Consider the following 228,594-nt stretch of genomic DNA (forward strand, 5'->3'; position numbering starts at 1 on the left):
ATGTTTGTATCTGTCTAGGCGGTTATATGTTTGGGTATTCGTGTGTGTATGGGATTGTTTCATCGCTGACTGTGTTACTGAATTATAGGCAATTTTATTGATAAACATTCTGACAAACAATAAGATTTGTAGCTTATAGAGTAGATCCGCTACTAAATCCTTAACATCATTAAAACAAAGAAGTTTGCATAAAATAGCTGGTTTATGCTGAAATTACAAAAATAGCACAAGTTCTTAAAAATTTTTTGTCATAGTTGTTACAAAATTTAATGTTTTAATAATAAGATTAAGTGTGTGTGTGTGTGTGTGTGTGTGCGCGCGCGCGTGTGTGTGTGTGTATAGAGGATGTGTGTGTGTACATTACCACTAAGTGTATCTTTACAGGCCCAAAGATAAAGGTATAGATAGAGCTTCATAAAATTACAATGGAATATCTAATACTGAATGTGACTCTGTCCTAGCCGTCTGTAGATCTTAAGGAAAAGAATTAATTGATAACCTGTGTCTTAACCTCTTTTCGAGGAAGCTTTGTGTTTATCAAGATCGAAATTAATTCCTTATCATTATCCAAATTAAGTGCAAATGTCGTCTTGTTTGACTTTCCTTTTCTAAAGAGACGCGGCATGGATTGTTTATATTTTGATGCGTCCACGTTCGTTACTTTTGAATGATATGTGAGTGTGTGAAGATTTCGGAGAACAAAATTGGGCCTATCATTGGTCTCATAGTGCGTGAACGACCCTAGTATACCAGGGGCTTGAAACCATAAGAACTTCAGGACTTTGAAATAGTTGCCTCAATAAATCTATAATCAAACCTGCTGTTGAAACTTGATGGTTCCTGGTATTGGGGGTTTGTGTGTACGTCAACAAGATCTCTAGAACTTCCCGCTAATTCGGAAGTCACACTCAACCAAAGTGTCATGGTTGAGACAATTTCAAAGTATCTGAAGAATAGGCGTTAGCATTCTTCAAGAGATCAATAGCATCCAGTGATTATTGATGCAATAAACTGTGACAATTTTTTCTGTGAAATAAGTACCTAGTGAATCAATATGCCACTAACCAAAAAGCAGAAAATTGAGCGAGCTATCGCTATTGGCAGTGAAAGGCTAGAAGTGTTTGATGAACAGTTAAAGGTGTTTTATGACAATCTAAAAGCCTGCCAAAGTTTTAGTTCATGTGAAAATGTGAATTTAAAATCAATTTGTGACATTTTTAGTGAGGTCAAGGACCAATCTGACCTAATAAAAAGTCTAAAACCTGCCGTGGAGACTAGTGAGTTGCGCGAGTTCAAGCGTGATTTGGATGAAGCTAGTGAACAGAAAACTGTTGCAGATAAAGTTTATGCATCGTTGGAGCAGTGTACGAAAATTCTGCACTGGCTTGACAATGATTCAGACGACGCGAGGTCAAGCACTGTCGCCAGGAACCTCGACGTCATTGAGAAGGTGAGGATGGACATGGGAGTGCTTAAAATTTCCATGGAGTTGCGCCAAGAAGTACGTGATATGTACCGAAGGCTTAGAGAGATGGAACGTCGTTCATCTAACTTGGATGAGAGTGGGACACCTGCCATACTCTCCAGAAGTATGTCTGCCGTGGATATTCGGAGTTCCAACCCGCAGTATGGGCGCTGGGACAACAGTTTGTTGCCGTCCTTTGACGGTACTGACACGGATTACTCCAACTTTAAACAGGTCTTTAAAGATCTATGCGCTGGTTACGGATTTTCTGACCAGAGGTTAAGTCTGATGTTGTGTATGGAGAAGGTGATAACCAACCCGGAGCTACGCAAGCAAGTGTCAGCGATTAGAGATCATAATGAACAATGGTTGTTTCTCGATCAGATGTTTTTATCAAACACCCGCCGGTTCATGAAGATTTTAACTAAGCTGAACAAGATGAAACCTGTGGATAAACCTGTGGACGTGGTTAGTGCAATTGCTACCTTCAAGAGCACCATGCAGGAAGTAGAAGCCATCGTTGGTTCTGCAGCTAAGGATTACCACCACCTAACTCTTATTCATATTTTCAAAGACAAATGTCCAGATGCCCTGAGAGAGAAAATTATGATGGAGCTAGGTAGCATGAACCAACCAGACATCAAGAAGATTGTAGAACTGCTGGAGAGGACAAGGGGAGCAATGTTGGCCGGTGATATGTCCTACGACACTAGCGCCGGCAAGAGAAATCGTGACAGAGCTGCCGCCGCGCAAGTATCTGGCCGCAGCGACAATAAAAATGGAAAGGCTGGGAAGGACAAGACTTCCAAGTGGAACAGTACATGTCCTGTTGAAAGCTGCAAGGAGAAACATCCGATTTTCCGTTGCCTCACGTTTAAGAAGATGGATGTGGTTGACCGAAAAAAAGTTGTCCAGCAGAAGAAGTTAGAATAGAATAGAATAGAATTTATTTCCTCTAAGGTGCATATAATATAGGGCGATTACTAGTAAGTTACAATTTTTACTATAGATTTCTTCCTGAAAGAGATTGCATATAATCAAAGAAAATACTATGATTTCTTCCTGAAAAGATTACATATTTATATTTCATTTTATATCTCCTTCATCATATTACAGGTTTAATAATATTGATTTATTAAATCGCAACTTATTAGGATTTTGATTACAAGTTTAAAAACATAAAAACATATGAACCTAGCTCAGGGCTGTAGTGAACACTCCTTCCCGTTCACCTACATTTTATTCATTTGCTACATGATTTTTTAAGAAAGAATTGAACTCTGAGCAAGCTTAGGTGCGAGTGGATGGCTTAACCCCAGCCGGGGTTGTTGAACCATTGATTGTCACGGCGCTTACCAAGTCGTTCCTGAGCTTAGAAAAACATAGTTGTAATAACATAGTTGTGCATTACATTGAAGACACATGAATAAATAAATATATACTAAGTATGCTAAATATACTGCTATGACAGGTGTTCCACCGGAATCACTACGGGGTTTCCAAAAGTAAGACCGGTACAATTATGTTACCAGTGCCATAGAGGTTACCTATGTCTTTATTCCCGTTATAAAACACTGTTTCTCACACCGACCTATCTTTCCCTGAATTGAATGATTGAAGAAATGAGTTAATATAGTCCCGTGGGATATATTCCCACAAATTCTTTGGTACCGATTAAACCCTCACTCATCCCAGTAATTTTTCCCTACATCCCTGACAGCGTTGCTTGAAAAAAAAAAACTTTTTTTATAATTAAAAATTTACTTAAAAGAAAGATTTTAATATTTATTTGCCAAGTTCTATCGCAATAACAAGGACATACAATTATACGGTGAGCGTATAAATGTACCTAGATAAAACAAAAAATATAAGGCAGGTTTACATTAATTTCACAATACCATTATTTAGTTAATAATAAAGTAAGATGTATAGTAAGCTTATTACGGGTTTTTAAAGAAAAACTGATTTTAATTTAATTTTGCAAGAGAGAGAATTCCCATTTTACTTAGAATACATCATTTTATCGCTAGTGTTCTTTAAGTATGGTGATGATAAAGAAATGAAACTAGATAGGACAGAATAATATTATTATTTTGACAAACTATTTTTGACAGACTATTTTGACAGACTATTTTTGACAGGTATGGTGGTCGGTTAGTTGCGCTGTCGGTTGCTGACCGCGGCGGCCGGTCCGTGGCTTACATGTCTGAGTGTTTCTCAAACACTTTATTTTTTTTGCTTAAATAATGTAATATATTTGGTCCATATGACCAGGAAATCCGTTTATATATTTGTGATGTAACCACGTAACTTGACCGGCCGCCTGTCTGGGCTGTGCATTTTTGCGGCGCATGCAGGAGGCCATTCCTATCTTCGAGGAAAGGGTTGCTGCATGCGCGGAAAAGTGCCCTCAGTTCCTAACTTCGCGGCGCCGCTCTCCATACCTATCCGAAAAAAGACTAAAAGAGACTTAAGAAGTGATTAGAAAGACTTAAGAAAAGAAAAACTAAATGATTAATGCGTACATTAGTCCCTAAGTCAAAGTATGTGAAGAACATGAATATAAAACTAGAAGGTCATAAAGAAATAAGTTTGAGCATGTTTCCTCGAAGAATAAATTAATCTGTCCACCATTTTAGTTTGTCTGATAGAATCTTTTAAAATTTGACTGTTAACTCTCTAATAAGTAGAAAAATATGAGTAGAAAATTATACAATAGCTCTTAAATGAAAGAAGCACAAAATAGAACAAAAGATAGAACAAAAGATTTTAAAGATTTACTGCAAGGGATAAGGGATAAGGATCTGTGAGACAAGTATGACAACAGCCAACAAAGCACCTCTGCTAAGCACCCAGTAAACCCCTCCCCCCCCCCCCCTGGTATAGGTTCGGATCTTACAGATCCTATTCGTGAATTTTTGAGAATCAGGTGGCATTTTCTCTGCCACCCCCCCCCCCTCCCCCCCTTATATAACCATAACATAACTTATTTGTTTGTTCGTATAATTGAATCCCTGATAAGATATAAGAAAATATTGGTAAAAATATTTAGTATTGAAAGGATTAGTGAGAAAAAAAGAAAACTTAAGGAACTCTGCTAGTGTGATGGCCATGCTGCTGACAAGTGTAATAAATCGGATAAGCTTGGTGTTTGTGGCACCAATAATTGCGACAGATATCATAGCTGGTTGATCCATGAGGCTAGTGCTGGTGTGAATACAGTCTACAAGTCAAGTTCTGCACCCAGCCCCTGTACTTTCTTACTTCAGTTAGTTCCTGTTGTAGCACCTGGCGGCGGCACCTGCCACGCCACTGTCATGTTTGACTCCGGTGCAAATTTGCCACTTGTGTCTGAGAAGTTATCCAACAAGTTGAAGCTGAAATCTACCGGCAGATATACAACTATTTCTGTGGCTGACGGCAGTGAGACTTCCTGCCGCAATGTTGTGTTTTATCTGAAGGATAGGGACGGTAATTTGAGGGAGTTTGAGGCAGCTGTCATGCCTACCCTCGGCGGGGCCAACGAGATGCGCTCGGTCCACCCCGAAACCGCCGCCGAAATATTTAAGATGCCGCCAGAAAGATTTACATATATTAGTGGAGGCTTGGATATCATCATTGGAAATACACATCCTGACGTGTTTCCGTCAACCTACCAGAAAGTGGGCCAGTCTATGTTGTGGCGAACCATTTTTGGTAGTGGTTTTATCTGTACAAGTGCTGACGGTGGAGCTGGAGACCAAAAGTCGGCATACAAAGCTGTCAGTGTTAGTGGAGGCACCTTGCCAGACTTTTTGACGTCTGAATCGTTTGGCGTACAGCCGCAGGCACTTTGTCCAGGATGTACTGCCTGTCAAGAGTGCAAGGCTATGGCCGACGGCACTACCTGGGACCAGCGTGAGAGGCAGAGAATAATTGAGGCAGGTTTAACACTAGACTTGCAATCCAACAAGTGGACAGGTCAATATGCTTACATTGAAGATCCTCACACTTTGCCCTACAATGAGAGTTTAGCCCGCAAAATTGCTGAAAAGGATCGTGCCAAGATGGTCAAGGAAGGTACCTATGATATGTATGTGCAGGTATTCAATGACGCCATCTCCAGAGGCGTTTTTCAAAAAGCAACGCCTGAAGAATTGAAGTATGAAGGGCCTAAGTCTTGTTCATCAATAGTGGTTGCTTTCAAGGAGGATTCAAGTTCCACACCCATGAGATTGTGTGCAAATAGTTCTCTGACGTTCAAGGGTACCAGTTTTAATCACATAATGCTGGGAGGTCCGCCACCAATGCAGAAGATTTTTTATCATTTGTTGCTTTTCCGCGGTTATAAGGTTGGTTTAACCGCGGACATTTCCAAGTTTTATAACTCTATCCTGGCCACAGAGTTCGACAGCCAGATGAAGAGAGTTTTATTTTCCCCGAAGCCAGACGGTCCACTTGAAATTTACCTGACTAAAGTGGTAAATTTTGGCGAGTTGGCTGCTGGGAATCTGGCAGTTACAGCCCTGAAGTTGACGTCCCGCCTGTTCGGCGGAAAGAGTGAAGCAGAGGTCAAGGAGATGTATGGAGAGGGACAGATAAATGGTAGTGATATTGTTGCAAAACCTAAATTATGGAAGGAGCCAGAAATACCTACCTACCCCGAGGAAGATTTCAAGTTACCTCAGATTCCAGTTGCAGTCAAGCTTGAGAAGCACAGCTTCATAGATGATGTTATTTCGGGAGCAGGATCTGTGCCAGAAGCCAAGGAGATGATGAAAGAAGCCGACAGAATTATCAGCAAAGGTAGTTTTTCCTTCAAACAAGTCATTTATTCTGGTGATGATTGCCAGCCAACCAAGGTTCTTGGGCTGATATGGAAGCCAGCCACTGATGTGTTATCCATCGCCACGAGAGTCAACCAAGATGGTAAAGTCAAGGGAAAGAAGGTGAAAGAGGATGCTGATTTGTACAACCTCCAGGACGCCTTGGACGAGAATCTGACAAAGAAGATGGTCCACAGGTTCGCCGCCCAGACCTTTGACCCGCTCGGGCTTTGCAGCCCTATCCTGTTGAGAATTAAACTTGTCCTGCGGAAAACATGTTTGCTGAATTTGGGCTGGCAAGATTTCATTCCAAAAAGTCTACGGGATGAACTTGTTAAGTCGCTGGAGGACAGAGCTGAGGTCGCTAAATTGGAGTTTGACCGTTGTGTGGTCCCGGAGGAACCAACTGGCCTTCCATCCTTGATGATGTTTTCGGATGGGTCATCAGAGGCCTATGCATGTATGGCATATTTGAGGTGGCCAACTAGGCAAGGGTTTGAAACGTTCCTGCTAGCCACCAAGTCAAGAGTTGCGCCGGTCAAGACTGAATCAATTCCACGCCTTGAATTGATGGGTTGCCAGATGTCCACCAGGTTGTCAAAGTCCATCAGAGATGCCCTGCCCTTTGATGTTATCAGAGTGATGTACTTTACTGATTCATCGTGTGTTTTATCACAAATTGTTTCCAACAGTGCCATGTTGAACACATTTAAGTCTCATCGCATTGGAGAAATCCAATCTGCAACCAACAAGGATGACTGGAGGTGGGTCCCTGGGACACACAATGTTGCAGATTTGGGCACCAGAAGCACCTGCAAGGTATCAGATTTAGGTCCAGGTTCCAGGTACAGATTGGGCCCAGAATGGTTGCGCCAGGATGAAAGTGCGTGGCCGGTGAAAACTGCTGAGCAAGTCAAGCAGGATTTACCACCGGAGGAGTTGAATACCAAAATGGTTAAGTTATGTTCAATGAAAGTTACCGGAGAAGCCGCTGAAGATGTCTTTAGGTTTAAGCACAGGAGATCATTTGGACAGGCCAAACGTATTATGGCAGCTGTCCTGCAAGTATCAAACACCTGGTTGAAGAAGCTAAAGAGCAGACAAGAAGGCAAGACTACAGCCGCTGGTAGTCATGTAGCAGCCGCAGATTCTGTGTACAAGCCGTCTTTGTACAATTTTATGGCGGCGGCGGAACTTTTCATTGTGTCATGTAGCCAACAGGATGAGTGGATAAATGACGCTAAAGGCAATTATTCGTCATTGAATCCATTGGTGCATCAAGTATCATTGACCTGGCCTGTCGTTGGTCCCGGAGGTAATTATGTGACCAGGGAGATGCGAATTCTAAAAATGGTTGGTCGTGGCGAGCCCGTCATTGACGCCATTACTGGTGGCCGTAAAATGCTATTTGAAGACATGCCAGGCTTAGTAATTTTGGAGCCTGGTAATTGGTTAGCTTCTGTCATTATGAGAGAAGCGCATGTTGAGCTTCATTCTGGTGTCCGTGGAACTTTAGCTGAGAGCCGCCGTTGGTGCTGGATTGTGAAGGCAAGGAGGTTGTCCATCATGGAGGTGAAGAAGTGTTGGCCCTGCAGTGTTGAGAGGGCCAAGGAATGTCGTACTACCATGAAGGATGTTTTACCTGACAAGTTGGTTCCGAGCAGGCCATTTGAAGCTGTGCAAGTTGACCTTATGGGTCCGCTGGTTATGAGGAGAGCTGCTGCAAAAACGAGGAGTCAGACAGCAACGAAGAAGGTGTGGGTGTTCGTGGTAGTCTGCAGGTTCTCGGGGGCGCTGTGGCTGGATGCCTTGGAGAAGTATGATACCAGCAGTATCCTGTTGTCCCTGCGCAAGTTGGAGGCTGTTCATTGTCTGCCGAAGGTTATAGTAAGCGACATGTGCACACAATTATCCGCTGCTCGCAAGGTTTTAGAGCAGAAGTTGGGCAGCCAGGTAGAGTTTTCTTGGTCCCAGATTCCGGCCCGAGCCCACCATTTTATTGGGCAAGCTGAGAAAATGGTGGGATTAACCAAGAGATTGCTGTCCAAGAAGTTGGTGAATAGTTCTGTTAATTTTAATGAGCTCCTGGTGCTGTTGGCAGAGGTTAGCAAGTTAATGAATAGCAGACCGTTGACGATAGAAGCTGCGAATGACGTGGAGAATTGGCGGCTGATTACCCCTGGCCAGCTGCTGGGAATTGTAGACCGCCAGCCGTTGTGCAATGTGGCGATGAAACCTGAGGACCAAATTTCCTCCAGGTTGAAGTTATTAGAAGATTTGTCTGCCCAGTTTTGGACTTCCTACCGCCAGGAGATTTTGCCGAAGATATTAAGGATGTCCAAGTGGAAAGATGAGATGGCGGAGCCGCTAGCTGACGGAGATATAGTTACGAGTACCAATCCGCTGATGAGATGTTTGCGGATGGGCCGTGTGACGAGGATTGAGGATGGGAGAAAGACTGCAAGAGTCTTGTTCAGGCTGACAGATAAATCTCCCCTGGAAGAACATGCTGTATCAGTCAGGCAGTTATTAAAAATTATGATTAATAATTGAATCTTATTTTATAGAAACTGAGATTTTTTTTAGTAAAAAAGCCACATTTTCATATACCTATTTTTATGCCTAAAATAAGAATCAACCGAAATGCGATTAATTTTTATTCTATTTCATATGCTCAAATTTAATTTTATTGAGTTTAATTTCTTTTCAAAAGTACAATTCATTATAAAACTTACCTGAAAAGTTTACCAAAAAAGAATAAATGCGTCGAGGTTGCGTGATTCGATATTTATTCTAAGAAAAAAAATCAAGTATTTTTTTAGCAGATTTTTTTAAAATTACATATGAATTTCAATCAAGTAAAACATTTTTATTCAGATCAAGGAATGATTGAAAATTCATATTTAAAGTCTCATATTTTTTTTACAAAGAAAAATTGGTATTTTTTCATAATTTCGATGAAAATTCTAACGAAGATATTATTATTATTTTGCTATTATCTAAGTATTGAAAAGTTTTATTGTTGATTAAGATAGTTACAGTTCTTATTCATTAAGTTTGAAAAACTTTCTGCCCAAGGATTTTGAAATATTTTTCTTACTACTCTTTTTGATGCTTAACAAATTTAGTTTTAAGTACCTATAAATCTTAATTTTCTTGTCTAAGATTTATTTCGTTTTATATTTACTATTATTGTTTACATTTCAACCTGATTTCGTAGGTACTTATTGATTTATTAATAATGATTTATTACCTATTGATTATGAAATGATTATTAATTAGTATAAGTTGTTATATTTACAACATCATGATTAATAGGATTATCCATTTTAGGATTTGTGTATGTGATCTTGTGAGTGTCATGTGCCTGGAATATTGTATGGTACAAACCAATCCCCATCCTTCTATCCTAAAATGTGAGGTATTATGAGTCCTAGTGAGGAGTATAATATTGTGTATGCATTTCACGGGGTTTCATTTAGTTAGGAGCAAAAATTGTCATGTTTTTCGGGATGTGGCCATTCTCATGTGATTATGGTGAGTTGAGTTTAGTGAGAAATGTTGCTAGTGCTCAGCGCAAAAAACCTTGAATCTTGTTAAGGAAGTTAATTTGACTTTCAAACGGGGGGTGTGTCTTAACCTCTTTTCGAGGAAGCTTTGTGTTTATCAAGATCGAAATTAATTCCTTATCATTATCCAAATTAAGCGCAAATGTCGTCTTGTTTGACTTTCCTTTTCTAAAGAGACGCGGCATGGATTGTTTATATTTTGATGCGTCCACGTTCGTTACTTTTGAATGATATGTGAGTGTGTGAAGATTTCGGAGAACAAAATTGGGCCTATCATTGGTCTCATAGTGCGTGAACGACCCTAGTATACCAGGGGCTTGAAACCATAAGAACTTCAGGACTTTGAAATAGTTGCCTCAATAAATCTATAATCAAACCTGCTGTTGAAACTTGATGGTTCCTGGTATTGGGGGTTTGTGTGTACGTCAACAAGATCTCTAGAACCCGCTAATTCGGAAGTCACACTCAACCAAAGTGTCATGGTTGAGACAACCTGATTGTGAATGTTTTTTATACATGAAGCTGTCCTTTAAGGGTAAAAAGGATTTTTAGAAATGGCTGAGCCAAGTCTTTTGAGTATTTCAGAAAACTAATGAGAGAAAATGCTCATAAAACTTTGGGTATCAATACAATTTGTAGTCCATAGTTCCATCTCTCCCTGTGTTAACATCAGGTAAAAAAAACTCTAGAGGCTAGGGGCAAAGAAACAAACACAGGTTACGTGGCTTGGGGTGTTAATACACAATGGGGAGGTATTTTAAGAGCAAGAAAATTTGTTAACAATAAGTAATCAAGTATATCAAGGATGATTTTTAGCAAAGCTTAAGGCATAACTTACTTGTAAACAGGGCTTGGCCACCGCGCGTCAGCCAAGACTAATCCTCAAAATTAAATCTTTTTGGATCGGAAAATTTGAAAGAGAGATTGCCATATTTAGGTCAGGTATAAATATCCATCTTATTTATAAAAATGTGAAAGGTCGATTTCCCTGAGGCTTACAGGCGGCTGACGCCTAAACTAATGACAGAATTACATCAAAAGACAATGGGCTGTTTTTAAACTAGTCCCCAAAGTTTTGCAAAAACGTTATCTTTTTCGTTGGCTTAACAACTTTTGGGACTTTTACTGAATTTTGATTGGGTGTTGTATTACGTTGAGTGTTTAAACGTTTCAACCATTACTTTTATTAAACAGAAGGGGTATTGTTTTGTGTCATTATTGGATATGTTTAACAATTTATCAGACATTGTCTTATCCCTTTAGATCCCTGAAATTATCTTGTACTGTTACTCCCTTCACTCCTGATCTTAAACTAAATGTGTGTTTAAACTTAAGCTAAAATGTGACACGGCAAGTTTGCGAACTTTTTGGTCAAGACAAACATAGTTTTTATATTATATTTTGATAACATCTTGTTCCTATTTATATAAAAAGTGTTGAGGGTGTTAAAAAACAGTGATGAAGAAATATGATATCGAGCTGAAAATTACGTCAAAGCTTATTTGAGGGGAAAGGGTTGGTGGGGGGGTTGGCCGGGGGGTGTTGGAATCTGAATATAGGATATTATACCATTTTTTTTAAAGAAGGCGTCTTAACTTTTTTCATAGCTAGCCGGTGCTTTTAGTACGTAGAAGATGTAAAATTTTTCATAGAATTCAGATATGCAATCGTTTTTTTTTATGGACCTCTTATTTTTTAAATAATTTAAGTTTAAAAAAAAAAATTAAGTCGATTTTAAGGTACTAAAACACAACAAAAAAAAGAAAGAAAATGGCCATTATGAACAAAAATAGTAAGATCTTTAATTTGACACCTTACTTTTTCAATTTTGTCAGGTAATTATTGAAAAAACTTATTTTTTTAAACCCACGCGAATAAAAACTTTGAACTTAATTTTATCATTACACAGGTAAAAAAAATATGGGTTCATATATACCTTTAGAATCAGAAAAATATTACAAATCCATTGTAAGCAAAATTGAAAAAAAGTAAAAAAATATAAAATAAAAAAATGGCCTAATATATTTTTTGTACAGACAACACTTTCTTCATCCCCTCTTTACCCCCTCTTTACCCCTTCCCATTTTTATTCTCAATTCAAGAAATAAGATGGTTGCCTGTATAATATAATATAATATTTTCATATAATTCCTTTTATTGTAGTTTATATACTATATTGTAAACTTTTTATTTCAATTTTGCTTAGAATGGATTTGTAATATTTTTCTCATTCTAACAGTATATATAACGCCTATTTCTTATGCCTGGGTAATGATAAAATTAAGTTCAAAGTTTTTATTCTCGTGGGTTTAAAAAAATCGATTTTTTCAATAATTACCTGACAGAATTGAAAAAGTAAGGTGTCAAATTAAAGATCTTACTATTTTTGTTCATAATGGCCATTTTCTTTCTTTTTTTGTTGCATTTTACAATTAAGCGACATGACCGTAGCCGCCAACTTTGCGACTGCTGCCATAAACTGCTTTATTTTAAAACTAAAAACTCTCCTCAGCTATTTTTACAAATATTTGGTATCCAATAAGTTTACAATTAATGGCTACAAAAGATATCTTTTTTCAATGACCATTTTGGTTTCATTTATTTTTTCATTAATCATGTTACCACTTAACTACTTAGAATTAGTTTTTGGTTGCTCTTACCATTTAGACTAATACTAATGATAAAAACAATATTAACTGCAATGATAAAATGTAGTTAGGCACAATTTGTCTTATAACCCAACTTAGGAAAACTTTTTTAGCCTCCATGGGACTAAGTTTCATTTTAGCTGTGTCACAGCTTACTATGAGAGCTTTCGAGTTAGTAGCGAAACCCCTCCATAGTTCACTTTGTCTGTCCGTCCATCTGCAACGCCATGAGGATAAAATAACTTTCTCGACTCGTTACTTATGGATAATGTTATCCTTGTTAAGTATAAATATTTTATTCAACAGGCGTTAGATTTATGCTCTAAATCAAATTCTAAGATATAAATATTTATTATTATAAAACTATTCTAACGCAAAATAATATGATAGTTTGCCAAATCAAATGGCAAATTTGATGATTAGCTTTTTATTGCTAACATCCACCTATCTAATACTCATTCCTTGCTAGGATGAAAACGAGCAATCATTTTAAAAAAAGAAATTAGAAAACAGTAGATTAATTTCTAAAAACAATAGAACAATTCTATTATTTTACAAGTATCAAAATAACAAGAACAAGACACTTTCGATAAAGGGGGTTTGCAACGTGTCCTACAAGGTTTTGAATAGAATGATTCTAACATTGATATTGCATAAATTTTGTATCATAATATAAAACGTAAGGACACATTCTACTTGTAGAAAAATTCGCTGTTTTTGTGAAATGATTGATATGAGCTTCTCGACGCATAATGTATTGCTTTAACACTACAAGGGGGGTCTCAAAATGGATGTAGAACATACGTGGATATTATGACAGGGGAATTTAGGTTTATAACATGGAAATCATTTATTGGTCAGTTTATTAATCCAGTAGAGTGGAGGGGGGTCGTTATTTTAGCCAGCTACTATTTTCACTTTATTAGAGTACATGCTTTTCTGGTGTAATATCCAGGTAATGATAAATCCATTGGTCCCCATATGAATAAACTATCAAGTTTACTAAGGTATAGTATTCTTTATCCTTTCTAAATTAGATATTTTTTTAGGCCAGCCGTCTCCGTCTTAGATTATAAAAATTTCAGCCACCAAATTTTTCATATTTAGCCGTGACGGTCATATATATCAACCAACTGGCTGCTGTCTTAACCGCAGTTTAAACAAAATTTCAGACGACCTTTAAAGTTGTAACTAAGAAAAAGTTACTAGCTAGTTATACTTTATTTTATATGGAATTTTAAAAATCTCTGGGTTTTACTAAAGAAATAATCTTTATATTGGTTTGTATATGTAGTAGACCGGACATTCCAAGTGTATAAGCAATATATAGTCGTTGATTTATTATAAATTAACTATCCTTTTAGATAACCCTATAAAGAAATATGGTAAATTTATGTACCACCCCAAATTAATGAAGTCCATTGGGGGGGGGCGGAGGGGGGGGGGGTTAAGTGCAGTAAATACTCCCCCGTCCATGAAATTCTTTTGATGCTGTGAGTATTGGTGCAAAAAATATGACGTAACAAAAAAAATTAGCCAATAAGAGTCCACTATAAATTTTACCATTGGTCAATAACGGCCTCTCATTGGCTAATTTTTTTTGTTACGTCATATTTTTTGCACCAATACTCACAGCATCATTCTTTTTCGTTGGGGGTAAAAAAACATACATACAAGAATGCATTATGTCACAGATTAAAGAGGTGCTATGCTTTTAAAATTTAGCCAAGATCGCAAAACTGTAAGATTATTTTTTTATTTCTGCGACATCTCTTTAAACCTATAATTGTGATTCCTTTTAATCAAAAACAGAGGGACATTTTTTGTCTTTAATAGATTTATACATATTCCAAGATTAGATTTTGACAAAATGGAATGCACAAGCGTAGAAGAAAATTAAAAAAACAGTGGCCATTAAATCTGTAATTTTGGCCAAAAAAATATTTGAAAATTTATCTGGGCTTTTTACATCATTTACATAAATGTTTTGCAAAGATAGGTTAAATTTGCACATTTTACAGTATTTTGTCAAATACCTAAATAAATTAAATGACCAAAGAGAAATTTGATTAGTATAATATTTGATTATTAAGTAATTCTAAAGTAAATAGTTTTTTTTCTAAAAAGAAATTAATTATATATTTTAAGCTATGGTGCAAAATTCAATGTAAATTATTTAAGGAATGTTTGCAACGTATATTAAGAAATAAAGGTTTCTTCCTGCAAAAGATAAATATCTAAAAATCTTTTTTAAAATAGAAATAGCTGTCATTCGTTATTGTTGATTGTTAATTTTCTTGGGAAGAAAAACATTAAATAAAAGTGACCATAGCCCATATTATCAGCACAACAATATTCTAATTATATAATTTGTGGTAAATGATGACCAATATACATGATGGGTTGCGGCTGAAGCTCTATCGTGTCTGCAGAGCCCTAGCTTATACATTCACAAAATCCAGTTTAATGATTTGAAACCTTTATTGCTTAAAAGATAAGGTATGTATGTTTGGTCATATTGCAACCAAAATAAAGTCACTTCAAATTATCAACTGTCTTAAATTGCATTCTTAGGCTAATAGCTCAATTCATATATTTTTTTTAAATAATCTTTTCGACATTTAGGGTTGGTCAGTCCGTCCGCATTAAAGGCAAGCACTTTTGGTTATTTCAGGTATATTTAAAAATTGTCCTATCGCTCTCAAAATTGGCATAATGATTCCTGTAACTGTCAGATAAAATTTGGAAATTGTAGCAACTTTATAATCAATGCCAGAAAGTCCATATGTCCAATCATTTCTCCCTTTTTAAAAACAATATTTACAGATTAAAATCATCATATTCATTTATCATTTTAATATGGAATCCAAGGACAATTAGGTATAATGTTATAAGCGAAGCATTTCTTCATGTTGTAGACAAATTTTGATTAAAATACATTGAAACTTTGTTAAATTGCAGAAACAAGTTCTCTCTGCCATTCCAGAGATCTCTTGTTACAGTAGACAGACACCGTAATTATTGTGCATTTGAAGAGTGAAACAATTTAGATATTTTATGGACCTAAACTGCTTTATTATACGAATACAATCTTATTCCATGGTAGATATTTTCCAGGGCTTGGCTGCCCAAAATCTAAACCCACTTTATGCAACAACAAAAAAAATAATCCGAAAAGATGTAATGTCCTTTAGGAACAGGTATAGACAACCTGCTATAATATGACGATTTCACTGAAGCTTACACGCGGCTGACGCTCTGCTGGTATTTTCTATTCAAAATGCAAAATTAATTCTATTAATGTTATTTTTAAATTCCGTTTTCAAATTTAGATGACAAAGCTCCCCGTTACTGTCCTTCTATAATTTTTGAAACAAGGATTACAACATCTATAAAACTTTTATAATGCTTTTATATAATTCTTTCACAAAAGTGCTAAAAATGAGCATAAAAAGAAAATAAATAATTACTTTATTTTATCGACAAAATGTTTCTTCCAATTTTGGTAATGTAAAAAGTGTATGTTTTTAGCATAAGATATGATCTATGTATGTATAGATGGTTAGAAATCATCTGAAATCTTTAAAAGTTCTGACTGAAATATATATTTGAATGGTCAGGCAATGAGTTAGGGTTCTTGCGAAGTTTCGAAATCTTAAAGATTATTGCATGGGGTTGAAAAAGTGGTTGGCTGCAGCTGATAATTAAATAAATTGGTTGACTTGGCTACTAAGAATTATTGACTTCCAGGCTACTTTTACCTTTTACTAGCTATTTTTAACTTTTGTAAGATTTACAAAGCTTAGCATCTCTGTAATCGTTACTAGAATGTCTGTACGTCCAATTAAAACATGCTAACTATTTTTTTAAACAATGTATGATATTTGATATAATTATCCTATTTTTCTGATTTTTGGAAAACTGATTATAAACAAAAAAAACAATATCATAAGGAAAATATCTTTGAAAGTTAGTCCTTAAATGATATTCCGTATTCAACAAATTTATTTACAGTTTTGTTTAGACTACCACTTTAGAGTTTTGTTTTTATAAATGTTGTTATCCTTGTTTCTCACATAACATCTACATATTCTCAAATTTTCTGAAAAATATACTTTAAGATTATTTTTTCATTCATTAGAATATGATATTCTTGCGGTTTATCTAATTTATTTTTTAATGCATTATATTTCAGTTAGTATAAAACTTATTTACTTTAATGATAAGCTCAAAATGAATGCCGTTAGAGACCGTCATGAAATTTTAAAAGCTTTCAATCATGCCCATTCTTCTAAACTTTTAAACATTTTAGAATATTCTATTGTCCTGAAAATACAACAAGCTTTCATATTTTTAAAGTAAGCTATACAATATTAAAATTGCAATGATTGTATGTATTTTCTGATTTATTAAATTATTTAGTAAACTATAAAATTTATAAACACCAATAAAAGCAAAGCTCATCAAGTCGGACAAACGAACATCAGTAAGCACATAGCGGAAACGATTTTAAAGACATAAAATTACTTTGCTGCAAGAATATGCCACTTTGTTTCAGGAATCTTCATACACACTAAATATGTAGAAAAGCTGTGCTTTTAAAAAATATAAAGAAGTTTGGGTGGGAGGAGGGGGTGTTTTATCCTTAGAAAATTTAGAAAGGAAATATTGGGGGCACTACTATGGCATTTTTTTTGCATGAACACACACACGCAGGCACACAACATGTGTGTGTTTGTGCGCGGTGCACATTATCAACCATGGGGCGCAATAGTGGTTGAGCGCGGTTTAATCTATAAATGTATCCCGTCACTTAAGTTTCGTTTTAGTTTTGAAAATATTGTCGCACTGTGCGTATTAAATAAGAAAATGCGCGTAATAATAAAAATATAATTATAATTACGCACATTTTTTAGTGGTTTGTCATAAATTAAGTGATAAAAAGCCATATTTAATTTTTATAATGGAAATAAGAATGCTTTTAAATAGAACTTAATAGGCATATTTCAAACTCCTAAAAATTATCTGCAAAAGTTTATATTTTTAAGTCTCTAAGTCGAAAGGCTTTTAAAAAAATAAGAAATTATTATAGTTTCCTAATTACATGTTTCAATTAGGTCTAGGGATGGTTTTAGACTATTTTACTTCCCTCTCCTCTCTAGATGCTAGAGGGAAGTATAGTTTGGTAACATGCAAATAATCTCAGAAAGGCTGATAAAATTCCATCCGAAGAAATGTCTCTCAAATTTATAGGCGAAGTCGATGGTTTTTTATGCTATCCAATTACTTAAAGTAGTAATTTTTTTGTCTTAAGCTTAAAATTTTAAAAACTACTGAGGCTTCACTTAGGTCATGTGATAGATTTAGGATATTTTATTTTAAAATGAGGGTCTTTCGGTGGTTTTAGGCTATTTTTCTGCCCAAATGTTAGAAGTGAGAAGCTGCTAGAAGTTCTAAAAGTATCTTGTATGTAATATTTTGATGCAAAATGTTTATGTTTGTATGTGCCAAAATTGTTACATTACATGTTATGAATTGGCAAATAATGATTGAATGTATATAGATCATACGGTTACATATTATATAATGTTGGTTTTAGTTACTACCGTAAATATATATTCTAGTTTTTATATATATATTTTTTTTTTGGCTTGGTTTCGTCTATTTCCTGTTATAACATTTTTGATTTATGCGCGTTTGTAGTAAAAATCATTGATGAAAAGCCAATAAAAGATTAAACCCCACTTTTTGAAAAATAAAAACACAAACATAGGGTGTTTTAGGCATTTAGGCAGCTTTAAATAAAAGCAGCGATTAAGTATTTATAAGTTTTATAAATTTTTAAAAATATGTTTTTATTAATAATTGAGCTAGAGAACCAAAACATTGTAAGATTTAAAACGTCATGAAATTATGTTTATTATTGACTAGTTTATATTCTAAAAAGTTACATCTTTTAATAAGTTTTAAATTTTTCGGTGTTACTGAGAAGATTCCAAAATACAATCGTCTATGTTTTTCTTATATTATTGTAGGAGGAAAACTACCATGTATGTATTTTGATGTTTTTCATTTAATTATCTTAACACATTTTAATTAGATTTGACACCATTAAAAAAAAAAATGTAACATGAAAATTTCGAAGGAAAAGGAAATGATTGTTGTAAAAACATTTTTAACTATTATTAACTATTTTTAAAAACAAATCAAAGAAAATTGTAAAAAGCTTCAAAGACGTTTTTATGAACTAGAGCCTTCGACTCTTGTCTCTTGTGGCGACTTAAAAAATAAGTAAAAACTAGATTAGGAGGGTTGTTTTCCTATTTATTTTTTACTCCCCTCCCACCTATTAAAATAGCAGAAATCTATAAATTTCATAATTTCGTTTAAATTTCAGAGCACCCAAATATTAGTGATTTGTGAAAATGTTGGCGTTGTTCACTTTTGTGGCTGTTATTACAGCTAACTGTCATGTCTATGCCAAGGTAAGTTAATTTCTTCAACATTTGTCGACTTTCTTGAACACATAATATAGTCATACTTATCTCGCATTTCATTATGCCTAACACATTAGCTAGATGCACATGACTTTTATATCAGTAACGTGCAGTAGAGGGGTGTAGCTTAATGCTTACACCCTTTCTCCCCACTTAAAATTGTAATTGGGAGGGCATGCATTTCCTTTTCAAATCAACTAATGGTTTTACACCCTTCTTTGAATAACTGTGAACGCCAATCTTTTTATGATTCTGCTTTGTGGATTTTTTAATAGGGATGTTTTCTTTTCCATAAGCTATTTTTATATAGTTCTTATTTTTTCATTTTGCATTTCTTCAGCTTCATTCTCTTATGTATTCATCTATTATTAATTCCTACTTCTTTGCACTGTACAAATGAGTAACTAATGAGTCTAAAGTTACAAAAACTACTGCTAAAAAAGGTTTTACCTTTTATTTAGATCACCTTTTCTTCAAAATCATGTTGTCAAGTCATTGTTAAGGAAAATAGTATTTGTTTTTATAGAATTGCAAAGAATTTATTACGGAGGGAGAAGACAATAAAAGTTGAATTAATCTACCTTTTCAAATGTATTTTAGTGTTATTAAGTGATCATGAAAAAAACAAGTGTATACTACAATTAAAAAGTAATATGTATTAGGAAAATCAGTTGAAATAAATACAAAATTTTAAATTTTATAGCATTTTAAAAGTGTTTATTGTTTATAAATTCGTAAACATATGCAAGAAATCGAGGTTTTTTTAGAAATAAAAAATAAGATCTTTATACTTATTTCAATATAGCCTCACTTAGATTGAAATTCGACTAAATGGTAGTCAGAAATTATTGGGAAGTAGAAAGGGTTTTAGGTTAATTTGACCATCATAATCCCTTACACATTTGGAGTGTACTTTTAAGTGAGGAAAATTATTTTCAACATATTAACTCTACGATAAATTATCATTTGATCACTAGAGCTTTAATTTCTGCCGGAAAAATATTTAGTTTCGATAATTAAATCAAGGTACTGATTGATAGAGAGCTAAATTCTTCAATCCAAGGTTGTAATCTTCACCCTTTTCTTTTATCGTATTAGCCAATAAATCATACGATTATATAAAACAAAAATTATTGTGTTAGGTATATTTTAATTTACGTGTATTACTAGCTTAACATTCTTGTAAAAGAAACCAGCCTTATTAATAGCACAACAGCTCTATAAATTAAATAAGAAATCTATTTATGTATTTGTCTATTGAATATGGTGCCATTATTATGTCAAATAAGCATGAAGTTATTATATCATTAGAATATGATATGTCGATATCATACAGTACAGCCATGACCAATTCTTATTAAAGCTATATAGTCGACGTAAATATTAAGAACAAATATTACATAAGTCAATATTAGGAAGGCAACTTTTATAGTCGATATAAACACTCGAAATTTTATATCGATAGAATTCCAACAGGTTTGACTGGGTTAGTATATTTCAAAAACCTCAATTTTTTTTATTAATTTCTTGTAAAGACTAAATCACACATTTTTTCTTGTATAGATTCTCTTAAGCTAAGGACCCGGTTAATAAATAAATGACCCTAATCTTATGTTTCTATGCCTTTTTTTTGATATATCTATTGTATTTATGGGATGGTTAAATGTTAATAATTGTTAGAAAATAATTATGAACACTTAGGACACAAATTATATTGCCTCGCTTTTTGACAGTTGCAAACAGGGACGAGATTATTATTTGTAGCAAATATTTTCAGAAGTATACTTTGTTTTGACAGGGATAGTAAAATGGATAATATATTACGCTTTTTACGAATTCTTGATATTTTTTGCTTTTAAATGCATCTGAATTTTATTAAAATGACCATTACCTTTTGCTGTTTATCCCCTAACGTTGATTTCATTTGTACTAATAAACGAAAGAGTAGCTTTGCTTTAAAAAAAAACTAATTTAAAATTGCATGCGTAAATAATTTTGATATTTACATATAGTATTAATCCTCATCTCTCTGTGTCATTATTTTAATTTATTTGTGCTACTCTGTTTCCATGGAGGCAGGGATGGGCCAAGATAAGATAAATTATTCTTACCCCATTTCTCCACCTCTCATATTATCAAATTAAAAACTTTTTCCATAGCAAATTAAGTGCAAGTCTAGTCTCGTGAGGAAGGAGTGTGTCACCCTAAACCCCCCCCCCCCCAAAAAAAAAAAAAAGTTATTTATCCTACTTTTGATGATGTTGCAACTACACTATAACTAGTGACTGTCTAACCGAGTCACTTTAAGAAATGAAATATTAAATAATCTATCCTAAAGGAAAGGATTATGTTTTAACTGGTTATTTTTTTTCAATTATTCAAATTTGGTTAAATTAAAAAGTTTGTACACAACAATTTCAAACCAAAAATTTAAAATTAATAAAAGTACCCAAAGTTTATTTATCCAATGTCCTTTCCATTCCTGCTGATCCCTCTCATGAGCGAAAATATTTTGTATAAATATGAAAGATCTGTGTAAATGTGTATACTTAAAAAATAAATTAGATGCAAACACGGATTAAGGGAAGACCATTTGTTTGTTTTTTTTCCAGAAAATTTTATAGAGGTTTTACAAACTTAAGTGAGCTTAATATGGGATTTTCTTTCTATAGTAGAATTTACAGCTCTTAACCAGTGACATTTTAGCAAAGCTATGAAAATCAATTATGGAATCTCTAAGGAATCAGACCCTGTATGACTGTACCTTAGGTTTAGTCCGGTATATTTTTTTGACAATCCAAAACAAAATTGAAAATTGGGGAGACAACTATTTCTCTCCCTTAAGTGCCCCTAGAGACATCTAGAGATGCAGCTAATAAAATGTCTAGAATTTACAAAAGAAGAGTTTTTTTTATATAATAATCAAACTTTTTTTTACCTTTATAAAGCTTCCTTTCATGCCTGCAACTAAACTAGCAAAAAAATATGAAATTGAAAATGCTTTAAAACGTCAGTTTACCTCGCTCGTGGCATTGCAAATCAATTAAATGTTATCTGTATTAATCTTTTACAGATGTATGTAAACTTGTAAAGCACAAAATTTTACAGTTAGCATTTGTTATTACCAGTCCTTTTCAAATATTTTTAATCTAGCCATAGTTATAAAAAAAGTAAAGACTATAGGATTTTTTTTTCATTGGTTATAGATCACAAATCAAATTTTACTATTTGCGGTGTGAAATAAATTCCAAAGTGCTGGAAAGTGTCATTAGTGACGTCATAAAAATACGTCTAAAAAGGAGTGATGATAGGAGAAGTGGGAAATAAAAACCCTAAAAAGAGATGAATTTAGACGTATTTTATGACGTCACACATGACACTTTACAGCGCTTCATAAAGATTTCTCGCAAAGATTTCTAGAAATTTTACTGAAACTAACCTATAATAAGCATAAAAAAATTATTAATTTCAAAAGTTCGTTTGTGGTCCAAATGCGATTTGAGGGAATCGATTTAGTTCAAATTTTCGAAAACTTTACATATGTTCTAGGATGGTTTTAGACTATTTATTTTAAATTAAAAGTCTTAGTTTTAGGCTATTTCACTGTGGAATACAGAGCCTCTAGATTCTAGGGGTGCAGCTGCTAGTAAATAATAAAAGTAAAGAAAACGCCCATCATATTTCTGTTTTCAATCATTCATAGTGACATCTAAATTACTCCGTTAATCACATTTTTCCTGTTTTTTTTGCAATACAATTATTTGTACTTCTAATGGTTCTTACCTAGCATCAAGGAGCGCAATCACAAAATAAAAAAGGCAGGGTGTGGGGGTTATATATTTACTAATACTAAGCTTACACTATAAAAAGAAAATTAACCCAGGGGTTTTTGAGATCTTACACATCTAGCTACTGTAGAGCTTCATACAGGATATTAAAAAAAAGGATCATAATATCCATTACTTATACATTTATAATATTGAAGGAACAAGATATCACTTATTTGGCATATTTAGGTACTGCTTTGCACGCACATAAGAAATTCAAGAATTTTTACCTGCTAATAAAATTAATTTTATTTACTTTAAATCTGAGGTATTTGCTTTTTGGCATCTGTACTTAAAGCAAAACCAAATTTTTCCTATTTTATTTACCTTCTAAATTCTATTTCAATTAATATATTCAAATTGTAAATTTATCTTTTTAGTATAGAATTAAAAAAATGCACGTATTTTGACAGTAAAACGTGTTTATTTTTGTAAATAAAATATTCCTTTTTCAGGAATAGAAATGTACAATATCACCGTCATACTAAAAATATTTGTAGCTAAACTTAGAATTCAATTCTAAATATATTTCTCCAATTTTAAATAAAAATCTAAAATAAGACATCAAAATGAGAAACAGAAAATTCAATACTTCAAAAAATTAAATTTATTCTAATTAGTGGACAAAAATTCTTTAATTTGAATCAATAAAATTTAAAATAATCTTTTCTTAAATTTTTTTGTGTGAAGATCAAAATTATTTAGGATAAAGATTTATTCATCCTATTTTGCCCTTTCCCACTCTCCCTGATCTTATAGGAATATTTTATTCTCATTATTCAATTCAAATATTTGATTTTTTTAATTTTAGGTTATTACTGATTTTGAAGATTTAATTGTAATCCATCAGTTTTTAGAAATTGAACATATTTGATATTTATTGCTAGGATGTATTCTCTTGGCGCTTAGACTCTCCGTTTAATAAAGTGTCAGGGACGTCCAAGCTTTTTTTTTTGAGGGGGGGGGGTGGATTTACTAAATCTCCAAAAAGGGAAGGAGTAGTTTAATTTTGGCGGGGTTGTAATGACACCGAAAATTTTTACTCTGGGGGTTAAATTTACATGAGGTAATACCCTCTTCTAAACTAATGCACCACCAACTTTAGGATAAAATTTTATATTTATTTGGGGGAGGTTAGTTTAACCCTCACAAATAAAAAGCTCATCACAAAAAAATCTTTTAAAGTTACCTACATCTTGTAATATAACTTTATATTGAAAAGGAATATAATATACTCCAGTAATGCTTACCGACTCAATATTGTAGAATAACTGTGCATTAAAAAGCATAATAAATATATCGTGATTTGCAAGAATTAGTCAAAAAAAAAAATTTATCAAATTTGATAGATATTTTATGAGTCCGATTTCTTGATATCAATTTACTTGAGATTTCAATTCATTGCAAATTAGGCTAAAAAAGTACAAAAGTGCAAAAAATATATGTATACTTTAAATTAATAAAGCTAGACATTGACAATAATAAAAACAAAAACAAAATAAATAATTTTAAATGGTTAAATTTGATTACCAATAGTTTAAAATTGAAGGGTGAGATAATTTATTGTTGTAACACCGAATCCCTCAAAACATAGATGACAATATCCATAAAAACAAAGCTCAAAAATCATAAAGTTAGACAACCGTACATTAACAAATGTAGATCAACAAATCATTCAAAACCATTCAATATTATACCTAAGTGTCCTGGGAATCCATATTCCAAAAACAGGTGAATACGATGTTAATAATATAAAAATTTTGTTTTAAAAAATCATCATGTTTATTCTGGAAATGTTTAGAGATCCTACGCTTTGTGTATTGTACCCAAATCATACAGGAATCATCATGTCTCGTTAGCAGTCGAGAAGACAATGCCCAAATTAACGCCATAAACTATCCGTTACGGACGGACGGACCTAACCTAAATGTACAATTCAATACGATATTATAGTTTACCAAAATCAAAGCACAACAAAAAATCCACAAGTCCACATTCCAAAGTAGGATATAAGTTGGTTCGTGATTATTTTATTTTCATTAAGAATTATTTTACCAATCATTATTTTCCTTTCAAATCTAATCAGAACAAAAACTATTTGAATTCAGCTCGATGAATTGTTTATTTTTTTTGTAGCACAGCTACTATATATAAGGGATCTGTTTGTTCGTTCATCCGTTCTTTGTCTTAAATTTTGGCAAGTTAAAATTATCCTATAGATTTAAAACCCTGCATATGAAATCATTTAACATTATTATTACCAGAAAACCTGTACATTTATCAAAACTGTGTTGATTTTTATACTTTTTTGTTGACACCATATAATGGTAATATTACATTTTTTTAATTGTCTTATTTTAAAGATTCGCTTTTTAACGACATCAATATTATCATCCTTGTTTATTAAACAAATATTTTTTAAACTGAAAATTGTTTTGTTTTGAATTTGAAATCGAGTTCTTTTGGACTATTATTTTAACAATCAGGAAACGGAATAAAAAAATTTTGATTCAGACACGATCTTATTTCGATTATAAATTACTAATTATGAGTTTTAATCATGTATGAGTTATTAATAATATTGTGGATTAATCTATTTTCAATTCTTTTGTTTCCAATAAATAATTTTTCTTTTTTGGTAAAAGAAATTGAAAAAAACACCCTAAATTCTTTTCAACTTAACGCCTGTTCTACGGATCTTTTCTTACTGGCTTGTTCATATAAAAGTATTAGTCTGTGACAAATTAGCTGTAGAACCCTATTTCTTGTTATGTCACTGGGTTTTATTTTCTCAAAAAAAGGACTCAATGACATAAAGATAAAAGGCGATGACCATAAATCAAAATGGAAGAGGCAGTTTGTGCTGTAATAAAAATTTACGATTTCTATGTTCTTCTAATGTGACACATATGCGGAAGTGAAGGCAGCAGTTCATACTTCCAATTTTACCCAACTAATTCCCACCCCACCCGTTCATTAGGAGAATAAAACCCTTGAACCCGCAGGGTTTAAAAGGGCTTTGCATCTCAAGTCTGTAGGTCTAGCTATTCTTGAAGTTATGCCAGAAAATAAAAACAAAATGTAGCAAAAACAATTTTGCTCATTAGTAACGCAAATAGTATTTTTATATCCAAAAATAATAAGAATAATCAGTTGTAAGTTGTGTTTAGATTAAATATACATTTTTCGTTTGTTATAACTTTAGTTTTCTAGAAAGTTTAGTTTATATATTGATATGAAAATGAGTGTGCTTGTTTTATTTTTGCACAATTTTCCTAAATAAATCACATTAATGGCTGTTAAATAACTATTTAGCAAATTGCAGGAAACAATTAGTGCATATTTTTATCTTTAGTTATTTTTATGCAGAAAAAAGGGATTTAGCATCTAATAAAAAAAGTTTTTAATGATGGCAATTTTGTCTAAAGGTAACAAAGCTATATAAAAATGCAGGGATGACCGCAAGAACAACCAAGTTTTTTTGGGTGGAGGGGGAAATGGTGATCCCTATAAATTTTTACCCCAGAGGTAAAATTGCAACTGGGATGGATGGAGGGGGGCGGATCTAATGTATTTTTTAAAGATTTATGGGTAGTCTAAATAAGTTTTGTGTTATGTGTAGCTTAAAATGTTTTTAAAAGCTGGACTCATTTTGTTCTGTGCATAAATTATTTTATCTTATTTTTATATGAAATACCTATGCTCCTACGTAAAAATGATATGCATAATAATATTCATGTATTAGAATGCAATAATTTAACGGGAAAATGACATAAAAACGTACAAAAATAAGCCACTAAATGCTTTCAAAGTTTTACATAAATTATAAACCAAGATACGTGGAGTAGATTGTATAGTTTAACGCAGCTATTCTATAACTTTGGATTGTCCGTTCGCCAAAACTTGAAACTGTAAAACTCATACACACACAAAGACACACTAAATCAAGCTTTTCTGGTGATTAACTATTTTTTTTTAAATTTATATAAATCGAATAAAATTATTTCTGTAATTAAAATTTTACGTTTTATTGGTTAACCTCCCCAACATTAGTTTAAAAACCTTTCCTGGATCTATAAGAAGGTTTACTGTAACGGAGAACAATTTTAGTTCAGCGGTTAGCGAGGTCCTTTACTACAGACGATACGATATGATTAAAATCAAAATCTTTAGAATGATTATAATGCGAATATTATTCATTCTTAAAAATTGTAAAGATACCTCTTACCTAACCTAAAAATATAATTTCTTTGTGCAAAATTATTCTTAAAATCTTCCTTGTTGTTATTCAATGGGGTTTATTTCAGTTTCTTGAAAGTAGGGCCTGACAGCCACCTAATTTTAATGCAGCTCATCTGTAGCTGAGGCTTAAGGATAATTTTGTTAAAAAAGGCAGCTTTCTGCTGCGGATATATACTTCATAGCGGCTACAGATCGGCCTTAGCAGAATTGTTGCACTAATAGTGCTACTCGAAGAAAGGAAGGGGACAATAGGCTGTTTATTACACTAGTCCCCAAAGTTTTATAATAAAGTTTTCATATTCGAGTTTAACAACTTTTATTAAAATTTGATTGGTTGGTCTATTAATGAGTGTCCAAACGTTTCAACCACTAATTAGACATAATTTTTTTGTCTCGTCATTGGAGATACACATCAATTTATCGGCCATTGTCTTATCCCTTTAGATCCCTGGCTAGTGCTCGTCTTTGGTTGATAATACTACAAAAATTAACGTGGCTGCAATTTCTTCTGCGGCACTTAAACGTGGCTGCGTCTGACAAGACCTTCTTGAACTCTTTAGCATAAAAACAACTATTCTTTTCTTTCTTTCTTTAGAGAAAAATAGATTACTTGATCAAAAACATTGTACAGTTAAGTTTTTATTATTTTTAGATGTGCACCACATTATAGTATTACATAACAAGGGTCAAAATACCATGCATAATCGATTCTAAAAACATTGAACTAGATTAGGATAAACAATTTGATGAAGAAAAACAATTATATCTCCACAAATTTATACAAACAATCCAATAACGGATTGAACATTTTAAAGTTAAATCATCCAATTAAACCTAAAAGTATCAAAACTTTAGGCAGTTTTCCTCAAATCCCTCGACCCTAACTCATCTTACATCTTATTTTGAAATAAATCTTAAAATTAGTATACAATTGGTAGATTTTCCTGTTATAACTTAGGTTAGGTTAAATTGCATGATAAGAGCACCACATGTACTGAGTGAAAAAGTGTTGTTTGGGGGATGGTGCATTTTGAATTGAAATTAATTCAAAAATAAACAAATTTCCAATAATAGTTTCTCTATCATAAATACTCAGTTTTTCGGGAATTATCTTCGACCTTAAAGTGTCACAACTTTAAAATTAGGTTAATTGCCCATTGGTCCATCCGTGTACCCCTGGGTCATAAATAAAAAAAATACCGAACCCTTATATACAATTAATTTCAAAAATAGGCTAGAAAAAAATATATATATTTTTACTTATTCCTTTCCTTGAAATGATTAAATACATTTTTTCAGTACAAAAAAACTAAAGATTAAGATAAATGTTTATAAATATTTTTCAGTGCATTTTTTGGATCTACATATATGTTTGTTGCAGAACTTCAATCAAATTCTGTCTGCATTTTTTAAATGAAATATTGTCTGAGTACTTATGCGTCCCATCATTTTACTAATAATGTAATTTTTAATTGTCCGCCAATTTTTATTTAACTAATTTGAGTAATATTAACCACAGATACTCTCATAGGGGATTGAGTAAGGAGAGAGGAGACATTAGACTATAAATTTAACCAAAAGTTTTAAAAACACCTTTTCTAATGTGCTGGCTTAAAACTAAATCTAATCTTTGTTGGATTGATAAAACTAGCAGTGTCTAATGAATTTAATCTAGAAAAAGGGTAGCTTTTTCATTAATCATCATAATGTATTGTCCATTGTCTTATCCTTTAAGTACCCTGGGTTGAAGTACAGAGGAAAATTATCATGAAAAAACTTTAATGGAACTATTTATTTTAGGTAAGTTAAGTGGCATTTTCGGGGTGCTTCCATTTCTACGACTATCAAAAGTTCAGTCATTGTGTTTTTGACAAAAAGTAGATGTGTGTTTGTCCATTTGATTATTAGGTGTAGGATTGGGAATATTCTTTGCCCAATGTCAAAATTACATCGTTGCCACTGTCATAAAAATAAACTGTTTCATTCTCATTTTTACACCTATGAAATTTAAATATTATGTCAAATGATGATGGTAAAAAATCGCAGCCATGTGAATGTTTAGCAATTCCCATGATGATAAGGTTTATTTTGATGTTTTCAAACTTATTGAGAGAAAAAATATTCTAACTGAAAAACATCGTGAAAAAATCCTCCAATGAAAACATCCAATAATGTTTATGCTAATCTTTCTAGTGCTACGTGTAAAAACGCACAGCTTTCGTAAAAGAAAACGGGAGAAAAGAAACGTTTGGGAAACCAATGGTCGTACGATCAAAAGGCTGAAACAAGAAAGAACTTTGTAAATTATTGTTTGACTAAACTGCATAGCAAAAGTTAATTTTAATCTTCCTCTAAATTTATACTTAAGAAAGTACAAGAAACTTAATTTTAAATAACCATGACTGATCAACGTTTATGCTTTTGTTTTATTTTGTTCATAAGTTTAATATTCATTAAGTTTATAATTTGATTTATGCAGTTAGGCTTCACTGAATTAATAAAATTAATGTTTTGTTTGCTAAATTTATGCCTTGATGCAATTTTTATTATTATTATTTCTATGCAGGGTGTCAAAAAGCATTTCAAACCAAACAGAATATTTTTCTTATTTTGAAAGAATTCTAACCTAAGAAGACAAGACTTATTACCATGCTCAAGTAAAATATCTTTTTTTCCCTAAATGCAATCTTTGTAAGGCCCAAAAAAACAATAATTTTGCGGACATACTTCTTACTAAGTAGAAAGTTATATAAAAATCATCTTAGGTGCTCTCATTTTTGTAGCTTGACTACTCTATGATTAAGTAAAGGTCTATTCATTATTGTAAGTAATGAATTCTTTTAACAAGTTGTGCTAAGTGACTTTTATGTTACTTTATAGTTTAAAAGAATTTTTAAAAGATTCTGCAGACCCAAGCCAATCTACTCTTCAGCTAATATTGTCAGTAGGTTAAACATTTTGTCCGTCTATTTATCGTTCATACTTCAAAAGATACTTATTTTCTCTTTTTTGTTATTTTCTATGACTACAACTGCTCTATAACTTACTTTGTCTTTTTGTAAATCCGTGGTTTTTTAAGCTTATGCTTATTATTGTTGTTATCCTTGTTTATGTTCTGAGTCCATCTAAAGTCATCTATATTGTATAAAATATTAAGCCTACACTCAAAGTCGACTGTTATGAGGCCAAATACAGATTTATATCAGACTAAATGCAAGGATTCTTATACTTAAATGTTAAATTTTTTGAGGTTTTTTTTGCAAACAAATGTCTTATGTTTTTAGTATTATTATACAACTTTTAGAAATAAAGTTTATTATAGAATAGTTATTTCTCGTATCGTATTATAAACGGCTTTCCGCGGATATAGAATGTATAATTATAAGATTAAAACTAGTTTTTTTTTATCCCCGTGGTGCCGAAGGCACCGGCTAAAAAACTAGTTTTAATCTTATGATTGTACATTTCTATATTCGTAGAAAACTGGATATAATACGATGCTAGACATAGTTTTTTCGTATGGATGAGAACCGGTTCCTATCCACCGGATTCGAATAACTACGAGAAAAGAATTTATAAATTTTTTGCTGGTATAGAAGTGATCCAAATCCGATTTGAAAATCCGACAACAAGCAAGAAAGATCTAACCAGCTTCATAATTCAATGAATTAATTAGAATTAAGTTAGACTTGTAATTGCAAAATAAATATATTTTATTTTAAAAAGGAGGTTTTTTTGGTTGATATCTCGCTGAACATTGAACCGATTGAGATTTGTATTTTAGGGAAGCTTTAATTAGTTTACTGAATACAGTTTTATTCAGGTCCCTTAGACACAGGGGTGCTACTGCTAGTTTAATTAGATATCGGTATATATTTATCCAGACTGAATCATCCAAAATTATGGTTATATTATGTAACTAGGCCTAAATTAGAAATAAAGGAACACTATAGTTATAAAGTATCTGCACTTTAAAATATTTCAGACAAAAACACCTACATCATATAAAATAGAAACCTACATAAAACTTCTCAGAGATGGAGGGGTATGGGTTCGTGGGTGATTATTTTTCTCTTTCATATAAAAAAACAGCTAGAGAAAACAAAGTATCATACTTTAACTGTATACCAAACCTAAAATAAACATACACATAGTTTAGCTTTTAGAAAATTGAAAGTAATGTTTTAAGGTTGATTCTAATGCTAGATAATATTAACCTTCCCTCAAAGGGCCTAGCGAGCACAGAACCCAGCCCCCTATTTTTTATTTGTCTTTCACCCTGTCCCCAGGGTCCAATACCTACAGGGTTTGTTACTAATATAACCTAACCTACCCTTATAATTTTGACAGCTATCGATCAGAAATAGAATTTGATACAAATTAAGAGAACGATTAATCTTCTGGATCTGAATCCCTGTATCTATGTATCTAAATATAAAAATATAAAGCACCGAGGTCAAGCAACAATATTAGACCAAAATATGATCCGGAGAAAACTGTTTTTATGCGCGTACTACACGTATGTATACGTAGTGGAACTAATAAGGGAACCATTACACAGCCAGCAACTTTGTGCGCTCATGTGCGCGCCAGGGACTAGAGGGTTGCATGTGTCTGGAAATAAAAGTAAGTTTCTGTTTGGAAAAAATGCTGTTAACGATCAAAATTATAAAAGTATTATAAACAACTTTCGAGGTATTAAAATGTATATTATAAAATTAAAACCCGTTTTGTTAGCCCGTATTATGACAGTGCATTTTAATATTCGTAGAAAACTGAATTTTATGCAATGCCATACATGATTTTTCGAACTGAGAACCGCTCTAATCTAGCGGATTTTAATCGGATTAGAAGCTATACTGGAAAAATTTTAACTTATGCTCTTTCATCTAATTATGAAAATTCTCAAATAAAAAAGAAGTTTTCTTTAAAGTGGTTTGAATGCCATTTTTTAATGCATCCCTTGTTCTTGTGCGTAACTATGTAAAATTAACTTTATGTGTACTGCGCACACGGCGAATTTTTTTAAACGGATAAATTTTATCTTTGAAAAAAGAAATTGCTCTATTTACGAGCACTTTAGGAAATTTATCTTTATCATAAAGTTGTTGAAATTTATGTTAGTTATAAGACTATACAGATATAAAAAAAAGTTAGGTTTGGTGTCAACGGGGCGAAAAACTAATAAGAGGTCCTGCATCTTTTTGAGCAGAAAAATATTGCTTTTTTGAAAAGCACAATCAAACTGAAACAGCTGTTTTTGAGACTTTTTTCTATAAAAAAAGTTTTTTAGTCGACCTTTCTATTATTTTTTTTATATAAATTATGACTTTCGAAACGTACTGGTGTATTATGCTTCAGACGAGTGTACATATATTATAAAGACAGACAGACTGGCAGACATTGTAATTCCTTATTTAGTATATTATAAAAAGGCATAATTAAAGTATTCTTTTTAACTTTAAAACAATGGCACAGACGTTTCTTTAATGGTAAGATGTAATTAAGATTTTTTTTAATACCATTAAAAGAAAGGTCACATTCTGTCTAAATGTAATTTCAATGGCAACTATGTCGACTGTATGGCATTTAATAATTGTCTATTATAGCTGACACATAATCTACATTATGACTTTTGTCATATTACACCATTGGCATTATTTGTGTCGACTTTAGAACCTTAAAAATGGTCGATGAAAATGATAAATTTAAGAATATTATAATTGCAAATTTATGTTGATATACCAAACACTCAAAATTATGTCAGCCATTAACAATTTTGTTTAATTTTATACAGTCGATGGGAGACATTGAAGATTTATTGAAAATAAAATCATTTAAGATCGAATTTAAATTTTGTGAGCATCCTGGTAAATTTGCAGACTGCAATAATGTGCTAATCAGGAAGGGAGGGGACTGTTTATTACACTAGCCCCCAAAAGTTTTATAACAACGTTTTGTTATTCGTTGACTTTAATTGACTTTTGATTGGTTGGTTTAATAAGTTGAGTGTCCAAACATTTCAACCATTAATTGTAATGTACAAATGGGGTAATATTGTGCATCATCCTTGGGGATGTACATCAATTTATCGGCCGTTATCTTATCTCTTTAAATCCCTATATGCTAATTCATGTAGATGTACTCGTTGTTGTTGACAGTGATGATAATGTGCTTATTCAATTTACAATCCCATCCTTCCTTTCTGCACTTCGCGGATTTCTTATACTTCAAGTTTGAATATTAAGCTTTTTGGAAATATGGCAAGATTGGCTTAATCTTCACTATTTTTTACATTTGGAAAACAGTGTTTATACATGGCGAGAAATATACTTCCTGTTTTTAAGACTGTACCCAAAATAACCCTATTAGAAATAGTTTTTTTTTTTTTGTAGAAATGCTTAATATTGGTCAAAGTATCAACGTTATTTTCAGGCATATTAAGCCATGATAGCATACAGAGGTTGCACAGGGTTTTGCTAGAGGGGCTTGTGAAGAGCATACAAAAAATAATATTTTTGAATATCTTCTCGCTTACTTAGTTTTAAAAGGCATCTTTCTATTTTTAAGGTCGGCCCTTCTGTACGTCCGTAACAGAAAGCTTTTATCAAAAATCTTGGTTTTGTTAGACTTGTCTTATATTTTTCAAACTTATAAGACATAGCTGTTGGCATCCTTGTTATAACGTAATGCTTTCCTAGAAACTTTATGCTGCTTTTGTCCTAGAACCTGATAATTTTCCCACCGTTCACATAGACATCTTGATACTTGCAAAGCTCTTCTTGATATGATAGCAAACTCAATTTCCTATGTGTGTTGTATTTTATACGTTTATGCAAAACTAAAAAAAGTTATGAAATATATTTCAAATTAAAACAATTCCTAAATCATATGATGATTATAAAAGTTTACTGCGATGGCACCTAAAAAAAAAATAACAGTAAAATAACACCGAAACTTCAGTTGTTCTGCATTATAAAAAAAAACAATTTCTTGACATAAATCCGTACTCCTTAGCCACAGAAAAGCTCTGGTTTATTTTATATTGTCTGTAGCTATAGCCAATCTGCAAGTTAAAATGGCAGTTGCCGAGCCCTGCTAAATGCATTATTTAATCAGTGCACTGAGAAACATTTGGGTGGATCAAAGTCGCAAAAAGAATAAACATCAAAAAAATATTTTTTTTTTGAGGAAGGAAAAAGAGTGTTGTTGATTGTATTTTATTTAATTAGTTGTCTCTTTCTCTTTCTCTTGCCCCCCCCCCCCCTCTCTCTCTCTAATTTTTCTTCTTCTCATAATGAGTAGAAGTAGGTATAAGGATTCTAAAAAGTAATTCTCTGCTTATTTAAAAAGCATTTTGTTGACATCCAATTTTAATTGGTCTGGCTACATTATTGCTGTAATAAAAGTGGTACTAATTGACATCTATCGACATCATGACGATGATAATATTTTATTCCTTTGACATCAAATGTGCTATTAAGTGCTATTTTATTAACCTTAAACTACTATACGGAATAAAAGGTGTTTGATCTATATTTGAATAGCTTTTCTTCATATTTACTGGAAGTTTCAATTCTATTTTTCAATTGTATTTTAACACACTTATCATTCTTACATCTTTTAATGAGGAAGAAGTATAATACATTATGCTAATTGGCTCTGTCTATTTATCATTTTCAAATTCAACACAATTTTCAAGTAATAGCTTTGACTTTTTGAGGAAAACAAGATAAAAATAATTGTAGCTACTCTATAACTATAGTATGTCTTTCTGTCCAATCAAATACTTCAGCCAACATGGCTATTAATGTCTTGTTCGTTGCAACGTAAACTGATTAACTTGAATTAATTAAAATAAAAGGATCAGCTGTTTATTGCTAAAATTCCATTGCTGCATGTTTTCATCGTCCGTTTGCTTGTTGCTGCTACGCTACTAAGAAACCTAATTGTTCTTGATATTTTAAAAACTTGGATCCTATTAAATGTTTTTTTTACCTTTGTCTTATATTGATTTACAGGTGTCACTGATTTTAATTGTTTACAAACACAAACCTGTAGATATTTCAAATAAATGTATTATTCAGCAATCAATCTCAAATTACATTACACAGACAGACAGAAAGACACACAGACATTTTGTTACTTTTATAATGGGATCAAAAGTTTTTAATTGGGAACAATTTAAACAAAAAGGTTGCATTTTTTAAAAGACTCAAAAATTTTACTATTTATTCTTAAAAATATTATTCTAGAACAAAGAGGTATTATATGACATTCTTATAAATGAAAACTAAAAGACAATCTAGTACCTTTAATATTGGATAAATCATTGGAAGATATATTTAACTTATATATCTCACTATCTATATTCATTTAGATTAGAAAGTTTGAGGGTTGAAAAAAAACTTCCATTTACCGATCCCTATGTCGCTGAATACAAGCTTATATCAATATAGAAGAAGACGGGTCCGACTTATATTGTTTTCTATATCTCACGGTGTGCCTTCACTGCCGCATATTCGCATATTGGTCTCTATTCACAGAAAGACACACGGGTAACAAATAAGAAGGAACTATTCAATGACACAAGTTAACAAAGTGAGAATGGTAATTTGTGCTACTATAGTACTCTGCATTTCTGATGATCTCATATTGTGGCTAAGCTCTATATAGTGCCTATAAAAATGACGTCATACAATAAAAATGACCAATGACAGGCCAATAAACAGACTAAATTACTAATGGCTTGCAAGTATACATTTTTTTAGACCAATGATAGGCCAGCATGACGTCATTTTAATAGGCATTATAATAAGCTTTATGGCACATGAGCAGAATTGAAAGCACACCAGATCTCACCAATAAAAATGAATGCATTTTTTTAACCTTTCCGGGGCCAAACAACCAAACATATCGGATTGAAAGACATGGGAAATAGAGAACAGTAGATAGACTTCTTTTTTAATTAATATACATTCACCAGTCTGTAAGTCAAAGAAATATTTATTAGAAGTAGGTAAAATTTAAAACATATATGTATGTAACACGTAAGGAAATTATCATGTATTGCTAAAACCTGACAAATTAAATACGTTAGATTATTGATATATTGAAAGTAGAATGACAAAAAAAAAGATTTAATGAATTTTTCTCTAGAATTTATTAGCTTCAATTTATTTTATTGTTGTTGCGCTATTTGTGGTTATAAATTTCTTTGGTAAACGTAGATATTGAATAAAATCATTTCTATAAAGCTTTTTATAGTGCCTATAAAAATGTTGTCGATCATACTGGTAAAGTATACTGGCCTGCCCTTGGTAACTTAGTCTGTGTATTGACCTATCAATGGTCATTTTAATTGTATGACGTAATTTCTACTTCTATAAAAAAGCTTCATTTTCTATTCCTTTGTTTCTGCGGTTGTAATGTCACTGAGTTGTTTAAAAAGTTTAGGACATGCAGATCGTGAGTTCAGACATTCAATTATATACAAGAGAAAATATAATTTTTTGATGGTTTATGTTTTGTTTATTTCCAATAAACGTTAACATGTTTTATAGCAAAACAACTCTTGTTTATAAAAATTTATATGATTTTTAGACTTAAATCTTCAAGAATTCTCTTTGAATTTTTTTTTGATGGGAAATTTAAGGTGTGACAAAAATATATTCCCCTTAAATATTTTTGTAATTTGTCTTATAAAATCAAAACTTAGAGTGGAGAGAGACGACTTACCCTTCCTCTTTCTCTCTAGAGGCACTTGATATAAAAACTGCTTGATAGTACATATTTTAATGATTTTATATTAATAAACTAGCATGATGCCATGATTATATTAACAATGGGTAATCAATTAAACAATAATGGAAGAATCTATGAGTGAGCTCTTTATCACAGCTAAGCTTCTCTATAACTAGGTTGTCTTACTGTAATAGAAAGTTCTATTTATAAGTTTGTATCTATTTAAAACCTTGTTAAAAGATTTCTGTAATAATGAGTTAAATTATTTTAATTCCAAATTTTGTTTTGAGGAAGGTGTATACTCCTCCCCCTACCCTAAAATTACTATAGAACGCCACTTATTCCAAATATGTAGATTTTTTGTTCTTTTTTCATAAATTTAACATAATATAATGACCCTGATGACTTGATCTTTTAAAGTTTTGTTAAAGCATATAATATTATGTCTTATATTGTAAGTACATTCATTTTTGTGAATGTTCATTGCCCAATGGTCTGATTTTTTTAGCATAGCTTTTATACATGCAGTCATCATGTATGCCTTTATCAGACATAAAATAAGTATTTACCTTCTCTAAAAATAGCTTCTTTTCTTACCAGTTTCAGTTTCAGAAATGTTTCCAAAAAATGAAGGATACATAGATGTCCAAGGGGGGGGGGTAAAGGGGTGATTACCCCTCCCCCCCCCAAAATAAAAAAGCTTGGACGCCCCTAGGATAGACATTCAATATTTTTAGGGAAGACATTTTTATTTCAAGTGGATTAACTTGTAAAACTTTGCATGATATTTGTTTTTAGACTTTTCTTTTATAATAAAACAACTTTGATTTTAGCAACTCATGATTGTGAATAACTTATTTCTTATTTTTGTCTTTGCAATTTTTAAGAACAAATATTAAATATCTTTAAATTTGGTATGCAATCATTTTTTTCTTCTTGAAAATCTACCGGGCTTTCACTTAAACCACTTTCTTGACCCCCTCTCCACAAACTTATCTACAATTTTAAGGGGGGAGATGGGGGTCTTTTGCCCGATGGTATTCTATCCCTGCAGAACTATTAAAGCATTTATTTAGCCTAACCCAAACTAAAATAAGCATCAAATACGTATTTTCCCCAAATAGTTCATTTGTGATCCAGATGCAATATAAGGAAAACTGCCAACTGACTGTATTTTCACTTTTAGATTTAAAAGATATTTTAGGATAAAACGCATTTATATTTCATAATACATCTAATTGTAATATTTATAAAAAGAAAACTAAATTTTCCATAAAGAAATTAGGATTTATCTTACGTCAAATTTACTATTGTATTTAATTTTAAATATTCTAATTTATTGTATTTTTTTACATGAGTATTTATTACGTATTTTCACGTGAAATTCACAGATTAACAAAAAATGTATCTAATGTTTTAAGTACACATGGAAGCTACTCCAATAGACAATTATCATTTTCTCTATAAGTATAGCATTTTTCTCAAGGGGCGACCTCACCCAAAATAGTTATAAACCTTCCCAGGACCTATCCTTGTTTATTATTGAATTTCTAAAATTACTTTTCTTAAATATAACTATCAACATTTTTACAATTGACGTTCAGTACTGATTGTAAAAATGATGCGTTTTCGTAATTGAAACTTTTTATCCAAGAATCATCATTCAAAATGTGAAATCTTTATTGCAATTCTAACGCACCTTTTTAGATAAAAGAGCTCTTACAGACGGACGGACGTACAAATCGACACTAAATTTTAAAAAGCTTCATATTCAAAAATGATGTTTTATTGAAAGGCTTCCTTTTAAAATTCACTTATATAAACGTACATTTTCATTTTAAAATTCACTATCAAAATTATTTATAATCCTTTTAATAACAATTTGCTAACATACATTATGTCTATGTTTATCCAAAAGAAGACATCAAAGTAGTTGAAAATGATTACTACCTTGTCTTCTTCCACACATTTTTTTCCTACCTTGATGGTAAAACTATTTGAAGAAACTGACCTTGACCCATGTCTTGGCCATTTCAATAAGTTCTGACGGACGCTGACTTATTTCTAGTAGCGTAGCTACGTTATCGATAACTTAATTTGTCTGTTTGTCCTTGGCTAAAAACGCCTATGATTGACGGTTTAATATGCGAATTTTTTTCTGTCCACTGCTTTTATTTTAGATAACTAATTTGTTGTTTACTTACCAATGATGATAGAATGGATGTCAATCCTATATTGGTGAAATTTTGCTTAGCTGCCGTAGAAATACAACTATTTAGATTTTTTGTGCAGATTCTATATTCCAAGATCTATATCTAATACTAGCGGCTACTCTCATAGAGGCGTCTAGCACTTTAAATCTTTTTTGTTTTGTTTTGAAATCCTGTTACTTAATTATAAGGATTCCAAGTAAATGGAGTTATTTATGATAACTAAATTTGCTTCCAACTTTTATATCTACTCATGGATATTTTTATCCTTGCTAACTTTTGTTTGACTAAAAAAATGGCTGTCAGAATTTTTCCAGTCCTTTTGCATTTGTTTGTGTGCAATTGAGTTCCTAATGAAAAGTGCTTAATTCATATTCCATTTAAGTAGACCACAACAGGGATATAGGGATAAGTATTTTGATTTTAGAGATTTATTTACCAATAAACCAATCTGCAAGTCATTGTTCAAGCAGGATTTTGACCTAAATATTTTTAAAACAATGATGAAATGAACAAATCTAAAAAGCCTTGCATTGGAAAGAGAGAATCTGTGTGTAAGATGTGGTGTATTTTCTTCCAGTTGCAAGTCCCTGTTTCTTTGAGTAAGTTATAATAGAAATTCTTGACAAAACTTTTTAGCATGTGAAGGTCGTGATTTTTTCTGAAACTCTTTTAAAAATTAAAAGGATATATATCATAATTAAAAGCAAACAGAATATAGGTTAAAAGATCTTTTAGTAAGATTCAAAATTTATAGGACGGTTAAAGCAGGATAGTTAGGCACGCCCAAATTTTATAAAGGATTTTATTTTAAAAATTATAGCCAACAACTAAATTATTCTTGTTCTATATTTTTTTTAGAAAGATGACTAGGGTCATTTTATGTTCATAAAGCTAAAAATAACTTTATGAAATAATTTTAATTACTTCCTAATTGTTTTAAAGCATAAAAAGTTTGTGCAGTAAAAATATTTTTATCCCGAGGTTCCTAGGCTTATATGTATGCTGATTTATTTTCTAACAAGACTGTTTAGAAATTTGGTGCTCTCAATTAAAGAGTCTAACAAGCATATATATCCCCCCACCCCCTTAATAATTGATTAAAATAAAAATAAGGAAATGAGGTTATTTTTTTTCTTTATGTCTAATCTTTGCAGAGAATCCTTAATCTGTGTGTAGCCTATATTTGCAGTGCCCTAACCCTGTGGGGCTACCCTGTACCCAATATAACCTAATCTTTCCCAAGGTACAGCACCAATGCATGAAATAACCAACATCCTTCCCCTTATTATATCAATGTATTTCAAATTAAGAGACGAGATTTTCGCTCGACTATGCACTTTGTAGGAAACCTCTGCGAATTTTCTGTATAATGTATATCCGAACGTCCAAATGATCACAAACAAATTCAGCAAGGCTACTCTGTAATTTCTGCTATGATTGTCATTTGTTAAAAAAAGCCTTTTTATCGGGTGACTTGTTGCAGGGATTTAGAGATGAGATAATAGTAAACAATCCTACAATTTCTATTTTATTTGTATTTTTAAGTTCAAAGTTAATTCCAAATCCTAACACAAAGAAATATTTTAAGATTATATTTTTTTATAAAAGTATTTCAAGAGCTAATTAATCCATGAAAGTAGAAAATAAGAACATTCGGAAAATGAATCTTTATTATAATATATTATTATGATATCATCATTTCATTTGTCATATTTGATAATAAAATCTAAATTTTGGATGATAATTGAATTTAAAATTTTGCACATTTTGAAGAAATTTGAAATTGTAGCGTTGTACAACATGTGGGTGTTTCCCTTCATTATTATGTATTAATAACTTAAATATTAAAGCTTTTCTATAATTAGGGTCGATCAGTACGTCTGTCAATTAATTGCAATAATCGTTAATTTTGGCACGTTAAAATCGTCTTATCGATTTTGAACTATAATAAACTTTGTGACAGTGTAATTTAGGAGGCGTAGCAATTGTAAAATCATAACCAGGTATTACGTCTGTTTTTTCTTTTAGCTTCTTTACGCCAATGGATCTCTGTCTTTACCGAAGTATCTCGCTAACCGCTTAACCGATATGGTTCTTCTTATTAGTGTAGCTTCTCCTGGGAAGGTTTATAAATCTTTTGGGGGAATCGGCATAAGAAAAAAATGCCCCACCCCGAATAAAATTGGCTTAAAAATATCTTAAATTTAAAGTGGAGTGGGTCGACTGACCCTCCCCAATTCAAGGGCGACTAGAAACCTCTAGGGGCGTAGCCGCTAGTCAAAAAGTAGTATAATAAGAATGACTTCTTAACTTTAAATAGTCAATTGTATAATTAAGACGGTTGGACAAACACATAGAGTTTTAGATTAGCTACAATACCAGAAAATATTATCAGGGAGCTAAAGTCCAAAGGAATAAAGAATCAAAGTATTCCTTTTAACCTTTTTCTTTTTTAACTTTTGAACAAACTATGAAACTCATTTTATTTTCATCTTTTTTATTAGTTTGTTTTGAATCGAATGAATCTTTAAATATTTATCTAACTTTATTTTTTTGTGTTTTATTATTAGAATTAAGCAAAAAGTTATTTTAAAAAAAATCTTATTCAATGATTAAGTTCTTAAACAATATAGTTTGCCCATGGTTTGGGCATTGCAAATTGTGTTCCATAGGAGTTAAAGTTTGCCTATAATACTTCATGTGGCAAAAATCCGGGTTACCTCTCCCTTCTTACTGCCTAAAATGTAGCTATCATGTTCGGCTCATTCAAAGTATTTATGTCTTTTGTCCGGTCTTTACACAAACATCATTGAAATAAAAACAGCGTTGATAAAACAAGGACGATTCGATCTAACAGTAGAATAAGACTGCGTCAATTTAGCTTGCTATCATGAAGCTCCTTTTTGGGTCAGTTCGTTCATCCAGTAAGAGGGGAGGCGATGGGATAAAGGGGATGAAAGGGGGGAATTGTTATTTTAGCCAGCTGCGTGTTTCACTTTATAAGAGAACATGAAAATCTGAAAAGACCCAGGTAAAGACATATCCATTATAAGATACAAGAAATGAAAAATGGTTTTAAATGGTGCAAACAGACATACAAATGTAAAGAGCAACTTTGTTAAAAAAATCCGTCAAATATTTGACAATAACAAAAGAAATTATTAAGCTCTCAAGTATTTATAATAACATTATAAGTGTTTGAATAACTGTCTTTTTTTTCAAGTTTTGATGGGAATACAATATGCCTATTATCATGAAGATACTTATAAAGACTGTTTGTTGGTCATTTTAAAACTTTTGTCATCATTTATTGTTTGGAGTTGGATATAAAAACGTTGTTGGTTGTAAACTGTATTTACAGCAAAGCTTTTAAAACTTAGGTGTAGGTAATTAAATCAAATCCTTTTCATTAATTTGATCTTTATTCAAAAAAATAATTAAATACTAAGCAAAGTATTTTAAACTATTATCAATAATAAAATTGTACATATGATATCAAAATATAAAATGATATTTTAATATTAATATTTGACACTTTCCACTGAATTCGACTAAATTCATATTAGCAGCTTTATGATGCACATTTAATTAGAACTTCATAATCAAATTAACTATGAGACTTTCATGTAATCATTGAATAAAATTATAAGTAATATGCTTTTTCTGTCAATCCATTTCACCCTATGGAATAAAAAAGTAAGCATTGGTTTCTAGGCTTTCTTATTGATGGCTTTGCAACTTTGGGGACTTTTATTGAATTTTGATTGGTTGGTTCATTAAGTTGATTGTCAAAACTTCTCTACCACTTATTGTAATCTAAAGTTGAGGAGGAAATTTTGTGTATCATTATTGGCGATGTACATTGATTTAACGGCCATTGCCTTATCCCCTTAAACCCCTGATTCTAAACTTTTTAGGGCTAAAAATGCATTAAACAAAGCTCAATATCAAGGGTAGCTTATTTCCTCATTAGAATTTCACTCCTTAATTTATCAAGACCAAAGATCACGGAAAAGAAACACAAAAAAAGTTCTATCAAAATTATCAGGAATAAAGAGTCTTAACATTACTTTTCCTTTCAATTTTTTTTGTAGCTGGCATATTTACGCAATACTGAAGTGATTAGAATATCGATAAGATGTCATCCAAGTAATATATAATCCGATTTTTCCCTTAACACAAGCCATAAACCTTGATAAATTATTTTAAATAATATTTTTTACATCTAAAACCAATACATCATTTCCTGATTTAAAAAACAATGCACCCTCATTTGTGTAAAGAGGTTTATTATGCATGAATAGGTGATTAATTTTTATCTTTCTCCCATCAGTTATACACTTGTTAACACCTATTCTAGGGTATTATAACCACAATAGCTTGTATACTAAAACCAAGAAATGGTGAAAAATATCTTCTTTGATTTGATAAAAGTTGTTTATAGACAGAAGCGAGAAAAACTTTTATAAGTTGTACCGTAGAAAATTGTATTCGCATTAAATATGTCCAGAAAATGGTTATAAAAGATTGTTTTGTTATATTTAATAGTTTAACTAAACTGTCCAGTTTAGCAAATTTGTTGGTTTAGTACAAAAAAAAATATATGTGATGGAAGGGTAATTTGATTTTTTAATATAAAGTTTATAAAATAATTTGAATCACAAAATAATTGAGTTGTTCCCTAATTTTAGGATTATAAGGAATGTAGCTAAATTAGCACGTATATATTTTTCCTCAAACTCAACTTAAAAATAAGGATGATAGCATCCATAAAAAAGTTCAACAACAAATTTTCTATAGTTAAAATGAATTTAGATATGACAGGCTTGTTGTGCCATTTTGTAATAGGAATTAAAATTTTTAAGAAAAATCCAATTGGATTAGAAGTAATATTTCTAAAGCGTATATGTTTGAAATGGCACTACTAAATTTCTTGTCATAAATATAGAGTTTAAACACTCCTAAATTATCTTTCCACAATTCGTCATACAGCTATACTGTTACTCAGTTCGGACAGACACTAAATATATAAAATCTTCACTTTGAACAAGATTTAAAAGTAATTATGTAAAAACTGCCTTGAGAGTTAAACTTAAATACTTAGGACATAAATACTAACAAACATGCTATCTTATTAAGATATAAAAAAGGAGTTGTTTTTTTTCTTTTAATAACATGTTATTTTTTCCATGACCAAGTTATGAGAGTTTTAAATATAACAATAATTAGACCAACTTAAGATTAAGCTTTTTAGTAGCGAAGCTACTCTATAACTATTGGTAGTTCGTCAGTTTGTACAGTGATACAACTTCCCCTTCTATCAAATCAGTACCTAAATATCTTACTCCCCCCTTAAGCTCATTTTCATTTACACGCACATAAATACTTGCTTTCCATACTGTTGTTATTTTTCATAAAGAGAATCTAGTTAAATTAGCTGCGCTGCTTATGGATATAATTTTCCTCGTTCTAACAAAATGACTAGTTTTAAAAAAAATGCATCTACGTGTTAAATACTTAAATACCCTAGAAAATACATGTTGAGAATGCTTATGTTTTAAGGCAAATAATTTGAAAGTGAATTGGACTAAATGCAAGATAATTATTTATATTTTGTTTAATTTTGACATGGTTGTTTTCATTTTACTTATATATTTTTTATGGAAAACAGTTTTGGAGTTGGATCTTATTTTAAGTTAATCAAATACAAATTTTGAATAACTTTTATAAATAGGATTACTAACCTATTTGGAGAAATAGGTACTTTTTAATTGAGATAGATACACCTATTTATACAGAGTTACATCAATGCAGAAATAATTATTTTTAAATGGAGCACTTATTGGAAATGGTTATACTAATGTGGAGATTAGTACATTGTACACATTTGTTGAAATAGGTATACCTATCTAGAAATATTTAAACTTATGTTAGTATTATTATGTAAAGATGTATTTAAAAAAATAAAGAGAATTCCAATATTTTAGGGGGGGAGGAAGAAAAACTATTTAAGTTAAAAATGCAAGAATCTCTTATATGTAAAAACCAAATTGTGTTTTGAGGGGGGGGGGGTAATAAACTCTTTACCACCACCCCTTTGGATGTCTCTAACACCCAGTTATTTACTGCATGACTTTAAACAGAAATAATAAAATCAAACTTCCAAAATTGTTTAATGTATAAATTTATTAAAATAAGTTAATTTAAAATCACTTCAATTATAATTTACTGTGCATTATTGTACAGAAACAAGAACAAATACTTCCATATGAACATATGTCTTTAAAATTATAAAAATGTGTCTTATAAAATCGCAGAAAATATATATCCATCTGTCTGATTTTTGATCAAATATCCTTTTTGATATTTATCGATTTAAAACTTCAAAAAATGATTGTTTTAAATGATATCATAATTCCAGATTTCTATTCATTGAATGTTATACCAATTAAGTACATGAAGAATATCCGCCAGGGTTCGGAAGCCGCGCGTAAGCCGCGTGTAAGCCTCAGTGAAATCTTCATTTTATCACTATAAAATTGAGCTGGATGTATAAAACTGCTCTTTAGCAGAGAATCCTTCTTTCTGAAATTTCTTTTTCTGCTCACAAGCAGGTTTAAAACTGAGGCTTATGCGCGGCTGAGGCGCGGCTTCCGAACCCTGATATCCGCTATACTGGAAGGGTTGCTCTAAATATGGTTAGTTTTATTAATAGATATCCATTTTGTAAATTCATTGATTACAGAGCCTAGGGGCATGCTTATATTTATTACAAGAAAAGTTAGAGATTATAATAAGTGTTAATTATTATTATTAGCAGCTACTCCCCTATAGATAAGACAAAGAACAATAAATGGATGTACTATATCCCCAATGATTGTAAATAAAATTACTGCCCCTGTTGATTAAAATTATAGGTTTAAATGTTCGGACACTATTAGTCTATAACCAAGCAATCAAAACTAATTGTTACCAACGTTTATGAGCCAACAAATTAGACAACGTGGTTTTAAAACTATGGATACAAGTATAGTCGAATGTCTCCTTTTTTTCTAGTAAAATAACCTATACTAAGAAAAATAGGAAATAAAAATTATCATGGCAAATTACTGATAAGATCTTTTTAAAATATAATTACTAAATTATTATTGAAAGATTTTGATAATGAAGATTTAATTTTTTATGCTTAAATATAAAAATTGGAATATTATTTTACAATACATTATAGCATATTAAGCTTTTAGGATAGGACAATGATGGGTAAAGACATCTAAAATCCTTATTCCTCCCTATTATATGCCATGTAAATAAAACAGAACATTTTTCAAAAGAGTTAATGAAATATGAAAGATGCCCATAAATTTAACCCTTCATAAAAACCTTCAATATCTAGGAAATGGCTGTACTGATAAGTTGTTCTTTTGGTGTTAATGGAAACTTGAAGCTTTATTTAAAGTTTTTCCTACATATAAAGTATGTAGGGTAACTGTATTATAGTGAATGTTAGACGAACTTCCTAATAAATCCATCAAGTCATTTACAAAAGATTCAATGAGGTGCGCTCATTAGATAGAGTTTTAATTATAGAGAGCTACAACCCCTGATTCTAATTCCCCACTTATAAGTGTTTTTTAAGTTTGTAAAACATTATAAAAAATCATTTAATAAGAGTTACACTCAAATCAATTATTATTAATTAAAACAAAATAAGTACAAGAATATGATTTGACGAACCTAAAAGTAATCGACCGATATTTCTAACAATATAGCCCAAATAGATAAACCTTGCATGTCGTTTGAAAAATTTACTTATTCCACCAATTTAAAAAGTTCAGCTTTCTCGTTAAAACTATAACTTTGAAAATCAAAACTTTTATGGAAATCTTTATCCTTGTTTTTTACTTGTGTAGTAGATTTTTGTAGAACCCACGCTAAAATTACTTGAATAGATACTCCATAGATCATTCACAGTGGACGTATCATGGACAAAAATGTAAAACTTAAGTTCAAATAATAATTATTCGGTTTTGTTTTGTGACAACATATATTACGTTCCCTATTTATGACTGAAAAATATTTGTCACATTATGAGAAAATAAATAATGCTTAAATTATTAGATATGAAAAAAAAACAAAAGCTCGTAATAATTACTAGAAATGTATAAGATTTTAAACATACAAAAACAAACAAACAGAAGAACATATGGAAGAATACCTGAATTAAAGTATACCCGCATTAAAAATGCCAGTTTAATATATAATTTTTTTTTTAAATAAACAAAACAAATTTCGGGTCAGTGTGAATTGTAAAGAATTTTTCGACAATCATTCTTTGATTATGGTTTATTTTCTTATACACTAATTCAATGTTGTCCATTTAGCCCATTAATTTACCTTTAAGACTGTAGATTTTTAATGTACCTTATTTATGTGTTATAATATTTTGTTGGATTATTGGCCTGAAGAAAATTTAATATGATATTTTTTTATTTCACCCATTTTTTACTTCTTCTGGTATTTTTTTATACTTTTTGCACCTTCCAGTGCTAGCTTGGAATTCGCATTTTTAGGAAAGCTGGCTTGGAGCTGCCTTTCTTAAAAAGCTTGTTAAAATTGTCCGAGCGATTTCAAACTTTTAGTTTAGTACAATTTAGAAAACTTAGCAACTCTATAATAATTACCAGAAAGTCCATGCGTCCATTTTAAATATGATGGTTTTACAGAAAAATAAGAACTCATTCGGTTAAGTAGTTGTTTAAATCTTAATCTTCAGACAAAAAAAATCCATAATACTTTATATAATACTAGTGGCTGCGCATTTAGCATCTAGGGGCTCCGAATAGAAAATAATTAATTTTCGAATTTGTTACCAAATGAAGCATTCTATGTAATAATTATCTGCTTGTTTTACCAAGAAAAAAAATGCATTACAAGCCAAAAACATGCCCTGCCCAATCTTGAATTGTTTATCATTAATTTTTACTGAAAGCTTCTATTATGTTAAGTCCAGTTAATTGGTCTTAGGGGCCTGTAGCTAATTTATCAGTAATGTGCATGTTTTTGCTGCCCTAATTAAACCTCTAAAGGGGTACATGGGTTTATCAATTTGCAAGTAAAACAAAACTATATCTATTTTTAGGAGAGACAAAGGCATATATATTAATTGTTGATTTCCCACAAAGTTTTGAAAAGAAGGTGTATCAACTATTTTTTTTATAGCTAGCCGGTTCTTTTAGTAAGTAGTAGATGTAAAATTTTTCATAGAATTCAGATATGCAATCGGTTTTTTTGTAGACCTCTTATTTTTTAAGTAATTTAAGTTTAAAAAAAAAAAATTAAGTCGATTTTAAGGTACTAAAATGCAACAAAAAAAAGAAAGAAAATGGTCATTATGAACAAAAATAGTAAGATCTTTAATTTGACACCTTACTTTTTCAATTCTGTCAGGTAATTATTGAAAAAATCGATTTTTTTAAACCCACGAGAATAAAAACTTTGAACTTAATTTTATTATTTCACAAATAAAAAAATATGGGTTCATATATACCATTAGAATCAGAAAAATATTACGAATCCATTGTAAGCAAAATTGAAAAAAAAAGTTTACAATATAGTATATAAACTACAATAAAAGGAATTATATGAAAATATCATATTATGTTGTACAGGCAACGTCTTAATTCTTCAATTGAGTATAAAAATGGGAAGGGGGTAAAGAGGGGGTAAAGAGGGGGTAAAAAAGGGAAGACAACAGTGTTGTCTGAACAAAAAAAATAATTGGCCATTTCTGTAATTTTTTAATTTTTAAATTTTTTTCAATTTTGCTTACAATGGATTCGTAATATTTTTCTGATTCTAATGGTATATATGAACCCATGTTTTTTATGTCTGTTTGAGAAAATATTTAGGTCTAAAGTTTTTATTATACCGAGGTTAAAAAAATAGATTTTTTCAATAATTACTCAACAGAATTTTAAAAGTAAGGTGTCAAATTAAAGATCTTACTATTTTTGTTCTTACTGACCATTTTCTTCTTTTATTTTGTTGCATTTTAGTACCTTAAAACCGACTTAATTATTTTTTTTAAAAACTTAAATTACTTAAAAAATAAGAGGTCTACAAAAAAACCGATTGCATATTTGAATTCTATGAAAAATTTTACATCTACTACTTACTAAAAGAACCGGCTAGCTATAAAAAAAAAAAGTTGATACAACTTCTTTAGATTTTTCAATGCCTTGACCCTGGGTCTAACCCTAAAGGGCCTATACCCCCTTATAGGGGGGACATCAGTGCTCGATAGGGTTTTTTGGTGTAAACCGCCAATTAAAATATCCACTCCAATAAAACGTAAAATATAATAATACGCATGAGAATTGAGGGAAAGATAAAGATATCTTTCATTGTACTGTTTCAAAGAAGAATTACATCATTGCATGAGTTTTGTTTTCTAATAATGATGAATTGAAATATTTAGAGAAAGACACATTGATAATTATATTTAGATTATTGATATTTTTGGCATTGATTTTATATCTTTTCTGGGACAGAAAAAATGGAAAAGGGATTGATTTATAATAACTTTTTTATTAGAGTAGTTACTCTATAATAGCGTATTTATACACAGGCATATTAAGGGATTAGACAATGGACGATAAACTAATGTACATCCTAAATTATCAAAAACAAAATTAATTAAAATTAAATTCTGTAGACTAAGATTGAACACTGCAAATTTCAATCAACCAATTAAAATTTAATGAACTTTGAGTACGTATCAGTTTAATTCGAATTTTACAGTCGAATGTCCCCTCCCTTCTTGATTATTGCAGGGAATTTAGAATAAAAACATAGATTACAATTTTTGCTGGGCTATTAGTCCTATTTTTCTTTTGAAAGCAATTGTCCTGTCTTCCGTTTTTAATACTAAAAATACATTTCAAGTTAAAGATTTCTTACTCTAAGAAATTAACCGTTGATATATTTTCTAATGTCTTACAGACTTAATTTTACTTAAGAAATAATCATTCTAATTTGTCATTTACAACTAAGTATAAAAGGCTATGAAAACAGACGAATAAAGTATTAGTTAAATTTCTAAAGAAAAAAATGAAAAAAGTTATTTGAAAAATTGGCAATTCCTGTCATAATGCGGCATTAAATATCATTTCTTTTTTGCTCTTTAATAAAGGATAAGTAGGGAGGCTCCTACCCTGCGTTCCTACACCAGCTGTATCCTAACCCTTCGGGGCTCCCAGTACCAATATAACTTAACCTAATCTGACCTACTGTAATAAAAAAATACATTCTTCATAATTTTCAATTGTTTTCAAAATAAGAAGGGAAAAGAAGTTTATCAGTGGTCAAGAGGGTACTTTGTGTGGTAGCACCAAGTTTATTTAATGAATGATTTATCCCTGTATAAAGCGTCAACTTTATTATAGCTTTATTTTCATATATTTTTACATGCTTTTTACGGTGTGCAAGATTAATTATGTGAATCTCGCTGTTGTTTGGAAAATCAAGTTGATATGGGAGGGACGCTTTTTTATACAACAAATAGAAACTGTTACAAATTTTATGCTTTTTAGGAGCGAAGCTACTATACAATTATATTAATGTAAGTGTAAGTCTGTCGCACCGGCTAGTACAAAGTGGAAAAAGGGCAAAAAAGGAAGTAAGAATAGGGTTTGAAAATAAAAAGTTTATGAATATGAAAGTTTAAAATATCAAACCAATGAGAAAAGGTACTAGAAAACAATATGGACTTACTCTTCTATTTTAGAGGCTAAAACTTATTTACAATCTTTTAAATAGTTTAAGAAAATAGTTTTGCTAACAATCATTCTTATAACACAATCAAAGTGGAACTATCATGCTAATTTTTCATTTTTTTAGTGTCTTTTGTTTTTCATATTTTTATTTCGCTCATTAATTTAATAGAAGTCTTTTTTTATTTCATTTTTCCCTAAACAATTAAGAAATGAAAAGGTAGATTTGATATAGATTAATTATTGTATTGTCAACAAAGAATTATTATTTTAAAAAGGGTTTGAGAAAAAAAACTTAATTCTTTGGTTGAGACAAAGTTTTGTTTTGTTTTTAATCAACATAAATATAGTTAACATAAGATAGGTATTGTAATATCAGAATCTGAACAAATCAGTAAACAATATGTGAATACTGAATAGTATGGTAACAATCTATAATACAAAGAAGAATGATGTTTGTCAGTCCGTCCGTCTGTCTGTCTGAAGCTTAATATTTCCAGTAACCACTCAATCGATTGGGCACAACTTTTCAGGGAATATAGATACTGATCCTATGGTGGTTTTAAGCTATTTTGTTGGGGGATGGGAACCCCTTAAATGTTTCTATTCATTTGATTACAGGGATAAATCTGAAATAATGATTTACAAAATAAATGATGATCCTATAATATATTATAAGCAAAGCATTCTATAAAAAAAAATCTTAAAATGTCTGTCTGATTTATTGAGCTTCGCTTCTATGGGTGTTGTCATCCTTGTTAAGTAAAACTTATATGTATATAATAAATAAGGGTTGATTTCATGTATTTTTTTCCAGCGATGAAAAGTAATTACACACAAGATGATTAATTAAAAAGGAAATGAGATATGAATCTAGTTTGGTGGTAGTACAAAATATCCAATGCAGTAGTTGATCTGAAAACTTTTCTAATACATTGACATAGAATAAGCGTGGATATTAAGACAAGGGAAGAAAATATAATCAATTTAGGCTGCTAACATGGACATTTATTGGTCAGTTCGTTAATACAGTAGAAGGGTAGGTGATGTGCTAAAGGGGGTGTATTGGATAATGTTTTTTAACCAGCTACTATAATCACTTAATTAAATGAAATGATAATCTGATGTAAGATCCATGTAATAATACATCCATTAACACTCACAAATTACAAAACAGGATTCTTTAAAATGTATCTCTTAATATACTAGTTATTTTTTAGTTGCAGAAAACTGCTTATTAGAGAAAATAAATGGCGTTCACAGGGTTGTGCCAGATGGGTGTATGTGTTTAGGGGACATATATTCCCAATTTAGATTTTAAGGGGGGTGTTGACGATCCCCTCTATGCTTATGCTTTAAAAAAAGAAAATTATGTTTTTCTAATTTCTATTTTTCATTTCAGATTGATACGTCCTTCAGTAGAGTTTCCAGAGAGAAAAATGGTAAGTTATACTTTTATGTTTTAAATAGAGCTCAGCAGGCTTTTGTCTTGTATTTAGATAATTATTAATTTCATTTTTAAACTGACATAAAATGTTAAGGATAAGGACAGTCAAGTGAAAGTATATAAATTCATTAATTATTTTTTCTTCTGTGTCTGGTTCTTGACTTATATGACAGATGTTTAGAAAACAAAGTTTCTGAAGTTTGATTTTACACGAATATTTGGTGATTCAAATCGCCAAATAGCTTTACATTCACCTTCGTTCTTTGAAGATTCAACTACAAAAATATAGTTATTTGTGTTGAACATTGCTACAATTAAGGTAAAATAATATATTACTTCAAAATAACCAAATGTGCAATGTGCAGCTAAAGTTGACCAAAACAATAGGCTTACACTTTTGCAAACATTTTGGTAAAAAAAAACTTATATTTTTCAAGGATTTTGTATTCAAAAGTCATAAAAATGTAAACTTTCTGATTTTCAAATAAATTTAAATTTATTTTAAGGCCAAGTATTGTTTTTAATTTTTCCATTAGTTTTTTTATCGATTGTGCACATATTTCTAATTTATTATATTTCTAGATAAGTTAAATTAAATTCCATTACTTCAATACGTGATTTTTCATGCCAATTGCTTGTTGTATTTTTTATCCCAAATAGCTTATAATATTCTGATCAAACTTTAAGTAAATAGTATTTTTGTACAACTTCCCTTTCCATTACAATGGTTTATAATTGTAACAGTATAGATCATAAATTATATTTAAAAACATAAAATATGTAATATTGTCTTTAATTATAGCACTTGAAACAATTCAAACTATATTTTTAGAAGCGAAGCTACTACATAATTGTTGGTCGGTCTGTAATGCTATGCCGGACCAGTAAAAAAGTACCTGGCTAATAACGAAAATACTGAGACAATAGAATTTTGTCAAAATAAGTATAAAGTTTCGACCTTCGCAGTTTAATGACACCGCTCATTAGACAATTTTCCACCAGTTTCATATGAATTAGACGCCCCCTGGTGGGTAAAAAGAACACCTACGCCTAATATTTTCACACTTAAATGATAATGGATCATGTTTGAAAAACAATGATATTATCATTCAAGGCTCGGCAGCCGCATCGCTATCCAAGTTTTTTAAAAACATTTTTAAAGCAGTTTTTTTAAACAGTTTTAAAGCAGTTTTCAAAAACAGTTTTATACAATTACAATGCTCAGTCGAGCCGCACTAATTTTGCGACCAAATTGATGACAGCAGAAGTCTGCTAAAAGTAGCAGCATCAAGAAAGTCGGCAGTTTGCAGCTGCGATCAGGCCACCCATTCTTAACTTTTTTTCAGCTGCAACAGTTGAAATTTGCGGCTGCCTACCATAACATTAGTTTATCTCTGAATACATTAGGAAGTGAGACGTATTAAAACCCTAAAAGATCAAAATTATTAATGAGTTTTACTTTAGATATGGTTCTAAATTTTTATGATAATATTAAACTTAGGAATTTAAGGGATTGGAAACTGAGCAAAAAATCAAAGATTTTTCATTTTTAAGATTTCCTAATCTTTTCCTCAATATTCTTATGTTAAATTTTCTCTTTTTTACGTTTTTAGGGAAACCCCATAAGTTACTTATGAGGCCAAGCCATTTAAGAAATATTACAGGCATAAAAAACATTTTTTAGATCCATTTACCTTTTTTTTGACATGGGAGGTTCTATATCTTGGTTAGTGGTTCAAACTAGCAGTGTCTAGACTTTTCAAATAAGTCACACTTTTAATTTACATAAGGGCTAATTTTGTTTATCAACAAAGGTGATCTGCATTTATTTATCGTCCATTGTCTTATCCTTTATGGCTCAGACCCATAAAATACTAAAACAAAAGTAATGTTATGAAAATATAATTAAATTCCGCCACCAATGGCAATTTTAAAATTACACCGTAGACAAATTTATTTACTTTTACCGTTCTACAAAACATGTCTCAATAATAATTGTAATAACAAAGTCTTCTTTTAACAAGACCGCCTTAGCTAGAATTTTAACGCGTAGCATCTTTCAAAATTCATCTTTTAGAATGTTTTATTTCTGATTTTATGATATTTTTTTATACTTGCTCAGGTTGGATGATATGGTGGACTTATCTTACGTATAAAGTAAACTTGCAGCTGTACCCCTAGCAACTAAAAGTTCAATGTTTGAAAGGGTAGTGAGTGAAAGCAAAAAAATAGCCTAAAACTATTAAAAGCCTTAAATAAAATTGAATAGTTTATAATCATCAAAGGCTACATAGAGAACTCAATCAGTTCAATGGTTACTGAAATCTTAGGCTAGAAAAACATTACTACTTTATATACCAGGATGTGTTAATAATAATTAGAATATGAATAACAATTTAGTGTACAGACATTAACCTTGTAATAATGATATCCTGATTAAAAATACATTTTATAAATGAATTTTGTTTGTAATGAAATTATAAATATTAGGGATACAGGGATGGGCATGGGCAATTGATCAAAAATAATCATTTGTGTTCTCTTAGATATAAGTGGTAAGAACTAACAAACTTTCCTTATTTTGACTATCCTTATAATTAAGTAACAGAATTTGTGTCTGTGTGTTTGTCTGTCTGTTTGTATGTTTGTACCGAAGGATCTCGCTAACCGCTAAACCGATCAGGTTCTCCTTTACAGGGTAGCTTCTCATAGGTCCTGGGAAAGTTTATATCTATTTTGGGGCAGTGTACCATCCCCCCCACAAAAAAAATCCACCCCCTCAAAAAAAAAATTTAAAATTTTCTTTTTGAAATCTAAAATAAAAAATTGGATTATCAAATTCACCTCCCCCTCCTCAAGTGCCTTAAAGGCCTCTAGGGGCGTAGCCGCTAGTGATTATATAAAGTACAGACTAACCTCAAAATATCTGTATATTAGTTTCTCAGCTTAAATTCAAAATATGTTTTCATTGTCTTATCCCTTTATTCCTGATAAATAATATGCTAATCATTTCAATCAAACTGCATTAATTTTAGAATATCACTTACCTCTTGTTATATTATGAAAGGTGGCCTAACAATCAAACTAAATAATTTAATTACCAAACATTCAGCTGCAAAAAAAACGAAATTAGGGTCTACGATATTCTTAACAGCATTTTTAAAAGGGGAAGAGGCTAGTGAAGGTTGGAGTAGCAAGAGATGATTATAATTGTATTGTAAGAAAGTAAATTGTAAAAAAGTATCCAAAATCAGCTCTTTTTATCGAAATATTGCACCTGTTTTTTTATAACTTTTACCTACCAGTTAATGAAGTCCTTTGACCTAAAAACAACAAATATGATGTCATTTTCTTAGATCAAAAAAACAAATAAATCATAAAAAAGATAACGTAGTGCTATTTTGTCTTAACACTTAAATGTCTGTCTGAGGGTTATAGTTTGTGCTGATGAAGGCTTTAATTAAGTTTATCCTGCATAATGATTTGGGGAAAATTATGCATATGACTTTAAACTTGTAATTTTAAGTAATGTAGGTAATTAATGTGAAAAAAGGGTTTTTAAATCCCTATAGCTTAAAGTCCTGAAGCATTTCCTATTTTTTTACCAATTTCAATTAAGTTGCCTTGCCTTGTTACTTTTTAAATTTGTAGTGATAGGGACAGTTAATAATCCCTTTTAATATTATAATTTTTTTCAATTATTTTTATTCTTTACAATACTCAAAAATGTTAACTATAAAAAGCTATAAGAATATGACTACGTCTTTAACTTGTTATTAGTGGCTTCGCCGCTAGCATCTATTCATAGAGAAATAAACCAAAAGCATCATGGGACCTATTAAAAGCTTTCTAACAATGGAACACTCAATCGGTTTGGTGGTAGGTGAAACTCAAAAAGACCTTGCTACAATTTTCACACAAACGTTAATTAAGATCCTCGAATATCTGTCTCCATTTTCATGAGTATGAACTGAATAAATTATTTTTGCATCTGAATGGTTTCTAATCTCTATCATAATATTCTCATGGTTATTGGTAGCGCAGCTAATCTATACCTAGGGTAGGTATATACGTCAGTCTTTAGGTAAATAAGCTACTAAGTCATATTATTTGTATTATATTCAGAGATCTTGAAGAATAAAATAATGAAAAAGAAAAATAATGTACCCCAATTTATGATGATCAAAATTACTCCTTCTTTAGATTAAAGTCATTAGTATAAACCCAATATGTACAACCCAATTAAGGTATTAGAAGTATTAAACTTACTATTTATCTCTTGAGTGTTATAATTTAATAGAAATACAATTTTTGTTGGATTTGCTGCGCTGCATTTGGATACGTTTGTTCTTATTCAGTAATATTTTACTTATAGTTATGGTAGGCACTTTTCAACAGTAATTAGCTACATGCAAGTCAGAGAAAAAGGTTTCATATATTTTGCTACTTTTTAAAAGCGAAGCTTTTCTAAAATTGGGGTCGGTCCATCCGTCCGTCCGTACGTCCATCTGGAACGGATAGGTCTTTTCGTTAATTTAGGCTTGTTAGAATTGTCCTATGGATTGCAAACTGTGCATTATGATTCCTTTAACAGTTAGGTACAATTTAAAAAGCGTAGCCACTCTATAATCGTTACCAGAATGTCCGTACGTCCATTTTAAACCTGTTGATTTTTAACTTTTTTAACAATATATTTTTATATGATAAGATTATCCAATTGATCTAATTTTTGGAATATTTATTCCTAGGACAACACAGTATAATGTTATAAGCAAAGCAGTTTTTCAACAAATTTACTTTCAATTTTGTTTTGACTTTTATACATTAATATTCTGATTATTCAGTTCTGACACTCTGCTGTGTAAATGTGCGTTTGTCCTACCGTTTCAGAGCTTCGCTTTTATGGATGTTGTATAACAAACCAATCACAACAAATAAAATATTGATTTGCTGCTAATGTTTCAATCCGACTACCTTTACTTAAACTCCTGAGTTAAGTAAAACAACAAAAGCTGAAAACTTATGGCCGATAAATGTCCATAAAAATATTTTAACAGATTGCCTTTCCACAATTTTTTTTGTAGTGCAAAAAGTTAACATCATACATCCATAACATTTGTCATGTAGATGGTTAAGAAAGAATTTCCAGGGAGATATTGGTACCCAAAGTTTTATAACCACCTTAAGTTATATAATTCGTTTTCTCGTATTCATTCGAATCCGGTGGATAGGAACCGGTTCTCATAAATACGAAAAAACTATGTCTAGCATCGTATTATATCCAGTTTTCTACGAATATAGAAATGTACAATCATAAGATTAAAACCAGTTTTTTTAGCCGGTGCCTCCGTTTATAAGCCGTTTATAATACGATACGAGAAATAACTATTCTTGAAAACTTTCAGCACTTGAAAGTTTTCAATCATTAATTGGCATCTATAGAAAGGTTAATTGTATATATCATCATTTTGGATGTACATCAGTTTATTATCATATGTCTTATCTCTTAGGGTTCTGAGAGTTTTAAAGTCGTAACTATTAGCCTATATTATGAATTTTATTATAAACAATGACAATTACGTCCAACTGTAGCGCAGCTTTTAGAACAGTGGTAGAATAGCTATTTATCGCATCGTATTATATTTCCGTGGATATCAAAATGAAAAATTATAAGATTAAAACCAGTTTTGTCAGCCCTGGAAAATACATGATTTTTCATTTTGGCAAAAAGACCGGTTCTAATCCAGGGGATAAAGTAAATTGAAACTTGAATAGCATTTTTCAATACAACACATATCAACGGAGAAAAAAAAAGGTTAAAGGGGATACCGAAAAAAAGGGAAAATATTAAACTAGTAAAAATATCTTGATTTTTTAAATGTTAATTATGAAGTGTGATTTGTATTTTGGAGATATAATTTTAAAGTTTAATGTATGTAGTAGTTGTTGTTAAAACAGAAACAAGTTGCACAGTTAGGGAGTTGAATCCATTTTTATAGAAGCAGAAATATAATCTATGATTATGGTTTGGACCCTCTAAAACTGTAATCTACCTTTCCACTTTCCCCTCTCTTGGTGAAGATATCTTCAACGCCGATACGATTTTTGAAATGTAAGATTCTACTTTCCCTTCTTTTGGTGAAGATATCTTCAACGCCGATACGATTTTTGAAATGTAAGATTCCACTTTCCCCTCTCTTGGTGAAGATATCTTCAACGCCGATACGATTTTTGAAATTTAAGATTCCACTTTTGCCTCTCTTGGTGAAGATATCTTCAACAAGAGAGGCAAAAGTTAATGCTGTAATGCTGTAGAGGGTTAATTTTTTTTTAGTAGTTACATAATAGGACCTAAAATAATAAACAAACAAACGAAAACCTGCCTTCTTTTTCAATTTATTTTTAAAAATAAAGGGGTGGTGGGGGTTCTTTGCTCAACAAGACTATTTGAAGGAAAATTCCTTAGCCTGTATGTAATTTGAACTAATTACAGTATCTACACTATATAGAGTATCTGTGCTAGTAGAATCTTTATATTTCTGCCTGTCTGTAATTTAAAATAATTACAGTATCTACACTATATAGAGTAGCTGTGCTAGTAGAATCTTTATATTTCTGCCTGTATGTAATTTAAAATGACTTGAGATATCTACACTCTCATACATGTTATTTGAACATAAATAAAAGAATTGCATGTTCTGAGAACAATATTTGGAAACTTTAAAAAAGATTGGTTCCTTAATAAGATTAGGGCATCTAGGGACTTTGTTTTTGAAAAGAAAATATTGTTAGAGGAAAATTAAATAGCCTAAAACCATCTTCAGATTTATGTAAAGCTTTCCTAAAATGAAGAACTTATTGGTTTAGTGGTTGACGAGAAATATCTCGTTTGTCGAAGAATTAAGACGTCTGTCTGTCCGTACCAAAATATCTTATTAATCTTGAACTGATTTGGTTCTCTTTAAAAGTGAAGCTTTAACCAGTTTACCAAATCCTATCTCCCTGTATGTTACTTGACCCTAGCTTGCCAAATTTGGATTATTCTCAAGTTGTTTCCTTATTATTTTTCTTATTGTAATGCGTCTTCAATTCTTCTTTACCTCACTATATTCTATGATGCAAGTACAAGGCAGCAAAAAATGAAAATTATTATAGCTACATTATTTTGTCGTGATATCTATTATATCTCTAAGATAGTGGTATTGGTAGTTAGGCATAAAATGTCCCTCTATTATTTAATGAGGGTTTTCTAATCCCCATGAACAAGTAAAAGTGTCTGACTCTGATTATGACGTAAAAATAATTAGCCAATGAGAGGCATTTTTTTTTATATAATAATCAGAGTCAGACACTTTTACTAGGTTCAATGCCTACCCCCTCTTCCTTTGCGAAAATTAAAAAAAATTGCTTTTAAAATTTCTTTATTTTGTAGGATTATAAGAATACCGTTAATGGTGCTTCTTTACGACTGCACTGGAATGTATGATTAGATTGCATTACAAGTACTTATTTATCATTTACAAAACAATAATCAATAATAAAAAACGTATGGCTATAGTATAGCGTAGCAATTACAAGCTAAAAGTAGCTAAAACAAATAATTATCAATGACTTGTACAGAAAAAGTTTTTGGTTAAATGAAAATTAGTCAAAAATAAAAATTGTGGTAAATTTCCATTTTTATGTGAGTGTTTTTCAAGGAGGGATGGGACATTAGACTGAAAATTAAACTGGTACTTAAAGTTTTAAATATTATAAAAACAAAGTTTGGGTATTTTTATTGATCTTCAATTTGATGGTTCCAAACTATATTTATGTGTCCAACATTTTAACCAATAATTTAAATCTACAGAATGGGTAAATAAATGTACATATATTTTAGGTTAGGTTTTCTTAAAACTTAAAATATAACCAATCTTTAACTGTAATATTTTTTACAATTTATGATTTTGAAATGAAACTATTGCATTTTCTTCAGACATAAATCATAAAAACGGTATGACATCGTTTCCGCCAAGATTTAAATTGTGCATTTAACATAGCCGCCATTAAATCAGAAAAAAACCACATTAAATATTTTGTTACAAGCCAAAGCATTAATGATCATAAAAACTAACTCGAACTAACTACATATTTGAATTTCAGATTTTCGCGGTTTTAATAGTCTGATTTGTGTATGGCAGTGATAGTACATCCATAAAAACTAAACTTGGCCCCTATTTCTGTCTGTGTCTTGTATGGCTAAAAGCAATCTTCAAAGGGATTTTGCATTCAAAATCTTATAGGTTGCAAACCATCATTTTTTCAGTGGATCAGAGAATCCCCCCCCCCCCCCCACAAAAAAATGACAGGTTTGTTTCGATGCCATGCATGTCACTAGCCCTTACCATAACTATTATCAAAAGTTATAAAGGAACTATTATTTTTATGTTTGAAACAAGTATGATTAAGTCAAATATAAGAGAAGCTGTTTGGAGTCATAATCAATATCTATGGTAAAACATAAAAGGTTAAAGTTAAAAGATAAGGAAATGTAATAAAAAAATTTATCTTTTTTTATAATGTTTGTTATTGTAGTAAAGCGTAAGGGATGGGGAAGGAATGAAACGCAAGTTGAAGCCTATTTAACATTACTGACAAAAATAAACATTTTTGGAATAGCAACGTTATTAAAAATACATATATTTCTAGACACTCCAAGTAGCTTTATCCCCGCAGGTTAATAGCCCTTAAGAACATGTTTCAACCTTACCTAACCTATATGACGATCTAAAGGAGGGTATAGTAAATTTCAAATAAATGGGGAGGCAGAGAAGATCATCTAGCAAAAGATAGGATTTTATCGCTAAATGGTTTGTGTTATATACTGTCTGTGAGGTCAAATTTTGATCTATGAATCATTTGTATTTTTAATAGCGAATGTTCTACACAATTTTAGCATGTTGGTTTTTCAATATTTATACACAATGCTTATACATAATACACTAAACTGGTTTTAATTTATCATGGTTTTTATTGTTCATTCATTTTATTTATATATATAAGATTATGGGACTTGTTATTATTTTGCTATTATTAATTGTAATTATTCTTGTTTTCTTTCATTCCTATTCATGAATTATAATTTCATCAGTCAGATTAAAAGAGGTATAAGAAAAAAATCTTAATTTTTCTATATATCTCCTAATGGTGGATTGCATAACCCCTTTCCCCCATTAATAAACATAGTTAAGTCTACCCAAGACCATTGCAAAACTTCTCTAAAGGTTGTTCGGTCCAGCCGTTAACGAAAAGCTTACGGGATATACAGACAGAGAGTAATTATTACAAAATCAGGACTTTTGCTTCTTTTTCAGATTCCGTTTAATTTAAAATGATATGTTGCTGGCTTTGTTTTTTAGATGTTTTTGTATCAATGTTTTTCCTTTTCAGCAACTAAATAAAACATACTTACTCACTAAAGCGTGCAGAAGGGGGGGTGTTTCCACCCCCGGCAAAATTGAAAGGGCTGATTACACCCCACTACGCGTCCAACCCCATACACACCACCCTTGACATGGGTCTACAAACCATTCATACACCCCAATAAAACATCCAAGGGGGTATCAAGGTAAAACAAGTCACACTCCTTTCAATGGGGATGTATTTACCCACTGACAATAAAATATTCCCCATAAATTGTCCCCTTGCAATAACTATGTTAAACACATACACACACATACAAGAATTACAACTAAAAATAATTACAATGTTGTATGTGAATAAAACAAGAGGGTTTAACCACAAATAAGAAATCATTTAGCCCACCTAGGATATTTGTACAGTAGGGTGGACATGGAATCTTGAATTTCATCTTAAAAAGCCTCAAAGGAAGTATGTTTAATAGAACATGCACCTAAGTTAATCATGTAAACTTCTTTATAATTGAAAAATTTATTTACACATTTTTACGAATTCTGCTAAGCATAATTGTAATGTACATTCATCTAAAGATTAATTTACTTTTTGGCGGGTTGTTTGCTCTGTATTTCAGACGACTGATGCTCCTATTTTCCCTAAATCAATTAACGGCTGCTGAGCCCTGTTATAAAATGTTCTACTTTTTTATAATATTGAAATCATTGCTTAAAATTGAACCATCTTAAAAAGATGCATATAAGCTTATTGCCTAATCACAAGTCAACGATATTCCTACAAGTAAGCTAGCAATAAATTTAGCCAATTTTGTGCTATTAATAGAAGTTCAATATTTATATTCATTGAAAAGAATTACCTAAAATATCTATTGGACAAAAATTCCATATCCAGTAACTTTTTTTTACAAATTATGTCTAAAAGCGAGTTAGTTTTTATAACATTGTCCAATTGTAATATTTAAAGAAAAATTTTAAACATTCTGTCATGCCTTTTCAAGATATTAGAAAAATATACCGAAATACTTTGGTATTTAAGATTTTATTACTGCATTTTAAGAACTTTGTTTTATAACTTAACATTGCTATATTTTGTATTGACCGTAATGTAAAAACACACGTATCGATAATTTATCGGATGATTACTAGAAGAATTGTAAGTAAAAAGCCTGAATAGTATGAGTAGTGTGACCTCAATAATGGCGGTAAAAACATTGCGAGACTACCCCAACACACAAATCTGGTATACATTCTTCATGTTTGAGATTTAGACAAATTGTTTTTTATATTTTTATATTATGTAAAAGAAAAGTTCTAGTATTAAGTGTAAACATTAATGTACATCCACAATTATGACAAACTAAATTACCCCTTCTGAAGCATGAAATATTGGTAAATAGCTTGGTCGCTAGCTGAAGGTGTGTACAACTTTGGGGTCCAGTTTTGATTTTATAATTTCTCTCCCAGAAAAAAAGAAACATAATATGAATATTTCAGAACCTTAAACCAATTAGCGTGGACTAAATATTTGTTGTTAGAATCTACCTAATCCACCCACGAACTTTGATACTTCAAAATACTCCTTATTACATTGTAGAATTGTTTTTCCCTCACATCATTGCAGGTATTGTAAGTAAATCGCTAAATAATATTTCTTATTTTTAAGAAATCTATGTTTTGTATGGATACTATAGGCACTAACTATCGAAAAGCTGTGCTACTAAAAAATAGGGAGCGAGGAGACATCGGGCTTTTTATTAAACTAGTCTCCAAAGTTTTATGATATTTTTTTTCTTATTCGTTGCAAAACGACATTGGGAACTATTACTAAATTTTGATTGGTCGGTTCATTAAGATGAGTGTCCAAACGTTTAACCACCAGTTGTAATCTAAAGAAGGAGTAATTTTGTGTAAAATCATTTATGGATGTACATCAATTTATCGGCCATTGTCTTATGCCTTCAGATCGCTGACTAAAATACGTCATTTCAACCAAATCTCAGACAAATTGTTTTTATGTTTAACCGCTGCCGTCAGTCGTCACCACATAACATTTTTGTTTTAATATTACATATTATATTCATATTGTATAATAAAAATAATAAAGAAATGTTTTGTTGAGTGGGACAGTTATAAATTAGAAAAGTAAAAGATGTATCATTTCCGGGGACCAAGAACTACTGTGCCAGTATTTTATAAGACACATTGGTATAGAGATGGACGCTTTGTTTAATTAACTTTTTTTATTCGTTGATCAGAAACATTATCCAATACATTGATACTTTGACCTTCCTCTTACCTCCTTTATGAAAGTAAAACATTTATTGATTGAAAGTAAACATTTATTGACACTTTGGTGATAAAACGTCAACCACCCCCCCCCCCACACACCGCCTAAACCCTATTCACTAGCTTTACATCTTGTGCGTTTACCCTGTTAGGCACATTTAAATTTCAGATAGGGGGTAGTTTTTCAATTGTTTGTTTTTTCGTTTAATACTTTAGGTCAGGTTAGGTTAGATTGGCTTCTGGGGTAAGGTCTACGCAAGGGTTAAAGCCCACTTAAGGCAACGGAAAAAAAACGAAATAAAAGGTGAGAGTTCTTAGTTATCAAAAGTCACTTTTGCGTGTTAGCTCCTTACATTCTTAATACAAAATATTGATAATAATAACCCAGGAAACCGTCATAGTGTTCGAAAAGATCATTAATGATTTGAATTAAAATAATTATATTTCAATTTTATCCAATTAAAACCCACTGTGTATAAATGTAAATGAAATTTAGCAAATCAAGTGTTTAGAGTGGTTAGACTGTAATTCAATGTCAACTAAAATTCACCTACAAACATACAATAAACCCCGCAGGGATAAAAGATAATAAAGCATTAGTGTAGTTACTAAATCAAATAAAACTTTGTCATATTTTCATTATTAGAATTGAGTTTCATGAAAGATACTAGAGGTAATGATGTATAACGTAGGACTTAAATATTAATTGTAGACAAAGAAAAAACTATTAAATATCAAGAGGAATTTAAAGCTATTTATAATTACTTTATTCCTGTACAATAATCTTTTATCCTTTGCCCTAATTTTTAATTTTAAATTACATTAATTTCAAAATGAAAAAGCGTTCTTTTGTGCTTACAGAGCAATAATTTAGGATCAAGTCGCAACTATGAAATAATATATTAGTATAACTCTCTGAATGCTAGCAGCAAACCGGCTGCAAATATCACCTACTTTGTTTACTTAAAGCCGATATAAAGAGACCAACAAATAATCTGGAAAGGCCAAACAAACATAAAATCCGCAGCACTTACGCTATGGTGCTCCTGATGTATTTCTTTATTGACTTATTATTTTTTACATGATTCATAAATTTTCTATGAAATGTACGTGTATGCATATTATCAAAGGAAGAGGGAGAAAATTATGTGCATGTAGCTTCCAGGATCTAAAGGGATAAGACAACGGCAGATAAATTGATGTACACTCCCAATGACAATACATAAAATCACCCTTTCAGAAAATTACAATTAGTGGTTGATAAATTTGGATAATAAATCAAAGTATCCAAAAGTTAATAAAAGTATAAAAAAATGTTGAGCCAACGAACTTAAGTTAAAACTTTTGGGTCTAGTGTAATAAACAGATCAATGTCCCCTTCCCTCTCTGTGTAGCTTCTCATTGCGATAGGAATTCTGAAACACAATCTCTCCAATTAATAACTAATAAAATAATATGTTAGATTATGAAGAACATAATTAGCTAGTAGTATTGCTTTTTAGGACAGATAAGATAGGTGCAATACCTCCTTAAAGTTGTAAATTTTGAATATCTATATCAATATTGATAATCTTTATAAATGACCAGTTTTAAAACAAATATTTTCAATAGCATCTTGTGTCACGGAGTAGATTTGAATCATTAACACTTTTCCCTGTTTGTTTATTTTTGGAAAAAAATAATATATATTATTATTGCTTTAATATACTAAAAAGGATAAATAGGATATATTATGTTCTAATTTTATTTGACATAGCAACTCTATTATATAGAATTTATTATCATTTAAATCTTTGCACTTACTTACATGAATGTTAACATCCTTGTTATATCTTATTTTTTATGGCTATGATATGCATTTCACTAATAATAACTAGAGCGCAAAATTTGATGCTGAATTTCTTGGAAGACAGGAGGGAAGAAGGGCAAATAGGCTAAATGTTTTAACAATCCCACTAAAAATTATTTTAATTTAGTTTTAAAAAATTTAAAGATGTTAGTATGTGTACAAAGTCACGGTTCTGTTTAATCTTAAATATCGTAGGGACTAGAAATTTGTTTCGATTGTCCATGAATCAAAATTAATTACCTACCTACTAAAACTAAAAGAAAGAAACAAAATATTTTTTTTTAAAATTATATATTTTTTTACAATCAATGACAAATATAAAAACTTTATCATAAAACTTCTCAGGTCTCCAACCTAAATAATCTAGTAGGATAAAAGGAAGTCTATGTCTCTACCCAACATAGAATAAAGACTATAGAACAAGGGTTGCAAAAATAAATTTAAAAATAAATATTTGGCAAAATTTTAACAGATTTAAAATTCTGCCAAACCAGACCTGAAATCTTTAATTTCAGAATAATGAATTGTCTTATAAACTTTAATTTATTTTTTAAGACATTAAAATTCATAGGTTTAAAATGATTGAAACATGAAAACAACCCCTCCATTTCATAAATTCTTGCAATTATTCCTAAAAGAAAGGGATGGGTGGGCTGGGAAAGCAAAATCTATAGAACCTTATACGTTCGTGGTAAAATTAAAACTAACGTAGTGTAAGTGTACAGCAAAACCCGATATGCATCATAGATAAATTAGATCATGTAATTGCTTCTTGAAAATAAAATCAGTAGTATATTTTTTTTTCCTTAAATAGCATAATTAATTTATTGAAAATTAATATTATGTAACAAAATAAAAAATCAAATTATTTAATACAAAAATTTATCTATGAAACATAGAATCAGAATCTAGAAACTAAATGGGTACTTTTAGCTTAGTTATAGGAGTAATTTTTTTGACTCACTTAATTTAATCATTTTAAAAAGGCAAGCTTTAAAAAGCCTAAATTTCAAATAGTAATTTAGAGTGAAAGGACCGATATATTTTTTTCTATTTTGAAGCTTTTCATAGAACCAATAAAATTTGACGTCATACTTGTCTACCACTCGTCAATTTAAATGTATACTGGCCTACCATTAGTAATTTACTCTGTGTATTAGCCTATCATTGGTTATTTGTATTGTATGACGTCACTTCTTTCTATAAGCACAATAAATAGCTTCAAAAATTTTTTTAAATCTTTTTATTTTATCCAAGAAACACCCTACAAAAAAAATATTATAAGATTACCTCGTCTGAATGTTAATCCCTAGTTTCACACGTAGTATGCGCATTTATTAGCTAGAATCAGGATTAAAGGGTTAGTTCAGTGCATAGGCGTCCAAGGGGGGGGGGGGTAATGGGCCATTTGGCACCCCCAAACGATTTTGGGGGTGCCGTAGTTACCCCCAAAATTTTGTGAACAATACCCCCCCCAAAAAAAAATTACCCCTACCTTGGGGGTGCCGTAGGCTCCCCAACGATTTTGGGGGGGGTATTTACCCCCCCAAACCATTTTGGGGGGGGTAATTACCCCCCCAAAATAAATGTTCTTTAAAAAAAAATTTTTGGGGGGGTATTTACCCCCCCCCCAAATTGAATGTTCTTAAAAAAAAAATTTTACTGAAAATTTTTTTTTTGGGGGGGAGGGAGTAATATTTCATTAAATAATGAAAAAGAATTTCTATAGGCGATTTCTTTTGGGAGGATGTCAGGGTGTCTCAAAACTAGTTATAAAACTTACCAGGACCTATAAGACGCTTCACTTTAAAGTATAATCATATTGGTTCATTGGTTAGTGAGTTAATTATTGTATTTTTATGTTCTAAAGAATGAGATACTACTATATATTTGAATAGTAGTGGCGCCCTTAGCATCTAAGAACTCGTGTTTTCTAAAGGGTAAAAAGGGAGGAGAAAAATAGCCTAAAACCACTCAAAGGATTGACCTATAATAGTGTGAAACCATCATGGGATCTATGTGAAGCTTTCCTAAAAAGGAGAACTCAGTATTAAAAGTAATGAAATCTGAAGCTGTAGTCAAATAAACCTTACTTACTACTTTATGTTATAGGATAGTACTTATTAACTTAATAGATTAGGTAGGTGCTTTTTTTTACATAATTAAATTACCCCCCCCAAAAATTTTACCCCCGGGGTAAATTAGTTTGGGGGGGGTAATTACCCCCCCCAACAGATTTGGGGGGAGTATTTACCCCCCCCCCAACAGACTTTAGGGGGGGTAATTACCCCCCCCAATCAAATTTTACCCCCGGGGTAAAAATTTTGGGGGGGGTAAAAAAAAATTTCGGCGCGCTTCGCGCGCCATTTTACTCCCCCCAAACACGAATTACCCCCCCCCTAAAATTTTTTACCCCCCCCAAAAAAAAAAGCTTGGACGCCCCTGGTTCAGTGGTAGATAATTTAATCTTCCTCCCATTTTCACATAGATGAAAATGAGTGGAAGGAGTTTGATAATGATTTTAATCCCTTTGATTTCCTTATGTTAAAATAATGAAGAGTAAGGGTTATTAATAGATAAGCTACAAGCAAAAGAAAATTATTTGTGATTTTTCATCTCTTGCAATCCTGAATCTTTAGTACACATTTATAGTATACTCCATATAACTTGATGTATTTATTAGTTGGGTGAATGGAAAAGACAATCTAGAAATAAAAATTGTTCTTAACAATCTTCTAACAACAACTAGAAATCTTTAAAGGAACTAAGTTTGTATCACATTTAAGATTTATTTTGAATCTTTGGCATTTTGTTAAATCTTAAAAGCAGTGGCGTGCATGGCGATTCACCAGGTTTGTGTGAAACCATTAGGTGTTAAAAAAGGGGAAAGGCTGGCCTTTCCAAATTCAATTTTAAGAGGCTTGTTGACACGTAACTGCTTTAAAGTGAGAAGTTATAAATCCCAACTCCCAACTTTGTATTATTATGCACATGTAGCTACAGTGCTTGAATTCATTTCACGTGCAGTGAAAGGAAAGTAAGTCATAAATGCGTGCATGGACGAGAAATTAAGTTTCGCTATGTGTCAACTTTTTTTATCTCAATCATTCATTTATTTTTCTTTTGTGAAAAATTAAACATCCTAAATATTGGTTAGAATTCTGAGAAAAAAATAAATGTTTATTTGTCATGAAATTTCTTAAAATCATAAGTGCTGATATGGATATACCTACATTTTTAGACGAAATTACAGAGCTGCTTCCCTTATAACATTATGCCTAATCGCCTAAGAATTGTTATTAAAAATAACAGGAGATTAACTAGTAATAAATGTTAATCATTCCTTATTGTTTCAGAAATCCATATGGTAAGATTTATACATATCATTTATTCTATCATAACCGTCAAACGTACGGACTGCCAAAAACAGCCTGAATATAGAAAAGAAAAAAAGAAAAAAAAATAATGCTCATTTTCTTGCTATATGCTCAAGATAAAAATGCATCCTGTGGCTGCTGGTGAATTTTATTACAACTTTTAATTACCTTCTCATAATTTAACTAGCAAAAGAAATTACTTTTTTAATCGCTGTGCAACCAAGGACATAGAAATGGATTGTTTTTCGGAGCTTAGATTTCTTGCACATTTACTTACTTACTTACAGCCTTATTGTCCAGCAGGGGGACTTTGGCTGTCCACCAATTTTCGCGAAGGTGTTCTACCTTGTGCCAAAGTTTCAATCTCACCCAGGTTTTGCCAAATTCCGCCAATTCTGAGGTGAGTTTACATCTCGATGCATATTTACAAAGGTGTTAAATTCAGTATTCCAAAAATCAGATGATAAGGATATATCACATTAAAAATTGTAGTCATAAAGGTGAAATAAATGTACGGCAATTCTGGTAATGATTATAGAGTTGCTATGCTTCCTAAACCGTACCTAACTGTTATAGGAATTATCATGCAAAGTTTTAAATCGATAGGACAATCCTAACATGTCTAAATGAATCAAAAGAGCCAAATGTCCCGGACCGACCCTAATTATAAAAAGCTTCTATTTAAAAAAAATAAGCACTTGCTGTACTAGAATGTTAGAATTACATACTTGTATTGTGAGCTTTAAAAAGGTAAAAGATAAGTAAATGTACGTTTCCTGTAGTTATTTTTTTTTGTGGGATGTTGATCGTAGACAACCCGCTGCCGAATTCACACTTTCAGATATTTCACTGTAATTTTCCTAGAAATTATCCCTCTACATGCAAATACTTAATTACAATCAAGAATTAATGTCCTCGAGACCCATTTACTAAATCAAGTCTTCATCATCAAGTCAAAAGGGTCAATGGCACAAATGATTTATGAACAATAAGGACATAAAAAAAGCTTGCTTCGCCCGTAGCAGCTATGGCGGTCCATCAGGGAGTCAGGGAGATAGGAGACATTGGGTTGTTTTTTACGTTATGTTCCAAGGTTTTTTTAAAACACTGTTTTCTTATTTGTTCTTGATTGGTTGGTTCATTAACTTGGTGTCCAAACGTTTCAATCACTAATTGTAAACCAAAGAAGGGTTATTTTTGTGTATCCTCATTGGAAATGTAAATCAATTTATCGGCCATTGTCATATCCCATTAAATCCCTGCCTTTATATATTCTTTTAAATTAAAATTTTAGATGAGGGGGGTTATTTTTTGTTGGGGCTCACATCTCTAACCGTTACAAATTCTAAAATTATATTTTCATCCAAGCTTTTTTCACACAGTAAATGAATACCTAATATCTAATATTTAAACTTATAATGTAGATCTTTTTAAAAATCTGTTAAGTCATTCTATCAAAGTACCTTTTTGTCACAAAAAAAATCTAAAAAGCCTGTAGCTCTAAAATTATGTCAAATTATTGGACAAATTGGTTCATATTTACCATTATGTAGGGTACAGTTTCATTTCTCCATTCATACTACTACTGTTCTTTGTGGTGTAGCAACTATATAACATACATTATTTCTCCATTCATACTACTACTGTTCTTTGTGGTGTAGCAACTATATACCATACATCATTTGTAAGTGTATAAGTAATCTTTAACTTTTTGAGTGTATTTTTATAACATAATGCATTACATGAAATTAGCAGTCGGGGTGGGGGGGGGGGGGGGGCTCCTCCTGTTAATCCTAGCAACTGATAGAGCTAAAGGTCTAGAAATTTTATGTTTCTTTTCATTCTTTTTTTCAAATTATAAAGACTATTGCTGTGCTTCTGATGTACAAATTGTTCTTGTTATTTACTAGTAAACGGTCACATTTAGCAAAAATGAAATAATAATAACAAGGCGAACAGCTATGAAAATGTTCGCAGATTTTTTTACATCCGAAAAAAGAAGGTAAAAGCTGTTAATTAAAAATTTTTGGGTTAACCCAACAATTGATAATGCAAGAGTAGGGGAAATTCTTGACCTCCAAAAAACAGGAAAGCCCTTTATTGTTTACTATGCACAGTTACTATTGTTTACTATGCACAGTTACTATTGTTTACTATTCCTAGTGAGGGTCTGCAGTATTTGGGATGATATTCATAGTTTCTATTAAAAGGTCTAGCTCTATATATGTGTTGTCAACCGATCAATAAGGCGTCTGGTTATAGTAATATATTATTACATTATAACCTATTTTTACGAGTAGCTGCGCTATAATATAAGCAAGTTTATACTAGGTCCTAATATTCAGCATAGTATACTATACATATAAATCTAGTTGTCGTGATGTTTCAATACAAACCTGTCATTTTATATATTATACCCACATAAAGGGTTAGGTAATATGTCTTTGAAATGGAACTATTTTGCCTCAAACGTTGACAAAATTTAAAATTGAACATAATGAAATATGTTTTTTTTTATCGACAAAGAAGGAAACACGATTTAAACTTCTTCTTAAATTGTTTTGACGAGTTACATCTATTTTTTAAGTTTATAAACCTGTCCTTCTAGATGTTATTTATCTATAGTAACATTGTATGCGAAAACTGTTGCCAAATATGCAAAATTATTGATAGCACCTGGCTACTAACTAGGTTTGTCATTTTGTCTGTTTCTTTATGAGAGTGGGTTTGTCCAAAAAATATATATATATTGCTCTAAAATCTTGATTTTTTACATCATTCCAAATAGAAGTTTAAAAGATTAACATTTTCAAATATGTAATTTTCTTCAAAAGTTCAGTTTCTCATATTTTTTTCAATACTTCTAAACGTCGACATCCAAAAGTTTTGTATATTTTACCCTGCACTCGGTTATGTCCCTAGGGCATTATCAGTTACTCCATATAAATTTGTTTCTTTTGAATTTCTGTGAAAAAAGTTTGTAATAAGTCTAAAAATCGTACGGGTCTTTAGTGCATTTGTCACACACTTTTAATGCAAGAATATATGTTCTAAAATACTCAGGTTCCATCATTTATAGTAACAAAAAACTTAAAAATTAATATAAGATAATGAGATTGTAAGCTTTTACGAGAGATGTATGATTTATAATTAAATTTCATAATTTGTTCAAGGAATTATCGAAATTTTTAGTATCAAAGTTTCTCTATTATTTTCTTTGCATGTCCGTCGGGCATTCCGTAATGCATTGGAGAAAGGGTACTTTCTTGGCTGTTATTGAAAATAGACTGAAGATTCCTATGACATATGTGCATCTAGTCTATACATTGTTTTATCCGTCTGTCTGTCAATTGTGATTAAAATTAAATATATTTATGTCAACGCTTGCTCTTTTCAAACTAAAACACTCTTGTTTACATGCATAGCCAATAAACATGAGACAGGCAGAGAGCCATTTATGAGATATTTTACCACGAAACTGTTTAGGATTTGCACCGGAAAATTTGGTGAGAAAACTATTTCATTGAAAATATAAACAAGGATCATTGTTCCTAAGAATGGCGAAGCTATTTTAAAAAAAGTTAATTTTAAAAACGTGGTATGTAATTATTTCAGGGTTAGCTTGAGCTTTTTTGGTCATCGTTGTATTTTTCTTTGCATCTATCTTCATTTTTGCAACCTAAAATTACCTTAACATATGATACATATATGAAAACTAAATAAGAGCGGTAAAACCAAAGGGGAAAAAGTGAAAAGGAGGATGAAACAAGAGTTGAAAGAGTTAAAATGAGAGAAACAGAGACAGCAAATATTTAGCAATTTAGAAACGCTGGGCTTGTAAAGTAGTTTCGCTACTAAAAATATGTGCAATTTAGCTTTTCTAAACATTAACAGTAACTGTTAGTAGTGTCCAAGTCAAATTACATTAACAAATTCTACTTTCATAAAACAAAAAGATGCTTGACAATGACATAATTGTCATCAATTTCACATCTGTAAATGTAATTTGCATCTACTCTTTAACTAACTTTGCCTGTCCACCTGGCTATTCTTATTATTTTAGTAAATTTATCAATGTTAATGAGCTTCGCTACTTATGGACGTTGTCGCCATTATTTTGTATAATTATAAAATGCAATATACTTTTTTTATTATTTCGGTGTGATTTATTTAATTGTTACAGTTCATTAAGTGAATAATGTTTTTATATTAATTCTATATTGATAATCATAGTAAAATATAATCAAAATTCGTCTAATTATTTTACCAATATTGTAAAAAAAAGTCTAACATTCTGCATAAAAAATTTTCCCTAAAAATTCAAAGCATGAATAACTAATATTTTTACGACGTTTCTTTATCGTGTCGTTAAAGTCTTCTGGAAATTTTTCCAACGCTTAAAAATTTTTGTTTTAAGTATCACTTTTGGACTATGGATGATAAATTTATCTAAATGTTCACTTATTTGTAATATTTTGCTACTGGTAGCTGGTAAAAAGTTGCTAGTTTGGAACCTTACAGATTAATTCGAAAACATTATTTTTTACTTTTAGAGAACTTTTTCCTATCCTACGGGAACTTAAAACCATTGGGACCCTAATCTCTTAACCCTTACCTTAAATAACCTAAACTAACCTTCAGCAATTGAAAAAAGATTTTTATGGTGCTGTTTTCAAGTTCAACTGTTTCAAAAATACCAACTAAAAAGCAGACTGATATACATAATTCTACTTTTAATAAAAATAATAAAGTCATTTTATGTTGCTCTTTGTAACAAGATTTTAAATCGTCTAAAATTGTAGAATTAAATGGATAATTTTTTCAGAGAGGAAGGGTACCATTCTTTCACAACAAAATTTATCAGCAACAAAAGGCAAAATTTCCCATTAAAGAATAAAGGGAAGATTAATATTTCGTCAATTGTGATAACTCTTGATCCCTGAATTTTTTCACACATGACACCACTATCTCAGACATAAATCTATAATTGGGGTTGAGACAAAACTTCCAATATCAGAATTAAAATTAAAGTCATATGCATTTTGTAGAACTGGCTTAACATATTTTTGCACAATCTCACTGGTATGAAAATACTGTTAAAGCATTTTATTTATAATTAATACTCGATAGTCCTTAAGATATTAAACTGCTTTATGACAGATTTTGAGCTTTTGTTCATCTGAAGAAAACGGTTAAAAAATCTTTATAATGCATTACCCCTGCGGGGATAAACGTACATAAGCCTAACTTAAAAACTATACAGAAATAGTATTAAGGTTTCGGCTTGCAGGGACTTTGACCGCTAACCAGCAGTATTTGTTAATTTAAATAAACACTTATACCCTACTATAATTTTGTTAAAAGACATGGGAAGTTAATCTAAATAGGGTCAAATTCTACCCAGGGTCAAGTCATGAGCTTAATAAATCAGAACTTAAATAAAATTTTCAAAATTACTGCCTAAAATATGCCAGAATTATTCAAGAAAAAGAATATTTAGTTTTAGGATTTTATTATCGACTCTCCAAAGTTAATTAATTAAATTAATTATGTTATAGTCACTCTAACAAGATCTATGTAACGGATCTACTGATTTAGTTATTCTTTTAAGAGAAGCTTCTATTGGTCCTTTGCAGATTTTGAGCAAAAATCGTTTTGCCGTCATTGGTTAAATAATTCTTTCATAGTGATCATTCCAAGAGATGAATTGAACCTAAGACTTTTTATTTATATTTCCAACTTATAAAGAAATGCAAAAATGTATATTCCATCATGACTCCTTAGAAAATTTTTATATTAAATTGTTTGAGAAAATAAATGTCTGCAAAGAATGTTATATAATTCTTCAAAACTAGGGCGAAGCCACTTTATTTAAAACTTCGAATAGTTTCTATTCATTTGAGCATTTGTATTTTTACTACAGCTCAACTTTAAAACGTGTTGCATTTTCCCTACGGCGATTCTCTTATCAACAAATGCCTATTAAAGTGGTGTGTAAAGGGTCGTATAAAAAAGATTTTTAAAGATATACCATTACTACTTTTTTCTTTTTTAAATTCTTAGAACATTGCCTCTTTTATAAATACAAACTGCTATAAAAGCATATCAAAATATACATGTAGAAATCGTAATCATAAATTACAAAAAAATTTCCACAAACGATAAAATAAAAATCAGAAAATAAAACCAGTTTTAAAACTGGGATTATTTTTAAAGCTGCCTACAAACAATGCGAAAAATAACTATTCTCATATCCCTTAGCAAATCTGTGCAAGGAGGGAAAAAAAAGTAAAAATTAACTAACTCAATGAATTTAAATTAGAATGTCAATTTCCTGATGTTTTGAAGGTTTATTTAGAGCATAAGCAAGGATGAATAATCCCATGAAAGCAAAACTTATTAAATAGACAACGTAATATAAAATACTTTAAATTCTTTAAATTATTTAAATTTATTTTCTCTTGGGAGAATTAATGTACTCTCCCTAAAAATTCTATTAAGCCCCCTCTGAACCTATAAGCGAATATTTATTGTAGAAGAGAACCATTCTCGTTCCAGCGGTTATGGAGATCCTTCGCTACAGATTGACACACACACACACAGATAAATAAACAGACATCATGTTACTTAAACTGAAATCAACACGGTTGGTATTATTCTAAAATACCCTAAAAGCAATCCTACATTTGGAGCCAGGGTATCCGCGTGTTACCTTACGAAAACATAATTCTGCATGTAGAAAAGCTATGCTTTTAAAAAAGCATTGAACAAAAGAAATATCTCGGAATAGTTTTCATGGAATGCATTTCTAGATACAATTATTAATTTCAGTAGCGTAGCTTCTTGATGAAGTTGTGTTGAATTATTCGATTACGGCGGCGGATGGTCTAAACATAATGGTTCCTTGGATACAGAAACATTATATTTTGGTGACTGTTGATAGAAGGACCGGCGGCGGTTAGCAGGCTGTGATGTTTTCTATCTTTGTAAAACTGTTTGAGGTCTTTAATTGCCCTAAGTTTGTTATTGATACTTTTTCTATTTAAAATTTCACCTCATAGTTTCAGGAAGCATTTTTTAAGTTGTAAGTGATTTTATTGTCTTTCTACAACAAAGCACTTAAAAGATTACAGTATAGGCTTTCATACATAAACAAACTCTTTGAAACTGAATATGAAAAATCTGTTTATGTATGAGCAGAGACTGAAACATTTATGTGTATTTTTAGTTTTATAACCCTTCCCATGAGTATCTTTCGGGAAATTACCTTACTTTTCAACTTGAAAAAAAAACATATTGGGAAATACAGAACTTTTTATGTGTGACGTCATAAAGATACAACTAAAAAGGAAGGATGAAAGAAGAAGTGGAAAAGTGCGAAACTCCTAAAAAGAGATGGATTTAGATGTATTTTTATGACGTCACACATGACACTTTCCGTATATCAAACATATTGCCGCAATTTATTATGTAACTGTATAATCTATTAGCTTTTTATTCTAACAGGAGTGTTGATTTAATAATCCTACTGATTTAAACCCTTCAGGGTTAATTAATTCAATTGAAATTTCTGTATTTTTGTCTCTATTTCTTCATGTTATGTTGTGTATTTTTATACCTAAGGTCAAGTTATAACATTTACAATAAGTAATTCCAATAAAATAAAACAATCGTTGTTTTACAAAACATGAAAAACAATGACAGTAAAGTTCATAGGATTTATTAAAGCGATTTGATGGCCATTGGAGAAAAAATGTTTCAATAGCCTTTGGTTTGATAAATCAAATATAATGCCCTTTTTTGTTCCCTCAAAGCTAGTCTAAGCATTTGAGTGTGTTTGTGTATTTTACAAACAAGCACTCACTAAAACAAAATAAAAAAATCTTTTACTAACATGACTAGAACATAGAATATGAACATATAATCTATTCTTTAAAAAAATGATCATTTCTAGAATTATAACAATGCATTTTATATTTTATTTTGCTAGTTTTCCTATTTATCTATATAATTTTATAATTAACAACCTAAGTTTCTAAAAAAATTGCTAAATTTGATACCCTTAAAGAAAGAGATAAAGATGTTGTTAAAAAAAGATACTGAAAAACAAACATTTGAGAGACAACAAAACTCCTCTGGTGGATAATATTTAATGTAAAGCTAGACTTATTTCTTTCTCTCTTTCTGTATGTCTTTCTAGCTCTCTCTCTGTCTCTATCTTTTTATTTATCTATCTCTTTCTCTCTCTCCTTGATTGATTGATTGATTAGCCATAGTCTCTTAGGGTTTGGACCTAAGTAGTCTTGGAGTAGGCTGAGACACTTTTGTATAGCCACTAGCCTCTCTCTCCTAATAATTAATAATTATATACTCTTGGCTCATCAAAATGTTTCCGTTTCAGAAATGGTTCTTGTTTTCAGAAAATATTTATCTTTCTAATACAGAATGCACCAGAGTACCATAACAATATTTTAATGTAAAACAATATACAGCTGTGTATATAAATATGAAGGGACAGGGCTATGGAATATAAATTGTATTTCATTCTTTAACTAAAGTATTGGATGGATAATGTATAAATTTCACCCATAAAGTTTTCTTTTTGTATAATAGCTTTTTTCTACAAATTCCACCGATAAAGTTTTGTAGGCAAAAATATAAAAGGCACAGGACGAGGAAACCGATTAACATCAGTAGGATTAGAACCGGTTTTCAGCCATATTGAAAAATCATGTATAGTATCGAATTACAAACAATTTTCCACGAATATTATAATAGAAAAAATAAAATTGATACCATGTAGACCAGGTGCTAATAAAACTGGTTTTAATCTTAATTTTTTTTATTTTAATATCCGCAGAAAGCTGTCTATAATACGATGAATAACTATTTTGCATTTTCCTGTCAGTCTAAGAACAAGCCCAACAAACGGTTGTTTGACTTGCAGATAGTTTTTATCTTAAATGTCCCTATCCTCTAAAAATATGAACATACAATGCAAATGTAGCCTAAGAAATTTTAAGGAAATATGATATGCACGAACAAATTGGACGAGTAGTGTAATCGCAGAATCTTTTTCTTATTTTTTTAGCATCGCAGCTACTCTATAATAATGGCCTGTCTGCACGTCTTGTCGACTGTAACTGCAAGATTTCAAGCTTCCTTCATTACAAATTTTAGATAGAAACATAAATTATTAAAAACAATTGTTTATTCTGTCAGCATAAATTTTGACTAATAAAAACAGTGTTAACAACAATATAAAGTTTCATAACAATCATATAATTCTTTACCTACTTACTCAATTAAAGTGGTGTAAAATATTTGTTTCTAAAAAGATTAAAGAACTAGCCTCAAATTTATAGTAGATGGGACGAAGTAAAATTTATATAAAAAATGTTGAAATCCAAATTGAATTGTGCATATCAATTTCAATTTCTATTTCCTAACAGATTTTATTAAAGATGACGAAGCAGGCTATCTAAATCACTTTATCTGTTTATAGTACAACATGAAATATAATCAAATTGTCGTTTTTTTTTCTAAGCCATTAAAAAATAAGGTAGTCATGTAAAAATAGTGGTTGCTTTCACACAAATTACCTGTTTAGCGCTAATACCCCCAACCCCCTTTTTTAAATAAATGAAAAATAAGGAGGGTTAGTTTTTTCCTATGCTATATCCCTGCAGGGGGCCCGGTACACGATATAAACTACCCTAACCTGAATTTAAGAAATTTAAAAAAAAAATTGTAAAATATCCGTCTATCTCCTCCAAAAATAAATAATTGAAGAGTAATGGGGTGCCCGTGCTCAACAAGGTTCTTTGTGTGAAGGCGCCCACTTTTTTTTACAGGACTACAGAAAATTGGTCTTGGAAACAACCTAGAAATAAAACTGTATATTATATTTGAAAGCTATAGGTCAGTAGCAAAAATTAATTTATACCGTTTAGCAGAACCAAAAATATTATTGAATAAAAAAAGGAGAGGGTCCATCTTATTTTCAAGATTTAAGAAAAAAAATTCCTGGATTTGCAGTTGTCGAGAAATGCGAGCGAGGTGTAAACATAAGTTAGTTTACATTTTGCTAATGCAGTTACACTTTAGCGCCAAGCACGATTTACATAAAATTAGGACCCTTGCAATTTTGTGTAAATACAGAATAATTCAGCAATTTACCATCCAACCGATAGTAGATCACAATTAGGCTTTTGGGAGAAAAAATGTCGACCTTATGGCTTAAACTAAAGTATATGTATCTGTATCTTGGTTGTCTGTCTAAAAGGTATATCTGACCTATGTTATTATCAAATAAATTACATTCTAATTATACTGTTTACTTTTGTTGATATAAAACGTTCCAGGACAAACACAGGAGTGATAAAACGTCGGAGTATCTAAAATATTAGGTAACTTAACTATTTTGATAAGGGTAAGGCTAGGTTAAGATATAAACCTATAAAACAATTTAAAATAGGTTAGGTTAGTTTAATATCCACTCCAATGTTTGTCACTAGTACGTTTGTCGTAGGACCATATAAAAACTACAGGAAAAGGGCAAAACGTTTAAGGAAGGGTTGTTTTGTGGTCTACTCGTCGGTTTAAGGGCTTACACCAATAATTCTTGTGTATATGTGTGTACTTGTCAAATAATTTCTAATTTTCTCAATGTTTATGCTAGCACTATTCTTCAACTATTAACATGGATGTAAAGGATATGGCATGAGAAAATTAATATTTTGAAAAAATTCACTTCTGAACCATATATTAGTATTTAAACTTTAAAATTTTGTCATTTATGTATTACAATACTTTAATTAGGAAATGCAGACGAGGTGAAACTTAATTGATTCATTACACACAAACAGATATAAAATATCATGTCAATGAATGAGATACTAATGGATGTAATTGTTCTTTGGAACATATCAAAGCACTATCCTTATTACTATCCTGCCACAAAGTCATTATAAAGCCCATTATTTTTGCACAATTTGATAAAGTATTTTAATTGGCAATTTCCTGAATTGTTTCTACGCAAAAATTAGCCTGAAATTCCATTGAAAAACTTGGAATGTATTTGCTTTAGTATTGGGATAAAATTATACTTACCAAAAATTGGGTTTCAAATTAACAAATTAAATATCTAATTTGATTTCTCGAAATCTTTGGATGCAACACAAAATATAATTAATATTTTTTTCTTTGATCAACATAAAATGTGTCCCTGTAAAAATAGAATACCTATCCAAAAATATGTTTATAACGAGGTTTATCTTATATTAATAGATATGTGCACCTAACTCTTGTAAAAACTTACAAGTTGTTGTTGCTTTTTATAAAATGATTTATTTGGAATCTTTTTTAATGAAGCTTGTTTCATTTAGGTGCTGCAACAGGACCAGAGATGTCCAAGAAAGGGGGAGGGTAAATTGGTGTTTACACAAATTTGTTGAAGTAGATTACGTCCCAAAAGATTAATGAAACAAAAGCTTGGAGGTCATGGAGAAGGAGAGTTTCTCTCAATTTTATTTCAATATTAATTTCGTTTTAATAATGCTTATCTTGTTTTAGGTGATACAGTTGGAGACATATTTGTAAACCTTCCCTCTCAATCATACTACAAAATTCAATTCAGATTCAGGTAAGATTAATTATAGTGCCTCAGCGAAGAAAATATTTACTTACTGACCGTCAGACCAATAACGGGACAAAGTGTCTCAAAAATCAGCCATGTGACGTCATAGAAATGAGAGAGATGAGAGGAGAAGTGGGAAAGAAAACCCCTAAAAGAGAGATTGATAATCCCTTATTTTTATGACGTCACATGGATGATTTTTGAGATACGTTGTCCCGCCCCGTCTTAGAAATCACTATTCCAAAAATCAGACAAACTGTAATGTTTTAAACTGTTATAGGAATCAACAAGTTTAAACCAATAAAGACAATTCTAACATATCTAATTTAAAAAAGAAGATAAGAACTTTCCATTCTGAAATACTGACGGTCCAACGAACGGACAGACTCTAATTAAATGAAAGAAGAGCCTAACTGTAATACAATGAATCACTGACCGTTTTACTTTGATTGTTTGTAAGATAATCTTTCATGTGATTTAATATAATTTCTGACATGGTATGATGAAGTAATTAATTGTATCAAAAGATTCTCTTAATAAAATGAGGGACAATACAATGATTTTAGTAAAAGGACACTTTCATATTTTTTTATTTTTAAGTTTTTTGAATTTTTTTTCGAGAAAATTAGTAAAGTCTTATAAAATAGAATTATTTTGCAATACAAATGAAGGAGTTTTTGAAGCATTAAAGTTCCTGAAATAGATACCAGTCTAAGACTTTTTATGGTAAATGACTTCATTGTAAGATAAGCGGCTCAATTTTTTTATGAAGATTCCCATGCTCAATTGGTAACTGTCCACAAACTCATTGTATCCGCTTGGCTGTCTGTCTATACTTAAATTCTTCTTTAGTCTAAATTTGTTTTATCTTATAAATGTAACCATGCGAAAGCAATTATTAGCAAATTATACAAGTTATCGATGTGGTAAGCCGAAGCGTTTCAGCTTACCGTTGCGAGTTCGAATCCAACGAGCCCCTAGCCTTGAAGAATTCTACCAATAACAAACTAGCAGGATTTACTCATACAAAATTATATTTAAAACTGAATACATTTACAATGGGTGATTACTATATATACAAAAATAGATGATAACAATAAGTTAGGTTTGAAGGGGGTGTGGGGAGACAAGGGCGTAGCCCGCGGCGGTAGGCATCTGTGGGGTAAGCTGCAGTAAAGGGGAAGGTAACCACCTCCCGGTAGGATAGTTGCCTGAGGGGCGCGGGGTTGCTAAGTGGCCGTGCCCCTCCCCCATTTAGCCAGTCCAATCTGACCGCTGCCGGTGGGGTCATCAGCGGTCATGAGGTGAATGGTGATAATAGGATTAGTGCAGAAGGCTTGACTTGATAAGCCACTGCGTAGCAACTCTGTAAAATGCCCGTCCGTATGCTGCCGTCTTACCACAATCGAGTTATATAATTCTTATAATATCCGGGCAGGTTAATTATCTTCCAATTTAAGGAATTAAGTTATATGTGAGAAATCAAGGACATAATAATTTATTGGGCTAGATGTTTAATTTTCCATCCTTGGATAATAGGACCAATAGATAATCTTGAAAATTCCATCCCTACATTAGCAGACAGAATATTTTATTTGATATTCAATAGAATATCATATTCCAAACTTTTATTTTCTTCCTGGGATCTGTATCTCGAGGTATTAGTGTCGGGCTTAAGTCCATGCAGAATTTTTAAAAACTTTTTGACACCATTTATTAGCATGATATAATTACTCTAAAAATTGTATAAAGCTATTTGAAGAAAAAAATTATCTTTATGGCTCGGCAGCCGCTGACAAGGCTTTCAGCTGCAGCTTTTTTTAAACAGCCACAACCACAAGCTTATTTTTAGATTATAGTTTTGTACCAGAAATCGTTTAAACTGTTTAGCCGCAGCTGCCAAAAATGGCAGCTTTAAGTAACAGCCGCCTAGCCGACTTCTAAATTGACAACTACCAAGTCCGTTTAATCATCAACAATTAAAGGCGTAAAAATCTCTCACGGGTCAAGACATAGAATGCCTTTCTTAATAAAAAAAAAGGCCAAAGGGGAAAATCTGTTTCCATTCTGATCGAATTGCCCATGTAAAATATCAAAGATACTTTTGTTATAGAAATTTAGGTACATTTTACATTAAAAACATAAAAATAGCTAGATATATTATATTCAAGTACAATCTTATATATATTGTGTCTAGAAGTTGACATTGATTACAATTTTAAACATTTGTTGGTTAAAGAAGGCTAATAATCTATCAAAGAAAATAAGGTCATATTTAGAAACCTTTATCTACCATACTATTTTTTATACCAAAGGAAGTAATTATTTCAATTATTTTGATGATTCTAAATTTTTCAAATCCTAATCTCTATCCTTACAATTTTGGACTGGTTTAATTAGTGAACAATTTAAAATTGGTTTCAGGGAATCACGGGAGGCACATGTGTAATTCAATCACAGTGGGAAAAAAGACTTTTATATGGAGTTTATAAAATGGAGCTTTAATGCCTAATACTACCTAATGCAAAAAATCAATTTGTAAAATATTTCATTGTAATACAAAACAATAAAATAATATTTGATCATATATACTATTGATTTTACACTGTGAATTTGACAAATAAGGACCGAAGTAACGATCAATTATTATAACTTAATTTAAACCGTTTTTCTTTTGTATTTGCTTCTTCTTAGGTGTGTTTACTTAAAAATGTAAATTTTATATTTTACAAGTACAATTACGTGAGAAATAACAAAGCTTTCTATTTATCAAATCCTATTATATAAACAATAGCCAACATCAATATATTGGCCTAACCTCTGCAACTTTCAAGCAAAGATATAGTAGGCACAAATCCTCTTTCTCACGAGACACAGCTTGCACAAAGCTATCTGATTTCATCAAAACACAAAGACAGAAAAACACAAACTATAAAATTGAATGGTCAATTGAAAAACTAGCAAACCCTTACAATCAAAATTCCAAAAAATGCAATCTTTGCTTGACAGAAAGCTTCGAAATAATGAAAGCTTTCAAATCTAACATACAAACTTTAAACACCAGAAATGAAATCTTCAGCAAGTGTCCACACAGAGAAAAGTTCCTTCTTTCAAAGTGCATGACGTGAAACATATTCAAAGCAGTATTTTTTTTATATAATATGTATTAATTTGTAAAACGGCAAATGATAAAATATGACCTATTTTTTTCTCTTTAAAGATTCTCTTTAAACACCTCCCCCGTTTTATATAAAGATGCTAATTCCCCCCAACCCCAAGAGGATATAAGCAGTAAAAAACCCCGCAGGTCGCTGACCTTTCCTACCCCTACGAATAAAAAGAATCGCCAAGAAGCAAGGAAGTTCTATTCATACTTACTTATGACCTCTTGGAGATCGAACAACGAAAAGACATTCTTACATTAACTAGTTATTGAGTATCTATACAGGGTGCGGCACATAAATCCGGACTTTTTCTAATTTTTAAACAAATGAACATAAAATCGTCAATTATAAAGATTTTATTGAATTTTAAAAACTGAGAGGCAGGATAGGTATTTGACTATTAGATTATTCAAAAAAATGGCCGCCAGTCTCATTCGCTGCCTGTACCCGCCTCCTCAACCGCTGGCAGGCCCAGGTCAAAATGTACCTGTCCAAGCTGGCGAAGTTCTCCTTGATAGTGGCAATGAGGGAGGTCTTTGTGATATGGGCACGTCTATTGGTCCATGCTTCAAAGTAGCTATAGGCCAAAAAGTCCATTGAATTAACATCAGGCTGCTGGGAGGCCACATTTCCTTAGAAACGTGAGTAACAGCAGGGTCCAAATTAACACAACTTTCAAGCTACCCTTAGACACGGAGGCTCTCATTTTGACCACAGTTGAGCTATAACGACGTTTTTTACCTTTTTGGAAATGGCATGAAAATTCAGCTAGGGTTGTAACCTCAATTCATAGTCTAAAATGAGTTTTAAAGTTCCATATGGGTCCCTGAAATCGAAAACCGAGAAATATTAACAATTTTTCACGACTTTTGATGTTTTTGACATCTTAAAATCTGACACGTTTCACTTTGCTGGAGTACTACGGCCAAGCCATTTCAAATAGCGAGCTCTAGTCTTTTCTAGTGTCTTACTTATATATCTAACAGTATCTCCAGCAAGTTTCATATGCTTATCTCAACTACAGATGGGCTGAGGTCAGATTTAGTGGGCCCTAGTCAAGAATCAAGATTAAACCACCTGCGCATTTCGAATCTGCCTTGTTGAACATATGCGCGGCCAGCTCGTAATACACGTCCATCTTCGTCCAAAGATTTTTTTGTGCTAAAAGGTCATTATTTAAGCTTTTTATAGTGGGGTCAAACGTCCTGATTGGTCAAGTAGTTTTGATGCTATGGCCGTTTAAAAAAAGTCCGGATTTATGTGCCGCACCCTGTACTTAAGTTTTAAGTCAACTAAAAAAACTTACCTAAACAAAATCAATTACAGAAAAATCAACGTTACAAAATGAAATTTTTGTTAAAAAAAATAAACAAATTCTTATTTCTGCTTAAATTATCAAATTTTTGGAATTCTAAAGAAAAAAAATATTTCACAAGACCTAGAATTTAATTTATGAAATATTGGTTTTTATAATTCCTTTCGAAATGATTGGAATGTAATTGGTTACTTAGTAGTAGTGGTTTTAGCATAATGAATGAAGTACAAAATGAATTTGTCGATTTCTTATTTATTGAATAAAACACCTACCTAATTTTATTGTACTAATTCAGCATTCTTTATTTCTGTACAAAAAATATACAAGGACATGTTTATTAGAAGGAAAGGTTTTGTGAATATTGAAAAAATAGGAAACCATTCCCGTCCGTCTAAGCAAGTTAGCAAACAAACTTCAGCTATAATAGGGCATGAAGAATGGTTGTTTTTGGTTAGTTTTTATTAATATTGAGGTGATTTTGGAGGGTCAATACAATTTCTAGATTTTTAAGGTTTGTATGTCTTTACACGAAAGGCATCAGTTGTTATGAAAACAATTCCTGTTTAAAACTTTGTTAACATGCCAACAAATCTAAATAAAACTGAAGAGTAGCTTTAATTCTCTTTAATCATTTTTAAACATTCATTTTAAACCCACTTAATTATATATTTCAAATTCAAATTTCCTATTTAAAATTGATTAAAAGACCTTTTAATATTTAGAGATAATTAGAGATATAAAGGAATATATATGAATTATGTAAGTCTTCAGAAACCTTAACTTATACTTAGCGTAAAAACTATTGTTTTAAATGTGAATTTAATTTTATTAAATTCCAGGGCCAAAAAATGTAAATATTATAGAAATGAGATTTAAAATGGCAGAAATGTGCATATATTTCTATAAATGCACCATATTTCATACTTTTCATGAATACTATGTAAGCTATGCTAATTTTCGGTCATTAGCTACCGATTAGAAAAGTTATTGCACCAAACAGCAAACCATAAGGTTAAAAAATTAGCAAACTTTATTTCCTTTTTGATAGGTTCCGTGTAAGAAACTAGTGGAATGTCCCTGTGGGCTCTTGAAGGAAGGGGCTGTAGACAAATCACTTTAAATTTTAATTTGAAAAGTAAAGAAAAACATATTTTGTTTGGGGAAGGAGTGTTTTTTTTTTCTGAGCGATTTCTTTTGGCGACCTCCTCAAAATATTTATAAATCTTCTCTAGCACCAATGTATAAAAGAATCAGATCGGCTCAGTGGTTAGCTAGTTTCTTCTGTTCAAAGTCATACAGACATCCTGTTACTTTGATACAATGGTTTCTTGCTGTATTACATTAACTTCCTACATTATATATTTGACCAAAATCTTGCACCAACATACATTATGCAAAAAAAACTACCTATGCCACTTTGGATATATTATTCTTACCTATATGCAAATGATCATGTGTGATTTATACAATAAAAGTAAAAGTATAGATGTATGATCCAGAAAACTACTTAGAGACCCTTATCGTCTGCTACCAAATTTCTTTTTATTCTTTTGTTGGGTCACTGTTTTGTTTATATATCCGATGCTATCAGCTGATTTTAAAGATTTGTTGGCAGAGTTGCATATAGCTATTACCCCCTCTATTCTTTTACTTTAATATTTACACTTCTTTGTGCTTATATGTTATATGAAAATGCAAGGACGAACACAATCAAAAGCTGCACAGCATAAACAATTTTGATAAAATAGGTTAGATTTTTTCAAGGTAGTTGAATACAAGGTTTTGCCATTATATAGATATTGGTATAAGTAATGTTTATTGAATTCTTTTAAATAATAAAAAATTTTTTATGTTTTTTTTATATTCCAAAACCTTGTGAGATTGATTTCCTTACAACCCATTTATAGAATTAAAATTTTTTGCTCCTCTTGCAACAGTAACAACTTATATCCTACAAACATAGATATAGTAAAAAGTAATGAAATGAACAATTCTTTAGGTATGCCACATAGTTATTTTTTAAAAACTATCAAATCACAACATTTTACAATAGGTAAAGTAATAAAGTTATTTTAAAAGGGATACGTAAAAGTTATAGAAAGGTTGTGTTAAGGTTATATTATAATTTATGTTAGATTTATGAGGTTTCATTTTAAATAACAGAATCCTAATACCCAGCCATGATTTCCTGTAAGTACCCAGACAATAAAATGTGCAACAAATTTTAAAATTGATTTGGTTATTTCCTTTTTCCTTTTCCTTACTTAGGTCAATTTAAAAGCTCAAATCAAAATTGAGATTTAATTCCTAGAGTTTATCAAACTTCGAAGTGTTTTCCCCTGACGATTCTGTTTTGATCTTGAAATTATCTCACTGATTAAGCCCATATGTACTAATTGGACCAAGTATCGTATGGAATACTAGCGGCTTCGCCACTAGCCTCGAGGGGCTTTGCTCCAAGATGTAATTGGTGGGATTTTTTGTTTTGGGGGGTTGGAGGTGTCCCACCCCCAAAAAATAGCCTGAAACCACAGGACCAATAGGTATATTCCCTGAAGAGTAGAATTCAATCAGTTCAGTGGTTAATGAGATCTTAAGGGACGGACGGACAGACAGACATCAAGTTAATTTGTGTTATAGATATATTGATGTACATCCCAAAAGATGAAAATAAAATTAAGCCTTCTGTAAATTAAACTTAACGGTTAAAAGGTTCAAAACCTGCTAGTTTTAACAGCGAAAAATAGTACTCAAAGTTTTTAGGTTTAGAGAAATTGCTTATGAAGCTTTAGGTTGTTTGCAATCTAATACCCCCAACTTCCCTCACTGTTACGGAATTTACTTATACAACTAAAATGTTCATGCAGAAAGGTTTCGTGATTTTAGATTGGGAATTAAATTCTATATTTTTGTTATTTGTAGTTAGTTTTCATGTGTTGGTTAAACTTTTAACCTATTATGCCTACATATGCACTGGCAAAGTTGGTGTAAACATAAATTTTCTCGGCCAAGATGTTATGTTATTTTTCACTTCATAGGGTAAACTGCACTTCTGCTTACAAGGAGAATCTTAAAATTTGGTTCATCAATAAACCGCTCTCCGAAAAATGGCCATAGATATATCATTAGAGATGTTTTGAAAGCATAAATGGGAAAGGATTTGATTATGTAATAATGTTAATGAATTCATAAAGAGAACTTGTATGACTATATCCATAAATCAGACTTTTTTAATAAGAAAGAGAATAAAAAAAACAAAATGTTTTGTTTTGTGCATTATAATACAGGCAACAACTTTTTTTAATTATTATTATTTAAAAACTATTTTAATTTTAATTTGCAAAAAGTGAAAGGTTGAAAATATTTTTAAATTTGAGATGAATTAATGGGCTTTAACAAACTGAGTTGAATTTTGAGTGTAACTTAATTCAGGATACATGTAATTTTGTAGCCAATGTTTTTTTACCCCATTGATCATGGAAATTGTTAGCTTTGGGCTACAGTGCTACACAGTGCATTGTTCGCAGGTTGGCGGCGGTTCAACTGTCATGGCATATTTTTACAAAGTTGATCATTAAAAGCAATAAAATCAGTTTTGACTAAGAAATAATGGTTAAACAATATATAGCTGGTATTATCTATTTGTAAAATTCTCTTTCCTTTGCTTTTTTTGGTAAAAATCACAATGTTTAGTTTGTGCTATTTAAATGGATGTATAATATACGTGGATATTATGACAGGGGGAAAATTGTCATCAATTTAGCTTTCTAACATGGAACTCATTTATTGGTCAGTTCGTTCACCCAGTAAGAGAGTATAAGATGGGATAAAGGATGACTGTTCAAGGGGATAGTCGTTATTTTGGCCCACTACGTATTTAACTTTATTAGAGAACATGAAAATCTGGTGTAAGATCCAAGTATTAATATATCCATGCTACTTATATTGGACACTATTCTTTTTGTGTAATTATTTAACCTTTAAGTTTAACCACACCATCACAAGGCTCCTTAGTTTATCATGATTAAAAAAGGAAGCTATACATAAGTTATAGGCTATGTTTAAGCAGCAGATTATTCAGTTAAGCCACTTTCCTTCCCATCATTTTAAAAATGCATGTTAGCCTTTTGGTTTTTATTTTGGATATCAATTTTTAAAAGTAATTTAAGATTAATAGCAAATTGAATTGGGTTGAAATATCATTTATTGAATAATAACAAAAAAATCATTTGGGATATGGGAGGGAACATGTTGTAAAGAGTTCTTTATGGTGTTGATGTAACCTTCTGGAATTTAACTAGGTTGGACCTAACTGGACACACACATGAACAGACATAATGACTCTTTTGTTATCTATAATACATCAGAAGGATTTATTATTCAAAGATTGAAACATATATGATATATATATATAGATCAAACCAAAACGCGGAGCTGCTTATAGTGCACAATAAAAAAAATGACTTCAATCAATAAAAATGACGTTATTTTTTAGTAGACACTATCAGTTGCTTCACCAAAAGCAAGCTGTTACGGGCATAAAAGGCTTATTTGGTTAACAGAACATTGGATGGTAACTTCCTCAAAATTCTGCCCTTGAAAGCCTTTTGATAATTGGTTTGGGAGAAAATAAGGCAATAAATCAATTCATTTATTATTGTCTGGTGGTCATGTTGCCCATAATTTTTAAATCATTTTTTGGCAAATTGATTAAAATATTTTACATGAGGACATATTTCAAATTTCTACCTACCCCCCCCCCCCCCCACACACACACACACACACAAACAAAATATAACATGCAAGAGACTTGAAAAGAAAGTATGACACGACTATTTTTGGAAGCGAAGCTTCTCTAGAATTACAATTGTCTGTCTGTCAGAAACATATTTTGAAAACTGTGATTTTACCGACTACTATTAAAGACAGTAGATATTTTTTTTGTTTCCTCTGAACATTAACTATCAAAATAAAGAGAAATATGATTAGACGACTAAAATCTTTAAAGATTCTTTTGACTATTAAACATCAACTAGAAATCTCACTTTTTTCGTCTTAGTTTGTTAGGCTGATATGGAGATTTAAAATCTATGGAAAAATGTAATTTTTCATACTTTTATTAATGATAGATGTAAAATCTTTGGCCGTTTGGCTAGATATGCCATTTAATAATTAGTTCTAAATTTAAGATATTCAATGTTAATGAAAAATATAATCCTTGTTTAACCGTCTCTTAAAAAAGAAGACTGAACTTCAGACTTCAAAAGATGTATTGTTATGCATTGGTTCCAAAAACAGTTAAATTTTATTGTATAACAGTTCAATTTAAGGCTTTGATAGCCGGCTATTGTGGTGTTGATTTGTGTAAATGAAGGTTTTTTGAAACCGTCTAACGTTTTACTTGTCTAATAGACATGATGGATATGGATATAACATACTTACAATATGATGTACTAGCGGTTTCGCCCCTAGCCTCTAGGGGCTTTTCCCCATGAGGTAATTTTTAAAAAAAATCTGTTGCTGCTGGCCATAATTTATGTGGAGTAATGTCCCACCCCCCAAGAAAATAGCTTAAAACCACCACAGGACCAATAGGTATATACCCTGAAGAGTAGAATTCGATCGGTTCAGTGGTTACCAAGATCTTAAGGGACGAACGGACGGACAGACAGACATCAAGATACTTTGTATTATTAGATATTAATGTACAATAATGTGCATATATGAGACATACATGCATGTTATAAAGTATAAGGTTATCAAAAGATTGAGATTTTAAAATCTTGCCATTCTTAATCACCTTTAACACTTTTTTTGCATTGTCTAGACGACCTTTGATAAAAAGACCTATAAGAACCTTTTAAAAATTTGAAGAAAAAAAATTATTTTTTTCTAGGGGAAATGAAGAGGACCAGAACGCGCCATCTACCAACGAAATCAACTACTACACTAGCGGAGAAAAACAAGGATCATATCCAAACATTGCACGGAAACCACTGCCAGTTGTAGCCAGCCCTCCGAGTGGTGTTGAAGTTCAGCAGCCGGAAGTTCTTAGAAAAGCAGAAAAGGAACACCTTTATTTATTTTCTATATTTCTAATTTGAAAAAATAGTCACATAAGAATAACCTTTTGTTATCTCTTATATGAATTAATTTGATATACTTTTTCCAAGCGAAGCTTTCTATAATTCAGTTAGGGACCAATTTAGAAGGCGTAGCATCTTTATAATCGTTACCAGAAATTTCGTACGTTCATTTAAAAAAAGATGATTATAAAATTTTCTTTTTAAAAATCATCTTGCATCTCTAAAATAAAGTATTAAAAAGTAAGTATTTCCTTAAACAGTATCCTGTACGTATTTTATCAGTTATGCAACATATTTTTATGTGAAATTTTGTTTAGACTTGTAAAATAACATTCTGCTTATTAAGTTGAAACACTCTACAAATGTTAACGTTCGTTTGTTTTACCGCTTTGCTTTTATGGATGCACACAATTGATTGTATTCAAGCAGTAAAACTAAAATGTTAACAAACACTAAGCATTAAAAATAAAATGGTGTCTTTAGGTTTCAAGTTCTCCAGAAAGGTAAAATAATGTTTCATGTAACATAGCTACTTTACAAGTCTAGCCTGTTGGTTAGATATTTCTAATTCATTAAATATTAGTCTCCAGTAAGGTAGGTTGTTTTGTTTGTCTGTTAAGATCTCTTTAACCACTAAAATGGTTGAGTTTTCCATTGTATTGTGCTTCCAGGATAGTTTAAGGCACTTTTTCTGCCCCACCCTTTTTTATTTTAATGCACCCTTTATATTCTAAAACTATAAATAAGAGAAAATGCCTTTAATATGATTCTTAAGACGTATAATTGAAAGTATAACAATGTGAAATAAAAGAAACTCTTATAAGAAAGTGCAAGCATAATATTTTATAAAACTCTACAAATTATTTTATACTGACCTCCTTCACCTTTCTTCAATTTGGATAAAAAAGCATACTGCAGTTGAGGGATAAGGGATACATGAAAGATTATTTTTTGATTAGCAAACCTCATATTATAGAATTCCAAAAGTGACATGTTTTTTTTATTTGATGGTTCCTTAATAAATTATATGTATATCTGGAATTTACATCAGACTAAGGTGAAGCAGCTTATAGTGCATACAATACAAATGACCAATGATAACTGGTCACAATGCCATCGAAGGTGATTTGACTTTTGTGTCAGAACCTGAATTGGGACATAGTGCATTTCATTACCCTAGGTTAGGTAACTTCATTTCACTTTTCAATAAAATCTAAAATGCAGCCGTTTTTGCAGGAGGTACCATTTTCTGTGAAAATTTTAGAGGAAAATTAAACAGTTTTTAGTTAATTTCTACTTCTATTTTCAACTGAAGAAAAAATCCTTTTGTGTATATACAGAATCATTGTTGTTACTTAATCTTATCAAAAAAAAAATTTTAAAACTAACCCATTTAAAAGCCGATTTTTCATTTTGTGCAATATGGGTAAAATAAAAATATTACCACTTCCAAAGGGTTAAAATCAAAATTTCAAAGCTCTAAAATGTTGTTCATCGAAAATAAATAGCAGTTTATAAGGACTTTTTGCATCCATCTGCTCATTTAATAGGAAAAAAAACCAAAAATAGAATCTATTTTTCAGTGTTGACATAAAAAAAGCATTTGATTAAAAATATAAATAATAATTTTTTTAAAAAGTGCAAAAAATCTATTTATTATAGCAGACAATTATGATAATTTGTTTACAAAATTTTCACCAAAGCATTACTGATAAACCAAGGACTTATTAGATAACATACTAAATGCTCCTTTGTAAAAAGATTCTATGTATTCTGTATTCTATAAGAAAATCATGTTTTCAAATGGACATTTTAAATTATAGAGTAGCTTTTAAAAAGTAGAATCTATTTAATCTTTAAAGAATTAAAATAAAGAATAAAAAAGTTTTTGAATTTTATCTTGACATATATATGACTAGCAGGCAGTATATAATTAGAAATGTAGATTTTTTTTATAAATAATTCTTGTTTATACTCTCGAACTTGAAAAGTGTCGCTTAATTTAAACTATGTTTTTCAAAAGTTGGATTCGGTAGAAAATGTGATGGAAGGTTTTATTCTACTAACCTTTCACTAACTGCTTTTACCTGGTCCCGGAATGATTTTAGGAATTTCCCCATCCCTTTGAATTAAAAGCATTAAAAGCTTCTAGATGCTAGTGGCGCATTCCCTAGTTTTACAATGTTTTTCTGTCCGACTTAATCCCAAATAAACATAATTTAGAAATAGTCACAATTTTAATAATGGATGTAGAATATACATGGATATTATGACAGGGGAAAATTGTCGTCAATTAAGCTTGCTAACATGAAACCCATATATTGGTCAGTTTGTTCATCCAGAAAGAGAGGAGGATATAAATGTTAATTTAGCCTTATTAAAGAACATGAAAATCCAAATAATAATAAATCCATTATTAGTAGTGAAGCTACTCTATAATTCCAATGTCCGTTTATCTTTTTTATATTTTTTAAAACTGGTTTACTTTAGCAATGTATATATAATACTTGTATATATTAACAAGGGAAAATTTGTCGCCAATTTAGCTAGCTAATATGTACCTCGTTTATTATAGTTTGTTCATCCAGGTGGTGGATTGGGGTATTATAACTTTAGCTGGCTGTGAGAATTACTTTATTAGAGTACACAAAAATCTGGTGCAACATCCAAGTAATAGTAATATTTCTATAGCATTCAGCAAATCTGCACATGGTAGAGAAAGGTACGAATCTTAGCCTAAACAAATTTCATAACTAAAGACAAAATAAAGACCTACTGCTGCTATGTCAGATGAGCGGTATTTATAGTAAAAGTAGGGGAAATGCCTTCTCTTAAAAACAAGTGCAACCCATAAACATGATCATTTTGGAAAAAGGGTATTTTACAATATAGTCTGCAATATTTTGGATCATAAGCGTGCAAAAGGGGATGTATACAACCCCATGAAACAACATTTTATGAAGAACTGCATTTCCCTTTTATCGCCCTTGAATAGAAGAGAAAGAGACAGAGAAACAAAGAGAGAGAGAGGGAGCATAAGAGAGCGTGAGTTAGAAAGACAATTTTACCTATAAAATAGACATTAAACATTCAATCTTGTCATTCTAATATACATACAGTACTTAGGTTTTTTGTCTGTATCCAAAATTCGCGGAAATCGCTGGTCCAACTTGGTTTCACTTTTATTTTGGTGTGGTTTTAGACTATTTTCAAGATCAATATCGCACTAAAGTCAAAGTGTAGAACAACTCGATCTAAAGGGATAAGACAAATGCCAATAAATTGATGTACATCCCCAATATTGAAACACAAAACTACCTTCTTTGGAGCTTAAGATTAGTAGTTTAAACGTTTGAACAGTCAACTTAATAAACTAACCAATTAAAAAAGTCCTCAAAGTTGTTAAACCAACGAATAAGAAACATGATTGTAAAAATTTAAGGACTAGTGTAATAAACATTGGTATCTCTCACTCTGGGAATAGCTAGTCACTTGAAGCTACTCTTTAATTTGAAATGTCCATTTGAAAATATGATTTTCTCATAGAATACAAATTTTTAAAGGAGCATTTAGTATGTTGGTTTATCAGTAATGCTCTGATGAGAATTTCCATAAGAAAATTTATTTTAATTGGCTGCTATACTAAATTGACTTTTTTTTACATCTATTTCAATGTCAGAGGTAAAGACTGAATAGTCTGTTTTACTTTTTAGCACTTTTAAAAAATATTATTATTTATAGTTTTTTATCAAATGCTTTTTTATGTCAACACTGAAAAAATAGATTCTATTTTTGTTTTTTTTCCCTGTTAAATGAGAAGATGGATGCAAAAAGTCCTTATAAACTGCTGTTTATTTTTGATGAACAACATTCTAGAGCTTTGAAATTTTGATTTTAACCCTTTGGAGATGGTAATATTTTTATTTTACCCATATTGAACAAAATGAAAAATCGGCTCTTATGGGTTAGTTTTTAAATATTTTTTTTGATAAGATTAAGTAACAACAATGATTCTGTATATACACAAAAGGATTTTTTCTTCAGTTAAAAATAGAAGTAGAAATTAACTAAAAACTGTTTAATTTTTCTCTAAAATTTTCACAGAAAATGGTACCTCCTGCAAAAACGGCTGCATTTTAGATTTTATTGAAAAGTGAAATGAAGTAACCTAACCTAGATAATGAAATGCACTATGTCCCAATTCAGGTTCTGACACAAAAGTCAAATCACCTTCGATGGCATTGTGTGGTATACATCAGGGAGTAAGGGAGGGGACAATGGATCGAATATTCAATTTTTAGGAGTCTCAGACTTTGGGGACTGGCTTAAAGGGAATGTGCAAGAATTTAGCAGTTTCTGACTGAGTTTGGGGACTTGCGCATAGAATGCCGCTACTCGTTATGTATGTTTTGAATATTGCAGACGGGGAGAAGGGATAAGGGAAGTGGGGGGAAGGGAAATAAACACTCGTTGTGTTAGTTTGGAATGTAGCAGACGGGGAGAAGGGAGAAGGGAGGTGGGAGCAAGGGGCAAGAGAAATAAACAGAATAAAAAGGGGCAGTCATATTCTTGCTAGCAGCTGGCCGGGTCCAATAATCTTTTAATATAAAAATCACAACAAAAAACCTCAATGTATTTCATCAAAAACAAGTTGTGATTTCACTTTACATGACGCTATGGAAATCTATTATTCAATTTACAATCCCTTTATAATTTCCTACAAATTTATTGGATTAAACTGGATTTCATGCCCTTTCTTTGATAACTCTTATATTGAATTAATTGCCCATTGTCCCCTCCCTTACTCCCTGGGTATACATTGTAATTGACCAATGGTCATTTGTATTGTATGACGTATTTTTTTATTAGGCATTATGAGCTGCTTCTACAAGGGTTCTAAGTTGATGTACAGTAGATATCATAGATCCAATTTCCAATAGCCCTGCCTAAACTTTTAATTCTAAGAACTTGACTGCATACTCTTGTTGAATACCAAACTTTCGTGACTTTGAAAAAGGTTGTGCCACACTGGAAAAAAATGTATCACTAGACTTTGCATGCATGTTCATATTTTTCTTAACTTACAAAATTACTGAATAGCTATAAATGAAATCAATATGATTAAAGTATCACTGAATGTTAACCAACATTAACATGAAGACTAAAAACTAAGATATACATGAACAAGATTTAGATCTTTCATCAAAATTATGTCTTAGAATAGTGCATTTTTTAAGAATAGGTTGAAAAACATACTATCTTAAAAATATAAAAAAAAATTCGCATCGTATTAAAGACAGCTTTCCGCAGAAATTAAAATTATAAAATTAAAACCAGGCTTAAAAAAACTGGCATAAATTTTAGTATTTTTATTTTAGTATTCGTGGAAAATTGGCTGTAATGCGAAGCTATATATGGTTTTTCAGTATGGCTGGGAACCGGTTATTAATCGGTTTCGGAGCCATACTGGAAAATGTTTTCTACAGTGCAAAAATGTATTGCAGGGCGTAGGAAAGCAAAGTAAAAAAAGGAAAGTAAAAATTTTCTAAAGCATGGACATTAGGAGCAGGGCGTGCAAAGTCAAGGGTTCTTGTCTAAAAGCAGGAAAATAATCATGACTCCGGCAGCCGCGCGTAAATATTAATAAGGGCACCCTCTAAGACGGTTGACTGAAGGCTCTTCAGAGATTGAAATGTCTTTGGATGGATGCTCTCTCCCTCTGCCCAGCAACGAGGTGGTTAGCTGGGTTTTCAGTACTGGTGACACAGACACGTTATGGTTGGTCGACGGGCCCTTCTTGCTTCCTATCTTCCCTTCTGGTAGCTTTGGTATGGATCACACCTAAAAGACAAAAATTTATATAAATGCCATTACCCTTAAATTGTTTTTCTTTTATAATTAGGACTTTCAGTTAAAGTAAGTACTATTAAAGGATTGTTTTTTTGTAATTATTAACTTTGAGGAGAGATAGTAGTTATCAAAACCCTAATAAAAGTAATCGGTCAAATGTTCGACTGATTCCCTTCTTTTAATTAGAGTTTAAAGGCTTACTATTAAAATTTTACGGTAGAAATTCTAAATTTACCACCCTAAAAAAAGAAAACCATATTTGCAAAATTTGAATGAAATTTTGATCTATTTTTAAGGATGAAAAGTGACAGATTTGCACATTATTCATTGCCACTTTCAATAGCAAGACTTTTCTTGGTCTAACCAGTTATAACTGTTTTATATCAAGTTTTAAAAAAATTTTGGTATTATCCTCTTAGAAACTTTTTTTTCAATTTTGAAAATTTGGAAAAATTAGGCAGCAATGAAATGAGAAAATGGTGTTTCTTTTAAAACCTTAACTCGTACTAACTATTTCAAATTTAGTAAAAAAAATTTACAACTGGAAATTAACTGAATAGATTTTTATTGACATAATAGTTTAATTGATGTGCGTTTTCACGTTCAGATTTGCATGGACAAAGAAAGTTCTCTAATTGCATGCAAACATTTTGGCTCTGGGTCCGATCATTAAAATATGTGTAGTTGTGTAGTTCACCAACAACACGAAGACATTTTTCAAATGGACACAAAATGATACAATCAATATTTAGTATACTATACAGTCCCTACACAATTTCAATCTACGCAAACTTCAATACACATTCTAACCCTTAGTTTTTGTTATAATGATTCGTTGTACTTTAAACTGGTTTTTCTGTTGGCTGGATTCATATTTGATAAGATAGGATTTCCTTCAGTTAAGTTAGTTATAGTTTTTAATTAGTAAAATTTAACCAAATTTGTTTAATTACAATGCTAAATTGGTAATACATTGATTAGAAACGATTTTTTCAACGAGGTTTAAGGATCGGACCCTGCACTGCAATAAACAAATATGCCTGCAGCCATTTAAATTAGACACACATTTGTGAAAAGGTGCATTCATTTATATTTATATGAGAATGTTTGATCAAAAGAGAGAAAGAAGGGGACATTTGAAATTGATTATTTACAATTCGTTACAAATATTGCTTTTGTCTCTTATATTTTATTAATACAATCATATGTTGTTATATATTCTATCAAGTTACTTCGCACTTAACCTCTAGGAAGAACCTGGGAGATAATAAAATAGCTTAAAACTACCCCTTTACCTTTTTTAAACTTAACATTCTACCACATCTAAAGTACATAAGTATTTATCATTTAAATTTTAGATATTATGATGGTTTTGTAATAATTATTTAATTTTAGACGTTACAGCTATAAAGTAATCTCCGAAAAGACTGAAAGCCTGCCTGCTGAACCTGTATACTCTCCAACCTATCCTGTCAGCCAACCTGCGGAACCTGTATACTCTCCAACATATCCACCCTTAACCACTCCACCTTCAGGGATGGAGATAAACTTATAGAAAATTAATTTATTTAACACTTTTTTATCATCAGCAATAAGCGGTTTTAGTCCATTTAAATTTTGGGATAAATAATATTTTTTAATGCGTATATTGTGTTATATGAAGCTTTTGTTTTTCTGTCTGCAACACATTTTGCAACCCAATTTTTCGTGGATGATAAATTTTTGGAATAAGAATATTTTGCATATTAAATTTTCCCTTCTTTTATTTGTTATACCTATCCCTTCTTAAAAGATGAAGAAGATGAACTCGTGTACACCTCTAGCAGCACCACCACCTTGGCTCCAGTGTACGCCCCCAGCAGTGCAGCAACACCCCTGCCACCTGTCTACACCTCCCCGACACCTGCACCCGTGTTTGTTGAGGATAAGACACCCGTAGCCGAAGCACAAAATAAATATCAAGTCTTTTCTTACAGGAACACATATTTTAACATTTTTTTTATTTTTAAGGCGTTTTTTTTTAATTTTTAAATTTCTATTTATAATAATTAATTATGTGTATGTTTCTAAAACGGTAGTTTCAAAAAGTGAGCCAATTTCACATTATGATATTTGGCTTTTTTGGTCAGATTTTCATTTTTTGTCTTCTTGACTAAATCAAAAGTAAAAGAACTTTTTGTCAATATGAGAATGGACAATATTACAACACCATTATTCTTTAAGTAATTGGTGAATTAAATTTCAAATTGTGTGTTATGTATATTAGGGTGGGTTCATATCGGAATTAGACAAAGCGGGGATATGCAACAGATAAAATTAACCTTAAAAACATTTCTGACCGAAAAAGAATTTTAAAAAATTGAGTTTTAGAACACGACCACTTAAAAATATAATTCATTACTTATTAGTATGCAAAGACGACATTCAAATTTTTTTTTGAATCAGAACTATGGCTTCATGGTGCTCCCTGGAAAGGCCTTGAGGAGCTAAATCAGGAACTTTTGTCTGTTTCAAAATATCTCGTTCCTAGCCTTAGAAATCACTAAAAAAACAAATTTTTTTAAAGGTTTATTGAGAATTGTCCAATTTGTAGAGGTTTTTTAGATTTTCTCAGGCTAGGAACGAGATTTTTTGAAACGGACAAAAGTTCCTGACTCAGTTCCTCAAGGCATTTCCAGAGAGCACCATGAAGCCATAGTTCTGATTCAATAAATTTTTGACTCCCATTTACAAATAGCTATACAATTGAATGTCTGGTCGTCAGCGGTTTTAAGACTAAGGATAAATTTTAAATCATCCAGAGGTGTATTATATCTATATAAATTGAGTGCAGATCCCCGCTTTGGCCTCAGAAAAAAAATGTCCAAAATCGACCCACCCTAATGTATATTAAAGACGTTAAAAATGGTCCCTTCAGTTGCGTAACAATAATAGACAGACTAGGTGGTGTCTCCACCCTAACAGGCGCAGTTAGTACTTGCAGAAAAAGTTCGCGCAATGAAAGAGTTGGTTGTCTGTTAGGTGTTACAGAATAAGATAGATTCACTTGGACAGAAAAGGAGAGATTAGTTCCCCTTAGTTTTCTTTGGTTGTTAGACTTAACTTTTATGTGTCACGAACAGCTGCCTCACCCGTATGAGGTCAGGTAAGGTAGGGTCAAGTAATCAAAACCAATTGACTGAAAACTAAATAATTAAATATGCTTGTGACCTAGGCCCCAGAATAGCAGATATCAGGAGATTGAGGCCTCTGCACCCAAAATTTTGAGATTTACTTACAGGAAAAATTCAGTGTAGTCAATAAATGATAAATATCGTTTAATTAACATAATAATTATGTACTTTAGCAATGTCGTTTGCTATCAGAACAGCATAAATATAATGATTTTAAATTCTTGCTTAACCATAAAACATAAAAGATATGCATATGCAGATTATTAGTTACCTAATAATTATATAATTTTGCAAGCAGCAACTGACACTGCCCTAGGGTATGTCAATTATCATTACCAAACAAATTATCAAAAAGTCCTTTCAGTCGTTAAATTCGCGGATTTTTAAATATTAAAAAATTATCTTTTAATTTTTTTTAACAATTTTTTACAACTTGTGAAATGTAATGTTATTAACAATTAAATACATATCAATTCAGGAATAAGGTATAACCAACAGGGGAAATAAATCTAAAATAATATTTGGGGGGCAGATGTACAGGTCGTCAATTTTACTATGTGTTGACCCGCAGTGACAGCTGAAAATCAATAGGTTTCGTATTTTTTTTTAAAATTAATTTCGTTGTTGGCACTGAATACTTTTGTGTTGTGGTATAGAAAGCTGGATAGAAATGGCAAGGAGATCAAAGACAACAATAAGGTAAAGTAATTTTTCTTTAGATTTTGCACCATTTTCCGCCATATTGATTCAGAATGGCAAAACAAATCATCACGCTTCGCACGCTTTTCATCATTCATCTACTCTACAATCTAACCCTTGAAAAGCTCACCTTTATATCTATTTAGTTTATTTATTGGCTGTTTATTATTATTTTTCTAGAAGGAAGTTACCACCGAAGCCGCTACCGAGCTAATTTCTCCTCTGGAATCATTCGAGGAAGATAACTTTGCTCACAATAACATCAATGATAACCTGGTTGATAACTCTAACCAACAGAAAACAATCAGGTACGTAGAGTAAAGTGCATTTTTTTAAGGCATGGTCAATGAATAACTAAATATAACATTAACGTTAGATAGCTCATTAGAAGTAATAGAGTATACGGTTTTTTTTTATTTAATAGGTTTTGAGATTTTTTCCAATTTTTTTATCTTTATAATATATCAAAATTTAATTTTGAAGAAAACTTTTATTTCTATTTAAAAATGTTAAATCAATGAAACTTTTCTTTGGCTAATCTCATTGTTTTTCTTATTCATGAAAACTCTACTATTGTTATCTTTCATAAAGCTATTTATTTTATTAAAAGACAGACAGTTGTTTTCCCTCAAAGCGCTTACTCGATCACGGACCACCCCCCCCCCCCCCCTGTTTATTAGTTTAGGTTAGGTTATATTGGATAATAGCCCTGTTGTATAACAAAGGGGGGTAGATTGTTGTTAGTGTTCGATAAGCACTTCGAGGGAAAGAACAAAAAGATTAGTTAAAATTCCTAATTATTTTAATTTTAGAAAGTATACTTTCCGTGTAATCAACCCTGCAGAGAAAACGTCAGGTAATAACTTTTCCAGTATGGCTTCGAAACCGATTAATATCCGCTGGATTAGTAACCAGTTATCAAACATACTGAAAAATCATTTATAGCATTGTATTACAGATACATTTCCACGAGTATTAATATAAAAATTATAAATTCAATACCCGTTTATATAATCATTTTAATATCCACGGAAAGCTCTTTATAATACGATGCGATAAATAACTATTAAAATTTTAAAATCTCTCCTGTCTAAAAACCTGATGTATATTTTTTTAGACAATTCTAATTTGTTGTTGGGGAGAATAAAGACTCTGCCCCCTGTTGGCCCCATTCCAGTTTCACCTGCCCCTTATGAGGTAACACTTGGTTAGATTTACTAACTAAAGGTCAATGGCGAAAGCCTTAAGGTTTGGCTTTCCTTACATAGATATAAAAAATATGTAAGACTTGGAAAATCCTAGGCTATTCTAAAGTGGCTGGATTTAGTAAATTCCCAAAAAAACACAAATTCCTTTTTTTCTTCATATTTTTCATTTGCACCTCTATAATTTTTTGGTAATTGTAAAACATCACTTTTGTGATAATATTATAACAACACAATGATATTATAAAAATGAACATCCTTACTATAGTTAAACTTTTAGTTTATTTCGTTAGATGTTATCAAATTATAAAAAATATTCTACAATTTGACTTCAGCAATACATTTGATTCGCATATTTTCTGTCATTAGAATTAATGTGATTATTCAGGTAAGCCCCAGATATCCTAGCATTGTGCCTGCCTACTCTACACTTGGTCCTATTTATTCTAACATCCAGGTATTAAAAGTTAATCGGATGAATTGTTTTAAAGCCAAGATTTTTTCTGGATATTTTCTTCTTACTTATTTTGAAAAAACTTCTATATTTCAAATCATGGAGCTTTGAAAAGTTTGAAATGCATACGATGTTGATCAAGCATAGTTGTTATTATTTATAAAAGAAAAATAGCTTAAAACCATCCCAAGACTTAAATCTGAAATAAAATAGCCTATAACCTAAGATATTAAGCTTCAGACAAAAAAAATACTATTTTATATAATAAGATATTCCACAATTATATTACAATTATACAATTATATTTAATTTTTTCAGTCATATACAACAGCAGCCCCCTTCTTCTATGGGCCCAGTGCGTCCCCCTCCACAATTCTTCCCCCCGTCTCTCCCCAGTACAAAGAGGTCACTGAAGAGGAGAATGAGATAGAAGAGGTTGAAGAGGCATTTGCTGATGAAGCTCTTCCAAGGAATGATGACAACTTAATCAACTGTATCCATACAATTTTATATTTTTTTCAACAAGAACAAATCTAATTAAAAAATGTGTTCAAAATACATGCCATTTGTTTTCTAAATTTTTGCTTCATTTGATCCTTTTTGTTCATCTAATATTTTAATCACAAGACAAACGCAGTATTTAGACTTAAATAGTTTTCATAATTGAGTGAAATATTAATCTATTCTATCTTCCATCATGGTAAAAAAAGCCTTTGAAGTAAAAAACTTGAAATATTATTTTTCTATATTAATTTGTTGTAATAATGTTTGCAGAGGACCCAAATCTGTTGATGAGCCCGCCCTGTTCATTGACCTGACCAACGAGGCTGATAATAACAATGAAAACAATGCTAGAAGACTCAAAAGGCGCAACAGGCCCGTCAAGAGAAGGTTTGTTTCATCTTTAAAAAGCCTGTAATATTTATTGTCCTCATTTTTCAAGACAAAAGAAAGCAAAAATTCTGTTTTGAATTTCTTCTGTTCCAAATTTGGTTTTCAAAAAAGCTATTTTTCAGATTTCGCCAGGGAGTTAGAAGACCAAGAACCGGAATTTATGGCGCCAGATCCTGGAGCAGCTTCAACAACAATGTCGTCTTCTAAATGAGGAAAAAAGCCCGCGAACCACACTGGCACTTGTTATTGTTTTGTACCTTTCTAGTCTTAGTTTTCTAGTCTTATATGTATGTTATTTAGTAATAACGTGTCCCAATAAATTATGAAAACAGATATTTTTTTCTGAAATGTGCATAATTTTCTAGACGATTTATAAAACAGATTTTTTTCTGAGCTATAAGATCAAAAATCAATAGATATAATTTTAAAAACATAAAGCTACTCTTTTTAATAAAATTATAATAATCTGTTTTATAATTAACTTTCTTATAATAATAAATTATTGTTGAAAATTAAGAAGTCTCATTGAGTCTAATTTTAGTTATTTTAAAACTTCAACCATCTTGTTAATTTGAATATTTTATTTTAAACAATTTTAATAATTTATGTGAAATTTAAACTATCCCAAGTTAAAGTAATAATTCTATTTTATTTTGGCTGTTTTATTATGTAAAAATTGCCATATATGTACTATTTATTTATTTATTGTATTGATTTTATTTATTTAGAATAAATTATTTGAAATTCTTTCATTAACTTATTAATATGTTTTAACAGTTATTCTTTAACATGAAAATATGTATAATTATAATTATAAGATTAGATAAAAATACTTTACAATTTCAAGTTAAAAAGACGTCATCTTGAGAGTGCTTGAGGCGAAAAGACTAATTTAATCTCCTTTAAATTTATTCATTTTATAATGACAAGAATTTTATTTTTAAAACTCGACTTAAAAATAGATTAAAATAAAATAAGTATTTTTGTGACATTAATTTCAATGATAGGAATAGGAAAAACAAGAAAGATTATCAAAATATTATTCAAACGTACATATTAATTAAATAAAGATCCATATGAGCTATTTTTGAATGGAATGATGATTTTTGATGCCATTTGCGCATAAACATTAAAAAAAAAGAACGATTTAACAAATACAAAAAAAAGGTTGATTTAGGGAATAGATTAAGAATTTTGTTTACAAAGATAACAGAAAAGAAACAACATGTCTTTGTTTAACATTTTAATCCTCTAACAGCTATACAAGTTAGGTTTACTAACTAAGTAATTAAAAAGGGTTTTTTCTTCTGTTTTGGAAGCGCTACTACTCTATAAATATGACGTTTTTGTACTAATTTTTTTAAGTAGACCAAACAATCATCTTAGAATGCAGATAAACCAATTCCTCTCTGAAAAATTAGAATGTAAAGTTAAACAAAGAATGTAATAGATATCTATCCCATCGTATTATAGACAGATTTCAGCGGATAGTAAAATAAAAATTATAAGATTCCCCTCTAATTGTGGGGTATTATATTAACCCTCTAATACCAGAAACGCCTGGAATTTTATTATTAAGGCATAAGACAATCAACGACAAATAGACATACATTCGCAATGATAAAAATACTAAAATATAGATTAGATTATTTGTCAAAAAGTTTAGATGCTGCCTATTTTAAACAACCAATTGAAATTTAATAACAGTACCCAAAAAGTGTTTAACCTAAAAAATGTGTTTTACAAAAACTTTTTATACCAGTATAATTTACGGTTCCTTATCCCCTTCCCTTCCTTAACCTCAACTCAAAAGAATTTACACATTTACACCATCTTTTTGTGATTATGGCCTGGAAATTTATTTAAATGAATTGACCTACCCTTGAGTCCCTGAGAAATCTGCAGAACAAATCATCTTCACAGACATGGCGGCTTAACCAGTCATAAAAATCACTGCAAATATTTCAATAGTTTTACTGAGTTCTATTAATCAGAATGTATTCTATTTAAGTGAATGTTGAAGAAGTTTGGTTATTTTTAAGTAGTTTTAGACAAATTTTAAGAACATTTACTTTTTTCATTAATATGTAAACTGTCTCAATTCAGTTATAAACCTTCCCTGTACCTATGAGAAGCTTCATTTCAAACAACAACTAAATCGATGATGCGGTTAGCTATATTCTTTAGTACACACAGACAGACAGAAAGTCCTTTTGTTACTTTTATGTAGGATAAATTTCTACTTACTTATTTTGTTATTTTTTTCCAGATGCGATTGATAATGAGTATTTTTTCTTTAAATATATTTCGGAATGATGAAGTTTATTTTTTCCTTTTAAATTGGGTTGAGAAAGATTTCTAACTGAATAGGATAAATTTCTGTTTCAAGTCTTCTGTTTAAAAGCATAAAATGATAAAATAAATCCTTGATTAAATGTCGTATTTCTTATCAGAGCTTTATTTGTCATAATGGTTATATTACATACGTGGATATTATGACATGGGAAATTTTGTCATCAATCTAAATTGCTAATTTTATTTTCCTCCAGCAGTAGGGGAGGGTATTGGGTAAAAAGGGTATCGTTATTTTAGTCAGCTTAAAGAACCATTTTATTAGATTAGGCAAAAAAATATTGCAACATCCAATTAATAGCACATTGATTTTTTTCATGGTCAGCTAGTGAAACTATTTTCCTTCTTTGGTAGTTTATCAGCAACTCCTAGAATACAGAGTAAGTAAATATTGAAAACTTTAGATTTTAACATAGAAACAAATTTTTAATGGTCTTTAGAATAATTATTACTTTTTTATCATATAAAGATATGTATATAAAATCTAAAATCATCTGCATACAATTTTAATGGATCAGATCGACTTTCTGGCATTTATTAAATGTGATATTGGCTATATAACATATCCTTGATTTTATGTTATCATTATTTGTGACTTTTGTTAATATAATATTAGCAAAAAATATGACAGGGAAAAATGGATATAGGATATACGTGGATATATTGACATGGGAAAACTTTTCGTCAACTCAGCTTGCTAATGTGGACCTCATTTGTTGGTCAGTTTGATTATCCGATAAGAAAGGACGGGTATGGGATAAAGGGGATGGATGGGGATATCGTTATTTTAGCCAGCTGCGAGCATCACTTTATTAGAGAAAATGAAAATCTGGTGCAACATCCAAGGATTGATAAGTAGGGAATATATAGAGAAGATTATACTTTTTATCTAGAGTGAGTTTTAAACACAACTTATTTTTACATTTTAATATTACTGATTTGTGACATATTTTTACCTGAAAATGAGAAATTTGTTTCCTTTTCTTTAAGATTCCTTTCTTTGGTGTTAATCTCACTTTTGAACCATTTTCTAAAATATTAAAATTCAGAGGTTTAGTGATTTTTTACAATCTTGAAATTGCTTTTCAAATTAACTTTTGATATGAGGTTTCTGCTAAATATGTGTGTGAATATTTTCTTTCGACTCACTTCTATTTTTTACTAAGATTAAAATCAGTTTTGTGAGCCCTATGGAGCCAAAGGTCCGGGCTAACCAAACTGGCTTTAATCTTATGATTTTAATTTAAATATTCGTAAAATATTATCTATAATACGATGCTATACATGATTTTCAGTATGGCTGAAAACAGGTTCTAATCCAGTGGATATTATTCGGTTTCGAAGCCATACTGGAAAAACTTTACCTGATGAAATCATACTATTTACAAAATCAAGCATTTTGTTGTCAGATATTCTTCGTTTTTCTTCTGAATTAGAGAAAGTATAGTTATTTATCGCATCGTGCTATAAACAACTTTCCACGGATATAAAAATGTTCAATTAAAAGATTATTATTATACTGGTCTTGTTAGCCCCGAGATGCCGAAGGAACGGTCTAACTAAGTTGATTTTATTATTATAATGTACATTTTTATATTAATAGACAACTGTATATAATACAATACAATACATGATTTTTCAGTATGGTTTAGAACCAGTTATTAATCGGTTTCGAAGCCATACTGGAACATAATTTATAACTTTAAAATAGTTGTCAATATGGTTCCAAATTACTAAATCCGCAGCCGAAATTTCCACAAAATATCCAACGAATCTTAGTTATTAAAAAATAAATCAGTATTGCAGCACGCCCTCATTCATGTAAAGGGAGTTTGTCTAGAAAAAATTTGCACAAGCACATTCATTTGTGCAATTTCACATTTTTAAGTTTCTTAAATACTTGAGACAAAGTCAAATAAACATAATATTTTCTGTAGGGTTAAGGCGAAAGATTTTATTTAAGTCTTCTTTTTATAACAATTAAGTAAATTCAATTTCTGGTTTCATATGGACAGATAGACGCACATTTTTAGATTTTAGAATAGCTTCTCTACACGTAAGACAGATACTTTACCTGTTGTATAGATATGACAACGGGCAGAAGTTGTTTTCTGTTTAATTTTAAACCTAGAAATATTATCATCTTTATTCGCTACATCCCAGCTGTCCAAAGTGTTTCCATTTGTTGGTGTGTCAAGTTGCGTGTCATACTTGCAAACATTTCCTATTTTGTTTGTTGTAACATAGAGGGAGTTAGAATTGCTTTTAGTGGATGAAGGGGTGGAGCTTGTTTTTCTTTTGCCTGACATTGATTTGACACTGTTTTGTCTCCTAGAAAAAAAATAGGAATTATTTAAATCAGTGTTGCGGAGCCGGAGCCGGGAGCCGTGGAGCCGGCATATTTTGCTGGAGCCGGAGCCGTAATTTTCGTTAAAAAACGGCTCCGGACTAGAAAAATAAAGAGATTTTTTATAAATTATAATTTGGTAACTCTGTTTTGTCATGTGCAAATGCCCTTTTTAAGTACTCCAAGTCCACTTTTATCAAAAATTGAACTTTTAAAACATTCAAAAGTCAAAAATGGACGCGGGGAAAAAATTATGTCGAGTTTTTCTTGATTTAAGGTCGGAGCCGGAGCTGGAGCCGGAGCCGCCATCATCAGAGACGGCTCCGCGGTGCCGGAGCTGCAACAAAATCAAACGGCTCCGCAACGCGGATTTAAATAATTAAGATTATAAATTTAGCATTGACATGGTAAAAGAGAAAAGCTTTTCTACTTTTAGGTTTGTCTGTTGGTCGAGAAGAAAATGACACTTGGGTAAAGTCTTTTTACCATGCTTATCAAATACATAACTAAAAGTGAAATTTTACCATCTATCTAATACAAATTTTCAAATTTTATGTCAACCAATCTTGTGATAACATGACCTTTGACCTATTGGTTCACTTGTAGAGTAGCTTTTATTTTTATTATTTTCTCCTTACAAAAATCTTACCCTAGGTTTCTAATTTGCTGGACATACTCTTCCACCGTTGGTATGTAATGCAGCTCCAAAAATCGCAGCTTTAAAGCAAGCAATTCAAAAAACATATTTTTTTCCAAGCAGCTTCCAAGTGCCTAATAAAAAATGACTTCATATAATACAAATGACCAATGATACGCCAGTATACATTAATATTGACAAATGGTAAAATGTATATTGACCTATCATTGGTCATATGTATTTTTTTATTATTTACTATTAGCTGCTTCTATCTTTTCAGATTTTAAGATTATTCTTAAATTATCGAAGCTTTTTCATTTACAGAGTCTCGGTTCGTACGTTTGTAACAGACAGCTTTTATCGTTAATTTAGGCATATTAGAATTGTACTATCGATTTCAAACTTGGTATGATGATTTCTGTAACAGCACAGACAGTTTGGTTGCATTTAGCGAAACATCTCTATTATCAAGTCCTAAAAATATAAGTTTGTTCTGACAATCTTCAAGTATCAATGTTCTTTTCCTCTACCCTCTGATTTTAGAGCTTCGCTTTTATAGATGTTGTCATCCTTGTAAAAAAAAATGCATCAAATGTATCTATGTATACTTTTAAAAGCGGTTCCTTAATTGCCTAAATATGTAAAATTTATGCTGATTTATAGTGTGAATTAAAAGCACCAAATTTTTCTATATTATTTATTTATTTTACCTTACTGCTTTATGCCAAATCAAATTATTGCAGACATTGCGACAGACCGATAGACACAAAAGAATTTTAGAGTAGGTTTGTTATTAATAAATGTTTTTTGAATATTCCTGTTGTGCATACTCCTTCTCAGTGACATAATTTTCTGATATTAGCACCATTTTTCTGTAAGAAAATAATCATGACTATACTAAATTATTTTAGTCATACAATTATAGATATGCTAGTGTTATATCCTTATATAAAAGTAATAGCATGTTTGTCTGACCGTGTGTCTGTAGCTGAAGAAGTTGATAACCGCTGAACTGATAATTTTTATAACTTTTTGGGGGGAGGATACAGTCCCTAGAAAAAATAACCTCTCAAAAAAATCTTCTTTTCTAAACTAAATTGAAAAATGTAGAGTCGACGACCATCCCCCTTGAGCAAGGCAATATCAAAGTTATTAAACGGTGAGCTGTAGGTTATAAAAAGCTACGCTTATAAATACACGATACTAAATAATATATTCTTTGCAATATGAATTTCATCAAATTAATCAGAATGGCAATTCAAATTGGTAGAGCTTGACAGCCTCATCCACACTAAGTCGCACATATCTTAAGCAGCTGCAATAAGCCGCTGCTGTTTTGTGGAATCTTCAGCCACCAAATATGCTTCTACGCCACAGTATCAAAATTAACAGCCGTTCTCACTTAGCTTTTGCCGCAGCTTCAATAAATCAAAATTTATTATTAATATTAAGTATAAATCATAACATTAAAGTTATTTTATCAATATTTGTTAACAATAACAAACATAAAGTATAACTGAATAAGACATCTTCTTGTCTTAATTTGTAATATCCTACATAGGAATATTTATTAAAGAAGTGAGAACAAAATTTTTAATCTTATCGTATAACATATATTTGTCATTTACTCGTGTGTTATATTCTTATTGTCTGTTTTTTCTTTAGTGCAGCATATTTTAATGTATTCACGTCAGTTGGTACAAACATATAGTTTAGTTATATGCTTTTAATATTAGAGCACAGACAATCCCCCCCCCACCCCATCCAACCCTAGTTCGAAATAAATTGAAATAATGGGAATAACATTTTTTCTGGTGATAATTGTTACCTTAAGCTTGTAAAGGTTAGCTAAAAATTATTACATGGTAGTCCCGCAGGTGTTAGGGATAAAGAAAACTACCCCCCCCCCCCCCTCTTATTTTGAATTAGATTTTTAAAAAATAAGAGGTGGGTTTTTGTGCTCACCAGGGACTTTGAAGAAAAGCACCAATAACTATTTTCCAACCTTTTTACACACATATCCTCCTGTTTTCGCTTTATCTTGCATTATCTTGACGACAAAATAATTTGTTGTCAGTTAGTTTATTCTTGGGTGGAAACCATATTTTAGTTGTTGTCTTTTTCCATTTCAGAGTTTTGACGTGCTTGGCTGATTTTTCTTACGCAGCTACTCTATAACTGTAAAATGTACGAAACCTAGACGTCCAAGGGAGAATATAAAGGTGTTTATTTACCCCAACCAAACTTTGAAACCTCTGATTTTATTGCTCTCAAATTTTTTTTGAAAATACATATATTACCCTTAAACATTAGAGACCCTTAAATAAAAAGCTTGGACGTCCCTGGTCCAACAGATCCTATTTTTCTTCAAACGTCAACTAAATTCATAAAATGATAATTACTTGTTATAAATTTATGATTTAGTTTTCTTGTTTTGATGTTGTCATCCTTGTTTGAAACAACAAGGATAGTACATGGTAGGAGGCATACGACTGAAAAAAATATGCAAAACAAACCAGAGAGAGAGTTTTATGATAACGTTTTCTAATTCGTTGGCCTAAGAATTTTGGAGCCTTTAGTGAATTTTGCTTGGTTGATTGTTCAATCTCTAATTTTAATCTACAGAAGGGGTAATTTTGTGTATCATCAGTGAGGATCTACAACAATTTATCGGCCATTGTCTTATCCCTTTAGATCCCTGTGAATACACACTCATTAGATGAAGCCCTATCTAACCTAAAATTAAATTATTTAATTGATGTTTAGGTGTTAGTTTTTATCACCTTCTTTTAATATCGTATCAATTATTGTCGATGTAACATTTACGCTATGTAGGGAAACTTTCAAACGCACGTACATACCCTAGCAAAAAAGTTTTTTTAGAGTTGCTTTGCTCCAAGTCTTCAGAGCAGTAAATTATTTTCCTTAGAAATATTTAAAGCGTGTATGTTAATTACATATTTGACAGGATAATTTATAAATTAATGTCTTTGATGAAACGACTTTTTTACCGACAAATTTGCTTCTTTTTTACAAATAACCACGATTTAGTTAATTACAGACACGTATATTATAGTAGCGTAGCAACTATATATTTACAAGGTAAGAGTGACGACTTTTCCGGGAAATTAGTTTTCTATTCCGTGGTAAGTACCTTAACATAGCTAGATGATAGTTAGAATCAGAAAATCGTCTTTTAAATTTACAGATTAATCGTTAAAAAATTATCCTCGTTTTAATCAAATTATTAAAGGTGGCAGCTTTGCCTTTTTTGTCAATAAATTAAAAATTCATTTTTCTTTTTTCATATTCCTATGGATTATAAGTTTTAGATAAAAAAGCACATGTAGATTAAAATGTCACATTTAACAATCTTAAAAAATAACAGAGAAGGTAAGATCATTGAAATGTGTAAGAAATAAAGAAAAAGATAAATCAGTTAATAAGTAGATGCGCCACTAGATATTGGGAAATCGATATAAACTTACAAGAGATTGGGCACTATCTTCAAAGCACCTATCAGGAATCCACGGTAATCGGACACAGATGATTTCTGCCACCAAAAGAAGAAACAGTTTTCTGACTGCCTGCTTTTTTTCCTGCTACATCATCTCAAGCTTTTATTCAAATCTTTAGATTTCCTTTGTTTCCTTTCTTGGAAACATTGTTTGGTAACTTAACCCCATGACGCTTAACTTAGACGCCCGCCAGATGACCTACCTCCCCCCCCCTCCTCCTCACCAACAGTCTCACCACCTCTCTCCCCTCCAAACTTCTGTCAACAACCCCTCCTCATAACTTCAACTACACCTACGTGCCTACAACATCTATAAACCCGCTAGAAATCCTTTGTGTGCTTTTATTAGATCTATTTTAGTGTGTGTGAAAGGGAAAATATTTTTCCTTTATTCTTGTGCAGATTCCCCCATATTTTATGGGGTATTTTCACCCGCAAAAGCCTAGGGGCGGGTTCGCTTATTACAGTGATACTTTCAAATCCTGGCAAGAACTCTTGTAGTCTTTTTATTATAAGACTACCTTACAATTTTGACTTTTCCTCAATTTTGTAAGTCCCCAAAAGAGCCCAGTAAACTGAAACTGGGACCCTCCACCTCCATAATCTACTCCTGCCCAAAATGCTTGCTATCAAACAAACCAACCAACTCTAACAAACTAAACTCAAACACCAAACCAATTTAAACATTATCAATTTAATTGTGTATTTAGTTTATTATGCTAGTTATTAATATTTTATATGTATAACAGCTAACCCTTAACCTACTAACACATATCTAATTTATTAATTTTTTTAGTTCGTATTTTACTAATTTTATCATGTATGATTTTTTTCTGTAAGAATAAATCATTTCAACGAACAAGAGATTGGGCTTCATTTTCAAAGATAGTCATCCTTATAAAAAATATTTATTCAAAACATAATAATAGTTATTTCTCGCATCGTATTATAAACGGCTTTCCGCGGATATAGAATGTACAATTATGAGATTAAAACTAGTTTTTTTAGCCCCGTGGTGCCGAAGGCACCGGCTAAAAAACTGGTTTTAATCTTATGATTGTACATTTTTATATTCGTAGAAAGCTGGATATAATACGATGCTAAACATAGTTTTTTCGTATGGATGAGAGCCGGTTCCTATCCACCGGATTCGAATGCATACGAGAAAATGTTATTATGGTATTTAAAAGACATAAATTGATATAAAAATATTATAATTAACAAAGAAATTATTTTCATGTATCTAGAGGTGTTTTTATTAATTAATTCCTTGTTTTGGATCTTATCAATAATAATCATGATTAAGAATAACATTACATGACATTAACAATAAAAAGATATATGTAATACGTTTTTTACTTATCTTTTGATAAATAAACTTCCATACAATTCTTAAATCTTTGGTTTTTTATCGTTACTTGATCACAACTTTAGGGGGGGGGGGGTGGCGGAGGGAAGGTTTCTTATCCGCGGACAAAACATAAATAAATCCGCAGACGTCAGAGTCAGACCTTTCTTTTCTAAGGTACTAACGGCTGCTTTTAGAAGCTCTGTATTTGAAGAGGGAAGGAAAGGCAGACTTCAACCTAACAATTAAATAGCCTAAAACGACCATTCCATTTAGAGAACTTAATTAATTCAGTAGTTATCGAAATCTTTATATTTCTAATCTTTATCGGTTGGTAGCAATGTATGCCAACAGAAAGAATTGCTGTTTATTGCATCGTATTATAGACAGCTATCCGTGGATAATAAAATGAAAAATTAGAATATTAATTCTCTTTTCGTTGGCCCCGGGCCAACAAAACTGATATAATTCTTATGGGTTTTTATATTTTATTGTTCGTGGAATTTTTCAGTATGGCTCAGAACCGGCTCTAATTCAAAGGAAATTTATCGGTTTAGAAACTATACTGGTAAACATTTATATATATATTACATAAAAAATAATCAGTTTTGAAGTTTAAAATTTAAATAATCCCAAATAATTGTCTGTCTTTATTATCATTTCAATGTGTTTAAATGATTTTATGTTTATCATTAACTAGTTTTAATTAACATACAGAAGAACAATAAAATTACTAATACATGAAAGTATAAATGACTAAATATGCATTTGAATAAACTTATTATTATTATTTGATTCTTTATTTGTCTTAACTATATACATAGAAAGTTAACATATGAATTATAGGAGTTATTATAACAATATTAAATAAGGACTAATCCAAGATATTCTCTTATAAAAAGTGTAAGTTCATTGTGAAGCAGAAGTAAGCAATACAAAGAAGGAAATTTTGCCGTTTAACATAAAAAGTGTACATTTAAATTAGGTCAATACTAATTCAACATAATATCTTCTCAAAATATGTCCAATTTATACAAAAAAATAAAACTTCAGTAAGTTCCAGAAAGAAAAATAATCGTCATCGAGAAGTAAAATATAATATTCATGATAAAAATAATAGGTCAATAGGTACTAATCCTTAATATAAAAATGTGTATAATGGATACACAGCTGAACTTAAAATTGTTAAGGAGGGATAAATAAGTGTGGCCTGTTAAATGAAAACTGCAGAATGCTTTAATGGGCAGATCACCAAAAGCTCCACCTCAAGATTATTGTTAAGGTTGTATACTGACCCTCTATTGGATGAGGTAATTTTTCTTGAAGGTCTAAACGTCACCATATGAAAAACAGGCTTAAATTCATATGGTTAAAGTTAAGAATCACAAGAAATAATTATCCTTGGGATCATTCTTTTTTTTACTACACTTTATTTATCAATACCCACCTGTAGATTTTACAGGTGAGATGAAGTTGAGGTGAAATACTTAAGTGTGTCTAAAGATTTGGTGTGTTTGTTGTGTAAGTGTAGAGTATAGTATATATATATTACATACGAATTTAAATAAACAAACACTTTTTAAAAATGCCCTCATTTGCAGGTAGTTTTCTTTCTATACTCGAAACATGACATTTATCCCGGGTCAAATTGAAATGTTGTTAATTTTTCATATCCTAATCTATAATTTTTGTTTTTAAACAAAAATTTTCTTTGAAAGGAAATAAATTCAAGTAGATTTGAATTTAATGGGAGCTTTTTTTTCAGTCTTGACTGAAAGATAAAAAATAACACAAGTGTAATTTCAATATTAACTACATTAATAATATTACTGGTGAGCGTTTTTGGGACTCCTACTAACAGCCAGCTTGAGTCGAAATTAAATTCCATATTCTGTAGAAATTCTGTGAAGTAGTTTGTTGTAAAGTTTGTGGTGACGGGACAGTCCAGAAAAAAGTGTTGTGTTGTTTCTCTCGGTGCGGGTAGATTCCGGTCCAGCTTACAAAGTGTACATTCTGGAGATTCTAGCCTAAAATTTGAGATATTAGCGTTAAAATAGTTATAATTGTTTATGGATCTAAATGCGAATTCTCGGATATTTATTGGTAAGAAGGAAAAAGTCCATACTTTTTGCCATTTACGCTCTCTCTCTATATCAAATTCTCTTATTTTCGCCCAGTTATACCTATTTAAGTAAGACTTACACTTTTCTATCCTCTGATCATCATTTGATAAGAAGTAACGAAAATGTTTTGACTTTACTTTTGGCTTTAAAAAAAGTGAACTGATTTTAGTTTGGGGTTTTGAAAGTTTACACCTATATAAAGCAATATTGTGCTGAACAAATCCTCGAAGTCTCAAAAATTCCATGTAATTGAAGTTGACCTTTGATTTGATGTTAAAGTTTCTATAATCTAGACATATATTATCAATATTTAACAGGTCTCCAAAACAAATTGACTTAATATCATTTTCATAGCGTACCCATGTTGTTTCTGTAAAAATTGCCCTGCTTACAATTTGTTTTTCACTATTACAAAAGAAATTATTTTTAAAAATTCTCATATCTTTTATGTTATCATGGTTTAGCCAAAATGAATTTGAAAATATTATATATGATTCAATAATTCTAGATAAAATAGGATTAATATTCTTATCTAAATTTTCATTGAAATAAAATGGATCATTTGCTTGACATCTAGTATTTTTTATTTCTAAAGCCCAAGTATCTACTATAGATAAGGATTTTTTATACATTAAAATATCTAAAGAGCGTAAAAAATCTATTACTTTTGGTATTCCTAAACCTCCATTTTCAACACTTGAAAAGATTTTAGATTTTGCAATTGGTCTACTTTGACATAAGAAGGAAATAATGAGATTTTCAATTTGCAAAATTATATCTTCAGATGGAAAGACAACTGCCCCTACATAATTCAGTAAAGGTAACATGAATCCCTTTATAATTGCAATTTTTCCAGGTGTAGTAAGGTAGAAAAGTGCCCAAAAATTTCTAACTTTTGACATTTTAGCGACAATTTTGTTCCAATTATTTTGCATATTAGACAGTTTTGAATCAAAATGTAAACCTAAAATATCAAAATCATCAACCAATTCAATACCAATTAAATCCAATTCCAGAAAAAAATCATTTGATGGCTTCCTTCCTATAATACAAATTTTGGTTTTGTTTACATTAGTTCTTAAATTAGAGACTTGTGCAAAGTAGGTAAGAATTTGAAAAATAGTTTGTAAAGCAATGGCAGTTGGAGTAAATGCAACATTACAATCATCGGCAAATGCTGATTCAGGGTCTGGCTGTGTATCTGTGTCTGTCAATTTAAAAGGTATAGCTCTTGGTATTACAATTTCATTGTTAATTGATATAATAAGTAATAAAGGGGTTAGGGCAATTTTAAAAATGTTAGGACTTGGCCTATCACCTTGCATATAACCAACTTTCATGGGAAAGTTAGGTGTTATTCCAGTATCGGTCAGAATGTGGGCAAATCTATCATTCATGCAAATTAAAATCATATTTATCATATTTGGGCCAAAATTCATAAATTCCAATACATCTCTTAAATATCCATGTCCAATACAGTCAAAGGCTGAGTGAAAGTCAATTAAAGCAATTGCTAGAGACGAGTTGGAAGCTAAAGTTTTAGAAATTAGTTCATAAATTTGAATCAAATTTTCCTGAATAGTGTATTTAGAAGAATAGGCTTTTTGAGATCTGATATTTATTTTATCAATTACTTTTTTTAACCTATTGTCAATAACCCCAGAGAAAATTTTGTACACAGTAGACAAACAAAAAATTGTTCTCCAAGATTTAATTTTTGAAAGGTCAGAATTTTTTTTGGCTATAAGTCTAATTTTACCACATCTTAGCATGCCTCTTAACTGTTTTTTATTAATCATTTCTTTAAAGCCTCTCAGTAAAGGTAAGCTTAAAATGTCCCAAAACTTAACCAACATTCTATAAGGAATACCATCTGGTCCTACACTAGAATTTAAATTAGCTGAACAAAGTGACTCTTTTAATTCATTAATAGAAATGTCTGCCTCTAATTTTTCTCTATCTGTGTTATTTAATTTATGTTCTAATATTTTTGGGTGATTTACATTATTGCCCAAAAAATCAAAGAGAGAAGAATTGGAAATAAAGGCTGTGCCAAATTTATTTTTAAAGTGGTTTGTTAAAAACTCATTCCTTTCATTCTCACATGTAAAAGATTCACCTAAGTCATTCTTAATTTGTGAGATAGAGTCAGCTTTTTTTGAATTTTTTAGCAAACTACTAAATGTTTTTGAGGCCTTTTCTGCATTTAAAATGTGGAAATACCCAGAAGTCTCTAACCTACGATAATTTTCTTCATCTTCCATTTTACTCAGACTGTTTTCAATATCAATGATTTTATTAAGTACAGTTTTATCTGTGACATTTCCACACTTCAATGCGTTTAATGACTTTGACAAATCTTTTTGTATTTTTCTACTGCTCTTAAGAAAGTTTGATTGAAAGCTTATTATAGAATTTTTAACACAATTTAACAAAACTTCAAGGAAAGCATCATGACTAATATTTAAAGGCATTTCATACAAGTCATTTAAAGGAGGAAGTAAATCAAAGAGATAATTAATAGCCTTATCTTTTTGTTCAATCCAGAACAATATTAGCCTATCATTTTTAAATTCTGTCAAACTTAGGTCATTCTTTAATCTGAATGCTAAACTTATCTGAGAAATGATGTCTTGTAGATGTAGCTTGTTAGGAACATCACAGTGTTGAATAAACAAACAGTGCAAGAATCAAGAGTCATAGCATTTTAATATTATAGCGTTTTCGCATGTACGTCTTTTTCTTTTACGTATTTTGGGACATTTTAGAGAATTATATAATCTTGTAGCTATATTATTTGATTTTACTATCCCTGAATTATACAGCTAACCTACCATAAATTGCGAATAAATATTAAACTTACTGGCAATCGTTTTTTAAAGCAAAGGATACTGTCATTTTCAATTTTTCTCACATTTTTTTTGAGCCCAGAATTCCTTCGATTAGGGGCTCAACAAGGCACTTTGAGGGAAAACTAAATTGTATTTAAATTTTAAAACTTATAATTTTCTATATAATTTGATTCTTGTTATATACATTCTTAAATGAAACCACATTTCATGCTTAAAAATGTGAAATGTCCTAGTTGCTTATTGCTAACTAGGAATTAGAAATCATTTCCTTACTATTGTTTTTTTTTAATTTAAACTAATCTTTGATACATAAAGAATATCTATGGTAGAAATGCTTTATTGATTTTAAACTTTGATTTTTAGACAATGTAAACAGGGGTTAAAGCAAACTGTCTACAAGTCTTGCTTTTGGTTCAAAGGATAATAATTAGAAGTTCTTTATAACAGTATTATTTATAATTATTCCAAAATTAATATAAAAACAATCTAAGATAAATATATAAATGAAACAAAAAGTATATTAAGATATTAATCCAAACTGCTTACCAACTTAATTTTAACTCCAATACAAGACAATAGTAATATATATAATATCAGAACCAGGAATGTAAAGACCAATAAATTGACTGCACATTTTTAAAAAATTCAAATTGAATTACATCACCTTACGAATCATCATGTACCTTTTCCCTGCATTAGTTACTGGCGGCTGCGCCTCTAGGAAGGGGAATTAGGTAAGGTTAACCCTCCATAGTAAATTAGGGAGGAAGGGATTTTTTCTATCGGTTATTTCTCTTTGGAATTGGAGGTGAACTTTCCTTATACACATAAGAAAGAGAACCATAACGGTCCAGCGGTAAGCAAGATTTAAGCTATATACAGACGAACATTCAGTTACTATAATATAAGTTTGTTAAGATAAAGATGTTGTTAAAATGTCATTAGAATATGATTACATCGCTAATATGTCAACCAAGACCAATATTATGACCAAACACACCGGGTGAAAACATCCCTGACCCTCCCCTAAAAAAAACTGGTCCAATGCAAGTCGTAATTATGCGCCTGTCTGTGGACTGAGGCATTCCTTCTTCTCTAAATTTTAACATCTCACATGGCATAGTTGGTATCGTGCAAATGAGGGGGGTGGGGTGTCAAAAACCTCCTAAAACTTGTTTCACGCCTCTATGGTGAATCGCTGTGCATGCCACAGTTCATATTTATATAATTGTATATTTCCTTATTGTCAAAAATTCTAATAAAATATTGTTCCATTACCATATCCCTGTAACCCTGATCAAAACATAATATTGAGTGATCCCCCCACCCTTCCCCCGTGGGAAATTTGAAGTGCCAACAACGACCAGGGCTAAAATATAATTTTCGTCCAGTTTAAATAAAGATCTAGACGTGGTGCAGTGATCATTATGAAATCTTGTACCAGACTAACTACGATAAAGCGTCTTTAAATCTTATTACCATTTAAAGACGTGCTTTATACATCTTTTGTTTCTGTTATAAAACAAAATAATTAAGTGATGAAAAGAATTTATAAAATAAACAAAAATTCAGACAGGCTATTTTAGATGCCACTTTTTGTAAATCGCTGTCGCTAAACATTTGAAGTTTAAAGAATTGGATGATTACAGTTGATTCATTTAAAAACTCTATATGTTATAAGTACATCATATTAAAAAATAATGAATTTAAATAAACAATATTGCTGTCAAAATAAATAAGGGATGACGTTTTCAACTAAATAATTTATTGCAAAATGAACAAAAATGGGTGAAAAATAGTGATAGATAAAACAAATATTGTTTCACATTTCATAAAACTTTCCATATTTATGATAACAAGATTTAAGAAAAATCAAAGTAACAAATAAAATGCTGTGCTTATAATTTTTGTTTTAGTATAATCAGGGCTCGGCAACCGCAACTTTGTTAAACAAAATTATATAACAGTTATTTATCGAATCGTATTATAAACAGCTTTCCGCGGATATAAAAATGTCATTTTATAAGATTAAAACCCGAAATGGAGAAGGCACGGGCAAAAAATACTGGTATTAATCTTACGACTGTACATTTTTATATTGGTAGAAAAATGGAAATAAACAATCCATGCCTTTTTACGCAACCTAGCTGTCGCTCTAGCTTTGCAGTCTTGTAAATTAAAATTGACAACTGCCCTTCTATTATCGCTTTATTCATGTGAGTTTCTTGGCGTTTGCACGTATCTTTGTGCATAACCGAACTACCGACACATTGCATGGTTTCTAAACGAACAAATATAAAGAAGCCACGCTTTCATAAATAATGAATGAGTGAAGGATTAAATCGGTATAGTAGTGTAAAATCAACAATATTGGTTGAGTTGGAAAAAATAATAATGACGAGAGAATAAATAATGGTAAAAACATTATATAAAGCACTAGAAAACAATTTAATTTATAAGATTATAATGGCGAGTGTAAACACTTTCCTTCATTCGTTGCCTTTCTTTACTTTGGCTAGTTGACTGGTTGGTTCAATCTAGTAGTGTCAACATTTCAACCAATGTTATACAGAAAGGATAATTTTGGTTTATTATCATTGGGGATTAACATCAATTTATCGGCGTTTGTCTTATCTCTTAAGTCCCTGCTGTTTACACTCCTATTGAGACAAAATTAGGTGAACTGAAATTAGTTTCCGAATGTGAACACATTTTCCTAGGTGTTTCCCAATCCTATCTCAATATTTGCTACTAGCTAAAAAACCTTCAAACTTCCAAAAAAAAAAATCAAAATTTGAAAAATTAAAACTTTGAATGTAAAATGTATAAATCGTTAATACATTCAAATTTTGATTTTTTTTGAAGTTTGAAGGTTTTTTAGCTAGTAGCAAATATTGAGATAGGATTGGGAAACACCTAGGAAAATGTGTTCACATTCGGAAACTAATTTCAGTTCATCGAAAATTAAGTAAAAGTCTGTAAAAAATTTTGGGGTTATTTAATAGTTATTTCTCGCATCGTATTATAAACGGCTTTCCGCGGATATAGAATGTACAATTATGAGATTAAAACTAGTTTTTTTAGCCCCGAGGTGACGAAGTCACCGGCTAAAAAAACTAGTTTTAATCTTATGATTGTACATTTCTATATTCGTAGAAAGCTGGATATAATACGATGCTAGACATAGTTTTTTCGTATGGATGAGAACCGGTTCCTATCCACCGGATTCGAATGAATACGAGAAAAAAGATTCCATGACTTTTCACCAGGGACCTAAAGGGATAAACAATTGGCCATTCTGTCGATTAAAATAAGTGGTTGAAACGTTTGAACACTCAATTTAATAAACCAACCAATTAAAATTATTCAAATTTCCCAAAGTTGTTAAGCGAACGAATAAGTCGTTATCATAAAACTTTGGGGACTAAACCCTCCCTGCCTTTCACCAAGTTTAAGACATTTTTTTATTGGATTGAAGAGGATAAGTTTTTTTAAGTTTGAAAGATTTTACAAACATTTATTTGCTCAATCTCCTTGTTTTATTATTTTTAAGAAATGGCTTTGGTTTGAAGTCTTTATGACGTTGTAATTCTTGTCTAAAGCATTATGTTTGTTCTCCACTGTGCTTTACAGACTGACAAACATACATAATTACAGAGTAACCCTGATTGATATTTCAAAATTAAATAAATAAAATATCAAGAATATAAGATGATTGTTCTAAATTGATGTTATTTGAGAAATATTATTATAATCATCATCAATGTAACAAGTACTATAATGACCATAAGTACTAAGTAGACAAGCTCAACCAGTAAATCAAATAGGTTCTAATCTTGGCCCGACACTGCGTCATAACTAATTAAAAAATTCTTCCTTGTGCTGCTATGTCAGGTGCGCGACATAAATAGTTAGATTTATGATGCCTTGGTCCATAAATAGGCGCAACTAATTACCATGCACAATTAGGACTTCTTATACAAAGGTCGTGCAATTAAAGGGTTGGTTGTCTGTTGGATGTTACTTAGCCCAATATCCATCAGTGGAATTACTTAATCGGATAATGCCCTTGCGTTCCCTAGATGAAACAAGCACAAAGTAAAAAGTAATTTGAAGCAGTAATTAAAGAGAAATTTAATAGTTATTAGTAAAAGCAAACCATTTGAAAAAATAATTGCACTGTTTAGAGAGATTTTGATTCTTAAAACTACGTAGGGACTAAAGTGGTCGGGTTCTGAACGGACGGACGTACAGCCATAATCCAATGTTAGAGTATCTGCGCTGCTATGGATGTGTATCTCGTGTAGGGAAAATTAATTACATTTATCCACAAGGAAAGGCGTGTGCCTAGTTTTCTTGTTTAATATAAAATTACGATTGGAATATTAGATACCTATAAGTAGATAATATTATAAGAATTAAGCTTAATAACATTAATAAAATAGAAAAATATGATATATATAGGTTGCTTATAGCAGCATCTAGTTAAATATCAAACAAACTAATATATTTGTATGTAAGTCAACAAAGTATTCCAGATTAAACTGAGTTTAAGGGAGTTCGGAAATGAAAATAGGAAACCCTTAGAAGGGTATTTCTGTAAGAAATTTTATTTTGATATTGAGTTGAGTTTGCTAGCAAAAGTTATCAATAACATCGTTACTTTAAATTTATGCTTACTTTTTTTACTGTAAATTTATATTCAATAAAAGATGTTTCGAAAATTTGATTTTGGAAAAAACGAATCATTTCTAGCTTGGATCATTATAAAGACTATAATAAAAAAAAATATTTAGAGACGTGGGAAAAAGTTCTAACTTTTTACTTAACTCACGAGAAATTATTCAAGAAAATTTTCCATTTTTTGCCTATTTATAATACAAAGTAGAAAAATGTCTGTCTGTCTGTCCGTCCGTCTGAAGCTTAAGATCTATGTAACCGCTGATACTGCTATGCGGTGGATCAAGGCTATTTTGTCGAGGCGTATGACACCCCCATCCCCCCCCCAAAAAAAAAATATTTTTTTACTTTCTTTTTTTTGTAAATATTTAATATTTTTCATAAATTTTGATATTTTTAAACTTTTTACAATTCTAAACAATTAAGAAGTATAAAAGGTATTCAAAAATATAAGCAAAATTCATATAAAAAAATCTCAGAACTTGTATGGAAAACCCCTAGAGGCTAGGGACGAAATCGCTAGTTTACTTACCATAAAGTACACAACCCTCTCATGGATTACTATCACATAAACAGTAGAGAGACAGAACTCTGTGCGGCTGCGGATTGGTAAAAACGTGCGGACTGGCCACAGTCACAGTATGTGGAAAAATATTTCCAGTATGGCTTCGAAACCGTTTCTAGATTACAACCGGATCTTAGCAGGACTGAAAATTCATATTTAGAATCGTATTACAGACAATTTTCTACGAATATTAAAATCAAAATGAAAAAACTTATGCCATTTTTGTTAGCCCGAGCCTGTGGTTCTTCGGGAATAACAAAACAAGTATTAATCTTATACATTTTCACTCTAATAATTTATTTTATTTTATTCTTGATTTCAAAGTTTTGTATGAAACTCTGACCGTGGATGTAACTGTGTATTTGTGTATCTCTAAAACAGCTCGACAAATATGATATGCCGCCAAAAAGAATGGCGATAGTTATAAAACTTAGCATAATATGTGGGTATGTAGATATTGTTAACACAGCATTCCTATTTTTCAGAGCCTTCACAGTTTTTGAAAGCATTCTTATTTCTTTGGTTCAGCAAACTAAAATCCAATAACTCCTACTTTCGATATTTAAAATTGGATGAAAGTTACGCTATGAGTAACTTTAATAATTTTAAATATAATTTTTCTTTTCCATTTTTTACAAGCAAAACAAAATAAAATTTCTTTATTTGCTTTGTAAGATCAACGGCTCTCTATTAATTGGTTTACAGGTGATGATGGAGGTTTTTAAGTATTTTTTTTTAAAGGGGGGGATAAACTTCTGCATAAAAATGTATTTAGGTGTACAGCTGTTTTCGTACATGGAGAAGTGATTAAAACTCTCAATATACGTTGGACTTTCCTCCAAAATAATTGTGTTTAACCTTATTCTAGTTATCATTATTATAGTGATATGTCTCATTTAAGATATCAGTTTCAATGCGGAAAATTTAGTTTTTCGATTCAGCATTTTTTAAATATCTGATATAGATATAGATTTCAGATTTGTACTCAATATACTAATTGGTAAATAAAGTTCAAGATGATTTATGTAGGGTGAAAAGTAGAAAATGTCAAAAACCGAAAACCAACAACTAGAATTTTGGGAAAGGACTATACCCGAATTTTGTGTGGGTAGCTGTTAATGGGTGCGAACTTGAAGGGCAAGAAATTTTCTTTGACGAATAAAACAATACTATTTTCATGTATAACTTTTTGCTGTTATTCTATAAAAATTAAACTTAAAGCTTTCTGTTATCATTTTAATAATGTTTAGTTCTATATTGTATTTAGAGAATTCTAGTAAAAACGCCTCGACCTAGTGTAATTTTAAGTAAATTGTTACTTCTTTATAGATAACTAGCGGCTTCGCCCCTAGCCTTTGATCAACCTAATTTTTCGTAATTTAGATTTTAAAAAAAGTACCTTTTTTTTTTTTGGGGGGGGGGGGTAAGCCGATCCCAATATTTTAATTTTAGTTTTGAAACGATTTTTTTGTGGGGGGAGATTTTTAATTTTTTTTTTGGGGGGGTGTCCCAACCCCCAAGAAAATAGTTATAAAACTTCCCGGGGCCTATGAGAAGCTTCCCTGTAAAAGAGAACCCGATCGGTTCAGTTGTAACAAACAAACAGACAGACATTGTTCTACTTTGTATTATAGATAATTAACTCAATAGTTTTCACTACTACTTATGCTAATTGTGCTGTCAAAACTAAGATATATAAATTTTCCAATAATTCAATGATTGCTTATCTTAATTTTCATATTTCGAATCAGCGTACTTTGTGAAATATATTTTTATGTTGATTATAACCTTTGAAATTCTGTATTAACCTCAATACCCTTATTTTTTGTGTTATGAATATGCTTAAAGTTGTTGTCTTTTTTTATGTTTTTGTCTTATTAAATAGAATATCACCTACATTAACAACATATCGATATAAATAAGTTTACAAAACATAGATTGATAGGTTGCTTTTCCCAAATTCTCATATTACTATAAAATAGACAATGATCTTAATGAGTGGAAATTGATTTAATTAATTAAAAATCAATTTCAGTTTTACTTTATAGTACACAAATTAATAAAAGTTCAACAGATAGAAATCATTATGCAAAAAATCTTAAAGAATAGGATATAAAAATTGTTGTTAAAAAGATTTTTAAAAATATAAATAAATGTTTTAAATCGACGTACTGACTTTCTGGTATTATTATAGAGTTCTTAAATGATATGACAATTCTAATATGTATAAATCAACAAAACGTACTAACCGTAAAGGACGAAAGGACAGACTTTAATTATATAAAAGCTTCGCTTTCAAAAACATATCCTTGTGCCAATTAATTACATATTATTATGAAGCCAAATCAACATTTTATACTTGCACCAATTAAGCCAAACAATAAGAGAGTTAAATATGTAATCTAAGTGCTTCTTTGTGGTTAGGAAAATTCGCATTTATGGGAAATAAAATGTAATTTGGATCAATATTAATATCAATTTCTTATAGAGTTTACAAAATGTAAAGGAACAGAAAATAAAAAAAAATTAATTGATAGAAATTTGAATTTAAAAATGTGCAACTCTCAGCACGGGCTCGTCACTTTACGGGGTGGTGTACGCCCAAATTTGTTTCTCTTGGGCACAGAATGATTCGACAGCAAACATCAATAAAACTTCCTGTCCAGTATGGATTCAAAATCGTTTGATATCCGCTGGATTAGATACGGTCGGTTCTCAGCCAAACTGAAAATTCATGTTTAGCACTATATTATGGGCAATTTTCCACGAATATTAAAAGACTTGTTAGCCCGGGCCCTCGTAATCTTGGCCGTATCAAACATTAAGTGTAAAAATGTAATTTCATTAATATATGTCGACTAAATTGCAAAGCAAAATTTATTTAATATCTATAGAAGCCGAGTATATAAAATTCCACAAGAGAACTGACGGACAAACGAAAATTCACGTACTAGTCTATTATTAACAGAGTCATAGAGTAGCTTCGCTAAAAAAAAAAATCAGAAGTTGTCATAACAAAAACATTGAATTGTGGGGAAAATTTAGCATCACAGAAATAAATTTCTCACTGAATTTAATCTCAAAATTTGATGAGATAATTTGCTTTGTTTTTTTTGTAGAAATTTTTTTTTTTTTTATTCTTTATTCGTACAAAGTATATTGTCAACAAAAGTATAAGAAATGATAAAAAGCAGATGTAGAATAAAACAAAAATAAAGTACTTAGGCACTAATTTAGATAATATAATTTAATTTGCTGAGAACTTAGTTGTTTGTTTTGATATATTGTGTTTATTGCCGTCTTTTGTATTTTTTAAAACTTGACTAGAAGAGTCATGAACTATTTTTGAACAATCTTATATTATAACGTAGTAAATTGTGTGTATGTGTGTGTGTGTGTGTGTGTGTGTGTGTTTAGTAAGATCTCTGAAGTAGTTAACAGAACTGATTGGTCTAGAATTTTTAGAGCAACTTTAAATTACTCCTTGTCAGATTTTTAGATTTTTTTTCAGGTGGCCTTGTGAACATACAGATTAGGGGACAGCCGTGCTCCCCCAACCTCCACACCTAAGACTCTATTGTACATTTCTTGATTAAAATTACTCCAAAATACGTCCAAACGAACATACAAGATTTCAAGTGTCTTTACATATAATCAAAATTTGATTTTGACCATGAAGTATATTTTGATATTAAGATGACAATTTTGTCAGAAATATTGGGATATGTATATGTAATACAAATATGCCTTTTCTTTCTAGCAGCGCAGCTACTCTATAACTAGGGTCAGTCTGGACGTTACACTTTATGTCTCACATTATAATATCTGACAATTGGGTTATTTCCTGGGTTATATACAAGTGGCCGGTTAAATTATGATATATTTTTAAATTTTTTAATGAATAGAAAATAAGCAGGGGAGGGGTTAACCATGCAGGGCTACCTAGAACCCAATATAACCAGCCCTAAAGTAATAAACATACAAACAATAAACTAACCTCCCCTAATTTAAAAAAAAATGGGTGGGGGGAGTGTGGTTATCAGAGCTCAAGAGGATGCTTTGTGTGATAGCCCCCGCACAAAAACAATCTTTTTTTTGTAACTGAATGGGAATTAACCAAAGGGTAAAACGGGCTAATCCAAATTATGTATTTTTCTAATTAATAAAAAAATATAAATTTATTCCCTGTGTGTGTATACCTTTCATATTGTAACAATAATTATTATTCCAAATCCTCAAATTGTGTAAAATACGAGGACAAGTTCCCAGAAACAAAAATTTGCACATATTGGAATATATTCTCAATTTGATTTGCAAAAATTTACTTGCATGCATCTTTTTGGGTTATTACAATAAGAATATGTGGTTTAAATCATTTTGGAGCTACTTGCCTTTTTTATTAATTTACCTCTTTTGTCTTTATATTTAATTATGAAGGAGGGAAAAAATTGCAAAAAATCAGGGATAAAAAAGTATAAGTATAGCTGTATTTTTTAGACAACTATATGAAGATGATTAAAGTCCCTCAACAGATTATGACGTCATACAATAGAATAATCAATAAGAGGCCAGTATACACTGTCATTGACCAATGGTAAAATTTATGCTAGCCTCTCATTGGTTATTTTATCGTATAACCTCATAGTCTGTTGAGGGACTTTAATCATCTTCCAACTATATCCCCCAAAAAGCAAAAACCCTTTAGTTAGTAAGTTAGTAGACATAAATTATTTTCATTTTTCTTGTTGTTTCTTATTGTTAAAGACCCAATAGAAAATCGGAATAGGGTCTTATATGCCTCTGTATTATTTGATGTGGATAAACAGGAGCTATTATGAGGAAAGTCGTATTTGGTTTTCTATAATCGTTGGTGTAATTAAGATTTTCAGATTTTACTTTGATTTAATAAAAATATTTTAAAGTTTTGGCAATAATTTTTCAAACATTCTGCTTAAATTTCATAATCCTTACTACAACGAAAATAATTCTTATTAGAACTTTATTTATTACATAATTTAGTGGCGTGCATAAGGGGGGTGTAAGGGGTGTATCCATACTCTTGGCAAAAATAAGAGAGATGGATGAACCCCTCTAGGTGTCCACTCTTCTACAGTCTACACCCCTTTTGACAAGTATCAACTCCTCCCTAAAACAGTCAAGGGAGGTGGCAAGGTAAAAAAGTCACACCCTCCCGATACTATAAAAATGCACCCTTCTTGTTGACTTTAATACACCCATCTTTAGCTCAGACCCCCTTACACCAATATAGATTTTTGTTCAAGGGGTGTTGCAAAAATCGTTAGGGGGTAACAAAAACCTGTGCACGCCACTGACATAATTTTGATTTTAAAAAAGTTAGCTTTATTGATTTCAAGGAAATTAAGTGAAATCCACATCTGTTAAATGAAACATTTAATAAAAGATAATTAATCTAAATTTTGTAAATTTCGCCTGAAGCTTTCAGGTCGGAAGGTTGAGAAGATTTTGTCGTACATTGAAATGATATTATTGAACATATTTCAATACAAGAAATTCTCATGTATACCAGTGACGCTATTATGGTTTTGATAAAGGTTCTATGTTGATAAGGCCGATATATTGATGTCCATTCCCTATTCTGTAGCTTACAATTAGTGGTTGAAACGTTTGGGCACTAAACTAAAAACAAACCAATCAAAATTCAAATAAAACCCCCTAAAGTTGTTAAGCCAACGAATAAGAAAACGGTATAATAAAACTTTGGGGCCTTTTATAATAAACAGCACAATAACACCTCCCTCCCTGAATATTCACACATAAATTTAAGTACATATCAATATTAATCTTTTTAAGGTGGAAGAGATTTTTTGAGCCGCCCAACTTTACTATAAACAAACAATAATGATTTATTTTCAGATTTACAACCATATAAAACAAATTATGCATATATAAAGATGTTTTTAAAGTAAAGTTTGCATAAAATTTGCACAATGGTAGGAGGAGCTAAAAGTGGTCGAGTGTTGGTGAGAAAGAGTTCTAAAAAGACCAGAATTAGCAGACAATACAGTGTCCTTAGGTAATATACAGGGCTTCAGGGAGAGGCAAATAAAAGATAAATTGATTAAAAATTGGTACAAAATTTTATAAAATCTACATATATTCATAAAGTTAAAAGCTATTGTGGAACATGAAATTCTTATTAATTTCCGTTCCATTAGTACTAATCCAATATTAAGTAGTAAGGTTTATTTTTAAACTAAATATCTCGGAATAATTATTGTCCTAATTTTTTCAGAAATTTTTTTAAGCTTTATAAATGTCTTGGGATGATTATAGGCTTTTTTCTAACTTCCCCCCCCCCCCCTCCTCAGAAAATAGGGGCATCGCGACTTTCATGAATAGAATATTAATAATAAATATAGAAGCCATAAAAGCCATAAAATATTTGACTGTCCCTTGAAGTTTATTATGTTTATTCTCATAATGAAACAACTTTTTAGTAGAGTCATTAAAGTTTTTCTTAATTTGCAAACAATAGCCTTCAATCTTTTATTTCTTAACAGAAATAAAGGAGATAGTATATTTTATTTGGCATCTAAATTCGTTTTTTTTATTTTACTAAAATGTAATTTGACTTATATCTAAACTGGCGAATGCGCACCTAGTATCTAGGAGTTCTGTTTTCGAAAGAGGCAGAAATATAGCCTTAAACCTTACCAAGCTTCCTTAAATGGAAAACTCAATCGTTACAAAGGTTTGCAAGACCCTAAAAGAGAAACTACATTTGATTTTGGTGTTTTTTAAAACTAAATTCAGGATAGTGGTATGTAAGTTTATTTTTAAAAATATTTTGCTATTTTAAGGATTACCTTAAGATTGTTTTACATCATGTGACATATCTCCTTCCCTAAAAATAGTCTTTCTTGTTTAGATCTTCCCTTATTCCCTGATTTCTTAGCTAATAAAGATTGTTTATGAGCTAGATATCAATCATTCTTTAAATGACAAATGCTTACAACTTTTTATAAAAAATCAGTGTTTCATAAATTCCGCTCAAGTGCTGGTGTAATAGAACAGCTAAGCTGATATTAAACATCTAATGATCATAAGAACAATCTTTTCAATATAAAATATTGACGCGACAAAATTTTATATAATATCCAAAAAATTTAATATTTAGAAATTTTAATAGTAGATGGAATTTCTATAGTTTTACATTATGAATAAAGAAAGAAAAAACTATCCCCCCTTCCCTACTCTCCCTTTTTTAAAATATCAAAATAAGGGGAGGGGTCCTATGATCGACTAGTTCCTTTCAAGAAGACTGTCAAAAAAGTCACTGTATCTATCTTTAGACGGAAATGATGGCATCCATAGTTCATTTTTACAACATAAATCAGTGGTTTCATTATTGTTAATTTAAATAGTCATATTTTACCTAAATTGCCTTAATATAAAAAGCAACCCTTATATATAAAGATAGCCTGTATGTTACTCCGCCATGTTAATGTAGTTTTATGAAAAAGATATCATTTAAAACTCAACGAAAAGACATATTTTCCGATGTTTTCAAATTATCAAAATTTTAAAAACTTTAATTGGGTGCTTGCTAAGTTTTGAGAATGTAGCTCTGGCCAAAACACTGTGAAATATTTATTTATCAATTTGTATAGCTTCTCTTTTATGCAAGTTTTGGTGATTGTTTAAAAATAATTTAAATAATTAGGCAACAAAATAGATTTTTTATGGTGATAGATAATACATTAGTAGCCATTGTTTGAAATCAAAACAAATGACTGTTTCTTAGCGCACAATTGTTTTCTACAAAGCTTACCTTATCAATTACCTCATCGGGTTGGGATGCTGTCCATGACACTCAAACGCCAGGTCCAACAACCTAGAATAACTAAGGGGAGCCAAATGTCTCCTTTACTGTCAACCGGGGTATTAGATTAAGTAACACCCATCAGACAACTAACTCTTTGATTGCACGACCTTTGTCTAAGAAGGCCTAACTGTGCATGGTACTTAGATGATTGTTTTGGGCCAATGCATTCCCCCTACTCTAACTATTAGCGCACTTGACATAGAAGCATTAGGAACCATTTTTAACATCTTTAGTTGTGACGTGGTGTTAAGACGTGATTCGAGCCTATCACCTCCCCAACGACGAGTGGATGTGCTACATGATGAGCCACGGTCACGAGTTTCCTGCTAGGCTTTGTATTTGATTATTGTTTAGGAAAAACGGTGACTCAACTAGTGGAGGACCAAATGTTCGAATCCGACGTAAGAAATGTGATGTTACAAGAGGAACTTCTTTTGTTATCAGGTAACATCAAGAGATGAATAAATGTAAACTAGATATAAATTATTTAGGCAGCTGCTTATTATTCTACTTACCTATCAAATTTTAATACCAAACTGGTTTGTCCCAATAATTTTTAAAGTGCACTTCCTTATTTTTGATTTAAAAAAAGAAAATAATGCCTAACCCCTACGGTGCCTATACAATAACCAATATAACCTAACCTGGCCTGACTTAAAGTAAACACATAAACCCCCCCCTCCCCTTATTTTCAAAGGAGAGGGGTTTTATGGTCACTAGGCACTTTGAGTGAAATCACAAGTTTCTTGAAACCCAAAACACGATTTTCATCGAAGAACTCATAAACTAAAAAAATATATGTTTATCTTATTGTCAATATATTTTTAGACGACAAAGTTTCCGACCTCCAAAGAATTGGAGTATTTACATAAATGGACGTCCTCCCCAAGGGAAAGGAGATGGTGATCTTATAATTCCAAGGTTATTATAGAATTAGCCTATTACTTTAAAATTTTGCATTACTCATGAATATTATTAAAAGAATTTTAGAACATTATCTGAGATTATGACACTCCTCCTGAGGGCGTAAATTTTGGTTATTATTTCCTTTACTAATGAACATCCATACACAACTACACAACTACTTGGTTCGTCTGTCTGTCGGTAATACTTCGAAAGACAAAAAACTTATTTTTTATTAATGCATCGTGATTTTCAATATGATTGCATATGATCTCTCTTTCTCAACATCTGCTCAAAACTCACTTTCTTCGATTCGCTTCTTATCGATTTTGTCATCCTTGTTATATATAACATTTCATCCATTCCATATTTAGAATTCCAACAGTATACAGTGTACAGAAGAAAAAGTCCGTCAGAATAAAAAGAACAAAATCAAAACTGGTGAAAATTGTGAAAAATGAAAATGCTCCAGTGAAAGAATGTGCTTACATTTCCAGAGCTAAATTAGTTGCTGAATCCAATAGTTGTTCTAGAAAATCTAGCTCAGAAGATGAGGGTAAAAATGAGGATTTCTTTACTGGCCAATTCGGAGATAATCAAGATAATAATAATAAAAATGATGAAAAGTAAGAATTTTGTTTGGAGGTGGTATAGAGTAATAGCATACCCTATTGATGATTTCTATCTATAATACAAAGTAGAACGATGTTTGTCTGTTCGTCTGTCTGACGCTTAAGTTCTCAGTAACCACTGAACCGATTGGGTTCTACTCTTCAGGAAATATACCTACTGGTCTTGGGATAGTTTTAATCTATTTTCTTGGCGGGTTGGGAGTTGGGACACCCCAGGGCCCCAACCCCACAAGAAAATGAAAAATGCCCCTAATAAAAATACCCCCTTTAAAATTATAAGTACATTTCTCGGAATCATCCTTATAATAAAGTAATAGGATGTCTGTCTGTTTGTTTGTTTGTTCGTCTGTATGTTTGTACCAAAGGATCTCACTAACCGCTGAACCATCGGGTTCTACTTAACAGGGCAGCTTCTCATAGGTCTCGGGAAGGTTTATAACTATTTTGGGGGAGGGTACCACCACCCTCCCAAGAGAAATCACAAAAAAAAATTTTTTAATATTCTTGCTTTTCCGTAGAGACTTGAATGTATCATAGACAGATTATTTTTCAAATTAGATAATAGAAATAAAAACAAATATTCAAAGTGCCACTAGAGGCCTCAAGGGGCTTAGCCGCTAGCATAAGATATAGGTATACTGATCAAGTGATAAAAGTTGCGATTGGCCAACTAACATATCCTTATATGATTCCAGATTTTTTATGTTTTGACACAGAAAGATAAGATTTGCTATTAAATATATTTACAAGGTTAGGAGTCAGCCGTGTCTTCATCCTAGCGGCTGCGATTAAGTATGGCTAAGAGTGGCTGCGGCAAAGGGTATTAATAAATAGTATAAAACCGTAAGAAGGCCAATACCTGGCTTCTCTGAAAACTTTGGACCTATCGGTCCAGTGGTTCCAAAGATCTCAATGAAACTTACATAAACACACATAACCAACTTTTATTTCTATAATAAAAAAAATTTCAAATAACTTAAGTTAGTAACAATTGAAATATATTTCATATTAAAACACAAACTAAACATTATCATTATAGCAGATACTCTATAATAAAGTTCTGTCCGTATGTCAATACCCCACTTAGTGTAGATTAATATCATAGCCTTAAATCATATTGTTTATTTAAATATTTGAAAACTGAAAAAAACAAAATTCAATTTTATTTCAAACAGTATTTTTAAAAATATTATGAAGTTACTATGCATGCTATTTATGGACATAATTGTCCTTGTCATTTTATAATATATAATTGAAATTGTTATTATTGGAGCATTTACAATTACTTATCACATCAATATAACACACACACACACACACACACACACACACACACACACACACACACAAACACTCACACACACACACACACACACACACACACACACACACACACACACACACACACACACACACACACACACACACACACACACACACACACACACACACACACACACACACACACACTGGCAAACAGAGAAGACAAAATAATTCCATAAATATGTATTATATGAAGTAATCAAGCATAAAAACATCTTTCAATTTACATTCCCACAAAACTGAAAAAATATCCCGCGGCATTTATATAGCAATAAAGATATTTTTCGGTTTCGGATCTAAAAATATTAAAACAGTTAATATCATCAGAAGTAATTTTATTTATCAAAAATAAGCTAGGGAATTTCTGTGCTCTCTAACACTTTGAGAGAAAGTATCAGGTATTGAAACAAATATGACGTTCACATTTTTCAAAATGGTTGCATGCATTTGCATATTGTACCTCCATCTTTTTGCATATAATAAAAACGTTTTTTTTTCGCTGTTTAGTAATATACACTTTTTGTGGATAGCCTGATATCTAGTTGCCGAATGTGTACGCAGTTTCCTGAGTGTTTCCTCATCCTAGCTCAATATTTACTACTAGCTAAAAAAGCTTCAAACTTCAAAAAAAAAAAATCAAAATTTAAAAAATTCAAATTTATAATGTATATTGTATAACTCGTTTACACATTCAAATTTTGATTTTTTTAAGGGAAGTTTGAAGATTTGTAGCTAGTAGTAAATATTGAGCGAGGATGAGGAAACACCCAGGAAACTGCGTACACATTCGGCAACTAGATATCAGGCTATCTTTTTGTGGACCAATGTTTTAATAAAATCTAGATCACCGTATTCGTCAGATTTTCCTTATAACGGAATCATCAAGAATTTGGTGATAAAATAGTTATTTCGTATTATAAAAAGCTTTCCGCGGATATGAAATGCACAATTATAAGATTAGAACCATTTTTTAGCCCAGAGATGCCGAAGGCACGGGCTAAAAAATCTGGTTTTAATTTTATGATTGTACATTTTTATATTCATAGAAAACTGGATATAATAGGATGCTAGACATAGTTTTTTCGTATTAATAAGAACCGGTTCTAATACACCGGATATTAATCGGTTTCGAATAAATACGAGAAAAAGATTAAGATATATTACTTGTTAAAAAGATATCAATATTTTAAAATTTCTAAAATCAGTATAAATTACTTCCTAATTTAATAATTTATTTCCTTCCAAAATTTCGCCTGTAATAAAATACTTTGATAATAATATGTTGTTTTCTTTTTAGCTTTAGATTACGGACACTTCAGGGTAAATAAGGACATTTACTGGATTCTACCCTTTTCAAAAAGTCAATGTTTTATAAGGAATGACACAGTAGAAAGATGTCTGCTAGTACAGAAGGATCTCTCTCGCTAACTGCTGAACCAATAGGATTCTACTTTAAAGTGTAGCTTCTAATTGGTCCTGGGAAAGTTTGTAACAATTTTAGGAAAGGTTACCACCAGTTTTCTAAGAATAATTGCCCCTGAAAAGATTAAATCTCTCATCACAAAAAAGATTACTTTTTCTTTTAAAAAAATGAAAGGGGAAAGTGGTCGACTCAACCTCCCCCTCCCCACTCTAGGGACGACGCCGCTAATTCCTTATAATAGTAAGTCTATATCCTTACTTACCGTGCTGTGTCAGAAATTACCCTGAATCAGCTTGAAGTAATTGTTATGTCAGAAATGTGCTTATATTGGTTTCAAATATTATACTTGGCGTTAGATGCCTTAGCATAGTGGATATATTAAATATACATTGGATATGGTTATGATATGATTTAGTAGAATCAATATGTCAAACAGACGAACTAATTAAATAATAATTCTGAATGCTTCTTAAATCTTAAATAACAGCCGACAAAATTACATTTCCCCCTTAGCGTTAAGGATGGACAGTAAGCTATATAAGTTGGAAAGAATTTTAATGTATAAAATAGATTTGAAATCAGCATAAAATTTTATTCGTTTTTTATATAATTCTTTATTTAAGAGCGCAAATACAATTTAAGTTAATTAATTTTGACCAATAGGATAGGTGGATTGGAAACTACCTGAGCTCTAATTGGTTGAATGATATACGAAACTTAAGCTTCTCCAATCAGAGCGCAGATTGTTTTCAACCCACCAATCACAGATGTCAAAATTAATTAACTTAAATTGTATTTGCTCTTTTAGATAAAGAATTATACAAAAAACGAATTTTATAAAAAAAAATCCTTAAAATTTTATGCAGATTTCAAATCTATTATATACATTAAAATTCTTTCCAACTTATATAGCTTAATGGACAGACAGAAAAATGATAGAGTAGATTCAGAGATTTAGACAGATAAGACAGGCATTTACAAAACTAAAGACAGATAAACTAATAGAAAAACCATAAAAACATCTGATAGATAGCAGGTAGATGGATAAAAAGACAAACTTTCAGACAGATAAACACACAATAATGCAGACTGTATCCATTAACTCTAAATCCAATATATCTTAAAAGATTAAATAATTTGTATGTGGTGTACCACATCTAAATTATTTAACTTTAACAAACACTATATTTTTTATTAGCGCTGCTACTCTATAACGTTTCTGTACGTCTTAGGGTCTATAAGAATGCCGTTATTACCTATAATAGAGTTTCTGAGCAGTACACACAAAAATCCTTGCATTATTTTAACTCTAGAAGCTTTGTTATTGTCTAGATTAATTGTTGTTTTATGAATATTTTCTTCTGTTATTTTCTTAATACCCTATAAGATAAAGTAGTCTGAAGCTGAACCAAAGTTAGTTCTCCAATTTAGGAAAGCTCAATAGGATCCGGGTTGGCTTATACTATTTCATTCTAAGATTCATGTCTTATGATGGTTTTAGGCTTTTTTTCTAACTTAGAATAGAGCCACCAGATGCTAGGATTGCTTAGATTGCTGCGCTACCTAAGAACGTAACCGTTCTTGTTTAAATAAAACATTGATAAACAACACTTTATAATCTTTAATAAATGTCAAGAAAAGGCTATGGTTGTAATTTGTTAATTATTAAGAATCAATTACTTTTAATTTGTTCATACTTAAACAGGGATGGCAGTATACATATAAGCTAGTTAGTTTAATTAATTTAGTAACAGAGCAATTAATAATAAGGAAATAAAATATTATCAATTTAATTTTGGTAACATTTTTAGAAACTAGTTGCTTCGCCCCTTGCCTCTAGGAGAGGTTGACGGAGGTATAAAATAGACTAAAAACAACCCAATGACATTAATTAAGCTTCATTGAAAAGTGCAATCAATTTGGATAAGCAGTTTCCGAGATCTTTAACTAAAGACAAAAAAATAGAATTGCTACGATTCCAATTAGATTGGTGGAAGTATTTTTTCGACAATTTTGCATTATTATAATGTGAGCATGGCTGACATTTCATCAACATAACGTAGAATACATAGAAAAGCTTTGCATTTTAAATAAATATAGTAATTTATAACACATATAAGTTACATGGCCATTGAACACAAACAATAAACTGTTAACTTATGAGAATATCTTCATACAATTAAAGAAAAATCAAGAATTTTAAAAAAGTTTCATGAATAATAAAAATTGGATAATTACAAAATGATTTTTCTCTTTGATTATATTAATTTTTTTGTTATAAAATAAAGTTTTTTATTAAAATTACTATTATATAAAGTAGAAAGGGTTTTTGTGTGAAGCTTAAGATCTCAATAAATACAGAACCGATTGAACTGTCTTTTTTAGGTAAGCTCCATATAACTTCAGCGGTAGTTTTAGGTTATTTAATTTTCAGATTTAAGTACTAGGATGGTTTCAGGATATTTTCTAGCTATAATTTATAGTACTATACCCACTCCCTTAATTATTTTTAAATATAATTGCACTGGACATCAGACATATCAACAAGAGAAACTGAAGAGTAGCTGTGCTATTAAAAACTAAAGGACATAAATTAAGCATGTCAACGTCTTGGGAAAGTGATCATTTAAAAAATTACATACAAAATTATTAAGTGTTACTTCACCTCCGCATAAAACCAGTAAGACATCAAAATTTCAACAAAAAAAAATATTCAATAATAGGATTGAAAGATCATGTCTTTAGTGCTATCTATTATTTTTTCCAGTTATTTTTTTCTTTTTTTAATTATGCTTTTCAATTTAAAAACATTTTAAAAATTATAAAACTGACAATTATACAAAAGGACATAGACAAATTTGCCACAATTTATATGAAATTGGGGGAGTTGTATTATATTACAATATTACAATAATTTATTGGTTGTATTTTTTTTAAAAAATCATACGTGGTATCATACATTTATGATGTTGATGCGGACTTAATAGCATACTAAAATTATTACATTATACTTAGTTTAATACATACTAATTAGTGATTACTTACATAAGGACCATAAAAATCCAGAAATAAAAAGGGATATGGAAGCTAAAGAAAAATTCATCTACAAGTATTTTTATTGGAACAATATAAACACATCTGATATGACGTGCTTCTAAAGTTCTCAATAAAGAATTATAAAAGATATTCAAAAATTTGTTTTATTATAGGCAGATTTTCGTGGATATTGAAATTAAAAACTATAAGATTAAAATTCATTTATATCTTAGCAAGGTATTCCTTCCATGTCTGATGAATAATTAAAGTCATAAAATTAGAAAACCTTATTTGAATCAGGAATCATAATGGATAATCCAATGGACGATAAATTAATGTAGACCTATAATTATGATAAACAAAATTACCTGTTTCTGGTGGAAAAGTGTTGACACTGCCAATTTGAACCATTCAATCAAGATTTAATAATAGGCCTCAAAGTTATTCAGTCAATAAATGTTTATAAAACTTTGTGAATTTATATAATTTACTGGCCAATGTCCCTTTCCTCCCTGATTTTAATAGTCTTGCTATACCATGTTTTATTACCATAAAAATTGTATGAAAGCATTGAGAAATGTACTTGGCTATCCTTTAATAGTTCCATAACTATGTACTTATTTGTTTAGAACAAAGACACATTTTAATTACCACAAATGTTTCTTATTAAATTATTCTTAGTAAAAGTTAGAAGAGCCCCGTAAGGATTGTACCCAGTATGGATAGGTCCCCTCAGGGTTAGACACCAGGGATCTAATGGGATAAGACGTTGGCAAAGAATTTGATGTACATCCCCGAGGGTAATACACATAATTACCCCTTTTGTAGATTCAAATTAGTTGTTGAAACGTTTGAACACTTGACTTAATGAATCAACAAATCAAAATTTACTACAGTCCCCAAAGTTGTTAACCAACCAATAAAAAAATATATTATAAAATTTTTTGGACTAGTGAAATAAAAAGAACATTGTCCCGTCTCTCTCTTGTTAGACACCCTTTCAGGAGGTACAAAAAAATAGTAGTTTGTTTTTTTTAATAGAAAGAAAGTTTGGTTGGGGAGTTTGGTTGGTTCAAAACAAGGTTTGAGGGAAAGCACTCCTTTTCTGAACCTGTGAATTTCATCTTTCTTGTTATTTTTAATAAATATTTTTTAAACTGAGATGAACTAAAATAGTTGTATATTTATCTTAATTATAGGAATGATAAAATTCGTCTAATGGTTTTCACCTTCAAAATTTCATTAGGTCTAGTATTTCAAATCAGGAAAATGTTGATATAGAACTAGAATAAAAAAAATATCACTCGAATTTCATATGTTAGGGTTCGATTAAAGCCAATTCCGTGTCATACAAAAGACGATAAAAAATCTCTTTATATAAAGGAAACTTGAAACAAGTTTTGGATTGAATATTCTTTGATCAAATGGTTGCTTTTCTAATGTCTGTGCTTAAAAATTAACCAATTAGAATCTTGTGCTAAAAAAAGATAAAATATACATAAGAGTTTAAATTTAAAAAAAAACTTTGCTATTACAACAATGCAATAACCAAAATGAATAAAAAATATTTAATTTTTATTGTAAATGATGTCTATCTCCAATAATTCCTGAGTTGTAATAGTTTATTCACGTATGATTATAAATAAAAACACATATAATAATAAACCACAAAAGTATGTTAGTGTGTTCAGACATTATCATTTATTTTCAGGGATCCAAGGGGATAAGACAATGGCCGATAATTATACTCCTAATGATGATACATATAATTACCCCTTCTGTAGATTTCAATTAGTGGGTGAAACGTTTGAACACCATACTTAATGAAACGAAACAAAAAAAATCAAAAAAGTTGTTGATCCAACGAATAATAAACCGTTATTATAAAAATTTTGGGAATAGTGTATTAAACAGCCCAATGTCTCCCTCCTCCCTGAGTGAATCTGCTTGTTTAATTCTACATTATGTCTATCTACAGTCTGTCCGTATTTAACCAGTGCCTACGTCCCTAGAGGCATCTATAGAAACCTGAGGGAAGGGCGATTGAGTCGACCCTCAATTTTATAGATAAATTATCATATATTTTCAAATGCTTTGTTTTGCTTAGAGCTTTGCTACTATGGCAGGTATTTTTCCTACTAATTAGTATTTGTATTTATTGACCCCTCTAACTTTTTTTATAAAACATTATCAAAAAGTTTTTTTCTATCCCTGTTCAAAGCGAAGTTTTTTACTATTCTGTATTTATGCGATTTTGCAACAAATTTATGTATAATTTTGTTTTGACTTAAAATTAATGCCTTGCCTTTTTAAGTTTGTACACTATACACGAATTATTGTTAGTTTATTCTTCCTTCTGATTGTAGAGCTGCGCTTTTATGGGTGTTTTCATCCTTGTTATGTAACGATCACTAAATTATTATTCCTTTTTTTTGACAGAATTTGAAAGTTTGAAATATTTTTTTTTAATTTTCAGGAACGATTGAGCAAACCTTAATGACATGATTATGTTCCAATTAATACAATACAAATATACTTCCCTTGTATAAGATTGAACGGTGAAGTTTAAAAAACAAATTAAAACCAAAATCAATCATTTATGTGTTGTTTTGTTGTACTGAAAGTTTTATGTCTCGGCATCCGCTAGAAAGCCGCCAAACAGCCGCCATTAGATCAAATTCTATATTATTAACAAGCGGCTACGCGCCTAGTGTCCTCTAAGGGAAACTTGAGAAGAGGGGAGTTGAAGTAGATAACCCAATGTTTTATTTTATATTTAAAAAGAAAAAGTAAAAAGTCGATCCACCCCCTTTCTTTAAATTTTAGTTTACGAGAAAAAAAATGGGGGGGGGGGGCAACCATTCAGCAATAGTACATAATGAGCATCTAAGTGGCAGTATGTTAGCAAGTGGCGTCCGCAAAGTTCCTTAAATATTTGCAAGTTTTTGTTATTAGTTTGCATTGCTTCAGAGAGTATAGGATTTGCAAATAATCTAAAATGTATACCTTTTATGCAAACTACAACATAATTTGTAGTTTAGAAAGGATTTTTTTCCGGCGCATCCTCCCTCATAAAAGTTAAACCTTCTCTGGACATGAGAGAAGCTTCTTTGTAAAGGCGGACCATATCAGAGCAGTGGTTAGTAATATTGGATAGTGATGCGACAGACAGATAGATAGACACACACACACCCTTTTACTTTGTCATTTGTATTGTATGACGTCTATTTTTTAGGCACTATAAGCTGCTTCGCCAATCCATTTTCCTTGTAATATTTGTAAATAATTATGAATAATAAGCTAAGTTACAACATTATTAGCAGTTCAGGCTGTTCTGTGGTTAAAATGAATTAAATAATGCATACAGTTACTATTTTTAAGTGCAACGTCTATATACAGTATAAGTAATGTTCTTACGACTAAAAGGCAACTCTAAACGTTGGATCCATGTAGTATGTAACATGATCTTTTTTTAATTCAAATAATATTTCGTGGCGTGCACAGGGTTTTGCTGGATTAGCGCGCCCTACAATTTGTATCATTTTATAACCAAGGGGGTTGGATAACCCCCTAATGCGAACACCACCTTACAATTTCAACATAATCAAATGTTAAACAATCATTTTTTGGAGAATTGGTAAATGTTTATCAAATCCTCTTGAATGAGGGTTTGTTGCATTTTTCTATTGACAACCACATAACCCTTGTCTATTTAAGTGGGGTTTAGACTCTTGTAAACTGGGGTTGACATATAGGGGGTGTATCGATCGGTATCCTCCCTCTTTAATTGCCAGGGGGGGGGGGGGTGAAAATCAGGAATAAGTTATAACCAACAAGCGAAATTAATCTAAAATAATATTTGGGGGCAAATGGGGAGGTCGTCAATTTTACGATGTATTGTCCCCCCCCCCCTCCCCCAACGACAGCTGAAAAACACGCATATGTTTCGTGATTTTTTAACCCCACCCCCCTTTTCCTTCTGTATTTGTGTATTCTAAATGGTGTTAAAAACGGTTTTGAGTTATGCCAATTGTACTCTAATCTTTAATGATAAATATTCATTATTTTTTACTCTTTGGTAAATTATTGTAATAAACAAACTACAAAAGTTCAATCGAATTAATTATCTAAATTGTTTATTAAGACTAAAACCTTGAACTTTTTTCAAAAAAGTACTTTTGTTAGATATTAAAATTTAAAACAGTGTGTATCATTTCATATGACCACCTACATAATCAAATACGTCTTAATGAAACAAAAAGCAAAAAATTTTAAAAATGAACAAAATATTCATTATTTAGATAAAAAGAAATATCAACTTTCAATAATCTTAAATCATCAATATTGAAAATAAACATAAAATTAAATGAAAAGAAATCACAATAAAAATATTAATTTTCACCATGAATGAATAACACAAAGACAAGAGTAATAAAAATATAATTTTTATTGATATTTTTTTCTTCATAAAGTTTAAATAAGTAGAAATTTGAATTTTGTAAGTTTTAGTTTTTTAGTAGACTTTCATTTTTCTTTTTATAGTATTTCAGTTAGTTGATAATTTAAAAAATTGCAACAAAAAAAACAATCGCCCGCACAGACTAAATATATTTCTGAATATTTCTTTTAAATAAATATCTAAACTGTTTCTAAATTTCAATCTTCTTTTTTGTCAAATTATTGTAGCTGTGCAATTTTTGTTTTTAGATATGATAGCGGCTCTGCCTCTAGCATACCGGGGAAATTGTTACTTTATACGATACGACTAGTGAATGAGCTCCAAACATCTAAGGACTCACTGTTCAATGGGGGAAAGAGGGGGCGGAAAAATTGCTTTAAACCATTTCAAGACTTTTGTTTATAAAACAATAGTCTAAAACCATTCCATGGAAAGATTTACTGAAATTTAATACCCAATTATTTCATTTTTAGTGAGATCAATGCAAAGCAGGCGATAGGACTAGAGACAACGCTTCTACCATCTAGGGGCTCTGTATTAAAAGGGTTAGGGAGGTGGTCAAAAAATAGCCTGAAACCATCCCAAGACTAAAATTTTAAAATAAAACTATCCCAGGACCTATATAAAGATTCCCTAACATGGAGAACTCGACCAATTCAGCGAGATCACAACCGAGAATAAGAAACCTTACGACTGTATATAGCGAACAAAGATGACAACATCCATAAGTGGCGGAGCAAAAAAAACTATTATGAAATAGACAAATGGACAAAGTGAGTTATAGACCAGATTATATGTTATCATAACAAAGAAAAGAAAGAGAGAGAATATGCAAAAACTTAAAAATCACGAAACCTTAAAAAAGGTTTAGATCTTTAAAAGTTGTAAAAAAAATAAGCAAAAAAGCTAAAAAGCTGCTAAAAATGTCAAAGTACCATGGATTTTGTATACCTAATGATGGAGCATAATGAAGGTAATATTGACAAGAAGTTTCATACCTGTATCTTTTGTAGGAGCCGAAAAAGACGGACGGACATTTGGAATTATATAGTAGCTTCGCTACTAAAAATGGTTCAAAGTACATATAATGAATCAACGAACAAGGTTTAGTTTTAGAAGAGCTTAAAGGTGCGAATTAACAGTAAAAATTAATGTTTGTTATTGTTTTCTAAAGATTTATTACACTTTTTTAATTACACAGATATTTTTAACGTTTCTTTTTCATGATTAGTGTTTGTACGTCAGTACTTTACAACGTCAATTTTTGCCACCAAAGAGTTGAATTTTTTTATTTTATAAATTATGCAGTTATAACGCAATGATAATTAAGATTTTATTGGATTTTTTGTTAGTTACTAATACAGACTGTTCTCTCTTTATAGTCATCAATATAAGACCTTGAAGACTTGAAGAGGGGGGGGGGGGTATTTTTCTAGTGGAAATTTCTCTTGGGAGGGTTGCGGTACCCTCCCCAAAAGTAGTTATAAACCTTCCTGGGATCAGAAGCTACCCTGTAAAGGAGAATCAGCTCGAATCAGGTTTTAGCTAGATCCTTCGATACAGACGAAAAAAAGGATTGAATTCTTAGTTTGTAAGCTTAGTTGCCTGAATGTTGATATCCTTGTTTGCTTGTAATTGACAAGAAAACCACTTTACTTGACTGTTGCTCATTTCTTTGGTTAATTTACAACACTTAAAACAAGCAATAAAGTTTTAAGATTGACCTATGAGTAATAGACCCTTCAAGGGCTGTATTTAAAAAATATATCTTATTATTTAAGAATAAAATGTATTTTTATTCTCCGTTTAGGTTAATTTAGGTAAAATATGAGTTTGAATAATGTTGCAGGGCTTATGCACACCATCGATCTGATTCGATTGGACCATACAGGCTTAAACCTTACTGCAGTGCCTAAAACACATTTTTAACCCACTCTTGGAGTTTGGGGGAATTCTCAAAATCCTTTTCCTAGGAAAAGTTTTTGTGGCCCTATAGCATCCTCGATAAAATAATTAACATGAAGACAAACTAAGAATCAAAATTGAAAAAAAAATTTAATCTAAAATTTCAAATTAAGTTTATCACCGAGGCACTGTGATACCTAGCAAAATACCTAGAAAACTGGCAGGATAGGAAAAAATAATAATTTCATTAATTAAACAGCTTTTAAGCATATTTTCAAAAATATTTTGAAACTGATCTATCAAAAATATGGATACTATGGCCGTTTAATGTCAGCTGGACGTTCCAGGTAACAGTTAATTTGGTGCCAAGTATACCTGTCAAAGGCCTTTATTAAATCAAAAAGCGGCGTTTGTATTTTTGTGTCTGTAGAAAACCGGACCAGATAAGTTAAAAACCTTAGCTGCCGAGTCCTACGTTTTTTTTAAAATCCAAAATGAATTAAACTAAATATATTTTACAATTTCATTTTATTTAAATTACCTACCAATATTTCTTTGAATTAGAATATAAAAATTTAGTGTGTCATGAATTGGCTACTTAAGAAAATTTAATTGTTTAAAATCTTGTATTTAGTGTATTTCAGCATTTTAATTGAATATAAAACAAGGATAAAACATAGATGTAAGATAAGTTCAGAAATCTAAAAAAGGAACAGTTGTAATTAAATAGAATAACAGTGCTTATTATTTTTTTAAATACTAGCGGTTGCGCCCCCAGCATCTAGGGAATCTATATTCGAAGAAATATGGAAGCACATAAAAATAGCCTAAAACCATCTCAGGACTTATTAGAAGCTTTACTGTAAAGGAGAACCATATCGGTTGAGCGGTAAGCGAGATCCTTTGCTACTGACAAAAAAAAGCTTGCTACATTATATAATAGGAAAACAATAATCTTTATAAGTGTGAATTCAAATTTTGGTGTGTTGAGCAATGCTTATGCAAGTTTTGAAATCGATATGGCTATTCCTACACAATTAAATTAACGGTCAGAGCTAACCGTTGAGGAAAGACCTTTACACCTTTATTGTAGAAAACCTGAAACTGGAACAGTACACATTTAACAAAGCTTTTAATTCAATATTTGCTGATGTAAATTTGACATTTAAGAATAGAATTAAGAAGATTAATTTAATAGTACGCTTTTTTGTACAGAAAATTATAAATTATTTATGTTGTATATCTAAATATTTAATGGAAATCTGGTGTTCTCTGTTGATAACTATTTTAGCATAATCAGAAAATAAACTATCTCTTAATTTTGAAAGAAACTACAAACCTTCTTCTTTTTAAAACCACACTTATATTTTCTCATTTTTAGCTTGTTACATTTTAAATTGAAACTTGTTTGCCATCCTTGTTTTTAATAATAAGCGTTCAAGATTTCATCAACAAGATCTTAAAATATGATTATATTCTCATCTTCGGAGAATATCATCCTTGTTAATATAATGATACTTATCCATAAAATATTTAATGAATTTAACAACTAAATATTTCAATTATACTCTCTATACGCAAAGTATTATTTCATATTTTATGCCTATAATTTACATATAAACATTGAAAATAATTATAATTTTATTACTTTAATCATTCCCCCTTCACCCCTTAACTAATCTCCATTCCCTTTATATTATCTAACACGCCCCCCCCCCCCACCCCACCTTCCCTTTGTGTTTCTCCAATTTATATTTTTTAAATTTTGCTTTGATATTTGGTTTATTAAAACTCTGCTCAGTAGTGCGTGGGTTATAGCTGTGTTTATTACAAACTATACAGAGACACATACACTAATATTATTATTATGCCAGAGTAGGTTATTATTCATTTTTTAAAAGTGATATAGTTATGTTTGTTTTTCCACATATGAGGCTAAGTATTTTTGTTATTTCTTTGTAAAATTTGTGTCAAATGCTTTTTAAAAGTCGATAATGTCAATTATGGTGTTTTGGGTTTTGAGCGGTTTTCATATAGGCTATACAAATAAGACAGATATGGGTTGGGGGTGGGTGGTTTTATTGTAAGTCTAGATATTTCAATTTATTGGCAAAATTAAGAGATTTTTATACATGAGCTAGACTTAATTATAACGAAAGCGGCTTAGATAGAGGGTGGTAATTGCTAGTTTTAAAATGTCATTTCATATATGGAGACTGAAAAAATATAATGCTGAATTGGCTTTTGCAACCCTAATCACCTCGTTCTTTCGTAAAAATCATCCAAAATTATATTAAAAACCCTTAATAATTGAATAATATCTTCTGTAAATAACCCCCTGTAAAGTTTTTGGTAACTTTTTTGAAATTCATAGCTGAATTTGTACAAAATAAAGTTTGATACATGTTCTTGGGATGGTTTTAGGCTTTTTTCATTTTAGTCTTAAGATGATTTAAGGTTTTTTTTTAAATCTTTTGCATCTTTAAGTACAGAGCCCCTAGATGCTTGGTGCGTAGCCACAAGTTCTTTAATATAACTTTAGTACAAAGATTGATTTAGGAAAATAATCAAAACTAGTTGCTAGGGACAATTAATATAAATATACATGATCTCAAATGATAATGATATTTAAATATTGGCAAGACATCAAAAATATTGATTTACATTACATTTAATATAGATAAACAAATAGGTGTTCTATCACTGATACATATTTTTATATCAGCAAAGTATTTTAATGGATATATTATTATTTGGTTCTTACACCAGATTTTTATGTTTTCTAATAATGTGAAGCATTCAGCGGGCTAAAATATCAAATCTCAACTTCTACACCATTAATCCCATCGCCTTTCCTTAGAAATTACCAATAAATGAAAGGGGAAATAGCAACCTAAATTGAAGACAATTTTTCTCCTGTCACAATCTCCACGTATATTCTACATCCCTTAGTATTTCATATTTGCAAAAAATACATTAGTATTTAAAATAGCGAAAGTGTTATTTAAAGTTAATTTAAAAAAAAAAAATTAATTTTTTTTTAATTTTCTGATCTAATGCATTCATACTTTGACGGTGTTTATAGCACACCAAACAAATAAAACCAATCAGATATTATTGGTAATTGCAAGGATAAAAATATTTAAAGAAGCGCTTTTTTAAACTGTAATTTTGTAAACTGTATTACTATACACAAGTGAATAGACTGTATTATTTTTCAGTTTTTAGGGTAGGATAACAGAAATTCCATTTGTAGATAAGAGAAAATGGTAAATCAGCTTTACTAAGGATATTAGACTTACAGACAGACTGATTAAAACAGATAGAAAGACGATAACACAGATTTGTAAGTAACATTCTTTATATAGAAATACACAATTTATGAAAACTATTATGAGATACATATAATATTACAGATTTTATATATTTAATTTATCATAATCTAACAATTTTGAACTACAAACTGTTAGATAAAAAAAATATAGACAAATGGTTTAAACTACTCAAAGTTTTGTTTATCATCTAGTGGCTTATCTCTTTAGATCCCTGAATGAAAATGAACCTATTTTTATCCAATATCTACTTAATGGATTTAATATTACTTGAATCTTAAACCAGATTTTCATGTACTCTAATAATATGAAGCCTGTAGTGGGCAAAAATAACAACCCGCCCCTATCACCTGCTTTCTTTTCCTACTAGATAGAAGAACTGACCGAAAATGACAGAGGAAATATCCATGTATATTCTACATCCATTATCTACTTGCTAAAGAAATCAACCAATTCGTAGAATGATAAATTGTAGAGTAGCCTCACTGATAATTATAATAGCATATACATATGTCAGTATGTGTGATAAGTGAACATAATTACATGTTATTAGCAACCATACAATTCAGTTTACTGTTCGTTAATTTCAATTTATGCCTTTTCTGTTATAAGCTGATTTTTCTTTAATGAGCAATGATGATAACATCTATGAAAGCGTAGCTCAAAAAATGAGATGACTTTAAAAAAGTACATTTAAAATAATTATTTAAGTAATAGAAGCTTCTTTCTAACATTATGTCCAATCTTTCTAGAAATCACTAGTTTTGTCATTACAAATTGATGTAAATAAGCTGGTGACGATAATACTATTTAATTGAAATAATTTTACAAAAAACTCTTTACCTATTTTCAAATATTTAACTTAAAAATTAATTTATCGGGGTTGAAAAACGCTTTAGCATTAATAGAGGGCCTATCAAGTTTTTTTTCTTAATTCCATAAATAAATGATTATCTATTATTATTATAATTTTAAGCTTTAGCTTTTTAATAGATAATTTGCTTTTAACCCGTAAACACCCTATCGCTTTTAAATTCTTAAGATAGAGAAAAATATTTGCAGTCTTAATTTTTTTCTACTGTTGTTATCCTTGTTAATAACAAGACTCTTGAATAAGGTGCGCATTCACTTCAGGATAAACATCTCATTATCAAATAATCAGAACCGCATATTGTTACAACAGTACAAACTACCACTGCCTCTAAATTTTCTTTATACATCCCGTAGTATGTATCTTATATTATATATTGCTGCCAATTTGATGATTTTTTATTGGTTGGTTCATTAAGTTAAGTTTTCAAACGTTTCAACAGCTAATTTTAACCTTCAGAAGGGGTGATTTTGCATATTATCATTGGAGATGTACATAAATATATCGGCCATTGTCTTATTCCTTTAGATATCTGGGGAAAATTCCTGTGCACACACCTTGGATGTGACATATGGAAATGAATACACACATATACAAATCTATATCTTGACGAGTATGAAGTTATATTTTTAGACGCATGATCAAAAATCGATTATTATAATGTGTTAAGATTATCATAATTTATTGAGAGAAAATATTGATAATATACATTATGGATTAGAGTGAGGATTTTGATTGTTTTCTGTAAACTAACTAAACTTCTTTATTTTTTTCTGTAAATCTATAGGTATTGTGGTCAATTGATGTCCAGTGAATCTTATGATTTAGGGAGCAGAGGCGTCCAAGCTTTTTATTTTGGGGGGAGGAAATTTTTTTAAGGGGGGGGTAATTCGGTTTTGGGGGGGGTAAAATGGCGCGCGAAGCGCGCCGCAAATTTTTTTTACCCCCCCCCAAAAAAATTTTTACCCCGGGGGTAAAATTTGCTTGGGGGGGTAATTACCCCCCTTGAAATCTGTTGGCAGGGGTAAAATTTGTTTCCCCCCCCCCCAAAATTTACCCCCGGGGTAAAATTTTTGGGGGGGGTAATTTAAATTTTATCAAAAATTTAGTATTAAAAATGTGCGCGAAGCGCGCAAAAATTTTTTTTGTTAGAGATTTTCTATTTTGGGGGGGGTAAATTTTAAATGGGGGGGGGTAAAATGAAAAAAATTTTGAGGGTTCCTACGGCACCCCCAAATTCGTTTGGGGGGGTAATCGGCTTATTACCCCCCCCCCCCCCTTGGACGTCTATGTTAGGGAGCCCCCTTATAAATAAAAAAAAAATCACTGTTTACAATATTACATGGATAAAGCCTGAAATATCCACAAACTGAGTTCAAAATCAGCTGATTTTTGAGAAAATTGAAACCGAAGCAGTTTTTGAGAATTTTTTTTCTAATTCACACATTTACATCTTGTTGTTTATCTTATCAATCAAACTAAAATCCAAATATGCTCCTCACTAGAATATAATTTATAATTGAACCTTTTTAATGATAGGATAACCTTATAATTCTCAATTATCTCAACATAAATTATTATAGATTAAACATTATCAATATTGCAACTTGCATTTGTTGGTTTTTTAAAATTGTTTTTAAAAGCGAAGCTTTTCTATTTAGGTTGGTCAGTCCGTCATTACGTCCGGAACTGATAGCGTTTTAGTCAATTTAGTCATATTAGAATTATCCTATCGATTTCAAACTTGGCTTGGTGATTCCTGAAGTAGTGAGGTACGATTAAGAAAGCGTAGCAACTCTATAATCGTTACCTGGCTTTTCGTACGTTGTAAGTATGTCCTTAAACATTATCCTGTATTTAAGCAGTTTTTCAATAAATTAACTTACAAATTTGTTTCGACTTTTATTCTTTTATATTCTAATCACTCAGTTCTGACACTCTAAAAGTGTTAATGTTCGTTTGTCCTATTGTTTTCAAGATTCGCTTTTATAAATGTTGTCATCCTTGTCAACACGTAAATTGTATTCTACAATCTTAATGTCAATGTTAAAATTTTGAGTATTTCAAGTTATTGCTAAAAGAAACTACAGAATTTTTACTTGTACAATATTTGAATACCAGTGGGTACGCACCTAGGCCCCTAGGGGCACTTGAGGAGGGGGTGGGAGATATTTTAGATTTAAAAAGGAAAAGTTAAAAAAATGGAGGGGGATTTTTTTGGTGTGGGGGAGGTCGACCTTATCGATTCAGCGGTTAGCGAGATCCTTCGTTACAGACAGACAAACATCCTGAAGATGATGAAAATAACCAATGAGAGGCCAGCCTAAATTTTACCATTGGTCAATTCCAGTTTATACTGGATTCTCATTGGCTATTTTATCATATGACGTCATAATCTATGGAGGGACTTTAATCATCTTCAAACATCCTTTTACTTTATGAGGATATGCTTTATATCACGAACTAATCATTACTGAAATTAGTTAGTTAAAATATGAAAAAACAGCAAAATTTTATTTCCTAATAAAAACCTACTGTTGAGTTTTATATATTATTATTCCATTTCAGCATTCTTGAAAGCAACCCTTACAAACATAGTTATTTAAGATTAAGCATGAATGATAAATTATTAGATAAATGTAAAGATTGAAATCTAGCAGTATTTAATCTCAAAGACAAATTTTTAACAACAGTATATGTTTATTTCTAGATTTTGGAAGTGTCAGAACTACACCCTTTATAAGATCACTTGCTTTCGGCCTAGCTTCTAGAGGTTTCGCCTTATAAATGGCACTTAAAATATTTTTTATTGCTAAAATGTTCACGAATGGTTCCTGAAAATTATTTTGTCTTGGATATTTCAGATTTGTGTATGTCTGTTTTTTTCCGTCTCTATTAATGTGTGGAAGCAAAGCTGTCGGGTCATCCCGAATTAGAGTAATAGATAGTAATAGAAACATTTCCTCATTGATTAGTTTAGAATCTCCGAATTTATGGATTTAGTCATCCTTATTATGTTTTATCCTTTTTTTTATTAATTTTCTCTAATAACTTTGATAATTAAAAATCTGCAAAAACGAATTTCTTTAAGCCAAACTAAGTGGCAAAATTATTATCACAAAAAAAAACACTTTTATTTCTCTAACAATATTGTCTTCAACGAAGCATGCCATATTTTTACGCCTCTTTAATTGTAAACTTATTCATTTAGATAAAAAAAGGATAAACTAAGAAAATAAATTTAAGACAGGGCTCGGCAGCTGCGCGTCAGCCACCTGTAAACCTCAGGAATCTAAAAATCAGCTGGAAGTCTAAATCTAATCTAAATATAGCAACTACTCTTGGATCTACTGCAGTTCACGGTAAAATATTGCTTGTAACAAATATTGCTAAAAATTTATGAATTTTAAAGGCTGCTAGCTGCCAAACGGCTAAACGTACAGATCATGCTCGCACACTGTTTTAAGCGGCATAAGAAGGCCTACAAATAATCTGGAATAGCCATAAATCAATAATGCATAATTATCTCGCAGTGCAAAGAAATGCGCGAAAAAGACCTATTTTATGCGATTTTTCTTCAGTGAAGCTTTCCCTGTGCATCATTGGATCTTGGCTATTCCAGATTATTTGTAGGCCTTCTTATGCCGCTTAAATGGTGTGCGGGTATGATCTGTACGTTCAGCCGTTTGGCAGCTAGCAGCCTTTAAAATTCATAATTTTTTAGCAATATTCGTTACCAGCAATATTTTACCGTGATCGAACTGCAGTAGATCCCTACTCTTTTTTAAAACTTGAGGCTTCGTCTTGGGGCTGCCGAGCCATGTTTTAATAGCTTACAATTTAAGAAATTATGTGTTTGAAAATTTAATTATGTTTGATGTAATTTTTATTACTTTCTGATAAGAAAAAAATAGATAAAACCTTCTTACGTCGTGCGCCCCTTAGCAGTTGCATCATCACTTGCACCAAGTGGCTCTGTGTTCGACGGGATAGGAAAGGGAAAAAATAGCCTAAAACTATCTCAAGACTTCAATCTAAATCAATCAAATCATAAAAAATCTAAAACCTTCCTATATTCGAAAACTTTCGGGTCAATCAGTTTGTAGTCATCGAAATTTTAAGTCAAAGTCAAATATCCTTACTACTTTTTTTAGGATAAATTGAGAATATATTCTCTATGAGGTATTTTTGTCACTGACCACAATCAAATCATTTCAGAGAAAAAAGGATTAGAATTTCAATTTATTACCTGAGTGAATCAATAATAGTTATTTATCGCTTAGTATTATAGACAGCTTTACGCGGACATTAAAATGAAAAATTAAAAGATCTAAACCAGTTTTGTTAGCCCTTAGGGGCCGAAAGGCCTGACTTAAGAAATGGTTTTGATTTTAATATTTGTATTCCAATATTCATGAAAAATTGTCTGTAATACGATGCTATACATGATTTTCGTATGGCTGAGAACCGGTTCTAATCCAGTGGATACTAATCGGTATCGAAGCTATACTGGAATAAGTATTGTATCCCTACAACCCAGACGTATCTTGATAAAGGATTTATAAATAGGATCATATAAGTTTCAACCACAATTACTTATTTGCGTGTGGAGAGTTACAATAAAAATATATGTATAATAAAGCTATTAATTTGTTAATAGCGAAGCTAATCTATACACTTTTACGTCCGTTCCATCAGACAAAAGATACATTTGAGTTTATCGGGCTTCCCTTTTAGATAGACAGTTGAATTTTTTGAGTATTTATAACTTACTTTGTCTGTGATGACACTTTATTGTAAATTTGATTTTTGTAAGCTGCTAAATTGTAGATAGACGGCTGGATTTTAAAAAAAGATTTCTATCATATTAAGTAGTAAGGTTTTTTGTCTGTACTGAGGGATCTTGCTAACCGTTAAACCGATATGGCTCTCCTTTACAGCGAAGCTTTTTATAGGTCCATGGAAGTATTTTAACTTTTTAGGAAGAGGTTATCTCCAACCTTCCAGGAAATGTCCTCCCCCTCTAAGAAAATATTTTTTCCTTTTGAACTTAAATTGTAAATGGGGGGTGGTTGGACTGCTCCTCCGTAAAGGCCCTTAGAGCGGCTTCTAGGGGCGCAGCTGCTAGTACTTCACAATATACTTCTATGCTTCGTTACTAATCAAGTTTTAATCCTTGTTTTATATAACACATTAAAGTGTTTTCCAATACACCATTACTTATTGATTATTACCGTTTCATATCTGTTTTATATTTTAATTTTATCACAGTTTTTAAGAGACAGCGGTTAACATTTATCAATTAAAGATTCATATAATAAAAAGTACAAAGTAATAGAATGTTCAACTGTTCTCTAATCTTTTGAAGGGCTAAACAGAATATGATGTTCCTTGAAAAAAATATATTTCCAATTCGTTCTGAGTATATATTGGATTTTTTACACTTTTGTTTTTTTACAAAATTATAAACATATCATAATTAAGGAAAAGTCCTTCCATAATTGCAATAAATAAATTCATGAAAAAACTGCACAAATAACAAACATTTAATCAAGGATGGTTACACCCAAAACAATTCACAGTTTTTATGAAGATAATAATTATGAATAAAATTTTCATGTGTACACATTTTTCAATTTCACAAGTCGTAATTGTTGCTTAACATCTAACCATTGTGTCCTATATTTACAAGATGCATTTTTGGTATCTGTTCATTAAATGAAAGAATCATTACTGACCAACTTACAGTCCAATAAGATAGAGAGGGGGATAGAGGCTGTTTAATACACTTGTTCCCAAAAACCTATTCTTATTTTTTTATTCGTTAACTTCGGGGATTTTGATTGGTTGGTTCATTGAGTTGAGTGTTCAAACGGTTTAACCACTAATTTTAATATACAGAAGGGATAATTTTTTGTATCATCATTAGGGATGTAAACCAATTTACCGGTCATTAGCTTATCTTATTATATCCCTGCTGTCCAATACTAAGGCTGTAAGAATAGTTTTGCTTCAAAAAAAATGAGAAACACCATTTTCTGGTTGGTCAAACTTTATGCAAATATAAATTTTCAATATTTTGCTCACTATAGGGACACAGATATATATTTCATCGTTTTAATCCATGTTCTTATATTGTTCGTGTAAAATTCAGAATTAGGAAAAATTCACATTGAAGGAGGGGATATTGTGCTGTTTATTACAACAGTCCCCAAAGTTTTATAACAACGTTTTCTTATTCGTTGGCTTAAAAACTTTGGGGATATATTGAATTTTGGTTGGTTGGTTCAATAACCATAATCTACATAAGGAGAAATTTTGTGTATCATTATTTGGGATGTACATTATTATATCAGCCATTGTCTTATCCCTTTAGATCCCTGAAAAATCCAAGTAATATGTGTCAAAGTGCTTCTTAAAATATGATAGAGGTATGATTCCGCAAAGATTAGGCATAGAGGAAAAAACTAACCAATCTCCCTAATTTTAAATTTCTCAAAAATAAAAGGGTTTTCAGTGCTCGATAGGCAGTTTAAGGAAAGAGTTTGTGGTTATAGTTTCATCAGGGACCAAAAGGGATAAGACAATGGCAGATGAATAGATGTACATTGAACATCCCGTATGATGATACACAAAATATAGACACAATTACTGGTTGAAACATTTGGACACTCAACTTAATGAATCAACTAATCCAAATTCTGTAAAGGTCCCAAAAGGTTGAAGTAAACGAATAAGAACACGTAATTATAAAACTTTGGGGACTAGTGTAAAAAAACAGCACAATGTCCTCTCTCTCACTTTACATAAAAATGATGTGAGGAGTTCTTATCCTTGTACATAATAAGTATTTACAAGAATGCATTTTCCATTTAATTGTTGTGTTTTTGTTCAGAGTTATTCTTATTAAAACGTAATTTTCAATTAATTTTCTGTAAGAAAGTAAATATTTTTTCAAAAAATTCTAATAAATTTTTTCTGTTAAATAATACATGTTCAATTACCTTAGCTCTTAACATTTGTCAGTGCAGGCCGGGATGCGCGAAGCGCATGAAAATATCTTGTAGATCATTATGTAGGATTAATCTAGTGGCGTGCGAAAGGGGGATGTTAACACACCTATTAAAATTGAAATTGGGAAGCCAGCCTTTCCCTTGTTTCACCCCTCTGGTAAATTAGATTATCATTATTAAAAGATTTCTAATTTATCACTTTCCTCATCATTACCTAGTTAATTTTGTATTTGAAAATCAGCTAATGTGTAAGAGCAGAGCCTCTAGCCAGGGGCGTCCAAGCTTTTTTTTTTGGGGGGGGTAAAAAATTTTAGGGGGGGGGGTAATTCGTGTTTGGGGGGGGTAAAATGGCGCGCGAAGCGCGCCGAAATTTTTTTTTACCCCCCCCAAAATTTTTACCCCGGGGGTAAAATTTGATTGGGGGGGGTAATTACCCCCCCTAAAGTCTGTTGGGGGGGGTAAATACTCCCCCCAAATCTGTTGGGGGGGGTAATTACCCCCCCCAAACTAATTTACCTCGGGGGTAAAATTTTTGGGGGGGGTAATTTAATTATGTAAAAAAAGCACCTACCTAATCTATTAAGTTAATAAGTACTATCTTATAACATAAAGTAGTAAGTAAGGTTTATTTGACTATAGCTTCAGATTTCATTACTTTTAATACTGAGTTCTCCTTTTTAGGAAAGCTTCACATAGATCCCATGATGGTTCCACACTATTATAGGTCAATCCTTTGAGTGGTTTTAGGCTGTTTTTCTCCTCCCTTTTTACCCTTTAGAAAACACGAGTTCTTAGATGCTAAGGGCGCCACTACTATTCAAATATATAGTAGTATCTCATTCTTTAGAACATAAAAAATAATTAACTCACTAACCAATGAACCAATATGATTTTACTTTAAAGTGAAGCGTCTTATAGGTCCTGGTAAGTTTTATAACTAGTTTTGAGACACCCTGACATCCTCCCAAAAGAAATCGCCTATAGAAATTCTTTTTCATTATTTAATGAAATATTTAATTTAGTTAGGTATCTATTTTATGGAATCTTCAGTGCTTTACAATTACATCATAGATCCCCGGGATGGTTTTAGCCCTTATAAAGGCCCAAGCAAATAAAACATGATCAAACTATTAAATTTTTTGTTATCATGGTTAAGAACTGTTTTAACTGGTTGGACAGTAAAATTTTTTTTTAAGAACATTCAATTTGGGGGGGGGTAAATACCCCCCCCAAAAATTTTTTTTTAAAGAACATTTATTTTGGGGGGGGTAATACCCCCCCCAAAATGGTTTGGGGGGGGTAATACCCCCCCCAAAATGGTTTGGGGGGGGTAAATACCCCCCCCAAAATCGTTGGGGGTGCCTACGGCACCCCCAAGGTAGGGGTAATTTTTTTTTGGGGGGGTATTGTTCACAAAATTTTGGGGGTGCCAAATGGCCCATTACCCCCCCCCTTGGACGCCTATGCCTCTAGCATCAGTATAAAAACATATCATTATGTAAAAATAAGAGGATCTGTGTCTTTCTGTGTGTGTGTGTGTCTGTCTGTCCGTCCCGAAGGAACTCTCTAACCGCTGAACCGATATTGTTCCCCTTTTTACAGTAAAGGTTTATAAATATTTTGTGGGATGGTAGCCCCCAATTTTTATTTTTTATTTTTAATGTTGAAAGTTGGGGGGTCGACTTCCAACCCTACTCGAATGCCCCTAGTATAGATAAAACATTTATGACTTTTTTGTATCTTTAGTAGTATTTTTTGTTGATATGATAACAGCAAGGTTTATTGAATCAGGGTTCAAAAATGTGCCTTTTCTAAACAAAAAACAAACAAACAAAATTCGTGAATTAAAAATATATAAATCCGCAAAAAGGTTATTCACTGATAATTAAGGAAATAGGAAATGAAAAATACACAACCAATCAAAATTAAATAGATCTCCGACAAATTAAAAGTGGGAGTTCACGGCTACCCTTAATAGAATTTAAACATTTTTCATCACATCTAAAATTAGATATTTAGACCTACATCTAGATAATTGCAAATGGAAGTAAAAAATGTATTGCTTTTTGCTATATTTCAATTACATCTTAAAATAGTCTTAAGCAATAAAATACACAAGAAAAACATTAATACTAAGATCTAAGAAAATTCTATTTCTAGAAACTTTCTCAAAATGTATAGATTGTTGAATTTGAATTATTTTTGTCGTTTTACTACTTTTGATGAAAGGAACAAATGATTTGAAAATTTTATATAATTCAGCAAAGATGATCCAAAGGTCTTAAAGTGGTCCATTTTTTGTGTCTTTACAATTTGCAATACAAATATCACGATCATATTAAGGGACGGTGTGTAGTTAATTGTGAAATTATTAGGTGCTTATGTGATTTGATTACTAGAGCATTGCCTAATTACTAATTATTTATATCATATCATACTGTGTTGTTTGTTTTTCAAAATAAGTAAATTTGTAACAAGGAATAGTTATTTATCGCATCCTATTTTAGACAGCTTTCCGCGGATATTGAAATAAAAATTAAAAGCTTAAAATTAGGGCTTCGGCCCCTCTGGTCTAACAAAACTGGTATAAATTTTATGATTTTAATTTTATTAGTCGTGAAAATTTGTGTGATTTTTTAGTAAGGCTGAGAATCGGTTTCGAAGCCCTACTGGAATGTTAATTCCAATAGCTGCAAAGAGACAAAGACCAAATTGTGGCAAAAATTATCCACGTGACGTCATAAAAAAAGTGGAGGTAATAGGAGAAGTAGGAAAGAAAACCCTTAAAAAGAGATGGATAATCCCTCATTTTTATGACGTCACATGGATCATTTTTGACACCATTTGGTCTTTGTCTGCAAAGATTGTAAAGTTAGTTTAAATCAAAGATGACAACAACATAAAATGGCGGGGTTATAGATATCTGAAATAGCAGCTTAAAAACACATTTCAATAAATACTGTTATTTAGCCAAGTATAAGACGTTCTACCAAAAAACTTTCGAACACCTAAATTATAGAGTAGCTTCGCTATTTTAGATTAAGGTTTCGTGATTTTTCAAAAATATTGTAAGTAATGTTTGTTGTTAAATAAATACAATGAATTAAAAATGTTTTTTAATACATAAAATTAAATTAAATACTTACATTTTCCTCTTAAAATTTTTTTAAAAAAGGATATCAATATTTGTAAAAGTGAAGCTAAACAATTCAACAAAAACCCACAATTGTAAAATATCAGCATTTCCATTTTTTATTTGAAATTTTTCTTTATAGTTCCAAAAACCTAATTTTATACATCGACACAATACTACCAGTTTGTTTTAATTTAGAAATGGAAATAATAGGACGATTTTATCATCAAATAAGTTGTGAAACAACGTACGGAAACATGTTACATATAGAAAAACTTGGCCTAAAACTATTTACGTAAAGATGTTTGTTTTATTAATGGATGTAGAACATACGGAGATGTTATGACTTAGGAAATATTGTCGTTAATTTAGGTTGCTATTTCCCGTGTCATTTATTGGGCAATTCGTTCATCTATTAGGAGGGTAGGGGAAGGGATGAACCGTTATTTTAGCCCGTTGCGTGTGACACTTTATATATTTTTGAACATGAAAATCTGGTGTAAGATCCAAGTATTAAAAATCCATTGTTTTATTTCTATAAATATCTTTAATATTAATTTTTATTTATTATTCAAGATAATCTTCTTATTTAATCATAATAATGTCAAAACACTTTAGATTAATTAAAATAGAGTATTCTTTGAAGTAAAACTTTTAGAATTACATGACGTTTACAATATAAGCGTAATATTCTTGTTTGCATACGGTATTATTAGCAATGCTCGTCATCTATGGCTTAAGCTGCCCAGATGCCATTTTTTTGCGGCTAGACCTGTGCAGTTTATCCAAAAGGGCGCAACTCGGCTGCTGATTGTTTTTTTGGCGGCAGGAGATAGCGAAGTATCTTGGTAACCGCTGAACCAATAAGGTTCTCCTTTACAGTGAAGCTTCTCCACCCTCCCAATGGAAATGCCCCCCCCCCCCAACTTCAAAAAAATCCCTTTTTTACTTTTGAAAACTCAAATTGAAAATAAGGAAGGTCTACTTTTCCCCATCCTTCCTTAGAAGCTTATGGAGGCCTAGCTACTATAGTATCTGATATATTGAAATCTTAGTACTGCTATGCTAATTATGAACATGATTATCCCTTTCCAATTGAACTGTCCTAAGGGCTCAAATGAAACTTCTGTAAAAACTATAAATTTCTTATCAATTTAAAGAAAAACAATGAAAATTTTAAAATTCCACAATTATTAAAGGATGTTAAATAAGTTTGATATTATCATCAGTTATTTAGTTTTTTTTTCTGTTCAGTGGCTGATTCCAAAAATTACTTTATCAAATATTTTGCTTTTATACGCTTTTTCTTTTGTCTTATCAATTTCATGGATAAAAGGATTGGTCAATATTTCTTTGTTTGTTTCAGATTTTTTGCATTTTTTATTCATTTTTTGACATTTACCAAACAATTTTTTTCTATCTTGGTCTTAGTAGGGGCGTTGATGAGGGGTTGTTGAAAACCCATTGACATTTTTAATGCGCTACGCACTATACCCATTTTTAAAATCATATACATGCAATTCGATTTTGACTACTATTAGGACCTTTTTTATGAGTAACTTTAACAAAAGTCCTTCATCTTTAAAGAAAAATCTCCACTAAATGCTTGAATTATTAATACGTATGATTATTCCTTTATCCCTGGTTTAAGTTTCAGCCTGTAATCCTAAATTGATGATGTATTATTGCGTGAACAAGCTTTTTATGCTTTCAGGTTGTTTGTTGAGGTTTATTCTTAGGCTTGTGCGTTATTCTTTTGTTTTTTTCTGTCTTTTTATTAAATAAATGTTTAGCATTATCTTAAAAGATAATGTCCTTTCTGTATTTTGATATTAACGGCTACGATTTTGGAGGCCTCTAGAGACACTCTAAATAGAGGGGGGGGGGGGAAGTTCCTTCAAATGCTTTCTATTTTTGAGTTTTAAAAAAATTGAGAGGGGAATGACATTTTTTCTAAATTAGATACGTTCACTACCATATCCCATATCATGCCAATAAGCCGATAAAATACATAAAAAAATATTGTTTAGACAATCCTTTATCAAGAACCTAGACTAAAGTAGCAAATTTTAAGTGAGGGGTGATGAAGCAACACATCTTGTGCATCTCTAAACTTTAATATTTTCAGGGAGGCGGGGACAGGTAATTGGGCAAAAATATTACATTCTTTCAGCTTTGGGTACCTAGATAATCCCTGGAAGAAAGCTAGTATGAAGGGGACATTGGGCTGTTTATTACACTGGTCCCCAAAGTTTTATAAAAACGTTTTCATATTCATTGGCTCAACAACTTTGTTCAAATGTTTCAACCATTAATTGTAATCTACAGAAGTTTTTTGTATTATCATTGTGGATGTACCTCAATTTATCGACCATTGTCTTAACCCTTTAGATCCTCTGGAAGAAAGGGATGTAAATCTACTTAAGTGTCATTGTCCTTGAATCCCTGATTATTTTGCAATAATAAACTATCCTTAGCAAATTTACAAAACTACCAACAAAAATACAGTAGAAGAGCTATACTCTATATATGCACTAGGAACGCTAGAAATGGGGTTTAGGTTAAAGGCTGTTAAAGCATTGAAGGTGTTGTGTTGACATTGACACACATCAGTGATGGTTACTCTCGAACCTAGTAAAAGTGTCTGACTCTGATTATGACGTAAAAAAATTAGCCAATAAGAGGCCACTATAAATTTTACCATTGGTCAATTACATCATTGGCTAATTTTTTTTATGTCATAATCAGAGTCAGACACTTTTACTATGTTCTTACTGTCGACTAAATGGCCATAGATGATTAAACATTTAAAGGTTCAAAAAAATAGAAAATAGCTTAAAACCATCTAAATACTAAAGATGAAATAGCCTAACACCATCATGGGAGCTATGTGAAGCTTACCTAAAATAGAGAACCCAATCATTTCAGCTGTTATTGAGATCTTAACTTAATCTCCAGACAATCAAATCCCACTACTTTATATAATAGGATGAAATAACTTTAACAACATTTTTTTATTAAAAAATTTTAATTAATAATTTTTTTTCTTTATTGAAGCAACATTTGATACACATCCGTTGCAATCTGCGGTTTATAGTCCGGAATCATACAACCTGAAAATAGCACCTTTCCAAGCAACAAAATCTATTGCAACAAAAATTAATGAAAGCCCAAAGTTGCGCATTCTATATTTATTGCAATTTTCATTAATATTAATGAATTTCAGTTGTATAATTTTTGGTATTGATAATGAACGATAATTTTGATTTATATCTGCAATTTTTTTAGAATCTGTTAATTTTGATAGAAAGACATAGCATTGAGGAAAGGAAAGAATTAGGAGGGGGCAAAAAAATATTAAAACCCTTATCTAATTTTAAACATATCACGTGAGCTATGTGTAAAGCTTCTCTAAAGCTGGTTGGCAAGATCTTAATGAACAGCCAAAAACCTTACTACTTTATATTAAACAAAAAATTTTATTATAGATTTCAAAAGAAGAAGTAAAAGAAAAACTTGTGAGAACTTTTTTCACAGGACCTATAAGAAGCTACCCTTTAAAAGAAAACCATTCAGTGGTTAGCCAGATCCTTCCGTACATACAGACAGACAGATAGATAGATATCCTGTTACTTTATTATAAGGATATACATAGATGAACATTTATATGGCTATTTTTCAATGCTTCTTAATCATATTTTTAATTATTGATAACTAGATGTTACGCCAGTCCTAGGCCTCTAGTAGCTCAGTAACATAAAGGTTTAGAGGCTTACCCTACTCCCAACATTAAACTATTTTTAAAAATACCAATATCCATATCAAGCTTACTTCGAGATTAAATATACACTGATTTTGTCGTTTTCGAGATCTTTTTTGGTAACACGCATGTAAAATTATATCCATTTAATATTTAAAATCAAAATTAAACTGAAAATTGATTAGCCAAAGCCGTCATGTAAAATACAAAAAAAAACATAAGAATTAATTTTGATCTGATTATCCTAATTTTGCTAATAATTTTCAAATTATAAAAGTTAAGAAGTGGAACATTAGTTTCCTAACTCCATCATTAACAAAACAATATTTATAAATACTTCTTAGCTATGAGAGGGGGGATGGGTTAGGGGCGAACAAAGAATTTTTTAACATCAAAAAATGCAGAAAAAAATGTTAAAGATGAGTAATGATTATTGTTTATTATCTGGAACATGGGAAATAGGGGTAATTAAGTAAAGAAAAAATATCAATTTACTTTTCATTCTTATTTATTAATTATATATACCAACAACACGTCAGACAGCACACTGAAAAATCATGTATATCACGAATAATAGAATGAAAATCATAAAATTAATACCAGTTTTAATTTTTCAATTTGAAATCTGCAATAAACTGTATGTATATATTCCAGTATGACAACGAATACGATTCTTTTCTGTTGTATTAGAACCGGTTCTAAGTCTATAGGAAAAAATATCGTATTACAGTCAATTTTAAAGTTATTACCAGGGTCAAACAAAACTGGAATTTCATTTACACATTTCCCCCATATCGTTACGGACTGACCGACAAAGTGAACTATAAAGAAGCTTTTCTGTAAATACTTCTTCAATGATTAATTTGAACAAAACTAATAATAAAATACTGATCAAGATTATTAATATTTTTTGTGTTGCGCCTAACTGAAAACCGTTATTACATTACACACATTTTGGTTTGCCTTCAAAACCAAACTTCAAATAGGATTCAAAGTTTGTTTTTCTTTTAGCCCCAATGCTACTCTATGATATAAGTTGTTCATCAGTCAGTTACGCTAACATGCAAATGTGATTTTCTCGGCTGCTATCCAATATAGACGGCTGATTTTTTAAAAATTCTCTAATGAGGTTTTGTGATTTTTTTTCTGTAATAAATCCATTCTTTATTCATGACCACTTAATATCTGCTCTAAAAATCGCTTTGTCCGTATTTCCATTTCTAACTAATTTTGTCCTTCTCTAATTATGGATGTTGTCATCCTTGTAAACTTACGGACGGTTAATTTGATATGCATAGGCGGATAATTGGAAAAAAGTGTTAACCAAACTTTATTTCCATTTAATTTGATTACATTAATCTTTGTCAGGAGTTTAAAAAGATTTAATTGGAATATTATTCGTTGCTCAGCTTCAATATAATAGGTTTGTAACTTGTTTAATTTGTAACCTCCAAAAAGATTTTTTTTCGGATCATGGAAATAAATCGAAGTAGGGGGTTTTGTAATATTTTCACCAGTAGGTTTTTATAGGTTATTTCAGGTTATGTTAGGTAAGTTAAATGTTAATGATTGCCCTGCGGGGTGAGGAACTAGGCATCGCAGGGGCTAGAAGTAACCTGCTACTTCGTTTTCTTTCCATTAATCGTTTTTTTCTTTTTGATTACTAGTATAAGATAAGAAAACAATGAGAAAATAACAGAAAATTTAGTTTTATATTTAATTATTTACAATTGGTAACGCCCCTTGTTTAAAGGAGCATCTTTAATCACTAAAAAAGCAAAAAACCAGACCGTGATCTTTATTAAGCTTTCCTGAAAAGGAGAATTTGGATATTACATTTGTACACGGACAGAACAAAATTTACTAGTTTATATTATAGTTACGAGAAGATCTATATTAAAATAGTGAAAATTAATGAATCTTCTTGCTACAAAAACATAGTGAACTTTGAAAAAAAAGGATGAAACTGTAAAAATAAAATTATAATGTCTTTCTTTCGTGTTATTTACCATATGAAAATATCAATTATAAAGAAAAATTGTCAATTAATTTTTTTTCAAATTTAAATTTTGAATAGTTGATTGATTAATAACACGTAATATGGATGAATCAGTTGCAAAAGGTGTAAAATTTATGTAATATGCATTATTAAACAAGTATTTTCTGTTCTTTAGCAATGGATATAAAATATACATGGATTTTATGACTAGACAAAAATTGTCATTAATGCAGGTTGCTAGCATGGAAGTCACTTATTGGTCAGTAAGAAATTTAATATTTGTGTGCCATGGACTGTTTAATCCTCATTTGATTTGTGCAACTGCATTTATACATTTGTTGTTTATTGATTGAAACAATTGACAGGTTTCGTGAGTTTTAGAGGTTTATTAATTTAAACATGAAATAAAGTCACTTCATACTTTTTTATATAAATTCACTTATCTCAATTATACTTTATATATATCCTAGCACACACACACATCCTGCTACTTTTATATAAGTATACTCTAGGGGAACTTGAGGGTAAGAGGGGGGGTAATGGGTTGTACCCTCCCTCAAATTAGTTATAAACTTTCTCTGGGCCTATAAAAAGCTTCACTGTTAAGGAATAACATATATCGGTTCAGCGGTTAGTGAGTTCTTTCTTTACAGACAGACAGACAAACATACAGATGTCCTGATACTTTTATATTATAAAGACTAGATAAGATCTGTTTATTTATGTAAGCTCCTAGACTAGCCTAAGAAATTCTATAGGATTTGGCCTAAATAAAATCTAGGAAGAATTTTCACATGACATTATCAAAATATTATTTAATATTCCATTTTCCTATCATTGCGTTGATTAATTTTGCTAAAATTGTAACAGGAATATTGCGGAAGTTTTTATTTTTCCCAAGACATTATTATTATAACATTACATAACATATTATTTAAACAGTTTTGTGTTATCATCCATCTACACTATTTTAAACATAGATAAAAATCCTAGAAATTAGTTGGTACAACAGTTCAACATTCCCAGAACAATAAAAAAAATGGACAATAACAAAGTGATGTACATCCCTAATAACGATTAACATAATTATAATTTCTTCTGGTGGTTGAAGGCTTTGAACACCGAAGGTTTGCAAATCCAATCAAGATGTAATATATAAAAGTAACGAAAGTTTTTAGGTAAACAAATAAGAGATCATTTTTCTAAAGCTTTGGATACCCATCAGTTTAAATTACAGTTTAATTTCCCCTTCCATCCTGAGCAATCTATGTTTTACTTTTGTGGTGGGAGGGGGAGTTAATTTCCCCCACAATTTTGTGTTATAATCGTGCTCAATTGAGTTTTTGCACGACTGTCTAAAATAAAAAGCTTGATCAAAAAGACATAATTGAAGTTTCAACAGTTGTTTTTCTTTATAAAATGGATAAATATAAACGAAAAATTAGATTTTTCTGTGAATTTTTGTGATTTCTTAATTTAATTCCTGTTTCTAAATTTTAAAATTAGCTAGATCAAACCATGCATTATGACGTCGCAAAATTGATCAAGTATTTTTTACTTTAGAGTAACGCAGGGAGGGAGGGAACATTTGTTTGTAAAATATTTATACTGAGCTCCAAAATTTTATTAACAACTTTGGAGTCTTAAACATAGTAAAAGAAATTTCATCATGATTTGGTTTTAAAAATCTTAAATGTCTTGACTTTTCCACCATTTATTTTATTATGCAAAAGTGGCCATTATGTCTATCATAATTGTGGTTTAGATGAATTTATCTTTCATTATCTTATCTTTTAAGATCCCAAAGAGTAACTATAGTCTAATTCAAGGGTCTGTCCTTCTGTATGAAAGATTTTCTAAATTGCTAAAGATTAAGATTTTTCCAAGAATATATCACATTAAAAACACTGCTCCACTATTAATATCAACAATTTGTTTCAAAATTGGAAAAATATTTCACGAAACCTTTCAACAACTGTAATGTTATTTTATCTTTATTCCCAGGGAACCTGATGGATAAAAGGGCAATAAATTAATGTACATACAAAATGATGATAAACATAAATACCACTTATATAGATTAAAATTATTGCTTGAAATGTTTGGACACAACAAGTTTTGAATCAACCAACCAAAATTTTAAAAAGTTATCTTAAGTTTTTGAGCTAACAACATAATTCATGGGGTTATAAAACTTTGAAAACTTTTTGTTATAAACATGTATCTTCTAATAGTTTTATTTAATTTCATATAAACAACCCTTTTAATGATTTTAGCCTTATTATTCAACAATAAAGGCATTAGACCGAATAATTTTTACACAATTAACAAAAATGAGGTTAATGTTTGTTTAATTAATAGCTCTGTATAGTTGACAGGGAGGAAAGGGACATTGAGCTGTTATTTACATTGGTACCCAAAGTTTCATAACCATACTGTCCTATTCGTTGACTCAATTTTGATTGCCTAGTTCAAGACTGGTATTGTCTAACTCCAAACGTTTCAACCATTAATTTCAATCCACAGAAAGAGCAATCACTGTGGCCGGATGTATATCAATTTATCGTCCATTGTCTTTTCCTTTAAGATCCCTGATACTTATAAATGTACCAATTATTGGATAATGGCGGGGAATTCAGGGAAGGGATTTTTTTTCCTCCAATGTTTATGTGTGAAATTCTTCCATTGGTATTTGAGGGAGGATTGTAAATTAAATATATTTTCATAGTCTTTTTCCTCTCTGGATGATGCTTTGATATAAAGCAGAAGTTTTTATATGCCTGAAACTTAAGATTATCATAATGTTCTCTATTTCTAGAAATTTTCACATAGGTCCTGGTATGTTATTTTTTTAATTTAAGTTTTAGAGTGGTTTTATGCAATTATTTCTGCATATCCCCTTTCCTTTTAATTCGAAGCCTCTAGATGATATGTCAAACAAAGAAAATGAAATTTTTAGAAATTACATATAGAATAAAAATACACTGTTAAAGTTATTTAATGACGTGCACAGTAAAAAAAATTAGGAGCGCTGCTTTTATGTTTAAGTCCTTATTTAGAATTCAAAGCTTTTTTGCTACTCAAGTCCTTGTTTTGTATCAAAAAAGCATGTAAAATAGATATGCGGAGTAGCTTCACCAAATGTTTGTTTATTACTTAAAATAGTTGGTTACACATGACCATGAAGTAATTATGTAAAGGGAAAACAAATGAATAATATAGATACATACATACATAGAGATAGAGTAAATAGTGCAATCCAAAACGATTCAAATGAAGCAGCTTACAGTGCCTTATAAAAAATGACGACATAAAATAAAAATTACCAATGATAGGACAGTATACATTGTAATTGGCCAATAGTAAAATGTATAATGGCCTATCATTGGTCATTTGTATTTTATGACGTCTTTTTTATTAGGTTCTATAAGCTGCTTCGATTCAGATAGTTTCAATCACCAACGTAGATTTAATAAATAAGAGTACCCAAAGTTTTACAGTCAAAGTAATAGAGAAGGTGTTTATAACAGTATGAGTACCACTACACAGTCCCCTCTCTTTGCATTATAAGTCAAATAGAACAAAAAATAGATACAAATTGATAGAAGTTTAAAGTACATAATTAAAAAAATATGTTAAACTTAAATTGAGAATTGAATAATGGAAGAATTAAAGTCAAATAAAATTACTAAGATACTAAAATTAAGCACGTGCGTAGTAATGATACTTATAAACCAGCGTTGCGGAGCCGTTTGATTTTGGTGCGGCTTCGGCTCCGGCTCCGACCTAAAATCAAGAAAAACTCGACATATTTTTGTCCCACGTCTATTTTTGACTTTTGAAGGTTTTAATAGTTCAATTTTTGATAAAAATGGATTGAAAAACTTAATAGGGACATTTGCACATGACAAAACAGAGTTACCAAATTATAATTTATAAAAAATCTCTTTATTTATTTAGTCCGGAGCCGTTTTTTAACGAAAATTACGGCTCCGGCTCCAGCAAAATATGATGGCTCCCGGCTCCGCAACACTATTATAAACCTATCTGTACATTTACAAATCTCCATTACACTTAGTTAACATTTTAAGGAGGATGTTAAAACATTTCGTTTCGTAATGCTGTGGCAGCTGGGCTTAACACACCCCCTGAAAAAATCCTATGCACGCGATCCCTGACTCATATATGCAGAAATGAAGAAGAGAAAATGACTCTTAATTGTTCGTGTGGTTTGTGGTAGAACAAATAATGGATCAAGTGGAAAGTACGAGGGAAGGAATTTTTTACAAAATAAAATAAGTAGGAATAGTAGAGATCAAATCAAGCACAGGGATTGCGCGGCGTACTTCAATGCGCGAAATACATTGAAACCTGCGCAAAACATAAACAAGACCCAATGAATGCCTAGTTGGGCCTGACATAGACTGTGAGGCTAGCTGTTAGCCCATAAATTTGAATATTTTTCTAAATCCTTCTTGATTCAAAATAAGACACATTGTAATTGTTTTGTTTGTTTAGGTATTACATATTTGTGTAGGTCAAAATTTTATGTTGCAATAATTATGACGACGATCTTTTTTGTCACATTTTTTAAGATCATCTTTAATTCTAAAAAGTAGTTTTGAATTAAACTGTCTAAGGACATTAAATGTCAGATAATATTTGAAGGTGTAATTTTTATGAAATCCTAAAAATTGTTTAAATGATTATGTTTTGTCTAATTATCAATGAACCAAACATGAAAAGAAAAATTGTTTTTCTTGTGTTGTTTTTTGCCTTTTAATTAACAAGGTCATTAACTAATTTTCTCCGGAATAATGGATAGATTAAAATAAAATCTTTTAAATACTGTCAGTAAAAGAATGTTCACAAATAACTTGGTAGTTACCCTAAAATTGCCTGGTACAGCACAGAATCAAACTAAGGAGTTAGTTTTTTGTTTGATTCAACATGTTAGGATACATTGATTACTAGATTGCCCCGCAGGGATTGGGCCCAAGAATTAGGTAGGTATAGATGAAAAACCTACCTTTTCCCCTAATTTCAATTTATCTCAAAATTAATGGGGGAAGGGGGCGGCGGGTTCAGTGATATAGGCATAAAACAGGACAGCAGTCAGACTACTTCTTTACTGTTTTATGATTTGCTATATAACTGTAAATTGGTTGGTGAACAGTTTTGTCACCTTGAATCCATAATCCCTGACAAGTCCCACACCTTGTCCTTTCATAAGTTTCTTTATGTTTTTACTTTGGATTCAACAATTAATCATCCATGAATATGGTTTTACCATACAAATTAAGAAATTAATAGCATGTAGCAATTTTAAGTAAATAGAATATTTTATTGATAAATATTCATGGAAGCCTTTAAAATAGTGACGTCATACAATACAATTGACCAATGATATGGCAGTATACATTTTACCATTGGTCAATATAAATGTATACTGACCGATCATTGGTCAATTGCATTATATAATAGGCAATATAAGCTGCTTTATATTAATGAAAATTAGCCTTACTCTTAAAAAAAAAAATTTCCAAAAAAAAACATACCATACAATGCAATGTATGAGGTGAATATTATTACTGTGTTATTAAACCTTTAACGCCTGACAAAACAGCATCGTTACAAAATATATGTACTTTAATATTGAACAAGGATGAACTTCTACAAAGTTACCAAAGCTTTGTGGAGAAGAAAAGTGAATGCGTAGGAGAGTAGAGAAGGGGAAATATGTTGCTCACAAAAAAAGGCGATTTTACTAGAAGGAATAAGGTTACAAGTGCATTACTGACAGAAAAACTAATTTAGAGACCAATGTGTAACATGTGTAGAGCAGCTTAACTTCAGACAATTATATCATCGTTAATGTATTTATAAATTTATCACTCATATTCTTTGTTTAAAATCAAACACTTTTTGAAAATTTTTAGTAGCGTAGCTACTGTCTCGATAGTGTACTTTTAACATTTATCATTTATGTCCTATTCTTTTTATTAAGATATTTCTCTTTTTTATTATGCTAGTCTTTTGGATATGTTCTTTTTATGAAAACTTAATTATCCTTCCTTATTTAAATTATTCATATTTTAGCTTAAAGTTGAAGCTTATTGGACACCAATTTACTTGTTGATAATTTACTTATTATTATCCTAGGCGAAGCATATCTAAGCATCATTTTTTAGAATTGCGCTTATTTATGCTACATATCTCTATTAAACTATTAGAGTTTATTAGAGTAATAATATTTGTGACAAACCCCAAACTGTCCAGTTTTGAGCAAGGCGACTCCAGTGACGTCATATACGTCAAGGTCGTCTTGCTCAAAACTGGACAGTTTGGGGTTTGTCATATTTGTGGATGTTCTTATGTGCTAGTTTTAAATAGAAATCAATTATAGCAGAAAAGCTTTCCTAAACATTTTAGTCCAGCTGTTTGTGAGATCTTACTGTATAAACACACGAATTATGCATCACGCTACTCTCTAATTAAGGATAGCTCATATTAATTAATAAAAACAAGGACATTTACGTCAAATAGTAGCAAAGCTGTTTTAAATTATAAGCAGCAATGGAAAAAAATAGAAAAAGAAAGGGAATAAAAACACACATTCATGTCCGCGCATTTCCTCTTTTTTTTTACAAATTTGTATATGTTAAGTGGTTTGTACTAAAAAATTGGGCCACTCTATTACTCCAGAAAGATCACTTGTTGAGTGCTACTTTTAGCTAATTATTCAATTTTTTCTTTGATTATTTTTTTCTGCTTAAAGTGTGTTTTTTTTCTATAAATCATGCGTCTACTATAACTATGTTGCGACGCATTAGGCTTATAATAAATCCTTTAAAATCTGTCACTTTTATTTCTCATTTATGTCTGTTATAATTACACACCGAAGGGTTATTTTTCTACTGTTTTTTTACAGGTATGAGGTTTTACATAATTTGGGATTAGTCAATAAGATATTTGTTTAGATTTTTTTATCTTGAAAACTTTTAAACATCATTTTGTCGAGATGGTATTTAAAAATCTATATTGCCTATTTTGTTTTAAATTAAGTGTTAATGGCTGACATAATTTCGACATTTATTATGATATAAAAAATATTAATTTAGGTATGGCAATTATAGACATCTAAGTTAAGAGAATGAATACAAGTTACTTATTATATATTATCAAAAATATATGTTAATCAAGAAAAATCAAATCGCTAATTAATATAAACAATTAACAAAAACATAACATGGTTTGTTCAAACTCACAGAAGATCTTTGCTTATTAGAAAAATACGTGACAACTTTTTTCAACATACGCTGTTACTACGTTTCTTCTAATAAATTACAAATTTTGCTCATTTATTTTATTAATTAGAAGCCTTTAGAGAAATCATGCATATGTTCACTTTTTGAAATAAGATATATATAAAATATCAAATTTATATCTCATAAATGTCAATTAAATACATTTCATTGAGTAAAGAATTGTATGTTGAAATAAATTTTGGAACTTCACCTCAAAGTGCATAGCGATTACAGAACCCACCAATCTTCTAGTTTTGAAATGTTTTAAAAGTAAAAGGGGGTGGAGTAGCTTTTTTCTTTACGCCCTACCCTGTGTGAGTACCTTGTATCCAGTATAACCTAACTTATTTTTCATTTATTTCAAAATATTTCCGAAAAAAGCAACAAATAAGTGGAGTAAATATAAAATTAATTAAACTTAATATTTGTTTGGTTAGATTAAGTAAGGATAAGAGTGTCCCTTTAGGGATAATTTCCTCAAAAACTCTAGGGAGGGGATTTTATAAATAAACAAGGATGACAACATCCATAAAAGCGAATCACTGAAACGGTAGAACAAACGGACAATCAATGATCAGAATATAAATGTATACAAAAATTTATTGTAAAAAAGTAAAAAAAAAAAACATGGACGTACGGACATTCTTGTTATGATTATAGAGTTGCTACGCTTTCTAAATCGTACCTAACTAGTAAAGGAATCATCATGCAAAGTTTGAAATCGATAGGACAATTCTAACATTCACAAATTAACGAACAAAGATATCCGTTTGTGACGGACGGACGGACCGACCCTAATTATAGAAAAGCTTTATGTGGTTTACTTTCGGGCCTAAATCAAATAGTCAAAATACTCATTTAAATTTTCCCGCATTTTTTCCCCGTTGTTTTATATCCCTCCTCTCAGTGCCTCTTTTATCTTCTCAGAGTAATTGTATCATAACTTTTGTTTTAATAAAACCAATATTTTTGTTTCAAACACAATGGTTTAAAAACTAGAACTTTGGACTATAATTGTTTCAATTGATCTTCATTTCTAAAAAAAATTTAATAAATGCTTTGTTTATAACATCTTCAACATAAGACACTTCAGACAAACAGGCTTTATTTTTAAGATGTTTTAAACAAAAAAAAAAACTTTAATGGACACACAAAAAACTTCGTTCTAAATGAGAGCCATATTGGATTTTGCAGCGTTGAGCGAGGTCTTTAGCTACAGATACAGAGACAAACTGACTTTATGTACTTTTAATAAGGATTACTTGATAGATTTTTTTCCTCAAATGACTCGTTCAAAAAATATTATATTATAACATTTTTTATCCCTTTCTAAATCATTGTTTATTTTGTAGGTTCAGGTTGAATGCGAGGGGGGCTGTCGGTGCTCCAGATAGAGGGAGGGGGCCTGGCGGGGGGGTTGCCGCGTCCGCACAGGCGTATCAGTTTGAATCTGTGGGGGGTGCGGACCAGACCATTATCACATCCCAGGCGCGCTCCGGGTGAGTGGGAATTGGCATTTTTTCTGACCTTATTTTTTTGGTCTGTTTGTTACCAGTGTTTGGTTGTACTGTTGAATGGTGATTGTGTCAAAAATAAAAAGTGATTAATTTAATTGACTGTCAATGTTAGTTTGTTAATTAAATCAGTGAATTATGAAAATAGTTATAGTGTCCTTATTTTTTAATATATCAAATGAATTAAAGCTTGTTTTAATAAAGTTAATTTTAAAGATTTTTTTGCATTATTTAATTAAATTTTTGCATATTCTTAACGGTTCTCTTTTATCATTTGCTTTTTTAAAACTAAGATTCATTAAAGATTAAATTATAGAAAGACCAAAGTCCAATTAAGTAATTTTTAAAAGCGAAGCTTTTCTATAATTAGGGTCGGTCCGTCCGTCCGTCCGAGATAGATAGCTTTTATTCGTTAATTTAGGCATGTTAGAATTGTCCTATCGATTTCAAACTTTGCATGATTAGTTAGGTAGTAGTTAGGTACGATTTAGAAAGCGTAGCAACTCTATAATCATTACCAGAATGTCCGTACGTCCATTTTAAACATGTTGATTTTTCTAATTTTTTAACAGCAAATTTTTATGTGATCTAATTATCCGTTTGATCTGATTTTTGGTATATTGATTCCTGGGACAACAAAGAACAATATTTTAAGCGAAGCAACTCTATAATCAAATCCTAAAAATGTAAGTATGTCCATAAACTCAATAAACATTATCCTGTATCAAGAAGTTTTTCAACAAATTTACTTACAATTTTGCTTCGACTCTTATACTTTTATATTCTGATAATTCAGTTTAGACACTATACAAGTGTTTATGTCCGTTTGTCCTAACGTTTCAGTGCTTCGCTTTTATGGATGTTGTCATCCTTGTTTGCAGCACAACTACTGTGTAACATTGGTTTCTTCGTATGTCATACTTGAATCTCTTTATATTATATGTTTCTCGACGGATTTCAAAAAGTTATAAGTTGATTTCTTTAAATTAAATGATGTACTTAAACAGCTTTTCCACAATATAATTTAATTTAGTTTTTTTTAAATCATTTATCCGTCTTAATGATTTAAAACATAAACTGAAGAAAAAAAATTCTGCTATCACTCTGTAACTTTTATGGGATTTAATCTTAAATGTTTTAGCTTGTAATTGCTGCGCTACTTATTAATATAACAGTTCTTTTTGTATTCTAATTTTTCTTTAGATCATTTCGTCACAGAACAAACTCATTATCGAGGAGAAAATTTGAAAAATCTGGACCACACTCCTTTTATCAGGTAAGTGATTATTTTGGATAAGACAGTCTTTTTAATTGTTTTTTTTTGCCTTGCAAATCTTAGCTTCCCTCAATCGCTGTATGTAGTTATTCATTCTGTAACGCTTATTTTTCTTTCATCTACTGATCTCAAAGATCTTTAAAGCTGTAAATTATGAATCTACATTCAAGGTTGATAATCAGCAAAATATGTAACTTGTTGTTTAAGGTTTACAATATAGTCAAAAAGGTTGATGATTAAATGTATTTCAAGAACTTTACAAAGAAAGATTTTCTTGGACCAATTTCTTAGTTGCAATAAATATTTTCTGATAGTTTTGCGATTGATCTGTCATTAAATTTATATAAACTTCCTTAAAGAAATAGCTTTGACCAAATATTTTTCCAGCTGGTTATGAAAAGGCTTGCTGCTTTTCCTCCTAATACCAAAAATTTGTTTTTTCTTTTGTAATAAATAATAATATTTGTTTTATTACGCAGATGATAATATTACTTTGTTCATAATCAATTATCAGATAGTAATTTTTAATATTTTTTACTCACTAGCAATTAATTCGCTCATCCACACATATCTAGACAGGGTTAGATATGCTGGAAAGTTATATCAAGAAGTATTTTTTTCCAGTATGGCTTCGAAACCGATTAATATGATATGGATTAGAACCGGTTCTAATCATACTGAAATTTATGTTAGCATTGTATTACTGACAATTTTCAAATCATAAACAAGAAAAATCATAAAATTAATACCAGTTTTGTTAGGCCAGGCCTTCGGTCCCTCGGGTTGAACAAAAATGGTTTTAATTTAGAATCTTTCATTTTAATATTCACGAAAAACTGTCTTTGATACTATGCGATAAATTCACACACAAAGAAAGAATGGTTATAATTTACAATTATTTTATTTACAAAGAATTACCCTTTCACAAATTTTTATTTTGATTGATTTTAATAATAATTAGTCCTTTCTATGTTCATAACAAATAAATATAAAGAGGCAGTACATTCCTTATTTTATTATATTTTTAAAGAGATATTTAAATCTGCTAACGTGATTATTTTTAATTGTCAGTGATATAAAGGCAGAATCTCTATTACAAATTTTCACTGTCCCTCTTTAACTTTTAATGTTTTTTTAATCTTGAAAAATTTATAATTACAAAATTTATGAATGTACCCTTTTGCCTTTCCCTTTTACCAATAAATCAAATTATTTTCTAACTATGTATAATAATATACAATCACAACATAACATAACAAGGATTACAACGTTCATTACACAAAACTTATAATATCCCAACAAAAGGGACAATGATTTTAATTTTCAGGATACAAAATATAATCTAAAAGTCTAAACACTAAGCTTATAGAATCTAATAGTATCTAGTCGTTATAGAAATATCCTTTAAAGAATCTAGTCAATCAAATCAAAAAGGGCTAAAAAAATTAAATACTTGTAAAGATTAAAGAGTTAATATTCTTTCCATATTATACTTCTTCTTACAGGAATCCTCATGCAATGTTTCATAAAGTCAATATGATGATTCTAACATTTCTAGATTTGCATAATCCGGATTGACAAACCCTAATTGCATAAAATCATTGCTTTTTACCAAACTAATACTTGGATACAATCCAAAATTTGATGTTATAATTAAACCTTATAAAATAAAATTATAAACGCATTCAATTATTAAAGATCAAACCGACAAGCCTAAAATAGTACGTTGATGGTAAATAAAACGTTTTTCCCGTATTTAATTTTAAACTTAACCCCTAGCCTTTAGGGTGCTATGCTTGTTATTGGAAACGGGTCTGTACTCTGTACTGTACATTACAACAACCTTATATCTCTAACTAAGGAATTATCTTTCTTTTAATAAAACTATCCTTCCAATTTTCCAGACATTTTTAGTTTTCTTCAGAGAAAAATTATTCAATTTAGACTAGTGGCTACTCCCCCATCTTTTATAATAATATATCAAAAATATAAAGTTTGCGAGGGTTGACATAGCCCTCCCCCAAATCATTAAAAACCTGAAATGAACCTTTACTAATCTTTACTGAAGAGTAGAACCTTACCCGTACAGTAAAGAACTTTTAACTTGACAAGCATCCTAATTTTGTAAAAAATTTATAATTTGTATTAAACGTTTTACTGAAGTCTAATTTCTATTCTATAGATTTTTACAGAAGATGCCAGTTTAAAAGTAAACTAAAGGCAATAAACCTATGATATTATTTTCGTGTCCGTGTACAAGTGTGATTAAAATTAAAACAATGAAGGGAATACATGTTGTACTTTAATTCATGAAACACAGAGTTTTAGAATTTTTCAGAATCCTGTAGCAATCTATTTACACTTACAGTTCAAAAAAAATATACCTTCCATAGAAGCTGAGCTAAATAAATCAAATTAGTTGGTTAAAAATAACTTTAGAATTTAAAAATCAATAAATAAAATGTTCAATTGAATTCGGAACTACTTACCTTTTTATAGGCAGAGATGCTATACTTATAACAAATCATCGAATGAATCACCACTTCAATAGTACTCAAATATAAACTTTGATAATGGTTATATAGATAGTTTCTATTTATCTAAAATTATGTCATACCGTTACATAAATCTCTATAGGAGATTCCTAAGTATATGGCGCCTTTTTATAGGCCTTAATTTACATTCAAAGCTATCCGTTACGGAATAATAAGATTTGATTGAAGAAAGTTTCGCTTCTAAAAAATGATATTATACATATGTATGATTATGATTCGTAACTTTGCATAATATAGTACAATAAAAACATCCAATATTGAAGTAATATTTGGCGTATTTGTATCTTTAAATTATATTGGTAATTTTCCACTAATCTTTATGAGGACACACATAGTCATACCCCTCTCCTCATTTCCATCTTATTGAAAGAAAATTTAGGAATCAAAAAAGATTATTCCAGTTGTTTTTTAATATAATTTTGAATGGTGTCTTTTTAAGTTTCAGTTTGGGTTATGGGACTTTACCTTCAAGTGCCTATCGAGTACTGAACGCCCCCCCCCCCCCCTCTTTACCTTTATAGGTGTAAGGTAAAGCCTAACAAAGTTGAGGCCCCTAGTGTAAGATTCCCGTGGGTTTTTGACAAAAGGTCATCAAGTAAAGATTAAATTACCAATTTTTTTATGTCTCTTGTATTCTTCGTAATTTGTCGCATCGTATTATTGACAGGTTTCCGCGGATATTAGAATCGAAAAACTAAGAAAAACTATATGATTATCAAAATTGGTATTAATTTTTATTTCAATATTCGCAGACAAATTGTCTATGATACGATGCTATACATGGTTTTTCAGTATGGTGGTTTCGAAGACCTACTGGAAACTAATTTTCTTCCTCTTTATTCCATTCATTTAACTTTATATTTTTTTCTAAAAATATAAAACGGAAGGGTGGGGGGTGGTTAAAAAAATTAGAGGGTTTCTACCAAAATATTCATGAAGTTTAAAATTTAAAATGAATATAAAAAACTCCATATTTTTATTCAAATTCATACAAATTTTATCACAATTGTAATGGCTACTTGAACTTTTAAAATTTACCTACACTTTCTATTAAAATTTTTGCTTATTACATTTAAATGTTTAAGAAAGAGAATTTAGTTGTATTTATAATAAATATAATCAAATTATCTCTAAAAAACGAATAACATTTCAATAAAAGGTCAATTATATTTTGATGTAAAAAAAAGTATCCGCTTAATTTTTGGTTGCAGCTACGATTATGGATCCCCGCAGGGCTAAAATTAATTTAAAATTAGGAGAACGGGGTTTAAGTGGTTCACTAAGCTACAAAAAGGATGATTCTATATAGATGATAAGATGATTAGCTTTCATAGAAAAGATATCTCCACTAAATTTTAGGTTGTAGTTAGGGTTATTGATCCCCGAAGGGGCTGGAATTAAGTTAGAATTTGGGTAATGGGGTTGAGTGGTCCAATAAGCTATAAAAGGGATGATACTATATATGATAAGATGATTAGCTTTCATAGAGAAGATATTTTCTCTCAATTTTAGGTTGTAGTTTGGATTTATTGATCCCCGCAGGGGCCAGAATCAAGATGAATTTAGGGTAGTTGGGTTAAGTGGTCCACTAAGCTATAAAAGTGATGATACTATATATGATAAGATGATTAGCTTTCATAGAGAAGATGTTTCCACTCAATTTGACATTGTACTTAGCCATGTGGAAGATTTACAACAATTGGACAACACTTTTTAGTAGCGAGACTTATCTAAAATTCAATTTGTTTGTCTGTCCACCCGTCCGTCAGTTAGTCCATAACACTCTGGTCTGGGGGAAAGGGGATTTTTTATTGTTGCTACTTAAGAAAGTCAGATGAAATATTAAATTGAGTTTCCAATGTCATGTGTGTATTTAATCAATACATTGTTTTATCCGTCTGTCTTATCCCAATAAGACATAACTACTACTATTTTTTTAATGTTTCGTTCTCTTCTTTTTATCTTTTGCATATTATCTCTACTTTTGTCTTGTGACAACTGAACATCTGCTGTTCACTTTTGCCTGTTTGTCCAATTGCGATTTTTAAGCTTCGCTACTTATGGATGTTATCTTCCTTGTTTTCTTTCATTACAACTAGCTGCTCGGCCCTTAGTCTCTAGGTGAAAGGTAATAGCATTAAGACATATATGATGCTTTACATCAAAGCATAACTCATTATCGATTTTATTCTCACATTTTCTTACGGAAATGAAATAATTATCTAATTGCTTGATTAGATAAGTTCTAGTCTGAAAATTTAGAATTAATAAAACCAAAATAGATCTATCAACAGTTAGGGAGTTGAATCCATTTGTATAGAAGCAGAAATATTATCTATGATTACGGTTTTGACCCTCTAAAAAACGTAATCTACCATTCCACTTTTCACTCTCTTGGTGATGATATCATCAACGCCGATATGATTTTTGTAATCTACCATTCCAATTTTGCCTCTCTTGGTGATGATATCATCAATGCCGATACGATTTTTGAAATGTACAATTCCACTTTCAAGAGAGGCGAAACTGGAATGGTGGTTTACACTTTTAACATCAACATAATTGAAATCATACATACTATTTTTAAATTGTGTTAATGGTATGAATGTATAAAATACTATTTATAATTTTAAAAAATTTACGTAAAATAAAAATAATAACTAGAATATACCATTACTATTATGTCGATTTAAATAAGGAAATCAATGTTTATGAATACGCTGATATGTAAACAAAAATGTACCATTCCAGTTTCGCCTCTATTGAAAGTGGAATGGTACATTTCAAAAATCGTATAGGCGTTGGTGATATCATCACCAAGAGAGGGGAAAGTGGAATGGTGGATTACGTTTTTAGAGGGTCAAAACCGTAATCATAGATTATATTTCTGCTTCTATAAAAATTGATTCAACTCCCTAACTGATCAATGTTTGTTCATGTAATGTATCATTTGCATGTACTCTAACACACACAGGGGCAGATATTAACATTCTAAAGAAAGTTTTTGTCAGGGATGATTATTGGAAGAACGTTTAATACTTCTATTTTTAAGCTATTTTTATGTGACTTTTGTATAAGGAATAATATCACTATCTTTTACAGTATATTAAGTGAGCATTTAATATTATGAATTATCCTAGCATGAAAATGAAAACTCAACCACCTTAGTGGGTTCTTAACGTACAAACAAAACAACCTTACTACTTTCTGTTGTTAGATTGTTGTTCTTACTCTACTTTGAATATTGTCCTTGTTTACAATTTTCCACATATTTAGTAATATTTGAAAAGGTCTGCTTTTCCCTTCGTATCAACCTATTAAAGGTCACCCTCCCCCTCTAGCAAATACCTGTGCACGCAAATATAAATGTCATGGCCATTTAGTTGAGAACTTATCTTTTTTTGCAATGCCTATTCCTAGCCGTAAATCCACCGCAGATCCGTAGTATAAATAAGTTTTGATAAATAATTCTTGCCTTTAATTGGACAACAATTATATAAAATCAGAATTTATTATGGATTATTCAAACTTACAGTATACAAGGAAGGCAACATTGGTCGCTATCACACAAAGTACCCTATTGAGCACTGATGATCCTCCTCCTAACTATTTTGAAATTAATTAAAAATAAGGGTGAGGTAGTTTTTTTGTTTTTTTTACTTTAAGTTAGGTTATTTTGGTTACTGGGTAGCTCTGCAGGGTTATGACGCCTCAGGTATAAGCCTTGTAAAAAAACATTTATTTACAAAGATAGGGGGAGGAGGTTGTCAGTGTTCGACTAGCCAATAATGGGATATCACCAAATATTAAATAAGGATTAAATAAAGTAATTTTTACAAAGTTTAAACAAAAAACGTATTTTAATACCATGCTGGGTAAATTTAAGAATGTATAAAGTAAAATGTTCAGTAGTTTCACAACTAAACATAATTTCATTTTATTTCTATTTTATTACATAAAAATATTTGTATTTGTATGTTTTTATTCTAATTAAGATCTTATATGATAAATATCTATAATTTAGATTTTCCTCCATTTTTTGCAACTTTGTACCAGTAATTCAAATCAATTATTCTTTGTTTTATATAAAGTAATAATATAACACTATTTGCAAGTTAGAAAAGATTTATTACTATATATCAATTAGTAAGGATTGTATAATAAAAACTTATAAAATGTGTCTAAGTATATTTTAATACAGTTTGAAATCTAGATAAAAAGATAATTTATTCAAAAAAATTCAATATTTTTTACCATATAGTTTTTAATCGATGTAAACCTAACCTGAAAATATGAACCTATTAGCAGCCAGATAAACATACCTTTTAATTCATTATAGATTGGTGGCCGTGCCCATAACATCTAGGGGCTCTATTTTGGAAGGAGCAGAGAGGCCAGTACTTTAGCATCTATGAGATATATATTCGAAAGGAAAGTAGGAAAATAGCATAAAAACAAACTTAGATATAAGAATTAAATAGCCTAAAAACATCAAGGGACCTAAAAGAAGATTCCAAAAGATAGAGAAATCAATCGGTTGAGCAGTTATTAAAACCTTAATCTACAAACATCAAAAAACCTTACTACTTTAAATAATAGGATTAAAACTAATCACATACAATAATTTGAAAACCATATTCTGATCATTTAATTTTGATTGGAGGGGGATTGTAATTTTTTTTATATCTTAACAAAAATATTCTACCGTTATTTTACGCAGCTAAACAATGAAGTCATCCTTGTTTAATTACAGAAAGGTATGCTAAATAAGTTAATGGAGATGGTTATCTGTATGGTGTCCCATAGATTCCGCTATAGTGTATTAACAGCAAAATGTTTCATATTATACAAAAGACACAACAGAAAAATGAGGAACAGTTTTATTTGAAGTAAGTGAATTAATAGGGAAAAGGCAGATTTTCAATAGAAATAATAAAAGGGATGCCTTTGACAATTGGATATAAAATATGCTCTATGCGGAAGTGAATCACCACATTTCTGTTTAATTATGTTCCAAGTGTGATGAGCCTAATGATCAAAAGTAAAGAGCATAAAAATTCTCTGTTTTACCAAATTAATAGCTCTTTGTCTCTTTAGCAGTAGCGCAGCTACTCTTAGTCCATTCCTTCGGTCCATCAGTTTTTTCTCAGCTAATATTACAGCTTCTTTGCCAATAAGCAATTCCTTCTCAATAAAATTTTTTGTAAAGATTCTTGCAAATATGCATATACTGGACATTTCATTTTTTTCATCTTTACTTTTTAATAAATGGTAACTTGTTCTTATGGATTTTGTAATCCTTGTTTTATTATTTATTTATTATTATTATTAACTATTTGTTCTTTTTTGTTTACAGAGATGCTTTATAATTAAAAGAAGGAAAATTTAAGAATATCATGAAATATTATAACGGTAATAAAAAATAACTTTAAACATTGATAACAATTGTAAGCAATTTTTGATCGGTTATAATTATCCTTTAAAGTACTAAATTTTATGAAAATCTATAAATGTTTAAAAATTATCCTCGTTAATCAAAAAAAATATAAGGGCTTTAAAGATTATGAGGAAATTTTAGAAGATGTTTTTTTTGCAGAATGGGAGGTTAATAACTCTCCCAAAATTTTATAAAGGTGTAAATTTTTAATATGGAGAGGGTAAAATATAATATATTTTTTTATGTAATCACCTTTATCATTTTACATCCTTGAGTTCAGTGCAGAAACTGTCTCTTTTGCGAATTCTAGAAAGCAAAAACCTGTATTTTTAATAAAATTTAGAGACATTATCATTATCAAGTAGGTACTCTACTGAAAAAAAAGTTTTATTCAATATCACAGACCAAATATTTAATGATTTACATTTCAACAATTTTGTTTTGCAATTCTTACCACCAAAAAAAATTACTGAAACCCAAAAATGCAATTAAATCAACAAAGCTAATTGCCAAATAACCGGCTGTAATTAAAATCAACCATTTTTATTATTTTCGCAAATCTTTAATGATTAAAGTTTCATTTAATTGTTGCCAAATTTTTGCAGTCAAAGTTAAATAATTAGATCCGAACTAGTTGTTACTTTTTCTTAAAAATAAAGTAACATTGATTGAAACATTAATTTTGATATAAAAAGTTTTTTGACACTCACAGGTATCTAAGGGGATAAGACAATGGCCGATAAATTGATGAACATCCCCAATGATGATACACAAAACTATCCTTTGTGTATATGAAATTTAGTTATTGTATCGTTTGAACACTCAATTTAATTACCAATCAATAAAATTTTCTTAAGTCCCCAAAGTTGTTAAGCAAACGAATAAGAAAACGTATTATTAAACTTTGGGGACTAGTTTAATAAACAGCTCTTTGTCCACTCTATCTCTGGACTCGCAGCTTTCATTTCCGAATCCGCGGCCAACTATCTATAAAACCGTACTATTAAATATTTAAAAAATCAACAAAAACATAGAAAAAAATATGAACTTTTGTCAGGATGTATTTCTTACTTACTTTTCTCATTAAATCAAAATACTTTTTATTATAAAATACATGAATGGACATATTATTTGATAAAAAAATTCCACAAAAAAGTACATAATATCCGTCTCATTTCCAACACAACATTTCTTTTTATTGGTTATTAAATTAAGCATAAAAATAGATATTTTAGTTGCCTTAGTCCAGGGATTTAAGGGATAATTTATTCGAAAAAATTTTATGACTATTTCTCCTAGTACTAGAATAGATAGTATATTTTGTATAATAAGTTTGAATTCTTTAATGGAATTATGATATCTTAGTCTCATCTAATTTAGTTTGTAAATAGAGGGATTATGTTTGTCTGTCTGTACTGTAAGTTCTATCTAACAGATAACCTAATATGTACAAGGAAAAAACGTCAAGGGGGGGGGTAATGGGGCGATTACCCCCCCCCCCCATTTAAAATTTACCCCTACCCTGGGGGTGCCGTAGGCACCCCCAACCATTTAGGAGGGGGTATTTACCCCCCCCAAACAATTTTGGGGGGGGTAAATACTCCCCCCAAAATAAAAAATCTCTAATAAAAAAATTTTTGCGCGCTTCGCGCGCATTTTTAATACTATATATTTAATAAAATTTAAATTACCCCCCCCCAAAAATTTTACCCCGGGGGTAAATTTTGGGGGGAGGTAAACTAGATTTACCCCTGCCAAAAGATTTCAGGGGGGGTAATTACCCCCCCCAAGCAAATTTTACACCCGGGGTAAAAATTTTGGGGGGGGGGGGTAAAAAAAATTTGCGGCGCACTTCGCGCGCCATTTTACCCCCCCCCCAAAAAAAAAGCGAATTACCCCCCCTTAAAAAAATTTTACCCCCCCCCAAAAAAAGCTTGGACGCCCCTGTGTACAGGGAAAATAGGTGCCGGGAGGGTTTTCATTTTCGAGAGGGTACCTTTACCCTACCAAGAGAAATAGTTCCTATAAAAAATTAACCCAAACTCCCCAAAAAAAATATGAGAGATGGACATTTCCTTTTTTAAAAGGTTTCTAGAGGACTTTCAGGAAAAAGTTACTAAATATTGACGAATAAGAAAAAAAACTGTAGCCTAATATATTTTTGTTGGGATGCCATATCCCTTAAATGATTAACGTAAAGGACTCGCAATGGCTCGTACTAAATAGTGGAAACCATCTTGGTTTCATGCATCTCTACCTTCAACCAATGATACTGTGGCAGAGATAAGGGATAAGTAATATCCTAACAAAAACATTCTTTCAAAGTTATTTTCCTAGATTTTCTTTTTACTTTTGGAACATTTTAAACCTTTCATGCATTAAGGAATTAGTTATTTCAAACCCAAAGGCTCTGCGCATAGCCTAGTCCTCCCATAGTCGCCATTCAAAGTATTTCATGGATGCCATATCTTGAGATAAACAATAATTTAACTTTCTGGGAAATCAATATATGCGTTATACTATCGTGAGGTTTTAAAAGCATGGACGTCAAATTTTTAAAAAACTTTTGGGGTTGAAGTCGACTTTTTGTTGAACATAAAGTAAAAACATCACCTGATTAAAAATTAAGGGCTTTTAATTATTGCTCAAAACAGGTTTGAAATGGGGAGGGTTACTCTCCCCCCTTCCTTGTTAGACTTCATTGTTTAAAAGATGTCTTTTAAAAGGATAAAATAAAGTATTATTTGTAATTTAATGGTTTATCTTGTGTCCCCTTTTTCCCCTGGTGTTATACGCTTGGTGATATATTTACTCAATTTCATTTGTTAATTAATAATCTACTACAGAGTGTCTTATTTAATTTTATAACATTGTTGCAAACAACATTTGAGTTTTAATAAAATTATATATACAGTGGCGTGCTGTAGAGGGGGTGTTGAGGGATATCAAAACTCCCCTTAAAACTGAAATTGGGATCGCAAGTCTTTCCCTTTTTTTCCACCCCCCCCCCTCAATGGTTTCGCACCCCTCGCCGTGAATCGCAGTGCACGCCACTGTATATATATTAATACATAACATTAATAATATTTATAAATCAAATAAAATAAAATAAATAAAAATATAAATCTCCAAATTTTTCCCTTCTGTAGTAGGAGAAAATTATTGTTCAGACTTCTATTTTGTACCAACCAATCAAGATTTTACAGTCCTTGTATTCACCACCACCCGCGACCGTGGCTCAACACGTAGCGCATCCGCTCGTCGTCGGGAAGGTGATAGGTTCGAATCTCGGTCCGACACCGCGTCATAACTACAGACGTTTAAAATGGTTCCTACTGCTGCTATGTCAGGTGCGCGACATAAATAGTAAGAGTAGGGGGAATGCCTTGGCCCAAAACAGGCGCAACTCAATACCATGCACAGTTAGGACTTCTCAGACAAAGGTCGTGCAATCAAAGGGTTGGTTGTCTGATGGGCATATGGACGCTTTACACCGCAATCATAGGGCTTAGGGCTGACAACCCTATCCAATATCAATAAAAAGGCACATTGTTACAGAAACACTGACAAATTGTCAGCGGCCTATGCTCCCCCTGTGGAGTGAAAAGGGCTTGTTACTGTTTTTTGTTACTGTATTTACCACATAGTATATTTTGAAGCACCCTGTACAAATTAACCAATATTATTTACAGATAATATTTTTATTAGTTTTGCAATTTTAAAAATTCCAGTAATTATAAATTCAACAAAGACTTGATAGCAGCGCGTCGGCTGCGCATAAGCCTAACAGGTGACTGACTGTGCTACGCAGAGGTGTAGGCAGAATATGGACTAAATTATACTGGTCCCAAAGATTTATATCATGTTCTCTCTTTCATTGGCTTTTACACTTTGGGTACTTTTATCAAGCCTTGATTGGATAGTACAAACTAGCATTTCCTAAACTTTCCACTCAATAATTTTAATTTTCAGCAGGGGTTATTATGTCAATCATAATACATCAATTTATAGTCTATTGTCTATATCATAAGATCTCTGGATAATTATAGTTAATTCAAATTGTTTAAAAGCTTAGTTAAATAAAAAGTTTTCGTTCTTGTTAAATTAAATATCTTATTATTGTAACTGAAGTTTAGTAAAAACTTAATAAGTTGACATAATTATAATTAGAATTAGCATGCAAAGTCACTTCTTCTTAGAAGGAAAGTGATAATTTATATATATTTCTAGCAAACAGTATTTTTTATTTTCGTTTCTCTATAGGTAATTTCTCTATACAATCCTATTATATAAAGTAGTAAGGTTATTTTATAATAGCTTAAAATTTCGATAACTATTGGACTGATTTTTTCATTTTAGGAAAGCTTCACATAGGAATGGTGTTATTTTATTTTTGAGATTTAAGTCTTAGGATGGTTTTAGGCTAGGGGCGACGCCACTAGTACTTAATATGTCATTAAAGTTTAGTTCCTTCGCTCTCCTCTGTCGAAGCTTGAATCATTCTCTAGACATGTAATTCCAAAAAAAAATTGCTCAGATAGTTCACTTTTTATAATCTTTATATCTTTGAGTGAGAAGAAGAAGCAACCATTGTTAGCTTAATTAAAACACGTTTCATGTCTGCACATCATTTTGGATAGGGGGGTTCATTCAGGGTTCGTTTTTGTACTTTATATATTTTGTACTTATTGTTTTTTTCGCGAGTTTTACAAATGTCTGAAAAAGATAATCCTTCGAAACCGATTAAATCCGCTTGATTAGAACCTGTTCTCAGCTATACTGAAAATACAAATCATAAGGTCCATGCCAACTTTGATAGCCCCGTGGTTCCAAAAAATATCAGGGAAAGCTGTCTATAATACGATGCGATAAATAACTATTCTCAAACAAAATATCAATTAGAATGATGAAACAATATTTTAGTGGTTTTTACCCCATTGTACTTTTTTTTACTTGCGCACATATTCAGTTTACTGTGTGTCAGTCATCCATTTTTGTCGCAGCATTTTGGTCAGAAATTTCTCAGATTATTTTGCAGATTTTGCTGGGAATTAACAAAATAACACAATCATGTTAATCAAGATTAGTTTAATAATTAGTGGCTTCATAGCTTAAAATAGCATAAAACCAAGATAAGATAAAACGCAGAAAATATTCAGACTGGTATTTTCTGAGATTTTTAGCTTCAGACCAATAAAGGACTAAATGTAGTAATTATAATAATATGTTTAAGCTAAGAATAAAAAAAAAATATCAATTCTTTTTTCTCCAAAAACGGTGTCACAAAAATTTACAATTTTTAACTTTTCTTAATTTCAGAGTGGACGAGAAGAGTTTGTGTTGAAAGCCAGTGAATCAACTGATCAACAGCATCATCAACAACATCCACAACAGCAACCACAACAATATCCTCTCTGGTCACAACTAGCACATGGACAACATCGTACTGAGCTTCATCCTGTAGGCAAGCAACCTTTTCTTTATTCATTGACAATCATTTTTGTATGGTCAATTGCCGTTTATGGTGAAGGTCATTTTATAAGATTTTTAAAAGCGAAGCTTTTCTATAATTAGGGTCGGTCCGTCCGTACGTCAGTCCGTCCGTACGTCCGTCCGAGATAGATAGCTTTTATTCGTTAATTAAGATATGCTAGAATTGTCCTATCGATTTTAAACTTTGCATGATGTTTCCTGTAGTAGTTAGGTACGATTTAGAAAGCGTAGCAACTCTATAAACATTACCAGAATGTCCGTATGTCCATTTGAAACATGTTGATTTTTCTACTTTTTTAACAACAAATTTTTAAGTGATTTAATTGTACGTTTGATCTGATTTTTGGTATATTGATTTCTGGAACAACAAAAAACAATATTACAAGCAAAGCAACTCTATAATCAAGTCCTAAAAATGTAAGTATGTCCATAACCATTATCCTGTATCAAGCAGTTTTTCAACAAATTTACTTACAATTTTGCTTCGATTCCTATACTTTTATATTATGATTGTTCATTTTAGACACTATACAAGTGTAAATGTCCGTTTGTTCTACCGTTTCAGTGCTTCGCTTTTATGGATGTTGTCATCCTTGTTGATAAAATAAATTAGATGGGACAAATAGGAAAAAAAAATTTGAATCGGAAACATAATTTGAATAATGCTTTTAACTGTAGGTTTACCAGATCCTGCAACTTTCCAGAAACAAAGACAGCAACAACATCAAGAGCAGAACAATACACAACATCAACAAAGAGCACACAGTGGCGGCCATTTTGAAAAATCAATCGGCGGTGGCCATTTTGAAAAATCAATTGGAGGTGGCCATTTTGAAAAGCTTACAAACGGCGGCCATTTTGAAAGAAGCCATCTGTTGGAGGGCAGCCAGTCAATACCGCCCGACCTATCATCGTCTGGGTACCACTCAGCCGGCGGAATTATTGGGGAAAAAGGCGGTGGAGGCGGTGACAAGAATAGTGCAGATAAATATAGTTTGAGTACTTCGCGCCACCGAAATACAAACAAGGTAACTACTTCATTCAACATACAACGGCTAATGATCAAGGGTTTAAAGGTAAAATATAAATTTATACTACATATTGTAAAACACAATATTCTTTAAGTCAAAACAGCCATGTCCGTTATTATGTGCCTTTAAAAACTAAAAATTGAAACAAACAAAAAACAATTTTCAGTTGGGTGGTTATTTTTTCAAATTTTGTTTACAATTAACCATTGAAATTCATCAATTATAGGGTGGCGAGTCTAATTCTTTGTGGGACTGGAGCCGACTTCTGGAGAAAGAGAGGCGGCAGCACAGCAACGTGACGGCCGCCGGCGACAGACGCAAGGACAGCTCGGGGAGCAACACGACTCGCAGGCAAAGAAAATAAATGCATAGACAAAATTATACCGTAATATAACCGTAGTATAAGAAACTTGGTTGATTAGTTCTTCTACTGGAGACCTTACAGAATTGAGCAGATAGGGGGATGTAGGGGTGTAACTGCCTACACAACTCTATATACCCCCTGATACACCCTGATACTCCTAAAACAGCTAAGGGGAGTGTCAAGTTAAGATTAGTGACATCCCCCATGTTTTGGTTCAAGGTGGTGTTTTTTTCAGCACCACCCTGGCAAAACACGCCACTGAGACAGACAGACAATTCTTTTCTTTATCTATAAGAACATTTTCTTCTTTTCCCTCTAGAAAACCAGCTCAAAATGAGACGGCGAAGGATAAGATACTATTTGCTCTCACTGGATTCAGGAAAACACTGTGTTTCATTATTTATTCGCATCTAGCTTTAGTGAAAGTTTAGCAATATAGATTGTTGTCATAAAGGTGTTGTGTTCGAGCCTCTAAAAAATTGAGACATACAAGATATCCATGAAAATGATATAAATTGATTTTATGCAGTTGTAACAAAATATAAAGGTTCTTAAGTTAAACAGCACAAAAATAGGTGCAATGAAAAATAAATTAATCCCCCTTCCCTTTAAGATAGTTTAATCTTCTATAACCATTATTGTAGCTAAGATTGAAAGAGGACGTTAAAACACTGAATTACTTTCTTCCTGGGACCATAGTTTCAAAATTAGGGGGGGGGGGAGAAATTATCTATTATTGTCCTTATCCCAGTATCCCTATACCTGGAAAAAAGACACAACTCATCAAGGACGTCTAAGCTTTTAGTAATACCACCTCCCCCACAAAGCATAAAAACTATTGGGAGTAAAGTTATGGGGGAGGAGGGGGGGGGGACTATAGTATATTTTTTTAATTTAGGGAGGGATGACTATCCTTTTAACCATCCCCCCTTTGGAAGGTAATGTACCTCATTGCCTTTTTACAGATAGGACTTCTAAACAAGGTTCGAACAATGAATAAATAGAGTACTAAACGTTCAGCTGGCTAACCACAAAATTATTTAAATGCTAATAATCTATAATTTATATAGGATTTTATAAACATAATTTCTTTTAACACTTTTGTTTTGTAGTAAGAGGAAGGCAAGAAAGAGAATAGATATAGATCTAGGTAAGATTCTAGGGATCTAAAGAGATAAGACAATGGCCAATAAATTGATGTACATACATGTTTTGATATCTGTGAGTCACTTAAGATGTCGAAACGGCTGGATAAAAAAATTCAGAAAATATATCTTTCACTTATAACTTAAGTAAAAGTAGAAAAATATTTACTGATTATTTTTAACAATTTAGGAGTATTTTCCCCTCGGGGACGCAGGCACACAGTAGCCGAGGCCTCGCTGCTCCGGCCAGGCAGATCTGAACCTGGATTATCCAGGCTGGAACATTCTAAACAGGATATCACTAGGAGATCACATGGAGAGGCCTTGAGGTCTTTAGTTTCAGGTAGAAATTTATTTTACTGTAAGCTTTTTTGGAACATGGGAAGAAAACGAAGTTTCGGGTTTCGTCGTATTTTCACAGTAGCTTTTTTTTCTATTTCTAGCCCCTGCGGGGGGTTCTATCTCTGAAGGAAATCATTAACACTTACCTTCTTTACAAAAAAGGATTTTCCTTAACAAAAAAAACTAATATTAATATTGACATGAATATAGTATTATTTATGTTTTAAGAAGGTTATAAAATCTAATAATTTAAAAGTCACATAATGTCTAAAAAGGCCATTAAGATACGGAAGGGCTTTCTGATTAAAATGAAACTTTTATTTGACTTAAAAACTCAAGAAAAAAATAATTGTATTTGGGTTAGTTGTTTTTTACCAATATTTATAAACTTTATTACATATTAAATTATTATGCCTTTCATTACTTTGTACATTTGTGAGCTTCATTTTAAAGGATGTTATTATCCTTGTTTTATATGTAAACATCTATAGTTTAGTCAATAATTAAGATATCATGAAACTCTTTTTTTAACTACGAATCAAATATATTATTACTTGGATGTTGCACCAGATTTTCATGTACTCTAATAAAGTGATATTCGCAGCTGGCTTAAATAATGATACCCCTATGCCAATCTACCCCTTTAACCCATATCCCCCCCTCCTACTGAATGAACGAACTGATTAATAAATTACATCCATTTTAGCAACCTTAATAGACGGCAAATTCTACCCTGTCAATATATCCACGATTTATACATCCATTTGTCTATGTTATTTTCCCGTTCCGTTATTTCAATTGTTTTTCTTCCGTCAAAGATAAAATATAGACTCATCATTCATTAAGGAACTGTTTCTGCACTTAGGAACATAAAACCTCTTTTAGTTCAGTAACAGTTAGGAAGCTGAAACATTTTAGAAGTAGAAAAGTAGTAAAAAATTACTATTTATCCATATAAAACTTGTTAAACACGTTGATGAAACGTACAAGCCCCATACATGTTAATAGTTTAGATGAAGTAGCTTGTAACAGAGAAGATATAAAGGTTTCCAATATTTCTTCAAAACCGTATAATATTTGCTAAACTAGAACCGGTTCTCAGCATACTGAAAAATCATGTATAGATATATTACAGATAATTTTCCACAAATATTAGAATAAAAATCTAAAACTTTATACCAGTTTTGGTGGCTTGGGTCTTTGGCCCTCACAGGCTAACAAAACTGATTTAATCTTATATTTTTTTTTAATATCCGGGGAAAGCTGTCTAATACGATGCGATAAATAACTATTGTTAACTTTAACATTTAATGATGTAAATGTGGAAATAATCCATTTCCATTTTTTAAAATCTAAACTGCCAACATTGTTTTTAACACAATCAATATCCATCCAGACACGATACCAGTTTAGTTTATCTTCAAGTTGGAATGAGTCCTAAATTTTTAAAAGCGAAGCTTTTCTATAATTAGGGTCAGTCCGTCCGAGATAGATAGCTTTTATTCATTAATTTAGGCATGTTAGAATTGTCCTATCGATTTCAAATTTTGCATGATCATTGTAGTAGTTAGGTACGATTTAAAAACCGTAGCAACTCTATAATCATTACCAGAATGTCCGTACGTCCATTATTCAGTTCAGACACTATACAAGTGTTAATGTCCGTTTGTCCTACCGTTTCAGTGCTTCGCTTTTATGGATGTTGTCATCCCTGTTAAAAAATGATGTTTCATGTCTCCAACTGCTGTCATGATAAAAAATAATAATACTTGTTGTTCAAAAATATAGGGCAAACAAATTAACCTTTTTATGATTAACACAAATATAAAAGGGTGTTTTGAAATAATTCTATAGCAACAAAACTGTTTTATAACCAACCAAAACATTATTAAAATCACCCAGTTCATGCTTTATTAGTTGCGAAAGTGTACTAAAATAAGTATAAAGGCCAGGTTTTAATCTATTTTGTCCAGTGTTGTTAGAAGAAAAAAATTAGTTGTATGTAATTGTAAAAGTATAAACTAGATTTATTTTGTTTGGGTAAAATTTTATAAAAAATGTATAGTTATTTTAAAAGTATCCTATATTATTATGATTAAAAAATACTAATTTACATTTAAAATTATAAAGGTGACAGATAAAATTATATTTCCGCTTTGTGTATATCATTTAAAAGTGCGTCATGCTAAAAAAGGAAAAATTAGGGCTCGACAGCCGCGACTAAGCCTAAAATTAAAACCCGTTTGGATCCTTTGATTTTTATAAAAAAAAGAGGGATTGTCATATTTGGGTCATGTTTAGACTTTCAGCTGATTTTTAAGAAAAATATAAAAAGTTGATTCCTTGAGGCTTACAGGCGGCTTATGCGCAGCTGCCGAGCCTAAGGGATAAGCAGCTGAAAATAAAATTGATTTATACCCTGAAAGGGATAAACAAAATTACTCTTCTTCTTTAGATTTGATCATTGTTGGAAAAGTAAAGCAGCCCAATCAAGATTTTGATAAAATTACCCAAAGGTTAGAAAAGTTTGTCCATAAAAAAAACTTTTTTTAAAATTTCTCCAAGGATTCAAGGATAGAACAATGGACAATGAATAGGTACTTTTTCACACCTAGTTTTTTGTTTTTGATTTGCTGCCCGTAATATTGTTAGTAAAAATTAATCAAACTTAATGCTTAATCTACTTTTTCCCTTTTATATACCGCAATGATAAACAGACATGAGTAATAAATTAAAGCAAGAATGGTATTTTCATATTTAGTGCAGCAATAAAAATAATCATTAAAGAAAATCTGATGAAAATGTCAAGAAAAACGTTTGGAAGCTACAAATTTAAGTATTTCTATTTTGAAAAGGTGTTGTATATGTTTGTATTATCATGTCCCATAAGATCTTGAAACGGCACGACCAAAAGTCAACAGTTGAAAGTTTAGTAATGTTTCAGGGAAGATTTTAGGCAACAGGACGGAAGGGTGCGTGACCTCCAATAGAAAAACAATATCAACCGCCGCAACCCTCCCTCCCTAAAATTTTTTTTATCCAATATAAAATTTATATCTGGGTTACCTACCGCAATTTAGGGCAAGTGCCTATTTCTAGAAGTTTTTTTTCAGTTATTGATAGTTAGATGGACGGCTAGCACATGACAAATTATAGAGAGACTACAATACGAAAACGTATCGTTGCTAATAAACAACAGTTGTTAAAAAGAAAAATTTGCAATAAAATTTATTATTCTCACAAATCAGTTCACAAACTCTAAGCTTATCATTAAATTATGAACATTGACACGGATTGCTACTCAATAAAACTTCTTTATTGGCCGAAAAGATGTGATTTTTTGGTCAACAATTGAAAAGAAAAAGATATGAATAATAAAGAATATCTTGGCCCATAAACGGTACCAACTCATTCAAATGCACAATTAAAATGTACTCATAATATTTTTTCTTCGGTAAAAGAGGTAAAATGTGAACAGTTGTAATGCCTAAATAATGCAACTTTATTAATTTGTCCATTATCTCTACGTCTAAATTGATAGGCACGTTTCATCCATTCGTTGAATGCTTTAAAGTCCTGTAGGTCTATTTTCATGTAAGGTCAGTTCTACCCGCAGAGACTAAAATTAAATGAGTCTGTTCGAGAGATTTCAACGTGTATTGTTTTGTTTTTTTAAGAATCTTATTTCCTGTCATTGATGCATGCACCGTAATTTAACATCGTCTGCTTATTTCACTCTAATTTATCTTACGTATATACTTAATCAAACAGGGATAATAGGATAGATATCCCCGTCAAGTTGGTCGATAATATGTCACATTAAAGTAAAAGAATAGAGTGGCAATGTAACTTTCTCACAGGCCGATTTTGTATTGGGTCTTTGAAATCAGCTAATAGTGTCAGAAATGTAAACACAGCCAAGTCCCAACAGACGAACACAAAGCATTTTGCTAACAGACGAAAAGGGTCTCCACCACTTGGAACATTTATTTCAGCCACGACCACTTGACTATAGAAATTATAGTTAATCATAATGCCTGAGTGTTACAGGAATCCTCCTACAAGGTTTGGAAACGATAGGATGGTTCTAGCATGTCAAAATTTACGATCAAAGATATCTCTTACAGCCAAATTAAGGACGTACCAGTCTTAAAGGGCAAAAAATATTTGATTTTATCTCTTTTATTATGTCTTTATCCCTGATATATAATGTACAATTTAATAAATATCTAGCAAAAGAATTACACTTAGGGAAAAACTGATTTTTTTGCTTTGTTATGATTTTGATTAAATAATGCATAGCGGCTAGACAAATTGGTCATCTTAAAATTTAAATACTTTAATAACAAGGATGATAAAACAGACTGTTGGACAAACGTACATTAACAAATAAGGGTAACAGTACTTAATTTCCACGAATATTAAAATAAAAATCATAAAATTATTACTAGTATAGTCTGGGATATAAAATATAAGAAGTTTTTCATTTTATAATTTTGCTTTCGGAGTTTTTAGAAAATATCCTCAAATATTAGATCTAATCTGCTAAAATAAATAACATTCCATATTTTAAAATGAAATGTTTTAATATAGAGATATTAAATATATATTGATACAGATATTATTTTTATATTGATGGTTCTGCATGAATTATTTCTTCTGACACACATGATAACACATTTTACCCTCAAAATCATATGTGTATTGTAATGTGTGTTTATCAAAGGATAGTTTTTCATTAAGGTGTGTGAAAAAAATGAAAAAGTTAAAGATTTTTTTTTGAAATCATAATATCTCTGTGATGTCCTGTCTAAATGATTAGTGCTTTTTGAGAAAGCTCTATTAATGTAATTGCAAAGTTTTAGGCTATTTTTTTAGAAGAGTACATCTTCAGTTTTGTATAATCTCACTTTGTCTGTACAACCTTTTTCTGGAAATCCTAGTTTTATTTTGCAATGAGATGCACCTGTTTTTGGGCCATGGAATTTCCTTAGGGAGGGGGGGGGGGTACATCGGGTTGTAAATTACACTGGTAACCTAAGTTTATTAACCTCGTTATCTTATCAGTTCACCTAAAACTTTTAGGTATTTTTACTTAATTTTGATTGAAACTAGTAGTGCTCAAATGTTTCAGCCAATAATATTAATCTACAGAAGGGGTAATCCTTTATCATCATAGGAGATGCATATAAGTATATTGTCCATTGTCTTATCCCTTAAGATTCATAAATTTCCTATAATCATTTTTTTAGCAAACGTCTAGCAAAATATGGGTGTAAATCAATTTCTAACATTTTAGTTTAATTTCCTTGCAAATCATATGTTGGTACTTTGGCTTTAAACCAACGAAAAAATCTACAAAATTTTTAATTAGAAAGGATATCCTTATATAAAAGTAACAGAATATTCGTCTGTGCTGAAAGATATCGTAAACAGTTTGACTGATATATTTATTCTTTATTATGAAACTTCTTATGGAGGAGAATATTAAAAAAATATTAAATAAAATTGTTTTTTCAACAATATACATATATTCATATTTAAAATTAACATGATGGCGTCTATCTGTGTGTATTGGAGGACCTCGATACCCGCTGTACCGATATGGTTCTCCTTTGCAACGCAACTTATTATAGATTCAGAGTAGGTTGTAATTATTTTTAGGGAGAGTACCTTTCCAAGATAACCCCCCCCCCCCCCCCTCCCATAAGAAATTGATTTTTATAATTTTCTCTTTAAAACTAACACTGAAAGTAGATGGTCGACTTATCCAGCCCCCATTTCATACCTCAAGATGAATTAAGGGGCGTAGCCATAAGAAGTACGGTAGACAATAACCTTAATTACTTTTATTAGTTTAATTCAAATTTTATTTTAGTATCTGTGGATAGAGGTTACGAGTCGAAAATGAAGTATTCAGATAAACAGAAAAGATTGGTGGAAAAGTCTTCATCTTCAGACAATTTAAAGGTATAAGTGATTTGAGTGGCGCAGCCATTTTGTTATTAAGACATGTCCGTCTGTCCGCCAGGACAAGTGTATGAAAGATATAACAATCTTGTTAGTTAATTTTTTCCTTGACTCATTTTAAATACACTGTATAAAATGTGTCTTTATTATGTCAATATACGTATGAAGTTGAAGTAAAAAAACTGTCGGTATTATGTCAGAAATGACTACTTTTTAGTCGTCGTAAATGTACCTTTTTCTTCCAAAGATACATATAGCATGTCGATATGTTATGTAATCCACGATCAATTTTTATTAAATCCATCTGTAATTCCAAGTATTGATTACACCTTTATACAAGCCAAGGCATTCCATCTTAAGAATTATTTTATTTTTATCTTTGTTAATTATCTATGAGGTATTGACTTGTTTTTACGACTTCTAAAAATATTACCATTATAATTAAAAACAGCAATTTATTTAAGTACAGTACTTGAGGTAAATTAGATACATGCCAAATTTGAAGTGCAGTCAATCAAATGTAAATAATAAAAGTATGACACGGTAATTGCAGTTTTTATACAGATAAATTTAGATTATGTCTTTTATTACAGTACTTTGTCTTTATATGCTATATTTATCAACTTTTATATATAAAATTTAAAAAAATATATTTTCGGTATATTGAAAATGTTTATTTTGAAGTTTATTTACATACAGGTCACAAAGGGTTAATTTATCTTTAAATTTAGTACGGAAATTATTGTTAGGGGGTTTTATTTGATTTTAATTTATATTTGTGTAATAACAATCTTGTTTATTAACTTAAAACGTGCTAAATATCTTTTTATTAGTTTTAGATTTTGATCTTTTTTTGCATTTGTATTTTTAATTATGACACATCTTTTAAGACCAAACAAAAATTCGTGCATTTGCTATACTTTAATAACAAAAAATATTAGAAAACAATCTCGATTGTAATACCATCGTCGATATAGATGCTACTTTTTTATGGTTCTTTTATTTTATGAAATTGCCAGAACCTATTGAACATTTATTAATTCAACTGTACTTAACATAATTGATGTCCTTGATTTTTCTATTAAAGGAGGAAAAAGTAAAAATCTATAAAAGGGAAGACTCTAAAGGTCTCCACAGACTTGGTAAATAATCGACTTATGTCTATGTATAATTACTTGGATTTTGCAACCGATTTTCATGTACTTCAATAAAGGGTGATATTTCCAGCTGGCTAAATCCCTAAAAATTTAACTATAACTCCATTTACCCCATCCCCCCCCCTCGTCTTTTGGATGAACGAATTGACCAAGTAATGAGATCCATATTAGCAACATAAATTGATGACAATTTTTCCTATCTTAATATATCCACGTATTCTATATCCATTTTTGTAAGCAAAGTCCACCCTTCCTTTTAATCTTGAACATGCTTCTAATCCTGTTAGAATCTAAATCTTAAACTGAACCTAACCTAAGCAAATATATTTTTTCAAATATGTTAATCCGTTTCAGAGACGACCCACAGAAGATTCATGGAGAAAGAAATTAATTAGTTCATTACCAAAAAGGTAAACAAATCATATTAAAGGGATAGTTTCACGAAGTGCATTTAAAAAAAAAATAGTGAACTGTAAGTTTTTTCTATTTTAAATAACGTAGTAGTGCATAATATAAAGTTATTGATTAAAATTAAGAGATTTTACCAGGGATTTTCCTTAAAAAATGAGTTTTCATTTTTATTTTCAACTTCGTTGCGTGTTATATATGGCAAAAACTTTTTTGTCATAAATACAACTTTAGATAGCATTTACTAGTTAATAGAACTTTAAACTTTTTTTACAACAAAATACACATAACAACAAAGAATGACCAATAAAATATTCAGTATGGTACTTAGAGTAGTGATCTTTTTATATGTCTTAGTAGAATATATTAGGCATTTGATAGATATGATTGTGATAAAGAATTTTAACATTGACCTGACCAAACTTTTTTTATTTGACAATATCTAAAAGAGTTAGTGATTTGCAACATAAATTACATGAGAATGGTCTTTATATATATATATATATGTTGTATGGTTAGTTGGTATTTCCGCGTGAGATAATGTGTATATTGTAAGTAAACCGGACGGTTTTCTTTATCTTTTTAAAAAGAATCTATAGGAAACCTGTCCTATAGTGAACCGGACGTTATTTTTTATGTTTTTTAAGTAACTTGTCCCAAGGGGAACCCCTGTTCAATTTTTTTATAACTCTTGTGAAATATGTGGAAAAAGATTATCCAAAATTGGTGTTTTGGCTATACATATTTGGAAAAAAATAGACCATTGTCATGTAATTTATGTGGCAAATCTCTTTAACTTTTTTCGATATTGTCAAATAAAAAAAGTTTGGTCTGGTCAATGTTAAAAATTCTTTAACATATAATCATATCTATCCAATGCCTAATATATTCTACTAAGACATATAAAAGTTCACTACTCTAAGTACCTTAACTCTTTAAATACACTTCATAGAACTATCCCTTTTAAAGACATTTAAGAAGTACTTTTTTGTGATAATATCATTATTCATTCATTTTTAAGGTTTTTTCAATTCCCTTTGTTGGATCGAGCACCGACCCCTTGAGAATAACAAAAATGGCTTTAATCTTATGATTTTTTATTTTAATATCTGCGGAAAGCTGTCTATAATACGATACGATAAATAACTAACAATTTTGTTTAGATATAGCAGAGACCACGCAATGTACCACTGGGAGGGAGACAATGAGTGGGAGATACACGAGGACAAGGGGGATGAGGAGGGGGGACATGATGACTATGCCTACCCCAAGCTTGGGGATGATGATATGTCCCCTGGGGAACTGAGGAGGGGTCCTGGATCCACCCGACAGGCAAGAAGTAGAAATATCAGGTATGTTTGAGAGAAGTGGATATTTTTTCATTGCGCGGCAGCTGCGACGAAGCCTAAAATTCAAACCCGTTTTTATGTTTTTAAAAAGAGGTATTGCCATATTTGGACCACTTTAACACTTCTAGCTAAATTTTGAAATTGTAAAGACTTACAGGCGGCTGACCTGCAGCTGTTGAGCCCTTAACTATTTATTTTAAGGATGAAAACTACTATAAGTAGCATATCAGATAAATAGAGTTTTGAAGTAGATGATCATAGTCCTTTTTTTATTCTTAGAGTTATTTTTGTTTGGATTAAAACAAATCCTATGTTAATTATATTTCTATTTTTAGACCTAAGCAGCTAAGCTTAAGACAACGGTCCCTGGAGCAGTACAGAAGCAGCCGGGAAGCTGCAAGCACCGGTAGTTCAAGCAGCCGTGAGGCAGCTATCAATTTGAGCTCTGAAAATTCCAATTCGAGCAGAGAGGCACATTATACAAGTTCTGGTGGTAGAGAGGTTCCTTACACCAGCTCAAGTCTCCAATCTTTACATAAATATCAGGTTAATAAGCTTTTTAAATTTACCTCTGAAACAGTGGTCTTCAAATAGAATTTTTGTCTGTTTTAGAGATCTTTGTGAACATAAAACTAGTACAAATTGAAATATTATTCAGAAAGCAAAATTTGATAAAATATGTTTTCGTCTGTTAGAAAAAAGGCCCTGCTTTTTAACCTAAAAGTCTTTCTGAATAGACATCTACATATACTAATAAATCTTTTGTTTTTTTATTGTAGGGAAGTCAACAAAACGCATTTAAAAATCCGCACGCCAACCCCTCTCACCAGTCACACCAACATATCCACCATACAAGCTCTGCAGGACCAACCAAGAGTAGATCAGAGTCAAGACCACCCCATGACAGTCCGGCCAGGGTTAGGTCAAGTAGCCCGAGACATTATCAGAACGGCAGCCCTAGGCGGACAGAGAACAGCAGTGTGACCGGCAGCCCCGGACGGCTGCAAGATCGTGTCGGTGGCAGGAAAGGGTTTTTCATATTTTTTTTATTTTTTTTATAATATCCTAAGACTTCCTTTATAAATCGAAGCTTCCGTCCGTAACGGACTTCTCTGATCGTAAAAATAGGCTTGAAATAAAGGTTTCTTCTATTTTTGACATTTTTTGTATAATTTGATGAGAGTAGAAGCTCTATAATCATGAATAAAAAGCCCGTTTTCACCTTTAAGAAATATACTTTTTTCTTTTTTTGATACAAAATTATTATGTTTTAATTAACGTCAATTTGACTGAGGTTGCCAAAAATCTATATTTTTCTTAAAATTTTATAATTGAATGAATACACCGCTTGGTAGCAGGTTTCAATCTGGCAGCCCGGCAGCAAGACGATTCCATCCAGAAAGTCCTGGAAGTGGCAGGTTCCAACCCAGTAGCCCTGCAGGCATCAGGTTCCAGCAGGGCAGCCCTGCAAGTGGAAGGTTCCATAATAACAGCTCAGCAAACGGCAGCCCTGCAGGGTTTAGGAGAGTGTCCAATAGCCCTGTGGCGGAATTAAGACAGCAGGTTAAATATCTTCTTTTTGTTCTGTGACCGTATGCTGTTTAATTTATTCCAAAAATACAATTTAACAATTTTTAAAGATAGATTTAAATGTAAAATAACAGAACTAAATAACTAATATAGATCAGTTTAAATTATATCTAGGACACGAATATGATCATTTAATTTGATGAAAATAAGTATTTTTAGCATTAATTTATTCTGCTAAATATAAAAAATAGGCCAATTCATTCGAAATTCTAGAATAATTTTTTTGTATAATACGTTCTCTCTTTTCATAAATGTTACCATAAATGTTATCAAAATATGATTAACAAGAACGACAACAACATCTTAAAAAGCGAAGCTTTGCAAATGAGAAAAAAGAAACAAAGAAAAATTAAGACATAAAATGAATACTTTTTCATCATATACATATATCTTGAAACTTCAATCTACGTTTCAAATCAATTTAATGGAATAATTAATCACAAAAAAACTATTCTAACTTGACAAAATTAATATCAAGCCTCGGCAGCAGTCGAGCGCCAGCCTTCAGTACGCATAAGCGAAACCAACCTTTTACAATTTTAAAAATCAGCTGGAAGTCTAAACCAGACTTATTATAACAATCCCTTTTTTCAAAAAAAAATGTAAAACCATCCAACGGGTTTGAATTTGAGGCCTCGCTCGGCTCGACTAAAGACGGAGACCTTAATTACTTATAACAAAAAAAAATATTTAAATTTAGGCCAGATCAGCAGATTCCAGAATAAAAGCTAGTTCCAGGATGGAAGAAAAACCAGATCAACTCACAAGGTTTCAACTATTTTTAAATAATTCAATAATAATCCTTTTTTTATCAGGGGTTAAAGGTTTATTAATATGTTTAGTAGCAAAACTATTCTATGAGTTTTGTGTCAGTCTATCCTTCTGTCTGTTATGCTGCTCTAAATTCGGTTTTCTCTCTCTATCTCTAGCAAATTCCTTTATTTGACTTGTATTCTATTAATGTATATTTTATACCCCCAATTACAATAACAAATTTAAACCTTCTAAAGATTAAAATTTATTGGTGGAAGAGTTTAGACACTGCTGTTGTTTTTACAACCTAATCAACCTAGGCCTCTCCCTCCCTGTTGACGTGCGTTTTGATCCATTTTTTTCTAAAGAAAATAACATTTAAAGATTATTATATTATTTTATAATATGAATGGTTATACAAACTTTTTTACGTCTTTTCAATGGAGATATTTTTCATGTTGCTGTTAAATTTTTCCATATTAAAATAATCATTATTGAGAATGAAGGTCTGTTTATTTTGTATATTAGGTTCTAATACCATAATTATGTAAATGTTATCAACAAAGTGAATCTGTAATAGGATCTGTGTCTGTGGATCTGTCTTCGCATAGAATCTGGGAAGGATGATAAGTATGGGGAGAGTACCATCATCCTACCGAGATAATTCCCCCCCCCCCCCCCTCCAACATTATTTTCTTTTAAAATATAAATAGTCTCTAGTAATAAATAATTTAAAATAATAAATATTATTTAGAAATCGCAAAATAGTCCCTACCCTTCGAATAATTGTTATCGCAGCTACTCAATAAATCTTGCTTTTATAGACACGGTTCAACCGAGAGAAGAAGAGAGGAGGGAGAAGGTCGCAGTGGCTCTGCACAAAGTCAGGACAGAGAGTTCAGTAGAATCAGGTGACAAACTGACCAACCAATCGACCTTTGTGACAAATTACAATATATCTTGACATATTGTAGTTTTCATTATGAAGTAAATGGACAGGGCTTAAAATCATGCAACTGTTCTTTAACCCGCGACTGTTTCTTAATGCGCCCTTCAATTGTCGGGAAAGTGATAGGTTCGAATCTTGGCCCCCTCGTGTAATAACTAAAGACTTTGAAAAGGCTACTACTGCTTCTATATCAGTTATGAAGGGCATTCCCCCTATTTAGAGTAAGGGGAATGCCTTAACCCAAAACAAGCGCAACTTATTACCTTGCACAGTTATCTTATGGTCCTTTATTCAGCTTTAACACAAATCAGTCGTAAGACCAGCCAATCACTATTATTTTTTTGACAATCATAAGCCGCTGACTGCTGCATTATTATGCTAACCTGCCGCGAAAACATAATTATAACTGGAACCGAAAATAAAGCTTTTGTTTTTTTCAAGAAAATTTAGCCAATTCCTAGCCTTAAAATTAAACGCTCTTCTGATTAAATTAAAATTTACAAGTAATGATTTTTGTGTTTAGTGACAACATTTCCCTGAAAATGGACCCAAGATATAAAGAATATATGAGATCAGCTGAGCTATTGTGTACATGTATACACGACTCAGAAACAACAAGGTGAGTGTTCGTCCAAGGACGTCCAAGCTTTTATATTTGGACGTCCCTGTTTCCGTCAGTTCGTTTTTTTCTATCCTCGGGAAATCTAATTTTCTTGGCTGTTTTTGTATGATAGACGTTTTTATTTATTTTTGGAGAATGAGATACCAAAGAACATCAAGTATTTGACTAACTTAATCTGTCAGTCTATCGGTTCTACTACAAAATATTTTTTAAAAGTTTTTTTGTGGAGGTTTTGTTGAAAAAAAGCATATACCTTTACCATAAATTTTTTTTTTAAAAATACTGCTTTCTTCTCATTTGTATGGCCACATTGACTTCCAAAAACAATAGTCTAAAAAAGTTTGTCTGTGTGCGTCTGTATGTCTTATCCAAGACAATTTTTACATCGCAAATCGACAGAATAAAATAGTGCCCCAATTAAATTTTTTCGACATGTGTCTATTCCAAGCCCAAAACCAGATAATATGTTGGAATTTTGCGTCGGTGTCGGGTTTTTTGTTCGTTTGTATCAAAAAAATTATAAACATTTACACATTTTTTATTTCAAAAGGCATAAGTTTTCATAAAAACTAATCTTGTTTTCTTAATGATTTTAGTGTGGGTTCCGTGTGGGGGTGGGTTAATTAATGTTTTTTGCTTGTTTTTTACTTTTGCTATTGAATCTTTCCTTTCTTAGCACAACATTTTGAACGCCTAATTGATTACAGTAAATCCAAAAAACATGTTGTTTAAATAATATTTGATTTTTTCAAGGAATTTCTAAATTAAATGAAGTCCCAATTATTAAGTACTTTAATTTAGCAAATTGAGGGGTGTGCGAAACATACAAAACTTGAGCAATGTTGCGATTTTTAAATCCAGATATCTTTATGGATAAGAAAATGCATATTGAATGCATAACAAACAACCAAAAATTAATAAAACTACCCAAAGTTTTAACCCAACAAATGATAGAACCAAAGTTAATACTAAAAATCCTTAAAACGACTGAAACTATTTTAAGTGAAACCTGGCTCTTGGTTTTCTTTTGGACTTTTTTTTTGGGGGGGGGGTGGGCGTAGGCAAAGTTCACACCTCCAGCCCACCGCAAAAATATATCTTGCAAATCATGCACACACTTGCTCCCACACCCAGAAAACAACCAGAGGTGGATTCTTAAATAAATAAATCATCGATGAATCGGCTATGGTCACTATATCACAATATTATTTTTTTAGATCTGCCAAAGTAATATTGAAAATCCCCAAAAAATTTATAAAATATCAAGTTAGTAACATGTACATAATTTAGAAAACTTTTCGTCAAAATTGATAAATTTTTACAAAATAAAATTTCTTTATCTGGCTACAGTAGCCGTTTCAATAACCCTTATTTAATAAGAATCCACCTCAGTAAAAATTACAAAATTAGGTTAATTACTATTTAATATTAAACATGTATTTTTTCATAAGCCTAAATTCATTCATTTTGTGGAAATCAGGATTTTATTGAAATCATGTCAAAATCAGTTTTTTCTTTTAGTGAATCCAAACAAAATTTGTTTGTTTTCAATATTGCTTTAAAGAGATAAAAAAACATGTAAAAACAAAATCCATTGAAGCGAAGCTCAACAAGTTAGACAGACAAACGAACATTGACATTTATGAAGTAAAAGCTCAATACCTAGGCAACACATATAAAATTTTCTTGTGTTTAAAAGAAATAAAGTAAAAAAATCTATATTAGCTATATATCTATTTGTAAATATTCTGATCCTATCATTGGTTTTTAATATGTTAACTAAAATTATAGTAATCTTTCTATTTTAAAATCCAAAAGTAAATAAAAATATCTTTTTATAGAATATCTTATCATCAAAAATTGTACAAAATTCTTTTATTTGTTGTAAAAAGGTTATTTAATTATTGTATATTTCTCTAATTCAAAATTTATTATAATAACTTGCTCTAGGGATGGGTGGGGAAGGTAAGGGAAAACAGGACGCATTGTGTCGAGTTAAAAAGACAATTCTAAAAATATTGTTACGGACGTATGGACGGACCGACTCTTATCATAGAAAAACTTAGCTTACTGAGTAACTAATTAATATTTGTTTTATTAGATCTGACAGTATGAACCAAAGAGACAGTCGTCGCAGGAACAGATGATAAACTTTTACATAAAATTAACAACATTTGCATGTGTTTTACGTGTCTCGGCGCCTACACACACAAACACAGAAGTGTGGAGTTTAATATAAATATAAAGTCACTTTAATAGCCATATTTTAATTAAGACCAAATCAACGCCCCCCTTCTTTAAAAATTTGATTATTTACTAAGTATATTTGCGATTACTTTTATTTAATGAAATCTTCCAATTTTTAACATGTACAAAACGGCCTGCTTAATTGCTTCAAGATCCATGTCAGATCTATATAGGAAATAAATGTCTATAAACGAGCTCAAGTTTTCCAAGGAATATATGATTAAAACTCATAGTGCTCCAATAATCCATAATAAACTCTCATTGCCCAGAACAATAAGACCCATTATTTTACTTTATTAAAAATAAATTCATTTTTTTCATTTCATGTTGCTATTTACCTTATATTGATGTATTTAATTTCTAATCATAAAAAAGAAAATTTAAATTTATAATATGATAAATTTAAGAAAACTATGTTTTAAAAGAATTCGATTGTGGCGACATTTTGTGTGTTCAAATATTAAACTAAAATTGTAATCATCATCATTAACCCTTTGGTGATGGTAATGTAAAGAAAAAAATATAATTTAAAAAAATCTTTTAAAAATCATTTAAATTATTAAATATTTACTTTCTTTTAGATAGTAATGCCGGGTGAGGAAAATAGATTTATTGAGAAATAGATATGCATATAGAAAACTAGCCAATAGGGAGATAATTATATCGAGCCAACTCTAGTAATAAATATTTGCCACCCACACCCCCCCCCCCCCAAAAAAAAAAAAAAAAAATCCTAAAGATTTGTTTTTCAAAATAAGCAAAATAGCTTATAACCTTCTGGGAACATTACTACTACACGGATTCATAAAAATATTGGACAGAACTTGCATACATCCAACTACTTTATACCTTAAAAAAAACCTATAAATATTAGATAAAATTATCCTCGTTTTGGAGTATTTGTTTATATTCTGTGGTTCCAGAGGTAAAGAAGAATATTCCTCTGGACGTAGCAAGGGGGAACGAAGAGCTCAGAGCGATGGCAGGTTGACCGCTCTCAGGCTGGATAAGGTCGCCAGTAATCACCAACTTCCCAGGTATAACATTTTAACAAGGACGGTTGTGCTGTACTGCAACCAAAAAAGGGAATTTACCGTGTCGGTTATTTATTTACAACCCTTTTCCCCCTACTAAATAAATTTGTCAGTTGGTTAACATCTTTTTAAAATGTTATTTTTTAGATTGCTGCCTGTGCCGAAGGCTTTCCAGATGTTGTACTACCCGTACTATCCTGGCAGCGGTAGTCCCAGCCTCATCCCCGTAGTGCCCCACCCCCGAGCATTCAGAACATACTCTGACCAATCACAGGCCTCAAACAGCAAACGGCCAACTCGTCGCAAAACTCTGAATGGTGATTGGTCAGAATTGAATGCGTTGCAAGCTGCTAAAGTTAACGAACAGCTGATGCAAGCTGCCAGGTTTAATCATCATCTTAGTCAGCTGCCACGCCAGCTATTTGAAGCTTATGAGAGTCTGGACCGCGAGACAATGGCTAAAGAAACCTTAATGAACCAATTCTTGCTGCAAACCTGCGAGAGTAAAGGCGGCAAAGGCGGTTCAGAAACACCAAGTGATGCCGGCATCGGCAGTACTGATTCTGGCGGGGAATATAACAGTAAAAAATCTCCGGATTCATCAGTTGTGCGGAAGAACAGCAGTGACAGCGGAGGAAGTTCAGCTTCAGATTCTGCTCTTGATAGAAGCAATGATGAAGATTATATGATTCACTTCTCTAGGAATGTTGTTGATAATGATTTTCAGTTGCAGACATAATTGTCCTTGTTAGTTTCTAAATTATTATTGAAATTGTTAATTTAAATGAGTGCACTGCCTAAAGCACCAAAAATTGGTATATTTTTTAATGAATGCATGAAGTTTTTGGGTTTTAATCCTGCGTGGCCTATACCGTCCATATCCTAAATCTGCGGGGCTCCAATTTACCCAATATAACCTAATCTACCCAGACATAAATTAAAAGATAAACATAAACCCCCTTCCCTTTAATTTAATTTTATTTGTGCTCATGAAAGCATTTTGTGGGACAAAGCCATTATTTTTTTATATTTATTTCAACATAATATTGTTAAGAAAACGCGATGGCAAAGTTGGAGGTGGAGAGAACGAAGAGGCCGTGTCGCTGGCGCACATTGACGAGAGCAAGACCATGCACAGCTACATTGCCTCCAGGGGACAGAGGGAGAGGGAGGAGGATATCTACGAGGTTGTCCCACCCAAAATTCATATCCTTAAAACTACAGAAATTATTCGTACATGAGAAAATATGATTATGGAAAATATAATAGATGGAGAGGATTATGTTGATTAAAATTAATCTACAACCCTTGCTTCTACTCCAATTTTCCAGATACAGAAAGCCAGGGAAGATAGATTAATCATCCGATCCAAATGTCGAAGATTTTAAATAATACGAATAATTGCTGATTTACTTCAAAAGATATATTTTTTAACTATAGTGACTTAAATTTGCACTGCAATTTTTAAAACAAAATACAAAAAAAGTTATAAGATAAACTTAAATTGTCAGATAATTGAAAAATAACGTATTTTCAGGCAAAAATAACATGAAAAAACACATTAAAAATAAATTAAGAACATAGTGAATCATAAAAAAAGTTATTAGAAGAGAATTCAAGTATTTTTAGTAAAATCATTGCTCAGTTAAATAAAAAGAATATTTAATGACAACAAAGAAAAAAAGTTCAATTTAAGATTCTTGTTTACTTATCTTTGTTTACTTTTTAAAAATTATATAATTAAACAAAAACTTTAATTTTTTATATATTAATATCGTTGTTTGCTTTTCTTCAGCAGAATTTTGAATTCGGAAATTTTAATAATGTATTTTTTAACTACTTTAGAGGATTTTTATTGCAAATAACATAGATTGGTCAAAAATCGCACGGCTTAAGAAAATGCGCGTAAAATGAAACATGAAACAAGGAAGTGCGGTCAGCCGTTTGGCTGTACACTGAATTAAAAGTTTATTGAAAACATATATGCACATTTCATTTTATTCCTGAAATGATTCAAAATTCTTAATGCATGTAGATTATTTGAAATTTAATATCTAGTCAAAATAAATTTATATTCTGAATAATTCTCCGGGAGGGAAATGACAATGACAGATACACTGATCAATATCATCAAAATAAACAGGCTGGATTGAAACAAAAATTATCGGTCATTGTCCTATCCCTTTTTAATTCTAGTCTAGTATATAAACAATCCTGTGTTCTTTCAAATATAGTCAAGATGGACGCACAGAAAATGCAAGATTTCGCGGTCGTGCGCAATACGAGGACGGTGACTCAATTTTAATATCTTTCCGCGTTATATGACAAATGCCCAATCTCTTTATGAAACTCTTGGAAGGGTCCTACACCATCCTATAAAACGTGAAAATTGAGGTATTAAAATTACGCTACCCATCTCGTATTGCGTATGACCGCGAGATCCTGCGTTTTATCTGCAACCATATATATAGTCAAGACTGGGTGGGCAGTCATTTCCGCATATCGTAACATTCGCATTGGGTTCACATTACATAGCAATAGCAAAAAAACTCTGAAGTGCCGATTTATATTTTAAAAAGGAAGGGGTTCCTTGTGCTGTTTTAATAATCTATTTGCGGTTGTGATGCAATGCATTTGCGGAAATAAATCCCCACTAGTCAAGGATAGGGAAATTTATTCTGAAAACAATTTGTAGACTAATAGTCGACTTCAATTACTTTTTACTTAATAATTTTGTGGACATACAAATTAAATGATTTACGTCTACACTCTGCATGTCATTTGATTGAAGTGGTCATAATTGACATACTATCGTCAAGTCACTAGAAAAGATAATTTGCCTAGAATTTACATCGACATTATAAACATTAAACAATAATATAACGTGATCCTAAGAATGCCAAAACTGTCTAAAATCTTATTTTGTTTAACAGAATATTTACCCTTTTCTAGTCCAATATAAAATAGTCAAACAATATTAAATCAGACACTTTGATAAAAACTGTAAATATTTTATGTATAAATTATATATTAAATAAAGTTATATCAGAGCATCATTTATTAGTTTTGTTCAGGGTAATACTGATAAGTTTAATTACAAATCAAATTGATACCAAAGCTTAGAGAGAGAGAGGGGGTACAATGGTCTGTTTATTGCATTAGTCCCCAAAGTTTTACAATAACATTTTTTTATTTGTTGGCTTATCGACTTTTGGGATTTCTACTGAATTTTGATTGGTTGGTTTATTAAATTGAGTGTCCAAACGTTTCAACCACTAATTGTAATTCACAGAAGGGATAATTTTGTGGCATCATTGGGATGTACATCAATTTATTGGCAATCGTCTTAACCCTTTAGATCCCTGACTAAAGCTACTCTATAGGTGACTGTCTGTCTGTAGCTACTTTATTTAAAAACCTTTTTTAAAATACTTATTGCTTTTTTGTTTTCTTTAACATAGTTTTTAATTATCATCAATTTTTTATTTTACATCAAGGATCATCGTTTTAAAATGCTTTGTTACTAATCCGGTTGTCAGGAAGGGAGGGTACATTGGGTTGTTTATTATACTAGTCCCCAAAGTTTTATAATAATAACGATTTCTTTTGCTTGGGGAATTTCATTGAATTTTGATTGGTTGTTTCATTCAGTTGAGTGTCCAAACGTTTCAACTACCAATTTTCATCTACAGAAGGGGTAATTTTGTGAATCATCATTGTATCATGTGCATCAATTTATCGGCCATTGTCGTATCCCTTTAGATCCCTGACATGTCAGGATGTCATCATAATTATAAAATACAAAAAAAAGTTAGATTTTTTTAGGATATAGGCAGTGGCGTGCACTCAGCAATTTACCCGGGATTGAGTAATCATTATGAGGTAAAAAAGGGGGAAGATAGACCTTACCAATTTCAATTTTAAGGAGGGTGTTGACACCCCTCTACACTATAGTATTCAATGTAAGACCTTTTATGATCAATTATAGACTAAACAAAAATACCGTTGAGACAGACCAAAAAATTATATGGCTTATATAATAGCTTCGCTACTGATTAAATTTTTTTATAATTCCTGCTTATCCAGTTGTATTTGGTAAGTATTTGTTTCAAATTGTTTGGATGTATGATTTTCATCCTATTATTAAGAGACAATAATTTGAAATAGACTGAATAATCAGTCAACCAAATAAAAACAACAACAAAAAACTGTTAACAAAATCAAATCTTGTTTATGAAATATAATTAATCAAATGTTGTTTTCTTATTCAAACAGAGCTTAGATTCCCTCACTGTGTTTCTATACAACTTTTTTATCACTACAAGATATTCAAAACTCACTACTAATTAGAATTGCAAATGCAAAGATGAAATATTTCATCTGTAAAATAACTATTTTGCCAACAAGTTTTTTATAATAATATAATTACCAGCTTGTTGGGAATATCTACATTTTTTCCTTTGTTAATGACAATTACAGTATGCAGAAATTAATATATTTGGCTCAGTAATTATTATGGTTTAAGGAAAAGTCAAAAACAAAAGAAGATTTTAAAACATTGAATATAAAATTAAATATAAGGCCTAAGCTTATATTGATATTTTTCAAAAAAATGTTTTCAGTTCATTCATTTTCAGTTTAATTTTTCAATTCAACCTGCAAATTTAAATCAATTTTTCAAATAAATTGTTAGGTTACAATAAAATAAAGGTATTTACTACTTCAGAAGAATTTAAATAATAAACCTAAATAAATTTTAGTAAATTACAAAGTTAATAAAATTGCTATTTCTTGTTGTGAAAGCAATAAAAATTCTTTCGTATCAACAAACTAATGTTTATTAGCTATAAATAATCTAATTTTAATATACATAATAATTGTAAATAACTTTCTATAAATTAATAAATAGAATAACTGTTAGAAATACTGTAGAACAAATCCGCCCATTTCGAAGATTTTCTGAAAAATACTGGAGGATTTCCCAACTCTGCTGGAATGTTGACAAAACCGTCAGAAAATTCAAACTGCCCCCAGAGATGGATCCACTTGTCCTCGCTAACAGGCAGATACACCGTCCATTCCTCCACGCCAGGCTCAAGTACTGGAGCAACAAGTAGGTCATCACCAAACATGTACTGATACTCAGTTCTGTATGTCTCTGGGTCGTTTTCAAACATTAAAAACATGGGTCGCATAACTGGAATGTGAAGTTCTGTATTTTGTTTCACAGCTTCTTTGGTGTAATTAGAAAGAGCTGTATAGATTTGCGTTAGACGTCCAAACTGTTGAAGAGTATCTTTATCAGTGTAGAATTGATGATTAACCTCCGGCTGATTTCCTTCATGCGTGCGCATGACTGGTGTAAATACCGCGTACTCTGCCCAACGCAAGAGCAATTCTTTATCACGTGTTACACCCAGCTGACCAACAGTGGTATAACCTCCAATATCACTGTGAGTTAATCCCATGCCTGATAAAGACAGTGATAATGCTGAAATAATTGAGGAAGGTAGGCCATCAGATTTAGTCCAGTCAACAGTTTGATCCCCAGCCCAGCTCATGACCTGGCTGTTCTTGGAGCCCAGGCCACCACTGCGCATCCAATACATAATCTCGCCCAACTTTCCAGATTCTTCTACAACCTCTCTGTTCAGCCTGGCCCATTCCTGTGAATATATTTGATGCAATATTTCTCCATGTTCTTGACGCCACCATCTCTCAGAGAACCCAGATCTGGCTGTTATTGGAGTATACTCTCCAAAATCTGCCATCCAACCGGCAAAACCGAAGTCAATGAGGTTTGTCTTCATAAGCTGCTTGTACCAATCCCTTGCCAGGTTAATGCAATTACAATCTGGAGCAGGAGTGATGATATCAACAGTTGCCACATCAAATTCTCCAAAATCTTGAAGGAGCCTTGAACCATCATCAGTATACAGCCAGAAATCTTCATTCTCAGCAGATTCATACACATCTCCATCTGTGTTAAGATGAGCAGTAATATAGGCAGTCACCTTCACATTCCTCTTGTCCTCCAGGTATTGAATGGTCTCGTTGAGTCGTGGGTACCAGGTGCTGTTCCATGCCCAGTTCCAGAATACACGGGTACCAAATTCTGTGGTGATTTTTCCAGACCAATCCTATATTTAGTCCTTAAGTTTCTATACGAGTAAGACAACTTTGCTTTTAATGGCATTTTAGTGTAGAAAAATGAAAATTATATGAATTTTTGTTCCCTCTCACATTCAAATTTCTGAACATTTAAAAAGTTTTTGCTACCTTTACCCTTTTATTTTAGACCTGTATCAGGATGTAATTTTCACATAAGGATAATTCCTGAATCCACATGGCAGAAACTCTGACTCCCTGTGCCTCAGATTCATCCAGGTAGTTGAGCATGGTGTCTGTGCCTCCCTGCACCCCAAGGATGGCTCCGTTGTACACCCAATCTGGCAGCTCTGGTTGACCTGCCATAAATTATAGACTTGTAATATTTTTTCTATATTAACGATTTAGGTAATTCATTAAAGAGAGAGGGGACAATGGGCTGTTTATTACACTAGTCCCCAAAGAATATAATAACTTTTTTGTATTAGTTGGATCAATAACGTTTGGAACTTGGTTGGATTTTGACTGGTTGTTTAATTAGGTTGAGTGTTCAAAATTTTGTGAATTATCATTGGGAATGTACAATCATTCATTTATTGGCCATTGTCTTATCCCTTGAGAACCTTGAGTATTACTCTATGGTACACATAAAATCATGGAAACAGTGAAAGATTATTGTAAGAAAATAAAATCTTATCTAATACTTTGCATGCCTAAATCTAATGTAATTAATGTTGAATCTTATGATTTTAATAAATACTGTACAGATTTTAGGAGAGCTTCACATAGGTTCCGAAATGGTTAAAGGTTTAACATTACATTTAATCCTTTGGATGGTTTTAGGAAATTTTTCTTTTCTCTTCAAATAGAGAGCTCTTAAATGCTAGGAGCGCAGCTGTAAGTATAAAATAATTAAATATCAATAATACAATTACAGTTTATTGTTTAGATTATTTTTAAAGTCTAGCTTTTCCTGGGCTAACAGAGGTAACAATATCCATGAGAGTATCCTTGACCAGGAATGATATCCTGCAGGATGTACAGACCCCGCCAGGTTGATCTGACTGTGGACTGGACATGTGCCAGTACAGGACGTGTCGGTCACCCTTGCTGAAGTCCAGCTCAGAATAGGTCGGGAAGGAAGACTAAGAATAATAACAATTTATGCATATGTTATAGTAAAAGTTAATAACTCTAATACATAGGCGTCCAAGGGGGGGGGTAATGGGCCATTTGGCACCCCCAAAATTTTGTGAACAATACCCCCCCCAAAAAAAATTACCCCTACCTTGGGGGTGCCGTAGGCACCCCCAACGATTTTTGGGGGGGTATTTACCCCCCCCAAACCATTTTGGGGGGGGGTAATTACCCCCCCCCAAAATAAATGTTCTTTAAAAAATTTTTTTGGGGGGGGGTATTTACCCCCCCCAAAATTGAATGTTCTTCAAAAAAAAATTTTACTGTCCAACCAGTTAAAACAGTTCTTAACCATGATAACAAAAAATTTAATAGTTTGATCATGTTTTATTTGCTTGGGCCTTTATAAGGGCTAAAACCATCCCGGGGATCTATGATGTAATTGTAAAGCACTGAAGATTCCATAAAATAGATACCTAACTAAATTAAATATTTCATTAAATAATGAAAAAGAATTTCTATAGGCGATTTCTTTTGGGAGGATGTCAGGGTGTCTCAAAACTAGTTATAACACTTACCAGGACCTATAAGACGCTTCACTTTAAAGTAAAATCATATTGGTTCATTAGTTAGTGATTTAATTATTGTATTTTTATGTTCTAAAGAATGAGATACTATTATATATTTGAATAGTAGTGGCGCCCTTAGCATCTAAGAACTCGTGTTTTCTAAAGGGTAAAAAGGGAGGAGAAAAATTGCCTAAAACCACTCAAAGGATTGACCTATAATAGTGTGGAACCATCATGGGATCTATGTGAAGCTTTCCTAAAAAGGAGAAATCAGTATTAAAAGTAATGAAATCTGAAGCTATAGTCAAATAAACCTTACTTACTACTTTATGTTATAAGATAGTACTTATTAACTTAATAGATTAGGTAGGTGCTTTTTTTACATAATTAAATTACCCCCCCCAAAAATTTTACCCCCGGGGTAAATTAGTTTGGGGGGGGTAATTACCCCCCCCCCCAACAGATTTGGGGGGAGTATTTACCCCCCCCCCCAACAGACTTTAGGGGGGGTAATTACCCCCCCCAATCAAATTTTACCCCCGGGGTAAAAATTTTGGGGGGGGTAAAAAAAAATTTCGGCGCGCTTCGCGCGCCATTTTACCCCCCCCAAACACGAATTACCCCCCCCCCCTAAAATTTTTTACCCCCCCCCAAAAAAAAAGCTTGGACGCCCCTGCTCTAATAAGTCTTTTTTTAGAAGATCCTGCATAACTATTTCTCCCGATTAATTCAGACAACCAACACTTAGTATTTTTTGTTAATTGCGCCTAGTTTTGGTATTTCTGTCTTTTATTTTTTAAATATTCTTTGTACGTAGAGGCAAAACAATTTCTAGGATATAATATTTAACAGAAATAAAAAAGGAACGATATATATACATTTCCCTTCATAAAATTATATAACTAACAAATCCTTATACTAAAGTAACAGGATGTCTGTGTGTTTGTCTGTGTGTTTGTGTGTTTGTACCGAAGGATCTCGCTTACCGCTGAACCGATCGGGTTCTCCTTAACAGGGTAGCTTCTCATAAGTCCCGTGAAGGTTTATAACTATTTTGGGGGAGGGTACCACCACCCTATCAGGAGAAATCGCCCCTAGAAAAAAATTACCCCTCCCGAAAAAGAGACTCCAACGAAACATAAACCAATTATTTCTGTAATTAGATATATAGTAATATATTAATTTCTAAATATTTGATATTACCTCAAAATAGTATTTTCTGGAACTGATAAAAGATGGTTGAGGCCAATAGGTTGTGTGATAATCTCCACCACCTTACCAACAATATCAATCAGTTTACAATCAGAATACGAGGTAAGGTGATTATTGTAGATTACATTATAAGGTACACTCTTATACTGTTTATGTATAACTTTCAAGAAATGGAAAAAAAGTGTTCTTAATTCTAAAAAGAGCATTTGACTGTCAAAAAATAGCTTCATAATAAAGGATTTTTAATAATTTATTTTAAAAACCTGCCAAAAATTATTTTCGGGTGTAGTCCCTTTTGTGGCAACGCTCCTGAAGGGGCATTTCTTCGTATTTTTCACAGTAGCTATTCTCCTATTTCTAGCCCCTGCGGGGCTAATTCCTTAACCATGCAGGGCAATCCCTTATTTTCTTTCTGTGTTTCCTTTTTAAATCAATCGATTATGCGCTACACATCTGGGGATAATTGTCCTTGATTATTTATAACTTTGTGTACGCAATTTTTTTTTGCAAAAGATTGATAAAGTTCCTTTACTAAAAGCATCCATAAGCTGTGTGAGAGTGGATGACTTATTACGTCCCACTCCCTGTTCCCTAACCCAGATGGGATAGTTGCGTCCCCGCAGGTTCAGGTAGGTGTACTGCTCCCCTCCCCCGTACACATACTCATTCTCCTCTGCTACTATGCTCAGCCAGATTCTGATAAGCAATGGGATAAGGATGGTTTTTGACTATTTTTAATATTTTTGATGCATTTCTGTAAGAGTCTTTCTCCCTGACTAACTGCCATCTCCCTGACTGATTATTTCCCTCAGTAATAAATGGATATAGAATACGTGGATATTGTGAGAGATTCTTGCATACCCTGATAAAAGGTTTCTCCCAGCTGGCTAATATAACTATACCCCCCCCCCCCTCCCATAATCCTATCCTTATGACTCTCCCCTATTCACTCCCCTGACCATGGAGGAACGTAATGACCAATATACATTATACATGGCCTAAATTAGCAACCTGTATTAAGAACAAAAAATCCCATGTCACAATATCCATTAACATGTATGATATTGGTTAAATAGCATATAATTATTCCCAATTCAAATTCTATTCCTCTCATACTTTTTGATTTTTGGCTTCAGACAAAAAAAACATACTACTTAATATTATACTAGCGGTTACGCCCCTAGCATCTAGGGGCTTAGTAATCAAAGGAACAAAAAGGTGCTATAGCTTAAAACCAAGACTTAAATCTGAAAACGAAATAGCCTAGAACCATCACAGAACCTATGTGAAGATTACTTGAAATAGAGAACCCAATTAGTCCAGTAGTTATTGAGATCTTAAGCTTCAGACAAAAAAACTTACTACTTTATATGATAGGATGTAGGATGACAAAAGCATTTCTATACTGTTAGCTATTATTGTCATTATTAAATTTTCAATTCCATCCTTTCATCCTGCCTGTTAACATCGACCATGGCTCCCTCATATTCTGGTGGATGCTCCAGCTGGATCTCAAACAGGCCCAGGTCATTATCCTGGAATACCTGCAAACAGAAAGGATATAGCCTTTAGTTTATAATAATGAATAAGTCACACTTTTGCATCTTATATTTTTAACAACGCGCTGTATGTTTCGCAAAAGAAATAACAAATCACAAGTTAGTATAACATATAATGTATGTATAATATTTAAGATATTGTACATTGTCATCTCAAGCAGGGAGTAAGAGAGGGGACAATGGGCAATTAATTAAATTTAAGAGTTTTCAAAGAAAGGCTATGAAATCCAGATTAATCCAGAAAATTTGGAGGAAATTGTAAAGGGTTTGTTAATTAAATTTTATAAACAATAAACTAAGAAAAAAGTTTCAAGAAAAAAAAGCAATCATTTGAAATCTAGATTACCAGTATAGACTGACATAACCATTCTGTAATTAATTACTAGGAAACTCTTCCTGGAACTCGCCTGTCTGTCCCTCTTTATCCTGTTTATTTCCCTTGCCCCTTGCCCAAACCTCCCTTTCCCTATTGACTGCTTTAAAAAAAGGGAGTTGGGGGAGAGGGGATTGAAATAGAGTATGGGAGGGGGGCCGTGTATTCTTAACTTTTATATTTAAACTACTCTCCGCCTGCTATATCAAAACTAACACAGCGAGTAGCGGCATTTCATGCGCTAGTACCCAAACTCAGTCAGAAACTGCTATATTCTTGCACATTCCCTTTGAGACTCCAAAAAATTGAATATTCGATCCATTGTCCCCTCCCTTACTCCCTGCATCTGAAGAGAGCAAACATGCTCGAAACCATTTGAAATGTCTGAATAAATATGAAAAAATTATATTTTGTTTGTGAGTTATAATCATAGAGAAAATAATAAAAGAGAGAAATCGAGGTATTTGAAGGACTAAAATAGGCAGTGGGCCTAGAGGCCTATATTGAGCAATTGCCGCGCTGAATTTTTAATGTTATTCCACCACTTTTCAAAATGGGGATATCTTAAAATTAGATATAATTTCAAGACAATTATAGATGCTGTTTGAAGCATAAATCTAATTTTTAAGGGATGATATAGAAATATTTTGAATTATCATCCATTCTGATGAAACCTAATGAAAGAATATAAAATTATCATTATTAATTTTTCATGACTTTGCTACTGACTTTAATCATAACACTCATTATCAGCTTATAAGATTTATATTGCAGTCTATCTAACTTATATTTTTTAATAAATAAACGTTTTTACAAATTTATATGAACATTTGATTGTAAATTATAATAATCAGTTTTTCAGTGCCATCTAGCTTTGAATATAGAACTAGAATATCAAAGCGTTCATCAATTTTTATTTTGCCTGTATTTTTCTTGTTTTGGATTTTTGTCACTAAAGGGCCAAACCCTGAGGGGTAAATAACATCACTTAAAAATGTTAAAAATATTGTAAAAACGAGTATTGTCTGAGAAAGAACACAGATAGCATTACAGATTATTCACTTATTTAGATTATTCAGTTATGAAATTTTTTATTTAATATTTAGCCTTAGTTTTAATGTATGTCTTTGAAGTAGACAACTAGCGAACCTGGTGGCTGAGAGCTAAACTATTAATTTTTTATTAGTAAACATTTAAAAGTTTTATCATGTTAATTAGATTTAAATATTACATTTAGGCTAATTTGAAAAAAAATAAATTTTTGATCATAAAAGGTGAACCCTCCTATTTTTAAACTAGGCGAAACATACTTTTCTGCTGCACTAAGACCGTCCGCGGCTGTTTGTTTTTTAAGATTCTAAATCAAATTGTATTTTAAATATTTTCTTTAATTTTTTTTAAAACATAATAAATTACAGAAAAATAATAATAATTAATAAGATAAAATTTTTTTTTTTTTTTTTTTACATATATAGAATAGGTTATGATTAAGATGCAAAAAGCCGCGGACGGTTTACATAAATAGCAGACAAATTATTTTAGTAGGGGGGAAGTAATATTTTACAATGAAATTGGGGTGAGTATTCATCCTCTTATCCTTTTTCCTTATGGTTATAATATTTAGGAAGTGTATATGTTTTGTGTATATTCCACCTATCTATAAAGCAAAAAGCAAATTTTTCAACAATTAAAAAAAAAGGCTCGCACCACCCTAAAAAATACGGCACTGATTTAAAATACGATAGTATTTATTTATGGCATCGTATTGTAGACAGCTTTTCGCAGATATCAAAATGAAAACTCATAAGATTAAAACCGTCCCTGGCTAACAAAACTGGTATTAATTTTATACTTTTTAATTTGATATTCGTGGAAAATTGTTTGTAAGACGATGCTATACATGATTTTTCAGTATGACTGAAAACCAGTTCAAATCCAGTGGATATTAATCGGTTTGAAAGCCTTACTAGAAAATATTTTACCTTGAGATTGATACCAATGCCATAGTTAGGATTGCTGAATCCAAAAGTATTTTCATCAATGATAGCATAATCAATGAGAGGAAGAGTCTCATGGACTGTGTCGTTCAACTCAAAATTCCCCAAATTATCCTGAATAAGTTTCATGCATGTTTGCCAGGTTTTAACTTTTCTAAAACTAAAAATACTGACTCAAAATAAGTGTCGAATTTGTCTAGGGATCTAAAAGGATGAGACAATAGACAATAAATTGTGTTAATAAAGTCCACTATCCCCTCTCTTTCTGATTTTGTCCTAACAAAAGGATGACAACATCCATAAAAGCGAAGCTCAAAAATCAGAAAGAAGGGAAAATTAAAAATAACACTTGTGTCAGAACTTATTCAGCAGAACATTAATTTGAAAGTCTATACGAAATTGTACATAAATTTGTTGCAAAATTGCATAAATACAGGATACAGTAAAAGAACATACTTCAAATTTAAGATTTGATTAAAGAGATGCCTTGCTAATAATTTTTTTCTAGCGGCGATTTCTCATGGGAGGGTAGTGGTTACATCCCACCAAAGTTATAAACCTTTAAGGTAAATTTTCAAAATATTTAAATGTACCTCTGCTATAAAATCTCCTTTGCCGAGTTTGACCGCTGGCTGCGTAGTGGTATGGCATATGAGGGCAATGTTTCGCCAGGTCAGCTCAAAATCACATCCATCTGTTTCTCTCACTACCAGGGACCCTTTTTGCAACAACACTATTGTGAGAAAGTTCATTATTTTAGTCGTCCTATTTTTTTTTATAAATAGCGGCTTCGCCCCTAGCCTCTAGGGGCTTTGCCCCAAGAGGTGATCAAAAAAATTTAGGCAAAATTCGTAAAAGGACCAAGGAAATCTTCTGCAAAAAATAAAAAAAGGACCAAGGAAATCTTCTGCAAAAAAAACAAAAAAAATGGTGTTATTTTTTATTTTTGGGGGGGTTGGGGGTGTCCCACCCCCCTAGAAAATAACCTAAAACCACCAAAGGACCAGTAGGAATATTCCCTGAAGAGTAGAATCCGATCGGTTCAGTGGTTACCGAGATCTTAAGAGACAGACGGACGGACAGACATCATTCTACTTTGTATTATAGATTATACTACAGAAAAATAGAATGCCAATCCTACATCCTATTGTTCTTTTGTCTGAAGCTTATGATCACAATAACCACTGAACTGATTGGGTTCTGCATTCTAAGTAAGCTTCACATAGATCCACTCATGGTTTTACGCTATTTTATTTTTAAATTGAAGTCTGTCCCTGCAGTGTAAATAAGGGTGTAAATGCTAGTATAATCTAAAGTATCAGTCTGTCTGTTTGTATTTTTAGGCTTAAAAACTTTGGGGTCTTATACTTCCTCTTTATTTGAATTTGCAATGTAACGCTAACCCAATATTTTCCTCCAATTATTTTTTATTTACATAAGGAGTATTTGTTTCTCATCATGTCTCACAGTGCAGTGAGTATGAAGGTGCTTTGACTTTAGTGTCTGAACCTAAATTGGGACATAGTGCATTTCATAACCTTAGGTTAGGTAACTTCATTTTACTTTTCAATAAAATCTAAAATGCAGCCGTTTTTGAGAAAATTAGATTTTAAAATTTCAAGTTCAATTTTCATCCACTAGGAGATACCACATAATCATGACAAGAAAAGCAAAGATTATTTATTTAAAATTTTTAACAACTTTGCTTTTATAAAGTCTGTCATAAAACCTCTCTATATATGATTTATTTAAGGCTAAATTTCCGTGACCTTAGCAAAGCAAATGATAAAAATGGCCATAAATTAACTCACTTCAGGAGTGGTTTTATAAGGAACTTTATAAAAGCAAACTTGTTCAAAATTTTAAATAAATTATCTTTGCTTTTCTTGTCATGGTTATGCGATAACTCCTAGTGGGTGAAAATTGAACTTGAAATTTTCAAATTTAATTTTCTCAAAAACAGCAGTATTTTAGATTTTATTGAAAAGTGAAATGAAGTTACCTAAACTAGGGTAATGAAATGCACTATGTCCTAATTTAGGTTCTGACACTAAAGTCAAAGCACCTTCGAACGAAGTGTGGTCTAACTATATTTACTTTAGTCGTCTATTGTCCCATCCTCTAATATCTATAAGAAATTATTGAAAAAAACAAGAAGCACGAATTTATCGAAAAATAAAACATGCGTTACGTAAAGACAGGTAGACAACCAGAGTAAGGGATTCTAATCTATAGAAAACAAGGAATGTTTGACAAAGAAAAGAGGTGGTCTAACATGCATTATCCGGAGTCACAAATCAAACCCAAAACCCTTATTCATAAATATTAAAATCGTTAGGATTATCCGATTTCATAAAGTACTAAGCTTTGTTTGTCTGTAGCGAAGAATTTCTCTAACTGCTGACTAACTCTATGGTTCTTCTTTACAGAGATCTTGAGAAAGTTTTAAGTCTGTGTGTGGTTTTAGACTATTTTTCTCTCCTTATATTTCTCTAGTATCTTTAAAAAATAAAAATATAAGGAGTAAAAATTTAGTTTTTTTCCAATAGTTTTAAAAATAATGCAGGAATAATTTCATGATATTTTGGAAATTTCGTTGTTGGTATAAGCTAAAAATAATGACCCTTTTGTGCATAACTTGAGTGTGCTAGGCAAAGCAAGAAAAAATAAAATGTGGCCGCCCACATCTTTCACTGAATAATTACTACAGTTAGTTTGACCTTGCTGAAAAGATAACAAATTTATATTCTTGTCAAAAAGCTAAGTTGAATATATATCTTTTCTCTTTAACTTATTAATTTTTTACAAGGATGATAACGTTCATAAAAGTTAACTTCTGAAACAACTATAGGACACCCGAACATTTACACTAGTAGAGTGTCGAAACTGAATAAGCAGAATATAAATGTTAAAACAAAAGTGTATATTTGTTGCATAACTAAGTAGGATGCTTAATTACAGACAGAAGGAATGACAAACGGACAAGAAAACTTTTATAGTAGCTTCTCTCATTAAAATGGTTTATATTTTATTTTTGAATGGAAGTAAAAAATTCTCAACTTTCCAACTGACATTTTATCTTGTATGTTTTATTATAGAGTGATTTTTTTCAATTGCTGTTTTCATATTTGCGTATTTTTATCAAAGCTATAGTAAGCCGAAAAAATATTCCAGGGATAAGATTAAAATTATTGATGGAAAAGTATGAACACTGCTGATTTGTACCAACCAATCAAGATTTAATCAAAGTACCCAAAGTTTTTCATCCAACGAAACTTTTGGGTACCAATATAATAATCCCTTGAATTCTAAGAATGTCATATTTACTTTTATCAAAATTATAAGAGTGTTACTGTTTATTGTATGTAGAAATGTAGTTTAGAGAAAAATTAAGTCAATTTTTAAATCAATAAAAAACTTTGTTCATTTTAACAGGGTTTAACAGGTTATAAATAAAAAGAAGTGTGGAATCGATAGCATATCTTATATAGATGTAACATGATGTCCTTGAGTCTAGCTAGTTATTTGTACCGAAGGATCTCGCCAACAGCTAACCCGATATGATTCTCCTTTACAGCGAAGCTTCTCATGGGTCCTGGAAAGGTTTTTTAATATTTTGATGACCTCTAACCTCCCAAGAGAATTAGTTTCTGTAAAAAATACCCCTCCCCCCCCTCCTATTTTTTCCGCTTTTCTATTTCAAAACTAAAATTGAAATTTTGTATGGGTCGACCACCCCTCGTTAAGCGTAGTTACACCACAAACTCTCATTTAATTCTCATCATCAAATAACCCTAAAAATATTTATTGTGTTGTGTAAATGAAACATTGCGATTGTAATGACACAAAATAAAAAATACAATGTTATCTTTTTAAAATATAATCCCTTTGATCTCAAATAAACAAATAAAAAAGGCGTATTCATAATTTAATTTCAGAGTAAGGATTTTTTTCTGTTAGGTTAGAAAGGAGCTTATAAATCAGTTGTTGATATTTTAATTTTGTTGTTTTATTTTGTTAACTATGAAATTAGTATATCATAATGCAAAGTGTTAGTTTCCCCTAAATTTAATCCAGTAGGTATGACTGACTGAACGAAACATCTCTTCCTTCAAACCTGAAACGCTGGTTTTGCTGCTACCTTAAAGGACGGCAATCACAGGTGAATTTCAGAAATGCAAGATCTAGCTTTCGAAATGTAAGGGCAGGTGTTCCACAGGGGGCAGTGACATCGCCTATCCTTTTCAACTTTTATCTACGACACCTCCCCTCACCTCCTAAGAATGTTCAGATTATCCAATATGCTGACGACATAAGCATATATGCGACAGGAAACCCCATCGATAAATTATCTGATGCCATCAACAACTATGTCCCAGCTGTAATGAAATTCTTAGAAGAAAGGGAACTCCAAGTCTCACCCACTAAATCAACAGTGACACTGTTTACCACTGACATTAAAGAATTTAAGGTTAAACCAGTTGTTGAAATGAAAGAAGTACAAGTTCCACATGAACATACTCCTAAATTACTGGGGGTAACATTTGACACCATGTACTGTTTTGCCAAACATGTTCAAACAGTAGCTGATAAAGCAAAGACCAAAATCAACCTGATGAAGTCTATTGCTGGATCCACCTGGGGACAGGATAAAGACACTCTATCCATGACCTACAAAACCATCTGCAGAAGCATAATGGAATATGCCGCACCCATCTGGAGCCCCATAATCTCAGATACAAGCTGGGGGAAGCTTCAATCCCTCCAGAATCAGGCTCTGAGACTTATAACTGGCAACCTCAGAATGGCCTCTGAACAACACCTTCACAGAGAGTCTAAGATTCTTCCTATTAGAGATCACTGTAAAATGATCTCAAACCAGTTTCTTTTATCCAACCACATCAACAACCATCCAGGAAATAAGTTGACTTCTAAACCTCTTCCAAAAAGAAAAATTAAACCTTCAATACAGTTCTACAGACCAGCAATTAAAAACCTCCTTCCTGTTCAAAAAGAAAATTTGAAATCTAAATATAAGGCTATTCACACATCAGAGGTCAAAAATATTATAGCCAAATATCCCCCAAACAAAGTTCTCAAAAGAAACCCGCCAGAAGTTAATAGTGAAGAATCCAGCCTTCCCAGAGCTACCAGATCACTTCTCTCACAATTAAGATCTGGATACTCTAGACTACTCAACTCCTACCTACACAGAATAGGTGAAACCACAGACGACAAATGTCCTAAATGTAGAATTCACACGCACACCACATCTCATCTGTTTAAATGCCCACAGAACCCGACAAATCTTACTGTTTTATCCCTCTGGACTCAGCCTATCATGGCCGCGAAGTTTTTAAATTTTGACACGGGCACAACAAGAGATTCAACAACTGAAGACCTGTCCACTGGAGGCTAATCAATCAATCAAACTGACCAATGGACAATAAATGGTATGTAAAATTGTAGCCTGATAATATTTTAAAAGCGAAGCTTTTCTATAATTATTGTAGGTCCGTCCGTCCGTTACGGATAGCTTTTTTCGTTTATTTAGGCATGTTAGAATTGTCCTATCGATTTTAAACTTTGCATGATGATTCCTGTAGTAGTTAGGTAAAATTTAAAAAGCGTAGCAACTCTATAATTGTTACCAGAATGTTCGTACGTCCATTTTAAACATGTTGATTTTTAACTTTTTTAACAAATAATTTTTATGTAAATAAAAATAAGATTGAAATGATTTTTGGAGTACTGATTCTTAATACAATAAACTACAATCTCATAATCGAAGCATCTCTATAATCAAGCCCTAAAAATGTATGTCCTTAAACAGTATTCAGTATTTGAGAAGTTTTGCAACAAATATACGTATAATTTTGTCAAAACTTTTATATTTATATTTTGCATATTCAAACACTCTACAAGAATTAATGTTCGTCTGTTCTACCGTTTCAAAGCTTCGCTTTTATGGATGTTATTATCCTTGTTAAAATAAGGCTCGGGCCTAAAAGAAAGTTATAAATGGTTGATCTCCATCAATCATAATTGTAAGATAATTGATAATTTTTAGTTTTAAAAACAAACATTTTTGGGGGGTGATTTTGTCCAAAGGGGCGATTAAGGCGGTAACTTCCCCAAAAAAGCTATAACCTTTCCAGGACCCATGGGAAGCTAGACTGTAAAGGAAAAGGATATCAGTTCAGATCCTGTTACTTTTATATAAAGATTAAATTTCTAAAGCGATTTTGTATGTTACTTTATATTTTTTCTTTCTGTCGTTTGCGTTTAAATAAATCAGGGGAAATCTCTTTTCAGTCTGTGGGGGGTTGTTAAATAAAGAAGACATCCCCTTGCTCACTCTGTTTTCATATTAGGCGCCAGACAGAACAATATATTTTTATCTCCTTCGTAAGAATAAAACATTAAAGTTCAAGTTAATTCGAAGAATGGATATAAAATATGTGGATACTAGGGTGGGTCGATTTTGAACATTTTTTTTTCTGAGACCAAAGCGGGGATGTGCAAACGATTTTTATGAGTATAATACACCTCTTGATGATTTAAAATTTATCCAAAGTCTTAAAACCGCTGACGACCAGACGTTCAATTGTATAGCTATTTGTAAATGGGTGTCGAAAAATTATTGAATCAGAACTATGGCTTCATGGTGCTCCCAGGAAAGGCATTGAGCAGTAGAATCAGGAACTTTTGGCCGTTTCAAAATATCTCGTTCCTAGCCTGAGAAAATCTCAAAAAACCTCTACAAATTGGACAATTCTCAATAAACCTTTAAAAATGGTGGTTTTTTAGTCATTTCTAAGGCTAGGAATGAGATATTTTGAAACGGACAAAAGTTCCTGATTCTACTCCTCACGGCCTTTCCTGGGATCACCATGAAGCCACCATTCTCATTCAATAATTTTTTTACTATGATTGACAAATAGCTATACAATTTTATGTCTGGTCGTTGGTAAAAGGTTAAGGAAGCGAAATATGACTTTGACTGACTTATAGCCGGAAATTTATTATATAACTGGGGAAATGCACAAAAATACTTAGCCCTCTAGCACTAATAGAAACTGAGATCATAAGTAAAAATGACTTGAATGTCGTCTTTGCATATTATTTTTTATTAATGAAGTACATTTTAAGTGGTCGCATTCTAAATATCAATTTAAAAAAAAAAATTTCGGTCAGAAATTTTATTTAAGTTAGTTTTATCTGTTGCACATTCCCTCTTTGTCTAATTCCGATATGAACCCGCTGGATACTGACAGGGGAATTTTTTCATAAATTTGGGTTGCTGTTATATTCCTTAGCTATCAGTCAATACGTTCCTTCATGATCAGGGGTGGTGATGGTTTCTCATATGTCCCGGGAAGGTT

At 31.2% G+C, this 228,594-nt stretch overlaps 6 protein-coding genes across 6 annotated transcripts; 4 read left to right on the forward strand and 2 right to left on the reverse strand.

Moving 5' to 3' along the window:
* The first annotated feature begins 18,882 nt into the window (after positions 1–18,882).
* Positions 18,883–100,942, forward strand: LOC145315165 (uncharacterized). The gene is made up of 8 exons (XM_080155204.1): positions 18,883–18,972; positions 52,184–52,223; positions 80,731–80,800; positions 91,170–91,339; positions 91,841–91,862; positions 98,605–98,742; positions 99,000–99,183; positions 100,422–100,942. The coding sequence occupies exons 1-8, from the start codon at positions 18,913–18,915 to the stop codon at positions 100,503–100,505; spliced, it is 768 nt and encodes a 255-aa protein (XP_080011330.1). The 5' UTR covers positions 18,883–18,912; the 3' UTR covers positions 100,506–100,942.
* LOC145314803 (uncharacterized) lies at positions 100,558–103,995 on the forward strand. The gene is made up of 9 exons (XM_080154883.1): positions 100,558–100,578; positions 100,974–101,081; positions 101,262–101,389; positions 101,894–101,937; positions 102,199–102,278; positions 102,675–102,743; positions 103,059–103,208; positions 103,513–103,631; positions 103,757–103,995. The coding sequence occupies exons 1-9, from the start codon at positions 100,558–100,560 to the stop codon at positions 103,839–103,841; spliced, it is 804 nt and encodes a 267-aa protein (XP_080011009.1). The 3' UTR covers positions 103,842–103,995.
* Positions 103,996–106,222: 2,227 nt separating this feature from the next.
* Positions 106,223–109,046, reverse strand: LOC145315166 (uncharacterized). Its single transcript, XM_080155206.1, has 5 exons — positions 108,983–109,046; positions 108,061–108,317; positions 107,351–107,413; positions 106,943–107,016; positions 106,223–106,354 (listed from the first exon to the last, which is right to left on the reverse strand). The coding sequence occupies exons 2-5, from the start codon at positions 108,293–108,295 to the stop codon at positions 106,253–106,255; spliced, it is 474 nt and encodes a 157-aa protein (XP_080011332.1). The 5' UTR covers positions 108,296–108,317; positions 108,983–109,046; the 3' UTR covers positions 106,223–106,252.
* A 20,924-nt stretch (positions 109,047–129,970) lies between these two features.
* On the forward strand, positions 129,971–202,214 carry LOC145314804 (uncharacterized). Its single transcript, XM_080154884.1, has 17 exons — positions 129,971–130,110; positions 132,277–132,366; positions 132,751–132,843; positions 133,200–133,451; positions 174,371–174,517; positions 175,736–175,808; positions 189,120–189,264; positions 189,972–190,369; positions 190,551–190,675; positions 191,008–191,065; positions 191,799–191,838; positions 192,024–192,176; positions 198,054–198,145; positions 199,657–199,712; positions 200,874–201,062; positions 201,395–201,605; positions 201,839–202,214. The coding sequence occupies exons 1-17, from the start codon at positions 130,025–130,027 to the stop codon at positions 202,118–202,120; spliced, it is 2,490 nt and encodes an 829-aa protein (XP_080011010.1). The 5' UTR covers positions 129,971–130,024; the 3' UTR covers positions 202,121–202,214.
* A 177-nt stretch (positions 202,215–202,391) lies between these two features.
* LOC145313709 (uncharacterized) lies at positions 202,392–213,659 on the forward strand. Its single transcript, XM_080153259.1, has 7 exons — positions 202,392–202,622; positions 203,350–203,417; positions 204,227–204,313; positions 204,875–204,970; positions 207,075–207,107; positions 208,141–208,257; positions 208,402–213,659. The coding sequence occupies exons 1-7, from the start codon at positions 202,395–202,397 to the stop codon at positions 208,991–208,993; spliced, it is 1,221 nt and encodes a 406-aa protein (XP_080009385.1). The 5' UTR covers positions 202,392–202,394; the 3' UTR covers positions 208,994–213,659.
* On the reverse strand, positions 209,668–223,966 carry LOC145313708 (sulfoquinovosidase-like). Its single transcript, XM_080153258.1, has 9 exons — positions 223,833–223,966; positions 221,803–221,942; positions 221,195–221,323; positions 218,739–218,824; positions 217,806–217,976; positions 217,272–217,341; positions 215,335–215,507; positions 214,589–214,720; positions 209,668–214,392 (listed from the first exon to the last, which is right to left on the reverse strand). Exons 1-9 carry the CDS (start codon positions 223,894–223,896, stop codon positions 213,153–213,155), a joined length of 2,205 nt encoding a protein of 734 aa, XP_080009384.1. The 5' UTR covers positions 223,897–223,966; the 3' UTR covers positions 209,668–213,152.
* Between the last annotated feature and the right edge of the window lie 4,628 nt (positions 223,967–228,594).

This window comes from Acartia tonsa, chromosome 3, assembly GCF_053477335.1.
Source record: "Acartia tonsa isolate MP-2025a chromosome 3, ASM5347733v1, whole genome shotgun sequence".
Taxonomy (NCBI): Eukaryota; Metazoa; Arthropoda; class Copepoda; order Calanoida; family Acartiidae; genus Acartia; species Acartia tonsa.

Coding starts and splice junctions, on each gene's coding strand:
- LOC145315165 (XM_080155204.1), top strand. CDS start 18,913: ATGTTGGCGTTGTTCACTTTTGTGGCTGTTATTACAGCTAACTGTCAT. Junction 80,801..91,169: donor AAAATTCAATTCAGATTCAG/GTAAGATTAATT, acceptor ATTTTTTTCTAG/GGGAAATGAAGAGGACCAGA. Junction 91,340..91,840: donor AGTTCTTAGAAAAGCAGAAA/AGGAACACCTTT, acceptor AATGGTGTCTTT/AGGTTTCAAGTTCTCCAGAA.
- LOC145314803 (XM_080154883.1), top strand. CDS start 100,558: ATGTCGTTTGCTATCAGAACA. Junction 101,082..101,261: donor AGATCAAAGACAACAATAAG/GTAAAGTAATTT, acceptor TTATTTTTCTAG/AAGGAAGTTACCACCGAAGC. Junction 101,390..101,893: donor AACCAACAGAAAACAATCAG/GTACGTAGAGTA, acceptor TTTTAATTTTAG/AAAGTATACTTTCCGTGTAA.
- LOC145315166 (XM_080155206.1), bottom strand. CDS start 108,295: ATGTCAGGCAAAAGAAAAACAAGCTCCACCCCTTCATCCACTAAAAGC. Junction 107,414..108,060: donor TTGTCATATCTATACAACAG/GTAAAGTATCTG, acceptor TCTCTAATTCAG/AAGAAAAACGAAGAATATCT. Junction 107,017..107,350: donor AAATAGTATGATTTCATCAG/GTAAAGTTTTTC, acceptor TTAATATTTTAG/AAAATGGTTCAAAAGTGAGA.
- LOC145314804 (XM_080154884.1), top strand. CDS start 130,025: ATGGTAGGAGGAGCTAAAAGTGGTCGAGTGTTGGTGAGAAAGAGTTCT. Junction 132,844..133,199: donor GGTGATCTTATAATTCCAAG/GTTATTATAGAA, acceptor TTCCATATTTAG/AATTCCAACAGTATACAGTG. Junction 133,452..174,370: donor AATAATAAAAATGATGAAAA/GTAAGAATTTTG, acceptor TTTATTTTGTAG/GTTCAGGTTGAATGCGAGGG.
- LOC145313709 (XM_080153259.1), top strand. CDS start 202,395: ATGAATACACCGCTTGGTAGCAGGTTTCAATCTGGCAGCCCGGCAGCA. Junction 204,314..204,874: donor AGAGAGTTCAGTAGAATCAG/GTGACAAACTGA, acceptor TTTTGTGTTTAG/TGACAACATTTCCCTGAAAA. Junction 207,108..208,140: donor AACCAAAGAGACAGTCGTCG/CAGGAACAGATG, acceptor ATTCTGTGGTTC/CAGAGGTAAAGAAGAATATT.
- LOC145313708 (XM_080153258.1), bottom strand. CDS start 223,896: ATGTGGGCGGCCACATTTTATTTTTTCTTGCTTTGCCTAGCACACTCA. Junction 218,825..221,194: donor GCATTGGTATCAATCTCAAG/GTAAAATATTTT, acceptor TTCTGTTTGCAG/GTATTCCAGGATAATGACCT. Junction 215,508..217,271: donor CCAGAAAATACTATTTTGAG/GTAATATCAAAT, acceptor TATTATTCTTAG/TCTTCCTTCCCGACCTATTC.